General features: G+C 38.9%; 10 protein-coding genes and 13 gene segments (V, D, J or C); 21 read left to right on the top strand and 2 right to left on the bottom strand.

Moving 5' to 3' along the window:
* The first annotated feature begins 708 nt into the window (after positions 1–708).
* On the top strand, positions 709–1,171 carry LOC113140328 (Ig heavy chain V region 6.96-like). The segment is given in 2 exon segments: positions 709–757; positions 849–1,171. Coding segments are annotated over 2 exon segments (366 nt in total).
* A 2,390-nt stretch (positions 1,172–3,561) lies between these two features.
* LOC113140403 (Ig heavy chain V region XIG14-like) lies at positions 3,562–4,177 on the top strand. The segment is given in 2 exon segments: positions 3,562–3,797; positions 3,889–4,177. Coding segments are annotated over 2 exon segments (303 nt in total).
* Positions 4,178–4,843: 666 nt separating this feature from the next.
* On the top strand, positions 4,844–7,056 carry LOC113140402 (putative V-set and immunoglobulin domain-containing-like protein IGHV1OR21-1). The segment is given in 2 exon segments: positions 4,844–4,892; positions 6,760–7,056. Coding segments are annotated over 2 exon segments (306 nt in total).
* A 6,206-nt stretch (positions 7,057–13,262) lies between these two features.
* LOC113140337 (immunoglobulin heavy variable 3-30-3-like) lies at positions 13,263–13,890 on the top strand. The segment is given in 2 exon segments: positions 13,263–13,318; positions 13,410–13,890. Coding segments are annotated over 2 exon segments (363 nt in total).
* Positions 13,891–18,739: 4,849 nt separating this feature from the next.
* On the top strand, positions 18,740–19,267 carry LOC113140360 (Ig heavy chain V region 5A-like). The segment is given in 2 exon segments: positions 18,740–18,872; positions 18,960–19,267. Coding segments are annotated over 2 exon segments (351 nt in total).
* Positions 19,268–41,227: 21,960 nt separating this feature from the next.
* Positions 41,228–43,501, top strand: LOC113140618 (Ig heavy chain V region 1-72-like). The segment is given in 4 exon segments: positions 41,228–41,270; positions 41,367–41,483; positions 42,808–42,819; positions 42,911–43,501. Coding segments are annotated over 4 exon segments (501 nt in total).
* A 5,312-nt stretch (positions 43,502–48,813) lies between these two features.
* On the top strand, positions 48,814–49,414 carry LOC113140395 (Ig heavy chain V region 914-like). The segment is given in 2 exon segments: positions 48,814–48,862; positions 48,954–49,414. Coding segments are annotated over 2 exon segments (354 nt in total).
* A 1,718-nt stretch (positions 49,415–51,132) lies between these two features.
* On the top strand, positions 51,133–53,421 carry LOC113140616 (Ig heavy chain V region 1-72-like). The segment is given in 3 exon segments: positions 51,133–51,246; positions 51,338–51,641; positions 53,412–53,421. Coding segments are annotated over 3 exon segments (354 nt in total).
* A 3,435-nt stretch (positions 53,422–56,856) lies between these two features.
* Positions 56,857–69,652, top strand: LOC117152685 (immunoglobulin gamma-1 heavy chain-like). Its single transcript, XM_033325341.1, has 9 exons — positions 56,857–56,912; positions 57,004–57,307; positions 64,922–64,977; positions 66,524–66,820; positions 67,002–67,286; positions 67,381–67,692; positions 67,848–68,159; positions 68,671–68,822; positions 69,515–69,652. Exons 1-9 carry the CDS (start codon positions 56,864–56,866, stop codon positions 69,527–69,529), a joined length of 1,782 nt encoding a protein of 593 aa, XP_033181232.1. The 5' UTR covers positions 56,857–56,863; the 3' UTR covers positions 69,530–69,652.
* Positions 60,577–61,384, top strand: LOC113140324 (Ig heavy chain V region 1-72-like). The segment is given in 2 exon segments: positions 60,577–60,699; positions 60,791–61,384. Coding segments are annotated over 2 exon segments (369 nt in total).
* On the top strand, positions 61,530–62,010 carry LOC113140346 (Ig heavy chain V region 6.96-like). The segment is given in 2 exon segments: positions 61,530–61,593; positions 61,685–62,010. Coding segments are annotated over 2 exon segments (360 nt in total).
* Positions 69,653–72,581: 2,929 nt separating the features above from the next.
* LOC113140311 (Ig mu chain C region membrane-bound form-like) lies at positions 72,582–77,647 on the top strand. The segment is given in 7 exon segments: positions 72,582–72,908; positions 74,453–74,749; positions 74,931–75,212; positions 75,307–75,618; positions 75,774–76,085; positions 76,608–76,759; positions 77,447–77,647. Coding segments are annotated over 6 exon segments (1,137 nt in total).
* An 804-nt stretch (positions 77,648–78,451) lies between these two features.
* LOC113140320 (immunoglobulin heavy variable 3-11-like) lies at positions 78,452–79,398 on the top strand. The segment is given in 2 exon segments: positions 78,452–78,500; positions 79,082–79,398. Coding segments are annotated over 2 exon segments (366 nt in total).
* An 800-nt stretch (positions 79,399–80,198) lies between these two features.
* On the top strand, positions 80,199–96,311 carry LOC113140615 (uncharacterized). The gene is made up of 18 exons (XM_026324523.2): positions 80,199–80,376; positions 81,922–82,218; positions 82,400–82,684; positions 82,779–83,090; positions 83,246–83,557; positions 83,820–84,131; positions 84,287–84,598; positions 84,861–85,172; positions 85,328–85,639; positions 85,901–86,212; positions 86,753–87,064; positions 87,568–87,719; positions 91,539–91,668; positions 93,350–93,646; positions 93,818–93,862; positions 94,086–94,403; positions 95,110–95,261; positions 96,206–96,311. The coding sequence occupies exons 2-18, from the start codon at positions 82,155–82,157 to the stop codon at positions 96,218–96,220; spliced, it is 3,954 nt and encodes a 1,317-aa protein (XP_026180308.1). The 5' UTR covers positions 80,199–80,376; positions 81,922–82,154; the 3' UTR covers positions 96,221–96,311.
* An 11,329-nt stretch (positions 96,312–107,640) lies between these two features.
* Positions 107,641–111,246, top strand: LOC113140312 (immunoglobulin heavy constant mu-like). The segment is given in 5 exon segments: positions 107,641–107,709; positions 108,516–108,812; positions 109,809–110,150; positions 110,257–110,580; positions 110,737–111,246. Coding segments are annotated over 5 exon segments (1,374 nt in total).
* Positions 111,247–113,318: 2,072 nt separating this feature from the next.
* LOC113140310 (uncharacterized) lies at positions 113,319–120,561 on the top strand. 3 transcript variants are annotated; one of them, XM_026324138.2, is made up of 15 exons: positions 113,320–114,478; positions 114,580–114,876; positions 114,970–115,281; positions 115,408–115,692; positions 115,947–116,243; positions 116,337–116,648; positions 116,775–117,059; positions 117,314–117,610; positions 117,704–118,015; positions 118,142–118,426; positions 118,573–118,899; positions 119,039–119,353; positions 119,552–119,839; positions 119,986–120,131; positions 120,293–120,561. In XM_026324138.2, the coding sequence occupies exons 1-15, from the start codon at positions 114,121–114,123 to the stop codon at positions 120,299–120,301; spliced, it is 4,125 nt and encodes a 1,374-aa protein (XP_026179923.1). In that variant the 5' UTR covers positions 113,320–114,120; the 3' UTR covers positions 120,302–120,561. The 3 variants fall into 3 exon arrangements, with proteins under 3 accessions (XP_026179926.1, XP_026179923.1, XP_026179925.1); XM_026324140.2 differs by lacking the exons at positions 119,986–120,131; positions 120,293–120,561 and having other exon boundaries at positions 119,039–119,361; positions 119,552–119,694; XM_026324141.2 differs by lacking the exons at positions 119,552–119,839; positions 119,986–120,131; positions 120,293–120,561 and having other exon boundaries at positions 113,319–114,478; positions 118,573–118,883; positions 119,039–119,199.
* Positions 120,562–127,114: 6,553 nt separating this feature from the next.
* On the top strand, positions 127,115–138,967 carry nacc1a (nucleus accumbens associated 1, BEN and BTB (POZ) domain containing a). 2 transcript variants are annotated; one of them, XM_026324738.2, is made up of 8 exons: positions 127,115–127,609; positions 131,530–131,683; positions 132,654–132,920; positions 133,258–133,891; positions 134,084–134,254; positions 135,124–135,229; positions 135,422–135,519; positions 136,757–138,967. In XM_026324738.2, exons 1-8 carry the CDS (start codon positions 127,347–127,349, stop codon positions 137,065–137,067), a joined length of 2,004 nt encoding a protein of 667 aa, XP_026180523.1. In that variant the 5' UTR covers positions 127,115–127,346; the 3' UTR covers positions 137,068–138,967. The 2 variants fall into 2 exon arrangements, with proteins under 2 accessions (XP_026180523.1, XP_026180524.1); XM_026324739.2 differs by having other exon boundaries at positions 127,115–128,175.
* A 5,766-nt stretch (positions 138,968–144,733) lies between these two features.
* Positions 144,734–145,852, top strand: ier2a (immediate early response 2a). The gene has a single exon (XM_026325251.2). It carries the CDS (start codon positions 144,844–144,846, stop codon positions 145,408–145,410), a length of 567 nt encoding a protein of 188 aa, XP_026181036.1. The 5' UTR covers positions 144,734–144,843; the 3' UTR covers positions 145,411–145,852.
* Positions 145,853–148,193: 2,341 nt separating this feature from the next.
* On the bottom strand, positions 148,194–216,621 carry cacna1aa (calcium channel, voltage-dependent, P/Q type, alpha 1A subunit, a). The gene is made up of 52 exons (XM_026324746.1): positions 216,599–216,621; positions 212,225–212,569; positions 202,047–202,152; positions 201,424–201,563; positions 196,428–196,519; positions 195,463–195,615; positions 195,131–195,318; positions 192,844–192,947; positions 192,542–192,657; positions 191,444–191,488; positions 191,223–191,306; positions 190,498–190,704; positions 190,046–190,158; positions 189,627–189,739; positions 189,399–189,530; positions 189,036–189,108; positions 188,553–188,670; positions 188,203–188,270; positions 187,954–188,060; positions 185,421–185,471; positions 184,429–184,597; positions 183,577–184,190; positions 182,962–183,311; positions 182,615–182,750; positions 182,217–182,346; positions 181,662–181,721; positions 181,415–181,521; positions 178,278–178,286; positions 176,355–176,454; positions 175,910–176,070; positions 175,507–175,647; positions 175,214–175,415; positions 174,887–175,051; positions 174,329–174,439; positions 172,812–172,895; positions 171,524–171,526; positions 170,002–170,118; positions 169,755–169,820; positions 169,349–169,446; positions 168,950–169,100; positions 168,155–168,282; positions 166,512–166,608; positions 162,224–162,329; positions 161,589–161,696; positions 160,452–160,552; positions 159,101–159,216; positions 158,849–158,981; positions 157,046–157,159; positions 155,647–155,685; positions 153,512–153,728; positions 153,067–153,350; positions 148,194–151,482 (listed from the first exon to the last, which is right to left on the bottom strand). The coding sequence occupies exons 1-52, from the start codon at positions 216,619–216,621 to the stop codon at positions 150,670–150,672; spliced, it is 7,608 nt and encodes a 2,535-aa protein (XP_026180531.1). The 3' UTR covers positions 148,194–150,669.
* A 2,403-nt stretch (positions 216,622–219,024) lies between these two features.
* Positions 219,025–220,478, top strand: alkbh7 (alkB homolog 7). The gene is made up of 4 exons (XM_026325487.1): positions 219,025–219,358; positions 219,540–219,713; positions 219,851–219,975; positions 220,192–220,478. The coding sequence occupies exons 1-4, from the start codon at positions 219,092–219,094 to the stop codon at positions 220,310–220,312; spliced, it is 687 nt and encodes a 228-aa protein (XP_026181272.1). The 5' UTR covers positions 219,025–219,091; the 3' UTR covers positions 220,313–220,478.
* A 1,349-nt stretch (positions 220,479–221,827) lies between these two features.
* gtf2f1 (general transcription factor IIF, polypeptide 1) lies at positions 221,828–226,367 on the bottom strand. Of its 6 annotated transcripts, none has more exons than XM_026326252.1 (14): positions 226,345–226,367; positions 225,825–225,903; positions 225,545–225,591; positions 225,213–225,285; positions 224,890–225,083; positions 224,569–224,739; positions 224,264–224,469; positions 223,951–224,101; positions 223,776–223,831; positions 223,382–223,513; positions 223,206–223,279; positions 222,725–222,866; positions 222,422–222,560; positions 221,828–222,239 (listed from the first exon to the last, which is right to left on the bottom strand). In XM_026326252.1, exons 2-14 carry the CDS (start codon positions 225,834–225,836, stop codon positions 222,035–222,037), a joined length of 1,602 nt encoding a protein of 533 aa, XP_026182037.1. In that variant the 5' UTR covers positions 225,837–225,903; positions 226,345–226,367; the 3' UTR covers positions 221,828–222,034. The 6 variants fall into 6 exon arrangements, with proteins under 6 accessions (XP_026182037.1, XP_026182036.1, XP_026182035.1 ...); XM_026326251.1 differs by having other exon boundaries at positions 226,210–226,349; XM_026326250.1 differs by having other exon boundaries at positions 226,222–226,349.
* Positions 226,368–228,266: 1,899 nt separating this feature from the next.
* On the top strand, positions 228,267–237,669 carry LOC113140614 (adhesion G protein-coupled receptor E1-like; the record flags this gene model as incomplete). The annotated part of the gene is made up of 22 exons (XM_026324522.1): positions 228,267–228,309; positions 228,679–229,047; positions 230,519–230,650; positions 230,856–231,002; positions 231,117–231,242; positions 231,745–231,888; positions 232,719–232,865; positions 232,985–233,131; positions 233,215–233,252; positions 233,467–233,547; positions 233,789–233,818; positions 233,911–234,073; positions 234,165–234,278; positions 234,425–234,600; positions 234,702–234,911; positions 235,051–235,254; positions 235,411–235,652; positions 235,742–235,808; positions 236,620–236,711; positions 236,925–237,084; positions 237,340–237,396; positions 237,604–237,669. Coding segments are annotated over 22 exons (2,955 nt in total), but the record flags the coding sequence as incomplete, so codon positions are not given.
* Positions 237,670–286,808: 49,139 nt separating this feature from the next.
* The window catches only part of elfn2b (extracellular leucine-rich repeat and fibronectin type III domain containing 2b), a 3,185-nt gene continuing 1,635 nt past the window's right edge, over positions 286,809–288,358 (top strand). The window contains exons 1-2 of the mRNA XM_026325628.1: positions 286,809–287,147; positions 287,486–288,358. The exon at positions 287,486–288,358 is cut by the window's right edge and continues 1,635 nt beyond it. Of these exons, the coding sequence (XP_026181413.1) occupies positions 286,809–287,147; positions 287,486–288,358 (1,212 nt within the window). The remainder of the gene's footprint in view (positions 287,148–287,485) is intronic.

Here is a 288,358-nt window from a genome sequence, read left to right as displayed (position 1 = left end):
ATGAAGCCACCAGAGGAGGAGCCCTCAGACCACTAATGATTTCAGACCAGTTCACTGAGAAAGAGAAAAGTGGTTTTTAAACATACAGTGCATTCAATTCATATTCAGACCCACTTCACTTTTTTCAATTTTGTTATGTTGCAGCCTGATACTACAATTATTTATTTTCCTCATTAACCTCATTAAACACTCAATATCTCATAATTACAAGTGAAAACAGAATTTTAGAAATGTGCTGATATGTATTGTCAGATGTGACGGGTGTGTGCCTTTCCAAATCATGTCCAATCAATTTAATTTACCACAGATGGACTCCAATCAAGGTGTAGAAATGTGAGGAGCCTGAGCTCATGTTTAATGTGTTGTTGCAAAAGCTAAATGGGATATTTTAGTTTTTTATTAAAAATGAATTTACAGACATTTCTAAACTTCTTTTTCAACGTGTCATTATGTGATACTGAGTGCAGAATAATGAGAAAATAAATTAAATGAAACGACAGTAGCATCAGGCTGCAACATAATAAAATTGAATAGAGTGAAGGGGATCGAGATATTTTCTGAATGCACTGTATTTGTCAGTGAAAAAGCCTAATATTGTGATAATATATTCTCCTGAGAGGAGGAGTCAATGCAAAACTCAGATGTCTTCCACCTCTACTTATCTGACTGCAGAGAGGACGACAGAGAACAGTGGACACACAGTTTAACATGATGGACTATAGGACAGGACTGCTGCTTTTAACCATCTGCTGGGCAGGTGAGAAAATATCTGCAAAGCTTGAAATCAATCTGTTTTCAAGAAGGTGCTAACTTACATCAACTGACTATTTTCTGGTTTGTCTTGACAGATGTTGATGGTCAGACTCTGACAGAATCTGAACCAGTGGTTAAAAGGCCTGGAGAATCCCACACACTGACCTGTACAGCCTCTGGATTTGACTTCAGCAACTATTATATGGCCTGGGTCAGACAGGCTCCTGGAAAGGGACTGGAGTGGGTTGCTACTCTTGATAGTGGTAGCGGTAGCAGCAAATACTATTCTCAATCAGTCCAAGGCCGGTTTACCATCTCCAGAGAAAACAACAGAAAGCAGCTGTATCTGCAGATGAACAGTCTGAAAACTGAAGATTCTGCTGTTTATTATTGTGCTCGACAGTCACAGTGACTGGAGTTGGTTCAGCAGCTGTACAAAAACCTACAACAGCCTACTCAGTAGCCTGATGGGCCCTAGAAATTATGATAATATATTATTATGTTATTTTTTCCTTGTCCCAGATCAAAGATGGTGCTTAAAAACACAAAGACACCTATAATGTAGTTTTACAATAATTACTTCAGTGTATTAAGGCTAAGACAAGAATGTACTTGTTTTATACCAGTGTTACCAAAAGCTCCTGTGCATTTTGGTTCTTGTGAGACTTTGATCAAAGATGAATGAAACAACTAATCCAGCTGTTATGAAGACTTCAGGGAGCCTGCTGTCTCTTCTCATTACTGACCTACATTAAATATATAATAAATATAGAATAAATAGCTAAATGAGTAAATCACACACTACAGTTTCATGTATATCTTTCAGAGAAGACAACTGCAATGAATTGAAACAATGTGGAGTAACAAGACAAAGTAATTTAGATCTGAATGAACATTAACTCTCTATGGGCTGAAACACGTTTCTTCCTCTAGATTTTTTAATCTTCACTTTAAATCTTCACTAAGCTAAATATTTATATATTTTTGCAAAACAAATATTTTAAACTGTTCATATGATCCTGTCTAAACAGATAAATATAGGTTAAGAATGAGTGCTTAAAAAAAAAAAAAAACAGCAATTGGAAAATTCAGTGCTGATAAGATTAAACCTGTTTCCATTGCTGTTCACCATCATTGTTACTCTAGTGTTGATTTTAATATGCCTTCAATAATCCAGGAGTCATGTTAATATTAACATTGAAGTAGTAATTAGGCCCGAGCAGGGACCGAGGTCCCAGCGCAGGGACTATTATAATCGCTCAATTGGCAAGGGATGAAGAAGCGTTTACAGCCTTATTTGACCCCCTGAACGTGTGTGAAAACTCACCAAAATTTGCACCCCCCCTCAGAATCGCGTCACAATTTGATATTTTATGGGTTTCATAAACGACCTCAAAAGAATGGCTCTGCGGCGCCCCCGACAGAGGTCGAGATACATTGGGCCTATGGGAGGTCAAGTGACACTTTTTTTCATCGTACAGTCGCAAAAACTGGCACACATCTTCTTCATGTCAGGCCAGGCAAAAAAGCTTAATGTGTCCCGGTCGTGTGACCGACAGGAAGTCCACCAGCTGGGGGTTTATCTCGAGGTCATTGAGTTCGTTGATTTTGCTCACCTCGTATTCTTTCGAACTCCTCCTTGGGCTTTTGACCGATCGAGCTCATTTTTGGCCAGCGTCACCTAGACCCATGGGGCTGCAAAAGTTATCCAAATTCTTTGAATAAGTATTACGGTTTTCCTTTGGCGGGCGCGGCAATTTGGCCTAGGCTTTTGGCTCGCCGCCGTTTCTTCAACTTGTAATAACTCTCACACGCATTGTCGGATTGGAATCGGACCAATTGATAAATTGTAGTCCCTGCCGCCCTGGACCCATCTGATTAAACTAAATCCAAATAGGCCATATAGCGCCCCCTGTATAACGATTTGAAAATTGCCATTCAAACCAAAGCATTTACTTTGTCAAAATTGTACCAGATTTGGCACACACATCCTTTAGGGCGTCCTGATCATAAAAGCCGATCGGACCCATGCCCTAATTTGCATGTGGTTGCCTTGGCGATGACCGGATCTCGCCATTCGTTTCCTATGGGAATTTTGCAAAATGTCCAGATTTTGTCAGAACGGTACCAGATTTGGCACAGACCTCCGTGGGGGTCCAGTGAAGGACGTGGTCTACTTGGGGGGGTGTGGGGGGGGCGGATAGCGCCCCCTATGCAGTTGCACTTACTTTGTCAGAACTGTATCAAATTTGGCACAGACCTCCGTGGGGCTCCAGGAGAGGACATGGTCTACTTGGGGCGGTGTGGGGGGGGGGGCGGATGGCGCCCCCTATTTTCTTGCACTTACTTTGTTAGAACTGTACCGAATTTGGCACAGACCTCCGTGGGGGTCCGCTGAATGACGTGGTCTACTTGGGGAGGTGCGGTCTCCTCGGGGGAGGGGTTTTGGGGGGGCCGCCGGTTTTTGGGGGAACGGTCGATTCGGAGGGCGGGGGCGCTTGGGGAGGCGTTTCGTTCGGGGAGGCCGTTCGCTTGGGGAGGCGGTTCGTTCGTGGAAGCGGTTCGGTGGGGGACGCGGTTCGCTCGCGGGGGCGCCGCGCCGGGGGAGGCGGTCCGCTCGAGGCGAGGGCCGATCATCGCCGCTTGCGGCTATATTGATATTTATTGTTTTTAATTACAGTAGGATGCATTTAAGTTTTTAAAAAGTAATTACAGTAACTTAGGAATAAACAGTTTTCAGGAACAGTTGAAGTAAATGCTGGGACCTTTTCTACATGTTACAGTTAAATGTGCAATGAAATGAAACATTCATATCTAAGGCAGAGCTGATTTCCAGCCATGTTTTCACTGAACAATGAACCAACTATTATTAGATCTGATCACACCAACACTGTAGCTCTTATGAGTCTGATTCTATGCAAACTCAGTGACCTTCCTCATACCTATAAAAACCTCCAGTCAGACTGTCAGAGTAGTTCACACATCACTTTCATTAGAAAACATGTTTCCTGTTGCTCTGCTGCTGCTGTTGGCAGCTGGATCATGTGAGTCTCTAGATTTGACATAGAAAACTGTTCATTTTTACAGTATCACTTGATAATTTGTCATAATATATTTATTATTTGTTTTTAACAGGTGTGAAATGTGAACAGCTGACACAGCCAGCCTCTGTGACTGTGCAGCCAGGTCAACGTCTGACCATCACCTGTCAGGTCTCTTATTCTGTGGGCAGCTACTGGACAGCTTGGATCAGACAGCCTGCAGGGAAAGGACTGGAGTGGATTGGAATGAAATATACTGGTGGTTCACGCTATAAAGATTCACTAAAGAACAAGTTCAGTATTAACTTAGACTCTTCCAGCAAGACAGTGACTCTGAACGGACAGAACATGTAGCCTGAAGACACTGCTGTGTATTACTGTGCCAGACAACCACAATAACACAAACCATCAGTAGACCTGAACAAAAACCCCTCAGTGCCTGAAAACCTGTAACATGAAGCCACCAGAGGAGGAGCCCTCAGACCACTAATGATTTTATCATAGTTCAAAGAAAACAGTGTTGCAAAAGTAAAGTGCACTGAAAATGTGTAAACAATATAAAATAGATTATTCTTCTATAATGACATTCAGTAAATCATAAAGAAATTAGCATCTTTAGTTCTCTTTAGTCAGCTTCACTGATATGTTAGAAACTGAAACTTCATGACTCAAACCAACTGCATTGTCTCTTCCAATGAGTTAAAGAGCAAAGTTTTAATTTATATTATTCTATTAACAGTTTTTTTCAGTTATGATTTTCTGTCAGGGAAATAAAAATAGATCTCTTTGCTTTTATTTCAGTGAAATTCCTCCAATCACGTCTCAGGTCTGTGATGTGCTTTTGTTACCAGATAACAGTCGACCTTTGGCAACTACACAAATTCAATTCAAATTCATATATTTTTTAAATTTATCAAACAAGGTCTATGATGACCAGTCTGGTTCACTCCTTCCTGAGAGGAGGAGTCAATGCAAAACTCAGATGTCTTCCACCTCTACTTATCTGACTGCAGAGAGGACGACAGAGAACAGTGGACACACAGTTTAACATGATGGACTATAGGACAGGACTGCTGCTTTTAACCATCTGCTGGGCAGGTGAGAAAATATCTGCAAAGCTGGAAATCAATCTGTTTTCAAGAAGGTGCAAACTTACATCAACTGACTATTTTCTGGTTTGTCTTGACAGGTGTTGATGGTCAGACTCTGACACAATCTGGACCAGTGGTTAAAAGGCCTGGAGAATCCCACACATTGACCTGTACAGCCTCTGGATTCACATTCAGCAGCTACCATATGAACTGGGTCAGACAGGCTCCTGGAAAAGGACTGGAGTGGGTTGCTTTTATACACACTGGCAGTTCACATATCTATTACTCCCAGTCAGTCCAGGGTAGATTCACCATCTCCAGAGATGACTCCAGCAGTAAACTTTATCTAACAACGAACAGTCTGAAGACGGAGGACACAGCAGTTTATTACTGTGCCAGAGACCCACAATAACACAAACCATCAGTAGACCTGAACAAAAACCCCTCAGTGCCTGAAAACCTATAACATGAAGCCACCAGAGGAGGAGCCCTCAGACCACTAATGATTTCAGACCAGTTCACTGAGAAATGCCAGTCTTTACATATACTGTATACAGCACTGAAAATGAAAACAAAGACCTACAGGGGGCAGTTAAAAAACCGAACAAATGACATTAAGATCAGTTATGACATTAACACACATACACAAACAAGCAGGTGGAACCTGCAATAACACCAGGTCAAACTGTTTATAATTTTTATATCACATCTTCTTTCCCTTTCGGCTGCTCCCTTCAGGGGTCACCTCAGCGAATCATCTGCCTCCATTTAACCCTATCCTCTGTATCCTCCACATCCAGACCAACTATCCTCACTACATCCAAGAACCTCCTCTTTGGTCTTCCTCTAGGCCTCCTTCCTTTTTATATCACATACATGCATGATATATCCACTATGAGATGAGATGAAATTAACTTTATTAATCCCAAAGGGAAATTCAGTGGTCTGCAAACTATAAACACATTTAACCAAGAAAATGTATTTGGGGCATAAAATATATTCATATAAGCATATAAGCATTGAAATAATGTTCCATGTCTACATTTCAGATTACTACTGATCAGTGTTTAATTAATGTCAGATGAATCATAAGATCAGGAAACTGCTTTTATCTGTGATGTGTTAATTCACATGAGGATCCTGATTGTTGTTTGGCATCTTTTAGCAAAACTTACTAACATTTTAACTGTGATGACTTTGCTTTTCTATATTTAAATACATTTATTCACTTGGCAGATGTTCTTTTTCAATGCAACATATAAATGACAACAGTTCATCTATTTTCTGTCAAAGGTCAAATTTGTATCAGGGCAATAAGAAGAAAACTTCATGTATTTATCACAGGAATAAACATTGAGTTCTGTAATGTTTTTATTTGAAGCTAAAATTGTTTTTTGTCAGTGTCTTCAGGCTGCATGTTCTGTCTGATCAATCAGTGTTTAGACTGGAAGAGTTTACACAAAATATCATTAGACCAAAAATCCAATTTTACCACAGAAAATGAATTTCTGGAGCCAATTCAAATTTTTAACCAATTCAGTTTAACCAAAAAACTATTTTGCTGAAATAACGTTCACTATATGTTAATTGTCTTGTTAAAATATATTGTCTATGATGACCAGTCTGATTCACTCCTTCCTGAGAGGAGGAGTCAATGCAAAACTCAGATGTCTTCCACCTCTACTTATCTGACTGCAGAGAGGACGACAGAGAACAGTGGACACACAGTTTAACATGATGGACTATAGGACAGGACCGCTGCTTTTAACCATCTGCTGGGCAGGTGAGAAAATATCTGCAAAGCTTGAAATCAATCTGTTTTCAAGAAGGTGCAAACTTACATCAACTGACTATTTTCCGGTTTGTCTTGACAGGTGTTGATGGTCAGACTCTGACACAATCTGGACCAGTGGTTAAAAGGCCTGGAGAATCCCACACATTGACCTGTACAGGCTCTGGATTCACACTCAGCAGCTACGCTATGAACTGGGTCAGACAGTTCCTGGAAAAGGACTGGAATGGGTTGCTTTCATTAGTGAAAGCAGTGGCTACATTTACTACTCTCAGTCAGTCCAAGGCCGGTTTACCATCTCCAGAGACAACAACAGACAGCAGCTGTATCTGCAGATGAACAGTCTGAAAACTGAAGATTCTGCTGTTTATTATTGTGCTCGAGAGTCACAGTGACTGGAGTTGGTTCAGCAGCTGTACAAAAACCTATAATATTCATCTTTATATTTATCTTAATACATTTTTCATGTGGGAGTGAAAAATAATATTGCAGTTTTTCATAACACTAGAGAGCAGTGAGTGTAAAGTTTCTCTCACCTTTGTCACTTCTCAGATTACTTCTCTTTCAGCACCTTATTAAGTAACCAAGCAGTTTTAAACTAAAGAATACAGTATGAAGTGTATGAAATGGACAATAGAATTTGTAACTTATGAATTCTTTTTTCAATTTCCTAGCTTTCTCATAAATGTGAACATTAATCAAATATGCTCAAAAAAAGGAGAAACAACATCATCAAAAACAACATGTTTTTGTGACGAACACTGTGCATGGAGATTTATGAAAGATGTACCCATGATATGACTGTACATATCCACAGTCCACACCAATAGAAGCCCCACCACCAACCATCATTACTGCCCTGACAGTCTGGTAGAAAACAACAACCTGTCACCTTCAGCTGTCACTCCAATCTGGTTCAAAGAGTCTGGGCTCAGCGCCATGTTTCAAATAAATAAGAGGCCTTTGGTTTTTTTCTTCATGGAGGGAGAAGGGAGAAGACATTCTGGGGGATCTATTCAGTGGTGCCAGGTTCATGATATTTCCCATAATAACACTTCCTCTGTCAAACTGAAGTCACTGCCACTGTTTTAGTAGTTTTCAGACAACAGAGCTAAATCATTTACAGACGTTACAGTTGGAACAAGAAACTTGTTTTGTAGAAAAGTGAAAAAACGAGAAACTCACCAGCCTCATTCTCTAAAATGTTTCTAAACTAAATATAAGGCATATGTTCATTTGATTCAATACATTTAAAGTAAACTTTTAAAATAAAGATGTTTATCATCAGCATGGAGTGCAGCCCCATTAACATACCACTGAGGTATGGCTGGGCTGTAAAATTACTTTTCACAGCAAATGAAAAATACTGAAACATACTGAGATCGCTCCATAATTCAAACCAACTGCAAACTGACAAGGATGAATCCTGTGTCTTTAATTATTACATTGTTTTAAGTTCTTCTCATATTTATATTTGATTTAACTTTTATGAAATAATAAAACAATCTATACATATATAAATATATAAATAATCACATAAATATTAATCCTCCTCAGATGGAGGATGCAGTTTTTTATAAAACATTTGCAGTTTTTTGCATAAAGGTTTCAGTTCCTGAGCTTCTGTTTCTCTGTATGTTTCTGTGTTCAAACATCTGCAGTGACCATTAAAAGTCATTCATGCAAATCTGCAAAATATACACAGCAAATTTAAGTTTTTATACTATTTACACAATCCTATCTGATGTCACTACTCATTTTATGCAGCTAATAATTTAATTCAATTCAATACAATTAAATTTTACTTGTACTGAATTAAAATAAGAAAGTAAGAGCACAAATAATAATAATGAATAATGAATAATAATGAATAAACAATGCTGATACATTTTAAGTTAGAGTTTGATATATGAGGTGCTGACAGTTAATAAACAGATTTAAACAAACAATGTATACGTGGCTTACACAAACATAACATCCTTGGTGGCTACTTCTTTTGTTCCATGGTTTCTATATTATCAGTTGTTGTAAAGCTAATTATAATGAATAGGTTTTCCAATAGTCATGATTTATATCACTATACATGGTATGGGAGGTATTGCTATTTGCAATTACACTGCACATTTCATAAGGTTTGAAAAGTAAATACAATAAATTTATGAATCAATAGTTTATAATATGACTGATCTGACTCTTCTATTGGCTCTGGGAGGATCAGCATTAATGTTTGATTCTATGCAAACTTAGTGACCTTCCCTTTCACTCAGCTATAAAAACTTCACATCAGACTGTCAGTGCAGTTCACAGCACGTCAGTTGCAGCATAAACAATGTTGTCTGTAGCTCTGCTGCTGCTGTTGGCAGCTGGATCATGTGAGTCATCAGTTCAGTCAGTATTTCATGTTCTGCAGTACACCCTGATGACTGGTGACACAAGATGTTTGTCTTTTTAACAGGTGTGAAATGTGAACAGCTGACACAGCCAGCCTCTGTGACTGTGCAGCCAGGTCAACGTCTGACCATCACCTGTCAGGTCTCTTATTCTGTGAGCAGCTACTACACAGCTTGGATCAGACAGCCTGCAGGGAAAGGACTGGAGACAAACCACTAATGATTCAGACCAGTTTACTTTTGGAGTAAACAGGGAACAGTTGGTTGATTTTATATGTTTTTTAATTTATCAATATCATTTTAATTACTCAGACAGTAAAGTCACTGAGCATTAGTAAACAGTAAATTAGACTGACTTTAAAAACTTAGAGCCTAACAAGAAGTTCATCTTCAGAAAGTTTTCTTTCCATTTCATTTGTCACCAGTTTAGGAGCCTTCAGACCACTGATCTGACATATGACATTAAGACCACACATACACAAACTTGCTGTAAAAACAATCAAAGTTGACATTTTTGAAAATTTTCAACTGGCTCATGATTTTAAAATGACATAAATGCACATATCCATCATATTAAAGGTCTTCACACTGTAAACAAACATGTAACATTCATCCATCCATCCATCATCTATACCTGCTTATTCCTATATCTGCTGGAGCCTATCCCAGCTCTCTTTGGGTGGAAGGCAGGGGTACACCCTGGACAGGTCACCAGTCCATCACAGGGCCACATATAGAGACAAACAAACTCACACACTCACACTCACTCCTATGGGCAATTTAGAGTCACCAATCAACCTGACATACATGTTTTTGGACTGTGGGAGGAAACCAGAGTACCTGGAGAAAACCCACACAAGCACAGGGAGAACATGCAAACTCCACACAGAAAGGCCAGGTTGCAAACCCACAACCTTCTTACTGTGAGGCAACATATAACATTTAACCAAGAAAATGTCTTTAGTATAAATAAGTGTTGATATTATGTTTCCTGTGTACATTTCAGATTAGTGCTGCTCACAATATCAGGACACTGCTTTTATCTGTGATGTGTTAATTCACATTAGGATCCTGATTGTTGTTTGGCATCTTTTAGCAAAACTTGCTAACATTTTCACTGTGGTGACTTTGCTTTTCTATATGTGAATACATTTATTTACTTTACAGATGTAACATACAAATAACAACAGATCATCTATTTTCTGTCAAATGCAACCACAGGGGGGCACAATCCAGTGTCTTCATGTGCCAGTCCCAATTCCGGGTAAATGCAGAGGGTTGTGTCAGGAAGGGCATCCGATGTAAAATTTCAGCCAAATCAAACATGCGAGTCACAAATATGACTTCCATACCGGATCGATCGGGTTAACAACGAACGCCACTGGTGCTGTTGATTTACAGGGTGCCAGTGGAAATTGGACTACTGTTGGACGAAGAAGGAGAGGAGAAAGGCGTGTTCGCAGGCAAAGAGAGAAGAGGAAGGGCAGGAGTGTAGGACTTAGAGTAGGGACTTTGAATGTAGGGACTTTGTCAGGGAAAACTAGAGAGTTGGTTGATATGATGCAGAGAAGAAAGGTGGATATCTTGTGTGTTCAGGAGACCAGGTGGAAAGGTAGCAAGGCCTATAGATTAGGAGCAGGGTTCAAGCTGTTTTATCATGGTGTGGATGGAAAGAGGAATGGAGTAGGAGTTATCCTGAAGGAGGATTTTGCTAGGAATGTTCTGGAGGTAAAGAGAGTGTCAGATAGGGTGATGAGTCTGAAGCTGGAAGTTGAAGGTGTGATGTTGAATGTTGTCAGTGGTTATGCCCCACAGGTAGGATGTGAGTTAGACGAAAAGGAGAAATTCTGGAGGGAGATGGATGAGCTGAATCAGGGTATCCCTAGTGGTGAGAGAGTGGTGATTGTGGCAGACTTCAACGGACATGTTGGTGAGGGAAACAGAGGTGACGAGGAAGTGATGGGTAAGTTTGGTATACAGGACAGGGATGCAGAAGGACAGATGGTGGTAGACTTCGCAAACAGGATGGAAATGGTTGTAGTGAACACATTTTCCAGAAAAGGGAGGAGCATAGGGCGACATATAAGAGTGGAGGCAAGAGCATGCAAGTTGATTACATCTTGTGCAGATGTTCCAACCTGAAAGGGATCAGTGACTGCAAAGTAGTGGTTGGGGAGAGTGTAGCCAGACAGCATACGATGGTGGTGTGTAGGATGACTCTGGTGGTGAGGAAGATGAAGAGGACAAGGGGAGAGCAGAGGACCAAGTGGTGGAAGTTGAAGAAGGAAGAGTGTTGTGTGGCTTTCAGGGAGGAGCTGAAACAGGCTCTGTGAGATCAGGAGGTTCTTCCAGATGACTGGACAGCTACAGTCATCAGGGAGTGATCTAAAGTGATCAGGGAGACAGGTAGGAGGGTACTTGGTGTGTCATCTGGAAAGAGGAAAGCAAATAAGGAGGCTTCGTGGTGGAATGAGATAGTTCAGGAGTGTGGTAAGAGGAAAAGGTTAGCTAAGAAGAAGTGAGACACTGAGAGGAAAGAAGAGAACAGACAGGAGTACAGGGAGATGCAGCGCAAAGTGAAGGTAGAGGTGGCAAAGGCCAAACAAAGGGCGTATGAGGATTTGTATGATAGGTTGGACACATAGGTTGGTACAGGTTGGCGAGGCAGAGACAGAGATGGGAAGGATGTGCAGCAGGTTAGGGTGATCAAGGATAGGGATGGAAATATGTTGACAGGTACCACAAGTGTGATGGAAAGATGGAAGGAATACTTTGAAGAGTTGATGAATGAGGAAAATGTTAGAGAGCACAGAGTAGAAGAGGTGACTGTTGTGGAGCAGGAAGTAGCAAAGATCAGTAAGGATGAAGTGAGGAAGACGTTGAAGAGGATGAAGAATGGAAAGGCCGTTGGTCAGGATTACATACCTGTGGAGGTATGGAAGTGTTTAGGAGTGGTGGCAGTAGAGATTTTGACTGGGCTACTTAACAAGATCTTGGAAAGTGAGAGGATGCCTGAGGAATGGAGGAGAAGTGTACTGGTGCCCATCTTTAAGAACAAGGGAGATATGCAGAGTTGTGGAAACTACAGAGGAATCTGGAGTGGCAGAAAAGTATGTTCAAGTGGTGCAGGCCATGTATGAGAGCTGTAAAACAGTGGTGAGGTGTGCTGTAGGGGTGACAGAGGAGTTCAAGGTGGAGGTGGGACTGCACCAAGGATTGGCTTTGAGCCCCTTCTTGTTTGCTGTGGTGATGGACAGGCTGACAGATGAAGTTAGACAGGAATCTAGCAAGCAGGTTGGAACGGGTGGAGGAAAGTGTCAGGTGTGATATGTGACAAAAGAGTGTCAGCAAGAATGAAAGGAAAGGTGGACAAGACAGTGGTGAGACCAGCAATGTTGTCTGGTCTACAGACAGTGGCACTGAGACAAAGACAGGAGGCAGAGCTGGAGGTAGCAGAGCTGAAGATGTGAAGGTTCTCCCTGGGAGTGACGAGGATGGATAGGATCAGGAATGAGGACATCAGAGGGACAGCTCATGTTAGATGTTTTGGAGAAAAAGCATGTGAAGCCAGATTGAGATGGTTTGGACATGTTCAGAGGAGGGACAGTGAATATTTTGGTAAAAGGATGCTGAGGTTAGAGCTGCCAGGAAGGAGGCCTAGAGGAAGACCAAAGAGGAGGTTCTTGGATGTAGTGAAGGAGGACATGAGGATAGTTGGTGTGGGTGAGGAGGATACAGAGGATAGGGTTAAATGGAGGCAGATGATTCGCTGTGGTGACCCCTGAAGGGAGCAGCCGAAAGGAGAAGAAGATCTATTTACTGTCAAAGGTAAAATTTGTATCATGGCAGTAAGAACAAAACTACATATTTAAACTTTAAATTCTGTAAAGTTTTTGTTTATAGCTAAAACTGTTTCTTATTCTGAGCATTACACACAATATTAGAAGAAAAATAAGATTTTACCACATAGAAATAATTTTCTGAAGCCTATTCAAAACTTTTTTAATTCAGATTGAATGAAAACTTATTAGACTCAAACCACAACTCTCACTATATAGTGACTGAAAGAAGAAATGTCTATGATGACCAATCTGGTTCACTCCTTCCTGAGAGGAGGAGTCAATGCAAAACTCAGATGTCTTCCACCTCTACTTATCTGACTGCAGAGAGGACGACAGAGAACAGTGGACACACAGTTTAACATGATGGACTATAGGACAGGACTGCTGCTTTTAACCATCTGCTGGGCAGGTGAGAAAATATCTGCAAAGCTTGAAATCAATCTGTTTTCAAGAAGGTGCAAACTTACATCAACTGACTATTTTCTGGTTTGTCTTGACAGGTGTTGATGGTCAGACTCTGACACAATCTGGACCAGTGGTTAAAAGGCCTGGAGAATCCCACAAATTGACCTGTTACGCCTATGGATTGGATTTTGGTGGCTACGCCATGCACTGGATCAGACAGGCTCCTGGAAAAGGACTGGAGTGGGTTGCTTACATTAGCTGGGATAGCAGCAGCAAATCCTACTCTCAGTCAGTCCAAGGCCGGTTTACCATCTCCAGAGACAACAACAGACAGCAGCTGTATCTGCAGATGAACAGTCTGAAAACTGAAGATTCTGCTGTTTATTATTGTGCTCGAGAGTCACAGTGACTGGAGTTGGTTCAGCAGCTGTACGAAAACCTGAGTTCCAAATCCAATCCAAAATTTCTCTCAAACTCTGAGAATAAAACATTTTGTATTTATTGTTAATTTATGTTTTTAAAATGAAATGTAGGAAATTAATGAATTAATTAATCAAAAACAATAACGATTAAAAAATATAAATAATACGTTTTCCTTACAAAACAGCCAAGGACACCACAATGGACTGATGAAGTTATTGTCCAGGTTAGAAAAAGTGAAATGTTAAAGGTGTGAGATGAATTCTGGCCACTTGATTGTGCAGTTAATGGCCTATAAAATACATAAAAATGTGGCAGTGAAATAATAAAAAATAACGCTGCAGTTTGTTATAATAAAACTAAGACACAGTCAGTGTCAAGCTCTTCTCACCTTTGTCACTATAAAGACTCAATCCCCAGTTAATCACTGAGCTTAACTGACAGACTGAACTAGACATTTGTATTGACATCACACAGAAACATGTAACTGCTGGATCAGTGACTACAGCTTCATCTGTTGCTGCTCATCATCTCACTATGTCAACAAGATTTCTACATCAACATCTGGAATGTTTAAGGAGCTGATGTTTATTCTTGTGTCTGGGACTTTGTATTAAAGCAGAATGAACAAATGATGTTACAGTCAGACAAACTTTCACTTCCTGGGCTCTTGGAGGAAAAATGATGTTTGCTTTTCTCACATTATTCTTCTCTCAGCACCTTACTCAATAACAGTCTTTAAACCACAGAGCAAATGGTATAAAGTGTCTCAAAATATACAACATAACTTGTAACTTCTGAGCTTATCTTGTTCTCATAAATGCAAAAATTGGACAAATACGCTCAAAAAAAGGAGAAAGCCAACATCTTGAATTGTTAAGTCTCAAGTCTGTTTTTAACTTTCTCCCTTTCACAGTTCAGCACTGCCCTTCTCCTGACTTTTAATTTTCATGTCTTTTATTTTTCAGCACTGACTCTCCATAGTCTCTACATGCAAATTCACAGTGATACACATTCCCCACCCATTCTGCTTGCTCCAAATATATTCTCCATATCAGCCTTCACAGTTTGAGATGCAGCAAAGCTCCCAACATGACAGCTGTACAAAGTGTCTTCCTCTTGACCCTCATTTCAGGTAAGTCAAGCCAGTATTGAGCAGAGGAGCAGAACAGCAGCTTTGGATGTCTGCTGGCTGTGTCTCATCTTACCTGTGTGTCTTTTTCAGCTGCTCAGGGCCAGTCCCTCACTTCTTCAGAGCCAGTGGTTCACAGAGCTGGACAATCAGCCACTCTGTCCTGTAAGGTAGAAGGACTTGCTCTGGCTTGGCTGCACTGGATTCGTCAGAAACCAGGGAAAGGATTGGAATGGATTGGACGCATTGATAGTGGAACTGGCACAATATTTGCCCAAAGTCTTCAAGGCCAGTTTTCTATCACCAAAGACACTTCCCAAAATGTTGTGTATTTAGAGGTGAAGAGTCTGAAACAAGAAGATTCTGCTGTTTATTATTGTGCTCGAGAGACACGGTGACACAAGAGATTACAAAGCTGCACAAAACCCTCTGAACTCTGACGTCTGCATGAGAAGCACTGGAGTGCGTCAGGCTTTGGAAACAAACATCCCATTGAATGATGGACAGTTAATGAAATTTATCAGTAATTCATTAGTCAGAGAAAGTGCATGATAACTACCAGCTACTGCCCTTTTTAAAACAACAACATGTAATTACACAATACTCATAAAGAAGTAAAATGTATGTCAGTGAGAGAAGTGCTTCAACATAGATCTACACTAATACTGTTCATACATCAAAAACCTGCTGTAAAATAACATCTTCTGCTTCACTGTTATGTTGCTGCCTGAGTATATTGCAGTATGCACTAAGTGAAAAGCCAGAAAAACAGATGGCGACCACAGGCCTTGAATCACAAACTCATCTCTATGTCCAGATGTTAGAGGTGACTAACTTCTGTTGAATGTTAAATGTAGCCCCTGTTTCCATTTTAAAACTGTCGAGGGCAGATGAGCACTAACTTTAATAGTTAGTCTGGTGAAGACAAAGCAACAGCAGGAAAGGAACAAAGTGGGTTGTAAAGTGTTAGCAGCCACAAACATGTCAGCTTTTAATGTCCTCGTCTGATGTTGATCAACATTTCAGCCATGAAAAGAGAAAAATCTGCTCACAGCGACTCATCCAGTTTTTCTGTGCACCACTGCTTGTTGGTTATTGTTTAAATACCATCAGTCAGATTATATAACTTGGGTTATATTATTAATTTGTGGTAACGCTGCTAAACAAGTAACTCAATGTAAAACACTGGAGAACATCAATAACAATTTATTCTGCTGTCACTAAACAAGAAATTAGACTCCAGTCCAGTCTACATCTTATCCAGTATCCTCCCAATGATAATAACTGATCTTAATCTGACATCATTTAGTCTCTGATTGTTTTGGTTTTCATCTTGACACGTGTTGATGGTCAGACTGACAGAATCTGATCCAGTGGTTAAAAGGCCTGGAGAATCTCATACATTGACCTGAACAGCCTCTGGATTCACATTCAGCATCTATTATACTGTACAGCATTGGGTTAGTCATTTATAAAACATTTATAATGCTCCTAAAATATCTGTTAAATATTTCTATGATTACAGACACACAGATAAACACATACTAAGAATTTTTGTTAGTTTATGTTCTCTTTCTTTTAAACAAAACTTAATCAAATGTGTAAAGGAAAACCAATGGAGGGGATTTTACATATATGGGGTGGAGGCAGCTTTTATCAAAATGATGCTTTGTAGAACAAGTTCAGCTACAGCAGAGACACTTCTGCTGGAACAGTGACTATAAAAGAATCTGCAGCCTGAGGACACAGCTGTTTATTACTGTGCACGTCTGCCCATAGTGGTAAATACGGTGGCCGACAAGGGCAAACGCGCTGCAAGAGAGAAACGCTGCAAAAGAGAAACGTTGCAAGAGACACATGTAGTGATATAAGTCACGTCTCATTTTGGAGGCTGCGTATTGACGCAGGTTATAGTGTTGTGATGATGAATGACGACCTCTGATGATTGTTCTCATGTGCTAATATGTGCTAATAATATGTGTTCTGTTACATGTGTTTACTTGATCAAAAGTGTTGTACAACGTTGGGAGACATTGGGTGTGGGGAGGGGGTTGGGAGATCTGATAGGTGCGTTTTCCATTTATTACTTAACACTTGGCTGTCATCTTTTACAACACTGTACTTTTAGAATACTGTAAAACATGACGGCCAAGTGTTTAAAAAATAATAAATGTAAAACGTACTGTAATGCCCTGCTAAATTCACAGCCAGCAGACGTTCTTTTGTCACTTTGCGTTATTAATTTTTTTGTCAGAACAGGTAACAGGCTACTGTTTCAGCTGTAGCCACGCTAACTCCCCTCCCCGAACAGCTCTCTCTCACCCTCCCTCTCTTCCCTAGACACACACTTCTTCTCTCCTCCCTGACCCCCCCCCCCCCCCCCCCCATGTCTCCCAACGTTGTATGACGACACTTTTGATCAAGTAAACAAATGTAACAGAATATTGTTAGCACATAGAGGACGCTCATTCTGTGGCAATTCAACACTATAACCTGCCTGCATCATAACGCAGCCTCCAATATGAGACGTGACGTAGATCACTACATGTGTCTCTCTCGCCTCTGTAAAAGTTCTTTGCTCATAGCACCCCTTAGTTTGGGGTCCCCCTATCGGCCTGGCGCACTTGTGTTTTCTCTTTTGCAGCATTTCTTTCTTGCAGCATTTCTCTTTTGCAGCGTTTCTTTCTTGCAGCATTTCTCTTTTGCAGCGTTTCTTTCTTGCAGCGTTTCTCTTTTGCAGCGTTTCTTTCTTGCAGCGTTTCTTTCTTGCAGCGTTTCTCTTTTGCAGCGTTTCATTCTTGTAGCATTTCTCTTTTGCAGCGTTTCTTTCTTGTAGCGTTTCTCTTTTGCAGCGTTTCACTTTTGCAGCGCGTTTGCCCTTGTCGGCCACCGTAAATAAACAACCACAAACCAACCTGCACAAAAACCCACAAACTGAACCAAACACTCAGTTGCCTCAGAGCAAGATTTCAGCTGTTTCAGAGAGATGGGTCATAAATTAACATCTGACAAAGATCAAATTAATAGTAGCTCATTCTCTGTTACAGTTTCAAGAAAACTACATATAATGCATTTTTTATGTTGGTGAAGATGGAAACATTAATGAAAACTGCTACACATTCAGTCTAAGATTCATATGATTGTCCTGTTGCATCAGTCCAGAAAATTTGCTACCATAACCTAAAAAATTTCCAAATTTCCAAGGGTGTTTTAAAAATATTCAGTTTATGAAAATGTGTGTTACATGTTCCCTTTTTAAACCAGTAGAGGGAGGTCTATGCAAACACTTCCCACCCTATAAACACATCAATAACTTGCAGAGCACTGTGGGACAAGTTTATGCATTTCTGAAACACTGATCACAGAGAACTGAACTACAATATTTATCACAGAATGGAAAATACAATTGTCTGGAGTTTATTATTTTTAGTTTCTATCCATGGTGGTAGTTTAACAAACAAAAAGTATATTTATGATAATTACTTAAACGTAGAAAAAACATTTATTATTGATAGAGGAGTAAAGAGTATTTGAATGTATTTGTGCTGCTTTCAATTGACTTACACTGCAGCTGACACCAATAAAACATTTCAAATAAAAACGTTTTTTTCTCCTCTGCTGCAGTCTGCAGGACATTTATAATACTATGTATATAAGTTTTTGAATTTTAATTACTGTCATTCAGGCATTAACAGTTTTCAGGAACAGTTGAAGTAAATGCTGGGACCTTTTCAACATGTTACAGTTAAATGTGCAATGAAATGAAACATTCATATCTAAGGCAGAGCTGATTTCCAGCCATGTTTTCACTGAACAATGAACCAACTATTATTAGAGCTGATCACACCAACACTGTAGCTCTTATGAGTCTGATTCTATGCAAACTCAGTGACCTTCCTCATACCTATAAAAACCTCCAGTCAGACTGTCAGAGTAGTTCACACATCACTTTCATTAGAAAACATGTTTCCTGTTGCTCTGCTGCTGCTGTTGGCAGCTGGATCATGTGAGTCTCTAGATTTGACTTAGAAAATTGATCTTTTTTACAGTGTCACTTGATAATTTGTCATAATATATTTATTATTTTTAACAGGTGTGAAATGTCAACAGCTGACACAGCCAGCCTCTGTGACTGTGCAGCCAGGTCAACGTCTGACCATCACCTGTCAGGTCTCTTATTCTGTGAGTGACTACTGGACAGCTTGGATCAGACAGCCTGCAGGGAAAGGACTGGAGTGGATTGGAAGCGCACTTGTTGGATACACCACATATTACAAAGATTCACTAAAGAACAAGTTCAGTATTGACTTAGACTCTTCCAGCAACACAGCGACTCTGAACGGACAGAACATGCAGCCTGAAGACACTGCTGTGTATTACTGTGCCAGAGACTCACAATAACACAAACCATCAGTAGACCTGAACAAAAACCCCTCAGTGTCTGAAAACCTGCAACATGAAGCCACCAGAGGAGGAGCCCTCAGACCACTAATGATTTCAGACCAGTTCACTGAGAAATGCCAGTCTTTACATATACTGTATACAGCACTGAAAATGAAAACAAAGACCTACAGGGGGCAGTAAAAAAATCTGACAAATGTCACTAAGATCAGTTATGACATTAACACATACACAGACAAACAGGTGGACCCTGCAATAACACCAGGTCCAACTGGTTTATAATTTTTATATCACATCTTCTTTCCCTTTCGGCTGCTCCCTTCAGGGGTCGCCACAGAGAATCATCTGCCTCCATTTAACCCTATCCTCTGTATCCTCCACATCCAGACCAACTATCCTCACTACATCCAAGAACCTCCTCTTTGGTCTTCCTCCAGGCCTCCTTCCTTTTTATATCACATACATGCATGATATATCCACTATGAGATGAGATGAAATTAACTTTATTAATCCCAAAGGGAAATTCAATGGTCTGCAAACTATAAACACATTTAACCAAGAAAATGTATTTAGGGCATATAATATATTAATATAAGCATATAGGCGTTGAAATAATGTTCCATGTCTACATTTCAGATTACTACTGATCAATGTTTAACTAATGTCAGATGAATCATAAGATGAGGAAACTGCTTTTATCTGTGATGTGTTAATTCACATGAGGATCCTGATTGTTGTTTGGCATCTTTTAGCAAAACTTACTAACATTTTAACTGTGATGACTTTGCTTTTCTATATTTAAATACATTTATTCACTTGGCAGATGTTCTTTTTCAATGCAACATGTAAATGACAACATTCATCTATTTTCTGTCAAAGGTCAAATTTGTATCAGGGCAATAAGAAGAAAACTTCATGTATTTATCACAGGAATAAACATTGAGTTCTGTAATGTTTTTATTTGAAGCAAAAATAGTTTTTTGTTTTTATTCTGTCTGATCAATCAGTGTGTAGGCTGGAAGAGTTTACACAAAATATCATTAGACCAAAGATGAGATTTTACTACAGGAAATGAATTTTTGAAGCCTATTCAAGTTTTTAACCAAATCAGTTTAATCAAAAAAATATTTTGGCTGAAATAATGTTCATCTTACATTAATTGTCTGGCTGAAAAAAAAATATGTCTATGATGATCAGCCTGGTTCACTCCTTCCTGAGAGGAGGAGTCAATGCAAAACTCAGATAATAATAATAATAAATAATAATACATTTTATTTCATGGCGCCTTTCAAACTCTTAATTGGTATTATTTGGTTTTAATTGGTTTTTACAGAGAGAAAAAGGAAGCATACAGTATGAAATACATAGAGTGTCAGGATCCGAACCGGGTTTCCGGTTCTTAGCCCTGCCTGACGTTTTATTTTGGTTAGTTTCCTGTTTCTGTTCTGTGTTTTGTTCCAGGTGGCTTTACGTTATCAGTAGTAGATTGTTTTCACCTGTGTCTTGTGTTAAGTATTTAAGTTCTCTGGTTTCCTTTGTTCATCTCCGGATCATTAGTTGTCTACAGTGTGATTAGTGCTATTCGTGTTTGTCTGCCTGCCCGCCGAACGGCGGAGATTTGAGTTTCCCTTCTGTACCCTGGAAAATAAAATCTGGTATTGTCTGCACTTGGGTCCTCACCTTTACCTCCTTCTCACCACACCACCCGCATTTCGTGACAGAATGATCCGGACTCGAAAGGACCCAGCAGGCAGCCTCCGAGTGGGGTATGCGGCGTATGGATCGCCTCGGACTTTCCCGCATGCCAGGGATTCCCCTGTCCGGGGGCTGGAAGTTATGGGCAGGTTCACTTACCTGACCCACGAGGCCCGGCAGCACGCTCCACGGTACTCCCCGGGGTGGTTTTTTGAGGACCCCCTGGATAGTGACTTTTCCTCGGATGAGGACGACCCCTTTTCAGGGACCCGGCTGGCGATTAAGCCGGGAGGACTACCCAGACGGAGTGCTGCTTGGCCACCGCTCCCGGTCTCGCCTCCTGCCCGACAGTCACGGCGAAGACGCCGTCAGCAGAGGAAACCTGTCCGGGGCATCGCCCCCGCGGAGGGAACACAGCCGCTGCGGAAACCCCCGATCAGTTCCCCCAGCTCCGGTGTGCCGACGTGCCCGTCCCCGCCGGAGCCCAGCCCTGCCTACCCGACCTCCAGCGGGCCGACCCGGCCGTTAACGCTGGAGCCCTGCCCAGCCAATTCTCCCAAGTCTCCCAAGTCTCCGAGCCCTCAGCGTGCCGACGATGGCGTCCCCGCTGAGGTTCTGCCCTGGATTCCCGAGCCTCAGCGCGCCGACGACGACGTCCCCGCTGAGGTCCCTGTCCAGCCTGTCCCCGTCCAGCCTGTTCCCGTCCCGAGGCGTGGTGAAGTCGCCCACGCCGAGGCTGAAGTCCCAGTCCCTCGGCGCCGCAGCCAAGCCACACGCGCCGAGGCTCAGCCCGCTCCTCTCCGGCCAATCCCAGCGCCTCGGCGTCGACTGCGAGGGCCTCCCTCCGTCCCTCAGTCACCGGCGTCCTCCATCCCTCAGTCCCCGGCGCCATCAGACCCTCAGCGCGCCGACGAAGACGTCCCCACTGAGTTTTCCGTCGAGGATTCCGAGCCTCAGTGCACCGACGTGTCCGTCCCTGCTGAGGTACCAGTTCCAGCCCCTCGGCGTCGAGTGCGAGGCGCCCACGTCGAGGCCCAGCGACTAGCACCACCATGGCCAGAACTGCCACCGTGGCCCGAACCTCTGTGGCCGGCGGAGTGGCTCGAACCTCCAGAGCCGTTGGAGTGGCCTGAACCTCCGGACGAGTCAGAGTTCCCGGACTCGCCTCCGTCTCCTGTTCCGCAGCAGCAGCCGCCGCCTCCGTCTCCTGTTCCGCAGCAGCAGCCGCTGCCCTCATCTCCTGTGCCGCAGCAGCAGCAGCCGCTGCCCTCGCCTCCTGTGCCTCCTGTGCCTCCTGTGCCTCCTGTGCCGCAGCAGCAGCAGCAGCAGCAGCAGCAGCAGCAGCAGCAGCAGCAGCAGCAGCAGCCTTCGTCTACTGTGCCACAGCAGCCAGCCCCTGAGTTCCTCAACCAGTCACTGCCGACGCGGCAGCCAACAGACTTCCCCGACCAGCCGCATCAGCAGTCTCCTCCTGAGTGTCCCGAGCAGCCGTGCCCACTGCCACTGTCTCAGCAGCAGCCTCCCCGGCCGTCTCAGCAGCAGCCTCCCCGGCCGTCTCAGCAGCAGCCTCCCCGGCCGCCAGTGTCTCCAGAGTCCCCGGAGCCGTCGCCGCCAATGCGGCGGCAACCCAAGTTTCCTGAACGGCTTCGGACCCGGACCCACGCTTGCCTGCGTGGTCGCCCACCCGAACTGCACCGAACCTTCGCCTGTCAGAGAGGCCGTCCGCCGGAACGGCCTCAGACTTTGTGTGCCCCAGAGGTTGATCCCCAGAGCGACCCAGAACTCTGCCCTGTGTGGGCTTAGTATGGACTTTGCTCCCGCCCTCCCGCCCCGAACTTTGTCATGGAACTTTGTGGGCCGTCTGGGAGCCGGCCCTTTGGGGGGGGGTACTGTCAGGATCCGAACCGGGTTTCCGGTTCTTAGCCCTGCCTGACGTTTTATTTTGGTTAGTTTCCTGTTTCTGTTCTGTGTTTTGTTCCAGGTGGCTTTACGTTATCAGTAGTAGATTGTTTTCACCTGTGTCTTGTGTTAAGTATTTAAGTTCTCTGGTTTCCTTTGTTCATCTCCGGATCATTAGTTGTCTACAGTGTGATTAGTGCTATTCGTGTTTGTCTGCCTGCCCGCCGAACGGCGGAGATTTGAGTTTCCCTTCTGTACCCTGGAAAATAAAATCTGGTATTGTCTGCACTTGGGTCCTCACCTTTACCTCCTTCTCACCACACCACCCGCATTTCGTGACATAGAGTGCATTAAAACAACAATAAAATCAACAATGCATTAACAGAGGGCCAGAAAGTAAAGGCAAAAGTGCAGAGCATCCAGGAAGTGGGCGATGCACAGCAAAAGCAAATTGAAACACAGAAACCCAGATGACAGAACAACAAATATGAAACAATATGAGACAATATGAAATAGGCAGAGGGTGGTAGAACATCACGGGCTGCTTTGAGAAGTTAAGACAGTTAGGTGGAAAACGCTATACGGAACAGATACGTTTTGAGTGATGATTTAAAAGTTGATAAGTCCGGAGACGACCGGATGCGATGAGGGAGAATGTTCCAAAGGCGGGGCGCAGTGTGGCTGAAGGATCTAGCGCCCATGGTGGCCAGGCGCACTGTAGGGGTGCAGAGGAGAGTGGAACTGGAGGAACGGAGAGTACGAGGCGGAGAATAGATGTGAAGTAGATCAGTGATGTATGGTGGGGCAATAGAGTGGAGGGCTTTGTAGGTGAGAAGGAGGATTTTATAGTTTATACGGAAGGACACAGGGAGCCAGTGAAGTTGTTTAAGGACAGGGGTAATATGATGTGAGAATGGAGTTCTGGTGATGATTCGGGCAGCAGAGTTCTGGACAAGTTGAAGTTTATGAAGTGATTTGAGAGGTAGACCAGTGAGGAGTGAGTTACAGTAATCCAAACGAGAGGTGACAAAGGCATTAACGAGTATGGCCGTGCTATCGATGGTGAGTGAAGAACGGATGCGGTTTATGTTACGGAGATGGGAGTAGGCTGACCGGGTAGTGGTATTGATATGCTGAGTGAAGGAGAGAGTACCGTCTAGGATGACACCCAGGCTTTTAACTTGGGGGGAGGGGAGGACAGTATTGTTGTCAATTAAAATGGAGAAGGTGCTGGTTTTAGAAAGGGTGGATTTGGTGCCCACGAGGAGAATTTCAGTTTTGTCGGGGTTGAGTTTCAAAAAGTTATGGGTGAACCAGGATTTGATATTATGTAAGCAGGTAAGGAGGGAGGGAGGGGGGAGGGTAGAAGATGGAGCAGCAGAGAGGTAGAGCTGGGTGTCGTCTGCATAACAGTGGAAATTGATGTTATGTTGCCTAAAGATATGTCCGAGAGGAAGGAGATAAATAATGAAGAGGAGGGGCCCCAGGACAGAGCCCTGGGGCACGCCACAACTGACAGTAGAGGGCTGGGAGTGGAAGTTCTGGAGATGGACGGACTGGGTGCGGTCAGAGAGGTAGGAGGTGAACCATGAGAGGACCGAGCCGGCTATGCCGATGGAAGCAAGGCGATGGAGGAGAATATTGTGCGAGATGGTGTCAAAAGCTGCAGTTAGGTCAAGGAGGATGAGGATGGAGACAAGGCCAGAGTCTGCGGCTACTAGGAGGTCGTTGGTGATTTTGACCAGGGCAGTTTCAGTGCTGTGAAGATGGCGGAAACCAGATTGAAAGTGTTCGTATAAGCTATTGGCGGCAAGGTGGGTATGGACCTGGTGGTGGACAACTTTTTCAAGAATTTTAGAGAGGAACGGGAGATTGGAGATAGGGCGGAAGTTGTTAAGGTTCGCAGGATCGAGGCCAGGTTTTTTTAGGATTGGTGTGATGATGGCTGTCTTGAGTGATGGGGGTACGATACCAGAACTGAGGGAAGTGTGAATAATGTGGGTAAGATGAGGAAGGAGAGAGGGGAGACAGAGCTTGACGAGGTTGGTTGGTAGGGGGTCAAGTTTACAGGTTGAGGGTTTGGATTTGAGGATCAATGAAGAGATAACGGTGGTGGGTGGAATGATAAAACTCGAAAGCGGGGAGGATACTGATAGACAGGGTAGGGTACAGTGGAGGCAGTTCGCAGTGTCACAGATGGGGGGAAATTGCTGGTGTATATTTTCGATTTTTGATGAGAAGAAATCCAGGAAGTTATTGCACAAGGTGGTGGAGAGTGAGGGGAAGAGAGGAGTATCGGGAGGGCCCAATAAATTTTTGACAGTGGAGAAGAGGGAACGCGTGGAGCCAGAGGCGGATACAATAAGAGAGGCATAGAAGTCAGATTTTGTTTGGGTAATGGTTTGCTTGTACTTCAGTATGTGGTTTAGGTATAAGTCCTTGTGGGTAGATGAACCGGTTTTTTTGAAGAGACGTTCAAGGCGACGGGCTTGGGTTTTGAGGAGGCGGAGTTCGGGGGTGTACCACGGAGCAGAGTGCGTAAAGGATACAGATCTAGTTTTGAGTGGGGCGAAGTTGTCGAGTAGATTTCGTAGCTCACGGTTGAAATTGGATAACATGTTGGAGAGGGACGGTGTATAATTAGAACATGAAAGGTTGTTGAGAGCAGCAGTGAAGGAGGGGAGGTCGATGTTCTTTAAGTTACGGAAGGTGATGGTGCGGGAGAGGTGGGTTTTGAAGATAGGTAGTTTGGAGTTAAAGCAGACTAGTTTGTGGTCGGAGAAGGAGGTGTCGAGGGTAGAACATGACTGAGCTGTGACGCCAGAGCAGCAGACTAAGTCGAGGGTGTGGCCTAGAGAATGTGTTGGGGAGGTGATGTATTGTTGGAGCCCAAAGCTGTCCAGACAGGAAATGAAGTCTTTTGTTGTGGTGTTGTTGGGATTGTCGAAGTGGATGTTAAAATCACCAAGAAGAATTATGTTGGCTGACAGAGAGATGAGGTTGGCTAAGAGGTCAGACAGTTCATCCAGGAAGGTCGGGTTGGGTTTTGGTGGGCGGTAGATAGTGGCCAAGAAGGTTGGTGTGTGACCGTGAATACGTGCTATGAGAGCTTCAAAGGACTGAAAGGTGACAGTGGGGTGGATGGATATTTTGTATTTAAGGTTGAACAGTATGGCGAGGCCGCCACCGCGTCCCGAGAGGCGTGGATGGGTGAGATATGTGAAACCAGGAGGAATAGATTGATTAAGTTCAGTGAAGTCGTAGGGCTGCTGCCAGGTTTCAGTTAAGCACAGGATGTCGAGATTGTGTTTTAGAATAATGTCAAAGATGAGGGATGCTTTTTGAGAGAGGGAGCGAACGTTAAGTAGCCCAAAATGAGTGTTATGGAAAGGTGTAGAGTCCATGTGTCTGGGGATGTTAGCTAGAGCAGAGTGGTTGATCAGGCGTATACCAGGTTTCCTCGGCTGAGGTCGGGAGGATGACCAGATGGAGGGGATTGGTAGTATGGAGTCAGATAGTCAGGCTTGTGGGACAGAATGGACAGGTTGTCCAGTGTTAGCGTGTGGGGTACAGTGAACTGCATGTTGAATGTTGGTGGAAAGTATATGGGAGCCCAGGCGGTTGGGATGCAGACCATCTCTTGCAAAGAAGGCAGGTCGGTTCCAGAAGAGGTTGAAGTTGTCGACGAAATGGAGATTGTAGGACAGGGAGACAGACTTGAGCCAGGTGTTGAGATTGAGGATTCTGCTGAAGCGGCCAGAGCCTCTTCCAAACGTGGGGATGGGACCAGACATGAAAATAGTCTTACCACAGTTGCTTAGGAGGTGGAGGAGAGAGAGAAAATCCTTTTTAGTTAGTTCAGACTGGTGGAGTGACGTGTCACAAGTTCCGATATGAACAATCATTCTAATGATGGAAGACGGAAGTGTTGGCAGTAATCCAGGAAGCATGGCCAAGATGTCTGAGGTCGTAGCTCCAGGGAAACAGTGAGTAGTGGCGTTGAAAAAGCGTACATTCCTTATAGTTGAGTCTCCGATGATTAACGTGGTTGGGGGGAAAAGGGGGCGTGGAGAAGTCGCCAGTAGTTGGCCGTTTGAGTCCTGTCGTCTTGTTGACTGGCGGGGAGGCGGGGCGGTGACATCAGGTGCTGAGGTGGAAGATGGAGGCGGCAGTTCGGTTGGTCCGTAGCTAGGGTGCCCGTGAGTGTGCCTGAGCACGGCCTCGCGAAGGATCCTACGGCGCACGGATGTAGTAGCTGAGCGGGATGGAGACTGTTTTCCGCCGGGGCAACGGGCTTCGCGAGGAGCACTTGGACTAAGGCGGGGGCAGCGGGTGTCGTCAGAGGGGAGCGAGAGCAGGTGACGGCGCCGAACGACATTGGCGGGTGACGGGTGTTGTTGGGATACCGGAGCGGAAAGATCCGGTACGTGATTGGCAGATGAGACAGTATGTAGGTCCGGAGTGGGAGAAGACAGAGGTGCAAATCGATTGGAGAGGTCTAGGGAGGGACGCGGAGACCCGTGGTGATATTTTTTCCGCCCACGAACCGCAACCTCGGTCCAGGAGGACCGAAGACATGGTGTAGAAGAGGAGGAGGGTCGTGGACAGGTTGACGGGTCCCATGGGGCAGTGTCCTGGAGAGTGAAGGTAAGTGTGGAGATCTTCCTCGACTGCTCGAGGGCAATGTCCCTGAAGCTAGTCAGTATGGAGTCTTTCTGTTGGAGATCGTGAGAGAGGCGGCGTATTTCCTGCTTTAATTTGGTGATTTCATTGTTTGCTAGGCGGAGTAGTAGATTGGCATTGTCCGAGTTGGTATTGTCAGGTAGTGTTGGCGTTGTTGTTGTTGTTCTTGGTGTTGATGGCGTTGTAGGTGCCTCACTGATTGTGTCGGTCGCCATCTTGTCGGTCGCCATCTTGGCCTTTCTGAATAATAGACTCAGTGTGACATTTGAGTGTAGTAGGGCACTACTGAGCTATACAGTTCGATACAGATGTCTTCCACCTCTACTTATCTGACTGCAGAGAGGACGACAGAGAACAGTGGACACACAGTTTAACATGATGGACTATAGGACAGGACTGCTGCTTTTAACCATCTGCTGGGCAGGTGAGAAAATATCTGCAAAGCTTGAAATCAATCTGTTTTCAAGAAGGTGCAAACTTACATCAACTAACTATTTTCTGGTTTGTCTTGACAGTTGTTGATGGTCAGACTCTGACACAATCTGGACCAGTGGTTAAAAGGCCTGGAGAATCCCACACATTGACCTGTACAGCCTCTGGATTTGACTTTGGTGGCTCTTGGATGGCCTGGGTCAGACAGGCTCCTGGAAAAGCATTGGAGTGGATTGCTTACATTAGCAACGGTGGTGGCAGCAGCAAATACTACTCTCAGTCAGTCCAAGGCCGGTTTACCATCTCCAGAGACGACAACAGACAGCAGCTGTATCTGCAGATGAACAGTCTGAAAACTGAAGATTCTGCTGTTTATTATTGTGCTCGAGAGTCACAGTGACTGGAGTTGGTTCAGCAGCTGTACAAAAACCTACAACAGCCTACTCAGTAGCCTGATGGGTTCTAGTAATGATGTAAAAAACCTTGGAGTTATTTTTGACCAGGACATGTCCTTTAACTCACACATAAAACAAATCTCTAGAACTGCCTTCTTTCACCTGCGCAACACTTCCAAAATTAGGAACATCCTGTCTCAAAATGATGCAGAAAAACTAGTCCATGCATTTGTTACCTCAAGGCTAGATTACTGTAAATCATTACTATCTGGATGTCCCAATATCTCCATAAAACGCCTCCAATTAATCCAGAATGCCGCAGCCAGAGTCCTGACAGGAACTAGCAAGAGAGATCATATTTCTCCTATATTGGCTTCTCTTCATTGGCTCCCTGTAAAATATAGAATAGAATTTAAAATCCTTCTTCTCACATACAAATCCCTTCATAATCAAGCTCCTTCATACCTTAAAGACCTCATAGTACCATATTATCCCAATAGACCACTTCGCTCTCAGAGTGCAGGTCTACTTGTGGTTCCCAGAGTTTCCAGAAGCAGACTGGGAGGCAGAGCCTTTAGTTATCAAGCTCCTCTCCTGTGGAACCAGCTCCCAGCCTGGGTTCAGGAGGCAGACACTCTCTGTACTTTTAAGGCTAGACTTAAAACCTTCCTCTTTGACAAAGCATATAGTTAGGGCTGGCCTCAGGCAACCCTGAACCATCCCTTAGTTATGCTGCTATAGGCCTAGACTGCCCGAGGACCATTGGTGCACTGAGCTCCCCTACCACTCCCCCCCCCCCCCCCCCCTTTCCCTTCCCTCTCTTCCTCTCCTCCTACCTCATGTATATTCCACCATTGAATGTCACTAACCTTGTGCTCTCTCTCTCCCCTAGTTTGTGCTCTCTCCCTCTCTCTCTGTTCTCTCTGTACCTTCTGCAGGTGTCCCTGGTCCTGGAGCTGTATATCGCTGATCTGCAGTTACTGGTCCCACCAACCTGCAGTGTCTATCTGTGGTTTATTGTTGCTGTTCTTTTCTCTCTGCTCTATCCACTCACCCCAACTGGTCGAGGCAGATGGCCGCCCAAACTGAGCTCGGTTCTGCTGGAGGTTTTTTCTTTCGTTAAAGGGAGTTTTTCCTCTCCACTGTCGCCAAGTGCTTGCTCATAAGGGATTTGTTGGGTTTTTAGTTTTTATAAAGTGCCTTGAGATTATTTGTATTGTGATTTGGCTCTATACAAATAAAGTTGAATTGAATTGAATTGAATTAATGTTTTTCCTCCATTTTCTTTCATTTTGTTTTAATAAATAAACACTTTCCTCTACATGACACAAATTCATAAAGTCTGTCCCGAAGGAAATAACAACAATACACAACAATAATAAGTTTTAAAATAATAACTTGTACAAAGATAAAGGCAAGAATATGCTTGTTATATACAAATATAACCAAAAGCTTCTGTGAACATTTGTTCTTGCTAAACTAGTTTATTTGAATGTGATTTGCAGAAAGCATATTTTTAATTTGGGTTGACATTTTACACAGTGTTTCTATGCATTACAGTGGCTCTTGAACAAAATAATAAACAGCAGAATTTTGAGTTGTCAGAATGTTAATCTGCAGATAACGCTGCTGCCTACGGCTGTCACTGGAGCCAGCAGACTGTTCTTAGACTGACATCTGCTGGGCAGGTGAGAAAATATCTGCAAAGCTTGACATCAATCTGTTTTCAAGAAGGTGCAAACTTATATCAACTGACTATTTTCTGGTTTGTCTTGACAGGTGTTGATGGTCAGACTCTGACAGAATCTGGACCAGTGGTTAAAAGGCGTGGAGAATCCCACACATTGAGCTGTACAGCCTCTGGATTTGACTTTGGTGGCTCTTGGATGGCCTGGGTCAGACAGGCTCCTGGAAAAGGACTGGAGTGGGTTGCCACTCTTCATAGCGGTAGCGGTAGCAGCGAAGGACTGGAGTGGGTTGCTTACATTAGCAGCAGTGGTGGTAGCAGCAAATCCTACTCTCAGTCAGTCCAAGGTCGGTTTACCATCTCCAGAGACAACAACAGACAGCAGCTGTATCTGCAGATGAACAGTCTGAAAACTGAAGATTCTGCTGTTTATTATTGTGCTCGAGACTCACAGTGACTAGAGTTGGTTCAGCAGCTGTACAAAAACCTGAGTTCCAAATCCAATCCAAAATTTCTCTCAAACTCTGAGAATAAAACGTTTTGTATTTATTGTTAATTTATGTTTTTAATATGAAATGTAGGAAATTAATGAATTAATTAATCAAAAACAATAACGATTAAAAAATATAAATAATACATTTTCCTTACAAAACAGCCAAGGACACCACAATGGGCTGATGAAGTTATTGTACAGGTTAGAAATAGTGAAATGTTAAAGCTGTAAGATGAATTCTGGCCACTTGATTGTTCAGTTAATGGCCTATAAAATACATAAAAATGTGGAAGTGAAATAATAAAAAATAACGCTGCAGTTTGTTATAATAAAACTAGGACACAGTCAGTGTCAAGCTCTTCTCACCTTTGTCACTATAAAGACACAATCCCCAGTTAATCACTGAGCTTAACTGACAGACTGAACTAGACATTTGTATTGACATCACACAGAAACATGTAACTGCTGGATCAGTGACTACAGCTTCATCTGTTGCTGCTCATCATCTCACTATGTCAACAAGATTTCTACATCAACATCTGGAATGTTTAAAATGATTTTGGTGAGATGCAAATGAATGATTCAACAATATGTAAATGAATGTAGCTCATAAGGAAGTGCAGTGTGGGTCTGTGTGTCAGTGAGAGGACAGAAGAGCTTCAACATCAACCATGTTCTCTGTAGCTCTGATACTGCTGCTGGCAGCTGGATCCTGTGAGGCGCTTTCAGTGGATTCACACTAACAAACACATTAGAAACACTGAATATTCAGATGGATGATGGAGATAATGTTGATTTCTGTTTCCACAGGTGTTCACAGTCTCAATCTCATCCAGCCAGACTCAAAGGCTGTGCAGCCTGGACAGTCTTTGACCATCACCTGTCAGGTCTCTGGTTATTCTCTGACTGATGACAGCTATGCAACAGGTTGGATCAGACAGCCTGAAGGAAAACCATTGGAGTGGATTTTACATATGTGGGGTGGAGGAGACTTTTATCAAAATGATGCTTTGAAGAACAAGTTCAAATACCAAACACACACTTCTACTAGTTCTGTGACATTAACAGGACTGAATCTGCAGCCTGAGAACACAGCTGTTTATTACTGTGTACATAGTGTTTGGTACTGGAGCTGGTTGTCACTGTGACACAAACACTGACAGACCTGCACAAAAACCCTCTAGCCCAGGGGTGTCAAACTCATTTTCACCGAGGGCCACATCAGCATAATGGCTGTCCTCAAAGGGCCATATGTAACTTATAAATGTAACTAAATGTAATCGAATGTAATGTAAAATGAATGTAACTTGTCCTTAATGTCAAATAACTGAATTTATTACTTATTCAAGTTACAAGCATAACAGTTGCACAGAAAAAATATGTTTGCTCGTTCCTCTGTTATAACATAAATCCTTTTAATTTGTCAGGTTATGAAACCCAGATAACTCCATCAATCAAGGATCAAACTATCCAAGTGAATAAAGAAAAATCAAATCAAACATAAGTTATGACATTAACTTTGTTCAAACCTTCAACAGCTCGTCAGTGACAGAGAGATCCGAATTCACGCCTCTAATAAAAATTGGTAACTGCGCTGGACAAGTTGTTGCTTTTCTTGAAGGCTAGCTTTGGCGTACTTAGCTCCGCGTTTGGTGTCAAAATGCCGGCGTAGATTATAGCTACTCTTTGACAACCGACACCGCCTCGTAACACAAAAGACATACCGGTCTTTCTCCTTGAAGCACAAACAAATATTCGCTTTCCCATCTTTCTTGAAACAGTCTTCTATCTCTATCAACTTTTCTCTTTCTGGACATTTTGGGGTTATTATTTAACTCTCAATTCCACTTGTTGGCATTGACGTGGAAACACGTCTAGTGGCGGGGAGCGGTTACATCGCGGGTATCACAGTCGACAGGCATTGTGGGAAATGTAGTTTTTGGTCAAAGCACGCTTTTGAACTATTTCTTTAAACACTCAGACCTTTTATGCTCTCGCGGGCCACATTAAATGACGTGGCGGGCCACATTTGGCCCGCGGGCCTGAGTTTGACACCCCTGCCATAGATCTTCACTGTCATCCTTAAGTACATTTTATAAGTTATGTCCTCAAGTTTAAGCACAACAACTACTCAGCTATATTTAGGCATTAAAACATGTTGGTCAGGTAACTAGAGATTTCCACTGACATCACACAGAAACATGTAACTGCTGGATCAGTGACTACATCTTCATCTGTTAAATCATTTGCAGCTCATCATCTGACTATAAACTTCAACTTTAAACTTAAAGTTTATGTCAAGATTTCTACATCAACTGCTGGAATAATTTCTCTCTCTCACTGTTCCTGACTGTTTTACTTTTCATGCCTCTTTATTTTTCAGGACTGTACCTCCAACATATCATTATACAAATTCACATAGTGATACACATTCCCCACCCATTCTGCTTGCTCTGAATATATTCCTGTCTCCAGGGCTAGTTTTCTATAAAAGACACTTCCTAAAATGTTGTTTATTTAGAGGTGAAGAATCTGAAACAAGAAGATTTTTCTGTTTGTCATTGTGCTCAAGAAACACAATAACACAGGAGACTACAAAACTGTCCAAACACACTGCACACTGATCTCTGAGTATTAGACTTTGAAAACAAATGGTTAAACTAAACAGGAATACTGAACAAAACCTCCACAGAGTATCAGACCAAAACTGGCAGTAGAACATATGATGAGTCAGATGAATCTAACCATGGAGAATAACAATGGATCTAAACAGGCACATATGAAGGAAACAACTGATGGTGTGATGATGAATACTGTACAATTACTGACATTTACCCCACCATCAACCATCATTACTGCCCTAACAGTCTGGTAGAAAACAACAACAACCTGTCACCTTCAGCTGTCACTCCAATCTGGTTCAAAGAGTCTGGGCTCAGTGCCATGTTTCAAATAAATAAGAGGCCTTTGGTTTTTTCTTCATGGAGGGAGAAGGGAGAAGACATTCTGGGGGATCTAGTCAGTGATATTTCCCATAATAACACTTCCTCTTTATATGTCAAATTAAAGTCAATTTATGGAAAACAAGTCAAAAACAAAAAAATCACCAACCTCATCCTCTAAAATGTTTCTAATAAAAATTATGTGTTAACTTCATTCAAGACATTTTCTTAAAGTAAAGTTTAAAAGTAAAGATGTTTACCATCAGCAGTGACAGCAGTGCCATTACCTGGTGTGTGGCTGAGCTTTAAAGGTACATTTCAAAATCAACAAATTCTGAAAAATACTGATATTGCTCCATAATCAACTGCACAACTGCAACAACATAAAGACAAGCAGGATGAATCCTGGGCCTTTGTTACATTAACTCCTTCTCACATTTGTATCTGATTTGACTTTTAAAAAATTAAAAAAAAAAAAACAATCTATAAATACATGAATGACTCCATGTTTTTCTCTAAACTAAATGATGTAGTTCATTGCACAGGGGTTCTCAGTTCCTGAGCACCTGTTTCTCTGTATGTTTCTGTGTTCAAACATCTGTAAAAAGTGTGAACATTAGAGACATTGATGCAAATCTGCAAACCAGACACAGCAAATTTCATTTTTTATTCAATTTACACAATCCTATCTGCTGTCACTATTCCTTTTTGGAGCAAATAAGTAAAGTAACATTTTAATACTGATACATTTAAGTTAATCAAGAGTCTGATGTACAGACAGATAATGACAGTTCATAAATAACTGCACTTAAACAAACAATGTATATATGGTTTACACAAAGATAAGATAACATTTGTGGTGGCTCTGGTGTTTGTTTCCATGGTTGTATCATATCAGTTATTGTAAAGCTGATTGTAATTAATATATTTTCCAATAGTCATTCAATATTCATTTACACTACCAAAAGTCTGGACACACTACACTTTTGAATTTAATGAGAAAGTGTGTCCAAATTAAAATACAACTACAACACATTTATGAATCAGTAGTTTATAGTAGCACTGATCAGATTTATTGGCTCTGGGAGGATCAGCATTAATGTTTGATTCTATGCAAACTTAGTGACCTTCCCTTTCACTCAGCTATAAAAACTTCACATCAGACTGTCAGTGCAGTTCACAGCACGTCAGTTTCAACATAAACAATGTTGTCTGTAGCTCTGCTGCTGCTGTTTGGCAGCTGGATCATGTGAGTCATCAGTTCAGTCAGTATTTCATGTTCTGCAGTACAACCTGATGACTGGTGACACAAGATGTTTGTCTTTTTAACAGGTGTGAAATGTGAACAGCTGACACAGCCAGCCTCTGTGACTGTGCAGCCAGGTCAACGTCTGACCATCACCTCTCAGGTCTCTTATTCTGTGAGCAGCTACTGGACAGCTTGGATCAGACAGCCTGCAGGGAAAGGACTGGAGTGGATTGGAAGCAAATATACTGGTGCTTCATACTACAAAGATTCACTAAAGAACAAGTTCAGTATTGACGTATACTCTTCCAGCAACACAGTGACTCTGAACGGACAGAACATGCAGCCTGAAGACACTGCTGTGTATTACTGTGCCAGAGACTCACAATAACACAAACCATCAGTAGACCTGAACAAAAACCCCTCAGTGCCTGAAAACCTGTAACATGAAGCCACCAGAGGAGGAGCCCTCAGACCACTAATGATTTTATCATAGTTCACAGAAGACAGTGTTGCAAAAGTAAAGTGTCCTGAAAATGTGTAAACAATATAAAATAGATTATTCTTCTATAATGACATTCAGTAAATCATAAAGAAATTAGCATCTTTAGTTCTCTTTAGTCAGCTTCACTGATATGTTAGAAACTGAAACTTCTTCATGACTCAAACCAACTGCATTGTCTCTTCCAATGAGTTAAAGAGCAAAGTTTTAATTCATATTATTCTATTAACAGTTTTTTTCAGTTAAGATTTTCTGTCAGGGAAATAAAAATAGATCTCTTTGCTTTTATTTCAGTGAAATTCCTCCAATCACGTCTCAGGTCTGTGATGTGCTTTTGTCACCAGATAAGAGTCGACCTTTGGCAACTACACAAATTCAATTCAAATTCATATATTTTTTACATTTATCAAACAAGGTCTATGATGACCAGTCTGGTTCACTCCTTCCTGAGAGGAGGAGTCAATGCAAAACTCAGATGTCTTCCACCTCTACTTATCTGACTGCAGAGAGGACGACAGAGAACAGTGGACACACAGTTTAACATGATGGACTATAGGACAGGACTGCTGCTTTTAACCATCTGCTGGGCAGGTGAGAAAATATCTGCAAAGCTTGAAATGAATCTGTTTTCAAGAAGGTGCAAACTTACATCAACTGACTATTTTCTGGTTTGTCTTGACAGGTGTTGATGGTCAGACTCTGACAGAATCTGGACCAGTGCTTAAAAGGCCTGGAGAATCCCACACATTGACCTGTACAGCCTCTGGATTTACATTCAGAGAGTACAGGATGAACTGGGTCAGACAGGCTCCTGGAAAAGGACTGGAGTGGGTTGCTTTTGTACACACTGGCAGTACATCTGTCTATTACTCCCAGTCAGTCCAGGGTAGATTCACCATCTCCAGAGATGACTCCAGCAGTAAACTTTATCTAAAGATGAACAGTCTGAAGACGGAGGACACAGCAGTTTATTACTGTGCCAGAGACCCACAATAACACAAACCATCAGTAGACCTGAACAAAAACCCCTCAGTGCCTGAAAACCTGTAACATGAAGCCACCAGAGGAGGAGCCCTCAGACCACTAATGATTTCAGACCAGTTTACTTTTGGAGTAAACAGGGAACAGTTGGTTGATTTTATATGTTCCTTAATTTATCAATACCATTTTTATTACTCAGACAGTAAACTCACTGAACATTAGTAAACAGTAAATTAGACTGACTTTAAAAACTTAGAGCCTAACAAGAAGTTCATCTTCAGAAAGTTTTCTTTCCATTTCATTTGTCACCAGTTTAGGAGCCTTCAGACCACTGATCTGACATATGACATTAAGACCACACATACACAAACTTGCTGTAAAAACAATCAAAGTTAACATTTTTGAAAATTTTCAACTGGGTCGTGATTTTAAAATGACATAAATTCACATATCCATCATATTAAAGGTCTTCACACTGTAAACAAACATGTAACATTTAACCAAGAAAATGTCTTTAGTAAAAATGTTGATTTAATGTTTCCTGTGAACATTTTAAATTAGTGCTGATCAACCTTTAATTACAGTCAGATGAATCAAAAGATCAGGACACTGCTTTTATCTGTGAAGTGTTAATTCACGTGAGGATCCTGATTGTTTAACATAAGAACTTGTACAAAGACAAAGCCAAGAATATACTTGTTATATACAAATATAACCAAAAGCTTCTGTGAACATTTGTTCTTGTGAGATGAATGAAACAACTAATCCTGCTGTTAGAAACACTTCAGAGAGCCTGCTGTCTCATCTGATACTCACCTACATTATATAATTCACAAAACACGTCTGGCTCAATGAATATATTAAACACTACAGTTTCACTTATATACTGTAAAAATATGCAATAAAAAAGTATCTATAGCTGAATAAAACTTAAAGCTCCATTGGCAGAAAAGAACTAGTGCCTGCTTCCAGATTCTCTAAGTTGCGTTTTATATCTACATTTATCTGAATTTTTAACCATTTATGAAAAAGTCACGAAATTATTTAACAATATTAATATAATCATGTCTGCTGTCATAAGTTTTGTTTAAAACAAATAAAGAGAAATACAAGTTAGTGCCCAAAACAACTGAAAATAATGTTAATTAGTTTCTATTGCATCTATCATTGTTACTCTAGTGTTGATTTTAATATGTTCCAATAATCCAGGGTCATGTTAATATAAACATTAAAAATAGTAGCAATCATATTTATTGTTTTTAATTACAGTAGGATGTATTTAAGTTTTTAAAAAGTAATTACAGTATCTTAGGAATAAATAGTTTTCAGGAACAGTTGAAGTAAATGCTGGGACCTTTTCAACATGTTACAGTTAAATGTGCAATGAAATGAAACATTCATATCTAAGGCAGAGCTGATTTCCAGCCATGTTTTCACTGAACAATGAACCAACTATTATTAGATCTGATCACACCAACACTGTAGCTCTTATGAGTCTGATTCTATGCAAACTCATTGACCTTCCTCATACCTATAAAAACCTCCAGTGAGACTGTCAGAGTAGTTCACACATCACTTTCATTAGAAAACATGTTTCCTGTTGCTCTGCTGCTGCTGTTGGCAGCTGGATCATGTGAGTCTCTAGATTTGACTTAGAAAACTGTTCATTTTTACAGTGTCACTTGATAATTTGTCATAATATACTTTTTTGTTTTTAACAGGTGTGAAATGTGAACAGCTGACACAGCCAGCCTCTGTGACTGTGCAGCCAGGTCAACGTCTGACCATCACCTGTCAGGTCTCTTATTCTGTGAGCAGCTACTGGACAGCTTGGATCAGACAGCCTGCAGGGAAAGGACTGGAGTGGATTAGTAGTGACACAACTGTCAAAGATTCACTAAAGAACAAGTTCAGTATTGACTTAGACTCTTCCAGCAAGACAGTGACTCTGAACGGACAGAACATGCAGCCTGAAGACACTGCTGTGTATTACTGTGCCAGAGACCCACAATAACACAAACCATCAGTAGACCTGAACAAAAACCCCTCAGTGTCTGAAAACCTGTAACATGAAGCCACCAGAGGAGGAGCCCTCACACCACTAATGATTTCAGACCAGTTTACTTTTGGAGTAAACAGGGAACAGTTGGTTGATTTTATATGTTCCTTAATTTATCAATATCATCTTAATTACTCAGACAGTAAACTCACTGAACATTAGTAAACAGTAAATTAGACTGACTTTAAAAACTTAGAGCCTAACAAGAAGTTCATCTTCAGAAAGTTTTCTTTCCATTTCATTTGTCACCACTTTAGGAGCCTTCAGACCACTGATCTGACATATGACATTAAGACCACACATACACAAACTTGCTGTAAAAACAATCAAAGTTGACATTTTTGAAAATTTTCAACTGGGTCGTGATTTAAAAATGACATAAATGCACATATCCATCATATTAAAGGTCTTCACACTGTAAACAAACATGTAACATTTAACCAAGAAAATGTCTTAGTATATTTAAACTTTGAGTTCTGTAAAGTTTTTGTTTGTAGCTAAAACTGTTTCTTATTCTGACCATTAGACACAATATTAGAAGAAAAATCTGATTTTACCACACAGAAATAATTTTCTGAAGCCTATTCAGATTGTTTTTTTATTCAGATTGAATGAAAACTCATTAGGCTCAAACCACAACTCTCACTATATATTGACTGAAACAAGAAATGTCTATGATGACCAGTCTGGTTCACTCCTTCCTGTGAGGAGGAGTCAATGCAAAACTCAGATGTCTTCCACCTCTACTTATCTGACTGCAGAGAGGACGACAGATAACAGTGGACACACAGTTTAACATGATGGACTATAGGACAGGACTGCTGCTTTTAACCATCTGCTGGGCAGGTGAGAAAATATCTGCAAAGCTTGAAATCAATCTGTTTTCAAGAAGGTGCTAACTTACATCAACTGACTATTTTCTGGTTTGTCTTGACAGGTGTTGATGGTCAGACTCTGACACAATCTGGACCAGTGGATAAAAGGCCTGGAGAATCCCACAAATTGACCTGTTACGCCTATGGATTGGATTTTGGTGGCTACGGTATGAGCTGGGTCAGACAGGCTCCTGGAAAAGGACTGGAGTGGGTTGCTTACATTAGCAGTGGTGGTGGTAGCAGCAAATACTACTCTCAGTCAGTCCAAGGCCGGTTTACCATCTCCAGAGACAACAACAGACAGCAGCTGTATCTGCAGATGAACAGTCTGAAAACTGAAGATTCTGCTGTTTATTATTGTGCTCGAGACTCACAGTGACTGGAGTTGGTTCAGCAGCTGTACAAAAACCGACTGGACTTAGTCTTACTGGGATCACATTTCCCAACAATAGTTACTCATATCATCAATAAAGTCCAATTCTAAATAGAAACCTAGAAATATCAGCAGCAGATTTGACTGGTCCTGTTACACTCACTCTGAACCTGATTCTTTCTCTTTTCAAAATGAGCAAATTTCCACCTAATGTGAGGCTGAAAAAACACACTGTCCCACAGATTCAGTAGAAGAGATTCTGCTTGTTGAGGGAGCTCTCAAAGAACCAGAGCAGCAACACATACATGATATTAGAGTATCAGCAGAGGAACAGTGAGAAGTATCAGCTGTATGAATATACACTGCAGTCCACTGTTTATCCAGCTGGGACTAAGCCTGTGCAGTGATTGTGGAGCAGAAAAAACAGCTGATGTCACTCAGCTAATCCAAATCCTACAGTGCTGCCTGGACTGATGCAAACACAGTTAAAAACTACCATTATCTCAGTCCATATAACTGTCTGTGCTTTGACCTTCTATGGGGTTGGAACAAAAAAAGTTGACAACAAACAGACATTTGGAGACTGTAGACTCAAATCCAGGCTCAGTCCACACCAACTTTGACTGACAACAACCAGAATGACCCATATCCAGATACTAACAAACTGCTGAGTCACATCAGTGGCTTTTCAACTCCCACACAACAACACTGAGCATGACAAACCAAAATTATTTGGGGTCATATGGAGACAAACAGTTTGACATGAAAACACCAACCTGTTTCTGCAGGTTCAAGGCATTTCCTTTCTACCATTCAGTCCTAACATCCATCAGGTTTCCCTGTCTCATGTCACAGTGGTCAAACATTTTGGATACAGTGAGTTTATGCGACTCTTGTTCAAACTAAGTTAGAAAAACATTTAAATGCAGGTTATTTCTGTTTGTAATAGACGTTTCTATTTCCGCCAACACCACGTGTGTCTGATTATTAAACGTTTTGAACAGGAAAAGCAAAGAAAGGGGGAGGGCCATGAGTCAGTAATAAAATACATTTTTCTAATATCTTGACTTTAAAAACTCGTCTAATGAGAAATTCATCCTTAGAAAGTCAGTTTCTGCAACATAACATCAACAAAACAAACAAACAAACCAAAGCAAACTTTTCACTGAAGAAAAGATCACATCAGTTTAGTTTCAGCATCAACCATGTTCTCACAGTCTGATAACAGTCAGATAAATCACCAGGATCAGGACACTGCTTTTATCTGTGGTGAGTTCATTCCAAATTTACATATTTTAGTAACAACAGTTTAGTGTGTGGACTGTTTCTTCACTAAAAGCCCAAGGACAAGACAACAATGTGCTGAAACCAGTCATTTATAAAACATTTACACAGTAAGTCTCATAAATTAATATATATTATTTCCATTATTCCATTACATTATTACACACACACTAAAAGTTATTTTAGCGTTCTTTCTCTGTCTTTTTAATAAAATAAACTTACTGAATAAAATGTTCCCACATACAGTGAAACCATCTACTTCATTATAAGGTCAGTCTTTTCAATCTGTGTTTAAAATGATATTTGTGAGATGCAAATGAATGATTCAACAATATGTAAATGAATGTAGCTCATAAGGAAGTGCAGTGTGGGTCTGTGTGTCAGTGAGAGGACAGAAGAGCTTCAACATCAACCATGTTCTCTGTAGCTCTGATACTGCTGCTGGCAGCTGGATCCTGTGAGGAGCTTTCAGTGGATTCACACTAACAAACACATTAGAAACACTGAATATTCAGATGGATGATGGAGATAATGTTGATTTCTGTTTCCACAGGTGTTCACAGTCTCAATCTCATCCAGCCAGACTCAAAGGCTGTACAGCCTGGACAGTCTTTGACCATCACCTGTCAGGTCTCTGGTTATTCTCTGACTGATAACAGCTATGCAACAGGTTGGATCAGACAGCGTAAAGGAAAACCAATGGAGTGGATTTTACATCGAAGGGGTGGAGGAGACTTTTATCAAAATGATGCTTTGAAGAACAAGTTCAAATACCAAACACACACTTCTACTAGTTCTGTGACATTAACAGGACTGAATCTGCAGCCTGAGAACACAGCTGTTTATTACTGTGTAAATAGTGTTTGGTACTGGAGCTGGTTGTCACTGTGACACAAACACTGACAGACCTGCACAAAAACCCTCTAGCCCAGGGGTGTCAAACTCATTTTCACCGAGGGCCACATCAGCATAATGGCTGTCCTCAAAGGGCCATATGTAACTTATAAATGTAACTAAATGTAACCGAATGTAATGTAAAATGAATGTAAGTTGTCCTTAATGTTAAATAACTGAATTTATTACTTATTCAAGTTACAAGCATAACAGTTGCACAGAAAAAATATGTTTGCTCGTTCCTCTGTTATAACATAAATCCTTTTAGGAGGACACAGCTGTTTAATACTGTGTACGTGGTGTCACTGTGACACAAACACTGACAGACCTGAGCAAAAACCCTCTAGCCCATGTGACTGAAACACATAACCACATATGTTCTAAATGTTAAGACAACAAAACATTAACAAGGTAAATACTGTGCTAATGTAACAAACAATATTTTTAAAAATGACTTAGAGGTAGAAGAAAACCTTTGTTACTGATACAGTAGTCTAGTTGAGTATGTGAATGTATTTATGCTGTTTTCATTTGACCTACACTGCAGCTGACATCAGTAAAACATTTCAAATATTAATAAAAATATTTATATAAATGTTTTGAATTCTGCTGCAGCCTGCACAACAATAAAATAGACTCAGAAAAAATGTCTTCAACATGAAACATTTTCACACTTTTATCTTTGTGTATTCTGATGCATAGAGAAGATGGGAAACCACTTTTCCTTCCTACTTGCAATGAGGTAGAAAACAGAAACATCTAACAAAGATAAATTAACAATAGTTTTATCTCTTCCAAAGTACAAATCAATAAATAAATACACACATGGTTTGCAGTTTTCATTTTGTAATGTGGTCAGGTTAACACAGGCAACAGTTGTAGGTAAACTACTTATGGAAATGATGTGTGTTACACATTCTATTACTAAACCTGTAGAGGGCAGTCTATGCAAATGATTTCTTCCTTATAAACACACAGCTGTCACAAAATGTGTCACTGGAAACGTTTCATACAGTATATTCTAAAACACTGATTAGAAGAATTGAACAGCAGAGTCTATTACAGAACAGAAATCATGATTTCATGGAGCTAATTTATAGTTACTATTCATGGTGAGAAAATGATTTAGGCTTTAACAAAGTGAAACATTTCTTTTGTAAATATAAGTTTGATGGATGATGATCATTATTTTGTTATTTACAGGAGTTTGGAGTGAGATCAGACTGGACCAGTCTGCCTCAGAGCTAAAAAGACCTAGAGAGACAGTGAAGATGTCCTGTGTCATATCTGGGTATAGCATGACAAGCTCCTACATTCACTGGATAAGACAGAGGCCAGAGAAAGCTCTGGAGTGGATTGGGAGGATGGACACTGGATCAAACTCTGCTAGCTATGGCAGCTCCTTTCAAAGCCGTTTCATCATGACTGAAGATGTTCCCAGCAGCACCCAGTACCTCCAGGTCAAGAGCCTGACAACAGAAGATTCTGCTGTTTACTTCTGTGCTCGACAACACAGTGACTGGAGACAGTGAAGCAGTTGCACAAAAACCACCACAGACCACAAGCAGCAGTTTGACCTCAGTCACATCTGGATTTTGTCAACACCATTAAAATCACTTTGATATATCCACATCACATTTATAGATATTTTACCATAAACTCATGAGTAATAACTATTTTCATCATTATATTAGATCCATCACAGCGATTATCAAAAGCCTTTCACCTCCTAACAGACATTAAAACAAAAATACCAGCATCATATTTACAAGTACCAACTACACATTACATGAACCAAGACTGAAAGAGTAAGAAGCTGAAAAACATTTGATCAGTGAAAACTCTGGATAGTGACATGATGAGATGAAAATACAGCAAGTTTTCAGAAGAGAGAGACGACTGTATGTTGGTGATTAGAGTAATTTGACTAATGATGAACAGTCTTCATACTAAATCAAATCTATCATTGTTTTGTTTTTAATTTTATAGATACATGAGACCAATCTGTATTTCGTGGTTTCAAACTTGTAGTATTCAAAACCTGTTTTAAAGTATTCAATTCTAGTCTAGTATTCAAAAACTGTTTCGAGTCAATCTGTATTTCGCACATTTAATTTAATACAATAACACAATAAAAATAATTTTAAAAATCCACCATGTCCCTTCCAGGACTCTGTAAAATGCATGTAAATAAAATTCAACTTGTTCTTGAATTTGAAGCTACAAGTTAATATGTTAATCTGTAGGAATCACAGTTTTGCTCATGTCGGTTTTGCAGTGAAACTTTTTTTTAAATTCAAACTATATTGTAGTCTTCAAACATTATTTCTTCATGAAACATAGTTGCATAAGTCATTAATAGTTTAATAGTCAGAAAGCATATTTAGTAAAAGTGATAAAATGTGGTATTTGAAAATACTGCCTGTATGTCAGTCCCTCCCACATTATCCTGATGCAAATCTTCAGTGTGTGCAGTGTACTTCTGTCCTGCTGACTGGTCTTGTACTTTGTGTGAACCATCAGAGGTCACAGTGTCAGGATGATGAACACACTCACTCTTCTGCTGGTTGCTCTCTGTCTGCCCTGTGAGTTCTCCTGCTTCTTGCTGTTTTATCATTTATGGTCAGTCAGTGATAGTAGAAAACTTCCCACATGACTGTCTCACTTTCTCCTGTGTGGATTTTCTTTTCCATTTTATTTCATCAGGTTGTACAGGTCAGAGTATGGAGTCTGTTCCTTCCAGTTCTGTAGTAAAAAAGCCTGGGGAGACTCTCAGTCTGTCCTGCAGGGGATCTGGCTTCACATTTAGCTGCTGTGTTATGTTTTGGGTAAGACAACCTGAAGGAAAACCACTGGAATTGATTGGGAGTGGGTACTCTGATTCCAGTAGAAACACTTATGCAAACAGTGTGAGAGGACGTGTAGAAATCAGCAGAGATGATGGCAGCAGCATGGTGTATCTGAGACTGTCTAATCTAAAACCAGAGGACTCTGCTGTGTATTATTGTGCCAAAGACACACACTGACTCAGAGAAACACAGAGGCTGAACAAAACTCCACACAAAACACCCACAGGTGGCAGTACAATATATGAATTTGAATAACACTAGCTAGAGACATTATGGCAACGCCTAAAAACACACACACATACACACAGACACAAACATACCCAGGTATGGACATTATTCAAACAACAGTTGATGTTTTGGTTTTTGACTTCCCTTTTTTTAGTGTCTTCAGTCACCAGCTGCTTTAACTGTGATAGTTAATAGTGTTTTATTATTAACTCTAAAAGACAAGTGCTAAAGTATAAATATAATGTATTTGAACATTTTTACATGATATATTCAATATGTGAAAGCCCATCAAATGCTGCTCAGCTGCTCAAAGAAACATTATTCAAATTTTAAAAATCTAAAGATCAGTAGCAGTGAAAGAAGCTCCAATGAAATGACATGAATGAGAGCTAGATAGATAGAGAGACAGATAAGATTTTAGTGATGCCCATGAGGAAACTCAGTTGTTGCAGCAGCATTATTTGACAAGACAGGGCAGTGAAAAAAGTCTAGGGTTTAGAAACAATATTCAAGATAATTCTTACAAGAAAATAAAAACATTATGGAAAGGTATGAACAGCACTAGGTGACAGAAGGTGACAGGGATTGTTCAGGATGCTGGACAGGTTAGATAAGATAAGACAAGATAAGATAATTCTTTATTGATCCCACAGTGGGGAAATTCAATTGTTACCACAGCTACAAGACAACAGTAAGGTGCAAAGAATGAGAAATAAAAAAGTGTGCAAATGTGTGCAGAGATTAAACATTTTAAAAATCCAACATCCTCCTCTCACCCACCACCTCCACTGAGTCCAGAGGACACCCCAGTACAGAGCTGGCTCTCTTTAAAAGCTTGCCTAACTGTTTTTTGTCCCTGTCTGTGATCCTACCACTTCAGCAGACCACAGCATAAAAGACTGTTGATGCAACCACAGTGTTGTAAAAAGCAAACACAGAGCTGCTGTAACAGGCTGCCAATCCATGCAGCACCAGAAAAGGACAGAAGCTAAGCTGACATTTGACACATTAGCCCAACCTCCATCTATAACTATCAGTGTCCTTCTCTATGCAAATTGAACTTCCTCAAAGTCTTCTATTGTATGGACACACACACATATATATCTTGCTGTCTGTTTCAGAAACAGAGAAGCTCCCATCACCTTCAATAACAACCATGTTCCCTGTAGCTCTGCTGCTGCTGCTGCTGGATCCTGTGAGTCTCACTGAGGCACAGACAGTATGATCACAGCTCACTGACTCTTCACTGCTATTACACTGATTCAATATTTAACATGTTTTTTTTTTTGTTTGTTTGTTTTTAACAGGTGTGAAATGTGAACAGCTGACACAACCAGCCTCTGTGACTGTGCAGCCAGGTCAACGTCTGACCATCACCTGTCAAGTCTCTTATTCTGTGAGCAGCTACTGGACAGCTTGGATCAGACAGCCTGCAGGGAAAGGACTGGAGTGGATTGGATACAAATATACTGGTGGTTCATACTACAAAGATTCACTAAAGGACAAGTTCAGTATTGACTTAGACTCTTCCAGCAACACAGCGATTCTGAACGGACAGAACATGCAGCCTGAAGACACTGCTGTGTATTACTGTGCCAGAGACCCACAATAACACAAACCATCAGTAGACCTGAACAAAAACCCCTCAGTGCCTGAAAACCTGTAACATGAAGCCACCAGAGGAGGAGCCCTCAGACCACTAATGATTTTATCATAGTTCACAGAAAACAGTGTTGCAAAAGTAAAGTGACCTGAAAATGTGTAAACAATATAAAATAGATTATTCTTCTATAATGACATTCAGTAAATCATAAAGAAATTAGCATCATTAGTTCTCTTTAGTCAGCTTCACTGATATGTTAGAAACTGAAACTTCTTCATGATTCAAACCAACTGCATTGTCTCTTCCAATGAGTTAAAGACCAAAGTTTTAATTTATATTATTCTATTAACAGTTTTTTTCAGTTAAGATTTTCTGTCAGGGAAATAAAAATAGATCTCTTTGCTTTTATTTCAGTGAAATTCCTCCAATCACGTCTCAGGTCTGTGATGTGCTTTTGTCACCAGATAAGAGTCGACCTTTGGCAACTACACAAATTCGATTCAAATTCATATATTTTTTAAATTTATCAAACAAGGTCTATGATGACCAGTCTGGTTCACTCCTTCCTGAGAGGAGGAGTCAATGCAAAACTCAGATGTCTTCCACCTCTACTTATCTGACTGCAGAGAGGACGACAGAGAACAGTGGACACACAGTTTAACATGATGGACTATAGGACAGGACTGCTGCTTTTAACCATCTGCTGGGCAGGTGAGAAAATATCTGCAAAGCTTGAAATCAATCTGTTTTCAAGAAGGCGCAAACTTACATCAACTGACTATTTTCTGGTTTGTCTTGACAGGTGTTGATGGTCAGACTCTGACAGAATCTGAACCAGTGGTTAAAAGGCCTGGAGAATCCCACACATTGACCTGTACAGCCTCTGGATTCACATTCAGCAGCTATGCTATGAACTGGGTCAGACAGGCTCCTGGAAAAGGACTGGAGTGGGTTGCTTTTATACACACTGGCAGTTCACATATCTATTACTCCCAGTCAGTCCAGGGTAGATTTACCATCTCCAGAGATGACTCCAGCAGTAAAATTTATCTAAAGATGAACAGTCTGAAGACGGAGGACACAGCAGTTTATTACTGTGCCAGAGACCCACAATAACACAAACCATCAGTAGACCTGAACAAAAACCCCTCAGTGCCTGAAAACCTGTAACATGAAGCCACCAGAGGAGGAGCCCTCAGACCACTAATGATTTCAGACCAGTTACTGAGAAATGACAGTCTTTACATATACTGTATACAGCACTGAAAATGAAAACAAAGACCTACAGGGGGCAGTTAAAAAACCGAACAAATGACATTAAGATCAGTTATGACATTAACACACATACACAGACAAACAGGTGGACCCTGCAATAACACCAGGTCAAACTGGTTTATAATTTTTATATCAAATCTTCTTTCCCTTTCGGCTGCTCCCTTCAGGGGTCACCTCAGCGAATCATCTGCCTCCATTTAACCCTATCCTCTGTATCCTCCACATCCAGACCAACTATCCTCACTACATCCAAGAACCTCCTCTTTGGTCTTCCTCTAGGCCTCCTTCCTTTTTATATCACATACATGCATGATATATCCACTATGAGATGAGATGAAATTAACTTTATTAATCCCAAAGGGAAATTCAATGGTCTGCAAACTATAAACACATTTAACCAAGAAAATGTATTTGGGGCATATAATATATTAATATAAGCATATAAGCATTGAAATAATGTTCCATGTCTACATTTCAGATTACTACTGATCAATGTTTAATTAATGTCAGATGAATCATAAGATCAGGAAACTGCTTTTATCTGTGATGTGTTAATTCACATGAGGATCCTGATTGTTGTTTGGCATCTTTTAGCAAAACTTACTAACATTTTAACTGTGATGACTTTGCTTTTCTATATTTAAATACATTTATTCACTTGGCAGATGTTCTTTTTCAATGCAACATGTAAATGACAACAGTTCATCTATTTTCTGTCAAAGGTCAAATTTGTATCAGGACAATAAGAAGAAAACTTCATGTATTTATCACAGGAATAAACATTGAGTTCTGTAATGTTTTTATTTGAAGCTAAAATAGTTTTTTTGTTTTTGTTCTGTCTGATCAATCAGTGTGTAGGCTGGAAGAGTTTACACAAAATATCATTAGACCAAAAATCCAATGTTACCACAGGAAATTAATTTCTGTACCCAATTCAAATTTTTAACCAGTTCAGTTTAACCAAAAAACTATTTGGCGGAAATAACGTTCACTATATGTTAATTGTCTGGCTGAAATATATAATGTCTATGATGACCAGTCTGGTTCACTCCTTCCTGAGAGGAGGAGTCAATGCAAAACTCAGATGTCTTCCACCTCTACTTATCTGACTGCAGAGAGGACGACAGAGAACAGTGGACACACAGTTTAACATGATGGACTATAGGACAGGACTGCTGCTTTTAACCATCTGCTGGGCAGGTGAGAAAATATCTGCAAAGCTTGAAATCAATCTGTTTTCAAGAAGGTGCAAACTTACATCAACTGACTATTTTCTGGTTTGTCTTGACAGGTGTTGATGGTCAGACTCTGACACAATCTGAACCAGTGGTTAAAAGGCCTGGAGAATCCCACACATTGACCTGTACAGGCTCTGGATTCACATTCAGCAGCTACGCTATGAACTGGGTCAGACAGGCTCCTGGAAAAGGACTGGAGTGGGTTGCTCTCATTAGCAGCGATGGTAGCAATAAATACTACCCTCAGTCAGTCCAAGGCCGGTTTACCATCTCCAGAGACGACAACAGACAGCAGCTGTATCTGCAGATGAACAGTCTGAAAACTGAAGATTCTGCTGTTTATTATTGTGCTCGATAGTCACAGTGACTGGAGTTGGTTCAGCAGCTGTACAAAAACCTGAGGTCCAAATCCAATCCAAAATTTCTCTCAAACTCTGAGAACAAAACGTTTTGTATTTATTGTTAATTTATGTTTTTAAAATGAAATGTAGGAAATTAATTAATTAATCAAAAACAATAACGATTAAAAAATAGAAATATTTTCCTTACAAAACAGCCAAGGACACCACAATGGACTGATAAAGTTATTGTCCAGGTTAGAAATAGTGAAATGTTAAAGGTGTGAGATGAATTCTGGCCACCTGATTGTTCAGTTAATGGCCTATAAAATACATAAAAATGTGGCAGTGAAATAATAAAAAATAACGATGCAGTTTGTTATAATAAAACTAGGACACAGTCAGTGTCAAGCTCTTCTCACCTTTGTCACTATAAAGACACAATCCCCAGTTAATCACTGAGCTTAACTGACAGACTGAACTAGACATTTGTATTGACATCACACAGAAACATGTAACTGCTGGATCAGTGACTACAGCTTCATCTGTTGCTGCTCATCATCTCACTATGTCAACAAGATTTCTACATCAACATCTGGAATGTTTAAAATGATTTTGGTGAGATGCAAATGAATGATTCAACAATATGTAAATGACTGTAGCTCATAAGGAAGTGCAGTGTGGGTCTGTGTGTCAGTGAGAGGACAGAAGAGCTTCAACATCAACCATGTTCTCTGTAGCTCTGATACTGCTGCTGGCAGCTGGATCCTGTGAGGAGCTTTCAGTGGATTCACACTAACAAACACATTAGAAACACTGAATATTCAGATGGATGATGGAGATAATGTTGATTTCTGTTTCCACAGGTGTTCACAGTCTCAATCTCATCCAGCCAGACTCAAAGGCTGTGCAGCCTGGACAGTCTTTGACCATCACCTGTCAGGTCTCTGGTTATTCTCTGACTGATAACAGCTATGCAACAGGTTGGATCAGACAGCGTAAAGGAAAACCAATGGAGTGGATTTTACATCGATGGGGTGGAGGAGACTTTTATCAAAATGATGCTTTGAAGAACAAGTTCAAATACCACACACACACTTCTACTAGTTCTGTGACATTAACAGGACTGAATCTGCAGCCTGAGGACACAGCTGTTTATTACTGTGTACGTAGTGTTTGGTACTGGAGCTGGTTGTCACTGTGACACAAACACTGACAGACCTGCACAAAAACCCTCTAGCCCATGTGACTGAACCACATAACCACATATGTTCTAAATGTTGAGAAAACAAAACATTAACAAGGTAAATACTGTGCTAATGTAACAAAAAATATTTTTAAAAATGACTTAAAGGTAGAAGAAAACCTTTGTTACTGATACAGTAGTCTAGTTGACTATGTGAATTTATTTATGCTGTTTTCATTTGACTTACACTGCAGCTGACATCAGTAAAACATTTCAAATATTAATAAAAATATTTATATAGATGTTTTGAATTCTGCTGCAGCCTGCACAACAAGAAAATAGACTCAGAAAAAATGTCTTCAACATGAAACATTTTCACACTTTTATCTTTGTGTATTCTGATGCATAGAGAAGATGGGAAACCACTTTTCCTTCCTACTTGCAATGAGGTAGAAAACAGAAAAATCTAACAAAGATAAATTAACAATAGTTTTATCTCTTCCAAAGTACAAATCAATAAATAAATACACACATGGTTTGCAGGTTTCATTTTGTAATGTGGTCAAGTTAACACAGGTAACAGTTGTAGGTAAACTACTTATGGAAATGATGTGTGTTACACATTCTATTACTAAACCTGTAGAGGGCAGTCTATGCAAATGATTTCTTCCTTATAAACACACAGCTGTCACAAAATGTGTCACTGGAAACGTTTCATACAGTATATTCTAAAACACTGATTAGAAGAATTGAACAGCAGAATCTATTACAGAACAGAAATCATGATTTCATGGAGCTTATTTTTTATAGTTACTATTCATGGTGAGAAAATGATTTATGCTTTAACAAAGTGAAACATTTCTTTTGTAAATATAAGTTTGATGGATGATGATCATTATTTTGTTATTTACAGGAGTTTGGAGTGAGATCAGACTGGACCAGTCTGCCTCAGAGCTAAAAAGACCTGGAGAGACAGTGAAGATGTCCTGTGTCATATCTGGGTTTGATATGACAGACTACTACATTCACTGGATAAGACAGAGGCCAGAGAAAGCTCTGGAGTGGATTGGGAGGATGAATGCTGGATCAAACTCTGCTAGCTATGGCAGCTCCTTCCAAAGCCGTTTCATCATGACTGAAGATGTTCCCAGCAGCACCCAGTACCTCCAGGTCAAGAGCCTGACAACAGAAGATTCTGCTGTTTACTTCTGTGCTCGACAACACAGTGACTGGAGTTGGTTCAGCAGCTGTACAAAAACCCTGGAGTATTGATCTTGTTCATATATGTCTTGAGAAAAGAAGAAGGTTTTTTTTAATTTTACTTCACTTTACTACTGTGAAAACTGTGAAGGACCATCATTAATAACAATAACTATTAAACAAACTGTATATAAAATAATTTCCATAAAAATAACAGCCTGCTGAAATTATTGTCTATATATTAAAAACTGTAATGCTAAAGGTATAAGAGAAATGTTAGTAACATTAATGTAGATTTGGTTGCATGTAAAATATGTTAAAAAGTGGAGGTGAAGAATAATGTTGCAGTTTGTTTTATTAACACTAGAGAGCAGTAGGTGTAAAGTTTCTCTCAGCTTTGTCACTATAAAGACACAAACTCCAGTTAACTCATTGAGCTTAACTGACAGACTGAACTAGACATTTGTATTGACATCGCACAGAAACATGTAACTGCTGGATCAGTGACTACAGCTTCATCTGTTGCTGCTCATCATCTCACTCTGTCAACAAGATTTCTACATCAACATCTGGAATGTTTAAGGAGCTGATGTTTATTCTTGTGTCTGGGACTTTGTATTAAAGCAGAATGAACAAATGATGAACAACTTTCAGTTCCTGGGCTCTTGGAGGATAAAATTGTCTGCTTCTCAGATTTCTTCTCTTTCAGCACCTTATTAAGTAACCAAGCAGTTTTAAACTAAAGAATACAGTATGAAGTGTATGAAATGGACAATAGAATTTGTAACTTATAAATTCTTTTTTCAATTTCCTAGTTTTCTCATAAATGTGAAAATTAATCAAATATGCTCAAAAAAGGAGAAACACAACATCTTTGTCATTGAGTCTCATATCTGTTTTTGTGATGAACACTGTGCATGGATATTTATGAAAGATGTACCCATGATATGACTGTACACATCCACAGTCCACACCAATAGAAGCCCCACCACCAACCATCATTACTGCCCTGACAGTCTGGTAGAAAACAACAACCTGTCACCTTCAGCTGTCACTCCAATCTGGTTCAAAGAGTCTGGGCTCAGCGCCATGTTTCAAATAAATAAGAGGCCTTTGGTTTTTTCTTCATGGAGGGAGAAGGGAGAAGACATTCTGGGGGATCTAGTCAGTGATATTTCCCATAATAACACTTCCTCTGTCAAACTGAAGTCACTGACACTGTTTTAGTAGTTTTCAGACAACAGAGCTAAACCATTTACAGACGTTACAGTTGGAACAAGAAACTCGCTGGTTTTAGTCTGAGATTTGTAGAAAAGTGAAGAAACAGAAAATCACGAGCCTCATTCTCTAAAATGTTTCTAAACTAAATATAAGGCATATGTTCATTTGATTCAATACATTTAAAGTAAACTTTTAAAATAAAGATGTTTATCATCAGCATGGAGTGCAGCTCCATTAACATACCACTGAGGTATGGCTGGGCTGTAAAGTTACTTTTCACAACAAATGAAAAATACTGAAACATACTGAGATCGCTCCATAATTCAAACCAACTGCAAACTGACAAGGATGAATCCTGTGTCTTTAATTATTACATTGTTTTAAGTTCTTCTCATATTTATATTTGATTTAACTTTTATAAAATAATAAAAACAATCTATAAATATATAAATGACATCTCAGATGGAGGATGCAGTTTTTTATAAAACATTTGCAGTTTTTTGCATAAAGGTTTCAGTTCCTGAGCTTCTGTTTCTCTGTATGTTTCTGTGTTCAAACATCTGCAGTGACCATTAAAAGTCATTCATGCAAATCTGCAAACCAGACACAGCAAATTTAAGTTTTTATACACAATCCTATCTGATGCCACTACTCATTTTATGCAGCTAATAATTTAATTCAATTCAATACAATAAAACTTTACTTGCATTGAATTAAAATAAGAAAGTAAGAGCACAAATACATGAATAAACAATGCTGATACATTTTAAGTTAGAGTTTGATATATGAGGTGGTGACAGTTAAACAGTTAGATTTAAACAAACAATGTATACGTGGCTTACACAAAGATAACATCCTTGGTGGCTACTTCTTTTGTTCCATGGTTTCTATATTATCAGTTGTTGTAAAGCTAATTATAATGAATATGTTTTCCAATAGTCATGATTTATATTGCTATACATGGTATGACAGGTATTGCTATTTGCAATTACACTGCACATTTCAAGGTTTGAAAAGTAAATACAATAAATTTATGAATCAATAGTTTATAATATCACTGATCAGACTCTTCTATTGGCTCTGGGAAGATCAGCATTAATGTTTGATTCTATGCAAACTTAGTGACCTTCCCTTTCACTCAGCTATAAAAACTTCACATCAGACTGTCAGTGCAGTTCACAGCACGTCAGTTTCAACATAAACAATATTGTCTGTAGCTCTGCTGCTGCTGTTGGCAGCTGGATCATGTGAGTCATCAGTTCAGTCAATAGTTCATGTTCTGCAGTACAACCTGATGACTGGTGACACAAGATGTTTGTCTTTTTAACAGGTGTGAAATGTGAACAGCTGACACAGCCAGCCTCTGTGACTGTGCAGCCAGGTCAACGTCTGACCATCACCTGTCAGGTCTCTTATTCTGTGAGTGACTACTACACAGCTTGGATCAGACAGCCTGCAGGGAAAGGACTGGAGTGGATTGGAAGTGACACAACTGTCAAAGATTCACTAAAGAACAAGATCAGTGAAAAACCTGTAACATGAAGCCACCAGAGGAGGAGCCCTCAGACCACCAATGATTTCAGACCAGTTTACTTTTGGTGTAAACAGGGAACAGTTGGTTGATTTTATATGTTCCTTAATTTATCAATATTATCTTAATTACTCAGACAGTAAACTCACTGAACATTAGTAAACAGTAAATTAGACTGACATTAAAAACTTAGAGCCTAACAAGAAGTTCATCTTCAGAAAGTTTTCTTTCCATTTCATTTGTCACCAGTTTAGGAGCCTTCAGACCACTGATCTGACATATGACATTAAGACCACACATACACAAACTTGTTGTAAAAACAATCAAAGTTGACGTTTCTGAAAATTTTCAAATGGCTCATGATTTAAAAATGACATAAATGTACATATCCATCATATTAAAAGTCTTCACTTTTTAAACAAACATGTGACATTCATCCATCCATCCATCATCTATACCTGCTTATTCCTAACCAGGTCACAGGGATCTGCTGGAGCCTATCCCAGCTCTCTTTGGGTGAAAGGCAGGGGTACACCCTGGACAGGTCACCAGTCCATCACAGGGCCCTATAGAGACAAACAACCTCACACACTCACACTCACTCCTATGGGCAATTTAGAGTCACCAATCAACCTGACATACATGTTTTTGGACTGTGGGAGGAAACCAGCGTACCTGGAGAAAACCCACGCAAGCAGAGGGAGAACATTCAAACTCCACACAGAAAGGCCAGGTTGCAAACCCACAACCTTCTTACTGAGGCAACATGTAACATTTAACCAAGAAAATGTCTTTAGTATAAATAAGTGTTGATATAATGTTTCCTGTGTACATTTCAGATTAGTGCTTGTCACAGTATCAGGACACTGCTTTTATCTGTGATGTGTTAATTCACATTAGGATCCTGATTGTTGTTTGGCATCTTTTAGCAAAACTTAGTAACATTTTCACTGTGGTGACTTTGCTTTTCTATATGTGAATACATTTATTTACTTTACAGATGTAACATTCAAATAACAACAGATCATCTATTTTCTGTCAAATGTAACCACAGGGGGGCACAATCCAGTGTCTTCATGTGCCAGTCCCAAGTCCGGGTAAGTGCAGAGGGTTGTGTCAGGAAGGGCATCCGACGTAAAATTTCAAGCCAAATCAAACATGCGAATCACAAATACAACTTCCATACCGGATCGGTCGTGTTAACAGCGACCGCCACTGGTGCTGTTGACTTACAGGGTGCCAGTGGAAATTGGAGCAGGAATGTAGGACTTAGAGTAGGGACTTAGAATGTAGGAACTTTGTCAGGGAAAACTAGAAAGTTGGCTGATATGATGGAGAGAAGAAAGGTGGATATCTTGTGTGTTCAGGAGACCAGGTGGAAAGGTAGCAAGGCCTATAGATTAGGAGCAGGGTTCAAGCTGTTTTATCATGGTGTGGATGGAAAGAGGAATGGAGTAGGAGTTATCCTGAAGGAGGATTTTGCTAGGAATGTTCTGGAGGTGAAGAGAGTGTCAGATAGGGTGATGAGTCTGAAGCTGGAAGTTGAAGGTGTGATATTGAATGTTGTCAGTGGTTATGCCCCACAGGTAGGATGTGAGTTAGACGAGAAGGAGAAATTCTGGAGGGAGATTTTTCCAGAAAAGGGAGGAGCATATGGTGAATTATAAGAGTGGAGGCAGGAGCACACAAACTGATTACATCTTGTGCAGACATTCCAACCTGAAAGAGATCAGTGACTGCAAAGTAGTGGTTGGGGAGAGTGTAGCCAGACAGCATAGGATGGTGGTGTGTAGGATGACTCTGGTAGTGAGGAAGATGAAGAGGACAAGGGCAGAGCAGAGGACCAAGTGGTGGAAGTTGAAGAAGGAAGAGTGTTGTGTGGCTTTCAGGGAGGAGCTGAAACAGGCTCTGAGAATCTGTGGGACAGTGTGTTTTTTCAGCCTCACAAATCAAAGAGGAGGTTCTTGGATGTAGTGAAGTAGGACATGAGGATAGTTGGTGTGGGTGAGGAGGATACAGAGGATAGGGTTAAATGGAGGCAGATGATTCGCTGTGGCGACCCCTGAAGGGAGCAGCCGAAAGGAAAAGAAGAAGATTACTTTCTGTCAAAGGTAAAATTTGTATCAGGGTAGTAAGAACAAAACTTAACATGTTTAAACTTTAAGTTCTGTAAAGTTTTTGTTTGTAGCTAAAACTGTTTCTTATTCTGAGCATTACACAAACTATTAAAAGAAAAATCAGATTTTATCACACAGAAATAATTTTCTGAAGCCTATTCAAAACTTTTTAAATTCAGATTGAATGAAAACCTATTAGACTCAAACCACAACTGTCACTATATATTGACTGAAACAAGAAATGTCTATGATGACCAGTCTGGTTCACTCCTTCCTGAGAGGAGGAGTCAATGCAAAACTCAGATGTCTTCCACCTCTACTTATCTGACTGCAGAGAGGACGACAGAGAACAGTGGACACACAGTTTAACATGATGGACTATAGGACAGGACTGCTGCTTTTAACCATCTGCTGGGCAGGTGAGAAAATATCTGCAAAGCTTGAAATCAATCTGTTTTCAAGAAGATGCAAACTTACATCAACTGACTATTTTCTGGTTTGTCTTGACAGGTGTTGATGGTCAGACTCTGACAGAATCTGGACCAGTGGTTAAAAGGCCTGGAGAATCCCACAAATTGACCTGTTACGCCTATGGATTGGATTTTGTTAACTACTGGATGGCCTGGGTCAGACAGGCTCCTGGAAAAGGACTGGAGTGGGTTGCGAGCATCAGAAAAGACAGTGCTAACATGTACTACTCTCAGTCAGTCCAAGGCCGGTTTACCATCTCCAGAGACAACAACAGACAGCAGCTGTATCTGCAGATGAACAGTGTGAAAACTGAAGATTCTGCTGTTTATTATTGTGCTCGAGAGTCACAGTGACTGGAGTTGGTTCAGCAGCTGTACAAAAACCTACAGGACTCAGTCTTACTGGGATCACATTTCCCAGCAATAGTTACTCATATCATCAGTAAAGTCCAATTCTAAATAGAAACCTAGAAATATCAGCAGCAGATTTGACTGGTCCTGTTCCACTCACTCTGACCCTGATTCTTTCTCTTTTCAAAATGAGCAAATTTCCACCTAATGTGAGGCTGAAAAAACACACTGTCCCACAGATTCAGTAGAAGAGATTCTGCTTGTTGAGGGAGCTCTCAAAGAACCAGAACAGCAACACATACATGATATTAGAGTATCAGCAGAGGAACAGTGAGAAGTATCAGACGTTTCTATTTCCGCAAACACTACGTGTGTCTGATTATTAAATGTTTTAACTTGATGTAAAAAGGTGAACAGGAAAAGCAAAGAAAGGGGGAGGGCCATGAGTCAGTAATGAAATACATTTTTCTAATATCTTGACTTTAAAAACTCGTCTAATGAGAAATTCATCCTTAGAAAGTCAGTTTCTGCAACATAACATCAACAAAACCAACAAACAAACCAAAGCAAACTTTTCACTGTAGAAAAGATCACATCAGTTTAGTTTCAGCATCAACCATGTTCTCACAGTCTGATAACAGTCAGATAAATCACCAGGATCAGGACGCTGCTTTTATCTGTGGTGAGTTCATTCCAAATTTACATATTTTAGTAACAACAGTTTAGTGTGTGGACTGTTTCTTCACAAAAAGCCCAAGGACAAGACAAAAATGTGCTGAAACCAGTCATTTATAAAACATTTACACAGTAAGTCTCATAAATTAATATATATTATTTCCATTATTCCATTACATTATTACACACACACTGAAAGTTATTTTAGCGTTCTTTCTCTGTCTTTTTAATAAAATAAACCTACTGAATAAAATGTTCCCACATACAGTGAAACCATCTACTTCATTATAAGGTCAGTCTTTTCAATCTGTGTTTAAAATGATTTTTGTGAGATGCAAATCAATGATTCAACAATATGTAAATGAATGTAGCTCATAAGGAAGTGCAGTGTGGGTCTGTGTGTCAGTGAGAGGACAGAAGAGCTTCAACATCAACCATGTTCTCTGTAGCTCTGATACTGCTGCTGGCAGCTGGATCCTGTGAGGAGCTTTCAGTGGATTCACACTAACAAACACATTAGAAACACTGAATATTCAGATGAATGATGGAGATAATGTTGATTTCTGTTTCCACAGGTGTTCACAGTCTCAATCTCATCCAGCCAGACTCAAAGGCTGTGCAGCCTGGACAGTCTTTGACCATCACCTGCCAGGTCTCTGGTTATTCTCTGACTGATAACAGCTATGCAACAGGTTGGATCAGACAGCCTGAAGGAAAACCAATGGAGTGGATTTTACATCGATGGGGTGGAGGAGACTTTCGCCAAAATGATGCTTTGAAGAACAAGTTCAAATACCACACACACACTTCTACTAGTTCTGTGACATTAACAGGACTGAATCTGCAGCCTGAGGACACAGCTGTTTATTACTGTGTACGTGGTGTCACTGTGACACAAACACTGACAGACCTGCACAAAATCCTTCTAGCCCATGTGACTGAAACACATAACCACATATGTTCTAAATGTTAAGAAAACAAAACATTAATAAGGTAAATACTGTGCTAATGTAACAAACAATATTTGTAAAAATTACTTAACCCTCTGGGGTCTGAGGGGGTTTTTGGGGCCTGGACAAATTTTGACATGTCCTGACATTTGTGCTTTTTTCAGTGTTTTTTAAACATATTAATGTCTAAAGTCTAATAACACTGTAATCAGCACAAAATTGGCTACAATAATATGTGAGCTTCAAGTTTATACATTATTGTGTTTTTGAGAAAAAAGTGTTTATGCATGGCTAGTGAAAAACTACAATTTTTTACTCACTGAAATAAGACCATAAAACACAAACAGAACATTGGTTCATAAGACCTTGGAGACCAGCATGTTGTAGGCTAAAGTGTTTACTTCAGAGTGCTGTGAATGTTATCTAGTTCACACATTCACAGAAAACAATACACTGATTTAAATTTTCTAAGACACTTTTTGTCCAGAAAGGCCATATGCAAGAGGGTGTGTCTGAGGATGAATAGTCATGTGATTTACCTGAGAACACAAAAGACGCACTGAACGTCCAGACAAAGGCGCGCATAATGAGCCTTTCAGTCAATGTAGATGGGACGGATTAGTGCTGTACAATACAACACAATGAGGAGCAAACGATCCTCATTTGAGTTAAAATCAGTGTTTTTACTCTGAGGACAAGCTAAACTATTTGATTCTGTGTGGAATGTAAGGAGCGCCGCTTCACGTGCGTAACGCGCCATCATCCAAACGCGTCGAAAAAGTGAGTAAATTCTATGATAAAGTTTGATATTTTCTGTCATTTCTCGGGGGCGTGCACATATTTACCTGGTTCACCTGAGATTATTTACATGTGAACAGTGGACAGTGTACAAGGCGGGACCGCATTACCTGTAATGAGGTGAGACAGGAAAAAACGGACTTCTCCTTACGTTCATACGGATTAAATAAAAAGTGATGATTTGTTTTTGACTTGAATTGTTTCACTCAAAAGAAAACATTTCAAGCTTTCTAGCCATATAATTCTTATTTTTATGAGCCAAGTATTCGCTGAGATTCTGGTGGTTTTATTTACGCGTCTGTGAAGAGAAATGGCAGAGACAGAAAAGTCCGAGAGCGCACCCTGTCGGCTTTCTTTATTTAAAAAAAGCACAATGTTTTGTTGTTATTATGATGGTATACCACTAAAAGTAGACCCTTTACAGATTTGAATGATATGCTTCTTTTATCTGTACGATCAGAATTGACGGAGTAATTTAAGTTTGTTCCGGCCTTATCAGAAAAAGATGCGTCAAAACGCATATTGTGTATTGTGTATTCTGATGCATAGAGAAGTTGGGAAACCACTTTTCCTTCCTACTTGCAATGAGGTAGAAAACAGAAACATCTAACAAAGTTAAATTAACAATAGTTTTATCTCTTCCAAAGTACAAATCAATAAATAAATACACACATGGTTTGCAGTTTTCATTTTGTAATGTGGTCAAGTTAACACAGGCAACAGTTGTAGGTAAACTACTTATGGAAATGATGTGTGTTACACATTCTATTACTAAACCTGTAGAGGGCAGTCTATGCAAATGATTTCTTCCTTATAAACACACAACTGTCACAAAATATGTCACTGGAAACGTTTCATACAGTATATTCTAAAACACTGATTAGAAGAATTGAACAGCAGAGTCTATTACAGAACAGAAATCATGATTTCATGGAGCTTATTTTTTATAGTTACTATTCATGGTGAGAAAATTATTTATGCTTTAACAAAGTGAAACATTTCTTTTGTAAATATAAGTTTGATGGATGATGATCATTATTTTGTTATTTACAGGAGTTTGGAGTGAGATCAGACTGGACCAGTCTGTCTCAGAGCTAAAAAGACCTGGAGAGACAGTGAAGATGTCCTGTGTGATATCTGGGTTCAGCATGACAAGCTCCTACATTCACTGGATAAGACAGAGGCCAGAGAAAGCTCTGGAGTGGATTGGGAGGATGAACACTGGATCAAACTCTGCTATCTATGGCAGCTCCTTCCAAAGCCGTTTCATCATGACTGAAGCTGTTCCCAGCAGCACCCAGTACCTCCAGGTCAAGAGCCTGACAACAGAAGATTCTGCTGTTTACTTCTGTTCTCGACAACACAGTGACTGGAGACAATGAAGCAGTTGCACAAAAACCACCACAGACCACAAGCAGCAGTTTGACCTCAGTCACATCTGGATTTTGTCAACACCATTAAAATCACTTTGATATATCCACATCACATTTATAGATATTTTACCATAAACTCATGAGTAATAACTATTTTCATCATTATATTAGATCCATCACAGCGATTATCAAAAGCCTTTCACCTCCTAACAGACATTAAAACAAAAATACCAGCATCATATTTACAAGTACCAACTACACATTAATGATTAATAAGTGACTTAGGAGACTGGTGAACATTTTTTACTTAGTTTCACTAAATATCTGCAGATATTCTCCTGAGAGGAGGAGTCAATGCAAAACTCAGATGTCTTCCACCTCTACTTATCTGACTGCAGAGAGGACGACAGAGAACAGTGGACACACAGTTTAACATGATGGACTATAGGACAGGACTGCTGCTTTTAACCATCTGCTGGGCAGGTGAGAAAATATCTGCAAAGCTTGAAATCAATCTGTTTTCAAGAAGGTGCAAACTTACATCAACTGACTATTTTCTGGTTTGTCTTGACAGGTGTTGATGGTCAGACTCTGACACAATCTGAACCAGTGATTAAAAGGCCTGGAGAATCCCACACATTGACCTGTACAGCCTCTGGATTGGATTTTGTTAACTACTGGATGGGCTGGATCAGACAGGCTCATGGAAAAGGACTGGAGTGGGTTGCTACTGATGCTGGTGGTAGTAGCAAATACTACTCTCAGTCAGTCCAAGGCCGGTTTACCATCTCCAGAGACAACAACAGACAGCAGCTGTATCTGCAGATGAACAGTCTGAAAACTGAAGATTCTGCTGTTTATTATTGTGCTCGAGAGTCACAGTGACTGGAGTTGGTTCAGCAGCTGTACAAAAACCTACAGGACTCAGTCTTACTGGGATCACATTTCCCAACAATAGTTACTCATATCATCAATAAAGTCCAATTCTAAATAGAAACCTAGAAATATCAGCAGCAGATTTGACTGGTCCTGTTCCACTCACTCTGAACCTGATTCTTTCTCTTTTCAAAATGAGCAAATTTGCACCTAATGTGAGGCTGAAAAAACACACTGTTCCACAGATTCAGTAGAAGAGATTCTGCTTGTTGAGGGAGCTCTCAAAGAACCAGAGCAGCAACACATACATGATATTAGAGTATCAGCAGAGGAACAGTGAGAAGTATCAGCTGTATGAATATACACTGCAGTCCACTGTTTATCCAACTGGGACTAAGCCTGTGCAGTGATTGTGGAGCAGAAAAAACAGCTGATGTCACTCAGCTAATCCAAATCCTACAGTGCTGCCTGGACTGATGCAAACACAGTTAAAAACTAACATTATCTCAGTCCATATAACTGTCTGTGCTTTGACCTTCTATGGGGTTGGAAACAATAAAGTGGACAACAAAAGACATTTGGAGACTGCAGACTCAAATCCAGGCTCAGTCCACACCAACTTTGACTGACAACAACCAGAACGACCCATATCCAGATACTGAGTCTTCTATCAGGATTTCACTAGTCATTCTACTGTGTAAACTCTGACATTCAACATGTTTTCAGTTCTGTCTCACTGTTCATTATAAATATCTGTGTTAAACAAATAAGGTCAGTGATGACCAGTTTGGTTCACAGTGACTGGAGACAGTGAAGCAGTTGCACAAAAACCACCACAGACCACAAGCAGCAGTTTGACCTCAGTGACATTTGGATTTTGTCAACACCATTAAAATCACTTTGATATATCCACATCACATTTATAGATAAACTCATATCTTATATAAGCTATATGAACTCAGTACTTGGTCAAGTCCATTGTTGTGCCAAAATGATTTAAAGTGAATTAGCACTATCCCATTTGTAACTAGAAATAATGGACTGTAAAATGTGAAGTGAATCCACTCTATGAAATTAATTTCAGAAGACACAAAAGCTGCTCATAGAACATATTTGGTTGGTTTAGAAAACAATTAGAAAATTGTTATGACCACAATCTAAAATACTTCATATATCACTTCATTGATATGATATGTTGAGAAGACTAAAAATAAGTTTTTTTTAACTATTCTGTTTATGATCAGAATAATACTGTACATTACTCATATTATAAGAAATGTTTTCATGCTGTCCATTATTCTCAGTGTCCAGTGAGAATCAGTCCTGATATAAAAATGAATTGTATTTTAACTTACCTGAACAAAGTTTGTCTGTTAATATGTCAGATGAACATTTATTTAGGATTATTATTCATTTATTTCACCAAATAGCTGTGTCCTCCCTTTGAGGAGGAGTCAATGCAAATCTTGACCTCCTCCATCTTTATTTATGTCACCACACACTGACAACAAACCAAACCACTGATGAGACAACAACTTTCCATTATGAGCTTAATTACATGTTTAACATTTCTGCTGCTACCAGTGATTTCTGGTGAATATCACACATCTGCACTTTTTTCTAAAGGTTTATGTTTGTGCCTGTTCTGATCAGATTTCCCTTCTTTCCAGGTGTCTGCAGTCAGACTCTGACAGAGTCTGATCCAGTGGTCAAGCGGCCTGGAGAATCCCACAAACTGACCTGTACATATGCAGGAATATCTGATGATTCTGCTCCCATCAGCTGGATCAGACAAGCTGAAGGAAAAGGGCTGGACTGGGTCGCTCACATTTCTGCTCCAAGTGGAAGCACTAAAGCTTATTCCACGTCTGTCCAGAACCGCTTCACCATTTCCAGAGACAACAACATGGACCAGGTGTATCTGCAAATGAGCGGCCTGACGACTGAAGACTCTGCAGTTTATTATTGTGCTCGAGAGCCACAGTGATACAGGAAGTCACAGAGCTGTGCACAAACCACAGCAGATGTCAAACCACTTTATCCAAGTTCGTTTCATTGTTGTTTAAATTGAGAACATTTAATATATTTCCCCAAGTATCTTTCTCTGACGACCTTTAACAAACTACAAGCAAACTGAAACTAAAAGTGGAGTCTACACACCTTTAGGTTGATGAGATTAAACCCCACGTATAGCTGTGGCATTAATGACATATGATACTATTATATTTATCTTATTTTTAATCTGTTACTTTTTATCTTAACTTTGTATAGTGTTTTCAAGAGGGTTTGTGTGTAACTGAGCTACTGTGACCAAGAAATGTTCCTTGTGGATTAAAAAAATTTTGTTTAAATCTAAACTTATAAAAAAATTTGCAAACCTATAGTCTTATATATGTTATAATTACTGAGAATTTTAGTTTTATTTTCACCCACTGCTGTCACTATAGGTCCCTTTACTCTACACTTCATCAATTAGGTTTTGGTTTTTGTATCAGGCTGTATCACTGTGATACGTGGGTGGGTGGTTGGACACTCAGATAAACTTCCATACAAAAACCTAAGAGCAGAAATTTCACATTCTTCCATCCTTGTGATAAAAATGAGGACAGGATAAACATTTTTCCTATTTGGATGTGAGATAATTTTTGTGTTTAATGTTTTTAAAAAGCAGATTATTGTTGAAAAGTTGGTAAATTTGTAGTTTTGAATCACAGTTGATGAACAGCTGTAAAAGTAACTTTGTAGTGATTCTTAACTTTAAGAACTGATTAAGATTTAAAATAAAAACACATGGTGATGCGAAGACACTGGGGTATCATATGTACCAGGATTTCTGTGTATTTTATACATTTACTGAGAAATTTTATTGTGTTTCTGGGTGTTTCAGGTTTTTGTTCAGGCAGTGAATTGAGATACAACACTGTGACTACTACAGCTACTACAGCTACTTCGACTACTGGGGCAAAGGGACCGAAGTCACAGTATCCTCAGGTAAGTCTCATTTAAACTTAATATCTGCAGCGATCAGTTTATTTTTCATGATAAAATGTGTTTGTGGACATTCAGAGAGTTGAACTCATGATCGTATTTAAGTTTGTACTGATCACTCAGAGCAGCTAAAACAGAGCAGACAGATGATTTTAACAAAGCACAGTTTATATTGTAAAACCACAAAAAATAACTATTTTAAAGAAAATATCTAATTGTAATGAAATGATGACTGGTAATCATCAATTCACAAACACTTTGTAATTCTGTTCAGCAGTTATTTCACTTTCTATCTTTAAAAATGTTTTGTAAAACAAAGCACAAAACCATCATTAAATTTAATATGACATGGTTCAAATAAATTCACTGTATTTCTTACATCAAGGTCTTAGCACCACAAGACGATGCAGTAATTTTGCTTTTTCAGTTGGAAATTTTGAGATGACTGTATTATTGCACTCAGCTACAGTCTGTTTATCTGTGAGCTGAAGAGACAAAACAGAACTATCAGTAAGAAAATCATTTTTTAGTTCTTTACAAAGACATTTTAAGCTGATTTCTCTCTTCACTTTCACCTGTTGATCATTTCTGTAATTATTATTTCAGAAATAAGTCAGGTGATTACATATTATTCCATCTTTCCTCAATGTTTGGCCCCATCAGCATTTTAAGACCATGCTGAAACAATAATAATTAAATTCTGATCAAATATTGTGGGATTAAAGTCAGAATATTGCCTATAGGTCGGATTTCTCTGGGGAACAACTTGTAGCCTTTTTTTGAAGCACAACTCAGTGTTAACCTACAAATTGAGGTAGAGGATTTCATAAATTAATAACTTTATGATAGAATTTAGTAATAAGGAAATTCTTGCTCTTCTGATGCATCAACACTTTAAATTCTAATCAGTATTCAGACACTTGGGTGGCTGTGCAACACGTTGCATCTATACAGGTGAAAACAGGACAGTGTTTCTCTCCAGTAGCTCGGCTTTGCCAAGTGACACTGTCAGTGACGACGACTTTATCATCACAATATTCTGACTTTATTCTCAGATTTGTTTTATAGCATGACCCTAAAATGCAAATAATGTAGTTTGCAGGTTATTTTTATTTAATTCAAGCACGTTTTATCTCACGATTTCCACCTCCCAGACAAAGACTTTGTGAAACGTACTGTTACGAAATAAAAGAGTCACTGGAAGTCGTGTTGTGAAATTTAAAAAATGTAAAGGGAACATATGGAAACGTAAATATTTGGAATAAAATTTAAACATAAATCAATATTAATATTAAAAGTATAAAACTACTTTTCATGTGAGCTGAGTTTTAAAATATTATTCCACATCATGGCTTTATTATATACTGTATGTTGTCCTGATTAGATCATTTATTTCATGATGTTCATTTGTTGAAAATTCAACCCTTTGGGTCTCTTAATTCTGATGTTGAAGATTCAACCAATCCTTAACTGTGATCAGTTTCTCAGATAAATAACTGATTGTCTTTCTGGATTTACATGAATTTAAATATATAAATGTCTTTCACAGGCACACCTGCATCACCGACTCTATTCCCTTTGGTTCAGTGTAAACCTTGGTCTGGAAATGAAATCACTGTTGGTTGTCTTGCATATGAATTCTTCCCAAAGAGTCTTGATTTCAAGTGGTCCAAATCCAGTCAGACCAGCCTGATTTCTGCACAACATACTGTCACACAGAAAAACAACAAATACATCGGAGTCAGTTGGATTAAAGTACCAGAATCTGAGAGGAACTCGTGGATGTCTTTCAATTGTTCTGTGACTCATGATCGAAAGACTAAAACTGTGGAAGTGATAAGTTTTGGTATGTGATTTTTATCTTATCATGACTCTCTTTTGCCTGAGCACACATAAATCATCTTATTCATCTTATTAATCATGTTTAGTTTTTTCTATTCCTCATATTTTCCTCCGTTAATCTGGAATTTTATATTTATTTCTCAAAATATGAAATTAATAATTCTCTGCTTTTTCTGCCACATTAGCGCCCTCCATTCCTCCACATGTGAGTCTATTATCTGAGCCAAGAGGAGATACTCAGAATTTCGTGTGTACAATTGGGAACTTTTCTCCAAAAGAATTGTCAGTCAAATGGAAAAAGAATCAAAATGAAGTGACTGGTGGCCTAAATTGGGTCCCACAAAAAACTGGACAAACATATTCAGCTGTCAGTATGCTGAACGTCAAGAACACAGAATGGGCCAACGATGATGTTTACACCTGTGAGGTGAACCACGAGGAAAGGACATATACAAAAACTGTCCCAAAAGGTAAAAGGCTGCTACAAACATTATACAACACTGTTTCTACTGTTGCATTGAACTTCCAGATATTAAGAAACACTTTTGTCTGTCCCTCATATAGTTCCTGTCACTGTGACACTGAACCAACCAAGTCCCAAAAAAATATTCATCAACAACCAGGTAGAGCTGGAGTGTGTCGTCACTGGACAGGACAAGAACATTGTAGATAAAACTACAATCACATGGGAAATTGATGGACAATCAGTGACCAGCAACATTAATGATCAAACAAAGTCTGAAGGCCGTCAACACAACAAAGTCAGCACATTGACTCGTAGTTACAGTGACTGGAAGACAGTCAACAAAGTCCGCTGTTCTGCCAGCAGTGAAAATATGACACCAGTTATCCAAGAGCTGACTGTCCACAAAGCAGGTAGGTCACTGAGTGATTTAGATGGATTGTATAAAAGTAACGTGCTGCATAACCTGCTCTGTGCTAGACGGTCAATTTACACAACATGTCATAGAATTATAGAAAATATAAGGCTGATATATGAACCTTCATGGTAAACCAAGTTTTTCTTTCAGCTGGACAACAGGCACATGTGGACGTCAACATCGTCTCAGAGGAAAAGTCAGCTGACGTCACTCTGGTGTGTGTGGTCAGCTCTGGTCCTTTGCAGCAGGATTACTACATAGCCTGGTCAGTAGATGAGGGACGTAATACTGGCAACTATGTTGATGGCATCAACTTCAGCCCACAGAAAACTGCAAATGGCTACTTATTTACAAGTGTTTACACAACCAAGAAGAACGACAACAAAACGTTCCACTGCCACGCCTGGTCTGCTGGAAGAGACAGGGCATCAGTGGCATCAAAAACAGCAACTACACACAGGGGTAACTCTCTCGAATGTGACAAATAGTAGATTCAGTCTTAAATGTGATATTTTGTGCTCGCATGTCATTCAGTCTCTGTGTGCACTCTGTGATGTCATCGGTCTTTGTTATTATAAAAATCTCAGTCAACAAGTTGATTTTGTTTTGTCTTTGTATTGTTTCATTCTGTCTTTGTCACATTGTCCAACAGCTTCAGACGTGTGCTGTTTTAAATAAATGTTGCATGGAGACATGTTTGTTAATGTTCATGATTTTTACCACAATTAAATACAAACACTCACTTTATGAAGAGTTTCCAGTGAAGGTTCACGTTAGTTTACTGAACTTTACACCTTTCAACTGAATGAACAACCACATGACTTGATCACAATAAAAAATACACTATTCCACTTCATCACAGTTGTATTTATATTAATAAAATCCTTTGTTAACACACACACACACACACACACACACACACACACACACACACACCTCTTGTGTGTCTAACCACCTTTACCTTCCTTCTTAGATTGTCCTTCAGCGTCAAACCTGACTTTTCTCAGCTGCACAGACCAGTCCATTGAAGAAGATGAGTTGAGCAGTCTGTGGTCCACAGCCTCCTCCTTCATATTCCTCTTCATATGCTCTTTCATCTATAGCATGATATTCAGCCTGGTCAAGGTAAACATGCAGGCTTTTTCTGCATTTCAATGACACTAAAAAGGTCTAAAGCCTATAAGATATAATAAGGCATATACTGTACATTTTCACTTTACAAAGGTTATGACTAATTACACTGCATGTGAAAGACTTAAGCCAAGTCATATAAAAAAGATGAACACATGGAGACAAACGTAACCTGCTCATCACTGTATAGTGTTTGATTGGGGCTGATAGTTTAAACAAAGAAACCAGTTAAAACTGCATTAATGTGAATATTAGGGATTTTCTGTGTCAGGGACTGATAACGTTTCCACGTTTGTAAAATATCAAGATTGCAGTGCACATGATCCAAGAGAAAATAATAATAATAAAAAAAAAAAATCAAGTACATGATAGTCAGTGGCCGTTAATATGTCACTGAGTAAAGATAAATATTTTTATGCAATTTGCTAAAAATGTTATTAAATTAAAATCCATCAACCAGTTCAACACTTAACAGAACTGTAATACAACACCAGTTAGCTACTGCAAACCTTCTGATCTGACATACACAGTTTACTGCACACAGTCATTTGGATGTCCAGTCTTTAACTGGGTGAAACTCTAAGTTAAAGTAATCAATCAAACTATACCACAGTTTAATAATTTGCATTTGACAATAACATATATTATTGTATGTATATTTTACTTTTTTTAATCTTGTTTTTCAGATGAAAAGAGACTAAAGGATGGGATGGATCTGCAGTAAAGATGAATTCAATAGTTTTTCATTAGTTGATCTGGTTTCAAAAACATGAAGATAATCCCTAATTCAATGTATATATGCTGAATTAAATATTTTTCAGTAAGTCACTGATTTCGCTGTAACCTGTAGTGAAATAAAAATAAAGCTGTAAATGTTAATTTTTTATCTAAATACACCCCCTGTTACATTATGATTACAGAAGGTATTTTACTTGTTTGTCCAACATACTTAGTCAATAAAGCTGATTCTGATATTTGCTTTCATCATTGACTCATCAGATATGATACTTCCAATAGATAAGATTTAAACAGATACATACAAATTAAAGAGTATGAATAGAAGGAATAGCATACTTGTAAGAAACAAACTTTTTAGGATTTTGTTTTCCTTTGACTCACAGCACAAGTATCTAAGAACATGTAAATGGCAGCACTTCAAGTCAGCGTACTGTAAACTTCTGTTATCAGTTGGTTTTCAGTTTCCTGGTGTTTCTAAACATATCATCTTTAGAGAAACACTTCTCTTTCTGCACAGTAGAGACTGCACCTGCACCACTGAAACTTCGGAGAAACCATCAGACCCATAAATAAACTTCCTCAAAGCAAAAGACACATCTGTCACTGTATATATTTGCATATCGGCATTTATCCAAGCATGACATGGTTCACATCCATTCAGCAGAGACACAACCTCTCAGACAAAGGCAAAACTAAATGATCAAAATCATGGCCAACATCCAATATAACTTATAAGATCTTACTTTTCAAAGCCCTATAAACACAATTTACTATGAAAATAATGTTAATAATTACTTAATAATTAATAATAATTAATTATTACTAATTATTAATAATAGTACTATTGTGAATTATTAATAATAATTACTAATTAATATTGTTAGATGAACATTTATGTTTTATTAAATTCATATCGTTAACATTGATAAACACTTTATAAAAATTCTTTTGAAAGATCATATGAAACATTCCCTGACATACAGTTATAGGGGTTAACTTGTGGACAATAAATCATCAGTTTCACCAAATATCTACAGTTCAGCTGTGTCCTCCCTTTGAGCAGGAGTCAATGCAAATCTTGACCTCCTCCATCTTTATTTATGTCACCACACACTGACAACAAACCAAACCACTGATGAGACAGACATCAACTCTAAAGGGTATATTTATGTTTGTTTGATATATCTTGTTTTTGTCTCTTATGTTTTCATAAGTTTGTTTTTTTTTTACTATAAAACACACTGTGAGCTGCTTTACTGGATTCAAATTACTTGTTTGTCCAACATACTTGGTCAATAAAGCTGATTCTGATATTTGCTTTCATCATTGACTCATCAGATATGATACTTCCAATAGATAAGATTTAAACAGATACATACAAATTAAAGAGTATGAATAGAAGGAATAGCATACTTGTAAGAAATAAACTTTTTAGGATTTTGTTTTCCTTTGACTCACAGCACAAGTATCTAAGAACATGTAAATGGCAGCACTTCAAGTCAACGTACTGTAAACTTCTGTTATCAGTTGGTTTTCAGTTTCCTGGTGTTTCTAAACATATCATCTTTAGAGAAACACTTCTCTTTCTGCACAGTTGAGACTGCACCTGCACCACTGAAACTTCATAGAAACCATCAGACCCATAAATAAACTTCCTCAAAGCAAAAGACACATCTGTCACTGTATATATTTGCATATCGGCATTTATCCAAGCATGACATGGTTCACATCCATTCAGCAGAGACACAACCTCTCAGACAAAGGCAAAACTAAATGATCAAAATCATGGCCAACATCCAATATAACTAATAAGGTCTTATTTTTCAAAGCCCTATAAAAACTATTTACTATGAAAATAACGACTTTACTTTAAGACAGAAAATGTGAATAACCTTTTACCTCCTAGGACCTGGCGTCCACATACTTGGACATCACATTTTTTGTTGTCTGCACCATAATACTTTGGCACTTTGAATAGTGTAGTGTATGAATGGTGCTATACAAATAAATGTGCCTTGCCTTTCCTTACTTAATTCTGTGTAACTGAAGCCTGTTGTACACAAATTACAAGTGTTTCATGTTTAAAGATAATATCTGATTGTTATATTTATTGGTTCCACCTAACCCCAAATAGCTAGGAGAGATCTAAAATGCAAGCCAAACCAAAGCTCAGGTCTTAAGAGGTTATGGTACTTTGGAACTGTGATGTTATTGATTACAAGCCTTTAGCCAGCATGTAACTTACTGCTAGCAATGGGTACTGAAAACAGGTACAAGATAATTGGTCCAACATAGCCCTGATTTCTAAGGCTTGGTATGGGCCATAAAACACATAAATCCATCTTGGTCAACCACTATTGTAAAGACTAGGTGACTTGGATTCTCTGTAGCAGAAACACAATAATTACAAGGACAAGACAAAATAAATGTCTCTGCACGACCATAAATAATAACCCTTTTATTCTTTGTAGTCACAGTTAGAGGCCCAAAATCTGTTCTTATACACAGAAACATCACTTTCAGTTGGATGAACGGCTAAGAGATTTTAAGCACCTGCATCGGAAATTTCAGTTACTTTTTTTATCATAATGAAAAAAGTTTTTTTTTAAACTATTCTGTTTATGATCAGAATAATACTGTACATTATTCATACCATAGGAAATGTTTTCATCACATCCATTAAGCTGACCAGTGAGAATCAGTCCTGATATAAAAATGAATTTTATTTTAACTTACCTGAACAAAGTTTGTCTGTTCATATGTCAGATGAACATTAATCTTTTATTAAATTCATATCGTTAACATTGATAAACACTTTATACAAATTCTTTTGAAAGATCATATGAAACATTCCCTGACATACAGTTATGGGGTTAACTTGTGGACAATAAATCATCAGTTTCAAATAATATCTACAGTTCAGCTGTGTCCTCCCTTTGAGGAGGAGTCAATGCAAATCTTGACCTCCATCTTTATTTATGTCACCACGAACTGACAACAAATCAAACCACTGATGAGACAGACGACAACAATTTGCCAATAAAGGCAATAAAGTTTATTCAACGTCTGTCCAGAACCGCTTCACCATTTCCAGAGACAACAACATGGACCAGGTGTATCTGCACATGAGCAGCCTGACGACTGAAGACTGCAGCTTGCAGAGAGCCGTGATGACACTGGGGTATCATATGTACCAGGATTTCTGTGTATTTTATACATTTACTGAGAAATTTTATTGTGTTTCTGGGTCTTTCAGGTTTTTGTTCAGGCAGTGAATTGAGATACAACACTGTGATTACTTTGACTACTGGGGCCAAGGGACCAAAGTCACAGTATCCTCAGGTAAGTCTCATTTAAACTTAATATCTGCAGCGATCAGTTTATTTTTCATGATAAAATGTGTTTGTGGACATTCAGAGAGTTGAACTCATGATCGTATTTAAGTTTGTACTGATCACTCAGAGCAGCTAAAACAGAGCAGACAGATGATTTTAACAAAGCACAGTTTATATTGTAAAACCACAAAAAATAACTATTTTAAAGAAAATATCTAATTGTAATGAAATGATGACTGGTAATCATCAATTCACAAACACTTTGTAATTCTGTTCAGCAGTTATTTCACTTTCTATCTTTAAAAATGTTTTGTAAAACAAAGCACAAAACCATCATTAAATTTAATATGACATGGTTCAAATAAATTCACTGTATTTCTTACATCAAGGTCTTAGCACCACAAGACGATGCAGTAATTTTGCTTTTTCAGTTGGAAATTTTGAGATGACTGTATTATTGCACTCAGCTACAGTCTGTTTATCTGTGAGCTGAAGAGACAAAACAGAACTATCAGTAAGAAAATCATTTTTTAGTTCTTTACAAAGACATTTTAAGCTGATTTCTCTCTTCACTTTCACCTGTTGATCATTTCTGTAATTATTATTTCAGAAATAAGTCAGGTGATTACATATTATTCCATCTTTCCTCAATGTTTGGGCCCATCAGCATTTTAAGACCATGCTGAAACAATAATAATTAAATTCTGATCAAATATTGTGGGATTAAAGTCAGAATATTGCCTATAGGTCGGATTTCTCTGGGGAACAACTTGTAGCCTTTTTTTGAAGCACAACTAAGTGTTAACCTACAAATTGAGGTAGAGGATTTCATAAATTAATAACTTTATGATAGAATTTAGTAATAAGGAAATTCTTGCTCTTCTGATGCATCAACACTTTAAATTCTAATCAGTATTCAGACACTTGGGTGGCTGTGCAACACGTTGCATCTATACAGGTGAAAACAGGACAGTGTTTCTCTCCAGTAGCTCGGCTTTGCCAAGTGACACTGTCAGTGACGACGACTTTATCGTCACAATATTCTGACTTTATTCTCAGATTTGTTTTATAGCATGACCCTAAAATGCAAATAATGTAGTTTGCAGTTTATTTTTATTTAATTCAAACACGTTTTATCTCAATTTCCACCTCCCAGACAAAGACTTTGTGAAACGTACTGTTACGAAATAAAAGAGTCACTGGAAGTCGTGTTGTGAAATTTAAAAAATGTAAAGGGAACATATGGAAACGTAAATATTTGGAATAAAATTTAAACATAAATCAATATTAATATTAAAAGTATAAAACTACTTTTCATGTGAGCTGAGTTTTAAAATATTATTCCACATCATGGCTTTATTATATACTGTATGTTGTCCTGATTAGATCATTTATTTCATGATGTTCATTTGTTGAAAATTCAACCCTTTGGGTCTCTTAATTCTGATGTTGAAGATTCAACCAATCCTTAACTGTGATCAGTTTCTCAGATAAATAACTGATTGTCTTTCTGGATTTACATGAATTTAAATATATAAATGTCTTTCACAGACCCACCTGCATCACCGACTCTCTTCCCTTTGGTTCAGTGTAAACCTTGGTCTGGAAATGAAATCACTGTTGGTTGTCTTGCATATGAATTCTTCCCAAAGAGTCTTGATTTCAAATGGTCCAAATCCAGTCAGACCAGCCTGATTTCTGCACAACATACTGTCACCCAGAAAAACGACAAATACATCGGAGTCAGTTGGATTAAAGTACCAGAATCTGAGAGGAACTCGTGGATGTCTTTCAATTGTTCTGTGACTCATAATGAAAAAACTGAAACTGTGGAAGTGTTAAGTTTCGGTATGTGATTTTTATCTTATCATGACTCTCTTTTGCCTGAGCACACATGAACCATCTTGTTCATCTTATTTACCATGTTTAGTTTTTTCTATTCTTCATATTTCCCTCCGTTAATCTGGCATTTTATATTTATTTCTCAAAATATGAAATTAATAATTCTCTGCTTTTTCTATCACCTCAGTGCCCATTCCTCCACATGTGAGTCTATTATCTGAGCCAAGAGGAGAATCTCAGAATCTCGTGTGTACAATTGGGAACTTTAATCCAGAAAAACTGTCAGTCAAATGGAAAAAGAATGGAAATGAAGTGACTGGTGGCCTAAATTGGGCCCCACAAAAAACTGGACAAACATATTCTGCTGTCAGTATGCTGAACGTCAAGAACACAGAATGGGGCAGTGACGATGTTTACACCTGTGAGGTGAACCACGAGGAAAAGACATATACAAAAACTGTCCCAAAAGGTAAAAGGCTGCTACAAACATTATACAACACTGTTTCTACTGTTGCATTGAACTTCCACATATTAAGAAACACTTTTGTCTGTCCCTCATATAGTTCCTGTCACTGTGACACTGAACCAACCAAGTCCCAAAAAAATATTCATCAACAACCAGGTAGAGCTGGAGTGTGTCGTCACTGGACAGGACAAGAACATTGTAGATAAAACTACAATCACATGGGAAATTGATGGACAATCAGTGACCAGCAACATTAATGATCAAACAAAGTCTGAAGGCCGTCAACACAACAAAGTCAGCACATTGACTCGTACTTACAGTGACTGGAAGACAGTCAACAAAGTCCGCTGTTCTGCCAGCAGTGAAAATATGACACCAGTTATCCAAGAGCTGACTGTCCACAAAGCAGGTAGGTCACTGAGTGATTTAGATGGATTGTATAAAAGTAACGTGCTGCATAACCTGCTCTGTGCTAGACGGTCAATTTACACAACATGTCATAGAATTATAGAAAATATAAGGCTGATATATGAACCTTCATGGTAAACCAAGTTTTTCTTTCAGCTGGACAACAGGCACATGTGGACGTCAACATCGTCTCAGAGGAAAAGTCAGCTGACGTCACTCTGGTGTGTGTGGTCAGCTCTGGTCCTTTGCAGCAGGATTACTACATAGCCTGGTCAGTAGATGAGGGACGTAATACTGGCAACTATGTTGATGGCATCAACTTCAGCCCACAGAAAACTGCAAATGGCTACTTATTTACAAGTGTTTACACAACCAAGAAGAACGACAACAAAACGTTCCACTGCCACGCCTGGTCTGCTGGAAGAGACAGGGCATCAGTGGCATCAAAAACAGCAACTAAACACAGGGGTAACTCTCACGAATGTGACAAATAGTAGATTCAGTTTTAAATGTGATATCTTGTGCTCGCATGTCATTCAGTCTCTGTGTGCACTCTGTGATTCATCGGTCTTTGTTATTATAAAAATCTCAGTCAAGTTGATTTTGTTTTGTCTTTGTATTGTTTCATTCTGTCTTTGTCACATTGTCCAACAGCTTCAGACGTGTGCTGTTTTAAATAAATGTTGCATGGAGACATGTTTGTTAATGTTCATGATTTTTACCACAATTAAATACAAACACTCACTTTATGAAGAGTTTCCAGTGAAGGTTCACGTTAGTTTACTGAACTTTACACCTTTCAACTGAATGAACAACCACATGACTTGATCACAATAAAAAATACACTATTCCACTTTATCAGAGTATTTAGGAGACAGTTGTATTTATGTTATATTAATAAAATCCTTTGTTAACACACACACACGCACGCACACACACACACACACACACACCTCTTGTGTGTCTAACCACCTATACCTTCCTTCTTAGATTGTCCTTCAGCGTCAAACCTGACTTTTCTGAGCTGCACAGACCAGTCCATTGAAGAAGATGAGTTGAGCAGTCTGTGGTCTACAGCCTCCTCCTTCATATTCCTCTTCATATGCTCTTTCATCTATAGCATGATATTCAGCCTGGTCAAGGTAAACATGCAGGCTTTTTCTGCATTTCAATGACACTAAAAAGGTCTAAAGCCTATAAGATATAATAAGGCATATACTGTACATTTTCACTTTACAAAGGTTATGACTAATTACACTGCATGTGAAAGACTTAAGCCAAGTCATATAAAAAATATGAACACATGGAGACAAACATAACCTGCTCATCACTGTATAGCGTTTGATTGGGGCTGATAGTTTAAACACAGAAACCAGAAACTGCATTAATGTGAATATTAGGGATTTTCTGTGTCAGGGACTGATAACGTTTCCATGTTTATAAAATATCAAGATTGCAGTGCACATGATCCAAGAGAAAAAAAAAAAAAAAAAAAAAAAATTAAGTACATGATAGTCAGTGGCAGTTACTATGTCACTGAGTAAAGATAAATATTTTTATGCAATTTGCTAAAAATGCTATTAAATTCAAATCCATCAACCAGTTCAACACTTAACAGAACTATAATACAACACCAGTTAGCTACTGCAAACCTTCTGATCTGACATACACAGTTTACTGCACACAGTCATTTGGATGTCCAGTCTTTAACTGGGTGAAACTCTAAGTTAAAGTAATCAATCAAACTATACCACAGTTTAATAATTTGCATTTGATAATAACATATATTATTGTATGTATATGTTAATTTTTTTTATCTTGTTTTTCAGATGAAAAGAGACTAAAGGATGGGATGGATCTGCAGTAAAGATGAATTCAATAGTTTTTCATTAGTTGATCTGGTTTCAAAAACATGAAGATAATCCCTAATTCAATGTATATATGCTGAATTAAATATTTTTCAGTAAGTCAGTGATTTCTCTGTAACCTGTAGTGCAATAAAAATAAAGCTGCAAATCTTTTTATCCAAATACACCCCCTGTTACATTATGATCACAGAAGGTATCTACCTTGAAAACCTTTAGTATCATTGAAATGATTGAGTTAATTGTAGTATTAACTTCATTATTAACTTTAATGTGATATGTAAAGAATCAATGTTGATGTAGTAGAAACAGGTGTATTCTGCATAATTTTTGACTTGCATTTCATAATGTGACTGGGTAAATCTTTGCTTTTCATGGTTGGTCATTTTGTTGACCATGTCATCATCTTTCTCTAAACAGTATATTTATGTTTGTTTGATATATCTTGCTTTTGTCTCTTATGTTTTCATAAGTTTTTTTTTTACTATAAAACACACTGTGAGCTGCTTTACTGGATTCAAATTACTTGTATGTCCAACATACTTGGTCAGTAAAGCTGATTCTGATATTTGCTTTCATCATTGACTCATCAGATATGATACTTCCAATAGATAAGATTTAAACAGATACATACAAATTAAAGAGTATGAATAGAAGGAATAGCATAATTGTAAGAAACAAACTTTTTAGGATTTTGTTTTCCTTTGACTCATAGCACAAGTATCTAAGAACATGTAAATGGCAGCACTTCAAGTCAACGTACTGTAAACTTCTGTTATCAGTTGGTTTTCAGTTTCCTGGTGTTTCTAAACATATCATCTTTAGAGAAACACTTCTCTTTCTGCACAGTTGAGACTGCACCTGCACCACTGAAACTTCATAGAAACCATCAGACCCATAAATAAACTTCCTCAAAGCAAAAGACACATCTGTCACTGTATATATTTGCATATCGGCATTTATCCAAGCATGACATGGTTCACATCCATTCAGCAGAGACACAACCTCTCAGACAAAGGCAAAACTAAATGATCAAAATCATGGCCAACATCCAATATAACTTATAAGATCTTACTTTTCAAAGCCCTATAAACACAATTTACTATGAAAATAATGTTAATAATTAGCTAATAATAATAATAATTAATAATAATAATTAATAATATTGTTATGAATTAATAATAATATTTGATGTTGTTAGATGATCATTTATGTTTTATTAAATTAATATCATTAACATTGATAAACACTTTATACAAATTATTTTGAAAGATCTTATGAAACATTCCCTGACATACAGTTATAGGGGTTAACTTGTGGACAATAAATCATCAGTTTCACCAAATATCTACAGTTCAGCTGTGTCCTCCCTTTGAGGAGGAGTCAATGCAAATCTTGACCTCCTCCATCTTTATTTATGTCACCACACACTGACAACAAACCAAACCACTGATGAGACAACAACTTTCCATTATGAGCTTAATTAAATGTTTAACATTTCTGCTTCTACCAGTGATTTCTGGTGAATATCACGCATCTGCACTTATTTCTAAAGGTTTATGTTTGTTCCTGTTCTGATCAGATTTCCCTTCTCTCCAGGTGTCTGCAGTCAGACTCTGACAGAGTCTGATCCAGTGGTCAAGCGGCCTGGAGAATCCCACAAACTGACCTGTACATATGCAGGAATATCTGATGATTCTGCTTACATCAGCTGGATCAGACAAGCTGAAGGAAAAGGGCTGGACTGGGTCGCTTACATTTCTGCTCCAAGTGGAAGCACTAAAGCTTATTCCACGTCTGTCCAGAACCGCTTCACCATTTCCAGAGACAACAACATGGACCAGGTGTATCTGCACATGAGCAGCCTGACGACTGAAGACTCTGCAGTTTATTATTGTGCTCGAGAGCCACAGTGATACAGGAAGTCACAGAGCTGTGCACAAACCACAGCAGATGTCAAACCACTTTATCCAAGTTCGTTTCATTGTTGTTTAAATTGAGAACATTTAATATATTTCCCCAAGTATCTTTCTCTGATGACCTTTAACAAACTACAAGCAAACTGAAGCTAAAAGTGGAGTCTACACACCTTTAGGTTGATGAGATTAAACTCCACGTATAGCTGTGTCATTAATGACATATGATACTATTATATTTACCTTATTTTTTATCTGTTACTTTTTATCTTAACTTTGTATAGTGTTTTCAAGAGTGTTTTGTGTGTAACTGAGCTACTGTGACCAAGAAATTTTCCTTGTGGATTAAAATAATTTTGTCTAAATCTAAACTTATAAAAAAATTTGCAAACCTATAGTCTTATATATGTTATTGTTGATGAGAATTTTAGTTTTATTTTTACCCACTGCTGTCACTATAGGTCCCTTTACTCTACACTTCATCAATTAGGTTTTGGTTTTTGTATCAGGCTGTATCACTGTGATACTGGGGTGGCACTCAGATAAACTTCCATACAAAAACCTAAGAGCAGAAATTTCACATTCTTCCATCCTTGTGATAAAAATGAGGACAGGATAAACATTTTTCCTATTTGGATGTGAGATAATTTTTGTGTTTAATGTTTTTAAAAAGCAGATTATTGTTGAAAAGTTGGTAAATTTGTAGTTTTGAGTCACAGTTGATGAACAGCTGTAAAAGTAACTTTGTAGTGATTCTTAAATTTAAGAACTGATTAAGATTTAAAATAAAAACACATGGTGATGCGAAGACACTGGGGTATCATATGTACCAGGATTTCTGTGTATTTTATACTTTTACTGAGAAATTTTATTGTGTTTCTGGGTGTTTCAGGTTTTTGTTCAGGCAGTGAATTGAGATACAACACTGTGATTACTTTGACTACTGGGGCAAAGGGACCGAAGTCACAGTATCCTCAGGTAAGTCTCATTTAAACTTAATGTCTGCAGCGATCAGTTTATTTTTAATGATAAAATGTGTCTGTGGACATTCAGAGAGTTGAACTCATGATCGTATTTAAGTTTGTACTGATCACTCAGAGCAGCTAAAACAGAGCAGACAGATGATTTTAACAAAGCACAGTTTATATTGTAAAACCACAAAAAATAACTATTTTAAAGAAAATATCTAATTGTAATGAAATGATGACTGGTAATCATCAATTCACAAACACTTTGTAATTCTGTTCAGCAGTTATTTCACTTTCTATCTTTAAAATGTTTTGTAAAACAAAGCACAAAACCATCATTAAATTTAATATGACATGGTTCAAATAAATTCACTGTATTTCTTACATCAAGGTCTTAGCACCACAAGACGATGCAGTAATTTTGCTTTTTCAGTTGGAAATTTTGAGATGACTGTATTATTGCACTCAGCTACAGTCTGTTTATCTGTGAGCTGAAGAGACAAAACAGAACTATCAGCAAGAAAATCATTTTTTAGTTCTTTACAAAGACATTTTAAGCTGATTTCTCTCTTCAGTTTCACCTGTTGATCATTTCTGTAATTGTTATTTCAGAAATAAGTCAGGTGATTACATATTATTCCATCTTTTCTCAATGTTTGGCCCCATCAGCATTTTAAGACCATGCTGAAACAATAATAATTAAATTCTGATCAAATATTGTGGGATTAAAGTCAGAATATTGCCTATAGGTCGGATTTCTCTGGGGAACAACTTGTAGCCTTTTTTTGAAGCACAACTCAGTGTTAACCTACAAATTGAGGTAGAGGATTTAATAAATTAATAACTTTATGATAGAATTTAGTAATAAGGAAATTCTTGCTCTTCTGATGCATCAACACTTTAAATTCTAATCAGTATTCAGACACTTGGGTGGCTGTGCAACACGTTGCATCTATACAGGTGAAAACAGGACAGTGTTTCTCTCCAGTAGCTCGGCTTTGCCAAGTGACACTGTCAGTGACGACGACTTTATCGTCACAATATTCTGACTTTATTCTCAGATTTGTTTTATAGCATGACCCTAAAATGCAAATAATGTAGTTTGCAGGTTATTTTTATTTAATTCAAGCACATTTTATCTCACGATTTCCACCTCCCAGACAAAGACTTTGTGAAACGTACTGTTACGAAATAAAAGAGTCACTGGAAGTCGTGTTGTGAAATTTAAAAAATGTAAAGGGAACATATGGAAACGTAAATATTTGGAATAAAATTTAAACATAAATCAATATTAATATTAAAAACATAAAACTACTTTTCATGTGAGCTGAGTTTTAAAATATTATTCCACATCATGGCTTTATTATATACTGTATGTTGTCCTGATTAGATCATTTATTTCATGATGTTCATTTGTTGAAAATTCAACACTTTGGGTCTCTTAATTCTGATGTTGAAGATTCAACCAATCCTTAACTGTGATCAGTTTCTCAGATAAATAACTGATTGTCTTTCTGGATTTACATGAATTTAAATATATAAATGTCTTTCACAGGCACACCTGCATCACCGACTCTATTCCCTTTGGTTCAGTGTAAACCTTGGTCTGGAAATGAAATCACTGTTGGTTGTCTTGCATATGAATTCTTCCCAAAGAGTCTTGATTTCAAGTGGTCCAAATCCAGTCAGACCAGCCTGATTTCTGCACAACATACTGTCACACAGAAAAACAACAAATACATCGGAGTCAGTTGGATTAAAGTACCAGAATCTGAGAGGAACTCGTGGATGTCTTTCAATTGTTCTGTGACTCATGATCGAAAGACTAAAACTGTGGAAGTGATAAGTTTTGGTATGTGATTTTTATCTTATCATGACTCTCTTTTGCCTGAGCACACATGAATCATCTTATTCATCTTATTAATCATGTTTAGTTTTTTCTATTCTTCATATTTTCCTCCGTCAATCTGGCATTTGATATTTATTTCTCAAAATATGAAATTAATAATTCTCTGCTTTTTCTGCCACATTAGCGCCCTCCATTCCTCCACATGTGAGTCTATTATCTGAGCCAAGAGGAGATACTCAGAATTTCGTGTGTACAATTGGGAACTTTTCTCCAAAAGAATTGTCAGTCAAATGGAAAAAGAATGGAAATGAAATGACTGGTGGCCTAAATTGGGCCCCACAAAAAACTGGACAAACATATTCAGCTGTCAGTATGCTGAACGTCAAGAACACAGAATGGGCCAACGATGATGTTTACACCTGTGAGGTGAACCACGAGGAAAGGACATATACAAAAACTGTCCCAAAAGGTAAAAGGCTGCTACAAACATTATACAACACTGTTTCTACTGTTTCATTGAACGTCCACATATTAAGAAACACTTTTGTCTGTCCCTCATATAGTTCCTGTCACTGTGACACTGAACCAACCAAGTCCCAAAAAAATATTCATCAACAACCAGGTAGAGCTGGAGTGTGTCGTCACTGGACAGGACAAGAACATTGTAGATAAAACTACAATCACATGGGAAATTGATGGACAATCTGTGACCAACAACATTAATGATCAAACAAAGTCTGAAGGCCGTCACCACAACAAAGTCAGCACATTGACTCGTACTTACAGTGACTGGAAGACAGTCAACAAAGTCCGCTGTTCTGCCAGCAGTGAAAATATGACACCAGTTATCCAAGAGCTGACTGTCCACAAAGCAGGTAGGTCACTGAGTGATTTAGATGGATTGTATAAAAGTAACGTGCTGCATAACCTGCTCTGTGCTAGACGGTCAATTTACACAACATGTCATAGAATTATAGAAAATATAAGGCTGATATATGAACCTTCATGGTAAACCAAGTTTTTCTTTCAGCTGGACAACAGGCACATGTGGAAGTCAACATCGTCTCAGAGGAAAAGTCAGCTGACGTCACTCTGGTGTGTGTGGTCAGCTCTGGTCCTTTGCAGCAGGATTACTACATAGCCTGGTCAGTAGATGAGGGACGTAATACTGGCAACTATGTTGATGGCATCAACTTCAGCCCACGGAAAACTGCAAATGGCTACTTATTTACATGTGTTTACACAACCAAGAAGAACGACAACAAAACGTTCCACTGCCACGCCTGGCCTGCTGGAAGAGACAGGGCATCAGTGGCATCAAAAACAGCAACTACACACAGGGGTAACTCTCTCGAATGTGACAAATAGTAGATTCAGTCTTAAATGTGATATCTTGTGCTCGCATGTCATTCAGTCTCTGTGTGCACTCTGTGATGTCATCGGTCTTTGTTATAATAAAAATATCAGTCAGCAAGTTGAGTTTGTTTCGTCTTTGTATTGTCTCATTCTGTCTTTGTCACATTGTTCTGACGTGTGCTGACTGTTTCTACTGTTGCATTGAACTTCCACATATTAAGAAACACTTTTGTCTGTCCCTCATATAGTTCCTGTCACTGTGACACTGAACCAACCAAGTTCCAAAAAAATATTCATCAACAACCAGGTAGAGCTGGAGTGTGTCGTCACTGGACAGGACAAGAACATTGTAGATAAAACTACAATCACATGGGAAATTGATGGACAATCTGTGACCAACAACATTTATGATCAAACAAAGTCTGAAGGCCGTCACCACAACAAAGTCAGCACATTGACTCGTACTTACAGTGACTGGAAGAAAGTCAGCAAAGTCCGCTGTTCTGCCAGCAGTGAAAATATGACACCAGTTATCCAAGAGCTGACTGTCCACAAAGCAGGTAGGTCACTGAGTGATTTAGATGGATTGTATAAAAGTAACGTGCTGCATAACCTGCTCTGTGCTAGACGGTCAATTTACACAACATGTCATAGAATTATAGAAAATATAAGGCTGATATATGAACCTTCATGGTAAACCAAGTTTTTCTTTCAGCTGGACAACAGGCACATGTGGAAGTCAACATCGTCTCAGAGGAAAAGTCAGCTGACGTCACTCTGGTGTGTGTGGTCAGCTCTGGTCCTTTGCAGCAGGATTACTACATAGCCTGGTCAGTAGATGAGGGACGTAATACTGGCAACTATGTTGATGGCATCAACTTCAGCCCACAGAAAACTGCAAATGGCTACTTATTTACAAGTGTTTACACAACCAAGAAGAACGACAACAAAACGTTCAGCTGCCACGCCTGGTCTGCTGGAAGAGACAGGGCATCAGTGGCATCAAAAACAGCAACTACACACAGGGGTAACTCTCTCGAATGTGACAAATAGTAGATTCAGTTTTAAATGTGATATTTTGTGCTCGCATGTCATTAAGTCTCTGTGTGCACTCTGTGATGTCATCTGTCTTTGTTATAATAAAAATATCAGTCAGCAAGTTGATTTTGTTTCGTCTTTGTATTGTCTCATTCTGTCTTTGTCACATTGTTCTGACGTGTGCTGACTGTTTCTACTGTTGCATTGAACTTCCACATATTAAGAAACACTTTTGTCTGTCCCTCATATAGTTCCTGTCACTGTGACACTGAACCAACCAAGTTCCAAAAAAATATTCATCAACAACCAGGTAGAGCTGGAGTGTGTCGTCACTGGACAGGACAAGAACATTGTAGATAAAACTACAATCACATGGGAAATTGATGGACAATCTGTGACCAACAACATTAATGATCAAACAAAGTCTGAAGGCCGTCACCACAACAAAGTCAGCACATTGACTCGTAGTTACAGTGACTGGAAGACAGTCAGCAAAGTCCGCTGTTCTGCCAGCAGTGAAAATATGACACCAGTTATCCAAGAGCTGACTGTCCACAAAGCAGGTAGGTCACTGAGTGATTTAGATGGATTGTATAAAAGTAACGTGCTGCATAACCTGCTCTGTGCTAGACGGTCAATTTACACAACATGTCATAGAATTATAGAAAATATAAGGCTGATATATGAACCTTCATGGTAAACCAAGTTTTTCTTTCAGCTGGACAACAGGCACATGTGGACGTCAACATCGTCTCAGAGGAAAAGTCAGCTGACGTCACTCTGGTGTGTGTGGTCAGCTCTGGTCCTTTGCAGCAGGATTACTACATAGCCTGGTCAGTAGATGAGGGACGTAATACTGGCAACTATGTTGATGGCATCAACTTCAGCCCACAGAAAACTGCAAATGGCTACTTATTTACAAGTGTTTACACAACCAAGAAGAACGACAACAAAACGTTCCACTGCCACGCCTGGTCTGCTGGAAGAGACAGGGCATCAGTGGCATCAAAAACAGCAACTACACACAGGGGTAACTCTCACGAATGTGACAAATAGTAGATTCAGTTTTAAATGTGATATTTTGTGCTCGCATGTCATTCAGTCTCTGTGTGCACTCTGTGATTCATCGGTCTTTGTTATTATAAAAATCTCAGTCAACAAGTTGATTTTGTTTTATTATCATATTGTCTCATTCTGTCTTTGTCACATTGTTCTGACGTGTGCTGACTGTTTCTACTGTTGCATTGAACTTCCACATATTAAGAAACACTTTTGTCTGTCCCTCATATAGTTCCTGTCACTGTGACACTGAACCAACCAAGTCCCAAAAAAATATTCATCAACAACCAGGTAGAGCTGGAGTGTGTCGTCACTGGACAGGACAAGAGCATTGTAGATAAAACTACAATCACATGGGAAATTGATGGACAATCAGTGACCAGCAACATTAATGATCAAACAAAGTCTGAAGGCCGTCACCACAATAAAACCAGCACACTGACTCGTAGTTACAGTGACTGGAAGACAGTCAACAAAGTCTGCTGTTCTGCCAGCAGTGAAAATATGACACCAGTTATCCAAGAGCTGACTGTCCACAAAGCAGGTAGGTCACTGAGTGATTTAGATGGATTGTATAAAAGTAACGTGCTGCATAACCTGCTCTGTGCTAGACGGTCAATTTACACAACATGTCATAGAATTATAGAAAATATAAGGCTGATAGGGCAGCATGGTGGCTGAGTGGTTAGCACTGTTGCCTCCCAGCAAGAAGGTTGTGGGTTCGCATCCCGGCCTTTCTGTGTGGAGTTTGCATGTTCTCCCTGTGCTTGCGTGGGTTTACTCCGGGTACTCCGGTTTCCTCCCACAGTCCAAAAACATGTATGTCAGGTTGATTAGTGACTCTAAAATTGCCCGTAGGAGTGAGTGTGAGTGTGTGAGGTTGTCTGTCTTTGTGTGTCTATATGTGGCCCTGCGACAGACTGGTGACCTGTCTAGGGTGTACCCCTGCCTTCCACCTGAGAGAGAGCTGGGATAGGCTCCAGTGGATCCCTGTGACCCTGAACAGGAAAAGCGGGTATAGAAGATGGATGGATGGATAAGGCTGATATATGAACCTTCATGGTAAACCAAGTTTTTCTTTCAGCTGGACAACAGGCACATGTGGACGTCAACATCGTCTCAGAGGAAAAGTCAGCTGACGTCACTCTGGTGTGTGTGGTCAGCTCTGGTCCTTTGCAGCAGGATTACTACATAGCCTGGTCAGTAGATGAGGGACGTAATACTGGCAACTATGTTGATGGCATCAACTTCAGCCCACAGAAAACTGCAAATGGCTACTTATTTACAAGTGTTTACACAACCAAGAAGAACGACAACAAAACGTTCCACTGCCACGCCTGGTCTGCTGGAAGAGACAGGGCATCAGTGGCATCAAAAACAGCAACTACACACAGGGGTAACTCTCACGAATGTGACAAATAGTACATTCAGTCTTAAATGTGATATTTTGTGCTCACATGTCATTCAGTCTCTGTGTGCACTCTGTGATGTCATCGGTCTTTGTTATTATAAAAATCTCAGTCAACAAGTTGATTTTGTTTTGTCTTTGTATTGTTTCATTCTGTCTTTGTCACATTGTCCAACAGCTTCAGACGTGTGCTGTTTTAAATAAATGTTGCATGGAGACATGTTTGTTAATGTTCATGATTTTTACCACAATTAAATACAAACACTCACTTTATGAAGAGTTTCCAGTGAAGGTTCACGTTAGTTTACTGAACTTTACACCTTTCAACTGAATGAACAACCACATGACTTGATCACAATAAAAAATACACTATTCCACTTCATCACAGTTGTATTTATATTAATAAAATCCTTTGTTAACACACACACACACACACACACACACACACACACACCTCTTGTGTGTCTAACCACCTATACCTTCCTTCTCAGATTGTCCTTCAGCGTCAAACCTGACTTTTCTGAGCTGCACAGACCAGTCCATTGAAGAAGATGAGTTGAGCAGTCTGTGGTCCACAGCCTCCTCCTTCATATTCCTCTTCATATGCTCTTTCATCTATAGCATGATATTCAGCCTGGTCAAGGTAAACATGCAGGCTTTTTCTGCATTTCAGTGACACTAAAAAGGTCTAAAGCCTATAAGATATAATAAAGCATATACTGTACATTTTCACTTTACAAAGGTTATGACTAATTACACTGCATGTGAAAGACTTAAGCCAAGTCATATAAAAAAGATGAACACATGGAGACAAACATAACCTGCTCATCACTGTATAGTGTTTGATTGGGGCTGATAGTTTAAACAAAGAAACCAGTTAAAACTGCATTAATGTGAATATTAGGGATTTTCTGTGTCAGGGACTGATAACGTTTCCACGTTTGTAAAATATCAAGATTGCAGTGCACATGATCCAAGAGAAAATAATAATAAAAAAAAAAAATCAAGTACATGATAGTCAGTGGCCGTTACTATGTCACTGAGTAAAGATAAATATTTTTATGCAATTTGCTAAAAATGTTATTAAATTAAAATCCATCAACCAGTTCAACACTTAACAGAACTATAATACAACACCAGTTAGCTACTGCAAACCTTCTGATCTGACATACACAGTTTACTGCACACAGTCATTTGGATGTCCAGTCTTTAACTGGGTGAAACTCTAAGTTAAAGTAATCAATCAAACTATACCACAGTTTAATAATTTGCATTTGACAATAACATATATTATTGTATGTATATTTTACTTTTTTTTATCTTGTTTTTCAGATGAAAAGAGACTAAAGGATGGGATGGATCTGCAGTAAAGATCAATTCAATCGTTTTTCATTAGTTGATCTGGTTTCAAAAACATGAATATAATCCCTAATTCAATGTATATATGCTAAATTAAATATTTTTCAGTAAGTCACTGATTTCGCTGTAACCTGTAGTGAAATAAAAATAAAGCTGTAAATGTTAATTTTTTATCTAAATAGACCCCCTGTTACATTATGATTACAGAAGGTATTTTACTTGTTTGTCCAACATACTTAGTCAATAAAGCTGATTCTGATATTTGCTTTCATCATTGACTCATCAGATATGATACTTCCAATAGATAAGATTTAAACAGATACATACAAATTAAAGAGTATGAATAGAAGGAATAGCATACTTGTAAGAAACATAAAACTTTTTAGGATTTTGTTTTCCTTTGACTCATAGCACAAGTATCTAAGAACATGTAAATGGCAGCACTTCAAGTCAACGTACTGTAAACTTCTGTTATCAGTTGGTTTTCAGTTTCCTGGTGTTTCTAAACATATCATCTTTAGAGAAACACTTCTCTTTCTGCACAGTTGAGACTGCACCTGCACCACTGAAACTTCATAGAAACCATCAGACCCATAAATAAACTTCCTCAAAGCAAAAGACACATCTGTCACTGTATATATTTGCATATCGGCATTTATCCAAGCATGACATGGTTCACATCCATTCAGCAGAGACACAGCCCCTCAGACAAAGGCAAAACTAAATGATCAAAATCATGGCCAACATCCAATATAACTAATAAGGTCTTATTTTTCAAAGCCCTATAAACACTATTTACTATGAAAATAATGTTAATAATTACTTAATAATTAATAATAATTAATTATTACTAATTATTAATAAAACTACTATTGTGAATTATTAATAATAATTACTAATTAATATTGTTAGATGAACATTTATGTTTTATTAAATTCATATCATTAACATTGATAAACACTTTATAAAAATTCTTTTGAAAGATCTTATGAAACATTCCCTGACATACAGTTATGGGGTTAACTTGTGGACAATAAACCATCAGTTTCACCAAATATCTACAGTTCAGCTGTGTCCTCCCTTTGAGCAGGAGTCAATGCAAATCTTGACCTCCATCTTTATTTATGTCACCACACACTGACAACAAACCAAACCACTGATGAGACAGACATCAACTCTAAAGGGTATATTTATGTTTGTTTGATATATCTTGTTTTTGTCTCTTATGTTTTCATAAGTTTTTTTTTTTTACTATAAAACACACTGTGAGCTGCTTTACTGGATTCAAATTACTTGTTTGTCCAACATACTTGGTCAATAAAGCTGATTCTGATATTTGCTTTCATCATTGACTCATCAGATATGATACTTCCAATAGATAAGATTTAAACAGATAGCCTACATACAAATTAAAGAGTATGAATAGAAGGAATAGCATACTTGTAAGAAACAAACTTTTTAGGATTTTGTTTTCCTTTGACTCACAGCACAAGTATCTAAGAACATGTAAATGGCAGCACTTCAAGTCAACGTACTGTAAACTTCTGTTATCAGTTGGTTTTCAGTTTCCTGGTGTTTCTAAACATATCATCTTTAGAGAAACACTTCTCTTTCTGCACAGTTGAGACTGCACCTGCACCACTGAAACTTCATAGAAACCATCAGACCCATAAATAAACTTCCTCAAAGCAAAAGACACATCTGTCACTGTATATATTTGCATATCGGCATTTATCCAAGCATGACATGGTTCACATCCATTCAGCAGAGACACAACCTCTCAGACAAAGGCAAAACTAAATGATCAAAATCATGGCCAACATCCAATATAACTAATAAGGTCTTATTTTTCAAAGCCCTATAAAAACTATTTACTATGAAAATAACGACTTTACTTTAAGACAGAAAATGTGAATAACCTTTTACCTCCTAGGACCTGGCGTCCACATACTTGGACATCACATTTTTTGTTGTCTGCACCATAATACTTTGGCACTTTGAATAGTGTAGTGTATGAATGGTGCTATACAAATAAATGTGCCTTGCCTTTCCTTACTTAATTCTGTGTAACTGAAGCCTGTTGTACACAAATTACAAGTGTTTCATGTTTAAAGATAATATCTGATTGTTATATTTATTGGTTCCACCTAACCCCAAATAGCTAGGAGAGATCTAAAACGCAAGCCAAACCAAAGCTCAGGTCTTAAGAGGTTATGGTACTTTGGAACTGTGATGTTATTGATTACAAGCCTTTAGCCAGCATGTAACTTACTGCTAGCAATGGGTACTGAAAACAGGTACAAGATAATTGGTCCAACATAGCCCTGATTTCTAAGGGTTGGTATGGGCCATAAAACCCATAAATCCATCTTGGTCAACCACTATTGTAAAGACTAGGTGACTTGGATTCTCTGTAGCAGAAACACAATAATTACAAGGACAAGACAAAATAAATGTCTCTGCACGACCATAAATAATAACCCTTTTATTCTTTGTAGTCACAGTTAGAGGCCTAAAATCTGTTCTTATACACAGAAACATCACTTTCAGTTGGATGAACGGCTAAGAGATTTTAAGCACCTGCATCGGAAATTTCAGTTACTTTTTTTATCATAATGAAAAAAGTTTTTTTTAAACTATTCTGTTTATGATCAGAATAATACTGTACATTATTCATAACATAGGAAATGTTTTCATCACATCCATTAAGCTGACCAGTGAGAATCAGTCCTGATATAAAAATGAATTTTATTTTAACTTACCTGAACAAAGTTTGTCTGTTCATATGTCAGATGAACATTAATCTTTTATTAAATTCATATCGTTAACATTGATAAACACTTTATACAAATTCTTTTGAAAGATCATATGAAACATTCCCTGACATACAGTTATGGGGTTAACTTGTGGACAATAAATCATCAGTTTCACCAAATATCTACAGTTCAGCTGTGTCCTCCCTTTGAGGAGGAGTCAATGCAAATCTTGACCTCCTCCATCTTTATTTATGTCACCACACACTGACAACAAATCAAACCACTGATGAGACAGACGACAACAATTTGCCAATAAAGGCAATAAAGTTTATTCGACGTCTGTCCAGAACCGCTTCACCATTTCCAGAGACAACAACATGGACCAGGTGTATCTGCACATGAGCAGCCTGACGACTGAAGACTGCAGCTTGCAGAGAGCCGTGATGACACTGGGGTATCATATGTACCAGGATTTCTGTGTATTTTATACATTTACTGAGAAATTTTATTGTGTTTCTGGGTCTTTCAGGTTTTTGTTCAGGCAGTGAATTGAGATACAACACTGTGATGCTTTTGACTACTGGGGCAAAGGGACCGAAGTCACAGTATCCTCAGGTAAGTCTCATTTAAACTTAATATCTGCAGCGATCAGTTTATTTTTCATGATAAAATGTGTTTGTGGACATTCAGAGAGTTGAACTCATGATCGTATTTAAGTTTGTACTGATCACTCAGAGCAGCTAAAACAGAGCAGACAGATGATTTTAACAAAGCACAGTTTATATTGTAAAACCACAAAAAATAACTATTTTAAAGAAAATATCTAATTGTAATGAAATGATGACTGGTAATCATCAATTCACAAACACTTTGTAATTCTGTTCAGCAGTTATTTCACTTTCTATCTTTAAAAATGTTTTGTAAAACAAAGCACAAAACGATCATTAAATTTAATATGACATGGTTCAAATAAATTCACTGTATTTCTTACATCAAGGTCTTAGCACCACAAGACGATGCAGTAATTTTGCTTTTTCAGTTGGAAATTTTGAGATGACTGTATTATTGCACTCAGCTACAGTCTGTTTATCTGTGAGCTGAAGAGACAAAACAGAACTATCAGTAAGAAAATCATTTTTTAGTTCTTTACAAAGACATTTTAAGCTGATTTCTCTCTTCACTTTCACCTGTTGATCATTTCTGTAATTATTATTTCAGAAATAAGTCAGGTGATTACATATTATTCCATCTTTCCTCAATGTTTGGCCCCATCAGCATTTTAAGACCATGCTGAAACAATAATTAAATTCTGATCAAATATTGTGGGATTAAAGTCAGAATATTGCCTATAGGTCGGATTTCTCTGGGGAACAACTTGTAGCCTTTTTTTGAAGCACAACTCAGTGTTAACCTACAAATTGAGGTAGAGGATTTCATAAATTAATAACTTTATGATAGAATTTAGTAATAAGGAAATTCTTGCTCTTCTGATGCATCAACACTTTAAATTCTAATCAGTATTCAGACACTTGGGTGGCTGTGCAACACGTTGCATCTATACAGGTGAAAACAGGACAGTGTTTCTCTCCAGTAGCTCGGCTTTGCCAAGTGACACTGTCAGTGACGACGACTTTATCATCACAATATTCTGACTTTATTCTCAGATTTGTTTTATAGCATGACCCTAAAATGCAAATAATGTAGTTTGCAGGTTATTTTTATTTAATTCAAGCACGTTTTATCTCACAATTTCCACCTCCCAGACAAAGACTTTGTGAAACGTACTGTTACGAAATAAAAGAGTCACTGGAAGTCGTGTTGTGAAATTTAAAAAATGTAAAGGGAACATATTGAAACGTAAATATTTGGAATAAAATTTAAACATAAATCAATATTAATATAAAAAATATAAAACTACTTTTCATGTGAGCTGAGTTTTAAAATATTATTCCACATCATGGCTTTATTATATACTGTATGTTGTCCTGATTAGATCATTTATTTCATGATGTTAATTTGTTGAAAATTCAACACTTTGGGTCTCTTAATTCTGATGTTGAAGATTCAACCAATCCTTAACTGTGATCAGTTTCTCAGATAAATAACTGATTGTCTTTCTGGATTTACATGAATTTAAATATATAAATGTCTTTCACAGGCACACCTGCATCACCGACTCTCTTCCCTTTGGTTCAGTGCAAACCTTGGTCTGGAAATGAAATCACTGTTGGTTGTCTTGCATATGAATTCTTCCCAAAGAGTCTTGATTTCAAGTGGTTCAAATCCAGTGAGACCAGCCCAATTTCTGCACAACATACTGTCACACAGAAAAACAACAAATACATCGGAGTCAGTTGGATTAAAGTACCAGAATCTGAGAGGAACTCGTGGATGCCTTTAAATTGTTCTGTGACTCATGATGGAAAAACTAAAAGTGTGGAAGTGAAAAGTTTGGGTACGTGAGTTTTATCTTATGACTCTCTTTTGCCTGAGCATACATGCACCATCTTGTTCTTCTTGTTATTATTTCATTTTAACATTTTTGTGATTTGATTTTGTGTCTACCCACCTCTATCTTACACATTATGAAATAAATAATTCTCTGCTGTTTTTTCCACATGATTAGAGTCCTCCATTCCTCCACATGTAACTACAACAAATGTCCAAAAAGGTAGAGAGCTAATACAATCATTACACAATACTGTTTAAACTGTTGTATTGAACTTCCAGATGTTAGGAAATACTTTTGTCTGTCACTCTGCTTCTCCCTGATTGTTGAACAGTATTTTACTGTGTAACCTGCTCTGTACTTGACAGCGAATTTACGTCATACAATAATATAAAATATAAGGCTGATATATGAACCTCCAGGATAAACCAAATTTCTCTTTCAGATGTGGCAAAAGTGGCAGTCAAAATCTTCTCAGAGGAAAACTCACCTGAGGTCACTCTGGTCTGTCTGGTCAGCTGTGGACCTTCACAGGGGGCATATGACATAGTCTGGTCAGTAGATGAGGGAAGTAATACTGGCAACTATGTTAACGGCATCAACTTCAGCCCACAGAAGACTGAAAACGGCTACTTGGTTACAAGTGTTTACACAACCAAGGTAAACAAGAACGACAACAAGCACAAAACGTTCCACTGCCACGCCGGGCCTGCTGGAGGAAACAAGGCCTTAATGACAAGAGGAGGAGTGTCTATGGAGAGTGGTAATTCACACGAATGTGACAAATAGTAGATTCAGTTTTAAATGTGATATTTTGTGCTCGCATGTCATTCAGTCTCTGTGTGCACTCTGTGATGTCATCGGTCTTTGTTATTATAAAAATCTCAGTCAACAAGTTGATTTTGTTTTGTCTTTGTATTGTTTCATTCTGTCTTTGTCACATTGTCCAACAGCTTCAGACGTGTGCTGTTTTAAATAAATGTTGCATGGAGACATGTTTGTTAATGTTGATGATTTTTACCACAATTAAATACAAACACTCACTTTATGAAGAGTTTCCAGTGAAGGTTCACGTTAGTTTACTGAACTTTACACCTTTCAACTGAATGAACAACCACATGACTTGATCACAATAAAAAATACACTATTCCACTTTATCAGAGTATTTAAACAGTGGTTCTCAATCCTGGTCCTCAAGAATCCCTCTGCTTGTTTTCTCTGCCCCTCCCACTTCTGATTGGCTGAATATACCTGATTCAGGTAATCAGCGGTAAGTAGGGAAGTGATAGTTGGAAAACAAGCAGGGCAGGGGTCCTTGAGCACGAGGATTGAGAACCACTCATTTAAGAGACAGTTGTATTTATATTAATAAAATCCTTTGTTAACACACACACACACACACACACGCACACACGCACACACACACACACACCTCTTGTGTGTCTAACCACCTATACCTTCCTTCTCAGATTGTCCTTCAGCGTCAAACCTGACTTTTCTGAGCTGCACAGACCAGTCCATTGAAGAAGATGAGTTGAGCAGTCTGTGGTCCACAGCCTCCTCCTTCATATTCCTCTTCATATGCTCTTTCATCTATAGCATGATATTCAGCCTGGTCAAGGTAAACATGCAGGCTTTTCCCCTTACACTATAAGGTCTAAAGTTCTAAGAGCGCTGCTAAGGACATACTGTACACTTTAACTTTAAAAGGGTTATGACCAAGTATATTTCAAGTAAAAGAAATATAGCAAGTCACATAAAAAAGATGAACAGAGACAAATTTGATCTACTCATCACTGTGTAGTGTTTGTGCAGGTGTAACAGTTTCTCACCATCCTCACTGGTAAAGATTGTCCAATTAAACAACTCAAAACTGCATTAATATGAATATTAGGGATTTTCTGGGTGGGGGACTGATAACTTTTCCATATTTGTGTAATACCCAGACTGTAGCACATGTGTTTCAGATAAGGGAGAGCTTTTTAATCCAAATGAGTGACTGAATTTATTTATCTTAATAAAATTATACAAGAATTAAAAAGCTAAAAAATAAGTACTGGACTGTATTTTCTGGACTATAAGTCGTATCGGAACAATAATCGCTTTTAGCAAAAACAGCCTTTCTAAACAGAAAAAAACATATAAGTCGAAATTCTAATTATACTAATTAATAACCTATGAAGAATGTTGGCTATAAAATTCATTCATCTGTGTCAAGTAACATTAAACAAATGTGCCAACATCAGTGAAAGGTGAAGTGGCGTGTTTGTACTTCGTCCAAAAAAATACCATTCATGATATAATCTTTCACTAATAAGTCTATTTCTATGAATCTATCAACCAGTGCAACACTTAATAGAACTGTAATACAACACCAGTTAGCTACTGCAAACCTTCTGATCTGACATACACAGTTTACTGCACACAGTCATTTGGATGTCCAGTCTTTAACTGGGTGAAACTCTAAGTTAAAGTAATCAAACTATACTACAGTTTAATAATTTGCATTTGACAATAACATATATTATTGTATATATATTTTAATTTTTTAATCTTGTTTTTCAGATGAAAAGAGACTAAAGGATGGGATGGATCTGCAGTAAAGATCAATTCAATCGTTTTTTTCTTTTTTATTTAGCTTCAAAAAGATGAAGATATATTCTAAATTAAATATTCTTCACTGATTTCTCTCTAACCTGTAGTGCAATAAAAATAAAGCTGCAAATCTTACTTTTTATCTAAATACACCCCCTGTTACATTATGATTACAGAAGATATCTTACTTGAAAAAATCATTATCAACTTCAAGTGTTAATGTGATATGTAAGGTGTATTCTGCATAATTTATGACTTGCATTGAATTAGACCAAATAAATCTTTGCTTTTCATGTTTGGTCATTATGTTGTCCATGTCATTATCTTTCTCTGCACAAAATGTTTATGCAAAATTGATATAACTTGTTTTTCTTTTACTATAAAACACACTGTGAGCTGCTTTACTGGATTCAAATTACTTGTTTGTCCAACATACTTGGTCAATAAAGCTGATTCTGATATTTGCTTTCATCATTGACTCATCAGATATGATACTTCCAATAGATAAGATTTAAACAGATACATACAAATTAAAGAGTATGAATAGAAGGAATAGCATACTTGTAAGAAACATAAAACTTTTTAGGATTTTGTTTTCCTTTGACTCACAGCACAAGTATCTAAGAACATGTAAATGGCAGCACTTCAAGTCAACGTACTGTAAACTTCTGTTATCAGTTGGTTTTCAGTTTCCTGGTGTTTCTAAACATATCATCTTTAGAGAAACACTTCTCTTTCTGCACAGTTGAGACTGCACCTGCATCACTGAAACTTCATAGAAACCATCAGACCCATAAATAAACTTCCTCAAAGCAAAAGACACATCTGTCACTGTATATATTTGCATATCGGCATTTATCCAAGCATGACATGGTTCACATCCATTCAGCAGAGACACAACCTCTCAGACAAAAGCAAAACTAATTGTTTAATAATCATGGCCACTGTCCAGTATATGAAAAAATGTGAATACCTTACCTTCACATTTTCGGTATCATGTAAAATTGACATTACATGTGTTATTTGTTGCTTAAATAAGTCATTTTAACCATAACATATTTAAAATGTCATATTCTAATATATTTATAACCTTTATGGCTTTGTAACAAAGCATATGTGACATTCCAGGATAATAATTAACCTAAACTCTTTTGTGTCTTCTGTCTTCTTCAGCCTTTATTTACCCAAACTTAAGTTTCTTAAACTGTGGTACTGTTATTGTGACAGTACAAACAATCATTGCACAATTTGTAAAACTGATTATGGGTCTATATTATATATATATTAAATGAATATTTTAGTGTTATGAGAAGTATTTAGAAATCTTTGTGTTTGCCCTAATGCAGCCTGTAAAATTACCTTTAGTGTGAAATGACCTTTGCACAGCTTGAATTATTAGGGGCTGATCAATAATCTGTTTTTATTAAACATTGAATAAATGTATTAATTTATTGATTTTTATAGTTATTTCTTAGTTTCACTGTGAGGTGTTCATACAATTGTACTGATGATGTTTATTCATTCAGAAAAGATGTAACTTGTGTATTTTATGGCCTTCATACACAATTGTTTAATTTAGTCTAGTTGAGCAACAATTTCAGTGTTTTATAAAGTCAGCTTCTTGATATGTTAGTGTGTGTTAGTGAGAAAAGTTAGGGAAGACTACCATCTAGTGGGAACAGTTGTAATGACTAGATGTGAAGACTACCATCTAGTGGGAACAGTTGTAATGACTAGATGTGAAGACTACCATCTAGTGGTAACAGTTGTAATGACTAGATGTGAAGACTACCATCTAGTGGGAACAGTTGTAATGACTAGATGATATGCAGTTTCAGTTTCTGTAGCAGAAAAAAATCTTCACAAAGACAAGACAAAAACAGTCTGTCTCTACACCACGATAAATAACAACATATTCATTCATTTGTACATGTTTTGCAATCACAGTTTTTAAACCACCTGCACCTGTTGGGTTTGATTTAAGTGTGGAGACTCAAGCCAGTGGCAACAAGGCATAATAGCTGTGTACAGTATTTACATGTGGCCATGAGCAGCAGCAGGAGAGTGTAAAAAATTTTAAATTTTTTAAAAGGACTAGGAGACAATTGGCCCCTGGGCACAGACACATCAAAGGGCCCCACCTCTCATACACTCCGCAGAACAAGACTCAGATTGAGCAACCACATGACTTGTGTTAGTTTGTGTTTACTTTTTTGTGTTTGCTGGTCTTTGTTTTCTATTTTAGGTCATATTATATCCATTTTACTTCCGTTTGTGGTGATTTATTTCACTTATTTTATTTGATTTATCTTTCATTTGATTGTTTTGGATATTTCTGCAGTCAGTTTTCTGCCTGGTGTTGTTTTCTGGTGCTTTATAGTCATTTTGTATAAAATTGCATGTATTTGCATCCACTGGCTTTTTGCAGTTGTTTTGTAGATATTTTTCTGACTTTCCAACAGAAAGGTTAACAGTCGCTCTGTGGTTCTGTGGTCTAGGCTCCCCCTGACCCATTAGACCCATGGACCTGTGCCCAGCTTGCCCATTCAGTATTCTAGTTATATTTACAACCTTTTAATGTCTGACATAGTGCAGCAGCTAATATCAAGCAACTCAAGCAGTAATTGAAGGCACCAACTGAAGATGAAACAAGCTGAAACATTGGTTAATGCTGCCATCTGCAGGTGTCTACATGCAATATCAGTAACACTTAAAGTTAGGATAATAATATCTTCACAAAACACTTCAGTTAAGTATATTTGGCAACAGACCTGACCTTTCAGCACACATAGATCAGCACAATAATAATCACCTGCCCTAAGTTTTGAACAGATAATTACAGTAGTTTCATTTCAGCAATAGGATTTGTCTGAGGTCACCAGGATCCGAAGGTTATACTAATGGTAAACAAATAAAAGATTTCTCAAGGATATGATTCAACGATTACTGGAAAAAACATTAACAAGTGCCTTCTCAAAATACTAATAACTGCAATAACACTAAAAAATATTCTGATATTGTTCTCATGGTTGCAATTTACTTGTTCATAAGTGATGATTCGTTAGAGGCTGTTATAAGGTAACATCAAATTACATAAAAATGCAGAGAAACATTCTTCTGTATGTCGGTTTTTGTGAAACAATGTCTGTGCTCTTTATCTAAACTTGTTCAATACATAACTGGTTTGTTTTCCTGACCATTTGGTCTCTGGCAAGTGCGTTTAGGTTTTGGTTATAGAGTCTATCGCCGTGTATCACAGCTCTGGGTACACTACGTTAAACACCATAACAAAAACCATGTTGTAAGTCTCATCTGTGAAGACATGAAGCAGGCAAAACTCCCACTGTGTTTATGTGCAGAAGTGTTTCCAAACATTCTGCCCCTGAATATATGTATGTAAGATTTGATATACAGAGTCTGATATTTTCCCTTCTCTTCAAACCAACAGTGTGCATTTTTTTGAAAGGCCTGGCAGTTTGTGTCAAATTGTAGACGTAGCATTGAAAGGGTAGTTAGGGTATAAAACTTGTCACCATATAATGCTGCATGACAGTATTTTACAGCACATAACAAAAGCTCATCAATACAATATGATTTGCTGACATTGCAAAGAATCACATAAATATTCATTATGATAATAAAGTACCTGAAAAACTATGTTAGCACATGTTTTACAGAAAAGGTACAAGCACATTTACCAAAGAAATTAATTATTATGGAATGAAAAATCCAACATCTAAATTTCAACTGTTTCAAATGATCAACATGCATAATTATTTAAAAAAAAAAAAAACATACACAAACCTCACCATCTATAAAATTGTATTTCAGCCATGAAAAAAAAGGTGCTTCCAGTGGTCATTCCAGTTGCATAATAGTGTAGACTGTAAATTATTGAAATGAAAAGACCTAAATCTGTTTTACTACATACTACAGAGCAGCATATATCAGCTACACAGGCACAGGTTTTTGTAATGTAGTGTGTCACTGTGAAACTGGGGTGGCACAGTGATTCACACAGTGACAAAAACGTCTCAAAAGAGGCTCGTCCACTACGTCTTTAGGAAGGAAAGCCTACTAAACATGTTTTATTTAGTTATTTTCTTAAACAGTCAAATCAGGTGAAAGTCATTTGTTACTTTGAACTTTTGCACAGCTGATGTCTTTTACATAATTTCATCTTAACATTGCTTATTAAACATTAAAAAAAAAAAAAATAGTGTAAGGTAAAAATTAATTTGTGCAATATGATAACATAGCCAGTGTGCTGGATGGTATTTTCGTACAAGGTTGTGTCAGAGTGCAGTATGAAAACGGCCAGTGTGCTGGATAGTATTTGTACGAGGTTATATTACAGTGCAATACAACCACAGTGATACATCATAGGACAAAAACCTCCTTCCATTCAGAAGGCAATGTTGTGTATGGCACAAAGATGTTTTTAAGACTGAAAAGTCTATGATCCTGCACAAATCATTATATGGTGCAGGGAAAGTGCCAAAATTCAGACTACTAGGAACCTGAAGGAGGCTATACCTACATCGAGGCCAGCAACTGCTTTGGTCACTGAGAGGCCAGCTACCCACTTGCCGATCTTGGTAACTTAATGGTAACTCCCATTCCTCGGGCAGGAAACTCACATTCCTACCTCGGTAACCCAATACATATGTAACTGACTCGGCTGGTAACTCCCATTTTTTGACAGGAGACTCACATTGCTCAGCAAGCGACTTCCATTCCTCCCTTAGAAACTAGCATCTCTCACTGACCCCTCTCAGTGACCACATCAGTTGCTGGCCTCGACATAGATATAGGCTCCTGTGATTTTCTAGTAGTCTGAAATTTGGCGCTTTCCCTGCATCATATGTCAGGACAAGTGAGATAGCTTCAGAGAATAATTTTCACAAGGTAACATGACTGTATAGCCAAGATAGCTGCTCCCTGCTAATCAACACTAAACACATCTGCACTATAAGAAATGCTTTTAGTTTTACAGATATTTGATCATACACAGTATAACTATGATATTGTTGTATTTTGGTCATAAATCAATATATTGGATAAATTAACACACTGAGCTGTTGTTGGTGTGCTAAGAAAGGTAGGAAATCATATGGTTTTTAATTCTCTGTGAACATGTAGGCAATAGAAATGATTTATCATCTATCATCTGCCTAAGATTTAATTCTAATCCAGTCACTAGTGTTTAGCTATTTCAGCCTGAACCAAAGTGGTTGACAGACCAACAACCTGGCTAGAAATCACCAAAGTTGAACAAATGTAATTTTCAAGAACACTCAATAATTAAGAGTCAAATTACTTAAATTAAATGAAGAAATAAACACCTTCATTATATATACTGTAATATATACTGGTATACTGTAATACATTGTACCAGTACATTATACCTGCTCAGTATAGACATTAAAAAAAATTTTAAAAATAAACTAATCACGCAGTTTATCAGGCAATGGTTTTTGTATGAGTGTATGCCACTGTGTATGGTGGGAACCACAGTGTTAAATGATAATACAAAAACCTGCCCTGAGCTAAGCTGATGATGACAGTTCCTCAAAAAAAACAGAATACCACATAATTTCCCTGACTCATTAGATTCTGAACAAAGGTGATTCATTGTAGTATCGTAAAAAAATATATATATATATTTATGTGCAATTGTACTTTTTTATATTTGCTTTTTTTCAGTGCAGGCTAATGTCATGAATTAGGGATCTAATAAATAATTTATTAACAAAAAAAGACTTCAACACTTCAATTTTAAATGTGTTTCTATATTTGAATACATACAGTTTTCACAAATGATGTCAACCTGTTTGTGCTAGGTCACTAAACCTTTGGATAAAATGCCTGAAAAAATATACTGGATATAAGAGATGTGTCATTTTGTTTAGACCAATTTATCTTGTTTTACGCTATAGTTGTTTTATTTTTGTTCAAAATCGGCAGAAGTCATTTGTTCATGGTTTTACTGCATAATACATACCAATATCTACTATATTAATGTTAATACATCAGGTTAGTATCAGTATAATTTGGTCATGTGTATACAACAAGACCTAATAAATTTCAATAAAGCAAATTTTAAACTTCTGCCTTTCACATGGGCTTAACAGTGTTTGACATATAAAAACACTTTAAATTACAATATTAAATTAACAGAAATATTTTTGTTGTGAAGTCTTGAGTGCAGGGTGGAGTTTTTGTACAAGGGTGTACCACAGTGCATTATAATAGCTACCACAGTGATACATCCTATGACAAAAACCTCCTTAACAGAAAAGAAAATGCTGCAAATAGAAAACAAGGTGAGGCTGCTTTCTGCTACTTATGTCCAACAAAATTTCGCCTAAGGAAAAAAAAGATCCTTAAAAATTGATTTAAAAAAGTGATAATCTGTTTTCATACAAATCACTCTTATATCATCGATTATCTATGTTTTCCTGCTACAACCTAACCCAGGTGACTTTGAGCAACAAGCAGGATAAATCCTGGACAGATTGCCTTTCTATCAAGGGCCAACACATAGGGTGAATCCCAGTTTCACGAATTGCGTCAAATTCCACTAATTGCATCCATGGAAAAGACAGAAAATAAAACTGCAGAGAGAGAGAGAGAGAGAGAGAGAGGACTTGAAGAAACACTGACAAGTAAAGCGTCCAATTAAAATAAACGCGGATAGAGTGCCAATCTGTAACTTCTGTTATAACTCCTCCAGCAACCTCTTTGCTCTTTAGCCCTTAGAGCAGAAATAAATGCTTTAGGACATCTTTCTTCATGGTGGACTAGTATGGGTCCTGGTCTGACCAAGGAATAATAAAAATGGAACCATGACTTACAAATACAGACAAAGACTCAGATCCACACCTATGGGGCTATTTGGAGTCACCAATGAACTTAACATGCATGGCCTTGGACTGTGGAAAAAAAAAAAAAAAAACAGATTAGCCACAAGGTACAGGGAGAAAATGCCAACTCCACTGGTTTGAATGGGATTTGAGCCTTAAAACTTGGTGTAAGGTAATAGGGCTAGCTGCTATGCCAGTATCATACCAACACTGCTCAGCTGCATACCACACCATCCCATCGCTTTGCCCCCCCAATGAGGACACAATGCAGTACCATTACTGCTCAAACCTACGCTGCCTGTCAGTTCCAGCTCCAGTGTTCACCATTGCCACCTATCCTTCTCCACTACCTGTCTGTCCTTACAAATAAATACGTAATTAGTTTTCAAAAACTAAAAATAAATGCTAAAAAACAAAAAATATAAAATGGAATACAAGTACAATGTTAATATTGTTATATTGTAGATACTGTAGAAATTCCATAACTACTCCAGTTGAGTACTCATAAAGGAAAGGTTTTTGTACGACTATGTGCCACGGTGTATTCTAGCTGGAGTAGTGGCCACAGTAAAATATGGCAATACAAAAACCTTCCCAAAACAGAACTGAGGCACCAAACTATTCTGCCTTAAAAAAAACTAGAAAATATTCACAAAATATTTCAAAGACATGTCATTCAATATAATATGTCATTCAGTGTCATTCAATATATTTCCCTTAGTAACATTTATTTTTTACGATGTAAAATGTGAAAATTATAACACTTTAATTACCTCCATCCTAATGCTTTGCATCAGTAAACATGATTTATTAATTATGACATACGATCAGAAATACACCACAAGTATAAACAATACATACGATGCCAGGAATGAAAGTATTTGCATAAACAAATGTGAGTGTTTAACTCAACTTGCTACTACACTTAAATAAGAAGCACTATCAGAAGAGAAATGAAAACATTTGTACATTTTGGACTTGTGGTTACCAACATCCTACTGGTTAATATTTATGTAACACACAGGAAACAATCTTCACCACAACAGGTGCTTCCTCAGCCAAACTGAAACTTCACACTGCAAGTCAAAGGCTCAGACTCCAACATGGATAACTGCACAGAACACCAGAATAGGACAATACAATAAAATACAACTTTATTTATAAAGCCCTTTAGAAACAGCAACACAAAGTGCTGTACAACATATATAAATAAAATACTAGAAAGGCATAGGACATATGACATTAAGAAAAGAATTAGAATAATAAGACAAGGCATTAAAAAAAGAACTAAAAGTACATTAGCAGCACAAGTAAGATTAACTGTCATACAATAAAAATGAATAAGATCAGTAGTTAAGATATAAAACTGTTGAGTGTAGGTGCTTGTCTAATATGCAGAGACAGTTTATTCCACAACTTTAGAGCAATGGAGAAGGCTCTATCCCCTCTGAGCTTCCTCTTCCGCCTCTGTTCATAAAGATGAGCTAATCTGAGCGAATGGGCAGGAAGGTAAGGAGTCCAGTGAGATAAGGTGGGGCAAGACCATTTAAAGATTTAAAAACAAATAAAATAACTACAAAATGAACCCTAAAATACACAGGCAGCCAGTGCAGCGAGACCAGAATCAGTGTAATATATTCTTCTTTCTGTGTTTCAGTAAAAAGCTGTGCAGCAGAATTCTGAACCAGCTGGAGACGTGTGAGAGAAGACTGGCTAACTTCAACATAAAATGCATTACAGTTATTCAGCCGAGATGTAATAAAGGCATGGATTATGGTCTCAAAGTCCTGCCTGGTAAACAGGTCTTACTTTTGCCAAATGCTGTAAATGGAAAAAAAAAAAAAACAAACAAACAAAAACAAATGCTTCAGCACAGTGCCATTTGGGTGTCCAGTTCAGGGTCAGGGTCCATTTAAAAGCCGGGATTAGTAACAATTGGCTTGAGATGTATTGTCAAGGGGCCCAGGTCAACAGGGGGATGCAGGGGTGATGCTGGAAGACAGATGACAGGAAGACAGAGGTGACCTCTGTCTTCCTGTCATTAAAATATAAAACGTTCAGCAACATCCAAGCTTTAATGTCATCAAGACATGAAAGCAAATGAGCAATTGAGAAGCCCTCCTTATGCTTTAAAGGTACATAGATCTGGCTGGAAAACCTTCAGGATGCCATGCTTGTCCAAAAAAAGATTTCAATTGTGCATACACAATTTTCTCTAAAATCTTCAAAGGGAAAGGCAGCCTTCAGATAGGCCTAAATTTAGCAAGCACACAGTGATTGAGAACTGGGGTCTAATTTATAAATGGTGTGTACGCACATAACAGCATCTGAAAATGGTGTACACCATGCAGAGGTGTATGCAAATTTTTAAACTGCTTTACCCACAGGGTACTATTCTCTCATCTCGAGAAAATCTGAACCACCAGATTATTGTCATTCCCAGCGTGTCATCTATTGCTGCTTGTAATATATTCCACACACACTTAACCATGAACTTTTTTTTCCACATCTAATCTATGTCTTTTTAATGCCTAAACTTTAACAGGTAGGTTTTGTTCCTAGACCTAACCACTGTCAGGAGTGTTGGCCACAAGTACAGACAATAAATGTGAAGGTTTGCAGAGTCTTTAATGCCAGAGGGGGAAAAAAAAAAGCAAGAGCACTGGATACAGCAACAAAACACGATTCCAGAAAAAGTAGCAAATAAAAACAAATACAAAGGATCATCCAACAAACTCGAGGAACATAAAAACTGAGCAGCAATGAAAAACAAGATTACAAATGTAAGAGCAGAGTCTACAAAGGAAGGATAACATGGTGGAAACGTATGACAGTGACTGGTGTGTAGTTTAGGTGATCGAACTAACAACATAGTTTTGCAGCTTAAAACTAATCACATAGTTTCTGTCAAGTGCACTTTTGCATCTCATGCTAATGCTAAAGAGTACCTTTTCCATCAAAGACTGATGCTTTGTCAACTTTGGTCCAGTATCATCAGTATGTAACACAGAGGGATGAGAATGTGTTTGCTAAGTGACATTAATTCGAGTAATATTGGGCTGCTCCAAAAGGGCAAACAGAATATCAAACAAAGTCCACTTCAAGCACAGTAGTATCAGTACTATGAGTTTGCGGACAATAAGAGACTCACCACTAAAAATATATGTTCATCTATATAATTAACAGAATAAGAATGTCAAGGTTCCAATAAAGTGAGCGCATACAAATAGTTACTTTTTTTAATCCAAAAAATGCAGACTTAAGAGCAAAACTCTAATCATTAACTTATTTCAGTTTTAAGAGTAATTTGGCTCAAATGTATGTGGTTGTGAGAAGTTGCTGCAGGACATAAACCTGACAGGAGAGAAAAAGGGGAAGTGTTCACTAACTGTTGGCTAACACACTTAATATTATATAAATCAAACCACAGGAAATTAGTATCTCAAGGGAAGTAGTTAATAAACAGTACAGTGGGAATTTCTTGTCAGTAGCGTATATACTTTTCTTGGTTTAAACAACATTGTTAAGTATTTGTATTAGAAACAGATAATAACATATCACTGTGCTACTACTACTATGGCTTTGACTACTGGGGGAAAGGGACACAAGTCACAGTAACTTCTGGTGAGTAATCCTGACTCTCTTCCTATTTTTTGTGTTATTATTAAAATTATGTTGGTTTCCAGTAGTATATAATCTGCAGAAAAAAAGGAGATTGGTGTAAATGTTTACAGGTTATAGTTTCCTGATTAAGCATAATGATTAATTGATGATAGAAGCCGTTACATATTTTTGCACTAAAGTGGTATTGAAATCAGTCACTGTGACGACTACTTTGACTACTGGGGAAAAGGAACAATGGTCACCGTCACATCAGGTAAAAGAAGCTTTTTTTTGTCTTCGTTTTGAAAATGTAATAATTACACTGTGTTTAATATTTGATATGTGGCCATCAGTGGCATTGACAGCCTCTTTAAGGTGCTAGTTTTTATGTAGTGGATGTCATAACATATGACACTGTGACGATGCTTTTGACTACTGGGGAAAAGGAACAATGGTCACTGTCACATCAGGTAAAAGAAGCTTTTTTTTGTCTTCGTTTTGAAAATGTAATAATTACACTGTGTTTAATATTTTATATGTGGCCATCAGTGGCATCGACAGCCTCTTTAAGGTGCTAGTTTTTATGTAGTGGATGTCATGACATTTGACACTGTGACAATGCTTTTGACTACTGGGGTAAAGGAACAATGGTCACCGTCACATCAGGTATGTAATGTCATTATTTCTAACAAGAAAAAGAAATTTGTGATCACATGAAATATATATTTTTCATACTGTAACAACCATTGGCCAGCGATAAAACAGCCAATAGTGTTCTGTGCCCTGTATCCCAGTTTGTGAGAAGTTTAAAACGCTCTGATCTTAATTCATTCAAAAGTTGTTTTAATTAGATTTTAGTTCAATTTTAATTGCTAATACTATGGCATGAGTTGTTGGGATTTTACGATAATGGGTTTTTGTGAGACGTATAAATCGACTCTCGTAACTGTGACTACTGGGCTTTCGACTACTGGGGAAAAGGCACTATGGTCACGGTGTCATCAGGTAAGATTTGTACCGTTTATAATCTAGTCTTGAAACTTTCAAACTGAAATTTCATGTTAAGTTATAGTTTAACTTTTCATCATACCAAGCGTCCACAAAACTGTATTAGCCCAGTATGTATGTATGTTCATTTATCAAATAGTGATATTTCTGTAGGATGCAATGATTGATGTTCAGATTTGGTGTATTTTGGGCCATTAGGCAGATTTAAATAGACAGTGGGGATAATCAAATATTAAGGTAATCGCTTTGCACTAGGCATTAGCAGATGTAGTCTTTTTATACTAACAGCTAAGTAGATTCAGCACTGTGTTACTGGGGTGCTTTTGACTACTGGGGAAAGGGTACAGCGGTAACGGTTACATCAGGTAAGAAAACTATTTAATGTCACATTAAATTGCTGAGCGTAAACAAAAGCAATACATTTTTGTAAGAAGATCCCAACAACTAAGATTACGGCTGTTGACCAAATTTACACATTAATTGCTTTGATTTTAAAAAATGACTAATGATTATTGGCAAACTTTGGAAACCATTCGTTACGGAATTTATCAATTTACAATTATTTTTTGTTATATTTAAAATAAAAATAACATAAAATACCACAAATAGTATTACTGACAGAGGTTAATCATAGCACATCAAACAACGTTTCAATAAATGTAATAGAGAGACGTAAAGGTCTGTGCACTGTTCTACCGAACTGACTCGATATTTTTATTTTCTAATTTAACTAACGCTTGATACAATGCAATGTAATTCATTTTTTAATGTTGTTTTTTAATTACATGTTCGTTTTTTTTCAGCATCTCCAACTGCGCCAACTGTTTTTCCTCTGATACCATGTGATTCTGGGTCTGGAGACACAATCAGTCTTGGCTGTCTTGCCACCGGCTTCACACCGTCATCACTGACCTTCGCATGGAAGTTAAATACAACTGACTTGACCGACTTCATTCAATACCCTGCAGTACAGAAAGGCAACGTCTATACAGGAGTCAGTCAAGTCCGAGTGAGGAGAGAAGACTGGAAGTCCCAGAATTCATTCCATTGTGTTGTGACACATCCTCAAGAAAACAAGGATATTTCCTTCACAAAGCCAAGTAAGACCTATGCTAAGTCTTATATACAGATATGTATATACTCAGATATGTATATTCATATGTACACCTTTACAGTAATTGACTTTAACGCTAGCAGAACTGATAATATGTTTTAAAATTGCATAGTTTAAGGGTTTTGAAAATAAAGGCATAACTATCTCATCAGTTTAGTTGTAATAACAGATAGTGTAATGTTTAATAAGCTGAAAATTGAGTGACTTGAAGCAGAATATCATAAACATAATCCCTCATTCAAAGAATGTTTTACATTATACACAACAGTCAACATTCACTTATATGCTGCCTCGGGTAAGGATAAGAATAAGGTGCTTATTAACTAATTTAGAAATGATAGAAAACAATCTGCTTTAATATGTCCTTTAAAAGATACAAACACAAAGCACAACTTTAAAAAATAAAACTCTCACAATTTTAAATTGCATGACAAATCCTTAAACAATTTAAATATCCAATTCACAAACCTAACAGTGAGGTGGAAGTAGGTTGAAGCTTGCTCATACATATTCACCCTGTTACTGTTTTATTTTTTTTATTTTATTCTTTACTACTCTGCTCTAAAACCTTCTTTTCTGCATACTCCTAGTTCTGCTTAATTTCTGCCTGCCCTCACTTTTGCTATATGTTGATAAATAACACTCATAAAATCTATTTGCTTGCCTGAACAGCCAGTGTATATGCAGAAGTGAGCATTGCTGTTCAATTACGTAATATTTTACTATAAAACTTATTTTCCTTTTGATTTTCTGAATACCTTAGTAACAGGTGTTCATTTGAGTATTTGTAATTACTATCTAGATATGTGCAAGTTGCATAACTTACAGTGGTACAGCAAAGACTATTGGTTATATACTGATTTTACAATAAATCTAGAATATATGAACACCGTAGAACATTATTTGTTGCTGCTTCTGCATATATATATGTATTATTCTCTGCTTCTGCATACATATATTTGTGTATATGTTTGTTTTTCAGGTGAATTTTATCAGATGCCAACTCTTAAAGTATGGGCCTCCAATAAGGATGAGAGCGAAGCTTCCTTCTCCTGCTTTGCCAAAGATTTTTCACCAAACACTAATGAGATCAAATGGCTGAAAAATGAAGAGGAAATCCATAATGAAATCTATAAGACTGAAGTACCTGTTGCAGGAACAAAGTATAACAATGGATCTCTGGTGTACAGTGCAGCAAGTGTTCTCATAGTTAATTCCAATGATGTACAACAGAATACAAAGTTCACTTGTGTGTTTAAAGGCAAAAATGAAAAAGGACAATTTGTGACAAATTCTTCTGTGATCTACAACACTGATTGCAATCGTAAGTAATGTTCTTTTTATTTAAAATTTGAATGTAAATTTGATATAAATTTTAATGACTTTGTGGCCATTTCTGTTCAGTAATTTTCAATTAATTCCTCACACAGCTGAGAGTCCAGGGTGTTCTGATGCAGATGTGGAAATAAGCATCACAGGTCCCACTCTTGAGGACATGTTCTTGAACGGAACAGGAACTGCAATATGTCAAGTCAAGATAAACAAGCCAAAAGTTATCAGGATTTATTGGGAGAACGAGAAAGGAGATGAAATCGCTGGTTCCTCAATGACCCCATCTAATGGAAGCCCCAAGACAGTGAGTCTCCCACTTGACGTCACATATGATGAATGGAGTGAGGGAATGAAGCGCACCTGCGTTGTGGATCATACAGGCTTCTTGTTACCAAAGAAGAGGACCTATGAAAGGAAGTCAGGTAAGAAAACTACAAGTCTGTATTTGATTCCTCTTCTCATACAATCAAACATATTTGAGTAGCATTTTTACATGTACTTTGTAGCAGATATTTTTCACAGCACTCTAGGTTCTTTTAACTCTGGCACAGGGCCTAATTGTTCTCTCATGCTTGCAGGAGGACCACCTCAGCGTCCTTCAGTATTTATGCTGCCTCCAATAGAACATACTAAAAAAGAAACCGTGACCCTGACTTGCTATGTGAAAGACTTCTTCCCTAAGGAGGTTTTCGTGTCTTGGCTTGTTGATGATGAGGCAGCAGACTCAAATTACAAGTTCAGTACTACAAATCCTGTAGAAAGCAATGGATCCTATTCTGTGTATGGTCAATTATTGCTCAGCCTTGATCAGTGGAAAAACAATGACGTGGTTTATAGCTGTGTAGTTTACCACATGTCTGTGTCTAACGCAACCAGAGCCATTGTCAGGTCCATTGGATACAGAACATTTGAAAAAACCAACCTGGTCAACCTCAACATGAACATCCCTGAAACATGCAATGCCCAGTAGATGTTTGTGCGTCCGTGTTTTCTGCTGTTTGTTGTTTAATGTTTGTGTGTGATTTGACATTGTTTTTGTCTTGTTAATGCAGATTCAAAATCAAAATAAAAAAAAAAGCACTTTGCAACTGTGTTGTTGTTTGTCGCATGCATTCCATGTCAAACCTTTGAACTGTGTAACTGTCAAGGTGCTATCCTAATTCAGTTCAGCTGTGACTTTTAAAGCCCACTGACAATTTCAATTCCAAAACTTCTACATCATACGAAACTGAAATAATACTACTACCATTTCCCAGGCAAACATTTGATTGAGTATATTACATTTGTACACTTTTGTGTGTAGATGGATCATTAAGGCTGCGTGTGTAACTAATCTTTGTGCATGTGTGTTTCCTCCACTGGGTCTTGCACCCCAAACACAAGGCAAATGATTGTTTAAGGATTAACTTCAGGTCTGAGGTCTCTGACTCAAACAATGAATATACTGATTCACAAGCCAAGCCATGTATGCCTCACCAATAATGGGGTCTTTCAGAAGCAAACCAGGATTACTGTAATCAGCATTTTAGGACATGCAAAACTTCAGAAATGCATTATGATACAATATGTAACAAGAGAAGTGTCTTTTTTTATTATTTTATTTTGACAGTTGTCTATTTCATAACTGGATTAATTCATTGACTAATAGACTGAAACCACTCTGACATATGAAGCTATAAAATGTTTTACCTCAGTGTAGAAAAGCAATTCTAACGACTAACTGAATAATTACTTCATAGTGCACGCAGTGTTACTCTTTTCCCCCTGGAAAATTGCCATGGAGACAGAAGAAGATAACATGGGAAACACAGCCCTCATCTTCATCCTTCTCTTCCTCATCACTCTGCTGTTCACCGTTGGGACCACTGCTATCAAGGTGACAGTGAGTTGACATGTTACATTTCTGAACAGATTTGCATGTACGAGAAAAAGCATAAATTGGTACATAATTATATGTGTTCGAAGAACCAAGGCAGAAACTTCTGTCCCACAATCTTACACAATTGATTGACAACAGATTCATAGGAATACCGACATGAAAGAAAAACAGTGTCAGTAACACATAATCATCATAATTTATACTCAGTTGTCACCTCATAATAATAGGAACACCAACCTAATTCAGTACAATACAACAGTTGTGCAAAAAATTCTACTTTCATGAAGGTGTACAATGACCATTTAGGAGGCTGCAATTTGTAGTGCTGTTAAACTGTAAACTGATCAAACCAATCAATCCACAATGCTCCAAACAGTTTCAACAAAAACACTATTTCTGACACGAAGGTAGAATTTATTGCAGTACTTTTATTAAACTGCATTATGGAGGTGTTCATACTGTTAAAAGAAACACACCACAACTATCTACTATCTCAGTAAATAGTTAATTCAATTTAAATGCTCGATTACATTTGTGCACTACTACACTTTACTACACAGTATTCCCACAGAATCCGTGTGAAGTCATATATATATTATATACACACATATAAAGATATATATTTTCTTTGTACATTAAAGGAAGCATTTGCAATATTGGATATTGTTTATCTTTGCTATTTATGTTTCGATGAATGATTTGTCAGTGGCCCAACTCTTACATCTTGTTTTTGTTAGAACTTATTTACCAGTCTGATGGTCAGCAACTAAAGCTTTCAGCCCTAATGCCACTCGAGTGTTACAAACAACTCTGTAGTAATCAATAGTATTCCAAATTATGTCTTAGTGAAAATATGTTTTGTCCATAACATTGTCACTTTTCAGTTTTTGTTTTTACCTGTTTCTTTTATTATTTATGTTCAATATTACACCAACATATATTTTCACTCACATTTAAGGAATCAAATGTTAATATCATATATATATATATATTTATTTTTAATTAAAGTGCATGCATGGTGCATTTACGTAATAATGAAACAAATCTGGCTTTACAAACATCTCACAATGGCTTTGAAATCCAAATCCAGACATAAACATTTTATATAGATATATAGGATATCTTTGCAAAGAGGTCAGGCCTAATATATGATTTCATTGTGTATGGTTTTTTTGATGATTTGTATAATGTTTTGTGTAAAACATTTCTAATATAACCACTCATTTGTGCAATATTACTAATTGATCATTTTTGTTGTTTCTGTATTTTCAGGTTAAATGAAACAAGGTGAACTTTCTGAAAAAAAAAAAACTTTTTCTTAAAGCTTCAAAGTGTAACTGTAAGTAATCATGGCTGTCTTTTTTTTTTTACATTGTAATTAAGGATTTTTCTGTCTTTCTGAAAATAAATCTTTAGATGATATCACTGATACTGTTCCCCCAATTTTTTTCTCTTATATTATGTCAGCATTTTTCATAGTGTTATATCTAACATCTTATGTTTTAATCTGTAATATGTTTCTATGTTCATTACCTCCCTAGCACCTGGTATCATCAGCCCATATTCAACTCAGTATGTAAATAGAGATTTTGCAGTTGATTACTTTTGAGTCTATTAATAATAAACTTGAAAACCAAAACCTTTAGCAATGTCATGAGTATTCATGTAAATCTATGTAAAAACATATATGAACTGAGATATTTAAATGTGCGCTCTGTCTTTTACTGGCATAACCACACCTCACACCTGGTGTCTGTGATGCACCGTTGCTCTTTGCATTGTTTCACTTCTGCATTTTGGTACGATTTGGGACTTGGGTGTTACTCAATGCTTCCGCTTGCTGCTAGCTCTGATCAATCTGCCCTATCATGCTACAACATCTGTGCAACAGACTTCCAGCCCTATCTCCACCTGACTTTAAGACACCAGATACTGTAGAAGTACAACTCTGCCCTCTAGCCTAAACACAATTACACTTAGACTTGAGACTAAACAGTTGGATACTTGACCAAATTCTGAAGGTACGTATAAAGTGAAGAGATCAAAACAGCATATCTTAAAATACTCATATTAAACCATCAGAATGAGGCAAATAAAAAATAATCTCTGCTCTATCTCAGCACAGAGGATTGTCTCTCCAAACATCACACTGCACCCTGTTTGGGAAGAAACATTTGGGGCCACACCAGTCAAACTTCTCTGCACTGTAAGTGGCTTCTTTCCAGACAAGTTGAGGGTGGAGTGGAAACAGGACAACATACCTCTAACAACTAGACCCATCCAAAGGAAGCTGCAGACTGTGGATGAAGTGGGTATAACCTTCAGTCTGAGCAGTGAGATTATTTCTGGAATTACTCAATGGGAAAAAGGCTCCACTTTTACATGCAATGCAATTCACAACAACAATGATATGTTGACAAAAACAATTAACATTTGTCAAGGTGAGACATAAGGCAACTACCCAGCAGCATTAATATGAAAATTGCTTCTCGAAATTGTTTTAATTAGATTAACATGTATGGACAAACATTTTTTCCTGCAGTGCATGCAAGCACCACTCCTTTCATTCATGTGGAGATTCCCAGTTTCAAAACAGTAATGACGGCAGTTTCAGAGGTGAAAGCAACATGTTTGGTCAACACTGTTTTTAAAGCCACAGTGACCTGGCTGTTGGACGGGGCTGAAGCACCAAGTGGCACCGTGAAGCAAACTGTAAATGCAACTCATGTAGTCAGTGAAGTGACAGTTTCTTTGAGTCAGTGGAAATTACTCAAGGTTTTAAAATGTAAAGCTGAACATCGGTGCTTCCAATCCATTGAAGAGACCATAAATGTATCAGGTAAGAAGCTTAGAAAAACTCAAAATCAGGTGTGCTGTGAGAATGAAGAAACTAAAAAATAACACTGTGTTGTTTTCTTTCTGTATCATCTAGGACCTACAGTTCCAGCTGCATCAGTGGAGATTGGTAGATCTCTCCAACATTTGCTAAAAGGAGAAACTGCTGTGCTCAAGTGTGACATTAGCAAACTGGCTTTAAGTGAATTCTACATCACCTTTCAAGCCAACAGTGTGGATATTTCTGGCAAACAGTATGTTGAGCTCCCTGAAGGCACAAGTCTCCAGTCAATCAGTCAATATTTCTCTGTCCCTGAAACACACTGGAACAAAGACACAAGTTTCACCTGCAACGTAAACCAAGGTTTCTCCCACAAATTTGAATCATCATCCACTGGCAATATTTTTGGTGAGACTTATTACTCTTCTTTTCCCTTTGAAATGTGATACGTTGTTAGTCAGTACACTTCTCTATTAAAATTAACTGATAATTTGACTGATTCATTCATTTATTCCTTTGTTGACTCATATTTAGCTGAGCCATCAGTGGAACTAACTCTGGCTCCCAGTGACACATCAGGACCACAGAAACTTTTATGTTCTGCATCAGGCTTTGACCCTAAGATTAAATGGCTTGTTGAGTCTCAGGAAAGATCTTTGATAAAGAGTCACATGAGCATGGGTGCAGATGGACTTGTAGCAGTAACAAGTCAACTTGACATCACTGAAGCTGATTGGACAACAGGGAAGCTCTGCACTTGTGAAGTGTCTGACGGGTCTCCCCAAAAAAAAATTCAAAAGACCATCAGCATCTGTTCAGGTGTGTGCTCACAGCCTCAGCAATTGTCTAAAATAGTATGACCTGTCCAAAGAGGTGATACTGAGTGAATTTGAAGAATTATGTCTTTATGTTGTCATAATATATACTAATCAACCACAACCTGAAAACCACCTACCGGTAGTTTTTAATGTTGTGGTTGCTCAGTGCATACAAAAGGCCTTTTACAATCACATTATTTACTGAGGATTTGGTCTTAATTCCTGATTCTTTTTTCTTGTATTTTACCATATCAGCTTATTCAAGCACCACTCCTTTCATTCATGTGGAGATTCCCAGTTTCAAAACAGTAATGATGGCAGTTTCAGAGGTGAAAGCAACATGTTTGGTCAACACTGTTTTTAAAGCCACAGTGACCTGGCTGTTGGACGGGGCTGAAGCACCAAGTGGCACCGTGAAGCAAACTGCAAATGCAACTCATGTAGTCAGTGAAGTGACAGTTTCTTTGAGTCAGTGGAAATTACTCAAGGTTTTAAAATGTAAAGCTGAACATCGGTGCTTCCAATCCATTGAAGAGACCATAAATGTATCAGGTAAGAAGTTTAGAAAAACTCAAAATCAGGTGTGCTGTGAGAATGAAGAAACTAAAAAATAACACTGTGTTGTTTTCTTTCTGTATCATCTAGGACCTACAGTTCCAGCTGCATCAGTGGAGATTGGTAGATCTCTCCAACATTTGCTAAAAGGAGAAACTGCTGTGCTCAAGTGTGACATTAGCAAACTGGCTTTAAGTGAATTCTACATCACCTTTCAAGCCAACAGTGTGGATATTTCTGGCAAACAGTATGTTGAGCTCCCTGAAGGCACAAGTCTCCAGTCAATCAGTCAATATTTCTCTGTCCCTGAAACACACTGGAACAAAGACACAAGTTTCACCTGCAACGTAAACCAAGGTTTCTCCCACAAATTTGAATCATCATCCACTGGCAATATTTTTGGTGAGACTTATTACTCTTCTTTTCCCTTTGAAATGTGATACGTTGTTAGTCAGTACAATTCTCTGTTAAAATTAACTGATAATTTGACTGATTCATTCATTTATTCCTTTGTTGACTGATATTTAGCTGAGCCATCAGTGGAACTAACTCTGGCTCCCAGTGACACATCAGGACCACAGAAACTTTTATGTTCTGCATCAGGCTTTGACCCTAAGATTAAATGGCTTGTTGAGTCTCAGGAAAGATCTTTGATAAAGAGTCACATGAGCATGGGTGCAGATGGACTTGTAGCAGTAACAAGTCAACTTGACATCACTGAAGCTGATTGGACAACAGGGAAGCTCTGCACTTGTGAAGTGTCTGACGGGTCTCCCCAAAAAAAAATTCAAAAGACCATCAGCATCTGTTCAGGTGTGTGCTCACAGCCTCAGCAATTGTCTAAAATAGTATGACCTGTCCAAAGAGGTGATACTGAGTGAATTTGAAGAATTATGTCTTTATGTTGTCATAATATATACTAATCAACCACAACCTGAAAACCACCTACCGGTAGTTTTTAATGTTGTGGTTGCTCAGTGCATACAAAAGGCCTTTTACAATCACATTATTTACTGAGGATTTGGTCTTAATTCCTGATTCTTTTTTCTTGTATTTTACCATATCAGCTTATTCAAGCACCACTCCTTTCATTCATGTGGAGATTCCCAGTTTCAAAACAGTAATGATGGCAGTTTCAGAGGTGAAAGCAACATGTTTGGTCAACACTGTTTTTAAAGCCACAGTGACCTGGCTGTTGGACGGGGCTGAAGCACCAAGTGGCACCGTGAAGCAAACTGCAAATGCAACTCATGTAGTCAGTGAAGTGACAGTTTCTTTGAGTCAGTGGAAATTACTCAAGGTTTTAAAATGTAAAGCTGAACATCGGTGCTTCCAATCCATTGAAGAGACCATAAATGTATCAGGTAAGAAGTTTAGAAAAACTCAAAATCAGGTGTGCTGTGAGAATGAAGAAACTAAAAAATAACACTGTGTTGTTTTCTTTCTGTATCATCTAGGACCTACAGTTCCAGCTGCATCAGTGGAGATTGGTAGATCTCTCCAACATTTGCTAAAAGGAGAAACTGCTGTGCTCAAGTGTGACATTAGCAAACTGGCTTTAAGTGAATTCTACATCACCTTTCAAGCCAACAGTGTGGATATTTCTGGCAAACAGTATGTTGAGCTCCCTGAAGGCACAAGTCTCCAGTCAATCAGTCAATATTTCTCTGTCCCTGAAACACACTGGAACAAAGACACAAGTTTCACCTGCAACGTAAACCAAGGTTTCTCCCACAAATTTGAATCATCATCCACTGGCAATATTTTTGGTGAGACTTATTACTCTTCTTTTCCCTTTGAAATGTGATACGTTGTTAGTCAGTACAATTCTCTGTTAAAATTAACTGATAATTTGACTGATTCATTCATTTATTCCTTTGTTGACTGATATTTAGCTGAGCCATCAGTGGAACTAACTCTGGCTCCCAGTGACACATCAGGACCACAGAAACTTTTATGTTCTGCATCAGGCTTTGACCCTAAGATTAAATGGCTTGTTGAGTCTCAGGAAAGATCTTCGACAAAGAGTGACATGCGCATGGGTGCAGATGGACTTGTAGCAGTAACAAGTCAACTTGACATCACTGAAGCTGATTGGACAACAGGGAAGCTCTGCACTTGTGAAGTGTCTGACGGGTCTCCCAAAAAAAAAATTCAAAAGACCATCAGCATCTGTTCAGGTAAAATTAAAATATCCACAATGATATTGATTTAGTGACAAATAATTATATTCACACTTTTTCTGAATAATCCTTTAAGAATTTACATCATTACAAAATCCATGTTACAGTTTCTGTCCTTTTAATTTTATGTTAATTTTTTTCAGTAACTCCAACATCATCTCATGCAGTTGGGGTATATGTTCAGGAACCACCGTTCCAGGATTTTGAGAACAGTAGACAGGTGACTCTCACCTGTCTTGTGGTTGGCACTAATCTTAAAGATTTCTCCATCACCTGGGAAGTACATGGGAACAGATATTCTGTGGATAGACATACTGCAACACTGCAGAGTCACCCCAATGGCACAGAGACTTTACAGGTCTTCTTCAATGTGTCAGCGGATGACTGGCATGCACATAAACAAGTGTCTTGTGTGGGAAAGCACCGATGTTCCAATCAGAGCTACGCAGACCATGTAAGCAAAAGCAAAGGTAGGGTTATATGTAAAAATCCTAATATTTTTATTTTTGTAATATGTCTGTTCCTGAATTCTTTGAGAGATTCACATATTTCAAGAATGCAAGAAAACATGAACCCTTATTTACTGCTGTCTTCTTTTTGTTTCTCAAGCCCTGTATCCTCCAACAGTGAAAATAATACAACCAACAGACTCTGAGCTTTCTACACCAGATGTGGTTCTTATTTGCCTAATTTCTGGATTCTTCCCTTCTAACATCAAAGTATACTGGGAAGAGAATGGCCAGAAAGTCCCATCGACTCGTTACACCAACAGTCCAGCATGGAAATACACAGGGAGCAGCAATTATTCAATGAGTAGCAGACTAAACATATACAAAACTGAAGACAAGAGGTCTAACTATTCTTGTGTCGTCAGACATGAATCATCTCAAGCACCTTTTGAAAACACTATAAAGAATGTGTTTGGTGAGCTGGTAATTAAATGAAGCTACTACTTATGACACCTTTGTATTACGTAAGCTCAAAAGTGAAGGAGAAAATAACCTTTAAAAATTTATTTAAAGTGATTTGAAAAAATTCTGCTTTTAATTTCTCAGAGGAATCTAATGTAAATGCCCTTCCTAACTTAAATTTGACAGACAGAAATTCTTCTATTTTCCCCAGCCACTGTGACCTACAGCAAACCTTCAGCCACCTTGCTTCAGGGTTCAAAGGAATTTGTGTGCCTGGTCTTAGGCTTCAGCCCCGCACCCATTAACATCACCTGGTTTCTTAACAATTCCATGGAACATCTGGACTACAATACCAGTGAGCCCCACAGAGGCCCAGATGGAAAGTTCAGTGTCCAAAGTCATCTTCGTCTGACCCAAAGAATCTGGTTCCCTGGAGCAGTTATCTACTGCAGGGTGACACATGTAAACACCACCCTATACCTGAGTATATCTAACCCAGGTGCTGATTTGTTTACTGATCTATGTCTCTACTGCACATTCAACATTTTCACAATATGAATCATTTTGATGACTTTTTAAACCCCCTCATATCCCTTCCTCCAGTCATTATCCAGCAACTCACAAATCTCATTTTCATTTATTCAGACGTTTTGGACAACTGCAGCTTCTTAGATGACATCACAGATATAGATACTAACCTTGACACAGAAGTGGAAAGTTGGTGCATGATTGTCACCTCCATCTTGTTTTTAATTGCCATTACTTACAGTGTCTTGGTTACACTGAAGAAGGTAACAGAGCAGTGTGGCACTTCCTACCATTTATATACTAAATATCTGGTACATTTAAAATTGTCATTATTCTAGAATATTAACTACTTTTTATATTTACATGCCAAACAAACCATTTGTCACCAGATACTGACACTTTACTTATGTTCTTTCCTCTTTAGACTAAATGATGATCACAGGACAGATCGCACTTGATTCTCCAAATGTGGACTTAAGGATTTTTGATGACATGTAGTGTGGCATTGTTTTTAATTTCTTTCTTTATAAAGTTTCTTTTTCACTAACCGTTTCTATCATCATCAATTGCTATGATATTGCTTTATACTAATTTTTATGATTCAGTTATGCGCTTGGCATGTTATCTATAGAATATGTAGGAAGAAATGAGAAAATAAAATGAATAAAATTACCATAATAATGGCAAAATATTGTATCTTGGACTCTTTATTCCATTTGGAAAAATAAAAGATTCAAAGATGTAAAACAAAGTTATTCATTATTTGCAGCATCGACTGCAATAAAACAAATAATATCCTGACCGATTTATTTTTCAAGGACATGCTCAGTGATGGTTTGTATGTTCACAGTACCAATGCCCTGTATTACTCAGACTGTCCACAAGATCGAGACAAAGCTCCACATGTAGTAGAAGTACAAGTCACTTCTGTGAGTAATTTCAAAATGCTGCCATGTCTTAACTGAACTTAATTTTTTTTTCATACAGAGCTGCATTAAATTGAAAATACAGTATTTCAGCATATCTTTTAAGACATATACATAATCATACATACACTGTTAATATGGGCACACTGCGTTGAAGCTGCACCTTTGTGTACCTTGTGGATTTAAAAGAATTCACAAAGGATGACAGTAATCTCTTTCAGAGTTACTATCAGCTACCTCTTACGTGATCTGGCAATATGTGTGCCCTGATTGGCCGGGGACCCCATGGCAGCCAGTCCAAATCTGTGACGCTGTTGCTGGGATGGAGTCATAGCATGCTGCTGTTAGTTTAAGTTTCAGAGGGGGAAGCAGGGCACAGTGCCCAGCAGACTGTCTGAAAACGTCTCCCTCTAACAGCGCCAAAACCTCCTTTTTATGCCTACCTGTAGGCCCTTGATTGATCCATCCGTTATGGGCACATATACCAGGGATGAACAACAACCAAACATCCTCACACATCCAGAAGAACCACCTGTTCTTCTACAGCTACTACTGTGGAACCACTGAGGAAGACAATCAACCACTAAGTCTCCAGTGGGCAACAGTACAAAGTGACAGTTGTACTAAACAGTTTTACCAACATTAAATGTGTGTGTAAAAAAACATACACGTTAGCCAACTTTAGCTAGGAAATAAAATCTATACGTTGTCTTATCTCAATGATTCTGATTTATCTAATCTAAACGTACAGTTATGAAGAGAGAATACTATATACCATTTATGCTAACAGATTCCTTTAAATATTTCAGTGAACCTTTAAAACACCAAAGTGGTGTTATTCAGAGGTGCAACCCCAAAGTCCAACCATGTGAGCCTCATTATGCCATTACTGTATATTAAAAAAGGGCCACATATGGTCCGTCTGTCCTGTGTACTGCAGGCTTCCATCATTTTAATTCTAATACAGATCAAGCTGTGCAAAAACAGAGGCAATGCCTTGGACGTCAGAGACATAAAGAAGATCTCAGAGGCATGATATGACCAACTTCACCCTATTTAAAGAGAATTTAAATTTAAATTAAAAAAAAAAAAAAAAAAAAAGCAGAACAAGGAACACAGATTATTTCCTGTGTTGTACCGAACACTAACATCGCTTCCTTTCTCTAAAGTAGGGGTGGGCAACATATGTTCACCAAGTTCTGCTGCCCTGTTTGTTTCCCATCTGTCCCTGCCCTACCCACTGCTGATTATCTGGATCAAGTGTGTTCAGTCAGTCAGAAGCTGGAAGATACCATCTCAGATGACAGTGGAATGTGAGAAGACAAAGTGAAGAGATATCTTCCAGTTTCTCATTAAACACTGCTGACTTCTTCATTTTAAGATACTGTTTGTGCTTCCTTCCTTACCCCGTGTAATCTGACAATCACTACATTTTTCTGAATCAAAAGACAGCCTGATGACAGCAGCTGTGCTGTGAAAGTGGCTATGCAGACATTTAAAATGTGGGATGAGAGAGAGAATTTCCCATCCATCAGTTTCTAGTGGTTTCACACAGACAAACAGGGAAAACAGGAGGTGCTCTTTTTTAATTTTGGGTCAAAACTATACCCAAAATTGTGCAGTTCTGCTATGCAGGGCACTTAACATGTGAGATGAAGCAAACTCCAAGGCAACATGCTCTCCCTTGTGGTAGTACTGTAATCTGCATTAAGTGCAAGAGTGATTCAATCGGGTACTATGATCTTCAATGGAAAACCAGTAACAAGTCTGAGCATGAAGGTTCACGAAACGCATGTGCCGATTAAGCACCATCAACTAGCAGCAGAAAACACATGTAGTTTTATTTTGCAGCTTCCAGGAGAACGTCCTCATTCTGTATCACTGCTTTTCATCGTTTTAATTAGAAAATCATAATTTCCTGTTTACTATCGACACATTTCATTGTATGCAGCATTGCTGGAGCATGACATCATACAAAACCCCAATATACCTTATTAATAAAGAAATGATGTGTTAGCCTTCAGATGAGGCTCCTGAATATTTCATATGCTTTTTGTCATATTTGCCTACTTGCTAGCAGTCACAGAGCTGGTGATAATGAGGTGTTCCTGTTCCTGACAAACACCAAACATTCACAAACTTTCACAAACATTTATGATGCAATGCATGTGCACTGCAGTCATAAACTCGTCCACTAGGTGGCAACATTCTACTAACTTTTCAATAAAGGGCCTTTTCAAGTAAAGGCCTTTTTTGACATGTCACACATGACACGTAAAGCACAAGTGTAGCTTACACAATAAAACTAAATGACTGAATGACATTCGCCTGCTTCAGTTTCAGGAGGTTGTGGCGTCACACTGCCGTGGCTTTTAGAGAAATACGCAGAAAACAGAACCAGCATTAATATTTTTAGTGACACCTGTGCATTTCCTATCATGACAAGACAAAGTGCTGAAAAGGCCTCAGCACAGGAAGATAGTTCTGTGGACTTTCAGCTAAGATCCAAAACACAAAACCTAATTCACAACCAGAGGCCAATGTTGTACTTTAACTAGTTTCCCCTAATTTCTCAAAGAACATATGAGAATATCAGACAGCCCGAAGGAGCATTTTAGAAACTAGTCCAGCTCAGCCTTTCAAGAACCAAACAAGAGAAGCAACTGTAAATATCAGAATAAACAGTGTTGTATCTGTCACCAGCAATTGTTAAACAACATCACACAGAAAGACCAAGGCTTTAAACTTCACCTCTTCTGACAAAACACACCATAAAACAACCACAACAACAAACAACAAACAGCTGCAGCGTCGCATAAAATGGACTCACCACTGTGTCCTTGATGGGAAGAAAACGGCGACAGAAGTGGCTTCAACTCCTCAGCAGACAAAACTCCGAATCTTCACCAAATGGCTAAAATCCCCAAAGAGCAGAACCTTTAAAGCCTGGCAGACTGCAGACTGGAGACTGGAGACTGCTGCTGAACATTTCTAGTCCTGTATTTCACTTTTCCCGCCATGGAAACTTAAAACAAACCGTTAGCTCCGAGTCTTTACCTGCCGGACGCCGAGCACCTGTGTGGGCTGCAGGAGGGGGGAGGGGCGGGGTCGGGTCACATGCTCTCTATATCAGACCCAGAATCAGAAAAACTAATAATGGAATCAAAGTTTCAAATTCGGACTATTGCAATAAAAATATACAATAAATTACTGCTTAAATCACAAGCCCCTAAGAAGTCAAAAGAGGCCACACTCAAATGTCTTAATCTACTGTCAGACAAGGTTTTCTTCAAAAACGGAAAATGTAAACAGTTTATTATCGTTTGTATTGTAATCACACCACATTATATAATATCATAATGCCAAACCATCTTTGGTCCTGCATTCGTATTATGAAGGTGTATATAGTTCAGCACTCACTAAAATGCTGTGGTGGAACAAGTATTCAGATCTTTTACTTCAGTAAAAGTAGAAATCCCAGTGTAAAATATCCTCTGTAACAGGTTAGGTCTGCATTTAAAATGTTACGTCTTAAAGTAGACCTGCAAATGTGCTAACACTAAAATATATCCTTCAATGTGACTTTTAACCCTGACATAGTGTTTGGGTCAAATTTGACCCGTTTTGACATTTGACATCAATGCCCTAAAATACCCTAAATGTCTTTTTTTTAGCCTGAAACTTGATGACTTTTCCTAAAGTGACCCAAAATACACAAAAATGAAAATATTTTCAAATATCATACTTTTGTGCAGGTGCCACAATTTATTGTACTTTGAGGCTGTTCCAGGTCAGATTTGACCCATATCTGTTCAAATGGATTTTAGATTTACCAGTGTGTGTTAAATCAAGGAAAATGGTCTGAATGGTTGAAATCTTGAAACTGTGAAACTGTAGATGCCATACATGTGTCTATTTTTTATGGGACAGTGGGGTTCAAGGGGGGACTTCATACTGTGCCGAGAACTATTCGTGTTCCAGCCACATTTGCCCAGGTTCCCGCAGAAACATGCACCAGTTAGTCTTTGAAGCGTTATGGGGGAATCATGAAAAAGTCAATAAGCGAAACATCATAAAAGTGATCATACATAATAAACATAAGGAACAGAAGTCACACAGAGTTCAGAGAGGGCCTTGACACAGGCACTAGACCTGAACCTGCAAAAACAAGTACCTGCAATGTAGCAAAAAAAAAAATAGGGGTTGGGGGGTCATAAGGTGCCTGAGTCATTTCAGTCATTCAGTTTATGGCAGAAAGACAGGTAGGTAAAATAGGACATCACATTGTGTGATTGTAGATGTTTTTATCCAAAAACGAGATGACTGTAAATGTAAAACCTGAAACAAATACTCTCCCTGCTCTCTGAAACATTGCTTAAAGATTAATGATTCATTTATTAATGTCAGATAAGCTATTAATACATTTTAAAAAGACCTGTAGCTCATAATTTGGTATAGACACTTATTATGAGGGGATTCATACTGTGAAGGCATGGAATATGAACAGTATGTAAGGGTTAAAACCACTGGCCAACATCTCAACTTTGAAGCAAATCATAATTATAATTACTTACATTGCATATTTAAAGATTCATTGTCAATTTGCCATCAAAGAACTCTACCCACTGGTATGTGTAATTAGGCCTACATCCACTGTGCCCAATAAAATGATCATGGACTATGTTAATTGTGATATTTGCAGTTATTCCATTATTTTGTTATATGTTGATAACATATCCAGTGTGTACTTGTGTATATTGATGAACTGAACTGAGCTGTGTACAGGCAAATCTGAATTAGGAATTTAGTGATCACAAGTTCTCGACCATTATTTTTCAGCCTTTTCTCAAATGGATATTCAATATTATAATCAACACTGAATGAGACACTAGAGAATCGGTGGTGGGAAAAGACCTCATATACTTTAAAACAATCCTGTTATAAGTACGTCTGCTTTCTGAATTATGTAGCATCAGTATTGGCAGCCAAAAGTACCAAAGGTAAAAGTAGTCAGTGGCATATATTACATTAATGTATATTATTGGATTATAATTATTGCCACATTATTGTGTTGAGCACTTTGTTACAAAGCCATATGCTCACATTTTGAAGTAGTTTACATACTGTAGTTCACACACTGCTGAGCAGTTTGTGAATTTACTGTATTTTAGATTAGATTAGATTAGATTAGATGACCTTTATTGATCCACAAAGGAAATTCCTTGGTCACAGTAGCTCAGTTACAAAAAAAATAAAAATAGAATAGAATAATAAAGCAGAAAATACAACATTTGCATATATACAATATACACACAGAAGTAAATATACACTATACACAACCATAGTCAACACCACAGAAGAGACTGTGGTGGAGGATGGTGGAGTCATCTGCTGCGAAGGAGGGAGTTATTGAACAGAAGGATGGAGAACGGTATGAATAAAGTCCTGCAACGTTCACTGTGACAGCGGAGCTGGATGAGTCTGTTGGAGAATGAGCTCCGCAGACCCTCTATAGTCTGGTGAAGTGGGTGTGAAGAATTGTCCATGATGGAGAGCAGTTTGTCCAGTGTCCTCCTGTCCCTCACTGACTCAAACATCTCCATGTCCCAATAATGTGTCCTGCTTTCCAGGATCAGTTTGTTGATCCGACTGATGTCCCTCTTGATGGTGCTGCTCCCCCAACTGACCACAGCAAAGTAGAGGGCACTCGCACCCACAGACTGCTAGAAGAGCTCCAGCATCCTGCTGCATACATTAAAGGACCTAAGCTTCCTCAGCAAGTAGAGTCTACTCATGCCCTTCTAGTACACAGCATCACTGTTAATCTATCTATCACTGATCTATCACTAATCTATCACTGTTAGTCCAGCCTGCTGTTCAAGTGAACCCCCAGGTATTTGTAGTGGTCCACAACTTCCACCTCCTGGCCCTGGATGATGATGGGCTCCACTGGTGTCCTCTTCCTCCTGAAGTCCACCACCACCACCACCACCACCTGCTTGGTCTTGGTCCACATTAAGGAGCAGGTGGTTGGCCTGCTCCTTTTTACTCATCTGAAAAGTAGCAAATGTAGTTGAGTAAAAATTACAATATTATTATTTGAATGGTAGAAAATTGAAACACTGAAGTACAGATACCTCAACAATATATTTAAGTGCTGTACAATGTAAATGTACTTAGTTACATTCTAATACTTTCCATAATGGACAAAACAATTTCAGCTCCTCTAGATCTGCACTTGGACTGGTTGGTCTCTCCCTCATGTCCACAAAAAATGTGTGTGCGTGTCTGATCGGTGTAACAGGACTGTGGTTTTGCACATACGGTATCTGTTGTTTACAGCTACCAAGCTTTATCCCTACATTATAGGCGCGCACCGAGTTCAGTCAAGTTCATTATCACGGCCTACTTTTCCCACTTCGGTCGCTCATATGCGAGAGAGAGACGAGAGACAGCGAGAGAGAGAGAGAGCCCGGGATACAGGGAGAATGAGAGACTGTTTCTCTTTGCAGGCTGCTGCTGTGCCAATGCGCAAACACTATCCGCCTTTTGATGGTGCTCCCCAAATTGAGGATGCGCTCGGCACGAACATGCGACTGTATGACGAGCGCGTCATGCCTGTCTTCCTCTTCTGCTCTGTGCGATCAGTGGCTCTGTGTTCCGCAATCCTCTGGGATACTGTACCGCCCTCGATGGCTCTGCTATCTACGTTTCGCTCACACTGAATGGCTGCCTGGAGCGAGGAAAAGCGAGGAGAGAGAGCGCTGCGTCTCCTCCTTTGAGCCAACACTCTGCATCAACTTCCCACCGAGGGGGTGAGTGTCTGTCGTTGCTTGACGCGTCCTGCCGGGGTCCATCTGGCGGTGGCGGCGGCAGAGCAAGAAGAATGAGAAGTGTCTCTGCCTGCGCCCTTAATAAGCGCTGTGGACTTGCGGTCCAGCAGATACGGGACAGTAAAAGTTTGGAATAAGTATCCGACTTAGGGGTTGGTCCAGGTTGGCACAGTCCTAAACTTCAGCCTATCCCAGCCTACTGAAAACAGTGAAATACCCTACCACCAGCGTGCAGTGCTGTGTTTGCTCATGTGGCTCTTCTCACTAATATGCGAAAATGCGATGGCAGTCAGGTTTTTGGCACGGCAGCCCTTGAGAGCTCCGGCCATAAAGAATTGTGCCTTGTTGTGCTCCCACCCCCCGCTCCGTGCCGCACTGGTTCCGTCTGGCTCGCCCTCAGCTGCTGCGTGTCCTGGGATGACCTGTTGATGTCGGTAGAATGGAGAATGGCAGGGGGAGCGATTTCCCCCATCACCAAAATATTTAAATAAGCAGCATTTGGACTTGACAACCGGCGTTGCAGCACAGCTACCTCGTCCGCCCAGGCAGTAAGTGTCTTGTTTATCTTTTGAGCCTGGACTATCGCGGAAATGCTTGACATTGTGCAGCTGGGCTGAGTGTGCATGAGGTGGATGGTGCGCCGGGGCGAACCCAAAATATTTAACAGTAGTGTTAGCATAGCCATTAGCCACCTATATAGGCCTGCTGCGGATGGGAGAGAGCATCAAACATTTCAGTGCTATCCGCCACCGGGAAAAGAGGGGCCACAGTGCCACCGAAACCGCTTTAGACTGATATACTTGGATGCCATTTTAGGGCACGTAAACAGTAACACACCGTCGCCCTCAACCGGGGTTTGCTGCCGTCCTGTGTCTCCCCCCTCCCGTCGCCTCCCGACTCCGGTGCCAGCAGACAGTGGAGCATTCCCGGCGGGGACACTGGCACACGGCGCGGTCACCCCGGTGTGCTGAAGACCTCCTTATCTGATCCCCATTACTCTGCATCTTCTCTCGTTTACTCATCCCTATAGAGGCGCACTGTACTTGGGGACACTCATAGTGCGTTCACGGGTAATACGCCAGTAATATGGAGCTAGAAGTTTATAAGGTTTTGGTTCAGGGTCTCCCTGAGAGAGAACCAGGAACAGACTGTATGTGTTGACTTCATAGGAGCAGCACAGCCATGCAGGCACAGGCACATGGGAACCAGGAAATGCCTATAGATGGAATGCATTGTGTGCCAGCTTCACGACTGACCCCACAGTAATCGTCCATACAGTAATGTAGAAGCTCATGCAGTATTCAGAGGTAGAACTGGACGAACAGGAAAAGTGTTCACCAATATGTTGGTAGCTGACCCATCACAACATAAAGCCTTTGAATGCAGGCAAAACATTTTTAGGGCTTACTATGACAAGTCGAAGGTCTTAAGTATGTTGTGAATATGTTTGACCTACTTTCCTCTCCAGGCTGGTTGGTGTGAGATCTAAGCCACAGGGCGAGTTTGGGTGAATTTCATTCCCTCATACTGCTGCGCTCTATATCTTTAATGCAATAAGGAGTTGAGATGATCCCTCTCATCTCTGCAGGCCCCACTGCCCCTCTTTGGTGCATAAAGACACATGCACACACTAACACACATGTACACAGTCACATTCTCTTTCACTGCCAGGGCAAACTGTGCAAACACACCCTGCTCTGAGCCCTGTCAGCCTAGTGTTTGTGTCTTTATGTGCATGCATGTGTGCTTACTGCGGCTTGCCAAACTGTAAACAAGCAGTATTGTCTAATGTCTGTGTGTGACTCAGTGTGCCTTTTGTGGGTTTGTTTGAGTTTGTGTGTGTGTGTGTGTGTGTGTGTGTGTGTGTGTGTGTGTGTGTGTGTGTGTGTGTGTGTGTGTGTGCATCTGTGTTTTAGTATGAGGGAGAGGGAGCTTGAGTGAGACAGAGACAAAGAGAGCATTTCTCTTTACCCTGGAGCTTGGCTAGGTCCCAAATGAAAGGCTTTGGATATGATGGGGCGGCTCACTCCGGCCCTCATCAGTCAGTCACACCAAAGTTGCTTGTCTGCCTCTCGCAGGGTGAGGTTCAATCAGTTTGCTCATATAGTATCAGAGATTGTCTTTGTTTGGTATGGATATGTATGTGCTGTGCAGGGTGCATCCATGCAACACTTTTAAGTGGTAAACCATTTTGTGTGAAAAGTAGGTTTGGTGATGCATCTATGCATGCACACGTTTGTGCAATGCAGGCCTCTTTTCACAACTGTGTTGTATACAGACAGACACACACACGCACACACACACACACAAACACGCACACACACACACACGCACGTAAGTAAGTAAATTCTTAAGCCATAAGCAGTACAGGTTTATAAGTAAAAGCTGATAAATGCCATGTTGGCTACAATGGATCTGTTGTATTCTTTGCTGTTATTGTGGATAATGCTCCACGGTATTCTATAGAATGAACTTCTGTGTACATAATATCCTAAAACATAAGACATATTTGATCAAATATCCGCATTGTGTATTTACATATCTTGTCAGTGAAGACAAAGCTATTTCACAGTATCAAGCGGTAATGTACTATAGCCTCCATGTGGTGTTCAGACCCACAACAGAGGGAACATTAGTTCACTTTAATTTAATATTGGAGGGATAATATAGGAATCTTTGAGAGGGTACAGGGCAAGAGGATATGTTTGCCTTTGACTGTTTAGAGAAGTGAATGGAAAAATGGTATGTGGTGTTTGTTTAGGCTACACACACATTTACACATAGAACAACAGAACATGACCTACTTATCTAAGGACAGTGGATTTTATAGCTCATAGAAGACAGAAAATAAAAAGGCTTTTACTGAGCCTGCTCTTGGCAATAACAACCTCTACAAGGCTGAAGTACCATATAGGATAATGTAAAATAGATTATCCACGAGGGCCTCAACAATATCAATGTCCTATAAACCTACCAAAAGCCCCCAACAGGACTGTGGAAAAGTGAAAAAGATATGTATACAAATTCTTATTTAGGACTACATTCTTCTAGAAAAATGCATTTTCTTAGGAATAATCTGGGCTATCAGTAAATAAAAAATAGATTTCTATAGGTTTAATATATGTTGGAAATTAGTTGTTACAGTGACAGACAATAATGAAAGGGCCTGGCATTTTTCCCTTTTTTTGTTTCCGGTCAGTTCTATTTGAGCTCTGTGTTACAACTCTTATTTCCTCATGCTATTCTGTAGAATGAGCTAATGTGTATATGCATATCCTAAAACATAAAACATTTGATAAAATATCTCCATTGCACATTTACATATCCTGTCAGTGAAGACAAAGCTATTTCACGGTGTCGAGCAGTAATATACTGTAGCCTGCATTTGGTGTTCATATCCACAACAGAAAGAACACTGGTTCACTTTTTTTGTTTTAAGCCTGTTCTACTTGAGCTTTCTGTCTTTTATTATAGTCTTGCTCCATTACAACAACAACTCCTCACAAGACAAAGCACAGGATAACAGTTCTTCCACCTGGGATCATGTCTCTCCTCCTGATCAGGGACACAACAGTATAGTCCATGTATCAAAGGGTGAATAGAGGGTAATAGATGAGTCACTATATGTGTTACTCTGTAGTTATCATATGCATAATCTCAGTTAGTCAGTCCTCCATTAAACTATGATGGTCCAAGTCAAACACATATCCTGGCTAAAACCCCATACAGGAGCAATGTGTATGTGTATAACAGTGTGTTTGCTGACTCAGCGTGAATGCTAAGTTTAATAACCAAATCAACATGTGCATGGACTACAACTCTATTTATTGTATTTGTGTCATTTCTTCCCTTTTCTTTCATGTTTTCCATTCTTTCTTTCTGACTCTTTCTTTTCTAACAAGACCCTTTGGTGGTGTGCGTAGGCGCACCATGGCCCAGACCCTCCAGATGGCGATACCAAACTTTGGCAACAATGTTTTAGAGTGTCTGAATGAGCAGCGGCTGCAGGGCCTCTACTGTGATGTGTCAGTGGTGGTCAAAGGCCATGCCTTTAAGGTACTGTTGAGACATCAAATTGTTGTTACAATGTAAATAATACTTATATTGAAAATTGAGGTTACATTTGAAGAAGTTAAAACTAGTGTGTAAACAGTTAATGCTGTGGCTTGAAAACAACATTGAAGTGTTCCTTTACTTTCCTTTATTTGTTGGCTAATTTTAGTTTGCGGTTAATGTAATTTGGGCCATTTCTTTCTTACATATGTTTGCTGTCCTCTTTAACTAGATGATTGATATTAAAAATACATAAATAAAGCTAGGGTAAGATAGGATTCACCTTTATTTTTCCCACAGTGGGAAAATTCAGTGTATTACAGCAGCAGAGGGTAAAGATAAAAATAGCAGCAATAAAAATAAAGAACCAACAAGATATTTACAATAAAACATAATTAAGATAAAATAAAACTATAAGAATAGAAAGATTTGCACTCTGCTTTATATTAAATATTCATGGTTTTTACAGGGTATGTGAGGTTAGCTGTGGGTGGAGGTGTTGAGTCTACTGGGAGTAGTGTTGTAGTTTGACAGCAGCAGGAAGGAAAGCCCTGCAGTAGCACTCCATCACACACTTGGGGTGTCACTGTCACCGACAGAGATGCCCAGTGCTGTCAGAGTGTCATGGTTACAGTCAGAGTCCTTCTCCAGCAGACCAATCCATAAAAAATGGCTGATGCCAACACTTTGTGAGAGAGGGTCTTCAGGAGTGTCCCTTGCACTCCAAATGACCTTAGTCTCCTCAGCAAGTAGAGCCTGCACTGGGCTTTCTTATAAAGAAATAACATGTTTATGATATCTAGCCGTGTAACCTATATTGACATCCCCTTGAGCAAAACATGAAATTCATAAATTGTCTATTGTAAGTCGGGAGACAAAAGTGTACCTAAAATCTTAATTCATGTTCTAAATCAGTATTATTCTCAAAAATATTCATGGGGCACCTTACAAACCCTTTTTTTTTTTTTTGTAGGCTCATCGAGCTGTTCTGGCTGCAAGCAGTTCTTATTTCCGGGACCTTTTCAGCAGCAGTGGTGGAGGTGGTAGCAGCAATGAGACAACTCCAACTGTGGTGGAGCTCCCACCAGCTGTGCAGCCCCAGAGCTTCCAGCAGATTTTGACTTTCTGCTACACAGGCCGTCTCAGCATGACGGTGGGGGACCAGTTTCTCCTCATGTACACTGCAGGCTTCCTGCAGATCCAACAGATCATGGAAAAAGGCACTGAATTCTTCCTCAAGGTAAAGCTAAAATAGTTTCTACTAGAAACTTGTCAAAACAAGTAAGACAATAGATGGAACATATAGTCTGAAAAAAAAGAAAAGAGACTTAAGTTTTCCATATTTAAGTTGACTGTTTTGAGGCTATAAATAGACAAAGCAAATGAAATCAAAGTACAGCACAAGTCTCAGTGGTAGACATCTCAAAACGGGTCAAACCAAGTCAAAGCTAGTTTAGCAGCATTAATGTTGGGCTTAGATGGGGTTTGATTTATGGGACAGACTTTTGGCTGTTGCACAAACAGGTTTGTCACTGTGGTCATACTGACATAATGTCAATGTATCCATTCATTTCTAGGTCTCCTCCCCAAGCTGTGACTCCCAGGGCCTTAATGCAGAGGAGACCCCACCTTCTGAGCCCCAGAGCCCTGTAACACAGACAGGTAACAGTGCAATCCGGCCTGCCTCTTCCCTTACGCCACTTCCTCTGGTATCACGAGTGAAGACAGAGCAGCCAGCGAGCCAGCCAGAGGCAGCCACTCCCTATTCAGTGGTCTGCACTCCTGTAGCTAAACGGCTGTGGGAGGGTGGCAGCAGCCGAGATGGAGGTGGGGCTGGCACAGGTGGAGGAGGAGGAGGGGCCAGGAAGGCAGCCCGTTATTCCCAGGAGGCTGTGCGAGGCAGCACCATCCAGAGCCCTGGAGCCCTCGGACTGGCCATGGGTATGGGTGCCACTGCAACCAGCCTGGCAGTCATGGCACCCAGCGGTGGGATTAGTGGGAGTGCCAGCACTAATGGAAGTTTCGCAGCCAGTCTCGGCATGTCAGAAGGTGCCAGCCCTGGCACTCTGAGTACCTACACTAGTGATTCACCTATTAGCTACCACGATGATGAAGAAGAAGAAGAAGGGACAGATGAATGTGCTGAAGAGCAGTATAGGCAAATCTGCAACATGTATACCATGTACAGCATGCTCAACATGGGAGCTGCAGGTAATCAGCATGAAGCAATAATACAAAGAAATGCAGTGGCAAGAATGAAAGATTTGTTAAGTTTATACCCAACCTTATTTGTCATAATAGGGAAGTCTACTCTGCTGAGATTTTGTAGTTTAATGCATTTCTTTTTTCTCTCTCTAAATGTGACGTCATTTTTTCTAAATTTGTAGTATTGTGTCTCTTCAGCTGCTGGTGAGCGTGTTGAGGCTCTACCCGACCACACAGAAACACGGGGCAGGATGCGAGGCCGAGATCTTACGTGTCTCCCTGCAGAACTCATTGCCCAGATAGGCAACCGCTGTCACCCCAAACTGTATGAGGAAGGAGACCCTGCTGAGAAACTAGAATTAGTCTCAGGTATGTTTATTTGTGTGTTTCTGGTATTTTTTTTCCTTTGTGCTCAAAGAAACCTGATTCTACTAAAGATAGGCTTAAGAGGTTGCATCAGACACAGAATTGTTTTATCAGGGCATTAAAGGCTTCTGGAAAGACATATGTATGTATAAATATTATGGAATGTTGCAGCTGAACAATAAAATAATCACAGCAATAAACCAGTGTTACTTGAGTTTAGCAAGTCAAACAGGACAAAGCCAAAGGTAATGATATGTATAAACATATTTAGAGGAAGCTGGCCTGGAAGGAAGGCTTTGCACACAGATTACACAGCAGTATCGCACATGTGACTGTCTATTTATGTTTAAGTCGAAGACAGCCTGGGACAATATCTGTGTTACCTTATGTTACAAATTTTTCAACAGACAATGTGTGACAGAGAGAAAGAAATAGAGGGGTATGAACTGACAGATTAAAATGCAGGTAAAGAAATATCTTGTACTTTGCATAAAAATTTGAAAAGGAACTAAATTTACCCTTTTCAGATTTTTTCTTATCTGCGGCACAGGTGCAACATCAACTTACTCCAATAAAAACGTAAAACATAATAACGCAAACAGCAAAGAGACTGAATCAAAGCTCAAAATGCTGATGTCACTTCACACCTACAGGTGCGATGTTTGATATGAATCACTAGATAAACGAACCTTCCATTCCAGTAAATGAACGTGAGATTCTGAAACTTTATCATTACTGTGTATGACCAATAAAACCTGAACAGTTCAAAAATGTCATATAGCGGGACAATAAATGTTATAAATTAATATATAGTTGATATTAAGTATTGGTCTTAGTTTTGTATATACATTTGTTTGTTGGCTTCCCTGTAGGTACTTCTGTGTACATATCGCGAGCCCAACTAATGAACTGTCATGTGAGCGCAGGGACCAGACACAAGGTGCTGCTCAGGAGGCTGCTGGCCGCCTTCTTTGATAGGTTGGTTCCTTTTTGTCTGTGTGTCTCAGTCTATTTCTGCAAGCGTTTCATGTAAAGTTAGCAGCTTAGTTTTAATATAGAATGTAAATATAGAATTTTTTTTTTTAATCTGCTGGTATAGTAGGGATAAAACAGCAATTGTTTTCATCTGTTCTGCTTTCTGTGCCACTCCTTCGTATTTTGATGTATCAGGAATACTCTGGCCAACAGCTGTGGAACAGGCATACGCTCGTCCACCAATGACCCGAGCCGCAAGCCCCTGGACAACAGAGTGCTGCATGCAGTCAAATGTGAGTGTACATGTTGTTCTTTCTATGGGTGTTTGCTTATGAGCATGCAAAAAATTTGAGCACTTGCTTGTAATGATAAGTACAGTTGGAGAAGAAACTACATGGAGTCATCTTGTGCATAAATGTATTGTACATCCATATATAAAGCACATTGTTGTTGAATTGAATGAATAGTTTTTAATAACTAACTCGATTTAAATGTCTGTTTTTTCAGGGTATATCTTAATGAAATTGCACATAATAGAGTATACACTAGCTACTGCGCTCAGAGTTGTTCAGGGAATGAAAGTAGTAACTCACAGTGACCACTAGATAGCAACATTCTTCCTGAACGTCAATAGCAGAGAAACCCAATTAGTATTGTATCGGTGGGGTGTGTATATAAGTAGGTGAATATCTGTCTAATAATTATGAAGCTAGCAGTCATTTTAGCTTACCTTTGAACATGAGGAGCAGGAGCTGCTTAGTTCTCTATTCACTGTGCAAGCAGGTAAAGTTCTGCTAGAATCCCACTGAAAAGAACAACAGTTAAAAAGTGCACAGTGAGTGAGCACCATACAACATATTTTGTACTAGTGAAAATTTAACGCACATTTCCCTCAAGAAAAATTTCATCAATTCAATTCAATTCAACAGTCACTTTGCTGTCATCACACCCTCCATGTTGTAGAGCAGGGATGGACAACACATGTTCCTCAACTATCCTTGCCCTAATCACTGCTGATTACCTGGATCAGGTGTGATCAGTCAGACAGAAGCTGGAAGATACCAGTTCACTTTGTGTTGCCCCACTCCACCCTGAGATGGTATGTTCCAGATTCTGACTGAGTTTATTAAGTTTATTAAGGTAATCAGCAGTGGGTAGGGCAGTGACAGGTAAAACAAGCAGGGCGGTGGCCCTTAAGGAACATGGGCTTCCCACCCCTGTTGTAGATTTTGAATCAAGCTAATAAACATATTTCAAATTACAATGGAGTGGAGTAATTGAACATATAGTAATAATACTTCAAGTGCTGACCATGAGTAAAGCCAGATGTTTATGGTGTATTAAATCTTAAGAAAGCAGGATTAGTAGGTGCATGCTATTAACATGTTCAGCTTTCTTTCATTTTCATTCTGGCAGTTGGGAAACTTTTTGCTTAGTTTCCCGTCTGCTTCATGACATTAGTTGTTGTCTTAGTTGCAGTTCACAGCTTAAGGCGCAGTTAGCCTCACCTCTGTTTCTTCTCTGTGTCAGTTTATTGCCAGAACTTTGCCACCAGCTTCAAAGAGAGCGAAATGAATGCCATCGCAGCCGACATGTGCACCAATGCCCGGCGTGTGGTTCGTAAGAGCTGGATTCCCAAGCTGAAGCTACTCATGGCAGAAAGCGATGCCTACTCTGCTTTCCTTCCCGACGGCGTCAAGACGGAGGATGACACCCTGGGCGCGGATCAAGCATTTGACCCCACTTCTCTGGACACCAGCAGCGGTGCTGGCATGGAGTCAGGTGGCTCTTCAGGTGAATCACTAACAGGTGCAGGTGGGGATGGAGGACCGTTATTTTGAACATTTTGTTCTGGGGAAGGTTGAAATTTGGTGACACACATACCAGTATTCCCCATTTCTGCTTGCCTCCTCCCTCTTTAGCCCACGCTGATCTTTCACATCTGACTCTCTACTACACTGCTAGGGCCAACAGTTGTTGCCCTGATGTAACCAGGACATGAAAACTTAAATCTTTGCTTTATGACTGTACAATGGAGTTAGTCAAGGAAAGGGAGAAAGTAAGAGGGTGTTTAATTTTCTCCTTACTGCCCTCTCCCCGTGTCTTTTTAAGGTGTTAAAGCGCATCCACTGTTGCATATTAAAAACATTCCCTGACATGCGGGTGGTGGGCAGAGTTACTGGTGCAGGCTGAAGAGGAAGAAGGGATGGCTAGGAGTAGAGGTGGTGAATATATTGAATGTAAGTGTCAGTGGCATTTTTCTCTATGCAAGCCTGACAACTTGTATTCCAGCCTCTGGGAAGGAATGAAATTTAAAGTAGTACATTAATAAAAATGAATTAACACTACCTGTTCTTCCACCCCTTGCATCCTCCATCTTGCAAGTATTCTTCACAACCACCTCACCCTTCTTGAGACCAGAAAATCTCACCTGTGTTCACTGTGCGGTGTCTTCGAAATATATCTCATTTTTCTCTGTTTTCAAAAATTTTAGCATTCCTGTCTATGAACTAAAAAGTGATCCAGAGAGAAGGAGAAGAGCTTTTTACTGAGACTATTGTAAATTGAATGGCAACGGGTAATTCAAAATGGTCATATTTTTAGAAGACAAACTATATTTATATGAGTGTCCATGCCTAGAACGGTGTGAGAACAAGAGCGAGAGGGATTGTTTTAAAATCTCAATCTTTGTTTTATTGAAAGAGGTCTTGTCAAATAAGGAAAAGTGCTATTTTTGCAGAAAAAAGGAATATAAGCAGTCTTATCATAGGACCCTTAATCATTTATTTTTATCTTTATTTTACAGTTCAGAGATGGAACGAGCAGTCAAACTGCTAAATTTGAAGCGTTTCATCTTTCGTTCACTAGCTTAAAAGGAATAAGACTGATTCAGCTGGCTTGACTGTTGTCTGTGATAGCCATTTCTTGTTAGATTGTGAACCTGTAACATTTGCCTCCTTTGAAAAAACAGTGCCAGAAAAATTTGACCATTAGTTATAGAAATATAACGATTACATTGACTTGGTAACTGTTAGTTTCTTTTTTATACTGAATTTTTGAAAAGAAAAAAACTATTGACATATTGTGAAAAAAGCCACAGGAGAAAATAACTGAAAAATGGAACAGACCTCTTAATAAAAGGAGGGTACGGTGATGTCATTAGGAGGCTGTGTTGATTGAAGCAACTAGGTTTTATGGTACTATCCATGTGTTTCTGTGAGAGACATAGTTCTTTGGTAAAGGAGTGTATGCACTGTGGAGCTGTCTTATGGTATATAGTTTATTCATGTATCTAATGCACCACCTCTTTAATATGGACATTCAGAATGGCTGAGTTTGAAATGATTTTGCACCTCCTATGAGAGGCAGAGTGGAGGTTTCTGCACCTTAATGAGAAGAACCTGTGGTTCATGCACCTTCTGAGAAATGTGTAGCAGTCACCCCCTTTAGGTTTAATATGTATTTTTGACCATGTCTGCCTGTGTTTCTTCTTTAGAAAGCGGCACAAACGTCTACTGTAAATAAGCAAGAAGACTGTTTAGTTAGATGCCAAGTGTTCTTCCTATCTGTTTAAACTTTGTGAATACATGATAACCTGTAGACTGGCATTGACTACAGGGGTTTGTTATTGCTGATGCAGGTGGTTATGCAATATGTAAACGTGGTCAGGATCTGACTTAGGAATGTGTCCTCAATCTGAAAGGCTCTCACAGATGACTGATTACTTTCTTCCTCTGTAGAGGAATCTCCAAAAAGATTCTGATTTTTCTGAAGACTGCTACAGTGTAAAAGCAGGGAGGAAACAACACTTATTTTTCAAGACAGTTGAATCAATCTCCTTAAAAATAACTTGAAGCATCATAGATACAGTCTGATCTATTTTCATTATTGTTTAAAACATGTAAGAATGCGTTTATTTAGGTGCTTTTACTTGGGTGACATTTACATATAATAACAGAACAAAAATGCAGTACCTTGTAAGTATTCATTAAGGGTAATGACAATAAAACCTCAGTTTTGCATTTGACTATAGATGCAACACGAGCACCCTCCTCCCCTTGCCTCCTGAATATCTTTGAAGACTGTTGTGCTTCCTGTCTTTCATGCAGCTGGTGTCATATTTCACTTCCACAAGTTTATTTATGGATTTCAGAGAAAGGCAAAGCAGCGGGTTTAGATAGTTAAATCTGAATTATAACAGGTCTGTTTCACATACTTAGTGGCTTTGTACGAGGGCCCAATTCTACATTTCAACACATTTTTTAAAGATGACAATACCGAAGTTAGGTTTTTTGCAGTTCCCATAATCTTATGAAACAGTTTGCTGCGATATCACATGCTGTTATTTAGAGAACATGTTATTTTAGATTTAGAGCAAATCAGGCTGAGAGTGTTAACACTATGTTCAAGGTTTTTAAAATAAATCTACAGATTCACAGAGAGTTGCTTTGAACATAGAGTTAAAGGACTGAGAGACCTATTAAATTTTGAATTGAATGTAGGGAGTTTTGGGCCATCCAATATAGGAATAAAATAGAAAGGAAAAGGGCAGTTCAAATGCTGGAATTTACTTCCATAATTGCAGGATGTTTATTGGTTCGGGGTTTCAGTGAAACCAGAGTATAATTAGCATTGATACTCTTAGTAAACTACAGCATGTCTCCCAAAGAACACAAAACTGTATGTGAAAATGAAAAATGAACCTTTAAAGTGTTATAGAGCAGGAAGCAAAGGGGTTCTAACAATAAACCATGTTACACAGTTATCTGCTGAATGACTCTACTTCATTCTGAGTTGGTGTCCAGAGGCCTAATATCATCAACAGTGATTCTAAGGAAGCTATGTTTGTCTACTGGCACAGCTACAGCGGCCCAGCCCAAATCCAGACATGTCCACAGTGATGAATATCAGGCTGCTGTGCTTTATGAGTTTAGCTTCAAAACACTGGTTTAGGGCCTATGGGGCAATCAGCTGAATCAGCTAACTTGAATAGCTAAATGGAAACGACTATGGTTACAGTATGTGTCAGTTTTACCTGTAGTCAGATTTCAAGACCAACTCTACTCATTGTAACTCTGTAAACGTTAAGTTCTCCGATGTCCAAGAAGTCCCTCTTATACAACCCACTTGCACAGTGCTCTGTTCACAATATGTGTGTGAGTGAGGTCATGTTTTACTTTGTGTGCATTTAAGAACTGAAAGCTTTCACGCTTTTTCAAGTTTTAAGCAACATGTAATTTCTATACTTTAGAGCATATGGTTTTACACTTCACAAAATATATAAACCTACATGTTTGAATGGATAAGGTGTGGCACGGCATGGGGAACTTTTTGTCACTAAACAGTACATATATAAATATTATATAAATGTATTAATAAATACTGTATATTATATATAGATGCACACATAGAGGTCAGATTGTTTGTTGTGTACTCACAGCATGAGGTATATATTTACCCAGAAACAGCGCTTCTTCACAACCTGTGGTCTGCCCATGTCTTCACTCCTGTTCCTTCCCTCTGTAACCCTATAGCACCAGTGGACCTCCTGTTCTGCTCATCCTATTCTTTCTGTGTTCCAAGTGCCAATAACTTTGTGAAAACCCTGTAACTGTGACCCAACATTATCAAATGTAATTGCACATTAACAACTGTAAAATAAATAAATACAAAATCATAGAGAAAATGTCAATATGGATTAAAATAATGAACATCTTAATAAAAGATTTGTAACATTTTTTTTTCTGACTCCTTTTTTACATAAATGTTGAAAAACAAAGCTCAGCCATACAACTCTTAAACCAATTTTTAAAAAAACTCTAGGAAAAGCTGAATCCTAGAGAATCCTTTTAATTAAGAAACAGAAAACTGACTATTGAGTAGATCAAAACCTGAGCATTTTATTTTAACAAAATCTGAATATATTAAAACAAACATTGATTTAGGTCAATTTCCATGCTTGAATTTTTTTATTGAAATACCAAAATTTAGTAGCATTTATGTGGAGAAGTGCAATTATCTAATACAAACAGGCAATTTTCATAAACCTACAGATAAAGAATTGAAACATGCATGCTTGCTCCTGAATGTTCCGCTTTATGAACACTTCAGTACTCACACCTGGAGGTGGTCACGTATGACCAATTTTCTTCAAGCTTTATGAGCATATCATCCCACACAGTGGTTTTTGCATTCATTTGTCTATAGTTTTACTTTCACACTTCACATATGATATCTGTACTTTACATACATAAGAAAGCTGACCGGGGGGGGGGGGGGGGGGGGGCAGCATTCACTGGCCTGTCTGTTTCTTTTTTTTAACTCCACATTATAAAAGAGGCTATTTAATAACATAGATCAAGACTAGGCTTCATCCATTTTATTTGTTTATTTCTTATTTCATTTTATAAATACTTTTTATGTCATATCACAAATAACTACAACATTTTGATGTAAATGTGACTGGAGCAATAAATTCATTATAGTTCGCTGTAATATTAATTTGGATTCTACATGAAATAAACCTTTTCTTTGAAGGTGTTGCCTCCTTAAACTTTTGCTTTGTCTCAAAAGCAGATGCCAAACACTGCATTGCCTGGAAAAAACTACTCATTTCAATTTCCCTTGTTAGGCTGCCACCTAGTGTTAAAAAAATGTCAAGACAACTTGTAGGAAGTCAAGTGGATGAGACTGAAACATACACCTGGTGATGATGCTGCTGAAGGAGAATCACTAAAACAGTTGTGGTCAAGACAAGACAGTGCAGACTTTTCCACCTTAATAGCAGCAGTACAGGGTCTAAAACACGCTTCAAATACAATCATCACTGTCCCATGCAGATATACCACTCAGAAATAGACACTAACTTGCCTGCTCCCTCTATGTTGATAGAATAATGACTTTAGCTATATTCAAAGGAACCATTTTTGAGAAAGGCCATTCAGCATGTGTTGCAATAAGCTAGGTTGTTATATTAACACTGAATCTATTGAGTCTATGTAATGTGAAAATAGTTATTTGTACTACAATTTTGCGCTAAGGAGCTTTTAAGCTTCTTTTAGCTTGTTGATTTTGCTGTTTGCACTCTTGATATATGGTGTGAGCTGTTCTCATTAACACAGCATCAACAGGCAGCAACCTAAAGTACAGAACACCCAGCACCAGGAAGGCAGAGAGGCAAATTAACAAGTAGCTGGTGAGGAAAATCAAACATATGATGGGTTTAAGTCTGACAAAGTCTTTTGAGAATTTGGTGGAGACCAAAAGAATGCTGAGAGGCATTTTGTCTGTGGCTTGAAAAGTGACTCCACTGATACATAGCTGTTTTCTGATTGTTGACTGCTCCCTAGTGGAGAAAAAAAATAATAAAGCAAAATTTCTTGGAAAAGAATTCAATACAGTTCAACACAATAATTACAAAGAGTAATTCCCCAGATGTGGAGGATAGAGGTAGCTTTGCAATTTAAAAAACAAAATCAAGCAAATGCAAGATTTCACAAGGGTTTTAAAAAATACATATTAGTGTTTATGCCATCAACATAACAAAAAGACCTGCCATATGTAAAATACAGGACAAACACTAGTTACACCAGACCAGATTCATAACATTAATAATTAATGCAGTTCAAATGGGTAATGAGCAAAGATATAAAAGAAAAAATATTCAGTGCTTCAGCCACATCTGTAGTGAACCGTGTGCCCGGTGAGGTCCTTCCTCTCCATCTGCACATACTGTAGCTTTTAATGTGCGTCAGTCTCCACAGTTTTGCTTCAGTTCAATAACATGAACACAGGAGGGCAGCCTTACACAGTGACAGTGAGAGATTCATTTTCAGTGGGGACACAACTTCACATCCACCTCAAACAATCTAAAGATGATCTGAAACTAATTGATGAACAGAGTATTCAAATTTTTCTATGGCAGAGAAAATGTTTTCATTCTGGGAGGCTTTTAGAGTACTGTAACAAAACTAGTGTCTTTAGTATAGCTATTGAAAATAAGGGAGCAAATTGTTATCTACTACAGTCAATGTCAACAGAGCAATTTGATTTAGCTTTTTTTATTCTTTATTTCACACTTTGCCTATTGATTCTGATGGATCGCTACCTCGTAGATAAGTATTTTGTTTGCCAGTTACAGCATATTAAAATAATGCAAATCTTCTGCAACTGATGCGTTGTTGAACTGCAGCCACATCAGAAACAGTTGTCTGCATTCCACAAATTCCTCTGAAAATACGGGACAGCTTGGGGGAAAGGTCTCTCTCTCACTGTCTCTCTCCAAGAACTGAACTCAACTGACAACACATCTGCCATGCTGGACTTAAGAGCAGAATGCATAGTTTTACGCAGTCAAACTGATTTAACTGCAGTTAGTGCTGCCAGCTGGGTCCACTAATGAAGTATAAAGTACTATGTTGTGTCTGATCATCATTCAAACTGGAGGAACGGAATCCATTGCCCAAATATGGGCTCAGGGAAGTGGCAAGCACCTGACGCAATCCTCACTGCTGTTACTTTAAATGGCTTCAGGAAATGAGGGCTTCCACTCACGTCATGGGTTTTCCTCTGCATGTGCTACACAGGCAGGATGTGCTTTATATGGGCATCTGTTTGCTAACCCCCCCCCCCCCTTCTTTTTTCTTTCCTGCAAAAGGAAGCAACACACTGGGGGATGGGTGAGACATGTTGAAGCCATTCAGATCAGGATTAACAGTGGTACGGTGGAAGAACATGCAGCACAGTGAGCCTGATTTGATTCTGGATGTTGTTAATGATAAGACACTATTTATGGAGGTGTGAATCAATGTCAGATGTCAAAACAGCTCTAATGATTTACAGAGAGTTTTCCCCTTACACGTGCAATTTTAAATAGTAATAAAACATTTATATTATGGAATCAAACTTTAAAATAACAGCAATAAAGGGTTCCTTTCCTGGCACTATAAAAGTGTAGTCACCTCTTTACCTTGTGTAACAATGTCTAAAAGCCATGGAGAGACGTTTTACAAGGAGGTTGCAGTTATTAGAAAAAAAGTCTGATAAAGAGTAAAATGGATAGGATAATAGATGACCCATGAAGTGCCATCAGGGTTGGCTCTTGCATACGTCTAATATGTGCTTAAGAGAGTGTGTGTAGTGTGGGAGGAACAGGCTACTACTGATTTCTACTGCTCCATGTGGGACTCAGGTTCTGAGACTGCTGAGGGTTTATTCCAACAGTCTTTGGGGATTTGGTAGCAAACAATGTCAATAGTTTTTGCATGTTTTTTTCCTCATCCCCAGATATGTGTCTTCAGGTTATTTTACCTGTTGTCTGACAGTCTTCTTTCTTATTTTAGTTTGTATTTGGGGGGTTGAAGACTTGTATCATGACCACAGTGGCAGATTTAAATAGTTTGCTGAGCAGTTGCAGGACTGCTTGAAATAGCACACCGGGTATGAGCCCGGTGGGTGGAGCTGTCTATGACGCCGTGTGAGTGACGTCAACGAGGTAATAAGTAGGTGTTGTGCACCCAGGGTGTATTGTGTCTGTGTGAAACGTCGGGGTGAGACGCTGAATTTGAAAACGAGCCTGTGGTTGTTTGTTCTGGACTAGTTTCAACACCAGCTGTGAAATGGAGGTCAGTGCTGAGGCCAAGAGGATCATGGTGGTGGCTCTGGGGAAACTGTACAGCTCCCGCTCACAGCGAGGGGGTCTCCGTCTCCACCGGAGTCTTCTGCTGACCCTGGTGATGAAATCCGCCCGGGACATTTACCATGCCGCCCAGTCGGCTGCAGACAGCGTTGCGTCAGGATGCGAACAAGGAAAACAAGTGACCACACAGACTATTACAGAGTTCCAGGGACTCTCTTCCCCCGTCACTGGGCAGCCCCGGACTTTACCTAAAGAGGAGGTCGTAGGTTCTCCCATAAAGCTGCCCCATGACTCACACACGCGTACTGGCGCAGTGGATAAGGAGAATGTTTGCCCGACTGCTCCAACCCAACACTCGAGGAAGAGACGAGGCAAAACGGCCGCGGCACCAGACTTTCTGCCTTGCAAGAAGGCAAAACTTGAGCAGGGAAGCGGCCCTCAACAGCTCATTGTGAATTCAGTTTTGATGGACTATGTGAACTGCAGCAGTGAACTCGGAGCAACCCCGACCCCAGTGCCTCTACACAGAGCTATTGCAGCATGTTGAAACCCTGCGCTAAGGGAAAAGTCTATGTGCTTTTCTACACGGCCTGGGAGCCTGAGCGCGTCACACAGGGCCTGTTCCAGGAGCAGCTGGACGCACTCCTGGGCTGATAAGTCCCAAGAGAACCAGACATGTCTCTCAACAAGCCGGGGCACGTTCCAGGAATCACGGAAGCAGCCAACTTGGTGCGCGGCAGTCCCTGTGACTAAATATGGGCCACAGCGCAGTACAGAGACTGACTTCAGCTGTCCGAAGGAGGAAGTGAAGGAGCTTCACTTTGCATTAATGAACATTTCCACAAATGTTTGTAAACTTTAGTGAGCAGATGTAACATGTGATGAGTGTGCTGAGGCCTACATGTTGACTGAAGATGGGAAATGTGTTGAACTCAAGTGTAAAGCCCGACGAACTACCTCAGTATTTATTAAACGTTTTCCACACAAAGTGACTTTGAAGTGGTGTGTTCATGACAAAGCTAAGAGCTATCATATCTAGAAGAGGTTGCTGCTGGGTGAGTGATGGATTAGCTTTTGGTGTAAGAAAATAAGGTGCTACATGGGTGTGTTGGAAACTACAGGAAACTGGTTTGGGTGTGAAGAAGTTTGCTTCCTTCCCTACAACTTCACATCCCCCACAGTAATTTGCAGAACAAAAGCAGGAACAATTCAGGGGATTGCAGTCCACAGAATGAGGGGGAGGCTGTAAAGCCTTTGACAGACCATACACTGAGAACAATCAGGGCCTCCTGGCCCATAAAGAGATGTTTTATTGTGGCCTGAAAACCATTGTGGCAACGGTCATCGATTCAGCTGCAGCAACCAATGTGAAAAAGTTGGAGTGGACAGTGCAGCCGTTAGATGACAAAGTGCAGCTAATTATCAGTTATTCCTTCCAACAACCTGAGGGTGAAAAACAAATGAGTTTAGGGGCTTACAAGGGTTTTTAATGTTTTACTCAGTTTTATTTGGGTGAAGTATAATATCCAGTAACTGATCTGGGTTTTTAGTGAAGATTGAACTATCCAATATTTAGAAAGATGCAGTTAGCAGGATAAAATTGAGCTTTTACTTAATGTTCTATTAAAGTGGGAGAAATTTTGGAGAGCACTGGTCCCACAGATGACGTAGTGGAAGTATAACACAGATTCACCAGTGGCTGTATTAGTTTACTGCCTGTGTTTGAGGTGGGGGAAGGGGGTTAACCCAGGGAAACAGAAGTAGGAATGTGTGGGGGGAAGTGCCTGTGTGAGCCCCATGAAGCCCCAAGTGTGCTACTTATCTTCTGGATGAAACCAGAGCTCACAGGGCTGGGAGGAGTGGCCGGAACCGTCTGTGGAAACGCACGTCATACATGTTACATACACACACTTTGTGAATGAATATGCTGACACTTCTACATACCAGAGCATAAAACTGTGTGTATATATCGTTTCTAATACTACTAGAAGCAATGCAACACATAGAGTGTGTTGAGTAAGCTTCCCTTACTCATATCATTATGTTAAATATGTTAAATGATTGTGCAACATAAAAGGTGGCACCCACAGTAACCTACTGATTGAGAATCATCAACCAAATCTGATTTTTTTTTTTCAGGACTGCAGAATATTTGAGCCCAGTCCAGCTTATTGCTTTGGTTTTATAGCCTTCAGAATTGCTGCATTATGTAGTCTTACCTCTCTTGTCAACACAGTTTCCACATTATAGTTGTGGCAAATAAGCAGTTTTGAAGCAACTGTATGCGTCACATCAATAACCACAATGCACGTATTTACGGTAAAGGCAACAAAGGAGGCAGAGCAGTGTGCATTCTCTCTGGAGTTTATTCTTTAGGAAGAGGTTCTGTTTGGAATTACAAAATGCACTGGTAGAAACAGTGGTGAGAGAGATTGAGAGTGTGACAGATAAGAGTGTGAGAGACAGAGAGAAAAAAGAGGGAGTGAGTGAGGGATCAAAGGTTCCACAGCCAGTTATAATGAATACATCATCAGATTTGGCTAGCTCCTGCACCCCTGACCCCTCACAAAAAGTAGGAGTTAGAATACACCAGCCTTCAAACTACTTTCTTTTTGTTGTATGTATTTTTTTCCCATTACAAACAGTTCATTGTTGTGGTGTCCTGAACATGGATGTGTTGTGCCTCAACCCCATGTAACAGAAGCAAACAAATGAGACTCTGACTCTCACCAAAGTCTCCTTTGTGTCTATATTCTTTAGTCTTTTTTTGTTGTTTTTGACATTTTTTGTTCTCAAAAATAGAAGGAAAAAAGAAAATGTTGCTTTTTAAAAACATCTATCTATATATCTTTTTTTTTAATTATTATTCCTCTGAATTCATTAATCTGCTTTTTCTTTTATGTCCCAAAGATGACTGGTAACCCACAGTGTGGCATGCACATAGCACATGCATTTCTGGAACTAGATATTTTTTGCTTTTTTGTTTATCTTTTGTATTTAAAAAGAAAACAACCAAAAATCTTTTTTATTTTTTTTCTCTGTAGCGGCTTCACGTTGCTTTTTGAACACTGTGCAGTTAATCAGTGTGTTAGTGGATTTCACTGCAGCATAGACACAAAGATGGATGACGAATGTTTGGAGCTTTGCATGTTTCATTCGAGGGTTACATACACACACAAACACGCACAATTGAAGATTGTTACAATGATTTGACTGAAATGTCATAATGTTTCAAAGGATTTCTGGAGACAATAGAAAGCAAAGCAAGCACAAAACGAAAACACCAGAATTTATCAAACATTCACCTGTGTACATTCACACACACGCACACACACGCACGCACGCACGCACGCACACACCACAACCAGAAGCTACATATCAAGTGTGCTTTCTGATTTTAAGTGTAGTGATGTGAAAAAATACTTGTCTGTGACATTCCACTTAGGTTGGAAAGACACTAAGAGGCAATTTTTTTTTTCTTTTTGATTTTTTTGGTGCATTCTCTGGTCAACATGTGATAGGCCTCCAGGCTAAATGAAGGTCAAATAAATGAATAAACAAATAAATTCAATGATAATGTTGGGGCTGACAGTGGTGTGTGTTAGTGACAAGTGTTAGTTTGAGGCACACAAAGAAACACTCGAATCAAAGTAAAGCGATACACACAGGACAGATGTAACCTGAACCATGACAAATATCTTTTTTTCCCAACCCACCTGAACTGTGCATTTCAGTCATCTGTGTCTACGCATGGTGGACACAGATGAGGTGGTGTACTAGTGAGAGAATGTACTAAACTGCATTCTTAGTGCATCAATCCTGTATCCAGAATCAGCAGTGAAGTAAAGGGAGAGGTACAAAAAACAGAGGTACACTGTTTGTCATACAGCACCACCCCAGGGTCACAAGGGGTCGTGGAACTCTGCTTTAGTATCCGCAGGACCCAGTCATTTAAATTCAGAAACCTGTAGAACACAACTGTGGTCAACAGCAAAATCTTGGGGTGAAGGGGTTCTTCATCATATTCATCCACTATCTAAATTTTACATTTGTTCTACAGCTGTAAAAAAATCTACTAATCTCTGTGCTGTGTGCCCTCAAGTAACCCAATTTCCCCACAGTGCAACTGTGGGCTGGAGATCCACCTCTGGGTTGGAAAAATTATTGACAGTTATAAAAAAAAACAAACAAAAAAACAAAACAGACACAGAATAAGATATAAGAGCAACTGTGGAGAATGTGCCTCATTATCACGATCATCATGGTCGTTGTAACTTCTTATATTTATATGTTTATCCAGAGTTTTTCTGCTCTCTCTGCCTTTCTGTTGGTCTCTTTCTCTCTAATGTCTCTGTTTTAACCCCAAACCCTGGAAGACTTTGAGATGTTACTGAGTTGTTCACCAGTTCACCTTACCCTGCTTTCCGGTACATCATTTTAGGATTATCGCCTTAGATACAAAAAGCTACTTCCACAAAATATATGTGCAATTCCAGCTGCATCAGTGGCAGACATTTGGCACAGAACATACAGACAAGCAAGCAAAAAGTAATCATTTTGTTCCTTTTAGATACACACTCAGTACAATCTTCCTATATCCTTCCATCAGTTGATTTTAGTGTAAATAAAGGAATGAAGTTACAGAGAGAGGGATGTCATATAGAAGAGAGGCAGAGAGAGAAACAGAAAGGAGTTGTTACTAAAAAACAAAAGAAAAAAGAAAAAAAGAAACCCTACAAACCCCAACAGAAAGGACAGAGGTAATCTTCCCCAACATACAGTAGATTCTCATTATCAGTATTATTATTATTTTTGTATCATTCATGCAGGATTCCAGAGTGTACAACTCTGCAAGTCTAAAAAACGAAGCTGTGTGAGGTGCAACAGAAGATTTAAGCTTCAATGTTCTGAAGAAGTAGAAGAGAGGGAGGAAGAAGAAACGGCTGCAGGAACAGGAATCGGAGGGGAAATACTGCAGAAAACAGTTATTGTTTTTTTTTCTTTAACCGGTCTTCACATTTTTGTTTTTCTTTTCATAGGTCATACGTTGAGGTTGGTTAAATTGTTTGTTTCTGGCAGGAGGGTTTTCTCCCACCATCCTCAAAACACCCAATCCCATCCTCTAAATTTTAACCAATGAACATATCAGCCCTATACAACTCTCCCACCCACTTAGCCTTCTCACCTCATACAGGTGGAGGGCTCACTGTCAGTTTTTGTTCTTATTTAAAAACACAGATGATAAAACTCATCAATATTCAAGTGGTGGCTGGGAGGGTTGGATTGATTCTTTTTGCAGCTAAGTTAACTGAAGTTAGCTTTCAGAAGCAAAAAAGTGGTCGTTCTCTTGTCACTGACTAAAGTGTCTTTTGTCGAGTCGCAACTCTTGACATCTTGTAAGTGGCTGTAGCTCGTTGCCAGAGGCATAATTTAAGACACACAAAGACAAATGTCCATCAACCCTCATGCTTGTATCCTTAAAAACTGCAGTTTGAGGTTGATCTCATTTGGCATCAAGAGGTGAATGCAATAACATTGCAAGGTGGTTTGCTCCCTCCTCTTACATCACTCATTTGTTCAGATCCTGCCTCAGCATTTTTGTTCTATGCCTTCATCCTGACACCCATCCCTTCATCTAGCCCACCATCCCTGGACAAGCCAAGCAGTGGAGGAGAGGAAAAAAATTGAAGAGACAAGAAAGAAAGAAGTCATGGTTTCCCTTGGCAGTCAGTGCTCTATTTCAGAGCTTCCTGTGTTAATCTTTCAGTCCATCTTTTTCATTACACCCCTCCCCCATCCCCAGAGGCTAGCACCAGTCGTCATCCTCCGTCTCACTGTAGGGTTCATGAAGGCCCTTACGGGGACCCCTAGGATGCCCAGCTGGAGGGGGGACCTTGTGAGGTCCCGTATGTGGAGGTCCATGGAGATGTGTGGAAGGTGATGAAGACCGGTAGCCATTGGGAAGGCGGCGCTGGGCAGCAGGTTGCACCTGGCCTTGTATAGGCCCTGTCAGGGCAGTGGTGGGAGGGGTTGCATGGCAGGCAGTTCTTGGTGAGGTGCGACTGGGCTGTGGGTGGGGCAGGGGATGAGAGTGGGGGTTGTTTATAGGGTGTGGCTGTGGTGGAGGGAGGGGATGCGGGTTATGTGGCTGTGGTTGTGGGGGTGTTGGCAGTGGGTGGTTGGCAGGGGCATGTGGGTGGTGGTTGCCACCCTGTATGGGGCTCTGCTCATAGGCGGGTGGTTCATGGTGGGACTCATAGTCCTGGTAGTCCTGGTTGTAGAAACAGCTATCTCCCTCCATGGAGCCACCTCCTACACCTGTATCTCCCCAACGTGGGGGGAGGTGATGGCGGGGTGTGCCATGGAGAGCCAGTGGGGGGCCCGTGGATGGTGGACCCTGGACTTGGGGAGGCTCAGGAGATAAGCGGCGAGGGGCTGGGGCTGGGGGTCTGCTCTGTGGCCCACCAGGTGGTGTGGGCATTCCCTTACGGACCACAGGGGAGTATGTAACATGGGGTCGGGGAGTTGCGGGAGTCTGAGGTAACTGTCGACGACCTCGGCGTGGTGTACTGGTCCCCGATGTTGAGGGGACAGGACTTCCGCTGACCGAACTACTGCCCTACACAAAAAGTGAAATAAAGCAAATAAAAAGAACGAATCACGGATTCAAAGACAGAACATACAGAATAGAGTAGAAGATGGGAAAGATATGAAACAAATAAAGAAAGAAAACAATATAAAGAGGCAGAGCAAAAGCAATATAGTCCACATAGCAGCAGGTAAAGACAAGAAACCACAACAATAAATATAAAAGCACCAGTTGTAATGTAGGTGGAATGGAAAAGAGAAAGGCAGACATGAAAGGCATCAAAATGTAATGTACATTGAGCATGTGAATAAAAGGATGAGATTCCAAACACCACCATACATAGAGAAGCAACAAGTCATGCAGAGGAAATGAAAAAAAAAAAAAAAAAAGACGACAGGAGAAAAGAAGGGTAAAGGGTTGATTTTCCAGATCAACTAATGTGGTACAGGATAAACATGATTCATACATAAAATGTATTCCATTTTCAATTACGAGCGAACTATGTGATGTATGCAACATGGTGAGTTCCATAAAGTTATATTTTGTGTATTGGGAGAATCCTTCCCCTTTAAAATGAATTACTCCTCCTTGACAATATTTTTCAAGTTATAAAAATTCAATATGTACCACTGAATGTGTGCATCCCAAAAGTATTTGGGCAAATGTAGATCATCCTTGTTTCCTAGTTTCATCCATGATACACTGTAAGGAGTGTAAAATGTTGTAGATAATGTGTTTGGAAAAGGATATGGTAAAAGGAGAAGTAGTGGGAAGAGCAAGAGAACACTGGTGGTCTAAAAACAGTTAGGCACATAGGGACAGCACTCAGGTGCTCAAATATACATTTTTATGCATATTTGTTTGGTTGCTGGAACAGTGATTTGTTAACTGTGACTTTATTTAGTTTAATTTTCATAATACCCAATATAATTTATGATTTTGTGTGCATGTAGGCAAACATATATAACATGAAAATATAAGGATATATATATATATATATATATATATATATATATAAAATGTACGTCTTAGCCAGAAATGTTGTCATAAAAACTTACATATTTTGTACACACTATCTATGCTGTTTAGAACACAACTGTGTGTTTTTCAGAAAAACAACACATCTTGGCCTCTAATTTGAGTGCAATGGACAGGAAAATACTCCAGCAATAAACTCTATAATATGTCTGTCACTCTGTTGTCCAATCATATAGTAACATACTTTACTATTACTTTACTAAGAAACAGTAAGCAATGCTATAATGCACTATAGAGAGATTCTCCAAATATCTAAGAAGATATGTTTACTACCTTACTGTCGCAGATAGTAATATTCTCATCAAACCTGAACACTGTTAAGGGACCTTTCATTACCAAATTACATCAGAAACACCCCTCACCACAGTGTTTTCTTACTGCTAGAAAAGACTGCCAGGGCATTCTTGGCAGAAAGACTCGACCAGTCAACAACCATCAAACCAGAGGCCTTTGTGTTATAATTTTCAGCACATCCCTAAAAATGTATTCCACTACTTTCTTTTGTATTAGAAGGTAACACAATTTGTGTTGCTATTCAACTAGTCACTACATGCACACAAGTAACCAGGAGCCCACCTGTCTGTGTGTCATGCACTCGCGACCCTCACTGGGTGATCTAGACCAGCGCCGGTCCCTTTCTCTCTCCCTGTCCCGGTCATGCTCTCTGTCACGGGAATGCCTGTGTCCATATTCACCCCCTCGCTCTGCTACATAGCGCTCCTTGTCCACAGAGCCATGGTGATGGTGATGATGATGGTGATGCTTTCGGTCTTTGGACCGGCCACGATCTCTGTCACGATCTTTCTCTTTGGATGTGAAATCGCCTGACTGGGTGGTTGTACTCAGGTCTGTGCCCAGGCCTGATGGTGAAGTTTATCAGAGTTATAACTGGCATTAAGGGTGATGGAAACATCAGAGATCACAATGCAGCTTCTACACAGTGTAACTGTGTCAATATTGGTCAAACTGTCATGTTATAGATCTTGTTGTGTGTGTGTGTGTGTTTGTGTGCCTTTCCCACCTGTGTCAGCCTCCATGTAGCGGCAGAGGGACCGCTCAGATGCCCGATGACTCCGGTCTTTTCGCCGGTGTCCATGTCGGGAACTTCTCCCCTCCTCAGGTATTACATGCTCCATGTGGTAGTTGTCTACCCCTCCTTTGTCTCTGTGGCCACGTCCGGACCTGGTGTGGCCCAGAGATGAGGCTGAGCGTTTCATGGGACTGCTGTCATTGATGGTCTAAGACAGAATGAGAAAGACCACCAAAGCAGGGTGGGAGAGAAAGGGAGAGATACAGGGAGAGGTGTTTCCTTTGTCTGTTGAATTTGTGTTTCCTGTATGTTCTGCAGTAAAAGACACCACACATGCATGTTTGTGAATGGGATCTGTTTCTTTAAATCTATGCAAGCCCCCAATTCCCCTTTCCCCCACAGTCCATATCACATCATACACTTCTATATTAGTAATAATGAAGCATTCATCCTCTTTAAAACTAAAACAGATGATATAAACATTTTCAAGGGCAGGGATCGGCAAAACAGACCATGGGCCACATTTGGCCCTCTATCAAAAATATTTGTCAAATAAAAAAAAATGTGTCTCATTATCTATATCTTACTTCTTTAATTCAAACACATGTAATTCCATAGCTTATGTAACCAAAACATTTATGATGATTCTTTACACACAGCAAGAGTTTTGATGACAACTGCCAGGTATTGGCAACCAAGAGAAGGTAAAGCTATTTTGTTACCCACTCTTTAATTTTCCATTTCATTATGCACCTTTGATTTGCACATAGATTCAATAGGAGACATAATGAATCAATCAGATAGATGATGTTTGATTGTTCCACATTAACAACTTTAAATGTATATATGTATATAAGTCTAAACCTGCCTATTAGAAAGCAAACAGTGTTATAAATGCCTTGTTTTCAGATTACAATTTTAAGAAATTACACTACAGACAAATGTCTCCACTACACCTGTAAAATTCTGACAGCCCCCAGGGAGCAGTGTTAAGAGGCTAAAATTCAAGTAATTGCCGACCCCTGAGCAATAAAGAAGAAATAAAATAAAAGATATAATGGCAAATGGCCATGCCTTTCATGCTTCTGTAACTAATTTTGTAAAAGAAAAAAGGGGTAGAAGGGCCAGTATGACTTGAAAAACTCCAACCCTCATCATTCATAAACCCCCTGAACATCACATATTCCAGGCTGCATGTACTTCTGCGTGCTTTACTCCAGCCATGCAGGTACATAGGGGTTGTCCTGAGTCCTCTAATCACATAAGAACTTCCCTCTAGTGTTGAGGCCTCATGCTCTGAGTAAGGACAGCAGGACAGAACCTATGGTGCCACAAGTTGCAGCCTAGTTGTGTAAACCATATCAGGCTCAGTGCTAGATCCTTTTGGCAGCAGATCTAGTCAAAATTTCCAGTACTTGTGTATTCAACAAATTAACTGACAGATATGTAAAAAAACAAAACATTATCTGGCTTCATATAAGTAGCACTGAGAAGCTTAATAACATAATCACACACATTGATATCAAGTCAATCCTCCCTGTCTTCATTGCTCACACACACACACACACACGCACACACACAAACACACAAGCACACAGCCATGTAAACACATTTAAAAAATGTATTGCATGCAGGTGTAAATGGAGAATTGGAGACAGACGGGAAAACACTGATACCATCCTTATAAACGATCACACGGGCATGAAGACATAGCAACAAAGCACTAGCAGCAGCAGCAGCAGCTGAGAAAGAGAGGGAGACATGGACCACAAGACAGTGGCAGTGACAGCTGATGATGAGAGGGGACATGCTGAGTTCAGACCAACTTCAAATCCACTGTGTTAAGTGCATAAGAGAAGTGTCTAAGGATGGCAAGACGAGTTTTGAAGCTGGGTTGGCATCAGATCTGCTCATGCACAACAGTGCTATCCTAAAAAAAAATCTAAAAAAAAATCTCTTGCCCACAAAATCATAAAGAGGAGTGGACATGGTAAACGAGGAAAACAAGAAGTTTCAAGAGAATGTCACAGTAAAAAGAAGTGAGAGAGAGAGAGAGAGAAAGAGAGAACGAGAGAGAGTGAGAGTGAAAGAGAGCGAAAGACAGAAAGCGAAGACAGGGTACATACACTGAGATTACTGCCACGTTGTTTCCCTTTCCTCCGCTGCTGTATGAGCACAGAGAAGACACACACACACACACAAAGCCACAAATACACCAAACACCAAAGGTGTGGCCACATATGGAGCATACAAACAGAATCAGAAAGAGAAGAATGAAAAGAGAGAGAGAGAGAGAGAGAGAGGGAAGTAAGGCACACAGCAGTGAAGTGATACAAAGAGAAACAGGGTAAAGGGAAGTAAGTGTTATTGAAGGCTCAACCCACAAGAGATGGGGTGCCACAGTGAAGAGAGCAAAGGCACACAAAAAGATAAGGAGGAACAGAGAAAGAGACTAATTAGACACAAAAGCAGCAGTGACGGTGGAAAAGAGACACTTGCCACAGTGATTGGTGCCAAAACAGTGTTATATAGACAAGGTCACTACAAAAATGCTCAATTAACGACACCATGATCACAACAGCAGTGACGACAATCAGCAGAAAACACACACAAATGGATATGCATATCCACACACACAATTACAATAGACTCAAACCGCAGACTACGGTGTGATAGAACCGTGTGAGTTTAAGGCATGGAGAATAGTGAAAGCACAAAAACTCCAGCACAAACCTGAACTGTATACAACACACGTTTGTTTTCATTCATTCCTCGTGAGGATATTACATTGACTTACATTTATTTCCTGGAGACCAACTCTAACCAGGCCCATCATCCCTACTTGCTTAGCCCTAAGCCTTACCCTAACCTTAACCTGACCCTCACCATAACTTTAAACAACACTGCCACCCTAAAATTCAAAAGAGATTGGCACAGCAAAATCTTTCACAGGCAGGAAGAGACAGTTTATTGTAAAAACAAGAAATGATAACTAAATCAGGTGCCTGTATATGGTGTGTATGTGTGTGTGCCTATGACAACCAGAGCACTCACCACATATGAAATATTCGAAAATGGATGAGTGTGCTAGATGAAAAACAAGACAACCTCAGTTAAAACCCTCCATGCAGCTGGAGGGATGAAGAGGAGAAAAGACAACAGGAGAAGGAGAACAAAGGAACAGAAGGTCTGGCTTTGCCTTGCTATGGCTATTTTGAATTCACACTTTAGAGGCCAACATTTCAGCAAAACCGTTGCATGTTTTAACCAGAAATGTTGGCATGTCCTGTCAACTCACATGTAACCCAAACTAAAATGGAACTTGGAATTTGGTAATTATGACCTGAATTTTGCAGAAATCCCTTTAACCAATATTTCACCAACATGAATTCAAGGAACCACAGCAACAAGTTTGTAAGCAAGGAGTCAGACCTTGTGAGTATGACCTTTTTGAACAACAGGAGATGAGGAACATACAAAATGATGAAAATAGAAAGAGAGTGGAAAGGTGAGAATGCTGCTCACTTGGTTGTCGCCTGGGAGGCGGGGCATGGAAGCGGCCCTGCCATGGCCTTCCATTGGGGGAAAGTGCTCAGTATCCGAGTAACCATCCTGCCCCATCTCTCTCATCTCTACTGTCTGTAAACAGAGCAGGAGAGCAGGAGATGGTGTGACTGGCTGCTAAGAAAGCAAAGAACTGAGGGACTCAGGTAAAATTTAAATTTGGTGAGTGTGTGTATGGTTAGTGTTCTTTCTTTGATCTTTCAAAATATGTGCTAAATAAAAAAAAGGAAAGGGCGTTTGATTTTTATATAGACAGGATTGACAGTTTACTCCAAACAAAATATAATAGAGGGTATTGTCAAAAATTGGGCTTCAAGCAAATGTTAGCGCAGCATGACTGTGTGCTATGCACAGCCTGAACGATGTTAAAAACATAGCTGACAATGTCAGTCGTGTGCAGGCGCTGATGCATTGTAGGCAGTAAGTGAGGTTGTGTAAAGTAACAACCATCAACATTCAATTTTGGTCACAAACATGCACATCTTTCTACATAAATATGTCAAATTCTACTTTGTTTAGAGTTTACTTTGAGAAGTGGAGCTGACTGGCAGCTGGGGCTGTTAGCTTGGCCTTATCTTGATTAATCACACCCACGTTAAAACAGAGGAATGACACTTTTTTTTAGCTTTATGTTATTTCAGTTGGGATGCCTTGCTAATTTCAGCAGGTAGAGTTAAATTAAGTTAGTTTTAAAATATCAAATACAACAAAATAACACTAACAAACTCTGAATTATATAAAGCTTCTTGTTTTATGATTTGCTTTGTACTGCAGGTTATCATTCAGACTGGTCTGAATGAAACCGACAACCACTCTCTTCTATCCAACTACCATGTTTAAACTTCTCCAAACCTCTGCTGATTGATATGGAGAAGTGGTTATTGTGCTGACTGAGACACAGACCTGTCAGGCGCTAGGTGGTCTACAAGCAGAGATGTTTGACAGCAACGAAGACAGAAAAATGAACCACTCTGTAGTATGCTCTGAATGCAATGTGGAAATATATGCTGAAAGAAACATTCTATAACTTAAAACATTATCTGAAAATACAGGATTGAGAGATGGAGCTAATCCAAGAAAGGTTAACACCATTTCATTTGATTAGTAACTGAATAATTGGGGAAAGACAGATGACAGGAAATGAGAATGACCTACTGAGTGGAAAGTATAGAGGTAACAAGGCTGCAATGGTAAGAGCTTTGAACTTTTATTCATAATAATATAATATACAAAAAAGACAGAAAGCAATTTACCTTACTTGATTTCCTCCATATTACCAAATTGATAAAGAATTATCCAGTCCATGATTTTGTATAGCTCATTAACAAGTTATACATTCTATGTAGATTTTAGGAATAATTATGTTTTTATATTGACCAGGTTCCTCTCAACCTTATACACAAGATAATATTTATTCAATTGGAAGGGACTGCTAACAAAAAAATCCAATTCTAATTCTCTAATAAAGGGTAAGCACAAGCCTAATGTCGCTATACTATTATATAATTCATGAAACACACATGGGTTTACAATGGAGATGGAATCACAGTCTGTAACTGCATGACAGTTACAGCTAATTTTACCAATAAATTCCCCATTAACAGTTCTTTGGGTGTTCATTTGATGGCAATAAAATGAAAGTATAAACATATTTTGAATGAGTCAAGTGTTTTCTTGTTCACACAAGTTATTGTTAGGTGTGTGTGTGTGTGTGTGTGTGTGTGTGTGTGAGTGTGTGAGTGTGTGAGTGTGTGAGGTTTCAACCTGAGAGTTGGTCATGCTTCCCAGGCTATCCTTAGGATGTCCCTCAGGGCTCCAGCTGCCGACCTTCTGGGACATTTCCTGAGCACGAGCCGTCACCCATGACTGGCTTTCTGGGATTCCCCCCTCCACTGGTCTATGACACACACACACACACACATACACACACACACACATACTCTTTAACTGGTCTGCTTTCAACAAACCTCCTGTTGTCTCCTGTACAGTCAGATACGCCAACAAGATCTAACTTACAGGCTGTTGATAGGTTTCGTTGTCTCGGGTGGAGGGAGGGCATTACTAAGTCCTGGACCTCCATCCTGGGCAGGGGAAGGTGGCTCCACACGCTGAAACAGTAATGGCGTTCGATTCTGTGTGAGATATATAACATGGCCGTTGCCAGCTATCAGGCAGACTGACAGGGAAACGGGAGGAAAACGAGCAGAGCAGGAATAGAAGGGATGTAGAAAGAGGGTTGTTGCCAGAAGCTGTTTGACACAAAAAAGGCAAAGCTGGTGGAAGAGGAATAAATGGAGCAGTGGGGAACTCTTGAGCAGGGAATACTCAGTAGCTAACAGGACAAAGAGATACTGTAGGTGAACTCAATGTACATTCTGGGACCTGACAACACTGTGAGGTGTTGAAGTCTTTTTAACCATTAGAGTGGTTTATAAGGTCCAGTGAGAAAATTAAATTCTCCCACTCAGTCCAGAGGGGTGGATCAAAGGGAATGTACAGTAATCATTCTGGATCTGCATCTGATGACCAGTTTTAATTTGATGATTAATTAAATACGGTAAAAAAACGAAGATAACATGTTTCCAGAGGAGTGAGGGGAAAACTGAAAAGAGAAAAGTAACAAAAGAGGGGCCTTGTTCAAAGGAAGGATGGAGGACATCATGGAAGATAAACACTGCAACAGTCCTGTGAAAGATGAAATATAGCAGTTGAAATGCACAGAGACAAGTCCAATATAAAATACTACATTCATTGTTATACAAGTTACAGCAGTAATAGCTAAACAAACATCTTTCACAGTTTCACATTCTTCCCTCTCCTCGTATCCAAATCCAAACTGTGGCAAAACCGCCCATATATGTGACATGTAGACATGTAGCAGTCTACAGTGCAGCACATAGAGAGTGAGAGGCATTGTGATCACCAGAGTGTAAAGGTTCCCATTATGTTGAGGCATGGTACCTGGGGCTGTGACACTTGTTTAAAAAAAATAAATCCAGCAGGCATCAAAACTGCTAAAAAAAAACAACTGCATTCTGGGATAAATCTAGTGAATTCAAGTTTTGTGAGAAGTAATTCAAATCTCTTCATGGATTATGTTTGTGTTTACATTGTGTACCTAATGGAAATATAGCAAGAAGCATTAACTTAGCCCAGCAGATGGCAGCATAGTCTTTGGTGTTAGAGAACAGGTATTACATATAGAATCATTGCATTAGACTTAGGTCATTGTGTTCACACCCTGTGCAGCCCTTGTATGTGACTGAATAAGCAGTCCTCAATGATCTGGACACATGTTGCCACAACCCAGGCCTGTGTATACAGGGCTACAGCCCGTAGACTGTTATTCTCCTTGAGACAGCAGTACCTGCTCATCACGAAGAGCCTGCGAGCGCTTAATCTTGCTCTGCCGGTAGTACTCCATGATCATCATGGCAGCGTAGATTTTCCCCACTGTCAAGTCTGTCGCTGCTGAGAGAATGACAAGTTACCCTGCAAGATTAGACCCTTAAGTATGGACCCTGAGCGTGAGGAATGGCAGACAGAGGGTGTGATATGCACAAAAACAGACATCTTGAAATCTCACACAGATGTTACACACATGGACGTTGAGCAAATAGTCTTTTCACAAACAGATTGTTCAAATAAACTTCTTACATGTTTTTAAGAGAAACGTTTAACTTTATATAGTATAGATATTTGATAAAGGATTATTTTTGTAATTAAATCATCTCACGGTTATATACATTATTTCAGATATGCAATAGTAAAAAGCTAAACAAAATCAAGGCCTTCCATGAATTTGTAATCAAGTAATCACAAATATTAACACAAGTGTATGTGACTAAGTCTAATTAAAAAATAAAATTAAATCGATACAATCTGTGATATTGAGACTAAAAATGACTTCTTTAGACTTGGCTGCAAATGTGGTGTTTAATACATCATTTCTGAGCTATCTTCATTGCAAATCCTGTGCATTGCACAAACTAAAGCAACCAATGTTAATACTAAAAATATATAATGTATAAACACTAATGTCAGCCACCTAATATACATAGCCTGCTGCACCTGGAGTGAAAAGACGTCTATAGAGAGTTGATCTATAGTAAGGCACCCTCTGATCTGAGGCACTGAGAAGTTGGACTGGAGGAGAATTTATGTGGCGAGAGTGGTTTCAGTTGCAGAAACAGAGGATATTGTGTGTGTAGGTATGGTTGTTTTGTGTTAAATGTGCAAGGACAATACCTGTAAAAATCATTATCATTATCATTTTGTCAGTGCTTCTGTTTGTGTTTCTTGAAGCTCATGAAATTAAGTCTTCATAGATATGAGATATGTGAGTATGGATATGTGGGGTGATGTGCCAGCTGGTTCAGAGGGTGCAGCAGTGAGAAAGAAGCGGTCCTCAGGTGGCGTGAAGAGAAAGTTGAAGCTCTTGGAGGCACAGGGTGGCTGCATCCAAGCCACACTGTAGCTCCAGCACCCATACTCTGTAACTTACACTTGTGTGGTGTAACCAGCAAATCCAGCGTCTTCTGGGAGAGATTGGGCCAGATTGCCATCATCTCTTTCCTCAGCTCTGCGTCCATTTGTTGCTTGTCAATACCACCTAAACATATTCAACACATGCATACACCCACACAAGGATACACATATATAGAGATACATGCAGATCCATGCCCAAGTACATGAACACACACAAATTTAAAAACAAACATGCGCACACAGAAATATTTTAAAAAAAGTTGACTCAGTCACATAAAGTGCACACAATTCATTCATACCCAAACAAATCGATACAAAGAGGTAAAAGAAAAGACATACAAACATAAAAACAAACAGAAGTATCATTAGTAAGGTCATAATGAATATTATAATAAAATCATAACTGCAATGGAAGCTATACACAGACTAAGAAAACCTAAGGATCTCTACATTCAGCTACACACTAAAATTACACGCACACAATGTAAAAACACACAATGTATTTAAGATACATTAGGATAAGATTAAAGAGCTGGAGGTTTCTGGGTTCACAGCAGAGAAATAGCAGAGACCAAGGGGGAAATAAGAAAAAGGAGAAGTAATTGTGAAAATTAGACCAAGAAGGTAGGAGAGATTCCAAACCAGCCGTACCCTTAGCGATCTTGATGTCCAACGCTGTTCGGATCAAAGCCATGAGAGTGGAGTTGAAGTGAACTGTGTTATCATCAGCTACAGGCAGATCCATACGAAGCAGTCTCTGTGGGAGAGCCAATCAGGGTAAGCAGTGAGAAAATCTGAAAGTGGAGGGGCATGTATGTGGAACCTCCAGGTGACAAGGTGGAGGGGTATGGTGTTTGTGGCAGGGAAGGAATAGGAAGTAAGGAGAAGGGAGGGGTTTGGCTACATTAGGTTGAAGGAGCTGTAGCAGTAGCAGGCTCTGACTCTATATACCCATAACAACTAGCTTGTACTCTACTACAGTGTCATTTGCATATATTCAAATTCACATGAAGGCTTTCACAGATTCTAATACGTTTAAATATGATATGTAGGAACCTGTGAGAGTAGAGGTGATTATTGAAGAATATTTTATAATTGCCACTGAGTTATACAGTCAGTTATTTCTTAACAGTTATGTTATCTATGTATTCTTTTTTAATGTCCCAAATACCTCACAGGTTCATTAAAAAAGCAACCTCAAGCTTTTAATGAAAATATGGCAGAGCAGCAGCTACTGTTATCCAGAGCTCCCACTATGGGTTTGGAGGTTCACAGTAAAAACAAGAGAGACCAGATGATAAACCAATAAACCAAAACCTATTGAGAGACAGATCCAAGGAAGGACACTATGGTTTTTATTTATTGGTTTACATTTACTGGTCTTGTTGGTCTATATTAGAAACAGAAGATACAAAGACACACACCAACTCACAGATGACAGACTGACGTTCATGTGTGTTTGGTGACAAAGGACCTGTAACTATCCAGACATGCAGCATATCATGCCTCCCCCCACACCACGAGTAAATACCTTTCCTTTATTCCATCCATCAAAACTTTTACAATCTCGATTCCCTCAAATCCTTCTTGCACATCCCACCCTCATGCAGCATGCAATGCATACGCAAAACGCCTCACAGGACAAGCAGCTGCGCAGCCGTACACAGAAAGCATCCTCTGTCAGCGACAAAATGAGTCTGTGAATTGTTTTAACGTGGCGTATCTTAGAGGGAATAAGATAACTTGTAAATGATGGGGCTGGGCTCAAATGATAGAGCAACTAACTCTATCACTAATTATCAGATTATCTAATGTGTGAAAAATGGGCACAGACTTAAAGGGTTAATAGGTGAGAGAGAGCAGCATTCTGTGGAGAAATAAATAAGATGAAATAAAATGACCACCATGGAAATGTTGTTTTGGTGATAAGATACATAATGAATGCGCAGGTGAATGTAATCTAGTTGCATGTAGGAAATATTTATTGAAAAGAGATATTTCTTCTGCCAGAAAATAGATATGAGTTAAAAGGGGACGCTTTAAGGAAAGTATGTCACGAGAAAAAGTGACCAAAAATAGACAAACAAAAGACAAAATGCAAAGAAAATTAAGAAGAAAAAAACATCACCACACTTAGTTGGCTGTGCCCGTAAGAAAGCAATCCTGCCTGAAGGTTCTGCTGTCTGTCTTCAGGATTAAGAAGACTGAAGGTTAAATGTAGTGGAGCTAGATGGGTCATTGTTCTGTGGACTCTTTGGAAGGATAAAGGTAAGGTTTGGATTTCTGTCATTGGCAAGGTGCTGAGGGAAAGTAGTAAAGGAAGCAAGGAATACACACAGAGATGGTGACTTTCTGGAAAATTCTTCCAGTAATAACCGTTAAGGAACAGATTAAGATGTTAGGGAAGTTATGTCAATATCTTTCATGAAAAGCATGTTAGAGATTGTTGAGCATGGGTATAGAGGGCTTAACTTTTAGTTCAGGGAGGAGGCTTTGAGGAAAATACTTTGAAGGTAAAACAAAAACAATCAGGAGCAAAAGTAAATGGGGTGGCAGTGTGAAGGCTCAAATAAAGACAGGGTTCATTAAGAAAGAGACAGAATTAGAAGTGCATGAATCTGAGTCAAATAGTACAATTTCAAGCAGGGAGCCATTTTTACTGGTGTAATCAACCAATTTTCCATATAATTTACTGTAAATGCTTAGTCATACGTTTGTGAATGACACTTTATAAATTGTAGTAATATTTAAGCATGACCCACAAGGAAGCATTAATAGTATAAAATGTCAGTACTATTTGTCCCAGGTCTGCAATGGAGAAGGGGAAGAGAACTGGATAAGGCAATGATTAGCAATGGAGTGATCTCCTGTGCCTACAGGCTGTTTGGCCGGCTGCCCCCTGAGGTTCACAGTGATCCGCCAATGAGGTTTGTGCGACTGTCAAGCTTATGACAAGCGAGATTACAGGAAAGTGGTATCATAAAAGGTAAATTTGTTATCATTTTGCATATTTCTATTCTGATAACAATTTCTGAACAATAAGCTGTGTTTGTGCTACTTATATGACAGACAGAGGCGTGTGCAGGAGGGAAGTAGTTGTGGTGGTGTCACCATGCAAAAGGCAGGTGGGGGAGTGTGTATATGTGGGGAGGGGAGCAGCATGCAGAGATGAGGGGGGCTGGAAACAGAATAGAACTGCATTGACGACAGAACCAAAGGACAAAGAGAAGATTGGACTTGCAGATAGAAAAGGCTGCTTGGGGGCTTGGAGCTGCTACATGAAGGGTGACAGAAAAAGAACTGCTTCTGCATGGCAACAAAAGGCTCTCTGAGGAAAACACATCACTGACACAAGCCCTTCTGCTCTCTCTACCATAAGAACTGAGAACATTTATGTGTAGGTTGATATGATCTAATTCTGTGTGTGTACGTCTGCCCCATCCACAGGACAGAACGAATCAGTACATTAAGTCTAGCGGACCTTCCAAGCCCTGCTGCACATGTGTGTTTCTGTGTAAGACTGTATTTAGCAATGTCTACACATGTGAAATGCTTGTCTAATGAATTCAAATGTAATGTTTTTTGCATGTTTGTGTTAATGAGTTTGCGTGTCTATCATACATGGTGCAAACGAGCTGAGAAGGTCCCGTTTTGTCCTTTCCTGTGGATACACGTCCCTTCAACCTAACTGTCTTGCTACCTTCACCCACCAATCCCACACCACCACACGCCACAACATTGATCAGCCCACCCCACTTTCCAATGAAAAGAAACAGAAACAGAGCCAAAGAAAGAACAACACTAAAGTTTACACCACTTTGAGCACTTAAATCCCTAACCCCTCCCGAAGACTTTGGTTTAAGATGGGGTCCTTTCTGACCTTGTAGGCCACCCGTGCTGGACACCTCTTCCCAAGGCCTAGTGGAGGACACATGTGCCTCAGCATGTCATACATTTCCCTGCAACTGATCCTGCCACTGCATCATCAGCCAGTGCCACCACCCCGTTAACAAAAGCACAAAAAAACAGAGAGACAGAGAGATTGAGAGAGGAAGATATTGGAGGTAGGGAGAAAAAAAGATGTAGCAAAAGAAAGTGGCAGGAGATGACTGATTAGAGGATAGAGTTGAAAAGAGAGAAATGAACCACAGTCTCAGAGATTGACAGAGAAAAGAAGGAGAGAGAGGGAAAACCAAAACAAAAAAGAAAAAAAAAAACAGAAAGACAAGGTTATTGGGCTGATCTGGACAGACTGAGGCTGTGTGGCTTCTCTATGAGCTACAGTCTTTTAAAAATCTGTCATATCAAGAAAGAGAAGAAATAAATGACAGGGAAGGGAGACACGAGGAAGACAAAGACTTTGTAGCATCAAAGGATATTTCTGTGCAAGCAGGACAAAAGTATAGATGATATATGTGTGTGTGTGTGTGTGTGTGTGCGCGTGTGTGTATGTGCACAGATGAGCAGGGCAGAGCTTGACAGAAGGCACCAAGCTGCTCCTGCTCAGATGAGAAGAAAGGGGAGGAAGAGGAAGGGATGTCAATGCAGTTTCTGTCTTTCCCCGAACCCCCAAGAACCAAGAACAATGCAACACTACAGTAGGCAACCGTAGCTTGCTACATTATAGCCATGGCTCCACAGCAAGCAAAAGAAAATAATATTCATTACAATAAAAAAAAGAAAAAAAGAAATGCTATAATTACAATGTTATAAAACTTCCTAATCGACATTTTTGATTTCACTTGGTGCATTTAGCATGCTTCTATGGGTGTCTGCATTGTCCTGCACATTCTCTCAGCAGTTCAGAATGCAAGTTGATAATGGTGGAAAACAAGTTGTACAACTGAAATGAAAAAGTATAAAAGCGGCATTCACTCCATTCCTGGATGCTGTGGCTAGCATGTGTTGTTGAGAGATTTTGTTTGAATGGAAGTCAAACCTTGCAGGCCACCCTATGAGGGCATTTCTTGCCTAAGCCGAGAGGTGGGTCGATAACTCGCAATAAACTGTACATGTCCTTATAATGAATGCGCCCGCTGCAAGAAGAATACAGGGGAGTTAAGAAACACACATTTATACACAGTTAAACACAAACATACACACGCACACACGCCAACATCCATAAAAAAGAGAAACATTGGGAGGAAAAGCACAGATTGACAAGTACACTGTATCAGAAGATACAATATGTAAATAACAGACCCCCTTAAACACATCTACACCTGAAGGCATCTATGCAAACTGCATATATACGCAAATAATAAAACACTTCACTGCATGCCACACACTGTTAAATGTGTCCTTAGCACTGCTAATACAATGTCACTTTTCCTATAATCCTCCTTTATTCTGCCATTTTTTTCACCCTCTTACTCATCTTCTTTAGTTCGACATCCCTTTCCTTCCTCCCTTTAGTTCAACCCCTAAATGGATGTGTGCACAATGTAATTAAGGAATTGCTAACAGAGTGCAAAACCATCTGCTGGGGTAAACAGCTAAATGCTTAATAACTGCCTTTGGTGTTCAGATCCCCTCCCTCTTAAATATGTGTTCAACGTCAGTCGTGTGTCTGTGTTTCTGGTCTCCTCGTTCCTGTGCAGCAGTGTCCATTTCCTAGTTAGTGAGCTTGTAGATAAAAAAAAAGATAATGTAGTTTCAAGAAAGACAATATTTTCACAATTATGGAATGTACATCAAGGTAACACGTTGAAAAGAAGTAGATGGATATCATTTTATAAATCTCAATTGATTTCTAAGGCAAACAAACTACAGCTTGTGTTGCAGAAGAGTTAACCTATAATCAGCAAATCAAAGATCTTTCCTGTAAACATAATTATTACCCTTTCGTTCTCACATTTCCCTTTCCTTTTTCCTCATTTTTCCAATTTCAAAGCAGTTTATTTGCAGTCTACAGGACATCATGAGGATAACACACAAGCACTGAATACAGATACCATGAAACTTAGCATGTCTATAGTAGACAGACTGCAGAAATAGACATGGGGGGGGTTTGTTTGCAGTGCAGATTTTGCCATATTAAGGTTTTGGCAGTATACAGATTCCGAGAGAGGGAAAAGGTTTAGGAAGTAGTAGGGCACAAAACAATTTACACAAAAGGGGAGGAGGTGGAGGAAAAGGGAGTGCAGGGAGTACAGTGTGACAGAAATAACCAGATGCCTGATGAGGTTATACTCAAATCCTTTGCAGCTATACTTAGTTTAATTCCTCTTTGTCTTTTTAAATACCTCGTGTTGACGTTTTACCAAAAAAAGAACCCAAACAGTCACAAAATTGTTGAGAAGTTCCTTCTTTGTGTGCGGGCCTTGCACTGTGTAAACAAGTTTATTAAAACAAGTACAAGAAACACACAATAAAGCATTTGTGTCTGAATGTGAGGTTGTGAATAATATCTATGTGGCCGCATGTGGACAAATACAACCTTAAACTAAATGTAACATGTTCATAGATTTAACTTAACAGACCCAACTGCAGCAGAAATTTAATTGCAAGCAAATAGGAATTACTGTTATGTTTCTTTGTATGTGTGTACGTGCACCTGAACATATGCACATTACCACTCACCAGGCAGCAGGATCATACTCGGCCCATATCCTGACATACTCATCCAGGTGGTGAGGTCCAAGGATAGATGAATCCCTAGTCAGGTATTCAAAGTTGTCCATGATGACAGCTACAAACAGATTCAGCATCTATACATGCACGCACACCCACACGCACACGCACACACAAGTAGAAAGTTAAACAGCAGATGTTACAAGAGGAAATCATTCAAACTGAATTTCAAAATCACTATCAAAATTTAAAAATCATTATTCTAATTATTATATTTTATGGAACACCACCAGGAACATGTTAAATTGCCTGTCCGCTGTTGAATTGCTGATTTCTTTTTGTACCTTTAGGCAAGAGACACAGAGCAACTTCAGAGCCTCAAGAAGTGCATATCTGATCAGTTTGTTGAAAGAAAAAATGTGGAATTTCAAATTCCTTGGCGGAAGAGCTAGAAGAGGTTATGGTAACATAAACAGGATTTTTTTTTTTTACATTTTAGGCATGGTTGTACTGTATAATATAACAGCATATAGACTGTCTGCTGCTTGATTATGTTTCCATCCATATATAGAATATAATACATCTATCAAAACTGTCTTTGTTTTCATCACTACTTCTCTCTACACTGGTTGCATACAGCAATGTACTGAAGCGCTGATATGTGTGTGTCGTTCTGAACTATTTTATATAACTACTTTCTGCCTGTGAATGTAACTTAATATATACATTGTTTTATGCTTTTTGGATCAACAAGATAATGACAGTGTGTTTGTGAGGATATTTGATCACGTAGTATGTGCTCACCAAGAATGAACAGAAGAAGATGAAGGAGACAAAGTAGAGGTAGGCAAACTGGCTGCCACACTCTGGCTCTGTATTCCCTGAAAGGGGGTCACACTCCTTACCCCCCAAACATGCCAGCATAATCTCGTGCCATGCCTCCCCTGTTGCACTCCTACAAACATATAAAAAAGATGATTTGAATCATTAAGAATTTGATAAGTTATCAAGACTGTAAGAGGTTTGTTTTAAATGGATCTAGAGAAAAGAACCTGCTTAGAGAACACAGGGATACAGCATAGGTGTGCACAAAGATAAACAAATCAACATTGCACACAATTTGAGAGATTATTGTTTACGTATTCTTCAGCGCGCACACACACACACGCGCGCACACACACACACACACGCGCACACAAGCACCTGAACAGAAGCATGAGAGCCTGGAAAAAGGTCCTGAAGTTGTTGTGCTGGTCGATTGCACTCTCTCCATCTTCTTCAATAGCAATATTCCCAAAGAGCTGTTAAACACAGTAATGTTTTTAATACTGCAAAACCATCTATAGTTGTCAGTCATCTATTAGGCCTTCTTTTTGAGATTAAAGTGGGGCTAAAAAGTTGGAATATGAAACTTAACTTCACACATGCCATTGCCACTGTTTTCATAAACACTCCTTCTCCCATCATATACCAATTCCTAATGACCATTATTATCATTCTCAGTCTCCCTCTTTAGCTTCTCATTTCCCTCCTCATCATTGTTCTAGAAAATGTATTTAATGTACCCCAAAAGAAATACAGCCCATTTTAGATTAAGATTCTCACCCACCTGCATCCCAATAATGGCATAGATGAAGAACAGCATGGCAATGAGGAGGCAAACATAAGGCAGTGCCTGAGGAGAGACACGTTACTTGTTTGGTTTTAAGTTTAAAACATATGAAAGCATTATGTACGATACATGAAACTGCACCTAGACACTGTCTATGCATATTTATGCACACAATATCAAATGTGTACATACATATATGAGCATATATTTTCTGTGTGATAAGGTTATATAACTGGCTGCAAACCTTGAAGGACTGAACGAAGGTCCAGAGCAAGATGCGGATGGTTTCACCCTGCCTCAACAGCTTGATGAGACGAGCTGCCCTGAACAGCCTCAGGAAACTTAGGTTGATGAAATTATTCTACAGTACAGCCATAGCATAACCAGAAAGACAGAGAGGCAGAAAGAGAGAGGGAAGTGTAGAAAGGATTAGGATTCAAAGTTGAGGACAGAAAAGTGAAGGTAAAGAAGAGGCAAGCAATAAAGGAAGACAAGAAAGGGGGGAGAGGGTGATGAAATAAAGGGAGAACAGTTAGTGGAAGTGAAAAATGTGCAAACAACTTTCCTTAAACAACCAAAAATATAATTATAAAAATAAAAATAGTCAACCTGGGGAAGATTGAAACTCAATACAAATGAAAGGAGCAGGAACAAAACAAGTCAAAGCAAACTCAAACTCAAATCAGCAAGGCTCCAACAAGCTTTTCATATCCATTAGGTTAGATCAAACCAAACAAACACAAGGGAAAGGAAGTCATCCAAATGTGACAAGTTTCATCCAATTGCGTTTTTCTGTAGTAGGATTGGTGAGTAGTTTGAGGGCAGGTACATTTTCTTGGAAAGACAACCAAATGCACTAATTCTCTTAAGGCAAATTTCACAATATTTTAAAACAGCACAAGTCCACAGCATGCAAATGTGCACTAATACAAGGCAAAGCAGCAATGCATCATCCAATGCATCATCTATAGCTGTAGTGATATCAAAAAAGAGCAAGTGTGTGGTTGAAGGAGCAACACTTAGGTCATTTTATCCCTCAGGTTAATATATTTTCAGTCTCATCAGACTGATTATGTGCATTACAAACTATAATTTATAGTTGAGACAAGACAAAAACATGTTTAACTGATTTTTGATGGTGCCTTTTCATATTTTATTTTTTAAGAAATGCAAATAATTATTGATTTATATTAAACCTGTAATGTAATACATAACATACATACCACATTTACCACAGTAAAGAACTAAAAAGTACAATTTGAGACTTAAAGTGCTGAAAAGGGGTTGGCAGCAGGCCCATGCAGATTTCAGCATGTATTATATTGCTCTGAGTATGCGAATATTGTAAAGAAAAAAAAAAAGGGGGGTTCCTGCCAAAGACATGCAATGGGTCATTTGTCAGTCAAGTCCCTGGTTCAGTCTGTCGCGGGCAAAGATTTGGACACACTCTGCCATTACTGCAAACACTTTGCCAGTCACTGTCTTATGTATGGGCTTGTATGTATGTTTTATGTCTTCACAGAACATAGTAGTGTGTGTGTGTGTGTGTGTGTGTGTGTGTGTGTGTGTGTGTTTGTGGACAAAGTGACTGAGAAAGGTTGGTAAACTTGGTGAAAAATTGAAAATTTTATAAATCTCTGAGTTCTCTCAGAATTGTGGGTTTAGGGTAGGGGTCCAGCAAAACATGCACATTCCACAGGTAAAATACTGACTGGGATGCAGGTACAAAAGATACAGTAAAATAATATATCCAAAAAATTACAAACCATCTACATGTGGATGTTGCAGAGATATGGTTTATAGCAGCAAATTTTTGGATATTTGGTTGATTCGAGGAACAAACAGAGAGATTCGCCAAGCCAGTTGTCATGGACACAGAGGATTTATAGTGCATTTTGATTGGATGGAATTGCAGGAAGTAGTTGTTGTGAGTGGGGCGAAGTAGATTACAGTAGATCGTCGTTAAGTTTGTAGACAATTTAAAGAAAGCATGTAAAAAGATAAAAAGAAAAAAAAACAAAAGTCATTACAGAGCACAGCAGCAGGTTTCTTGCTGCATATTTTGTACATTTATATACAAAGGGAAGGGATACCAGGAATCAAGACAATTTGATTGTTGGAAAAATATATTCTCAAACAAAAAAATAAAAAACAGACACAGCTGTATACAAATACAAAAACAAGAATACAGAGTTACAGTTCTACCTGTAAATCTTTCTGAGAACACTTAAGGTGTGTTCAGACAGCTAAAGTAGTAATTGTTCAGATGTTAGTGAGTTTCCACTGATATGGGTGGATTCATTTCTGATATTTCCTACATACATACATAAACTTCATATGCAGTTGTGCTTCATGAGAAAGCCACCTCAAGTTGTCTAAAGACACTTTCAGGAATAATTTCTAGGCAAAATAATCCTTCAAAAAGGGCATCTAGTTTCATGTGCTCAATTACTGAGAATAGCACGCATATCAGTATTTTATGTTACCTCATTTGCTGACAAATAAACTCAGATTGTGCTTAATTTTACCCTGTTGAGGATTTCAGGTGATATAACAGTCTTAGCAGGTCTAATGTTGTCAGACATCTGATGCACCTTCAAAGCCACAGACTGGCCACCCAAGATTCAATCTGACTGGATATTGGATTGTTTGCAGAAGCTGTGCACTGGCACGTTAACAGCACATCAGCATCCTTCCTGCTTGCTGTCAGTGTCTCAGGCTACCTGAAGCCTGGTCTCTCCTTGCTCCACCAACTGGGACAATTATATAAGACTTTCAAGAGATGTTCTCGCATGACTGAGCAAGGGAAGGCTCAGTTGTGCCCTCTATCCCATGCTCTACTCTAACTTCTTCTTGTCTACTATATGTTTTTTTAGACAGTGTGACTGATGTATAAAACACAGACACATTCCAAAAGTCACAGTCATATTTGCTCAACAAACATAATACACAAAATACACAAACACTGCTAATACTACATATGTTTGTTCACAGATTTGAACCAGACTACAGATCTCTCAAACATAAACATATGTCTCAGACCCTGGTACTTACCCCAAGCTCGGTAACCAGGATGTCAGTAATGCTGCCCAGAACTGTCACACAGTCAAAAATATTCCAGGCATCTTTGAAATAATTCTGTGATCAGGATGAGAGAGAACAAAGAAGAGAAGACAGAGAAGATAGACAGGCAGGAGGCGAATAGAGAAGATGGAAAGGAGGATGAAGTGGAAATAGGGAACGTAAGTCAGTGATGACACACAGTAAAATGTAGACAGATGTGGATATGTCAGGGAGGCAGACAAAGAGCAAATAAGAAAGGAACAAAACAGATAAAATATTGACATAGAAATCGGCAATGCAAGGAAATGGAGCATAAACAGACCACATTAAAATAACAAGGAAAAGGGTAGGGCAAGGTTGAAGTAATATTAAAAAAAAAAGAAAGGCAGAAAGAGATTGAGAGGTGAAGAGAAAATGAAATGAAGCAGTAAGACAGAGAGAAATTTGGCCAGACAGAAAAAGAAAGAGAACAACAAAGTGAAAAAAAGAAACATCAGTGTTCGACAGGAACAGCAAAGAAATAAGATGAGACAAATGAACCATCACTGACAGCATGTTGGATAAATGCTAACTGACATGTTAGGGACAAATTGTACTGCATCAGAAGACTGACCCAGCCATCAAACATCATACATTGTATCACTGTATAGTCTGTATTCTGGCTCATGTCTAATTAGATATTGTAGTTTTTAAATGTTCTCTTTAAAGTAGAGTGATTTAAAGTGAAAGGCCGTGGGATAGTGAGGATAAAAAGCTAATGAGTGAAGTCTGCTTCTTTTGCTCTCCTACATATTGCCTGCAGTCAAACTGTGCATTAGACAAGTTCAGGGATACAGAGAAAGCATGGGATGGCCTATTAAAATAAAACATGACAGACCTACGCACGTACACACAGACATTGTAGGGACACAGTGTTATTTGTGTATATCATTTTGAGGGACATGGGTGTGTGTGAATGTGCCTTAGCAGATTTAAATACTATCCTGTTAAATCTCCTCCTTCACTGTAATCTTTGCTTCCCTTTTTACCGCCTAGCTGTCATTCATTCTCCTTCTAAATACTCTAGTACCCCTCCAATCTGTCCTATATCTCCTCCCAACATTTTCCCTAAACTATCTTTTCTGTACATTTTAATTATAATAGGTGATCCAAAACATTTAGACAGCCCAATGGTGCAAAAATAGAAAGACAAATCTGATGGAGAAGCTTTAAATACCTTTTCACCTTAATGTGTGAGAGCTTTTTCCTGGGCTTTAAATTAAGGGTGAATATCTATCATGCTAGACTGGATCTATAGTGACTTTTAGATGGTGCTTTTTGTTTGTCCTTAGTGAAATGTTAAAAACCTTGTTAAGTTGGTCTGCTAAATCTCTGCCATTGACTTTATTTTGCCTGTCAGATATTTATTCTTGTACCATAATGATACTAATAATAATAGATTTTTGCACTTTCTACAAAAATACAGTGAAGCAGTACATCATTACACACAAACCCACACACACACTCACCAGTGCTCCAAAGGCGATGATCTTGAGTACACACTCCATGGAGAAGAGGGACGTAAACACGATGTTCAGGTTGGCTAACACAGTTTCATAGGTATTAGATGCTCCGTCATACTATAAACAAACACACACACACATGCACGCAAGCGGCACACGGATTCATAACAGCAAACCAGTGTGCAAATAAAAGGGAATGGATTACCATATGCCCAGAAAGGTGTGCAATAATTTAGACATACATACATACAGACACACACGCACACCAGGGAAAGGAACAGAGGTAGGTGTAAAGACACATGAAGAGGCAAGAGTTCAGCTCACGCAGCAGTGAGTCAGACATATATTTTTATCACAGGAAACAGTGTACACAACATCTAAATAAGTCCAATCTAATGACTCTGCATGTTTTGCAACTGAGGGTGAGACAACAAGAAATAACGGTACAAAGAGAGACAGAAGTTAACTTCAGCAGCTCAATAGTTAGTAGTTCATGCTGTTCTGTTAACATTTGTGCTCATTTGCATATTAATGTTTCTGTGTTTGTAGAATATAGACTTTTACCTTCATCATCAACACAACTGTATTGAGTGCAATCATTGCCATGATTGTATACTCAAACGGTGGCGACACCACAAACTCCCACATTCGATACTGAAAGCTCAGCTTGTTCTGCGGCATATGGCGTGTCAGAGGCTTGGCGTTAATAGCAAAGTCTATACAGGCTCTCTGCAAAAAAAAACCAACAAAAAACAAATGCTTTGTGTTTATCTTCTCCTGTCTTCCCCCTTTACTTTATCTGTCCCTTCTGTCCCCCACATTTGAAGTCCTCCCCCTTCATGCCTTCCAGTCAGCCTCCCAGTATTCTTAATCTCTGTAATCCTTGCTCACCTCATTCTTTTCTAAACTGTAATCCTCCATCATCTTGTCCCCTTGCTCTTGGAAGGTAATGATGATGAGAGCCACGAAGATGTTGACGAAGAAGAAGGGGAAGACCACGAAGTACACCACGTAAAAGATGGACATCTCCATCCGGTATCCTGGGCTCGGGCCCTGGTTCTCGTAAGTCGCATCCACTGAATGCTTCAGCACCCTGCAGAGGAAGAAAAGGAAACAGGAGAGCATTATAGGTTGCCAGAAAGAGTGTGTTCCTGATAGGACTCGGTATGTTCATGTATACTCACTGCGGCCACCCCTCTCCAGTAGACACGGTGAAGAGGGTGAGAAGGGCCCAAGCCACATTGTCGTAGTGGAAATCGTACTTCTTCCACTCCCGCTTCTGCGCCTTCACTTCGTTATCACGTTCATACACTAGATACTCGCCCCTGGAATACACATCACCAGAACAATACATGAAGGTAAGAGTCCAAATGTACACTACCAGTCAAAGGTTTGAATACACTTTCCTATTGAATTCAATGGAAAAGTGTATCCAAACTTTTGACTGGTAGTGTATATATTAGCGTGTTTCTGATCAAGGGGAAGAAACACTTGAAAACATACTGTGCACAACCATAATGCATGACTAAGCTGAATTCAGTACTGAATGTAAATAATGTAAATACTGTGGAATTGGTATTTCCTGACCTGCAGTCACGCTCAAACTCTTTGGATTCATCAGTGCAGTAAAAGAAGCGTCCCTTGAACAGCTGCACAGCCACGACAGCAAAGATGAACATGAAGAGTAAGTAGACAATCAGGATGTTGAGCACATTCTTCAGAGAGTTCACCACACAGTCAAACACAGCCTGAGGATCAAGACAGGGAGGAACAGAAAGGCAGATTGTAATTGTTTTATGAAAGAAACACACTGGTTTGAAATCATTTGTGTATTATGGTATTGAATTTTGGCAGCAAACTGCTACTGAAAGGTGGCAGGTTAAAATGAAAAGACAATACATTAGTGTCCAATTTGTACTGCTGTCTGGTAGCAACGTAAAAGATATAATATTTTCAGCAAAGTGAAGAATAAGAATTGTTTAGGTGCATCTTCTGCTTCCAGAAAAGTTAAGATGAAATATTTTTTACATACCTTGAGTTTGGGAAGACGTTTAATAGTCTTCAGAGGTCGCAACACTCTCAACACCCTCAAAGACTTGATAGTGCTGATGTCTTTTCCCTTACTGCTCCCCCTGTGTGTGTATAAGTGCATACACCCCAACACACATCCAGACATACATTCACAAAACCCACACAGACACAAAAGTGACAGAGTAAGCAGGTTTACAAGGATAACAGGCTCAATCCTCTCCATTGCAAAACAGCAGTGGGCAGCTTTTCCTTGATGATATTTGTGTCCGAGTTAACTCAGAATGAGTAACTACGTTTGGGTTAAACACATAGCAATACATGCAGCATTGCTATCATAACGCTATAGCCTTATGTCTAATTGTGAGGTTAGCACTGTAGCTACATGCTAGAGTTAGGTTGGTGTTTTACTACTATAGTACATGCTATGGGAACAAATGATATCATTCCTGTCTGAATGCTAGTAGCTACACTTGTTCAGTACTTTGCAAAGTATTTCAATGCTTTACAAACATGGCTTGGCCTTGCCTTGCACATGCCCAGCTAATGGTGAACTATTTTCATGCTGCATTGAAACCTTGCTTTCCATGCTGCAGTATTTCTTCCTTTAAGCAGCAGTTAGAGTAATGGACAACTCTATTCTACACAAACATTTGCAGAGAGAGTTTAGTCGTGGCCTCAGTGAGACATTTACAACCCTGTATTTTCTGTCAGCAGCTGCCTAATGGAAGTCTTGTTAGAGTAGTAACTTACAATACAGTAAAGAGTCCCCCCTGTTAATGTAATGATAGCCTGAAAATGCTCTCTATTGCAGATAGTAAAATGTAAAGTCCTTAAATTTTAAACATAAGTCACAAATTAGGGTCACAGTTTCTTAAGTAGTAAAATCTCAAATGAACAGCCAAACTCTCTCTTTTCATGATTCAACCAGTTAATTTCTATAAATTATAAACTACAACTAGGACTACTGGTTTCACAGCATTGTTCAAACAGCATGGAATCTTGTCTTTTGGCAAAGACAAAGATATTGTTGAGCCAAACCATTTTATTACTTTGGTTTATAGGTACATGCGTGAGGAAAAAAGAAAAAATACTACACTATACTTTCAGCCACACTGAACACCATTTAAAAATCTAAGCCAACAAATTTATGAACCAGAACTGAGCCTGCCAGTTAACAGACTTTAGTATCAAACTAAATATCGAATGAGATTCTGAAGAAATAACATGGGAGCTAACTGATGCTAAAAATGGGCCAGACTGTAAACAGAAATTCATGACCTGTTTATTTAAATAACTGGCTAACTGCTGGGTATCAGCCCAGATTTTTTTAGACTCAAAAAATATTTTTCTAAATTCCTCACGTGTTCTCTATAAAGATCAGAGTGAAAAGATTAAGATCAAAGGTCACTGATAGTGGTCCTTATGGGAGAAAACAGCTGTGTGTACAGTTGCTTGTCTTACAGCTGTTATACCAGATGGTAGATTGTTGGTGGTTGTGTGAACAGGCTTTGTGTGTGCAAGCTTGCACACGCACATTGGGGTGTGTGTTGTGTGTGTGCATGTCTGTTAACCACTCTTATGTTATACAGCACTGACTCCATATGGGGACTTTTTGATGCAAGTTCTGTCCACATTTACTGTATGAATCATGTTTTTCTGTGATGAACCTGTAATTTGTACATTTGTTGTAAATATCACATGGTGTCTGTGAGACTGGGTTACAGAACTAACACAGGCCAACATGAGGTGCAGTTGTGTTTAGGTCAGAGCTCTTCCATGGTGAACAATGGAAAACAGGGAAGAATAGACAGGTATAGAAGTCAACTGTGACGAGGGATGGATGAACAGGAAAGAGCTGCATGGTCAGAAGAACAGGCACATTGAATGCCAAAGGAGAAAATGAGGAGGAAAAAGAGAACTTTACCCGCCGCCGCTGTTGGTGGTCCAAACGGAGAGATGAGAAAGAGGTGAGACACAAAAGACAGAAACAGAATGGGACATAGAGAAAGGAGGAATTTTGAAGGAAAACACCCATATGAGACAGAAAGAGGAAAAATAAAAAAAACAGAATACAACGCCTGCTTTTTGCTAGCTCAACCCTCCATAGGCTACTGTTAATTAACACGTATGCATATAAGAACATGAAAAGCATAAGTAAAACTGACATTAGAAATGACAATTAGATAATTACATATGACTGATAACACATAATAGTTATTTACTTAACTGAACTAATAATTTTATAACAATATTATATAATTACACCTAAAGCTTTCAACTCCAGTTTACAATTCCAATTTGGTCCACAGTCAACCTCAACCTTTCAAAACCACAGATAAACTGAGCTTAAACCTCATGAGATAGAGGCGGATTCCAGTGTCTAAACTATTAATTAAGACAGCTATAAGAACAGTACGCCTACATAGAAACTAATGTTAAACATATAATGTCTGCTAGAACAAACATTGCCTGGTAAAGAATAAATACAAAAATAAAAATAAAAGATGTTAAGGTATTCATTTAAACAAACCAAACTCAGTCTGTGAGCACGAAGGCGTCTTCTCTTCTGAAGCCTGTCTGAACATAAAGCTCAGTCCGGCGGCAGAAATGTGACAGTGGTACAAACGGTCCAAGACATCAGCTGCCCTCAGACCAGACTAATTGGATTAAAGGCGTGATAAACATCTCCAATGAGACTGCTGAGCCTTTCTGGAGTGCTGTTTGATTTGCACCAATTGAATTAAGGCACTATCTGGATGTGTATGAGTCTGTCCTGACTGGTTCGGATCTCCCCATCAGCCATTAGTGTCGTTAACCCCTTTCATAGTCAAATCGTGATTTATTTGTCACACTGGCTTAATTAATTGTTTCGTGTTTTGTCTTCTTTAACATACCAGACTTCATGTATAATAGCAGTTCTCTGTCTGGTACTCATTTATTACTCACATTAACATCAATATTCATGTAAAAAACACTTTTAAATCAGTTTAGCTGCTATGTAGTTTCACGTGCTCTTTGATCATCTAAAGTTTTCTGTGAGTACTTGAGTTTACTTGAGTTGTTTTACAGTAATTTTACCTCAGGTGTTACTGCATACATCTATATGTACCATTTCCCTGAAGATGACAGATTTAGTCATAGAAAGAAGAAATGCAGATGAAGTTAAACCACATATAAACATGTAACACAAAGAGGTGAGAGGATGTGGAGTTAAAGCACAGAGACATATTCACAGAAACAGAAACACAGACAGGTTTATGTGTCCAACATACACATAAACCTGTCTATGGGTACCACCACCAGAACCCTGGAGCACCTGCCATGTTTATACTTTATTTTATGCAGGTCTGACATAAAACCACAAACAGTATATTAGAAATCCAGAAACATCCTGAATGCATTGATGCACAAGCTAATGATAAATATCAAATTATGTGATGAAAAATTTTGCGTATTGCCACAAATGATCAAATAGATGATGGGATGGACAAGAAACAAAGGAGGGACCGGACAGAATTCTATGTGGCGATAGCATTTCATTTCATTTCTTCTTTGGTTACAATAAACAACTTTAGGCAATACTAGCACTTCAGGTAGTTTGAAACCTGACTTGCTAGGACAAAACTCTAGAACGATAGAAAAACAACTTAAAGGCACAGTGAAGAGCCAACAGAGATAGAGAGGCAATCAGATACGTACACTTAGCCATCATTTCATCAGGTATACCTTATATAATCAAATATAACAAGCAAGCAAAAATTCCTGTTTGTGAAGCCTTTAATACTGACTGCACAAAGAGCTTCAACTATGTGATAGTTTTGTAGGATGTAGTGAATAGTGGAGTTGTGTCAGACTTCATAATATTAAAATGCTACATTTAGATGCAAAAAACATTACAGGGCTACTGTACTGGGATGCATTTCCTCACACTGGAGGACTGTACCTAATATCATACACAGATAAATTATTACTTGCTGAGGTTTTTATTGTTGTTGGAAAACCTTGTTCCCTTGTTCCATCCCAAATAGCCAACACAAGAGAAGGATTGAATGCTGAAAAAAGTATACAGGCCTAAAATCACCAAAGCCCAAACCTTATCCCACTCAGGTGTACCCCACACAAGCCAACAAAAAGCTAAACGCCCATGGTTCATGAATGCAAAATATAATTCCGTTTCCTGAAAATACAAATTGGATTTTTAATGTCATGAAATAGATTCAAGCACATCCTTATATTTCTGCAGATACTGCAGCATTATTATCAACCTATTGTACTTCTTGTACTATAAATCTTTAAGCTACTACCCACATCACATTATATTTAACACTGACTGCACTCCTGAAGGTATGATTCATTTTTTATTCTTCTTAACCATGCAAAAACTATACCTCTACAAAGTTACCATTTGTATCACTTCATAATCCAAGCACTAACCTTAACTGAGTTAAGCAACTGTAACTGTGTTTTATCCTCACAGTCATGCAGATTAAGTAGAGTTTAAAGTACCTGCTTTGTTGAGGAGAAGGATGTGGTGATTTGTGGAAGCAAGCTCAGCATGACCTGGCCTGGCTTTGCATCGGGCCTTTGACTATAGAACGCCCTGGGCACTAAAGGGTTACAGGTGCAAAGGGTGGTCCTCACCCTCACAGGAGGAGGAGGATAGGAAAGCAATTTTGGGATATTCTTTTATAATATGTAGAAGCATAGAGGTGGTAGCAGGGCTTAGAAATGGCAACGTTGTGGGGGCATTGTTGAATGAGAGAAAAGCAGGAGGCACTATACCAGACTGGCATTTTGTAAGTATAGTATAAGAAAAAGCTTAATTAATGATGGGACATGACATATGGGAATGGAGAAATGCTAAGGGGGTGATAGAAAATGTGTGAGAGAGAATGAAAGAACAGAAGTCAAGGAGAGGAAGAAAAATGAGATATGGCTGAACAGACAAGAACAGGACACGCAAGGTGCCAGTGAGGCAGTAGGAAGGCAGGGAACAAAAAGTATTAATGAGGGAAGAAAGGAAGAAAGGAGAGAACGGGGAAAAGTAGGAGGGAGACTTACGTGAAGGCAAAGGCCACCAGAGCACCACTAACCACTATAAAGTCAAGGATGTTCCACAAATCCCGGAAATAAGAGCCCTCGTGCAAGACCAACCCCAGATCAACCATCTACAGGAGAGAGAGAAAGCATGATGTGAGCTTCTGAGCAAGGATGTGTGAATTACCTTAGTGAGCACTCCTCATTCGAGATGGGGTCCTCAATACCTCTAAAATAAGTGGTTGATTTCTGATTTGGGAAACAGCCTTACCTTTATCAGCATTTCAAAAGTGAACACTCCTGTGAAGACATAGTCAAAATAGCGTAGAACCTACACAAAGAGAAAACAGGTATATTGACCATTGTATTCAGCTATCCAAAAATAATTTATCTGCAATTTACATTTTACTATTTTATATTGTACTTATAATTACCATACAGTATTTTTCATATATTGGACAAATGCCATTGTTTTATTATTATATGAATGAGAGTATAAAGATGTAAAAAACAAGATTTCTAATTATAGGTATATTACATTAATACACCTGCACAAAGCTGCTCTATAAATGCAACAGTTTGTCTCACTCTCTCCTTTAAAACACTGACAATAAAAAAAAAAAAGGCAGATTTAAGTGCTTCATTTACATGTTTCATGTGATAAGTTATAAGATTTATTTAATTATTCACTTCATCATTCCAGTCAGAGGCCTGGAGTAACCAAGAAAAAGAGTAAATTGAAAATTGTTATTGCAATAACATGTATACACATAACTTTTCATGCAACAAAACTCGTGCATGAATGTACGTATGTATAATTTCTTACATTGTTGCGAGGGGATTCAGGCCAGACAGGATCTTCAGCAGCCAAGGCAATACTGCTCATGGCAATGACCAGCAGGATACACATCTCAAAATAACGCAGGGTGCAGATGTAGTGACACGCCCGCCGAAACCTAGGAGCAGACAACAGACTTCTTTCTTTTGCATTTGTGCTATGGATATTATTGGATCACCTTTGTGAGAACAAATGATGTAGCTCTGACTTCATAGTAGATCATTTTTTCATGAAGCGTTTAACTCAGATACTGAAGCCAGATTTAAAAAAGTGTCAGGTAAATATCTCAAGCATGTATGTCACTACATGTGTGTCTAGATTGTGTAGGACTGTGTGTGTGTGTGTGTGTGTGTGTGTGTGTGCAGATTTATTTGTAACCCGCTTACGGGTTGGTGGTGGACAGGATGAACATGGAGCTGAAGGGCGGCATCGGTCTAGGTCCTCCTTCACCTCCCTTCTCGTCATCATCATCGTCTTTATCTTCCTTTGCTGGCAGAGGCTCTGTGTTAGCGTTCTTGTTGACTGGATAAAAGAGGGATTGAAAAAAGAATAAGCATGGACAGAAAAAGAATGATTACTATTTAACCAGTAGTATCCAACCCTTTTTTTTTTTTAACCACACAGCCCCAAATAATGGCAACGTGAAAGAAGATGGTTACAATTGGAACCACAAATCTCAGAAAAGATACTGGGGAGACTCATAAAGTGAATAGCTTTGGATAACTATACTTACCCTGCAGTATGGCATTGGTAGATGGAAAAATTGGCATGTCTACAGATGTGTAGTCAGGGTGGGGCAGCCTGATGACACTGCTGGCACGGTGATGTCCAATGTTCCCATAGCTATCTAGTGTGACCAAACTCCCATGGGTGCCACTGTTAGCAAGGTGGAGGGCAGATGCAAAGCCAGGGGCCACAGTGCGGTTGGCAACTGGATTACGGTGACCCTCGTTAGGTGGGGTAGAGCCAGAGACCAGTTTGGTGTTCATGAGATTGTCCATATCCTCACTATACTGGCTGTCTTGCCTGGAGAGGCTCTTTTGGATAGGCCGTGTGGTAGAGAGGTTAGGAACACTGCAATTTCTAGAAAGAGGGAAGAAAAAGAAAAGCAAAAGGGTAAATAAGGTAAAGGACAGTGTGGTATCCAGACAGAAGTAATGAGAATTGAAGTGATGTGACAGGAGCATGAACAAAATATCAGCAGAAAAAAAGCAGAAAGAGATAATGAGGATTTGAAAGGATGAATGTGTAACTTTTTGGATCAGGACGTCAGAACACCATAAAAAGTCAATATGTCTTTGTTGAAACTGAAATTTACATCATATACACTGTGGGGCACTGGACATACTTCCTTTTGTGCTGACACATCCTCTTCCCCTCGCCATCCATTTGGTTGCTATGACGATTTCTTCTTGGCCTCGGCCCCTCCTTCTCTCCTCCTTCTCCACCCCGGTCAACCCCCTTGCTCTTGTGTCTCCCTGATTTTCCAGCTCCTCCCCCGCCATCTTCACTGTCTTCTGAAGTCTTTCGATGTGACCTAGGCTTTCTATGTTCAGACTGCCCTCCCCCTTGATTGCCACTCCGGATGTGGTGATGGCGCCTGGATGGCCTCTCCTGCGAGCCTGGCCCTTGAATCACTGTAGCATCCAACTGAACATTAGCTGTATGACGGTGGTGCTCGCTTTTACGGCTCCGTCTGCTCTCAGTGGACTCCCCCCGCTCCAAGGAAGGCCTGACTGGGCCTGAACCTCCTCCACCACCCTCTCCTACTTGTCCACCGTGTTCATGGAGGCATGTTTGCCTGTGGAGCTCATCAGCAGGATGGTGCTGGCTAAAGCAGAGGTCTGAATTGTTGGCAGTGGTTTTGTTTGTGTTATTGTTGCGGTTCTCATGGGGGTCAACCACCAAGGGCCGATCCAGATGGGTCTTCATGTCAGGACGGATATGCCGTGAATAGTTCACCTGCAAGGGGAGGATAAATGGACAATTTCTCAAAAGAAAAGATTTTATTTTTAATTGTAATATAGTCACATTTGGTACTGCCCAGCCAATATATAGATTAGTGATAGCAATTCTATTATTAATAAATAATAAACTACAAATAAAGAACATGTAGCATAATTAATCATCAGCATCATCATTGCCGTCACTTGTGTACACTGATATCACAAGTCTAATGGCCTTTGTCCTTGTCCTTTACATTGTTGTGCTCCTCCCTCCCTGCTCTTGCCTTCCAGCGGTCATCAGGGTCCAGTTCATTATAGAGGGCCTCACGGCTGGATGCCAGAGTCTGCTTCCTCAGCTCCTTAGTGCGTTGTTCCCATACCGACTTACTGATCCCTTTATTGTGGTTCTTCTGCTGCTCCTTACTACAAAATGAAGCAGGGTGGCAAGGGAAGAGGGGATTGACAGCATTAAAACCTGTTAAAAGAATGTTGTTGTGCAAATATACACACAAAGACATGGGGATGATGTGAAAACCAACACCCAAAATATAAGTACATAAAATAGACATAAAGACACACTGGAGGCCACAGACATATAAAGGCTCATTTAGCTGGACGTATAGAACATGACAGATTGACAAGAACAAGGTTCTGGGTGTCTACGCAGCTTGCCAAAGCACAGGGCAGGACAGCCCTACTCTTCTGGGGGCACAAAATGGAGGATAACACTGAGGCAAGGTCAGAATTTGTTAGAATAATCTATATTTAACCTACCCAAACTGATATTTAAAAATATTTACAATTCAATGAATTTGTTTTATGCACGAGAAACAGTTAAAGTTGCACAATGATCACAGGAATTGTTATTGTTGAACTGTCTGAGCAGTCTTTCAACCTACTTAGAAAAACATCCAAAATTTGTCAGTGATCAGTGACCACCTCCTTTCTTACCCTCCAAAACTTCTATCAGTAACCAACTTAACTCCCTTTCCTCTGAGAGCCAACAGTCAACCACAGTAAAGCAACAGCCGTACTGCGAGGTGCAGGCAAAAAAAAAAAAAAAAACTTTCAAAAATAAGCAAACATAAATAACAGCTATAGAAAGCCAGGTATGTAGTTCATAAAAAAGTTAAGAACAAAGGGACAAGAAGGAAGGGGTGTTTTGAAACACAAAATAAAGCAAGGAATGGTTACTAAGTCAATAAACAGAAGGGATTCAGAAATGAATAAACAAATAAATAAATACCAGTCCAGAAAGGGGTCGGTAGCGTTGTGACACTCACTGTGTACTTTGTTGCTGAGGAGGGAAACAGCTGGTGAGTGAGATGGCACGAAAGAACAGAAGGAGGATTTCATTCCAAAATGGGCTACCCATACCCCATTCAAAAACAGTCAGCCTACCCTGAAAAGTAGTTACTGTTCACATGAAATATGCTGCTGCAAAAAACTGAATATCAAATAAGTTATATATATTTCAAAAATGCCAAAACTAAATCAACTCAGAAGAAATTGTAAAATTTTTACCAAAAAGATTCAACATTTTGGAATGTAACCCTTCATACACACAAACACACCCACCCACACATTCACACACACACATGCCTCTGTCATTTGTTCCTGAATCTAAAATTATTCTACCTATTTATTTTTTTCTCCTCCTTTTTGTAGTCACAGATTTCATCCTTCTTGGATCAGTCCCTGTCCCTGCATGCCTTGTGCTGTTCTGCTCTAAGCAGTCTTTGTATCCTTCTCAAGTCCTAGTTGTATAAATGATGGTCCCATTTGTTAAAATGTAAATGTTCCTAGCTTTTGTTTTACAAGTTCATTCGACTCTACTTTCCTTTTCCTCCAATGTTTATTTCCCTTTTCAAAGCGTGCTGTTTACACTTTTCTCACTTCAGCATCACTTTTATCACGTACCAATCCTCTCCAGTATCCTTTACATCACACCCCAAATGCTGAACTACAAAAGTAGCTCCTCTCTTTCAAATATCCCTAAAAACAATCAATACAAAACAATTTCACTGCAAATGTAATGTACTCATGAGCTCTTGATGATGATAATGATAAACCCAAGCATTTTAATAATTAAGCAGAAAATGTAAAACTGATTTACTGTACTGTATTCCTGAAATGTATATAAACTGAATGGCTGTTACAGAACAGACTGTGTTTTCAAGCTTTGTGTAGCCAACAGTTTTCCATTGATTTCATATAGCTTTTATGGCATCTACCTCATTGAATCTACCAGGGAATATCTTCTTAAGAGATTCTTCATGCACCACTGATGTCTCCAAGATTTAAATCCGTGTTTGAACAAAAAAAAAAAAAAAAACAAGGACTATTTAAATTAGATTTTCAATGAGTTTCCTTTATATGGGGTAGAAAGTATAGATTTCTGAGAGGGACATGGATTAATCTTTATTTCAAGAAAAACTCTAATCCAAGACTCTACTCTGTCCTCTTAGGTTTGGAGTAAAAAAAAGCAGCAAGTAAAGACATTCATCATATTTTCTACATGCAGTTATGTAGAGGTGGCCATTGTTCTGGGTTTACGTTTAGGCAAACAATTCTAGCAAACTTTGCTGCAGGGTAGAGGTTCATTGGCTCACTATGCAAATGTATCTTTTGTAACTAAACACATACATACACAGACACACACAGACACACACACACGTACACTCTATTGAAAAACAAATATTCAACCTCAAAAGATAAAATAAAATGTACTGATACACAGACATAATACTAACAGCACAGTGAAGTACAATACGTACTTTACAGAAACAGTGGGATTTAAAAATGATGAAGATGCCATGATAATATGTAAGTGTCTACATGGATAAGTTAAAACTGAACTTTAGGGCATATTTGTTCATTGCATTTGTGTGTCTTCTGTGATCATATGTGTGTGATATAAAGTGGACAGAGGCTGATGTATCAAAGCAGCAAAGGTCAGTACTGTGCGTATGTGCTGTGTGTCTGACTTCAGCTCCCCTGTGGTGCTTTTCTATGGAGAGACTACAGTGTGGGGCATGTGTGTGTCTTATGTGTGTGTGTGTGTGTGTGTGTGTGTGTGTGAACTTTACTAGGAGAGAAAGGAAAGATCCCTGTGTATACAGAGAAACCAGATCAAAGTCTCTGACTCTGCTGACCAGAAAAGGGCTGGCCCAGATCAACCCAACACCAGTTTGTGTGTGTGTATGCGTGTTAATATGCACAAGAGAGTTTAACTAAGAGACATTTAAAGAAGGAAAGAGGGAAATGAGAAACTGACCAAGAGAAGGAGAAAAAAATATTGTTGTTTTAGTTTATCATTGAATGTATTTAGTGTTAAGTAAAAAATGGTTGAATTGTGCATGGCTACCTATGGATGTAAAAACATTGGATGATGCAAGGACATATTTTAAAGAAACGGAACTGCTATTCTGTTAAATATAAATAGTTCCTGACGGTGCATATAAAAGACTGCAGAGTAAAAGCTGTTACACACCAGTGTGATGACAGAATGGTGTGAAAACACACAAAAACTTTACAGGCAGAATTTCTGCATACAGGCAATTTTCGTATGCTTCCCACACCTAGTCTGGTGTGACTCTGCTCCATTTGAAACTAAAATAGAAAAAAAAAACACTTTGGCCATGAGGGAGTGTGCTTCCTGTTCTGTGAGGCTTACTGTGAAGTTCTATGGTAAAATGTGTGGCAAAAAGGTTCTAAAATATACACAAAACAATAGAAAGCAAAACAAAAGTGCAATAGTAATAGAGCCAAAAACTCACGCTGCAATGGAGAGGTTGGCAGCAGACAGTGGGCTAACTTCAGCCACCTCTTTGGCTTTCTGCAGGGCAATCTTCTGATTTGCAGCCTCCTCTTCCTCCTGTTCATCCTGCACAGCAAGACATTAGGAAGAAAAGATGAATGAGATGAGACAGAACAGATTGACTAAAAGAGCAAATACACCTTTTGGTTTTTAGTCTTTAGGAAAGAAACTGTACTAAGATGAAAAGTAAACCTGGACTGTATTGTACCTTAGTTAGTTCCTGTGCATTGGCCAAATTGTCCACAGCGATAGCCAAGAACACATTCAGCAGAGTGTCTGAACACAAAGTTAAAGGACACCCAGCAGGTGGGAATTCATCTGAACATGTATATACAACATGGACATAACAGAAATAACTTAAACAACTGGTATATTGTAATTCTTACAATAACATCTTTGCTTCCAGCTGGCATTTGAACTTAGATAAGTAACATAAAACATATGTTTTACACAGAATGAGATCAATAGGCATTAAGATACATCACTAAATATGTCAATATCTACACATGCATCTGCATGTTTGTGTATTCTGCCTGAAGTTTCACTATTAAAGAATACAATTGCCAAAAAGGGTCAAGACAATAAAGAAGACAGAGAAGGCCATGCCCTTGTGGACTCCGCCCTGAGACTTGATGCCATCGTACATCACCATGTTCCAGTCCTCGCCAGTCAGGATCTGACAAACACATACACACATACAATAGTAACATACCCATTTTATATATATCCAGTGTCTTAAAGATTGATTGATGCATTATTAGAGCACACAACACAGTTTCAATTAAATGTAAAAGCCACAGATTCAGCCTTTCTCAGACACACACACCTTAAACATGAAGACAAGCTTTATCAAAATTATGGTTTTGACTAATGACCTTTAAGAATTCAAAAGTAGCATTCTACACTTTATATCACTTCTTCATGTGCAAATCCTCTTTAGTCCTTTAATCGTTTAGTCCTAATCCAGTCTTCGTCTTTTCCTACTTTTCTGCCTCACTCCTTCCTCTCCCTGCCCTTTAGAGAACGCCATTCCTTGCTCACCTGGAACACTGTCATTATTGCTGCGGGGAAGGTATCAAAGTTGGTCGGAGGAGTGCCATTTTCAAAATTAAACCTAGAAGGGGAAAAAGAGAGAGAGATGAAAAGGAGCAACAAACACAAAGAGCAAGATGAAAGAAAGAACGGAAAAGAGAAATCAGAATTAAAAGCATCTCACAAGCACAACTAATGTTTGTTTCAAAGACTACAAAAAAGTAAAAAAAAAAAAATAAATAAACACAGGCAAACTGCCTTTTAATAGAAACTGATTTCTTAGTGGAAAATGAAATGGAGACTATTAAATACAAACAAGAGAGAAAGAGAGATACAAAGGTAGAAGCCAAGGTAAAGAAAACCAGCACTGACTGTCCACCAAAGAGCTGCATGCCCAGCAGGGCAAACACAACTATGAACAGGAAGAGCAGGAAGAGCAAGCTGATGATAGACTTCATTGAGTTGAGCAGAGAGACGACAAGGTTACGTAAAGATGCCCAGTACCTGACAAACAGAAAGTTAGTGTTTAGTTGGGGTTGATACGAGTGTAATATTATATGAACATTAAGAAATAATAAAACTAGACTATAATTGACTCACTTGGTGACTTTGAAGATCCTCAATAACCTGAGAGCTCGTAACACACTTATGCCAAATGATGTGCCCGGCTGGATGATGGACCACAACACTTCAAATATACTACCACATATCACCTAATACAAACACAAGCATATGCAAACATGTAGTGTTTTTACATCAGTGAGAAGGTTATGCACACGCATTAGAAAACCATCCTTCCAGTGCAGTGCGGTGTGTAATGTTCAAATAAGTATGAACAGTTTTTATACATTTGCACATGTTTATGTTTGAAGTGAGTATTTGCACCTGCTTCTCAGTTTGGGATTGGGTGCAGGCATGTGTTTGCGTGCGTGTGTGTGTGTGTGTGTGTGTGTGTGTGTGTGTGTGTGTGTGTATGTGTTTCTTTATTTGGGCCTGTGTCCCAGGTCACTGGAACTCACAATGCAGTCAAAACAGTTGAAGGAAGAGTTAAGATAGGCCTGTCTGCCCAGGCCATACATCTTTATAAACATCTCAGTCAAAAATATCCCCAGGAAGATGAATTCAGCAAAATCTGCATGGAAGGAAGAAAACAAGCAGAGAGGAGGAGGAGAAGTTCAAATGTGAGACAAGATCATCAAACCTGGAAACCTTCAACATGTCAGGTATCTGAAAAATTATCTACTTTGCCTTTGTGTATTTTGTTTCTCAGTGATAATCAGTGTGAGACAAAGACATTGTGTATTTGGATGCCCTTATATTAACTGTTAATTCTTTCATGGATTTAATCACCTTAACTTAAGAATTTACCAACCCACTCCCTTCCAGTAATCTGTGAGTATTTGTGCATCCAAGAAGATAATCTGTGCATGCATATATTAGGTATGCATTTATCTTCCTCCCTTGCACTCACATAGAAAATCTGAAAGTGGTTCCGGTTGGTCATAGTGCACTACAGCCACACACAGTGTGTTGAGGCCCACCAAACATAGCACAGTCCAGTAGAAGGCCTGGGACTTAACAACATGTCGGATAAAGAAGCGTAGCCGTCGCTCCCGCCGCTTGAAAGTTGATCCTTCAAGCTTGGAGCTCTTCAAGCTGGCACGGGCAAATGGTGAACCTGAAAGTTTCACCAAAGTAAATGATTTATTATTAGCTAAATGGTGAAGTAGGAGGTGCAGTAAGTAAAAAGATCATACACAACAAAACCTCAATCAAAATTCACTTTTTCAATCTGCTTATGAAAAGGGCAGCCAAGTATGACGTCCCATATAGTCTGTTGTTGCAGAATTATTCTCTAACCAGATTGTTTGTAGGTATACTCCACTTTTTAGCAGCATATAACATGTGATCATTTTAGCATGAGATCCAGAATACCACACTGAAGAATAAAACCTTCAGGGCTGTTGAAGAAAGAGGGGTTGCAGGAGAGAAACAGAGAGGAGGTAACAGGAGCAGGACTGAGAAAAGAACGGCAGAATTATGAGGGGGTTGAGGACAGGAAAGAAATGTAACATGAGGAGAGAAGTGCAGGACAGAGGGTCAGGGAATGCTGATATGCAAGATCAGATAGCATCTCTATGTCCATATATCTCTTCTTTTGGTTTTCTTTTGAACGTGAGTGTGTGTGTATCTTACCTACTGCCAGATCTCCCTCCCCTTCCTCTGGGTTTAAAAGCTCAGCTTTGCTTTTATGGTTTTTTGTGGCTCTCCTACGTGAGCCTGTAATTAAAAAAAGCAAGTATTTGTAATCATACAGCAATGCTGATGGCTTTGAAAGTGCTAGATTTATTAGCAATATTTAAAACAAACAAAAAACGCACATTTATATATGTACAACAAGAACAGCAAATTCGTACCATCATAATCATTTTCATTTTCATCATCTGCCAAGATGACCTCTTCTACAAGACACACACACAAATAAAAGTGTTAATACAGTAAATAATGAATTCTGTTTAACATATTTAATGAATTACACAATATCCTTGGCCTGCAGCTGGGCTTGTTACACATCCCTACTTCCTTTGTTTTTTAGGTTCCTTGTTTTTATGCAGATTGTCTTTTAAAGAAGATCAAAGGTCTGTCTTTTCTATCTGCCCATTTATCCGCTCCTTCCAACATCCAACATCCCATTCCTCTTATCCTCCCATCATCCTGCCCTCCATAGATGGGTCAGAGTGAAAAGACAAGAGAGAAAGAGGACTACAGGCACAGTCTGAGTGATGTTTATCAAGGCTGCATATATATATTTAACTAAGTGCATATAAGGCAGTAATTACTGATACAAATTTGTTTGTAGAGGATGTATAACGCCTGTTCTGTTCCTCTCTAGAGAAGTTGAGTACACATTTCACCGAGATACTTGAAATGTATAATGTGAAAGACATCACAAATATAAAGACAGAAACAAGAACAAGAGTTTTAGAGTATTATATACAACAAATATTATGAAATGTATCCATCTAACAATTTAAGCTTCCTAGTCCAATTGTATATCAAAAGGAGTTTACAGTTACAGTTTACTTTAGTTACAATACAAATGTCAAATTTATTCTTGCAGTTTAACATATAGGTCATTTATGTTGTGCGACAGAAAAAACATGAACGTTTTTGATTAAAACAACTTTCACCGTCAGTTAAATATATAACTAGTTCCCCCACTGAGTATAGGTCATTATTTCCTACTGATGCTTCACGAGAAATCCCATGAAATTTTCATTAATAAACTTATTGTGAATCCCCAGCAAAAAAAAAAAAAAGTTGTTTGTAACATCCTAACATTACATGCCCCTGTTTTTATAACATCTCAAACCAATATGGCATAATAATATCTGTAAACCATATCTGCATTCAAAGGAGCTGATCAGTCAAATTTTAGTTCATAATATTCTTTGATGTATGTATATGTCTTTCTGCATGAAATATGATTTGAACATACAGTGTATTATACATACCAGCTTTGCAGATCCACTCCAGGTAACCATTGAGTTCTCTTTCAATCTGCTGCTGTCTTCTGAGCTTCAGGAACTCACTTCTGTTTTCCACACGCTCTCTCTCTTTGGCAAACTCACTGCAGAAGCACAATCAAATACCACACAAAACAGTAGTTAGCCATTTTAAATACATACACTAAAATACAAATATTTATAAATGAATTTTAACATCTTTGAATGTACATATGGGATGAAAAATAATGAATAAACAACTTTTATACTATCTTTGTCAATTTTTCGTGGAGACACACACAGACACTTACCCTGACAACACACCCAGCACCAGGTTAAGCATGAAGAAAGAGCCGATGATGATGAGGGGGATGAAGTACATCCAGTTCCATGCACTCCCTGAGGCATCGTTGCTCTGGAAACACACACACACACACACATCAGACAGAATAATCAATATTTTGCTCTCATCTCTGAACCTGATATAATAGGACCTAAGGCAATAGAAACATCCCTTGGTTAACAGTTTATTAAAGTGAGGATTGGGAAATTCACTTCAACTCATAATTACCAAAGATTTGGTGAAAAAAAGCCATTGGTGTATATGTGACCACTGCAATTTTTTGGGCCTGCTTGTAAAGTTAAGCATTTATATGCACACATGTGGGCTTTTAACCACTGTCCATATAACTAAAATCATCTGGAGTAAACATCATGTTTGTCTTAAACTCATCATTAAATGTCCAGACAATGTAGTCATTTAAAGATGGACACCTGTCGACTGTGTTGTCCACTGCTGTTGGAAATAGAAACAGGAGTATGGCTGACATGAGTTTGCTTTAAGTCATCTCAATAAGTAAATGCATATGTGCCACTCTATTTAGCTGTTCTGTGCAGAGTAAATAATGTATAACAAATGCTTTGCGCTCTTCCTCCCTGCCTCCACCATCCTCCTGGTGAGTTTCTCCTTCCATTTTGTTTATTCACTTCTCACTGTTTTCTCTCCTTCAGGACCTTTTCCTCCTGCACAATTTAATTTCATTTGCTTATTATTTCTTCCTTCTTGCCTTCCCTACCGCCTCTTTCAATTCCTCCTCACTGTCACTGATCAGCCTCTACACTGCTTCATTTTATGCTTTCTTGCCTCCGACCCCATCTTCTCTTCCCCACTTTGCATTGTTCTTCTCATAGACTCCCTGTCTATCCACACCCTGTCCCCTCCTTTCTCCTGCTTTTTCCTACATGTAAGCTGGTATTGCCACTGTGCACCCAATGTACTGCACACCCTTTTTTCTACCATTAAACTTTTATCACTCTCCTCCCCAGCAGCTGCAAGAATAACTTGGGCTGAACAGGCCTTTTTAAATATAGAGCAGCAGCGGGACATAGGGACACAGGGAGACACACAGTCTCAAGCGAGAGTGAGAGAGGAAGGAAGGGACGAATGAGGCAGGAAAAAAAAATTGAAGGAATAATGAAATAAAATAAGTAATAGGAAGAATGAGAAAAACAGAGAGAGAGAGAGAGAGAAGAGGAGAAAAGAGATGACTATAGCAAAACTCAAAGAGCCTCATCTACCTGTGGTCTCTATAGCAACCGTTGCTACTGACAGCAGAGAGCTATTCAGTCTTGGGCATGAGTGATGACACTATTTAAGACCTGGTACCCATGTTATGGACAGATGCACAGTGTGCACAGGTGAAAGTCACTGATGTTTTAACACTTGAATTTTAGTACTTTTGTAGAGGTAAATATATTTTAAATGCTTTAGTTGCATGGGCACCATGGTGGCTTGGTGGTTAGTACTGTTGCCTCACAACAAGAAGGTTTTCATGTTCTCCCTGGGCTTGTGTGGGTTTTCTCCAGGTACTCCGGATTCCTCCCATGGTCCTAAAACATGTATGTCAGATTGATTGGTGACTCTAAATTGCCCATAGGAGTGAGTGTGAGTGTGTGAGGTTGTTTGTCTCTATGTGGCCCTGTGATGGACTGGTGACCTGTCCAGGGTGTAACCCTGCATTTCACCCAAAGAGAGCTGGGATAGGCTCCAGCAGATCCCTGTGACCCTAAATATGAATAAGCGGGTATAGATAATGGATGGATGGATGGCTTAGTTGAATAGTTTAAGACTTCAGATTGAAAATCTTATTGTGACTATTGGCAAATTTGCATGACAAACACAAGTTTTATGTTTAGCTGCATTCAATTAAGACAATTTTTAAATTTTTATCAGTTACTGTGTAGCAGTCGTATCCACACTAAAGGGTCACCAAATATGACAAATAATTAAATATTTATGCCAATATTTATGCTTTAAAAATAAGGTGTTTTCCTGCTGGTGTAGCTCATCCCTGAATAGCACCTACGGGTTTTATATTCTGCGATATCATCTTGGGTGAACCTTTTCATTCTCAGCTGCATACAGACACCTGCAACTTAGCGACTGACTTGTCACCATGTAGTCCCCTCTTAACATTTCTACGACAGTAACTGTTTCCTTCAATGTCTTTCATTCCTGCTTTACTTCATGCAGTTTTCTATGGACAGGTAGTCACTGTGTGCGTGAACATGATCCAAACATTGTTTAGCAATTCATACATAGTACAGCAGTTCAGTCCAACCCTCCATGGTGATACACTGGAAGACGGTGAGAATTGCAAACAGGATGTTGTCAAACTGGGTGATGCCATAGTTTGGTCCCAGCCAGTACTGTCTACAAGTGGTGCCCTCTGGACACAGCCGCGATGGAGGCTCTGTCCCACATGGAAACTCTTTTCGGATCTCACCTGAACATGGGTGGAATCAGAGAGGTGATTACAATGAGTAGGCATGCATATGTTACTCTATTGAAATTACATTTCTAACTTTAGCACTGTGATTATTCAAAATCAGCCAGACCAGGCATGGCTTCATCTCACCAACTCCTTTACCTGTGTGATTGTCAAAGCAGGTTGTGTGGAATTTGCCCATGTAAAACTCCAAGCCGATGATGGCAAACATGAGGATGGCAAAGAAAAGCAGCAGGCCAATTTGCAGCAGAGGAATCATGGCCTTCATGATAGATTTGAGCACCACCTGTAAGCCTAGAGTACACAGTGTGTACAGATATTTAATAAAATGTAATTGTCATTATACATTAGGTTATTGTATTTTCAGCCAGTGTAATTAGTTACAGGGATCAAATGTGTTAAAATGTAATTATTGTCCTAATAAGAGATTTAAATTTGAAATGAAAAACCACAGACAGAGCAAGTCTCAGACTACTTTGTGACCATATCACACACTTGGACCAGCAGTCTCAGATTTCAGTTTAAACTGTTTTGTTACTGTGTCACATCCAAGACACTATTCTACACTAATGGAGCGACTGAACCTATGATCACACAGTAAAGACACTAAATGGTACACACTTTGAGGTAAAATAAACCACACAACACAATCTTTCTAACCAACCCACAAAACCTACTTAATGGAAACAGTGAGTTTTAATTTTGTGCTAAATATTGTTTGGTTTTCTAATGTATGTGACATGTTATGATTGAACTCTAATTTTGTTTCCACAAGAAGCTTAGTGACTTTTATGATGAGTAAGCCTTGGTTTGACTGTAGGGAACTGAAAGCTATTAATAACACTGCAGTGGTACTAAAACATTACTACAAACAAGTTGAAAAGTTTATTGAAAAACTGGTTGCATTATGCAAAAAAACACAGAAACTGCATAGCGACAAACTCTTTATCCATGCTGTATTGAGCTGTAGCGCATTCTGCACTTAAATAAATGTGTTTTTCTCAAAAACTAATTAATAACAAAGAATCTGTCTGTGACACTGGAGGTAAGCTAGTAAACAAGTCAACTTTTCAGTGTGATCAGTGAAATTAAGAGATTTGACTTACTGGGAATACCGGACACAAGTTTGAGGGGCCTCAATACTCGCACAGCCCTGAGGGTCCGCAAATCAAAATCTGAACCCACAGTGGACAGGATCCTAAAGGGAAAGAAACAGATGCATAAAAGTGTGCACAGGAAATCAATATTTAAGTTAGTCAAGCTTGTCACTGTCAGCCTCTTTCCATTTTTCTCTTTCACACACACACACACACACTTTAACACAAACCCTTTGCAGGGTCATTACCAGCAAGTGTGTGAATACTGTATGTAAATCCTATAAGAACTGATCAATAGAGCTGACAAGTGAAGTAAATAAGTATTACCAGGACAGGTCTGGGATGGGGTAAAGGGAGTGTTTTGAATTGCAATGACAAATGAAATATAAAATGAAGAAGAAATATAGTTTGATGGGAAGGTGTGAGAAGACAGGAGGGCAAAGGGGGATGGTAGAAGGTAGACTAAGAGTCATAAAGAAAAATAATGTATATATGAATGAATGTATGAAATGTTTCTGTTCAAACTGTTGTCATACTGCAATGTAATAAAAAGCTGTAAACAGTGTGTGTGTCAGTCTTCTTGAAAGGGTTAAGATACTCCCTTGTGCTGTGAGACTTTCAGTCGGTCTCCTTGTCTGACGCACACTGTGAATCATCCTCCTTCCCACTTCTCTTTCTTGCCTCACTCTCTTTTGTTCTGTCTTTCTGACATATTTCCTTTGCCCTGCTCCACTATGAGGCCCAGTGACACAGCAGAGCCTTAATCACAGGTTTGTAGTCAGCCTGCTTGACTGGGAAACCTATGAAATTTGCTAGGAAGGAAAACTAACACTGACCCAAGACCTATGGGTGAAGGTATACTGAATGCTGTACTGCATTACCAGAAAGCCCCCCAGTGATAGGTGCTCCATCAGTAGTGTAGGCTAGGGTCCTTGTAATGACATTGTGCGATATCAAATGCCTCATGAGAGTCTGACTTGTAACGGAGACATTTCTGGCTGAGTCATGAGGCTTCACTGTACTTCAGCTGCATGTTTTGCTAAAACATTATGGCAGAAGTGCCCTTGAGCAACTCAACAGATACAATATTTCAACATTGGCAAAGGAACAGAAAGTATTCAGATGCATAGCTGGCAGTGGTTGGCATTGTTGCCTCACAGCAAACAGCTTTTCAGTTTGAACCTGGGCTGACCAAGTCTGCATGTCCTCCCCCATACCTGCATGGGTTCTCTTTGGGTACTCAGGCTTTCTCCCACAGTCCAAACCATGTAGGGTGGGTTAACTGGTGACTCTAAGCTGCCTGTAGGTATGACTGGTTGTCTCTCTCCATGTGTCAGCATTATGATAGACCAGTGATCTGTCCAGTGTATACCCCTTGTCTCACCCAGTTTTGGTTGGGATTAGCTCCAGCCAAACTGCAACCCTCCACTGGATAAGCAGTATAGATAATAAATGGATGGATGGATAACTAGGAGTAAAATTAGTCTAATTTCAGCTAGGCCTAAAAATCATCTTGGGTGATATATCAATGACTTAGCTTACATTTATTTAACTGACGATGCCAGTAAAAAGAAAAAAGAATGTGATGTACGAAAGAAATGCATAACACAGAAGGTATTGCACAAGGGCCAAGAAATACAATGAATAGACAGAGCAAAAAGAGAGGAAAACTAAATGACAAAATAATGAACAAGGAGTCAAATTCAGGCTGAGTGATAAACGATGGTGAGCCAGCCTCCTGATTTTCACATTAACAATGTGGGAGTACACAATAAAAAGTTTAAAGAATACTATTTAGATATAAATATACAGGTAGGCGTATGGGTGCAAATGGATGTGTGGGGAAGAGTTTCCTATTTGAAGGGCTGAAGTCACACATTATTTTAGATGATCCATTTCCGTGATGTGGCTATGACTGTATTAAAAATAGCGATAACGATGGTAATACTGATGATGTCGACCTGGTAAAGAATTCAGTTTCTAAACATCATCCGCCATCACAAACAGTGTCAGGCTGATGAAGCAGTTCCTCATTCACACTGTCTCCACGGTTACTGGGCCCTTTCTCATTCATAAGTGTTTCCATGGTAACAGGGACCTTGGCTCATTGATAGAATCTCTGTATCACCTTGGTAACAGGGCCAAGTGAGGAGCCCAAGTAATTGTTTGTTTTTTTTTTTTACCTATCTTCTCTATTAGATGTATCATAACTCACACAGACAAATATATATATTTACAAGCACACATACAAAAATAGAAGACAAAATCCAAATACAGAGACATGCACATCTGCAGCGCACATAGGCAGTGGGTTAGAGATCGACTGACAATGACTTTATTCACATTTACAACACTGGAAAGTAGGTCATTTGAAATAGCCAAGGGAAAACAATTTCTTCCTGTCACGGACAGGTCTACAGCATATTATCCACCTTAAATAAGCACAGGTAAATAAACAGACAACAACCTTTATTTTTTCCACAGAGAATGCAATTAAGGAGAATTGCATTAAGCAATAAGGCTACTACACAATCCTCACTCTCATGGAAATCCTAAAAATTATACAAATAATTTTTTTTCCATTCTCTCCACCTGCTTTTCTGCTGACTTCAACTAAATGTAGCTAATTATCTTGGTCCACATCATTGACCAACTGCTTCATCTTTTCTCCAATCTCTCAACTTTCCTTGTCTCCTTGCTTTCCTGTTATAATGATTCAGCTATTTAATATTTAGTGTATCTATATAATTTTAGGTTGCTCTCTTGTCACATTTTTAAGTAAAGATCACTCATTATATTTTTTTCACTGTAGTAACCTAATTATTGTTTTTATTGATTTCAAGGTCACTGAAAAGATCTTACTTTATTGTATCCACTTGTGTCTTATAAATAAATAAATACATTTATACAGAAGAAGGATAAAAGAAAAAGGAACACAAGGAAGATGCAAGACAAGAATTGCTGTAAACTAAGGGTAATTGGACTAACAATCAATACTGGGCATAAAATACATCTAGCTTATTCCCAGTGCCAAACCATTCAGGCAATTTATTACTACTACTGACAGGCCAACACACACACACACACACACACACACACACACACACACACACACACACACACACACACCCCTTCACTTGCGCACTGAAACACAGGTGCACACAAATCAACTCACATCCAACAAGGTTTAGAGTGAAGAGCTAATCTATTCAGACATGTTAAGTGCAGTTTGTGTATTTGTCATTGGACATGGTTAAAGAGAGCGCCTACAAGTGCACTTGGGTGCGTAGGAAATAGAAAGGAATGTTTGAAGTGGAAATGTATGTGAGGGTGTGTGTCCATTTCATGTGTGTGCACGAACTGGTCAGTGCATTATCAAAGGTTCAGGCCAGAGTTGGATAGAAAGGCCAAGTAGTCTTTCATCTTCAAAGAGCTGCATCGCTAAAAACGCCAATGCTGTTCATGGAAAGCACAAAAAAAAAAAAAAAAAAAAAATAGATGTGTGTGGTGTGTGTCACAGTCTAAAATTCACTAACATTGTGGAATGTACATTATATGTGCTGAAGTGCAGCTGCATATGTTGCGTCTTGCCATGACATCCACCCTCCTTGCAAAAAGGCAACGACACAGCAGGCTGACAGAGAGAACAGAGTGTGTTTTAGGTGGCTACACTGTGAAATTAATATAACATTCACTTGGAAAAAAAGTTTAAACTAGAGTTTTATTTTCCTTTCATGAGAATGTTAACCTCATAAAGCTTTCTTAGTTCTTCCTCTGGACCTTCCACTATATGTTCTGTCCAACCCTCTGTGATCTTTTTTTAGGACTACTTCAATCACTTGCACTGCAAAACAGTTCCTCGTGCTGAGTTTGATTCTTATAGAGTCATTTACAGTGATTTGTCATGAGTGTCTGGAGCAACAGAGATTTTAAGAGAATAATTTTAATACTGATGGAGCAGTTTTTACCCTGATTTACCTGTTTCACTGCTGCTTTGACTGCAAAGATGTGCAAGATTTGTATAACCTGAAGATTCAAATTATGGCATACACAATTATGATATTATCTCAATGTAATAAACTGTCATAGGACTCCCACACAAAATTTTATTGGATACAGTACACTGTAGTAACATAGTTTTACTATATGGCTTGCCAAGTCAGTGAATAACACTGGGAAATGGCATTACTGCTGTTAGATGCAGTAACTTACACTTTATACCTGTTAATCCAAACTATTATCTGGTTACTCCAGTCTATTTCTACAGTCCATAATCTAATCAATGACAGTATCTGTATTATGTTAATCCTTTTATGTGCCTTAACTCACTCTGGTTGACATTATTTCTGTTTCAGTCTTCAGGCTTCATCCCATTTCTTATCTTTGCCCTCACCTTCAGTTTCTCATTTAATATAAAATGAAATATAATGTTGGCGCCCCTACACACCTTTTTAACTGTTGGTTGTACATACCTGTGCATGGTCTCTGTCCTGTAAAGGATGTAGAAATTACAATTACAGTACTGCTATCCCTACCTTTTCTCCAACCTTGTTTGTTTCCTTTCATTTCCTACGTATCTGATCCCACTGCATTTCTTTCTCTACTTAGCTCCCAGAACCAGTGACTTTTTGAGGCATCTTCTCCTCTGACCTTCTATCCGGTGTCTGTTCACTGTGTGCCCCCCACCTGCTCTGTCTCTGTGTATATTGTGGTGACCTTTGTTCACTTCCCAGGTTTCAGGCTGCCTGCAGTTCTGCTCTGTGATCTTACTCCTGCCTTGCCCATAATGGGGCCATTCATTAGGGCACAGTAACAGGGAGAGGACATACAAAAGCACATGACAACCTACCTCCTTTTGTCTGGCTTTAGCTGAATAAAGTTGATTTTTTATTTTCACAACTATGTATGGATCTTTGAGTTTTAATACAGGTACATACTGTGTATGTATGTGTGTGTGTTTGTTATAAGTGTGTGCACAGTGCATGTCTGTTTGCCAACCACTTACCCCGTGAGCACCACCACAAAGTCCATGACGTTCCATCCGTTCCTCAGGTAGGAGTTCTTGTGAAAGGCAAAACCAAGTGCCAGGATCTTTATTCCAGACTCAAAACAGAAGATTCCTATGAAGTACGGCTCTGTATCATCCTGAGGAGAGAGGGAAAGAGAGACCCAGCAAGCAAATGAAGCAAGGGGAAAAAGAAGGGTGAAAGGAAAACAAAGAGGAGTGGGAAAAAGAGAAGTGAGAAAGCTGTCAGCAGCTGGATGAGTCTCTGTTCACAAAAAGCATTTGCATATATTTATCAACTTTTTGTGGGACTGTGGAAAAGTAAAGTTGGAGGAGAATTTGAGTTCCCCTATATTTTCTAACTATGGGTTTACATTTGAATATAACATTAGCATATTTCCTTGTGAATCTGTGTCTATGTAAATAATGTCTATATATTGTATAAGGCACAAAACATTTAGATCATGTTTCTTAAATCCTTGTTTTAACTGCCTCTTGTAGCAGAGTAGCTGTATGCATCTCCACTGAAGTAAAATCAATATGGAGTCAGAACTGTCACCTGGATTTAATCATGTTTGCATGACCGTTTACATGAATCCATGCTTGCATACTGTTTATCTTACCAGGCGTTCCGACAATGGTGTCTTGTCCCCATCAGGCAAATGTTGTTCCAGAGCCAGGACAATACAGTTGGCAATGATGGTGGCTAGAATCATCCACTCAAATGGAGTGGGCAAGGTCAGTCAAGGAACAGTTTCAAGACATAAATCTTAAAAACAGACAACATTTAAACAACTTCAGAGTGCTTTTTGTACATAATGATGGCACAACAAGCCTCATCTTTAAGACTTAGGTTACACGTGGTTATTGATTAAGGCAATCAATTCCCCTAATTAACAAATATTATAGGTCACTGCTACATTAATCTGATATACCATTACATTCTTTACCTTTTTTGTTTTATGAGATCTGCTGACAGTCTCGCTCTCTCTCTCTCTCTCAAACACACACACACACACACAGCAATTGTCCTTTTAAATCAATCCTCCTATTGTTAAGGTCATAGGAGTGAATGACAGAAATGGTGCAAGCGCAAATGTGTGAAGAAGATGAATAAGGGCTCAAGATAGAGCAGAGGGGAAGGGAGGAATGATATAGGGATGGAAAGATGTGAATAAGAAAAAAAGTGGTTTCATCATTACTATGTGTAAATATACACTATAGATATATATATTATATGAAGTAGGAACACCAATAATACTCTTTTCCTGCTCTTTCCTGTAGTATTACTTCTCTTCAACCTTTCTTGTTAGCTTATTTTGGAAAGAACGACTTCTATTGTAAAGGGGAGGAGGGAAAGAGGTAAAGAAAACAAAAAGAGGAAGCTACTTATGGAAACACACTCCTTGTGTGCATGTGTGAAAAATCTGTACATGCTTGTGCATATTTGTGCGTGTATGCTAATCTTGGTGTGTAGATGTTTGTGTCCTCCAGTCATGTTCAAAGGCTAAAATGAAAAGATGCTAAGGCTTGGTCCTAACCCACAATGTGTGTTGTGTGATTGTATGCATGTGTTTGACTGCTCTTAAAAGGCACACATTAGTAGAACACCCAGGGCACCACTCAATTTGCATCCTTGCCCCCACCTAAGTGTGTACTAATGTGAGTGTGCATGTATAAATGTATATGCATGTGTGTATGTGTTGGGCCATGAGAGGGCAGGATGTAGGAAAAGAGAGAAGAGGAGAGTGCAATGGAGAGGAACAAGGAGAGGCAGGGAGACAAGCAGAAAACCTGATATAGAAACACTGGACAGATGTGTGTGTGTGTGTGTGTGTGTGTGTGTGTGTGTATAGGGGTATGTGAAAAATGTGCCCTGTGAGAAATGACTTACATGTGTGTACAGTATATGCTGATCATTTGTCATATTTTGTCCCTGCACTTAGTTTCAAGGTGCTGCATGATTTGCTTTAAGAGTGTGGGAAATATTCAATAATGGATCTCCTTCCTCAATGGCATTGGCTATATATAGAAACATGACAGAGTTAAAAGCAAGGGATGAAAATCAGGGGAGAGCGAACCAGAGGAAAAACAAGAATATGTTGTTCTCTTAAAATTCTCCTACCCTTTCTCTTTCTTTAGTTTCCTCCTTGTTCCTCTCTCTTGTGGTTCTGCATATGCTTACTTTTTATTATCTGTCTAGGGGTGTGTCTGCGTATACACATTGTAATGGGGACAGCAGTAGGTAATAGACGGTGATGTCTCGCCAAGAAAAGGGACGTGAGGACCTCAAAGTACACCAATGGAGCCAAACGACACACGCACACACATATACACACTTCCACTGGCCTTTTCTTAACCTTGTCAATCACTTCTACATACATCTTCAAGTTTTCACTCTCTCCTACTTCTCCTCCTGAGTAAAGCCCTTGCCTGTTTCCAACAGATATATTTCTCTCCGTCTGCCCCGTTAAGCCTCCTCTCTTCTTCTTCCCCCACACCCTGTTACATTCATTCATACTACTTTTCTATCTTTCTCTTTCACCCTCCCCCCACATCTTTCTACCTCTTTGCTCTTCACACCCTTGTTTCTCTCTCTCTTCCATTTTCTTGCATCTCTCCTTCCCATCTCTCTCCTCAGTCTACCTTACTCTCACTGAGCCTGTCCATCAATCATCCATATTTCTATCATGCTATCTCCATTCAATATCGAATGAGAAGAGAGGGAAGGGAAGAGAAATGCTGTCTCAGCAAACGCACAAAGAGATTGACAGCAGGAGGCACACTCTTTGAATGTGTAAAAAATGGCTGCACAGGAGGGAAATATATGGACGACTAAATGAAAGAGGAGGTGAAGAAAGAGAAATAGGGTGAGGAAGGAAGAAAGGAACTGTCCTGTGGGCACAAACATGATTGAAAATAGTGAGTGGTGAGAAATAAAATGGTAAGTCGCATAGCAGGGAAAGAGAGAAAACACTTGGGAAAGAGAGAAGGGCATGGAGAAAGAGCACAGGAGTGCTGAATGAGGGATAAATAGTGACAGAGGGGTGTGAGAGTATTGCGGTATTATTCTTCTCCTGAGCAGTGTGTATGCTCTGTTGAAAGTAGGTTAGTGGCAGAATACACACACATGTACTGTTTAAAGGGAGGGGGGATGGAAGGAAGGGAGTGAGCATGACTATATATAGCACATATGTAGGTATGTATGTATTTGTGCCACTGTATTATACCACTGCAGTCCTCACATGCTTCCATATGTTGACACAATCCAATGCATTGTAACATCAACAACACATAAGCACATGCACAAATATTTTTTACATAGTACAGCCAGAAGATGCAGAATGCCAGCACTGACATGTACACCCGTATGAAAACAAACACATGCTTCCATATACAGTACATATATTAAGGTACATACACAGCACTACTCAAAAAATGTCAACACCTCAATAGATTCCACTTCCCTGCCCCCTCTCCTTCACATCCATGCATGTTCCTTATTTCTCATTCAGGCACATACTGTCATCCTTGTTCTGTACACACATACAGCAACACTAGACTTCACCTCAACAAACTATGCTTGTCTGCCAATAAAGTCCAGACTTGCTGCTAGCCTTTGGGAAGGTTCCAGCCTTCATACTAATAAAGCCAAGCATAGATGCATGGGCCTTTCACACTGTGACACTCACTGTTAGTTTCATTCTAAAAAAACACAACTGTTATTTGTTTACTATGAAATATGTTCATTTGGAAGGTTATAAAAAAAGGAATAATAGCATAATTTCCATTTCCATCAACATCAGAAACTAATGGACCAACAAAAACGATCACTTAATGATCACCTTCCCTACCAAAAATGTTTTCTATGTGTAGCTAGTGTGTGTGTGTGTGAGATGTGTGAGGTGGGCATAGTTTTAGGTATACTCAGTCTAGCCACAAACATCACATAATTTACAAATGCTTTTTTGTTAGTGTTGTATGCACTTAAACAGAAATCTGTAAAAGATAATGCAAGGAAGATATTGTCCATGTATGTTGTTTTTTTTTTTTTTTTAAAAGAAAAGACGAAAAAGAAAAAAGTGTCAGTTATTTCATATACCTCACTCATTACCCTCCCTTTTTCTCTCTCATTTTCTCTACTGTTACATTATGCAGCAGGCAGAACAGCTCAAATGATAACTTCATTCTTATGTTACTTCTCTCTCACAAGCAGATTTGATAAAATGAATGGGATGAAGCACTTTGCTTGAAATCAAAATGTAATTATTTTAATAATCAGCAGCCATAAAAGGTAAGAGAAGTGGTCATAGCAATTCATTTTTATTCTTAGATTACACATATTGAATAGAATATTAGGAAACACATTTCAGATCCTGCCATGCATTTGTAAAAAAAAAAAAAACATCCACTATTCTCAGTATGTATAGGCCCTATTTATTCAAGTAGCAACTGCTCTACAGTTTCACATATCGAAATCCCTAATGAGGATGTGCAATAATTTACATAGCTCATGCCTTGCTACTGCACACTCATTTGCCAGTTAAGGCTGCGCATAACAAGAAAATGGCCTCCACTGAGAACTGTCACATGAGACCATATTCCTCCAAACAATAACGGACGATTTTGGCAGTTGTACAATGTGACCAAAGTCAGGACTACAATGTTATCTGCCATGCAATCCAAACCACATGCATGGCCTCAGTGCTATAAAAACACTATGATTTTTACATTTTTACATTTTAGCATAATGGTGGTCTGTGTTGCCAAACAAGAGTGCCCAGAGGCCAGTTTAGTCCCACTTGGCCTCTCTCAGTCTGGTTTATCATCAGTCAGTGTATATAGCCATTACAGTCACCTACCCCTTCTTGTTGCATATTGCATACAGCATATGCTATGTCTGTCTCACCCCTCCCATTGCCTTTCTCTCATCACCCACATACAGACAAGCTGTCACTTTGTACCAAATGCTGACTATGTGCCATGGGCTCTGTGCAAATAAGCACTGAAATTTCTGGCTGTATGTTCACAAACATGGTGCAGTTGTGTTGGTATGGATATCCATTTGTATACCTGACAGTAGTTGATTTAGCTGATTTAACTCTGTGCCCTTGTCTTCTGTCACTGTCAATGAATGTGTGTGTGCCAGCACACCCAGCAGGTAGAACGCAGGGTTTCCAGCAGGGTTTGTCTAATAACAACCATGGCACGTGACTAAAAAACACATGGGCATTTGAAAAAAATATATACAAAAATATAATATACAAAAAAAAAAAAAAAAAAATCAATCCCATCCATCACAGACTCTCTCCATTTTTCCTCTTTCTGCACACATCTGAATCCCAAAGATGGCTCTGCCCTACGTCACTGCACCCCCTGTCACACACACTCATAGACATGGTACACACCCAAGACAAACACACACACCCGGCCGAACTAGACTGCAACTGAAACTGAATTATTCAAGAGAGCCAGAATGCATGGCTTGGAGAAGGAGGAATGAGAAAAAAAATGCATGGTAAAGAGAATGAAACACATAGAAAGTGAAAAACATGAAACTATTCAATGTGCATGCAGTAAACTTGGATGACCAGACGTGCACTTCACCTGTGGCCAACAGGTTAAGAAGTGAACAAGAAGTGTTTATGTACAATATGTCAGATTTTTAAACAGGTTTTAAATATTATTTCACCATTTAAGACTAAAAAAAAAATTTTTTTTGTTATATTTTGGTAAAGCAAAGTGGAGAGGGCTGCAATGTGCTTGATGAGACAGACCTAAAATTCAAAATGTTTGAATTACACAGCACATACTCAGTATTAAACCTGATCTCTGTGAAGTTAAAGTTTCAACTTCCTTTTTGCTACCCTCATCTAATGTGTCAGAGCAGGGATTTTAAAATCTAGGTAACTGGCATGGCCTTTTTAAAAATGATGTAATGATACACTAAAACAGCATGAATTAAATTTAGCGTAAAACATTAGCACCCACACACACAGGCTGGGTCCTAGATTTTGAGGTCTTACATTTTGCTAAAAGCTATTGGCACCAATATTTCAACTGTGATTTATATCCTACCTGCTTCGCAGCATATTTCCATATTGATTTTGCTTCCTTTTCTCAACTGGCATATATGCTACATGGGCAGCCGCCTGCAGTGTGTTAAAAACAGCTAACACATTGAAATCGTCAGATTAACAAGATCTATGCAATATTTCCATTAGCTACGCATTTACATGTATTAGGGAACAGGTTTGACAAAAGAATCTGATATGTCAGATAACCATTTAGTGTTATATAGTTTTTTTAAGGAAATGTTCTTACTTCACAGTTTCAATTTCATTTCTAATTATATATTCAATTAAATGCTGTATGGAGAGTGATTATAATGCTTTGTAAAACAATAATAAATCTAACCCAAAACAATATTGTAAATGCCCTCAACGGTTAAATAATGCTTTGTTTTGAAATTTTTGAATAAACTGTCAATTCAACCTGTCAACAGGAAGAAAGAAAGTTCAAATGACCTGTGTTCCTCCAGCTGTGTGTTAGAACTCTGTGGGAGGACAGACAGATATATTTCAGTAAATCAGACGCATGCTCAAGCACATAGGCATGTGCACACACCAAGACAAGGTAAATGTGAAACAATGCTCTTTAAAAAGGAATGTGGTGAAAAGGGAACACTTTTAAATGACCAGATTCTCTGTTTTTATACAATATTGACTAATTAATTTGGTCATTTTTCTTCAAAGAAAAAGCTACAGATGACAAAATACATACAGCACACAATGAGAAAAATCAAATGTATTTATATCTGTGTAGACACAGAAGGGTATGGTATTTGTGCAAGTGTAAAATCAAGAATAACTATATAAATAGAAAAGACTTTCTTATAAGCTCGATTTTGTTTGTGTGTGTGCATTAATATACTCAAACCCCAGTGCTGAGTCTGCCCGTAGGGCCTTGGATACAGATCAATTCACACATTTATTACCAGAGAGTCAAAGGTTTGAGGTTTGAGATTGAGCCCAGAGGGCTTGCATAGACATAGACACAAAAACACACAACTGAAACACAATTGCTGCAGAAGGATACACACACAGACGCTTTGGTGCTGAAAACAATTATGAACAAATGAAACTAGACTTACTGCTGTCAGGAAATATTCCCAAACCTTCAAACCCATGCTTAGCATTAGCATCAAAAATGGAAGAAAGGGCCAATCAGTGGGAGAACAAGATGTGATGAAAGAGAGCAAATGGCACAGCAGTGGCAGGGAGGAGAGAGAGAGAGCAAGAAAGAAAGAATGATGGATCAAATTTGAGTGAAAAGAAAAAGTCCAGGTAGTGAAATATGAGAGGAGATGACAAAAGAGGGGGAGAGAAAAAGAGGTGAAATGTAAAGAGAGAAAAAGACAGTGTTTTTGTATTTGAGTGGGTGTGTGTATGTGAGTAGATAATTCAGATTTTAGGGATGAAAATCTGACCAAGCTGTCACATTATTGAACTTGGTTAAGAATCTCTCTCTTTGTTTTTGTTCTCCATTATCCTATTTTCTATATGCTGCCTGTTTTACCAACATCCTCACTTTTCCTATTGCTGTCCCTCCATAGTCCATCTCTATGTTCTGGTGTTCAGTCTCTTTACACCAGCTGCAAATTAGAGGCAGAACAGCACCAACTCTTTACCTCATCTCTCTCTCTGTGTTTCTTCTCTGCCTTACAAAAGCTCAGTTTGTCGCAAAACGTTGATCAATACACACATATGAACCTATCTTAAACTCATTCCCAGATATTTGAATGATGAATCCAGAAATTATTTTACATTTCCCATTTTTACTTCTGTTAGTGTGGTAGCATAAAGCTCTAGGTGAAAGACCACACACGTATGCACACACACACACACAATGATGATGCTCTATGATGATGTTGTAAACTTTCCTAACAATCACATCTTTGCTTCAACTGGAGAACATTGAAGAAAAGAGGGCTGTATGGGAAGGGGGAAGTGTGTTGCTAGTGAAAAGTGCTCTTTTCAGCCAGCCCCTGTTATTTTTAGGCTGGCATGACGTGAAAGCTAAAGACTCGTGGATATGACCAGATTGAGGCAGGAGAGAGACCTCATATGAGCAGTAACAGGAATAGTGTACGTTTGTGAATGTTTTCTAAATCAAGGCAGAGAGGAAAAGAGGGACTTTTAAGACAGGTCGACTGCAGTAAAACAGTTGAACCAAAAGGATTAAACTCACTAGTCCTGAATGGTCATGTGATCTCTAATTGATTCTTGGTCACTTGGGATCAGACAGAACTTGGAGATTGAAGCACTACTACTCACACACAAGCACGCACATCACAACCACATACACACAAAACACACAACATTGGCTGCCAGATTTGGTTGAATCAATGTTGTTTATAAATAATTCACTAAATATTTTAAACAGCTTTTCTAACTTAATGTCTTTCACACACTATGATGATGAAAGTGTATTTAATGTACACTTCACATTACCTGTATTATATTTCATACTGAGCTCATTGGTACTATACATAGTTAATTCCTCTCCATTTAGGAGAAAGTAGCCTTCGGGGGAGAAGCCTCCTGCACTGATGAGGCAGGCAACACTATGCATGTTGGATATGTGTGTGGGGTGCAATATGTAAATATGTGCTAAAATTATTGTCCTGCCAAGTTACATATATATTGAACTGACGCGTATTTACACAATAAGAAATAGCTGGAGAAATGAAAGTGCATTTGCAGGATTATCCTGGTTTTACAGTAATTCCAGTGTATGACACCTGATATGGATTCAGCAAGGTCAAATGGACATTTAGGGTTAATGATCAGTAAGACATCTAATTTCATCTCTAAGGTCATATAGGATGACAAATGAAGTCTCAACTTTCCTCCAGCTTGCAGCACGTTCATGCATGTGACATGTTATCTCTGAGCACATTATAAGTACAAGTTATAGGCTATAGCAGATGCCATATGCAATAGCTCTAGAACAAACTCCTAATTCTATAGCAGGATATGTATATCTGCACAGCTGATTCAGTATCATACAATGCAGCTGTGATTTAAAATTGATTCAGCTCAGACTTAATAGGCTTGGATAAATTAACCCATGGTCCTCACCCTGGACAAATGAGTTTGTAAGTGGGAGAAAACCAAGCAAAACAAATGGGCTTAACGGGCAGGGGCCCAGAGAGGTCATTGAGTTCTACAGCAGGTCTGTTCTATATAATATGGCTGTTAATATGGCTTTTCTCAAAGTTATATAGCTTGGTTAGAAGACTTAACAATTAGTTTAGCTTAAGAATTGCATCAAAAACAACTTCTGTTTATGTTTACAGCAGGTCAGTGTTCTCTCTCATGCTCCTCAATTCTCATTTTCTCGTTAGGTTAAAGTTGACAACTTTAACCTTTTGGATTTCCAATAAGCTTGTTATTCTTTCTCCATTTTTGACATCAGCAAGGTTTGTCATCAATGCAACAATTTAACATGTAAATAAAATTATGAAGATACACATCCTGACTAATAACAGAAAGAAAACCTTTTCTGCAAGTTCTATAAAAAATATATACAACACTTTATGGGTTATCTTGTTATTATTATTAAATGACTGCAGCGAATACTAAACATCTGAAAACACATTTATGATTTAGATAGTGAACAGACATTATTCTGTGAGCATATAAGCAGCTACTGCATTTAATCAGAGCAGCCCAATTAGTGTGTGTAGTTATGTCACGACTCAAGCATCAGCATGGATCAATACAATCATTACTCCAATTTCCTCATTTGCCATTAACACTTACACAAAACTTACTTTCACAATCACATACATTCACACAGATATACCAACATACTGGATATGGAAATACGGAAATCATTTGCAGTTTTTCTGCAGAGTAGTGTGATATCTGTTGGCTTGAAAACGTAGGGGAACGCTGAAAATATAACACTGTCACAGTCAGTGGTTTAAAATCATGACACATTCATTCACTGACACCTGCATCTTGGGTGATTAAGAGCATGAGCCTCTTAATGGGAAAAATGTGTCAATGCACAAGTTAATAGGCTACTATCTTCACACTTACATACCTGCTCTCTCTCTCACACAAACACACACACACAGACACAAACATACACACACTCAATCACACCATATCTAGATAGACACCTGCAACCTGCTGATATGGAAGCTTTTGTGTGCATTACAGCAAACACATAGACATGCACACAAACACAAATGGTAGCTGCTTATTTTAATTTCTGTCCCTTGGTCCCTACCTCCTTTTCTCCTTTCCTCTTCCATCCACCCTCTCTCTCATACCCGCTGGGTCTGTACTGCACATGCTGACATCAGCAACCAGCAGCCCCCCATAGACAACCCCCGCCCCCAACCATCACCACACACTTACGCACAGAGTCACACGGACTGGCACTCAGGAAACATATATTAAGCAATTCCCGTGCTCCTGTGACCAACAAATGTGACTGATGGTGATCAACAGCATCATAAAAGAAAACGCTTCTTTATGCACCGTCTTCTCAATTAATTAACTGTTAATTATATGCCCAGCATTTTCTGACACGCCCTGTATCGTATCTCACACATGGACTGATGCATCTGCATTTTAAGCATTTGCCATTAGGACTTAATGTAAAGCTTGCAACTCATGGAATAAGAAAACAGTGAACGGTTTGATCAGACATCTGTCTGTACCCAATCCTTGGTAAGGTCTACAACAGCAGTATTACTTACTGCACAATGCCAGGAAAAGGATATGGCCATTCAGTGATCTTTTTGGCGTATTTTCTCACGAAGTTATCCTCACTGAAAATGAACAGCGAGCGGTTGACAGTGAAACAGTTCTGGCGCACGGGAATGGGGTTATAGAGGGCCATAGTCCGGGCTCTCTGCGCCATAGACTGCTTGTACATTCTCTGGGCCCCGGGGCCTCCAGGTGGACCGTGGCCATGGCCGTGCCCGTGGCCGTGCCCATGCCCGTGGCCATGACCGTGTCCGTGTCCGTGGGGTCCTCCTTGCCTGCTACCACCACGGCCGGTGGGCCCCACTCCGCCGGGCCCTCCGCCATACCTGGCCGGTACCTCGTCTCCGAACCGCGCCATTCTGTGGACACCAAAAGCCAATCTTCACGAAGCAGCGGAAAAGGAGACCAATGCTCAGCTGTGCATCCACACCACATTACATCCCATCTGGATCAGAACGTCTCATATGCACACCGGGTTGTCTTGTAAGCTTATGTTGAACACCTGCACCCGGCGAGCAGTTATGCAGCTCTTGGTTTTAGCAGACGAGGACGCCCATGTACCGTCTCCTTTTCCGTGCGTCTCTGCCAACAGCCAATTGTGGGTGTGAGGAAATTAAATGTGTGGTTGGTTGGCTGACTGGTTGTATTGTGGGGGTATCTCAGTTCTGATGGTCGTGTAGAGCAGGATTCGCTTTCACCATGAAATCTTGGGGAGACCGTAGCGAGGTGACATTAATGTTTCATGTACTCCATGGTTCATGTCTGTATTAGAGCGCACCACAGCCTCCTCCACCTCTCAGGGCGATTTATTTCTTTACTGTCATGACAACATGTAATGACCATCTAAACGTATCTAATGGCACACAGGCCTCAATAAATCAGACAGTCGAGAATGAACCTGAAATGTTCAGCTAAGCCGTCAGTGACGTTCGGCTTAATATTTTGGAAACTGACGCGTTTCCAAATATTTAAAATGCATTGAAAAAGGAAAAGGCTACTATTATTTATTTATTTAGAAACATCCGCAATGTTTGGTACAGTGTGTGGCAATGTTGTATCTTCCACCACCTTACAGTTGTTTTACCGGTGCGCTCGGACCAAGAAAATTGCTGCTTTTGTTATAAATTAGTCTTATTTCAGAATGTACAGTCTCGAATAGAAAGGAAAAAATATATACCGTTTTCCTTTGAAATGAAGGTGTCATTGTTGTCGTGAGCTGTAGATGAAATAATTTTTCTCAAACGAATTCAGTGGCATCCTCCCTTGTTGCAGCCATCATCTTCTGTCCGTCACCTGCGCGGCCATCCAGAAGCTGAACAAGGGACACACGGCGGCGTAGTCAAAATCGAGGGTATAACGGCCGCTTCTCCGCCGTCTTACACCCTCTCATGATCTTGGTTTGACTATTCGAGGTGCAGCAGTACCGAGAAAGTCCGTCACCATCCCCACCCAGAAAAGTATACCTTCGTCCTCGCTGGTAAGCCCAAATGTCTTGGCAGAACGTTCTCTCTCACTCCCTTTCATTGGAGTAAGGTAGCGTGTTCCTCACGGTCTCCTATCTCTTCGTCCGGTGGCCCCAAGGGGAGGAGGAGAGTTACGGACGGACAGATGAATCGGTGAATGGAGGGACACAAAAAATGAACAGGAGGGGGACCCGGTGTTCCCGTGAAATTCAAACCGGACTCTGCCTATACACTTAAATAAATAACACCGCGCGTGAAATCGTTGTCTTTCAGCTTGTTTGATGTATAATGACACCCGGATCGGTTCTGCAGTCGCAGCACATGACGCACGCAACTTCCAGACTTATGTCACGGTCAGAGGCATCGTCTATCAGCATCGGTGCTTCGGGCTAGTACCTGCCCAGTTGAATTGGACCTCTCGAGCCGTCCAGCTCTAAATCAATTTCAATTAATGAGTAAAATTGCCATTTGGTTTATCACGTCGGGTAACATCGACAACGGTGTGACGGCTTTCACCTCTGTTAAGTGTATAACACATAGTAGGCTATGCGCTCGAGTGTGTGGTGGTTATGGGGGGTGTTGTGTTGGCATCCTGCAGCTGCAACCCAAGCTGACAATGACTGCGCGCACACGGGCGCGTGAGTCAGTGTGCGCGCGCCAGTCTGCGTGTGTTTGTTAGGGAAGGTGGAAGGGGGGATGCTATTCTTAGCAACAGACATTTGGAAATTAATGGGCGAAAAGAGCTCACCCTCCCTCACCGAAACCGAGTCGAGGATCTTCTTCCCTTCCTTTCCTTTCCTCCCCTCCTCTCCTCTCCTTTCGTCTCGTCGCTCCATCAAAACACTTGTGCCTGTTAAGGTGCGCTATGGTTTGCGCTAAAACCGAGGCGCAGAGAAGATTTTCAGTGAGAGGAGACAAAGGCAACATAGATGAAAAACACCAAGAGATAATGAGAACGACACCATTTCTATACACTCGACTATTTCTATGTGAGATGCACTTTTAGTCCCAGTTCAGACTCTATTTCTAGCTTTGATTATACTCAATTCTTTTATTGGATGTTCTGATTCTAGAGAGCAGTCACTCTCACCTACACAGTGAGCAAAGTATTGATGCCACGTTACATTAAGCACCAGAGAAGAGGAGAGGGCGGCTGTCGCCCACAGGATCAGAGTAACATTCTTTTAATCTATTATGTGACCTAATTGATTGACTGCAGAAATAGCCACCTCTGTGAATGGGAAATGATCGGCTACATATAGAGACTTAAGGGTGACCAGGAGAATGAATTCACCTCTGCAAGAGGTTGAGGCAGGAGAGAAGCCTATCACGTGCGAACACTAGTCGATAACAGCACGACCTTAAACGACTATACGATATGTTGGAAAGGGATCGTTTTTCTTTGTGTCCATTTAAGCAACGCTTCCGGCTGTGAGAGTGAGACCGAGCCCACCACAAGGGCATGCAACACACACATTTTAATGTCTGATCGTAAGAGAGAGCGATGTATCAGAGAAATATGCTGCTGCAGCCAGAATGGAAGAGAACCACACTGCTGACCTGACTGACAGGATTTCAGAACCATGGACAGCACCAGGTTTCTAACGAGAACACGCTGTTCAGTCATGACAGGACCACGGAGAGCGCCGTGGTTCTGTACTGCACATGCTGATATCAGCAACCAGCAGCCCCCTATAGACAGAACTGATGGCCTGATGTTGTGGACTCGTCGAAGCCACAGACTGAACTGCACCTTTATAATGTCTTACAAGGTCGACTAAAAAACAGCGAACATACCAGTATCACGTACAAGTACAGGGCAATAGGCTGAGCAACTTCTCATCCTTGTACTAGTCAGGCCCTATTTACCTGTGGTGTTTTTGCCTTTGATAAGCAGCAGGTACATGCATGTCATATTCAACCTAGAAAACACTGGCACCATGAACAAGTAAGATGGTTTATGGTCTATCTCTAGGCCCCAGACTGGGTACAGGGCACAATGAGTTTTTCAAAATTCTGCCAAATAAAATGCAACTGACAAAGGAAGCAAATATGCTAATTTAATTCTTGCTATTAAAAAAATGCTTTCTATAGACTGTTATGTGTTGTCTATGTATATGGTTACTAATGTGTGTGTTTCCAATGATGATCTGTGAAATTACCTATTCCCTTTCAGAGCTGGAGCCCTTGAGAAGCAGCAGCCTTATGTCCAAGCCTGGTACTTCACACAAATACCTTGAGAAGTAACAGCTCCACAGTGATCAATGCATAAAACATTGCTGCCTCACAAGAACACAATCACTGTCCGCGGAGACAAGATAGATATACATAAACAAATGTATTTATATTGTACTGCACTGTGAAAAATAATGCACATGATATACATTGACTTTGTGAGTGATTGACCTGTATTTCACAATAACTGAGACGCCACCTCTCATTTGAGACGAGACATGAGTATACAACTGTAACAAATCAACCACACGTTGGTACTATAAAGTTCACACTGGGTTTAAGTTGATAATGGATTTTAGAAGAAGGTAGGTGGGACAAGATATTCTGTCTGTTAATATCTACCGCTATGGTACTGTGACTTTAATCCACCACATATTCTATGTCTTACCTCTCTACTGTGCATTTTTTGTTATAATCTCCCCATAACACATTACAATTCTAAAATCCTACAACACTAATCATGCTTAAAAAAAAAAAACATGCAGGATATAGACTGAAATAATGTGTTAATACCTTCATGTGGTGCTTTACATTCAATTTGGATACTGAAATCTGTGAGGAAGCAGTGGCAATCACAGGCATGTCTTTTAAAATTAAGGCAGTGATTTAGTACAGCTGGAGAAAGTAATGCTACTTTTGAGAATTTTGTGCAAAAGCTGATGGCGATCAAATGACCTATTGCAACAGGACTGAGAATTATTTGCTGCCTCCATATAATCTTAATATTTTCAAGACCTGGATACACTTATTTTGTTAAAGTAAATAGGAAAAAGGTCTTGATAGCTTTGAATGTTTCAAAATCATTCATTCCATCCGGAGAGTTGGAAAATAATAAGATTGTTCTCTGTTTTTCTTTCCCTGTCAGATGTTAAAATTGTGGGTCGCTGAGGCTGAAGCTTTGAGGTGATAGCCTAAAAAGGAGTGTTGTGACTCAATGATTCATAAGGCTGAATAATTCAGCAGCTGGATGCAAGTAGAGCACTCCGCCCCTGCTGAACCCGGTCCTTCACAGACCCGATGAAGACTGTAAGACTGGTCCACACGGGCACACATCTAAATGGCTGATTGAGTCAAATATCAGTTAATGACATATTATAGTGTGGGTCAATTTCTTATTATTCTATTGCTGCAACATAAATGTATGCATAACCAGAATAAAAAGTTAGACGTGAAGATTCAAGTGTCCAGGTGCAGAAAACTGGGTCAGATGTTGTCAATAAAACAGCATCCAACCTAAGTGATGAAGAAGAGGTCTGACAGATGGTTTTATGGCAAACATACTATACTAAAATTGACATAGGCTTTAACGGATAATTGGATTATACGAAAGAATAGAGTGCACATGCAAATATGGACACAGATTTTTTCAATTGCAAACCTAACAAATACTTCAAATCAACAATCAATGGAAATAATCTGACAAACATATCTGGAGGAAGAATAGACGAGTGAACGGTAGGCAAGGGAAATTCTGTAGTGATTGAGCTTAGACTGCTGATTACTGTGGAACCCCATGAGATAGACTAGTTGACATGACAGACCGAGAGGCAGGTATGAAGACATAATTGTTTTACCTCATGCAAAAACCATGAGGTGTCCTAAAGTCCAACTGATCGTGTGACCTTCACCTAAATTTCTTCCAACCCACAATATCCTTTATATTAAAATCAAAATAGCGGCTCTGTACCCTGGTGTTAAAATATCTGTACTTCTCCCTGGCAAAGTGCTAAAATAACAACCACACTGTTTTATGCTTCATTCATTTTTAGTGATGCATAAAAATCTTAGGATCATGGTATCACACACTCACTTTCTGATGCTTAGGAAGAGCAGACAGGTTTCACACATGTATCTTCCAAACAGTGCAAAGTACTTTTCTGATGATTTTTAGTTTAATTGCATGATTCAACAGAATGTATAATAATGCCTCCAGGATAAGCTAAGCTATAATACAATGAATTGTAGAAGCTGTAAATGAGTGCACCAACTGGAAATTAGAATATGAACCCAAAACATTCATCATGGCTGGGTGAACATAATGCTGGGGGCAGCAGCATGATATCTAACAATAAAATGGCCATTACATCAGTCATATGTGTGGGTGCGTTGGAGAAGCGGGAGTGTGTGTGTTTCATTGTGAATGCTCACTGACCGAGACCAGCAGCAGGCTCACAGAAGGAGAACTAATAATCCTTGTATCTATAGTGGATGTGTCTGAAAGCATGATACATGAAAAAGGCTCATACTAAAGCACTCTGCCTATGTGTCTGTAAATATGGTGGAGAGACCACAGTCCAAAGCACAAACATACATGCACATAAGTTTTGTATGTTTGTACGTTGTACGTTTGTTGAAATAACCACAATGCGTTTTTAAACACCTAGAATCATGAACCTTGTTATAAGTAGGATAAGACCGCTGGGCCTGAACATGCCAAATCTTTGACAGTTGCCTTTTCATACCTGATCTAACTTCCACAGCAACTTATTTCTGTATGCGTTTTTATCTCTTCTGATTATGAAGAAGCTTGTCACTTAATAGAATTACAAATTTTGAAGTTTTTAATAAATTAATAATAAAGTGAAAAATCTTAAAATCTGTTGCTTTGTCCTGTATAATATACATTTTATATTGAACAACTCCTGCCACGCACGTTGCAATGAGATATGTATGATTTCCCCACTTAAATGTGTTAAATAAATTAAAACACTACATCCTCTCTCCAATTGAACCAGATGTTTACGCAGGTAATGTGTACAACTTATTTACAGTCATGGGAGTTTACTGCCCTCTAGTGGTCACAGTGAAGAACTGTAACATCTGCATTTGCTCCTTGTTGCCAGTTTTCCTACCTCACAGATATTAGAGCAGCAGGGCATTTGTGTGTCTGACCATTGCAAACACATCTGCAAACCTGCACAAAAAGATAATACACACCTACACACACCGGGGAAACTCTGGACACTAAGACGGTGATTAAAACCAAACACCAACCGAACACCAAACCATGTCATGCAATAGATTAAAAACGTAATGGAAATAAAAAGTGGATTTATTTTACCCTTCTCACGGAGACATCTTCTACATACCATGCATAATGACTACGGCTCCCAGGATGCACTGCGCGTTCAAACATGGCGTCTCACACTAGGGTCCTTGTCTGACAACACTTCAGCCTGGAGGATGAAAGTGTTTGTCGTTGTATTAAAACAAATCCAGAAAGCAGCTGTTTGCAGCAGGCGCTGGGTGAGCTCCTGTGCCCGCGGAGGCCCGTCACCTCTGCGGGATCGAACTCTAATCGTTGGCTCCAGCAGGGAGCTGGTGCAGAGCCTGGGTGGGCAGGTGGAGGTGAGGGCAGCCTTCATTACCGAGCAGGAGGAAGAGGCTTTCCTTCGGGAGCTGGAGCCCGGTCTGAAGAAGAAACGCTACGAATACGATCACTGGGACCATGTGAGTCTAACTGAGCTACACGCACTGTCGCATGTTTGTTCGGAAAAGGTGCGTGTGGTGTCGCACACTGTTAGGTTTAGGAATGTTTCTCAAACCTGATTGGAAAGTTGACAAACATAAAGCTCTTTATGTGGAAGTGCCGCTGACTTTATTTGTGCTTTGGTCACTCCCCCACGTGCAGGCTATTCACGGCTACCGGGAGACAGAGCGCGTGACGTGGGGAGCAGCGTGTGAGGAGGTCTTGAACCGTGTCCGGTCGGTAGCGTTTCCTGACGGAAGTCCACTCCTGGGGCCTGTGCACATTCTAGACCTGGACAAGACTGGTTACATCAAGGCTCACATCGACAGTGTCAAGGCAGGTGTCTCCTTTAGTCCCTCTTCATGTGCAGTGGAGGGACAGATGGTTAAACAAACCCAAGTGTTCGGTTTGAAGATAGTTAAACCTTTTGTGTGGGATGTGCTCTGACATGTTGTGCTTTTTGAATTTTGCAGTTTTGTGGCAGTACTATTGCTGGGTTGTGTCTTCTGTCAGACAGTGTCATGCGCTTGGTGAAGGAGGACTCCAACAAGGAGTGGCTGGACCTCCTGCTGCCCCGACGCTCCCTCTACATACTGAGGTTATTATAATCTGTACATGGTTTAATACTATTGGAAACTTGTTTTAACATGAACTGTTTGATTTCATTGTTACTACAGACTGTTGTAGTACATGCTACTGGCACATATTTCCTCATGGACTGTGCTGTAGTTGTGAAGTACTCTGCAGGACGCATAGCAGCATTTAACTTTGAACAGTGCAGTAATGTGTTTCTGTTCTCTTCACATCTGTACAGGGACCAGGCCAGATACAGCTTCACTCATGAGATCCTGAAGGATGAGGAGTCTGTGTTCAATGGACAGAGAGTGCTCCGGCAGCGGCGTATCTCTGTCATCTGCCGGAACCTTCCGGGCTAAGACCCACGACGTTTATGTGATCAGAAGATACTATAAATGAATAGCAGATCTCTATACAGCCCATCACAACAAATATCAGGTCTCACTTCACTGCTAAAAATGTGTAAAATAAATGTGCTTTAAATGTGTAAAATAAAATATGTATAAATACGTTAGTTTAACAAAGCAGGGAGGGTTCTTTGAGTTTTTTATGCATTATCATCCCTTAGGCGTTCCTCTTCTACTGTACTCTGGACTGTTTATGAAACACCGAGTGCACTTCACATAGTAAAAGTAAACCTGAATGTGAGTTTAGCATGTAGTGTGGCATAAATCATATGATTTTGATGGATTATAATGAATAAGATAAAAGACTTTATAAAAACTTTCTGACCACAGTTCTGTCAGAGGCATCACCTTCCTTGAGTGTTGTGAAGTGTTAATATCTAAAAATAGAGCCACCAGCAGCAAAGACTGGCCTGAGCACCTCCGTTGCCACAAGCTCTGACATGTGCCCATCTAATGTTGCACTCTCAAAATGGGATGCCCATCAAACGTACACAGCTAATGAGAGTGTTCCAAATTTCACAACCTTTAGACACAGGAAGCATTAATTGCTAGCTTGCCAGACAGTGGTGCTATATCAGTCTGCCATGTTGCTTATGTGAATATCATCACAGTCATTATTCTCAATACGCAGTCAAGTCCGATGCTTCGGCCATTAGTTGGCCTGTGATCACCTGTGCCCAACATGGACTGTACCACATTGCTCTTTGGTTCTCTGGTTCCTCCCCACCACTATGGGACCGGGACATCCTATTAATACCAATGCCAATGTGAAAAAGTGAAAATGCAAGTCCAAGTGGCTAATCAGTTTACTAAGGTCGACAGCCAAAAAGAACTATGATAAAAAAGCAGTGTAAGCTGTACCTTAATAGGATGCAAAACTGGTGCCACAGTGCTAATAGGGTCATTTAACTGGCAATGACATTGGACCTGGAAGACAGACTATTTTTATATCACTTCAAAAAGGCCCCGTTCGGCAGCAGGGCTTCACGTCTGGTGTTCCTAACAAGTGATATGTGCTCAGAAAGTCACATTCTGCAATCCCACCACTAGATGCTGCCAAATCTTAGGACACTGGTGATTATTTCAGTGTTTAAAATGAGAGCCTCAGATATAAAGGACTATACACTGATTTTTAACAGAAACAAGTGACTTATCATCCTGAATATACTCACAGCATCTCTGCTTGACAAGACAATGCACAAACAAATTGCTGTCACCTGAACACCAGCCATCCAAGTTAAAATCATCTATACAGAAGTGGAAGTAGTGTTCTAGAAAATAAAAAGTTTATTACATCTCTAGAGCACCCTGTATCATGTGATCAAAATAAACCAAGACAAGATTTTTATATAATCAAAACGAAGAGGGATAGAGTACAAAGAAAAAATCCTTGTCCAGCAGAGTTGAAATTTTATTAGAAAAGCCTCAACCTAAGAAAAACAAGTTAATGCCTTTTTGCCATTTATCAAGTTGTGAGTTGAATTGTTTACACATATAAATCAGCAGCTGAGATGTTTTTCCCCCGACATCAACAAAGTTTGTTACTGAATGGGACATTTTGAACTATGAAAACAAATTGAAGATACATAGCAAAATACTTTTTGACTATTACCACCAGTTTCAGTTTCAGTCCTTCTGTCTCCTTTATCCTCACCACCTACATGCTTCCCTTGATTATTCAGTGAGGTAGAAGTGCATTTTTTCATTAATATTTTTACGCTCTGGATTAAGACGCTTGAGGATCTGTGCCAGCACGTTGACAGTCTGCTCACTGCTCAAACCTGTGCGCTTGGTCTGGAACTTCTTCAGCAGGTCTTTTGTAGTCATTGGTTTACGAATCAGGTACCGCCGGACTGCTTCCTCTGTCAGCTGCACATCACTGTGGGACAGATTAACACCAAGATTTACCTTGTTCACAAACACTATGAAGTGTTTCCTTGTAGAGTTCAATCTGTATTTTGTTGTCAGTTTTGTGAATTGTGATTTATTTATGTAGTAGTTCTACAGCACTTTCATAGGATAAAAAAAAATATTTTCAATAAAGGAAGGCTATTAAAGTACCTAGAGCTAGGGGTGGATTTCCCTGATGGAGGCTGAGGTGTGCTCTTTCCAGAGGGAACAGGACTTTGACTGCTGGGCTCCATCTTCAGCCTTTTGGCAGCTGGTGAGTCGGTGCCAGGACCCTGAGTCTGTCTTTTACCTGTGGAGAAGGGAGATTTAGTTGGGATGCAATAACAGAAAGGATCACAACTTTCACATCTGATGGCCCCTTAGTTCTTTACATTCATTAAAACATCCATCACATATGGTTTAGGTCTACTTTTACATTGCTAGGCGTGTTTGTGTTAGTGTGTAAGCAGACACCTTGCTCCAGTTTGCTGGCAGCAGCACGGAGAGTGTTGGAAGTGGAGGCAGAGTCTATGGATGGTGTCCCAGGACGACTGCCTGTCCTGGAGCTGCCTGCTGAACCACGTCCACCTCCACGTTTAGGAGGTGTGCGCTTCTTCTGGAAGAAGGGCAGAGACAGACACAATTCAATCAGAAAGAAATACACTAGAAAGATGTACATGCAGATCCATTCACTCACTCAGCACCAAAATAAATTAGCAGCTAAAACTCAAGAGTCAAAGCGCTACTGGTGTACAAAATCTACTGCAGTGACTGAACATTCTACTAGACTCAACATTTTACTAGAGTTGTCATAAAGCCATGCAATGGCTTATCATTATGTTAATACTCCACTGGAAACTGATGACACAAAACTATACTTGTACTAATGAACATTTTAAGCAAGAATAACCTAAAAAATAAACGAATACACATTTATTCAGCCACACACACTAATCACCATGAACAAAGCAGAGGCTGTCTCTCCCTCGATGTCACTGTCATCTGAGCTGTCTGATTCTCCGCTGCTGTCTGTGACACAAATCAGTACCATTTACATTATGCAGAAAGTTGTATTATATAACACTAGTCATGTTTATTAAGAGCTCTTTATGTTGTCCATGAGGACTATACCTTTCTTCTTCTTCTTTTCCATTTGGACTGGGGTTTTCTTTCCTTCCTCCTCTTCTTCTTCCTCTTTCGTTTCTTCTTCATTCTGTCTCTCCTCTTCACTCTCTTCCTCACTTTCAGATGCCTCATCAATCCCTATAAGGACAACAAGCAGTTTGAAAAATAAAAATAAACCCAAATACCAAAAAGTTAAGTCAAACACCAACTCTGGCTTGTGACCATTCAAACGCTGATTCTCATATTCATAAAGTAAGAAATCCCTACAGGAGTTATGATTTTAGTCTTACTATATACAGTACATTATATAGGCACATACAGTCATCCATTTGATATAATTCTTTTTTTCTACATGTAATAAAATAATCCATCTTTAATGTTTAACTCTGGGTGGTCTGACCTTTAGGGAGGTCTTCTCCTTTACTGGGCTTTCCCTTTTCTGGCTCTTCCTCTGAGCTGCATTTGGGGAAAAAAAATAAAACCTTAGCAAAAAATAAAAAAAACAACCAGTACATATGAACACATACATACAGTGTCCATGAAGCCATTTTCTGCCCCAACACAATGGATCTGACCTGCTCTCATCTGACATGTAATCCACTTCTATACCCTCATAGTCGCCGTCATCACTGTCTTCCAAGGCCTCGCTCTCGTTGCTCTTTTTCTTCTTCTTCTTTGCTTTTCCTTTAGCTGTGTCTTTCTTCACCTTTGTCTTACTCTCGCCATCTGTCCAATGAAGACAGACCAAGAGGTGGAAAAAAAGAAAACCACATGAAGAAAGCGCACAAGGAAAACACAGACATATGGTAGTATAAAAGATACTAGAATGCTTTACATGATTCTGTTTTAATAACTATCTTAAGTGCTAAACTGCTTCTTTATCCTTACCTTCACCCATACTGCTGTCACTGTCATCACTGCTCATTTCCAGATCATCATCCAGGTCATGAATGCGCAGGTCACTCCCTCTGCCACCCCCCTTCTTTTTCTTCTTTCCTGATTTCTCTGTCTCATCTTCCTCATCCTCACCACGCTCCTGCTCCCGGAGACGTCTCTGAAGCATAATACTGAAGTGATTCACCACCTTGTTCCTCCTGCAAAAAGACAAAGAATAGCAGATAGTTACTTTCTGACACACCTGAACCAAAGGAGTAAACTAAGTAAGATTCCTCCTCCTTCCTCGCCTCACTCACCTGCCCCACTCCTCCTCAGCCTCCTCAGCAGTGAGAGTTCTGTGCTTGGCCAGCGGTGTAAAGTTGTACCAGCCATGGACAGGGAAAGCCTCAAAAGCTCCATCAGGACACTGTGTAAAAATGTAGTAGGATGCATTTTCTGTAACACCACCCTTCTTTAGACCTTTGAACCTGACACAAACACAGACAGAGGGAGGGAGTGGTGGTATTGCAAAGATTACACATACCCCATTAGGTTCATAGCGATAATTTAACAAATATCTTTACTGCAGAAAGAGTGTAATTGACAGTGAATCACATCAGAAAGTCCTGCTTCTTCACCTCTTGCCAGCCTTGCCATTGACCTTGAGAATCCAGGGCTGGTCTTCCACTTTAAACTCACGTGTCACAATACCATACTTCTTCCGTCGTGCTTCCTCACGCTGCTTTTTGCCAAACTCACTACCAGCTGCACCATCTGGTGTTTCTTCCTCCCCATACATACGCCGGGCACTCATGTCTCTTTCCATACGAGCCTGGTGGGGAAGAAAAAGGGAGATGATTGCTATGGCTGCTCTTTCTCTTTCATTTTATAATTTCACTCTTTAACTCTCTAAACTACAAAGATGCAAGTAGAGCTCAAACTGTTATGACCCAAAACCCACCTGTGTCCAAGTGGAACAGTTGACTCTGTCTCCTGCATTGAAAGCCATGATGTTGTACTTCTTGCTTGTGTTTCTATGGGACAAGAATGCAAAAAATAATTAACTTAATCAATTGGGAGTTACAAGAATAAAACTGAATGCAGTTAAACACCTACACTATAAACACTTCACCCTACATACACCACATACTTACAATGCATTAAGGTAAGCATTGAGTGATTAGTCAAAAAGGCTGTAGGGCCCAGAAGTTCTACTAAAAGTGTTTTTTTTAATCACTGCATCCTTTATCAAACTTTTTTTGTGGATATTCAGACTCGGTCCTCGTTACTCACTTGGGGACTCGCACAGTGTATTCTGTGGCTGAGGAACTGCTACCTCCCTGTAAGACAAAAAGGCAGAGGATTTCCTTCAGAGGAATATGTCTCTGCACATTTCTACCCATATGTGATGGCATTTAAAGGACACACAAGAACAAACAGACTAGAGCTTTCATAACACTACAGGGTTGACAGAGGGTTGACAGGGTGGACTGATAATTTAAAAAATTAAGTAATCCTGTCTACATAATAAGTGAAAAAACAAGATTTTGTTGGGAACAAAGTAAAAACGTACCAGCGACGTCATGGTTGGTTGTCTATTTGTTGATTTACTCTCCAAATCAACAGCTGTGTCACACCAGGTGGGTGTACCACTGTAAAGACATGTTGCGTTAATAGGATCAACCCGATTAATTGACAATTACAGGCAAGTCATTTAAACAGTCACAAATCATTTTAGCAGTACATTAACTTTATGTTATCAGAGATTAGCGACTTCACTGGGTTAAATAACTAAAACAACACTAATACAAACAAGATGAAACTTGAATCTCCCTGTGCTTGTCACTTAAAAGACTTGAACAGTTGCCGTTAGCTCCTGATGCTAATATAAACAGCAGCTCTACATTTAGCCATTTTAGCTGCAGCCTGTATTGCTAAGCGTTACTACGATGATTCACCTTCAAACTCACATTGGCTTTGTGTTTACTAACGTGACACACAAACGCAAACGGAACAGACAATATATTAATTCTCGACGCCAAGATTTTAAACAAAATACATCCTCGCTGATTTACCGGTGCCCGCACTCTTACCGTACTTGTTCCGTTAGTTTATATCGTCGACAGGAAACGAAGGCAACAAATTTTCGTTCCTAGCTATTTAAAAACAAGACTATTTTGGCACGATTATTTAGAGTATGGCACTCTTTGGGATATCAATACCTGAAGGCTGTATTTGGTCACACAAGACATAGATATATTTCCTCCCTTTGTATTTTCAGGGATTTGTAAGTTGCTGTACATAATACTGTACCATATTAGTTTTAAAAGACAAATTGGCCTAACACTTTCACTTATATCCATGCCAAGTATAACTGCTTGATACATGTGATTCTATGAAGCACATAATTTTAAACCTTAACTATGACATGTTTATAACTGTTAAGTATATTTTTTTTATAAGAATTACACCGGTAATTCACTATGTGTATTGCCACTTTACATGCTTTTATTTTGTCAGATTAATTTTAAAGTTGAGAAACTTTTTAAAGACTTGTTTTCTCTCAACATATCTCGTCATCTCAGTTATTTCATCAGACATTATCTGCCCCTGGTTTAGTGACCTGTGTGCAGTGGGAGGATAAAATTTAAAGGGCAGGAATAGTCACTATTGGGTTGCACACACTAACTATACAATGTACAGCTGTTCTGTCCGCGTTTTTGACGTCATTCTTTCCACAGTTGACCTGCACTGTCATGGCAGGGCTTCTTAATTGTTACAAGCTTCGTGTGGATGCTGCTGGAGGGGCTACATATGCACCCATTTGTGTCATGTCATTAAGCCTCAATCCCTGAGAAGCAAAATCTATGATAAGTTTTAAAAATAAAACAACACCTGTAATCACGTTCATAACTGTGAAACTTTTATAGTTATCATTCTTTTTGTGAAGCATCTTTTTAAACTTTATATGGATGGCCTCATCCCCTCTGTACACTGTATTTCAAAAAGATGCACCATCAGTCTCAGGACCTGGACAAGGTGGAAGAACAGACAGGCTAATGGTGATGGAATGACAATGACAAAAGAGAGACAGAAGCAGAGCAGAGAAATGCCAGCCTTACCCTACCTTAATATTTTATTGTCATTGTTGTTGTGGTTGAAGATGACAGGTCATTAAGTATATGTGTATTTGTGTGCCAAGTTAGCTATAACTATGCTGTGTCATTTTCTGTATGACTATTGGAGAATACACAAAAATCTTTAACATTACTTGATATTTCAGTTTTTTTCGTTTTAATAAATTTAGACATTTCTAAAATTCTGTTGTCACTTTGTCATTATGTGGTACTGAGTGCAGATTAATGAGAAAAATGAATGTGAACAATTGTAGCATCAGACTGCAACATAATAAAACTGAAAAAAGTGAAGGGGGTCTGAATAGTTTCTGATTGCACTGTATAAGGCAATTAACAAAATGGTATACAAGCATTAAAACATACATTTTTAATGTATCATGCTGTCCTGATAAGTCCTTGGTGACTGTGTCTCAATCTCTTTCCTTGAAGTGGATTTGCATTGGTTTTTTTGCATGCACATCTAAGCTTTAAAAACATTTTTGGGTGCTGTGCAAACTGTAGACTGCAGACTCTGGATGGTTAACACTGAGCAGTAGATTCGATGTGGGACTGTCACAATGAAGCACTGTGCCTTATTACTTCTCCTGGGTAAGTCAAATGTCATAGAATTGACTGAATTGAATTCAAGGTTTTAAATTGAATGTTTATCAGACTAGTCCTCATGAAATTAATGATAATATATTTCAAAATTTGATATGTACAGTATGTTTATGTTTGATTTGGAAATACAGTTTGGAAACCTACATATAAAGATTTTGAAAGTGAAGTTCAGTTTTCAGTGACAAGTTGAGAGGATAAAGAATATAAACAGTATAATGATTTATTAATGTTTTCAGGATATTGATGTGTATTTTTCATAACTTTCCATTTTCTTTTTTTTAGGTTTACTCATCATCCCTGTAACTAGTGATTACTCCCCTGGTATTAACAATGTTTACTCACGATAAAACAAAAACCTTCTATTGATGATTGAAATGACCAAGAACTAGTGATTTTAATAATAAAGATTTTGAAAGTGAAGTTCAGTTTTCAGTGACAAGTTGAGAGGATAAAGAATATAAACAGTGTAATGATTTATTAATGTTTTCAGGATATTGATGTGTATTTTTCATAACTTTCCATTTTCTTTTTTTTAGATTTACTCATCATCCCTGTAACTGGTGATTACCCCCCTGGTATTAACAATGTTTACTCACGATAAAACAAAAACCTTCTATTGATAATTGAAATGACCAAGAACTAGTGATTTTAATAATTATTGTACGTAATTCATTGTTTGTCTTCATGCAGGTTCATGTGATGGATACATCAATGTAACTGAACCATGGCGCAACCGAAATTTTTATTCAGTTCAGTTTCCTGGCTTTCCTAAAGATGATGGCAACCTTTTATTGAAGTGGTTGCGCTTCAGTGGGATTGGAGGAGACAGAATTTCTAACAGCTGTGTACCCAGTAATTTTGCTGGCACATGGTACCCTACTCATCTGCCATTTACCTATCCCCTCAATGAGTCTAAGACCCCAACACAGGCATATGCATATGGTTTTTATTATGGATGTAGAGGCTTATCTATAACAATGAATGTCGCCGTATGTCCTGGAGGATTCTACGTCTATCAACCAGTATATAACCCACATACCTATGCAGGATATGCAACATGTGAGTAGTGACTGTTGCAGTCATCTTTCTTTAAATTCTGTTTTGACATATGAAGCTTAATTTAATGTGATTATATATATAGAAAAGCAGCATGTCTTCATATGCAAATGTTTTCTGGAGTGACAGAGTTTTGCACTGATCACACTATAACTAAAAGAAATGACAGTAAACAAACGTGCTGTAAAGTTGGATTTTTGAATGGATCTGTACACCTCTGACAATCTTGAGTCAATTCCCAGTCCAAAAAAGACAGCTTGGGTTTTAATTATTATAATTAAGGGTCAAAATATTTCTCATTTTAAACGTGTTTGTTTTGGTGTTTATGATTTTTTGTGAAAATTGTGTTCTCTCTAAAACTCTAAAACACTAAGGTACAACAGTTGTGAATTACATCCATATTATATGCAGATCACTTAATTGAGAGAACATTGCATGTTTAAGCTCTCACACATCTTTTAAATGAAACAAATACATTGTTAAACTCATTTATTGATATATTGAGTGATCGCACTGTCTTCTGCAGTTGCGTCACACCTTTTCAAAGTGTATTGTGCAAATTTTACATGTAACATGATGAATTATTGTGTGTTGTTAGTTTTCCTAGGTAAGTGAATTCATATTTTTGTATAGCTATGTGAGAATATTTTTGAAAAAATGTCTATTTCCTATTTTAATTTTATATGTTGTTTATAGAATGTTTTGAAAAGTCTATTGAAAACCTGTTAACTCTCCACCGTTTCTCTTTGCTTCTTATCCTCCTGGTAGAGTTGATGTTCACTTAATGGTAACATAATGTAACCACAAATTCATCAGTATTACATGTTTGTCATTTGCAGCATGAATACACCAAAATAGCTGAAATACAGCACAAAAGAAATTTTACACCCATTTAAACACTGGTGGTACTTTGGTGGATTGGAGACAGAGTTGATAACGGCTGTATATTAAACAGTTGTGCTGGCACACACCATATGATTTCGATTCTAAGTCTTCAGTCATGTAGAATATGACTAAAAAGTATGTGTATTGCAGCTATATTTCAATTTACAAGGCTGTATAAAAAAACTATGCTAATAGAGATTGCATTTGCAAAGCTGCAATGGTTGCAGTGGAAAAAAATGTCACACAGCTAAAGTCAGCAATAACTGAATTGACTGATTTGCCACACAGATGAACTGAATAATGAAAATATATTGGTTTAAATCTCTGTGACTTGGCTTTATTTTTAAATGGTATTTAATGGCTCATTACTTTACTGAAAGAACAGATGATTTAAATATTCTGTGTCTGGTCTCAAATATTATACAGTAAAAGTTGCTTTAGTTGTCTATAGTCACTAAACTTTTCAGATAATAGAGTTATTAAATAGTATAAGGCCGAATGCACAATTAAATGTTTTTGTAATTCTTATTTATTTTATCATATTTCTTATTTCTTTCTCATATTTTACTTTTTCTGTCTCCGTGTTTAGATCATTCTGACTGTCAGCCAGACTCTTGTGGTCCATTGGCTAAGTGTACTCCTGAAGGCGGCTGTGTTTGTATTACTGGGCTTGAAATCCCCCCCACTTACTTACCCACTCCAGATGCATATGGTTGTGTTGGTAATTCCATTTTATTTAATCTTAATAGAATATGTGTGAATTATAGTCACTTAGTAGTTATACAAATATTAGCAGCTGCTTGGCTTTAATTTTTAGTAAATAGTAGCTGGACATTGTGGAGAAAATGAAATTGTGTAGCATATTTGTTATCACTGCATAACCTGCAAAAGGCCTCATGTGGTCTGCCTGTGATATGTCTTCTCAGACATTAATGAGTGCCAGAGGACTTCAGACATTTGTGGTCCTTATTCGAACTGCAGCAACACCTTTGGATCATATCTCTGTGCCTGTTTGGATGGGTTCAAGGTACCTAATGCAGTATTATCACCTTCACCGAAAAACCCATGCCAAGGTACCATGTACAAAACTCTCAGTCTCTCTCTTGCTCTTTATCTTTGTTCCCATTGCCTCACATTTATACAGGTTGCAAAGTAACAATTTCACAATTGTCATTTGTTCTCTATAGATATTGACGAATGTCTTGACAATATCTGTGGAGCTGGTGGGACCTGCTACAACAGCATAGGAAGTTTTACGTGTGCGTGCCATACTGGCTTCCTCCTTGTGCCTACTTTAATCCCTCGTTGTCAAGGTCTGTACTATACTATACTATACTATACTATACTATACTATACTATACTATACTATACTATACTATACTATACTATACTATACTGTAACATGCAGTGAGAAATGAATAATCCAAAATGAGCCCCTGGCTCTTTGGGGTTGCTCTATTTTGAATATTTTCACCCATAAACTGGAAGAGAAACAATGTGTTTACTGTTGTGAATTTTAAAATAGTTGGATATATAACACTAGCATAATCCTTGACATTCAGCTAAAGAAAAAACTACCCCTGAGCAGGAACATTTATCTTTACTTAGACCACTGGTTTTGTAATTGCTGGGCCCCCATTTGTGGGATATTTTTATATCCCACAAATGGTCACCCTTGACACCCCCTCTTCCCTCGCAGAAGTCATCAAATCATGGAAATGCACAATTTCCATTGTGTCCTTTAAGTCTAGTCCAAACATGAAGTGAAACACATACAAATTAGATCATCACTTACGCTCGCTGTTTCTATTGCAGATATCGATGAATGTTTCAACTCAACTGTCTGTGGTCCTGATTCTATCTGCATCAACACACCTGGGACATATGTTTGTGTTTGCAAAGTTGGATATACACCCACTCGACCATATGCACAACCCAGCCAGACCAACATCTGTATTGGTATTTAAAGACACCACTGTAGCAAACCCAAGAGCTGAAACATTTCTGTACCTAGATTACTTTTAGCCATTTAGGGTTGCTGTCTAAGATCTGCATAGAAACAGAATGGTGCAAAATTTTTTTTTGTTAAATGGTACATTTTCTCATTTTAAACATTTGATATGCTTTCTATGCTCTATTATGAATAAAATATCGGTTTATAAAATTTGCAAATCATTGCATTCTGTTTTTATGTATATTTTACACAGAGTCCTAACTTTTGGAATTGGGGTTGTTTTTACTACAAATGCTATTCCATAGTATTTCCTGGTGTAAGGAGCTCAGGTCTCTACTATACAAGGAGACTATTATGTAAGATCTAAAACTCAGACTATTAGTTATTAGGTTACTAAATCTCATGTTTTTCTCTATGAAAGTCTGCACATGGCTGATTTGTACTAAATGAGCATTCATTACTAAAAAGCATTTAAAAAGGTATCTTACTGAAAGGTATGGCTAAACCCAAATAGATAAACAAAGATTATATTGTAAAAACCTAGAAGATGAAGGTGATGTCTACATATATCCTAGTAGACAATAATTTAATTATCAGTAAATTAAGTTGTTATAAATTGTTAAAAGTTAAAAGTTACCTTGTACTAGTACATTCTAGTGGAATACATTTTCCAAAAGTAGTGTTAGCATCAGCCAGATACAGGAAGCGGGAATAAACGTTGTACTGTGATAGGTAGTATCACATGCATCATATGCAAGTAACTTCAAATATACTTTAGCATTAGCGTCCAAATAATGTATGTGCATTGTATCACTAAATTAATGCACTTTTACAGATATTGATGAGTGTGTCAAAAATGCGACCATCTGTGGAGATAGAAGCAACTGCACAAATTCAATTGGATCTTATATCTGCACCTGCCACACTGGTTATCGTGTAGCCAACCCAGCTGTAATAGCCAGTGCTGATAACCCATGCATAGGTGAGTGCTCCTGTTTGGTATATGTGAGACATGCACTGTATGCGTATATATATATATATATATATATATGTATACACCTATATATATCTATAGCCTTATGTCTGGTCTGCTTTCTACAGATATCGATGAATGCATTGAGATACCTGGGATATGTGGTAAACAAACTGTGTGTACAAATGTACCAGGCAGTGTGTATTGTTCTTGTCCTGATGGATTCTACCCTTCAACCGGAGTCACGTGGACGCTGGGAGTCTCATTCTGTCAAAGTGAGCAAAGTCAAATCAAATGATAACTAATATTTATGAAAATGCAAAGATATTCATGTACAGTATCTTTAAATTACTGACAGATCTGGATGATATTCTTGGCCAAATAGTACTCAAAGAGGTAAGATCACTGAACATATTACTTTTTAAGCGACTAATTTTGCTAACCATGTAATGCATAATCCTGTTCAAACAAATATCCTAATTCTGCTCAAATAAAGCTGCAGGATCTTGATAGAAATAAATTTAGTTTAATGCAAAATACAAAGCTAAGCTGCAAAGATGTCAATTAATCAGCATATATTGCAACTAACATTACTCAACACATTTTGCAGGGTCAGACAAAAGAAAGAGCCTTCCTTGACAATATGGATCTAGCACTTAAGAACAACAAAGATATTGTCTTACCAGAAGCGGTATGTAGAAATCATCTTTATTTTGAAATCTTGAAGTTTATTATGCTTTTGCTTACTGGCAATTTAAATTTAGATTTTAATTTGAACTTCAAATTACCAACTACAGAGAAAATGATTGTGTGGTGTGTTTTAAGCATAGACACAGTTCCTGACTTTTAAAAATGTATTGTATTTTGATGTGATGAGGGCACTGCAGTTACACTGTCTAATGCATCTCTCTCTTTTCTTGATATCTTTGCAGACAGTGGCAAACTTTTTTGCTGCATCTATGGTACTTTATATTATATTTTCAACTCGTGTAATTTTTAATTTTAGTCTGTTAGTTTGTTTCCATATTCACTATAATAACTGAAATTCTTGTAGCAAGTGTCTGGTGTTGGACCTAAGGTGGACTCAGCCACGGTGGGTAGTGAAGGCGATGGGGAGACCGGCAGTGTCATCCTGGGACTCTCAAGTCGTATAGTTACGGCAATGTACTTACCAGTTCTGAACGAAACCACAAAACAAGTCCACTCTTCAACAGTGGGTAAAAAAAGTTCCTTTGTAATGCAAGGTGCTATATTTGAATCCTTAGTGCTTACCAAGTAACCATGTTTTATTTCCTATGCATGTGCAAGATTTGAACCTAGTGTCCATTGGTCCAGACAGCACAAACAAAAACAGTATCCCACTTTCTGCCAAAGCAAATACCATGGAAATCAACTTGCACGCTCTAGCCAGCGAAAACAATGGTGAGAAAGAATAGATCAGAAAGAAAATGATGACTGCTACTGTATTCAGTCCATCCTGTACAGTTTGCTACTGCATTAACAAAGTCGATTTTTTCATGTTGATTTTTTTCGTTTGTTGTTTTCTTCTGTAATGGGGACGGTCCCAGGTTCTGCAACAGCTGCCTTTATGACACTGAGTGGGATGGAGAGTCTTCTTAGTCATCAATACTTTAAAACAGAGAACAAGACGGAGATGTATTCGGATGTGCTGACTGCAGTATTACCATCAATGGAAAACATCAACCTAACTGAGCCTGTCAACTTTACCATCCAACATAAAGCGGTGCAGCATCAACCAAACTACTGATTGTATAGTTTTCCATCCATCCAAAAGGAAGCGAACTTTAAATTTATTTGATCCGTGTTTTCTTACTGGTCTCCCAGAAATTACCTGAATTTGGAATGGTGACCTGTGTGTACTGGGAAAACAAAAACAAGAACACTGATCCAGCAGCAGTGACTGGGGCAGGACAAGCCAAAAACAACATGCATTGGTCAGTAGAGGGTTGTTGGATTGCATACTCTGATGAAAACTACACAGTGTGCAGCTGTTCTCACCTCTCTACCTTTGCGCTCATCATGCAGATTGGGGAGGTATATTAGATTTCTATATGCACACACACACACACACTGCATTAAACATATTTTAAATTAGTTTTCATTAGATTTACACATCATTATATTAAACTATGTGAATCTGAATCTTTGTGTCTGTGTATGTTTTGCCTTTTAGCCTCCACCTCAGGATAATTTCTTAGAGTGGTTGAACCGAATATGTGTGATTGTTGGGCTATTCTTTTTTGCACTGGCCATCCTCACCTTCCTCCTGTGTAGCTGGAACCCCAAAATTAACAACACAGCCCGTCTTCATCTTTGTATCAACCTCGCCTTGTCTCAACTACTGCTGTTGTGGAATGACAAATATGTAGGCCAAAAGGTACAGTAAGACCCAGATGGAAAGTTTTGTATTTATTTATTTATTTTATTCATTATTGTGGGTAATCACACATGCAGGGAGAATTCTCTGCTGAAGTTGTTTATGGTTGTGCATGAATCAGTTCATTTACTGACTTGGCTTTTTGTCTTTCTACAGCTGGCATGCAAAGTCATGGCTGGGCTTCTCCACTTCTTAGTTGTTGCAAGTTTTGTGTGGATGCTGCTGGAGGCACTGCAGCTGTACCTGTTGGTACGAAGGCTCTCCAAGGTGCAGGTCATCAGGAGAGATGGCCTCCCCAAGCTAGTTCTCTACTTGGTTGGCTATGGCGTTCCATTTGTGATTGTAGGCATTTCTGCACTGGTGTATTCTGATGGATACGGTGCTACCGAGTCGCAGGCGTGAGTAGGACAAACTAATATATGCTCTCATTCATATTCTCCTGTATATGATTACAGCTAGGCTGAAAGATTATTTGATTCTGTTTCAGGTGCTGGCTCTCTAGAAGGCGAAATTTCAACTGGGCTTTAACAGGTCCTGTGATTTTTGTTATTGCTGTGAGTATAATACATATGAGCAATTGCATCTCATCCATTTAAAATGCAATCAACTCACCCTTGTCAGACCCAAATTTTAACCAAATCAACATGCACTTTAAAATTTCATTTTAAAATGAAATTTAAACCTTTTTTTGTTAGACATGTTAAAGATGACACAAGATGTCTCTTTTGAAATTATCTTAATTCCATAGTCTGTTAATGATGATGCCCAACTGAAAGTGGTGCAAATCAAAGAGCTCCTCATTTTGCTGTGAGGAGCAGGTGATTCTGCTCTCAAGTCATTGTGAGATAATAAATGATGCATAACTAACCAGTTAATGGGAAAAGTCTTAATGCAAATGAGGATACGGCCTAATTTGTCAATGGAAATTTATACACTAGTTGAGCAGGAAGTGTAGACTTTATTATAACAATAAATATTGGTGATTTATCTTTTGTATGGCACCTGCTTTCAACATTTCAGATACAAATAAAAAAGTGCAGCTTGACACAAAGTTATGCAAATGAATTGAGAAAGTTTAGGTTGGTTATTTACACAATATTTACTACTGAGCAAACTACTTTTTCCCTTGCAAATTATGGCATGTTCACATGTGATGTTGCATCAATTGTTCCCTTACGGTGCATTTCAGTGGGCCACTGATGTAAAAGACATTATTATAAAGACACATTCATTATTGTGCCACACATTGAATCTAAATATCTCTCTTTACTAACCATGCTACAGAGAATTATGAGTCTTTTGTGTTGTTCTTTCCATTTTGTGCAGTGTGACCAAACTCAGTGTCTCAATGTCTTTTTCTTTAAGCTTAATTTGATCATTTTTTGTGCTACGCTGTGGAGTCTGAAACCCACCTTGGCCAACATGAAAAGTGATGTTTCTCAGTCCAAAGACACCAGGTATGAAATGTGTCTGTGTTGAACAGTTTGACTTGTTTAGCAGAACTGGCTGTTTATGGGAAAGCTGAAAAGTGACAATTCAGAGAGAGAGAGAAAGAGAGAGTTTGTCAACTTTAAATTTACTCTGAAAATACTGTAGCCATTTATGTTGAAAGAGTTAAACATTCTTGAGATAAGATTTTCAAAAAATATATAAATTCTCATTATTTTCAGATTGATTGTGTTCAAGATCCTGGCCCAATTTGTCATACTGGGTTGTACGTGGATTCTAGGCCTGTACCAGTCGAACCTTTTCTTCCAAGTCCTTTTTATTTTCCTCAACTCCCAGCAGGGCACCTTCCTCTATATTGTTCACTGTCTGCTCAATAAAGAGGTATTTATCTTCTTTTCCTTATCATGACTTCACACAGCATTTCATTGAGTAACACTTGGCAAATACAGTTCTAATATTCTAAATAAAGTATGAACTAAATACTGCTGTAAAATGATGTTTAAACAGATGAGATACATTGACATGGCTGTAGATATTTTAAGGCGTGCTATGAGACAACATGACATTATTTTTAGTGTAATATTCTGGTTTGTATCTCTTATGCTGTGTATAGATGTGAATTGTTGTATGTTCCAGGTGCGAGAGGAGTACATAAAATGGCTGACATGCTCTATTAAAAAAGACACGTCTGAGGTAAGTCCCTGGAAATACAACATATTGTCTCAGTCCATCCTACTACAAGTCCTATCACTTTTTCATGTAATTCAGTTTTAAACAGACTTTCATATATACCTGTTGAAATTATGTGAATGTGAAATAGGAAGTTTGAAGCATCTGATTTGTAAAAGACTGCATATCAAACTCAGTAGCACTAAAAGTGATTATAAATTGTTTCAGCAGAAAGATGCAGATTCAGTCACCGAGGACATGGACAAGACAAATTACAGAAATAAGGATGATGATTAACCAAGATGAAGGAAATAGAAAACAGGAAGAAGAAAGCCAGAAAACAGACACATCCACATCTTTTGAGTTAACACATTAATGTCTATATCTTGTCTTGTTGTACTAACTTGCTATTTTCACTGTCCAAGTAGTAAAAGTCAAATGTTTTCAGTTACCTTAAACTACATCTGGATATAGCTGATGTACTAAGTAACTGCTTCTCTCACAATAGGTTTATATAGTTTTTAAAACTGCACAATATAAAAGTTCATGTTATGTTAGCACATTTATGATATAGCCAATGCAGCTGTGGATAGAAAGTGTGACAATCATACAGCACATGTTTGAAAGCTTTTACGTATCTGCTGGTTTCTATCACTGTAGACAGTCTTAACACACTCATGTAGCAGACACTGACTGTTGATAGAGTGTAATCTACTTATGCAACACTCTGAGGACATGTTGAAATTGTCACCATCTCTGCACCTAACTCATTTGCTTGGGTGGAGGAGCTTTCACAAACATGTTACTGCCCACACCCTCAGTCAGCCACTGTCTAAAAAAACAAACTTTCTACTAAGTAAAAACATCGACATCTCAGTTGTTTATCTCTTTTTCCATTTGTATTACATTTACATGAGAGCTGGAATACTTGACATGGGTCCAACTTTACAAGACAAATTCAAGGGACATGAAAAGCCAAACATATTCTCTGTCATTTACATTGTATTACCTCACACACTACCACAGTAATTCAGAGTAAACTCTGTGGGCCCAGAAACATTTTAAACTTAAAGCTTATAAATAGATTTGAGGCATGAAGAAGACACAGGGGTGCAAATAGCTGCACATGACTCGGGGAAAAAAACATTAACCCCAACCCTAATAGTCTGCTTACTGCAGTTTGTCATTCCTAAAGACAACAATAATGTGCACTGCACTTTTGGAGCACACCTTTCCCTTTGTAATATCCTCTATGTCCTCGGAATAAAAGTGTGTTTACTTTAAAAGATGTAATTTACTGGGACAATGCACATTAGTCTAAATTTCTGTTTGAGTATTAGTCAGGTGTTAAGCTTTTCTTTGGATTTTCCACTGTAGACATTTCCATGTTTATCCATGCTTGTTCTGAGAATTTATAAAAATGAAATAAAGATAGATTTTCTGCTCATCATACTGTTTGCTCCAGAGGTTTAGAGCCTCTATTTGATGGCTGTGGGAGAATTATAAGGTTTCAATAAAAAAAAAAAACAAAAAAAAAAAAACAAAAACAAGAAAACATTTGAGTTTAGTGAAAAACACAACATTTTTAGGTGCATAACACAGAATAATGAATCTATATTCATTTTGGAAGGAACCACTTTGAATTGTTTTTAATTGTATATAAATTACAGATGTATATGCAGTATTAAATCACATTTAATGATTTTGAGCTGACTGATAATCTTTAGAAGGTAACATGACAGTTTGATGAATTTAGGACATTTAATTTAAATAATGGGTTTTGTGTGAAAACCTTTATGTGCCATTGAAATAGCACATATTACTTATAATATCTAGTATTGTCTTGGTACAGTACATATCAAATTGTTTCCCCAGGATGAATCAAATATGGCATAAATAGAACAATAATGAATAATAATAATTTAAAGGAATGTGATGTCAATATAAAAAGAAACGAAGGGTAAATTCCCTGCACCCCCTGTATATATTCTATGTATCTGAGCCAGGACTATCGGCAGAAGACAAAGCAAGAAATAGTCATGGGAAAAGAATGGGATGGCACTTAGTTTGATCCATGTCAGAGGATAATGATGACTGACCTTTGCCTAACTGAACCACAGGGGATTTAAGGATTTAAGCAAGAAGAAGTAGAAATTTATTAATTTTAACTAACTAATTTATTAACTTTTAACTAACTGCCTCTCAACTCGCTTTTAAAATGCATGCACTTAACTACACTTAGCCACTTTGAAATGGACAATAGTGATTGTAAAAATAATATGAAACTGTGAATCAGTTGAGGTTCTTATGTGTTTCTGAACAGTGCCAATTATTCCTGTGTTACCTTAATTATTACTGAGATTTTGGGCTTTCTAAAAGTCCACTAAGCTCAGCTGAATTACAGGGAATGCTCTATAATGAACTGAACCTACAATATTAATGATGAAACATTTGTTACACAGATAGCCTCCTGAGACCCAGCCCACTGACTTGTGTCCCTTGTAGTGGACAGTTTGTTCACATCCAAACGGTCCTATGGTCCACTACAGTGGACATGTTATAAAATTAAAAATAAAAATAAATTTTAAAAAGTCTAAATTGTAACATGTTTTTTAAACCAAAAATAGGTAGTAAATTGCAAAAAACAAGAAATTGGAATACACTTATTTTCCTTGGGTCTCAGGAGGATATAGAGACATTTGCTATTAAAATGTAGCACACAAACTATCCCAAAGAACAGTGATAACACACATTCACACTCGGCAGAGGCTCTGATTCCCACATTGCTCCATGAACTGAGATGAGATGGCTGCTACAATTCTGACATATATCTTGGAGGTAAGAAAATGTCTGCACAGACAATCTGTGGGTTTCATTTTTATGTGAGGACATATCTAGAAAGAGCTGCATCAGTTAGAGCGCTAAGCTTGAAATTTGAAAGTCAAATCACATGGTGTAGAATGGGAGCATGAGACATAATTACATATTGGTGCAGTTTTCTATGACTGCCACTAGATGTTACTAAAAGGCCATATTTTACTGATTATCTCTTTAACTGGGGTTAAACGGTTTTCTGACAGCTTTGGGTTCTAATAGTCTTCAAACTGTTCCTAGTGTGAAATCTCAATAGCCCCTGTTGGCTGTGTACTGGACACAGCAGGTAATATCTTTAACTTGCATTGGCATTAATCTGAACAACCCCATATAACAGCCCCACCTAATTCTAGGAAAAAATAAAATTTGCTGGCCCTGTGATGGATTTCACCTAAAGAGAGCTGGGATAGACTCCAGCAGATCCCTGTGACCCTGGTTAGGAATATGCAGGTATAGATAATGGATGGATGGAATAAAATTTGTTCTTTCCAGAAATGAACAGGTTTAAACAGTGCTAATATAGTTGTGTATATTCACATAATAAGCATTAAAGCAGAAAAGTTGAGAGAAACTTTTGAATTTACCTCCTTGAGTTTATTTATTGTACATGTTGCTGGTTGTGCCTGTCTTGTGTGTGAGACCATCTGCTGTTTATGTAGATTTGTTTTTGATCAGTGTTTGTGTGAATGTATGTTTGTCTTCTCAGTAGTTTTTGAGGTAAACCTAGAAAAAATCTCAAAGACTTAACGCAGATTATTAGACTGAATTAGTTTGGTATACCTAATAAACTGTCAACTGAGTAAAAGAAGGATTTTTGCATTCAGTTTCATGTTTAATGATGCATAGCATGTGAAAGGATCAGCTGGAACTGTGTGTTCTGTCTGCTTGAGTGCTGATTGCATCCCAGTTGAGTTTTTTTCACAGTAATGGACCATGAATGAAAAATATACAAACTGCTCTCATAAGTTTCTGAAAATACTACAGCTCCAACTTCAGAGAATTCTGAAGCCAGTGGTAATGGACCTAATCAATAAATCCAAATAAAACCACATGGGAGGGACAAAACTATTTTCCGGTAATCAAATTCTACATTTTATAATTTCACTTCATTGCTTCAGCATTTACTAGACAAAACATCCTCAATTTTATATTTCTCTGAATTATATTTTCCCTTCACACAAAACTTGATATCGTGTTTTCTGTAGTTCTTTTAGACCCTTATCCTAAAACCTACTTCAGTAGGTTTCAATTACAGCTTATTCCTCCTGGACTGAGTATATGCACTGCTTCAGGAACGTGTATTTTCCTCACTGCATGCCAAATGGAGTCAAAGCATTTCTAAGAACCTACAAGTGAGTGATTTTGTTATATAAATCAATAATTTGTGCATCTTTGCTGAGCTAAAGCTGTACAAAGCAATAATGTTAATGGACTGAGAGTAGAGTTGCATAAGCACAATATTGTCAAAACAAATCTTAAAGACTGTAAAAAATGCTATAGGCAATCATCCTATCAGACACTGACATGATAGTTAAGCTACTGGTGCCTCCAAAAGAAATAATGGACAGAGAGTAGAGAAAAACGAGCGAATACCCTGCTGAGGGTTAGCTTCAGTGTCTCTCCCTATATCACTCTCTTTGCTTGTCTTCTCAATACTCTATTTGGTTACCATGGAAACACACTTGCAGCACTTGAGTCGTGAGGCCAGTCAGCTGAGATACCATGTCAGGTAAACAGTCCTGCAATCTGAGTGGAATGTGTTGAGTATGTGTCAGAGCTTGTTGGATTATGTAGACATCAGCCAAAGGTCACAGGTGCCAGAAAGGTGGCAGGATCAGGGGTGAAGCTGAGACAGCAGCTGTGACAACTTTACAATGTTTCTAGTGCAGGGTTTGAGGTTTTACTAATACTTACTAATATTTAAACAACAGATACAGTTTGAGCCTGTTTGGTCAACTGGACTGAGGACAGAGGTAAGCTAACACAGGTACAGTACCTGCAGATATAGCCCAGCGTTTAAAAAAAAAAAAAAAAATTATATAGAGGAAATAAGATGCACAGAGAATCTGTGCCAAATTAGAGATAATTAGTGGAGTCATGACATGCCCCTTTAATTATCACAGGAAGAATAAATGTAACACTAGATATTAAAGACAGGCCTAATAATCTTCATTGTTGGGAAGACAGTATGACGTAATATATGAAACACTGCATTGTATGTACAAATTCAGTACACTAAACACTGGTTTACTATAACAAGCAGCCAACAACTGCTCTTGATGCCAACATAATAATCCTAATCAAGAGAAGATAAGTGCATAAGACATGTATCTTGCAACAACAATGATTACAGGAATAAGGCATCCATTCATTGTGGTATATGAGATTATTATACTTCAAAAGTCGAAAATATCTCACAATGTTCTGATACAAAATGCTAAGTAATGAAATAGTGTGACCAAATTCGACAGATAAGCATAGGGTCATTTAACATCAATCCAGCAACTGTAGCATTTAAGGCTAAAGTCATGCAGACCTGGACCCAACTAGAAAAAAAAGTCTGTACAGATCAAGACAAACCACTGAAGAAGCGGAAGCTTTAATTGGAGGATGAACATGCACAGATTGAGTTTAGAAGGTGCGACAGCAGTTTTCCAGGAAATATTATAAAAAATGAATAGGACGAATGCACTAAGTAGGAGAGTGTAAATGCACCTGAGATGGAAAGATTTCTTGAACATGGAAGCATCTGTGATGAAATTAATTAATTAATGAAGTAGTTAGTGCCATAGCCTCCAATTTTTCAGTAGTGGCATGGTGACAACCCTACTTGTCTCCACACCAATAGTCAGACTCTTAAAACTTTTAAGATTTTCGATCCTTTAAAGACAAAAGTATCCCAAAAATTAAATCCCTGGCACTGACTCAAGAATGTAGGAGCAATTATTAACTGTTTGGCTGTCAGAAAAAGAGTCCCCTGCATCAAAGCGGCTTTGTACGTGAGAGAGAAATTAAGATAGAATTATTTATGGTCAGACAGCTGGATGAAGCTATTAAAGAATGCAAGCAGACAGCCCAGCATCTTTAGGTCCTCTTAGACAATCAGCAGTAGCCTGAAGCCTGGCACTTTCTGGTGAGACAAAATACTATCAGTCCTCTCTTCACCTTTATTTAGGCCCAGTAATAACACTGGCCAATCAATCTGCACTTCTGCCCAACACAAGACAACAAATACTGGCTAGAGAGAGGTGATATTTAATATATATTCCTGTTGAGGTTCATGCTTATTTCTGTAACCAAACTGATGGAACCAAAATGACTGATTAATGACATATTAATTTCAAGGTGTCGCAAACACTAATCACTTGGTTTAAATAAAATTTCCTGTTGATATTCATGTTCCACATTCAAGCTATGTTTCTGTTGTATCAGATCTCTTCCAATCCAGTGCTCAGCAGTATCTGTCTGTTTTTCCTCAGCTCAAGCAGTTACAGGAGCTTGAGGCCATTAATTAGGTCAAATGTGCAAAGGCGAACATTGAACAAAAAATGAGTCAGGGCTAATGGAAGGAGTGTCGGGAAACATACTCCTTATTTTCTCTTCTGTGTTCGGATTTTTGCTTGCTTTGCTTGTTTTTTCTCTCCAAATCTATTAATTTCTCTAAACTGCATTCAGCCAGTGGTGGCGATCTCAGGAAATTAGCAGATAAGAACAGATGTGTTTTGGTAAGGTTATTAATGTGGGACATTCTCATTTAGTGCTTTTGTAAACAAGGCCACAACGTGACTGTGTGAATGTTGGAAAATATATATATTGTGGTTGACCAACTAGATGATGCGAGATAATGATATAGTTCTGCAGCAAGAAATGACCTTTGGTGCAAAAAAAGCATTGTTATCTATTATTGGGACAGTGGCATATCGGTATGTTTGCTCATAGTATACAATAGAGTGTATTGTGTGTGGAAACATAGGCATTAAGTTGCTCATCACACATAACTAAGCATCCACCCAGTAGCAGCAATAGATAACAGATTTGTTAAGCATCAAGCCAAGACAAGCCATTGTGGACCTGCTTAGCAGTACAGCACAGATAATGAGAAAATATTAATGAGAGTCTCAGTACTGCAGCAGTCTCTTGGAGCTAATAGACCTCTCCTAACAGAGGAAAAAGACAGAGATGGAGAGAGCATGAGTTAATGAGATGAAGTATACACGTGTGTTTGCATGCGTCTGACTGTGCTCACTATTGTGAGTGAGAAAGATGGGGATATAAAAAAAGCAAGTGAGAAATAAGGAGGGGAAGAGTGTTAATTGAGTATGATGACACCACCAACATATTCTTTCATGTGAAACAGGCAGAATCCAGCTCCCTGCCACCCACTCATGTGTGCAGAACATCACCAGGGCCTTATGGTTCTCTAGCTCTGCATTTCCACTGTTTGCCCACAGCTTTATTCAAAACCTGCTGGAGACTTATTTGCCTCCTGTTGCCCAGTCCATCTTTCACTCTTAAAGCTTAGAATGGAGAAGATATATATTCCATCTGTACTGAACAGTTTTCTTAGCACTGGTGAATGTGTGTTTTTGTCATGTTGTCAATATACTATATACCTGAGTATGAACGCTAATAATCCTAACAATGCTTATTTAATTGTTTATTTGATATTATTTCAGTACCATTGTATTAACACCACTTCAGCTAATAAGTGCTGCCACAATGTAAACCTGCAGGTATTCACTTCACTTAAAAATAAATCAGCTGTGGAAGCAGATGCCCACTGCAGTTTGACTATATTACACTAAGCAGTCTGTGCATCCTCCACCTCTCTCTCTCTCTCTCCCTCTCTCTCACTCTCTCACTCACTCTCTCCCTCTCTCTCTCACACTCTCTCTCTCTCTCTCACTCTCTCTCTCTCAGTCTCCTCTCCCGCCGTGCTGCCGAGCCTGCGACGTTAGGAGTGGAAGAAAAATAAAGATTATTTGTTTCGGCTAAAGGACGCCTTATTTGGAAGGGAAATAAGTGCAGGTACCGTACTGAAATGCACGTTTTCGTCTTTTGATTTAATTACAGTTTTAAAAATTGCCTTTTGAAGCCTTAATATAATAAATGCTATGCGATTGATGCCAGATACAGCAGAGCGAGCATGCACCTGCACTACTGACTCCAACGCTCTGCTGGGTAGAGTCCTCTTGGTGCAACAGAAGCCCATATGGTTGGTTTTATGAGCGCATGAAACCCTGTTCTTCTGTTTGAGGTTTGCGTTAACTGCGATTTAGATCAGACGCCTGAATACGATTTTACTGATGGGTATGAACGTTTCCCGTCTTTGGATAAATGTGTTAGTGTGTACAACAACATGATATTTCACCGTTTTTGGGTTCAAACGCTAAACAGAAGTGATGAAATCAGTGGCCATAGGTTTAAAGTGTCACATAAAGCCAGGCTGGTATTTTTGCTGGATTCCGCGGGGACAGGATGGACGGGAAGAGTACGCGCCATGGACAGATGTGCGAGAAGGGATTTAGTATCGAGGGAGGAATCACGCAGGGGATAATACTGGCGATCCGTGTGCGTGTTTGTGTGCTCTCGCTTGTGTTTTTGAGTGTGAATGGTTCAGCTTTCCAGCAGAGTTGACTACACAGACGCACGACAGACGCCACGCTTTACCTGCAATGAGGGCTTTGGTGTCAGCTGACTTCACTTGTCCTGGGCGCGTGTGTGTGTGTGTGTGTGTTCGTGCATGTTTATTTATGTGACTGGCCGTAGAGTATTACTATGGGAGTGAGGACATTTTGATGAAGTGAGAACATTTTGGTCGCTGCTTACTTTCTGACAAACCTTCAAAGGCCTGTTTGAGGATTGAGACAGTTCATGTCTAGAATGAGGTTTGGGTTAAGGTTGAGGTTAGAGTTAGGCATTTTGTTGTGCTGTGGTCATGGTACCAGGCTTGCGAGTGCATTATATCAGTGACTGTCCTTACAGTCATAGCTGTACAGACTGTATGTGTGTGGGGGTGAGAGACAGAGAAAGACTGAACGATTTTCTGCCAGCAGCAGCAACAGTGCCTCACTACTGACCGATGGACCACATAGATTCCTTCACCCCACATTTTTGGGTCAGTCGGAAGTATCTTAAAAACCTATGTGCATATTAAAATCTGTGTGTCCTAAAAAGCAGAGCACAGTGTATGGGTTGCAGTACCATGGACAGCTCACTGTGCTGACCAAGCGATAAACAGGCTGTTGGGGTGACTGAATGGTTATGACAGGTGAGATGCATGCATAATCTAAGTGTAGGCAACATTTTCTTGTTCATTTAAAACATTAGAAAGTAATTCCTATGTGAAATTTGCACATATGAATCAGGGTTATAGAATAAAAAGGCTGTTAGCTAAGCATGGTCTATATGTTTCCTTGCAAAGCTTCCAACATACAAAAACAAGTGATTTACTACCAAGTAAAGCTGTAAACTAGTTGATACAATATGCAATAACAACCAAAAACCAGCAAAACATTTTAATTAAAATTCTGTTTGATAGTGAGATTAAATATTTCTACCATTCACTCTAAATTAATATAAAGCACATAAGCTAATTGATGTAAGTGCCATTAGATGATTTCTATATGCTGTGAATAGATTAATTTACTGAATGATCAATAATTAATAAGTGATCCATCAGGTTCTGACAGAGAGGTATATTGGTTTGCTAAAAAAACGGAGTCCTTACACAGCATAGTAAATTTGTTTTCACCAGTCAATGAGAAAAACCTTTTCTAGTGCCTTAACCGGCCCTGCCTAAACCTAATGCTATCAATCATTGGTCACACCCACTTTAATTAAGGGTAAACACATAACACACAACAAGTGTTTCACCTTATTTCCCTCTATTTGGTTTCACAGTGTTACTTCATTGTCTCGCCAACCACTATGTTAATTTTTCGTATTCTAGTTATCTCCCTAAATCTATTTCCTCGTGATGTAGATGATTCCTGATGTTGCTGTTAGAAGAGTGAATACAATCACAAATCAGTGGTAGACCAGGCAGAACATGGAGAGAAAATCAGTAGGGTAGGCAGTCCTGGTAGAAATGAATAACGCTCATCTACCTAAAACAAACTATTGCTTTGTTGTTTTGTAATCTTTAGGTCATCACAATACTATTGCACTATTAACCACAATTCTAGACATCCACTGTGCTGTTTGTCTGGGTGGCTCTCAAGATCTAATGGTTTTTATACTAGAAGAAATCTGAAGTGCAATTTCCTTTCTATTTACTTATGTATGAAATCAAAGATATGCAACCTGAAACTGTGGAGTCCATATTGTTTTTAAAATAAAAAGAGCAATAAGTAACAGAAGGAAGATTTTAAAAAATATATATATACACAATCCAGTAGTCGTGAAGTGTGTGTTTCTGTTAGTTTAATGATTACAGATTGACAGTGGATAACTGGGAGCTTAGCTGACTAGTTGATTGACAGAGTGTGTCATTCATTATCTTTCTCACTAAGTCACTAAATCACATGCTAATGTATCTCATCATCAACAACTGACTTTTTGAGTTGATGACATTAGGAAGCCCATGTTGCTGCTACAAATGAAACAAAAAGGCACAGTCTGTGATCAAAGCACAGGGTTGAAACATTATATGACACACTGACAGGTCAATTGACAGGTCACATATATACAAGTTCTTAATGTCACACATACAGTAAAATATGTTTGAACTTCAAATGCAAAATTACATGTAATTTACTAAATGATAATGCTCATGGGCAGCATGGTGTGTGAGTGGTTAGCACTGTTGCCTCATAGCAAGAAGGTTCCTGGTTTGAAACCCGGAAGGGGCCTTTCTGTGTGGATTTACATGTTCTCTCTGTGCTTGCATAGGTTTTCTCTGGTTTCCTCCCACAGTCCAAATGTCTGGTGACTCTAAATTGCCCATAGGAGTGAGTGTGAGTGTGTGAGGTTGTTTGTCTCTATGTGGCCCTGTGATGGACTGGTGACCTGCCCAGGGTGTACCCCTGCATTTTACCCCAAGAGAGCTGGTATAGGCTCCAGCAGATTCTCATGACCCTGGTTAGGAATAAGCGGGTATAGATGATGGATGGATGGATTATTCTCCAATTTTTCATGTTTTCAGCCTGTATATCTGTAAATGTAAGGACCAGGAAAACAGTAAATATAAACCTTGCTCCAATTATGTAATTACATTTGAGCATATGTCTTCCTAATTATAGGGTTGTTGCACTGGGTAACTTTCTAGTCTACACTTTTACTAATCCAAAATTTATATTTCATGGAAATACACAGCCTTCCACCCGAGAGAGAGCTGGGATAGGCTCCAGCGGATCCCCGTGACCCTGAACAGGAAAAGCGGGTATAGAAGATGGATGGATGGATGGATGGATGGAAATACACACACACACACACACACATACAGGTCTCCTGGTCTGTTTTCCCAGCCACACCCTCCAAATCAGTGTCTCTATCTATCAGGAAGGATTATACAAAGATCTTGAGAGGGATACCCCTTGGGAAACATTCACACTTTCTCACTCCTCCACAGCACATCCTTGGCCATAGCACACTGTGCTCTCTTTCAGCGTACCAGCTGTTTCAGTGCTCTATGCAATCAATACAACAATCATGTTTCACAACAACCATAACTCCTTCACTGCCAGTGCCTGTGGGAGGTCTTCTTGAGTAAGAGAATAAAAGACATTGCAGAAAGTGATTTTCTGACAAGGTTTCAGAAACACAGCAGCAATGTGATTTTAAGTCATTTGGATGCATTTTCTTTAGCTGTACTGTTTCAGACTATAGAAGGGTTCATGGTAGAAACTGCTATTTGTCTTTACTTGGGAGGATAAGATATGAAAGGAGTGTGCAGAGTGAAGACAGTAGGAAACTGAAACAGATGAAATGAAAGTAGACAATAAGAAGAGGAGTCATGAAGACAGAAGATAATAGAAACAGGAATATGACAGTATATTTGAAAGAAAAAACAAGCAATGAATATGGTGTAGTAAGTAGACCAAAACTCTCACCTCAACCCCTTAAATGACAGGCACAGACCTGTGACAGTCAACTGTATTACTTAATATATATCATATTATTTGCATGCAGTAAGTGTCCGCTTTTTCATTATCTCCACAGCCCTAGGGGGATCTAGGAAAATACTACAGCCAGTAAAAAATATGAAGGTTGATAAACACTTTAAGCAAAGGACTAGAATCCAAATACCAGTATTTATTGAACCCTCAGCAGTCCTTATGTTCACGCCAATCATCTAGCAATACTGCATTCCTTCCCTCACACTAATATATTCACAACTCTGCACTTTATGCAATGTGACCTGACAATGACAAAATGTTTTTGACGGGGGAAAGCTGTTAAGGAGAAAGAGGAAGGTGCAGCAATGCATGTCTGTAGAAAGGTGTTGGTTCTCTTGTGGTGATAAACTGAAGTGATGTGTATGTGAGTGCTACTGTGTGTACATGGACATTCATGTCTGCCTTCAGAAAGATGAACATGCTGTGTTGTTGACTGAAGTGTGCATTACCCACAAGAAAACAACTCACACCTTTATACTGCTATAATTATGGGGACACATACTGACATAATGCATTCCTTAGGGTTTGTGTTTACCCAACCCTTTCAATCAAACCTTCACCATCATATCTACATGCCTAACCCCACCCCCAAAAACCACACTCCAACCTTAATCCACAAGCCAATGTTTTAAACCTTAAACAGCTCTGAGAAGCCGTGCCAGAAAGCAAAGTTGAGGAAAAGCTACCTCACTCCTACGGTATACAACACAAACTGGCCCTTACACTGTGGGCCTTAGAAGTACACACATTCACACACACACGCACGTCTTTCTATAGTTATGACTCATTGAAATAACAAATTCCCTAGCCTCATACCATAACCCCAGATATCACAACTAAAAAACTATGACCCTACCACTAACCCTGACCTAAACCCAATTCTAACCTTCAACCCAAAATCCCAAATCATTGATTAAACTAGACTGCTCTTCATTGAAGCCCAACATTTGGACACATTTCTGTTCAGATTTAATAATCTATTGAGGAGGAAGGAGCTGGACATGAGTCATACCATATGCAGCTGTTAATGTTAAGGGTGCTATTTTCAGGCTCTTACTGCAGTGACCTATGCATTAATACAAAATTGAATTACTCATATTTTCAGTGCATTGTGAGATTATTTTACTACAATGCAATTCTGAATGTTGGACATACAAAGATAAGAGCAGCAACAGATTATTTAATTTAGAATCAAATGTATAAGAATTTTCTCACAGGTGGCTCAATGACGTTGTGTGGACGTCTGTATTGTGCACCCTGCATGTTACATATGTGATCACCTCTTTTCTCTGTATGACAGTGTATCTGTTAATGTTTAGTGTGTGTAGTATATGTGTATTAAGCAAGGGCACCATCTGCCATAACCTTAGGTTTGTGCCAGCCCCCCACATCTATTAAACCATACCCATGCTCACAGACACCAACTCTTTCAGTCTTCGAGTTTGATGAAAAAAACTCTTGAGGGGAGAGAAAGAGAAAAAGGCAGAACATGATGATGAATAAAAATCAAAAAGATTACGCAAAAAAGGAAGTTTTAGTATTTCCACTTAAAGCTTCTGGTATGTTGACTAAGGATAATTTCCAATGATGGATGTATTCTTGCATATTTGTCTGCACATCAGCAACACGCAGACACATCCAAATATAGAAATACAATTACACACACATACATGAACACATGTACAAAGTGGATTTTGGAATAATGCCTTGTTTTTTCTGAACTGCCCTAGATTCATTTGGCATCTGTGCTGCTATCTCTCTCTTTCTCTCTCTCTTTCTCTCTCTGTTGTTATCATTCTGCTTTTCCTCTTACATGCACAAACACACACACACACACACACACACACACACACACACACACACGCACATGACACTTTCCATCGCCCTCTTTCTTGTAGACTGCTTCTCTTCTTGAATCTTTCGTTCCTTCCCTCTCTTTATCCATCTTGCCCTCTGTCTATCTCCCTCTCATAGAACAGACTGCTAAGATCTGGGTATAAATATTTTAGCTCTGTCACCCACTCTGCAGCTGCAGTTTCACAGAGAGACAGTATCTCTATTCCCTTTAGTGTGTATGTGTGTGTTTGTGTGTGTGTCTAGGCACAGTTTAGTTCGATGACTATGTGACAGCATGTTCTACTGAAGCATCTGTTTGCATTTTAATTTGTACCATGGCCTATAGGACTTGCATACTACTATTATGGAGGCAGTTATTTTACCTTCCATTGTGGTGAAGACAGATGCACACAAGACAGATGTATTTCCATATATTTTCTTTAGTGGATGACGCTACATTATGTTGTGGAAAAAATTGTGCTTTGTTCGATTTATAACCGTGCAGTATTGCACTGGGAGTTTCTTCCTTGGCTCTACTGCTGAGCCAACAGTTGCATTCCTTTCAAAAATTGCAAAAAAAAAAAAAAGAGAGCAAAATTTTTTCACCCAAAGTGAGTCAGTCAGGAGTTGAAAACAGCCCTAGACAGAAATACAAATTTATGACAAAGCTGCAAAGTCTTGACTGTTTTTCTACTTGAACATATTCTTTAGCAGACACTAACCAAGAAGCCCTCAATTTCAAACTTGCTTAAGGAAAAGAGAACAATCAATGCTCTATGAAAGTGAGAACATCTAAATTTTAAGATGAAATAACATGAAAACTCAATATACTGTATGTCCACAATTCAAGCATGTATCAACAGACATGTATAGAATAAACAAATACAGTTCCTTGCCTAGTACTAAGTCATTACAATAAAAGTCATTCCGGCTGAAACAAACACAAAAGAGTTAAATAACTGCTATGGCATTGGGTCAACAACAATGAGTAAAGAAAATATTCTGTTTTGGACCTAAAGGTGACATTTGGCCCAAATCTGTCTGTTGCCATTCAGGCTGATGTTGTTTACCATATGAAATTGTCGCACTGTAGATTCATTATGTCATAGAACTGGTTGTGATCCAAAAAGATGAATGTTTGTGTGGGAGACACGTTCCATTCAGTCTGTCCTCGCAAGCTGATACAGTATGGGTTTTGAGAGGAAAAGGAAGAGAGAGATGGGTGACTGAAAGTACAGGCCAAACATGTTGCTGGGATTGTGGGTAGATAGACAGGTGTTTGGAGGGCAAAAGAATTCTTGGTTATTCTGTTGGATAAATGATTAGAAATACATCTCTGCAGCCTGCAGGCATATATCTGCACTCAGAAGCTTGTTTCAGTATGCCCACTGATTTCTTAATGCAAACCTACTAACCTTAACAATATTTATGTGTATGTATTCATTCACCTGTAAAAAGTTTTTTATCCCTGTTCAGTTCCTTCAGATGCTCTGTGATGCTTTGTCAGCTTCTCACGCTGGATTTATAAAGGCTAAAATGTAGAGATAAGCAGTTGGTTTGAAGAAATCAATAGGCAAACAAATGTTAACTCTCCCCTTGGTCAATAATAATATTGATTACTGTGCATCCTCTGTTAAGACAAGGCAATGGAGGTTCATTTGTTCTTCTTTTTCATTTTCTAGTAGTATTTAATACAACTTTGACTGGCGTTTTACTGGTTTGTACTCACAGCATAGCTGAATCACAAAGACACACTGTTGGCCCTAAACATAAGCAGACATACGCTGTAAAACGTGCACAAACCTAAGTCAAACACACAACATTGCACACATAAAGACAGTGACACACCCATATATCAACACTCCTCTTTGCACCCCTAGGGTTCAGTGATTTCACAAATGCTCACATTTAATTCACCAGCCAGGCGACAAAAGCTTAGATCAGTGTGTGTGAGAGTGTGAATGTGTGTTTGTGGCACTGTACTGTGATGTGATGCAAAAATGAGCACAGTTTTATTCCATCCTGAGGGAATGAGCTCATCAGTTCACATATCTGAAAACTGTATAGCACAAACTTCAGTGAATGACTCCAACCACTGTTGTACTGTGTGTGTGTATATATATATTTAGATATTTTATATGTGCGTACTGTACTTGTACTGTATATCACACCTGCATTAGACCTGTATTAGTTGAAGACAGATTGTGCAAGATAAATAATTACAAAAGCCGATGCAGTTATTTTACAAATGTGGCGAATTGAAACTGAGCCACTGTTTTGTAACATGTACAGCTGCAAAAATCCTAAGAATATATCTGTCATGATCCCAAAACTCTTATAGAGTGGAAGAATATCATGATGATGTGATTTTTTCAGTAAAAGCTAATGCATGACATATTTTGCGTAACTCTGAACACAGACAAAGAGGTCAGTTTTAAAAGACAGAGACAATGTGCATAACTTTATGTACACCTATGCAAATACGAATGGCAGAACCCAAAATATCACACAGATTGCATGAAACTACAGTACTAGCAGCACAAAGTGCAGAGAGAGACCAAGCGTGTAAGAAAGTGAGAGAGAGAGAAAGCGAGACAGAGAGAAGGGGGTAGAGAGGATTATTATAAATCTCCATTATTTCTCTAATCCCCCGTGTTCCACCTGAGAATAAGGCAAGTCCAGAAGTGATTCCAAAAACCTTCTGCTAAAGGTTTGGTTAAAACATAGGCTTGCACTGTGGCTGTTGGCAGGCTAGAAGACCTTTATTTTTCGTTCACAGGCACAGCTGACAACATGAATGGATCCTACTCATTGAAGCAGCTCAGCATGCTGAGGAGATCATGTGATGACAGTGGAACATTGATCTTGGTTTACCTTATCAAATGTTAAGGAGTGCTAAAAAGACCAATTTACTGCATAAATGTAAAGAAACCACAATCAACATAAAACATGCCCACGGGTTAAAATTAAGACAAAAGAGGTGACATGGATATCTCAGGAGGTAACAACGGGAGGATCTCCCTTAGTGTGTTTGTGTGTATGTATTGTACAGTATGTGCACAGCAGAGATGTCCATGGGTCACAAAAAGCACATCATAGTCAAGTCTAATGTCTTCAAATTAGTGTCCTGTCAACTCTGAAGTCTGTAAGCCACAGACAAGTGCAAGGGCATTTTCTCTTTTTGTAGCTTTTTCCAGGAAAAGGGATTTAAAATATGACAGTTACGATACTCTTTTAACAAAATGCATTCATTGAAAATGAAAAGAAAAATCTGTTCGAAACATTTTTTTTTAAATTGACTTTTCACATAAACAGATGCTGCCATTAGCTCAAACACTGCAGCTCACAGATCTCTGCAACAAAACAGTTCTTTCATTGAATTCTGTAAACCTGAAGATAAATATGGAAACTTAGGCTAATACAATGATAATATAGGGCAAAAACTGGAGGCAAAAACTGTCATGTCATTTAGATTGCAAGTCTAGCACACACATTACAACTTCATCAACATTAACCCTCATGTTAATTCCAGGCAGGTTGTCTGCAACCCTGACCTGTCTGGGTGAGGTGCCTTATTAAGATATACTCTTTTTCTTACATTAGTTACAGGAGCCATTTTTTATGTTAAGCCTATGGGTTTTGAAATCCATCCATTCTCTAAACTACTTGGTCCAATTCAGGGTCACTGAGGGCTGGGGACATTGGCCAAGAGGTGGGGTGCACCCTGGACAGATCACAGGCCACTCACAGACAAATAGGAGTCACCACTCAGCCTTGCCCCAAAACACGTCTTTGGGCTGTGCTGGGAGACTGGGGCACCCACAAAGGCATGGTCAGAACATCTAAAATCCACACAGAAAGGCCCCAGGTAAAACATACCGACCGAACATGCTGTGGACCCCATTATTTGACAATATAGCTTATTATGTGTGACACATCAATGTTTGTTGTTCGGAAGACACGCTAGGTGCCTATAGTTGGCAGACATATGTGGTGATGGACTAAAGAGGGTTGTAAAAACCCCAAACTTCCTCCTTCAGTATTATTAAATACCTTTCCAATTACTGAAAGACTCTTAATGTTCATGAGTCATTTTTCACAGTTAAATCTGGGGCCAGAAATGGGTGAGTTGTGAATTAAGTCGATTTGGGATTCAAATATGAGTTGCCAACTCAAATACTGATCTGTGGTGTACAGTATGTACTGTGTCAATCAGAAGTACTGTATTGGTGACCAGTGTTGAGGTGGAATTATCCCCTGATTATATCTAAGCCATATACCAGCATGCATTACACAGCAGCACTACCCCCCCATACACACACACACACACACACACACACATACTGCATGTGTAGACACATTCATCTTTTCATCTACATATAGTCAGACACTGAAAGACACCCTGAATACTCAAGATTCAGCAGACTACCTTGAGGAAGTACAGGTTCATGCAAAAACACACTCAGAAGAGTGTGTGTGATTGTGTGATGATAAGTTTTTGATTTTTTTTCTCCCCTTATTTTTATCACTTCTGCTCTTGCTTGGCTTTCTTTTCACTGCATGCCACTGTCTTTGCCTCATTCGCCTGAGGGTCTGCAGTTAGAAGCCTCAGTGGCAGATTTTGCCTGGCAGTACTATGAACGAAAACGCCTTAAAGCAAAGACTGAGATAGAAAGACAGATGGGTGGGTGAGTGAAATAGTATCAGTTAGAAGCTCAATTTTAGTCCCACCTCCTTTCCTTTGTAATAATACTACAACTCTGTCAGTGGTGTGCTCAAGTAGGAAGTAGTAGTGGGGATACTTCATCAGGCCCCTATTGCCAAATTCTAATTAAAAGAAAAGTTGTGTTGGTGTAATGTTTGGTAACTGTAATGTTGTAGTTCCTTGGTGTGCTGTTCTTCTAATGACAAGAGACACCATTCTAGCAGTCTCTGTTCTCACACCATCATGTGAAGTCTCATGTACACAGTGAGATTGTGAAACGTCTCTAAAATGTCTGGTTCATGCTTGATTCAGCCTTTGACACTGATGCATCCACGACTTCTATGAGCTTCTCAGATGTTAACTCAATTAACACACCTTCCTCCCTTGACTTTATGGCATCACTTTGGTTCTTGAGTTGTACACCAGCTCTCTTCAGATTTTCAAATCTTCATCTTTGTTGGCAGCCTCACCTTCTTGCCTGAAAGGGTTTTTATTATAACCATTAAGGGGTGGGGGGCATATGCTTCATAAGCATGGGTGAATAGATGCTCAATGACTGACTTTACATAAGACTTGTTGATGAACAGCATAATTGCATATGGTTTGTGTGTGCAGCAAAGCACTGGTAAGCACTTCTTGCACCATTAGATGTCTTTCATTGCTCTTTCAACAAGATAACAAGTTCACATGTTTTCCATCATGTAGGCTGGAGATGTTTGCATGCTAAAATACAGATGTAGATGACGAGGCTTGTCATGCTTAAGAAATGAATGGTCTGAAAGGCTCAAAACATATAACCAGACTCATAAGACGTGTATTAGCTACTAAGTAATTAATGTTGACAAGCAAATGTTAAAACAGTTTTACAATTTCTTGTCTTTTAGCTTTAACTGGCTGAATATTCAAATTTCACACTGATTTGCTCAATGGATGCTCAATATCTTTGATGATGCTTATTACTGGCTGAGATTTTTTGTTTGTTTTTGCAGTTAGACATGAATTTTCTGTGTAGTGCAACTTTGAAAGTGTTTAATTTCAGTTGGTCTTCACACAACAGGCCATCAGTCTCCCAAGGTGTAAATGTTCATGCCTAAGAACTTGGTTTTATTGCATAATGTACAAAAATCTGCACTCAAACTTCCTCATGCTGATCATTCCAGATATTTTTAATCTACCTGTGATGAGCCCTCTCCTTCACATATTTCTCTCCCTTTTGATTCTTTTCTCCTTGTAGTTGCATCTTGTCTCCTGCCATTACTTAATAATCACAATCTATGTTCATTTCCTTGTGCTGGACTTTTACTTTGTAATGTTTCCTGTCTGTGGTTTGTCCATGATTTCTGTTGGTTTCACTTTGTCATTAGTCTCTGATTTGTTTCACCTGTAGCTTGTTGATTCCCTTTCCCACAGTATATATCAGCCCAAGTCTCTTAGTCCTTAGTTGTGGGTTCATTTTGTTTTGTATTTGTTGTTTGTTTGTATATGTTTTGTATTTCCTGTCTTATTGGATTAACGTGTTCCTGGATTTTTGCCTGTTCTTGCTGTTGTGTATTCTGGAATCTGGTTAGTGTATGCTTTTACCCTTGTGTTTCTGTGTTTACCACATGTTGATTCACCTCACTGGACTGTCTTCCATCAACTCCTGTGTTTGACTGCACTCATCCTAGTTAAAATCCTGACATTTATCTACTGTTTTTTTTCTTTGTCCCTCAAACTCCTCTTTATTCACCTCATGAAATGCTGTAAATCTAAAGTATGAAATGACACTGCCACCCCCACACATAAACTTTTGTAACCCATTTGTGTAACTAACCTATGGACCCTTAAGAGGGTGTGAAAGCTAGAAACATGACTGCACATAGCTATGAGTATGTGTTGTGTTTGTGTGCACAGCTCAACAGAGGGAAAATGACTGATTCATTCCCAACCCTCTCACTGTCAGCAGCTGCTTCCCTTTGATATGATTATGAGTGGGAGAGGTAAAGATTGCCAGTGAGAGACTGTAGATATCAGTAAGAGAGAAAGAAATAAAGAAAATTGTTATAGTGGTGTCATCTCAATATTATTATTATTGTTTTTTAGGTTCAACTCCACTTGGTCCATGTTGTTCTTCCCAGTGTCTGACTAAAGTGCTGTGTTTGAGTAAGTTCTAGTATCTTCTCTCTCCATCATTTGCTGTTATAAACACACAGTAGAAGTTGACAGTCAGTAGTAGTCAGACGTAGCATCCCCCCATTATTAAGAATACCACTGAGGCTGTGGAGAAAACACACTAATAAGGAACTTATGTCTTCTATAGATGAGTAAATGCTGGGTTAGTTGTGATTTGTTTTGTTTTTGTTTGTCTCAATGGTATGTTCTAGGGCTGTCAAATGAATACAAAGGTCTTCTGTAAAAGTTCTCCTTGTCTGTCCTTAATGTTACTGCTGGACAGAATTAAGGAAATAAAAAAAAATGCTGTTATTAGATCTATTACAGGACTAAAAGTTAAAGTTTGTATTAAAATGTTTCATTCTCTGTAGTGCATACATTTATTCAGTAAATATTGATGGATTCTGAGCAGATTTCTTGTACACAGCTGGAAATTGGTGCTTAACATGAAAGGTTAGAGGGTTCAATCAGAATATTAGATTTCTTCCTCCAGAAACTATATCTTTAGCAAATTTAATTAATGATCTTCATAATATTTTTTGACATCAGAAAAACTGAAGTTTTAAAATTGAAGCATGAATGTACATTGCTTTTGGGCAATCTCTTGTCTGAGCTCAGCTGACAACCTTACCATGGTACTTTAGAATGAAATTTTGAAAATATTGACTCCTGTTAAAACACAAAATATATCCTCAGAAATGGCAAAAATATAAATGAACATTTGAGCATTAAACATTTTGAGAAATATTTTTTTCTTTCAAGTTATGTCTAGTGATAAACCACAAACAAGTAAATGTCACTCCAGTTCAAAGAGTACTATTCTTGTGAAGATTGCCTATGTTACTGTGCTAAGGTGCCACACTGGAACATATGCACCTTCACTGGGGTCTGTGTTTTTTGTCTTCTTTAGATGTAACTTGTGTTTGCTCAGGTAGTGAGAACACATGGGGGAGATACTTCAAATCTGTTTCAGTACTGAGCTTGAAATAGTGTGTGTTTGAGTGTCAAATGCACACATATGCTTATTTAAGTGTATGATTTTGTTATAGTTGGGGTGCACAACATGCTCTGTATGCACACACCACTTGCAAGTATATTTCATTGTGAATGAAAGCTCAAAGAATGTATGTTGTTCTCAGTATGTATGTGTTTTCAAGAGGTCTCTGCCCATGTTCTCACAAGCACAGGACTACTTAGTGTGCTTAGTCATGTGCAATGCATCGCTCTTTCTCTATTTAACTTACAAGGGAGGAGCGGGATCAGCCCAGTTTTATTGCTGAAAATGAGATGTCACACTCAGCTCACTTTGGGGCAGCTGGCCAGGCTCACCCTAACTGATTTAGATTGTGCGGGTATGTCTCTGTGTGTGTGTGTGTGTGTGTGTGTGTGTGTGTGTGTGGCAGGGAGAGGGTGTAAGTGCTCAAGGGAAAGAGAGAGAGAGAGCTAGAAAGAGACAAATAAAGAGAGGCAGAGAGGAAAATGAGACCAATAGAAACAAAAAAAGGAGCTGTCCGTGTCTATTCCTCTGACAGTTTTTTGTACAGATAATTCAAAGAAGCAGTGTGTTCTGTACTGACAGCTTGAGATGTGCTGTGACCTGCTTTGTGACTGAAACCGGAAGATAGGTAGCATCTCATTATATATGTTAAAACTTACAGATTGAGCCATCTGTCACCTTGCACCCTTCTGATGCACTCTCAGCCATTATTTTCATCATTATTGTCATCCTGCTTGTCTGCTCTGCTGAAATTAATTCAACTGCAGCAGCTGGAATGAAGTGAGAGAATGTGATCAGGTAGGAGTAAAAGAGAAGGGGAAAAGAGATGTAGACAGAGCAAAATATAGACTAGAGGATGGATTGATAAATTAAAGGATTTTTCATCTGGTGCTTCATTGTTTCCTGTGTTCTCAGCACTTTTAGTTCTCATGAGTCCACTGCACATTTTTACACTTTTTGCACATTTGATCACATAAAGAACAGTCTGAAAATCTGCTGTTCTCAGTTCACTCTATATCACCTTTTTTCTCTTTCTGACTATAGTCTCAAGTTTATTCATCCACGTTGCACTGCCTCATTAGGGCTTCAGCACCGGAGGTACGAAGCCCTGTTGTTTCTGTAAGGTTTATTATTACCATTATTATTTATTTATTTGTCTACTGCTGCTGAACGGGGCCATTTTTGAACTGGTTCCCATCTGCGAAAACTCACGAAATGTATCGCAGACATCTGTTACCATAGTGAGCAGTCACAAAGTTTAAGCCATGGGTGTGGCCCAGGGACTCCGTGGCCCCCCTTTATGTCAGTGAGTCTTGTGGTTGGCATGTAGTTTCGGCTACACATGCTAAACTAGTATGGTGTATGGAACTCCCCAGTACGAACGTTTGTTGCATAAACATTGCTATAGACGCGCCCAACAGGAAATGAGGTATTTGGGAGTTTGTGTGTTATCACATGCCGCTCGCAGCTATTTTTATCTTTTGAAGTGCCTTTTGTGCATAAGTGTGATTTAGTGTGTATTCTTAAGATTTGAATTGTTTTTGAAAATAAAAAATGATTTGAATTCTTACATTTTTCATCTTAACCCCAGATTGTGTTTTTATATTTCAGCTACAGGCCCCGTTTGGTCATCCGTATTCCCTGGCAGAACTACTGAAGTCACCAACTCATTTTGGTGTCAAATACTGACATCCTCCCTCCCAGCCCTGGGAATGCCTTCTTTCACCAGAAAAGCTTCATACGGGATACACGACTAGACAAGTGCAAGGAGCACTTTTGTGTCTTGAAAAAGGCAACTCAGGAGTCAGAAGACACAAATAAGACAGGAAACAGGTAGGAGGTTTTTTTTTTTTGCAAAATTGTGTGTACTGAGCTGTGGTTTTCAACTTCTCAGAACCTTGAGTTTCTCATTTGTGAACAGGGATTCCTTTGCATGACTGATGGCTTCAGACTGTAAATCATTCAACATGTGTGAGAGTCAGTGTGTGTTCCCAAGGACATACCCAGCATGTCTGACCTTTAACTAATGTTACTGCTACACACACATATATACACACACAAATTGACCCAACCTGACTGTCACATGTGATCTCAGAGCCATCTTGCCAGTGTGTATGCTTGCATATATGTATCTGTCATGGCATATATATGAGTGTACGTGCAGTGTGAGTGTAAAGCTTGTAAAATACATTTAAGAACTGCAGCTAAGAACTGCAGCGAAAGTATTAGTTAGTGGCTTCACAAGCATACATTATGCCATCTTTCCTGCTTATTTCCTGTCATTAGGGCCGACAGTACTTAGCTTACCACAGCTATTCTATTCTGTCTATCTATTCTGTGAGTGCACTGCAAATGTGTCAGGCAGAGATAAAGTAAAAGAAGTAATTGTTGTAATTATTTCTTCTCCTTTCTCTTCCTGCCCATTGTGAGGACGCTTCTCAAGAACAACCTAATGCAAAGGAAACCCAGCTCACTTTATCTGCCTTCATATTCCATGACCATTTTATAGTGATCTTATGTGATTCTGTTTATTGCTCTTGTCAGGACTAGGGTTAACCCTAACCCCAACTTGGCCAAAAATAATGATAAAAATAATAACAGTAATAAAATATAAATATATGATATTGATCCTCTGTAATACACCCTCTTGAAAGAGAATAGAAGACACAGATACAGAACACACAGCACAGGCGTAGATAGAAGAATGGAATGGGGCATCACATTATACATATATATATATATATTTTTTTTCTTTCGGCTATCCCATTCGGGGTCACTAAAGCAGATAAGTTTGTCTGCCTGATCGATTTGGCACAAGTTTTACTCCAGATGCCCTTCCTGATGCAACCTCAGTAGCTGAGGATAGCGGCCCCTGGTCTTCCAGGTTAGTCTCCCATCCAAGTACCAATCAGGCACAGCCCTGCTCAGCTTCCAACAACGGACGCTATCAGACAGATGGAAATCTTTGTGGTGTACAGTATAATATGCATGATATTCCTACTATCACTTCTAACTGAAAGTTATATCATCACTACATGCCATGTAATTAGAGTCTAGGATGCTGCTTCACTGTGAAAATAATGAGCCAAATCTGCAAATGATGCTACAGTAAAAGCTAAAACCCAAACTTTCACTGTATATGTACTCAATTGGATGTCTTATATGTTGAGTTCATTTGCTATATTCTCATCTGCACAGTAAGTATTGTAACTATATGGAAATTAGTCTCTACAGGCTTTGTTGTGCCGCTAACAACCAGTTCAGTATGACAAAAATACAGATTGGCCCTTTAATATTTAACTGTGGAGCTAATTTACAATCAATAAATGATGCAAACAAGGTGAATGCCTCATTCATTTAATGGAAAGCGGCTACAGCATTATTTACAGTATTTTGTCAAACGTGTAGTTTAGCCAATTGAATAAGCGCATTAGGCACTCACATGAATGCTTCCTATATAATCAGCTAGCTGTAATCCTGTGAAAACTTAAATAACAGTAAGCCTGCCATTCAATGATCTAAGTCATTGCCAACATAGTTAAAATTTGGCTAATGTACGTGCTTGCATAGCGCTTTTTCCCAGTTGACTGTTGGGTCCACGCCTGGAATTTTGCAGGCTTTCAAAAGCATGTGTTAGATGTTTAATGCACAGTTGTTTCTTAGAGCACTGCAGTCATTTTACATCAGCAAAACAGGAAATTGGGGAGACAGGGAAACAGTTCTGAGTGTAACAGTCACTGAAAATGCAATTTAATTGTGTTTGTACAAACAGAAAGGACATGGTAAGGGATACACTTCAGACATTCAAAGTAAAATGACTTAGAATCAGCATGTTGCATGATGGTGCCTTCCTACTTTAGCCATAATGAGCTCAGTTGCTCACATTTGTTATATTTAGTGGCACCACTGTGTGTTGATTTAAAGTGCATCCACATAAGCAAATGTGTGGTGTGTGCTTGCACTGAAGATATGCATGTATCTGTGAATGGCTGTGTGTATATATCCCAGATGCACAAACTGCATGTGTACCAGGAACTGTCTGCCCGAGGCCAATTGTGTAGAGTCGACTTGGAGACAAATATGGTTCAGCTGGAACATAGATGTGACTCCTGCTCAAGCACTCATACTTATTGAAATGCCTTGTAGTCACCCATACTGATGCTGATGGAATGGAAGACATGCTAGTCTTAATGTGAAGACCAAGACAAGGGCAGAGGAAAAAGTGACACTAAATGAGGCACAATTTAAACCTGGGATTGATATTTTCCCACACTGTTTTTGCATGTACCACAGACCAAGTGCCTACTTACATTCTGATCCACCCCATTTAACCATCAATCTAGCAAATCCTGCTTTAATTATGAACCATGCCTCCTCCTCCTCCCCCAAACTCAATCAGAACAAATAAAAAAGCCTTTTCAGCTATAATGGGATTATTGATTGGGTGGCAGCCTAGAACCACTGTGTATGGTTGTGTCTGGTTATGTGTATGTCTGTGTGTGCACGTGCACGTGACCACTAGGTGGTGCGTGAATTTAGAGCGGTTTGTGATAAATGTAACGACATTTCTGGCGGTGTGTGTGTGTGTGTGCATGCATTTATGCGTGCGTGTGTGTGCACGGGCGCATATGAGTGTTTGTGTGTGTGCGTATGTATGTGCATGTGTGTATGTTTGTGCATGTGTGTGTTAGGGAGAGAGAGTATGTGTCAGCATTGCTTGGAGACTTCTCTGTGCAAATTACCTCACAGTTTGAGTCTCATCAATAGTGTGACATGTTTTACTGATGAGTTCTGTGCTTATTGACTCATATTGCACCAAGACATTCATTACTTTGCATTTTCTATTATCTCAGACTTCAAAGTGGCTGTAAATTTCTCTTTGTGGGCATTTGTTGACTTGAAAGACCAAATTGGCAAAGGTTACTGCAGTTTGCTTACCATAACGTGTATATGCAAAATTATATTTTGTGTTAGAAGACAGTTTCAGTTCAAAACAAATAAGGTATCTAGTGTAATGGCCCATGTATTTCACACTGTTTGTGATCCATCTGTGAGTCTACAGTCCGACTGTATGAGCAATATGTAACCATTACCATACATTGGTGTCTGAGGTGAAATAATCTTGCAGTGTTTGATGAAATGGATGGCAATGACGTCTCAAATAACTTGGTGGTAAAGTGTCTGTATTTAGATCAGGATATTATCTTATATTGTAAGGAGATATGCAAAGTGAAACATACTTTTCAAGCTTGTCCTAATTCATTTACATGCGCATGTTTGACGAAAAGTCAGAGAGTGTGCAGATAAAGATACAGAGAATTAAGAGGAAGATGCTGTTTATATGTATATAAACATATCTGCACTCACACCTTTATTTAGAGGGTTGTCTGTCACCTGTAATACTGGTACATTTTTTTTCCAGTTTCTCCTTTCTTACTATTAGGCAGTATGTATTTCATCCACTACCTCTGTTTGTGAGGCAGCAGCTGGAATTCTATTTTGTATAAAAATAAGCAAAATAAATGCTTCTCAGGTTCTTTCTGTTCTTCCTTGTTCTCTCACTTACTCTGCTTTCTCTGTCCCCAGCGGTGGTCTTGCCCCTCCTGCTCCTTTTTTTGGAGTAACTGTGGCAGTCAATGTGCCAGAATACTTTGTCTAGCATTTACTAATCCTGCTTACATTAGGTGACATCATTGGCCTTTTCTCCTTTGGTACAATATTTGCATCAAAGCTTATCTTCTATGTGTGGCTGTCATAGAGAGAAAAAATCTATTAGTATGCTTTTCTCTCGTTTCTTTCTCAGGTCTCTCTTTGTGTGCATAGATGCTGTGTTGTGGTGGTGCTTACCCACCACCACAACACAGACTCATACAACACATTCATACTTGCATGGATGCACAATGAACAGAAGGCATACAGATCCATGCATACACACATATGCCCAGTGACATAGAGAATCACACTTACATGCATGATAGATTTTAAAACACATGAAAGAATTAGGCACCTAGTATACTAGTCATATGCCATGATTTGCAATGGTTTGCATGGACCTAATTCCCTCTCTTTTGCGATAAACTCAGCTTATTAACATTACCTCATATTTTTCTGGCTCCCACTCTCCTCCCTCATTCCATCTTTCCACTCTTTGAAGTGTAAATCTGCTTGCCAGGTCTGTTGCCTAATGAAGCTGCAACCTTGAAGTAATTATCAGTGTCTTGTGTGTGTAAGAATGCCAGTGACAAAAAAAGAACTAAAGAGAAAGTGCAATTATCACTTTAATTGCAATTATATTGCTGCATATTGTGTGTGTGTGTGTGTGTGTGAGTGAGTGAGTGAGTGTGAGATAGAGAGAGAGAGAAAGACTACACGTGTATGCATTTACGCGCATGTGTGTGCATGAGAGAAAGACAAACTGAGAGACATAAAGAAATGAAGAATGGGGAGAAAATGAGACAAGCAGGAAGAGAAAAATCAGAATGGAGAAAACATCAAGAGGCATAATTTCTTTGATAGCATGAATCCCTGCTCATGATGTACTAATAGAAAACCAAAATAAGAGTAAGACTGTGTATTTGTCTTTTCATCGATGCTAATCTACAATTTTAACTTATGTGACTGCTGCATTGATTACATACTGCAAATATTCCCTTCGTTTCATAACAATTTGCAATTGACATGAATTTTCATCTATTTATATCACTGTGGGACCAATAAACAAAAAGTTAGAGAACATAGGAAAAAAAAACATGTAGTTACAAGAGTGAAGGAAAGTTCCCCCATATGCAACTGGCCATACAGTGACTGACCTATCTAGTGCTGTAATCAGATCAGTCTGCTTGCAAAAACCTAAACCAAAATCAAGTACTGAACAACAGCAGTTTTGCTGAAAATGTAATGACTGAGTCAACAGCTGAGGCAGAGGAAAACAGAGAAACACGAACAAAGACTGAGGTGTCATTCAGACAGTTTGCCTATGGTGTTTCTGTGCATCCACACCCTGCTCTGGTTTTCTTTGAATGGGTTTTCTCTTATGGGCAGATACATCTTACAGCAAAGACTAGCGTATGTATCTGTTGTGTATATTTTATGAGTGCTATGATATTTCTAGGTCCATGTAATCTCTGATGTTCAAGGTTTTCATAGAAAGAGAGAGGTAGGTCACAGTATGACCACTAATGCTTTGTTCACTCAGAATGTGGAAAGCCTATATAACAGGCCAATTTCAGGACAGAAGCTTCAATGACCACCAATCTAATATTAGGTTCAGTAATGCTGGACTTCAAACCTCTTATCTTTCAATTAGATCATCTTTTCTCCAGACACACATGGACATCATAACACTCAGCAACCAAAGCACCAGTGTCTGTACAGAATCCTTTCCATCTCAAAAGTCCACATTAGTTTCTGCTCTTAGTGTGATGACAGTGGTTGTCCTTGGTTTCCATGCATGTTTGTGAAATGGGAATAAAGTAGAGCAATAGCAACAGTTTGATATATTTTGTTGTTTGGACTCTGATTATGCATCAACTACAGAAACCACTTCTGAAGAGTTTCACCCTTTTTGTTGATTGACAGTGAGTCTACACTGATGCACAGTAGATAGCTTTTATTTTATTAATTACTCTATTTTGATTTCATTTACACAAATAAACAGCAACTTCATCCAAATCTTCCAGTAATGTGACTTTTTTAATTGTAGGCTCTATGAGCACAGAAACTCATTTGAAGAGATAAATATTTGTTAAAAAGTTAAAAAGTCTTAAAAAGTTTGGTGATATAGTATTTTTTAAAATAGTTATAGGAATTGGAATTTATTACTGGGCCATACATTTGTCTGTGTGTGTGTGATGGGGTCTCAATTAAGTTGTGCACATACACCTATCATCAGCACACACACATACATTGCCAAGAAGATGAAACTGGAGCACTAAATGAGGAACAGTGTGTCGTCTGAGACCTAGCCCTGCGTTATTTTAAACCTGAGAAGCATGTCAGGGTTATACTATCTAGGTAGCCCAGAATGGGAGTGACCTGTTAGCCCGTAGTGCACACTGTATGGGCTGTTAGAGGCTTAAAGTTTGCTTCAAAGACATTGTACCTTGCCAATGTCAGTATCCAAGGATGTTTTGTTTAACTTTGTTGTCATGCATCTTGTTTGTTGGTGAACTGACCCCTGAACTTGTGTCAAAAGTTTCCGATTCGTGACTCTTCTTCATTTCGTGTGCCCTGTGATAAACTGGTGACCTGCCCAGAGTGTGCACCACCTCTCAATCAATGTCAGCTGGGAAGGGCTGCAGCCCCCTGTGACCCCCTTCAGGATTAGCAGTATAGATGATGAATTGATGGATGGCTCTTCGCCTGTCATGACCATAGTTTCTGTATAACTACAGGCCACCTATTGAGGTTGTCTTTCAAGGTGACTCTTTTTTGATTTAAGACTATCTGAAAAATCAGAATTGGCTTTGTCTTTGTGCCACCTGAAAGAACTGACAGCCTCTCCGGTCTGCACAATGGTAGCAGTTTTGTTAATTTAAATTACAGTAGCAAGTTTCATAACAAATGGATCACATCAGATTTTAGGTAACACTCAGAAACTTATCGGAGCATTTACATGTTTCTTGTAGTGAAATTTTACCAAGTTATTCACACCAAATGTGCTGCTTGTCATGGCTTTGTGCTTTCGCTAAAATTGTGAGTTGCAGTTCTATTTATGTGTGTGCCACCAAGGCAGGCTTGGCTTACAGAACAGTGAGAAGAATGTGGCAGCAATTGTTAACGCTGCAGTCAGCAGTGGATGAAACCATTGTTATCACAGCCACAGCCATTGTTCTTCCAACTATCTTCTGCTTCTGTATGATCGCAAGCCATATGCTGATATGCCAACATACACATATCAAGAAACACTGTCGCCCACGGACAGAAAGAGAAAGAGTGAGAACAGAAAAACAGATAGATATGCGCACAACTGCTATATCTCCACCTTGTATTTATTTGCAGACATTGCACCAAGATGTAGGTGCTTGACACTGTCAAAGAAAAAGTACAGCCATTGATTCCCCTTTTTTAAATTGGATCTCCTGCCATGACTTGCTGGAGGGTTTCAGGGCAAGAGACAGAAAAAAACAGACAAAATTATGGGAGCATTGTCTTACCCTCAGCAGCCTGTCAGAAAGGTGAGAACCAAGGCTGGGAGAGAGAGAAAATCAGGTAAACTGATAATGACGCTTCTAAAATGTAAAAAAAAAACATTGTCCATGGGACGACACTTATAATGAGGTCTGATTTTTTTTTTTTTCTTTTCTGTCTCCCAGTGTCGTCTCAAAAACAGCTATTTACTTTCCCCACAACTGTTTTCTGTCATGCCATGCTGTCTCAATCCTCCCTCCCTGGTTCCTCCTCTCTTTCTTTTTCTCACTTAGCGAATCTCATTCTTTCTTCTAGCACTTTTTTTCTCACACATTCTTTCTTTCCTGTTTATCTATTTCCTTTATCTTCTTGATTTTTGCTCCGGTCCTTTCAACCAGCACTTCTTTCACTGTTTCTTTTTGATTCGCTAACTCACCAATAACCTGCTTCTCACCATTTAACCTCATTACCTGAGTGACACAAGGCAGATCAAGGTGTAAAACTACCTTCTAGCAGTAATGCACACACAAATAATTCAGGGTTTTCCATAAATATATGTACTTTTGCAACACCATATTTAATTTTTTTTTTTTAATTATTATTTAATGAATCCTCATATTGGGTGGCTCACATCAGCCGAAAGAGTTTGCTTTCAGCAGAAGACTGATGGGTATTAATTCAGACAGGAGCACCTACAATAAAAAAATGAATGACAGAAAGGAGAAGTGATCAATTTGGATGGAGCCGAGTTAAGAGTGAAGGTTGTGGAAGGATTCAGTATGATAGGAATGGAACAGGGAGGAATGACAAATCCTGGAGAAATGTTTTACTGTGAAAACTGAGGTGTGAATGAGCTCAACACTTGGTTGGGAGAGTGAGAGAAAGAGGGTGACATGATATTAAATCTCGTGAACAATTTTACAGGCTGAAGTATTTGCAGTTCTTAACACTTGGTGCCAGAACAGTAGGGCCCATACTTGCCTGGCACTATATTTTACAATATATGTTATGTTACATTGCTAGGCCTATAACTTGCTGTCAAAGACATGCAGGTATGGCTTATTTGACATAAATTGCTATATATGTGCATTCAGGGATCCATACAGGAGCAGGCAGTGTAGCCAAGTGTGGAGGCCAATGGAAGAGCTCTGTTGGCTGAGTTATACTGTAGATTGTAATTTCACAAAAAGAGACTTATTCTATGGAGGATAAATGGTGGGACAGACACCTTCTGTCAAAAATAAAACAAATTCTTCTGCTTTGACATAAAGGTAGTGTCTAACTTATTTCACTGTGCAATGATAAATTCAGAAATTCAGAAATATCATATGATTTGTGAAGGTGCACTGTAATAAAATCTCTTAGATATGACAACGATGACAAAATGACAAGTATAGTTATATAAAACAAATACAGAAAATAGAAACTCCAGAAAACATCTCATACGAGTTTAAAAATGTTTCTATACACACTTTTCTTACCAACCACATTTTCTCATAAGTTTAATAAACAAGTTATGAGAAGGCATTGCCATGCAGGGCACAGTGGCAGCACAAATCATTTGTTTGCACTGTAACTAGGGCACAGTGATGCCAGACAGCCAACATCACTTCCATGTCACACCAGGTAACATGCCCTTTCAACTTGGCAACTGGTGGTACAGCAAAATCACAGTTCTCTGCATGTCTGCCTAGAGCTGATTTTACAGTGAATGTAATAAATAAATATAAAAATAAACTTTTATGTGTGTCTATATTTTATTTAATAATTTGAAAGTAAATGTTTTTGCACATTTTTTATATTGAAATCTGCAGCACATGTACTGGAAATATTGAAACGCGATTTAGGTTTAATCCAAAACTTCAAGTGCAGCATTTTCTATATTTACATTCCTAAAGGCTCATACAATATCTTAGATAGACAAGATCTTAACAGCTTTGATTTTTTTTTTTCAACTTCTGGTTGAAAGTGGCTGGTGCATTTGGCTGCCACTACTCCCTGATTTCATTTGGTTTTAATACTCATTTAGCTCTGCTTTTATGGCTAATTGTCATCTGAAACATTCTTGATCTTAAAACATTGCATACTATCAATGCAACCCTGAAAATGTAAGTACAACAGCTAGTTTAATTTGGGCATGCATTCTGGCTTGTGCACAAAAAAAAAAAAAAAAAGGATGGGTTGGAGGGGGGGTAGCTAACAAGTTTAATTTATTGTATATCTCTGTCCTCTTCAAAATCTTCTCTGTCATCCTGGAATATACTTTAATTGTTATCTTGATAGCACCCAGCTTTATATCTCTACACAGCTACAGGAGGTCTTGAGATGAAGCCACTTGGATGAGTAGTGAAACATTTCGACCTAAAAACTAGAAGTCCAGTTGCCATGATTCAACCTTTAGATAACGTCACCTGGATGACTGAGAATCTCCACAGACCGGTCTTGAGTAGTTTTAATGAAAGGTCAAATGTCAAAGGTGAATGAGATGCAGAAGGGCATATGAGCGCACAAGACCCATTAAACCTTTTAGTGAGTGGGAGTAATTGCTGCCACTGGGGGAGAAGAAAAAGAAGAAACTGAATTGGCTGCAAATTGTTATATCTAAACTGATGAAAAGTTGAGAAGTGAAAAGAGAACAATAGTTTGGTGCAGTTGTGATTGAATATAGGCCAAGGATTTAACTCTGATACACAAACAAGCAAATGGTTCTGATAGGAGTGTGACACCAACAGAGGTTTGAATTTTAAATTTATCAACAATGTTGCTGATCTGCTGCACAATTCATATGATTTAAAAATTTTAGAAGGAAATTAAATTAAATGTGAACCAGAAAAATTGACAAATGATTTCGACTCTCTGATATTGGGAGGAAGTTTTGCACAGTCTTGGCTCTTGTTGTGAAAAAGCAAATGAAGCACGGCTTGTTGATCCTTGAGGGGAGACAGGTACCAAAAGAGCAGTGATGCATGTAGTCTCTTACATGCATCTAATCTTAGTCTTGTTTCAGTGTTTGCCTGCAAACTTCAAAGGACTGTAATAGTGGACTGCAAAAATCCTTTCATTTTAGGAATGATAATTAGGGATGTTCCAGTAAAAATAAACTCCCAGTGTGAGATAATACACTTCACAGTAGGTGGTGCTTCTGGGATATGAGGGGAGGCAGCAGGAGAATGAGCAAGCAGACAATCTGGGTTTCGGAAAGATGACATGGTTAACTTTCAGGAGGTATGTTACATTTAGTTTGCCTACAGAGCATCTTGTTTCCTATGTCCTTTAAGCTTCTGTGAGCGTCATGGGGTAAGCTAAATACCCAAATGCTCACTGAAGCAAAGACAATGATACTCTGATTAGAGGTTGGCATTATTATACTCATTTTGCACATTACAGTGGAAAACTATCAGAAATGACAAAGTATGGTAGGTAAGCTTGAATATATATGAATATGTAAATAACATACTTGTTCATAAACAAAGCAGAGCAGATTGCAATCATACAGTATCAGTATAATTATTGAAGCACTGTTGTTTAAACAGATGTGCCAAACCAAAACAGAAAATTTTCGTTGTTTTTTAATTTCTTGGTGTTTTAACTACCTGTGGTTAAAACATGGTGAACTGACTGTACTCGCCACACAGGTTGGTGTCTTATAGCTGCATAATCTCAGAATGATTTATAGCTTCAGGTCAGAATGTGGCTGAAGGTGCCTAAATGCAGGTGAAAGCCCAGGCCTCTTACACTGTACAGACTGTTTGAATCTGTGTGTGTTGGTTGAAATAGATGAAATTGCATTTGCCTCATTTCCGAAATTACACCCTACATTCTTTACATGAACAAAAATGACATTAAAAACAAACTTAATTGTCCATTTCCAACAATATTTGTAAAAGTTCATGTGTGTTTTTGAACTAAGATGTTCATATGCCTTTGACATCGGCTTTCACTTGAGTCAGTCCAGTGGTAATACATCCAAAACTACCAACACACCTCCTGCAATTACAATGCAATTATGTTTTGTTCACTGTGTTGTTGATCACAATCTCATTTTCTCTTTTTCCCTTTCCAATTACATCTCTGATCTCATCTCTATGCTCTACAGTGAGCTGTCCTTTTCCAGCTTAGTTTCCAGATCTTCCATTGCCTTTTTCTGTCACTTTCACTCTGCTGCTTATCATCTTCTTCCTCTAAAAGAATCAAACAATGAAAGAAGCAGAAGCATCATGAATGAGAAGCTAAAGAAAAAAATCAAATGATCCCTTCTGATATACAGTCCTTACATTGCCTCATCATTACGACATTTTTGTATACTTTACCTCCTCTTTTTATTTTATTTAAACACCTCTTTCTCAATTATTTTCTTCCATTGTCTCAGCCTGTGGGTTATTCCTAACGCCAGACAAAAAACCTTTTTCTCACTATCTGTCTGTGGTCAAGCCCTTTGTTCGCTGTATCATCTTAAAGCTATCTTTAAATATCTGTTGACAGTTGATACCAAAGTCTTTCTGTCTGTAGAGTTGAAACTTTTAGAAAGACTAGGAATGTACTGTACTGAGCACAATGCACCACTGTTTTAGCAGAACACTGTCAAGGTTACAAGTGAATAAAGGTTTTAAAAGTGATGATCAATTTATTAAACCAATTTTCAATAAAATTGCAATATACAAACCTTTCAACAAGAGCACTGTGTTTCAGGCCAAGTTTAATCAAAAATTATGCATTTTTTTTGCTTGTTGCTCAGCAAATGCTAATGCTTAGTAATATAAAAATGTAAAGCCTTTCTTTGTTTTAAATACTTTATTATGGCTACTTATACTTTATTATGAATTTTTGACATGAAAAAGAAGGCTAGACTTGTGGCTGTTTGATGATTGTAAGGGTCATTTAAGCATACTTGCAAATGGGTGAAGGAAGCAAAGTAATATCAAGAGAAAATGATGTAACTAAGGTCACGTCTACAAAATCATGGGATTGTTGTCAAAGCTATGTTTACAATGAGTCAGACTGTGTCTTTTCCACATTGCACATCCATCTACTATAAGTTGGCAATACCAATTCCAAGCTGCAAAAAAAAAAAAAAAAAAACTGGCAACATCTAAGAATGATGTCTGAGTCATTAACACCATATTGGGTATCATACTGTGATACCTAATGATACTCACATTTGCAGATTTGGCCCTCTATGAGCTTAACCAAAGGAAACAAGGATAGGTTTGGGTTCTTCCTCTGACATAAAGAGCTGTCAGAAAGAGTGGGGGATTGAATCATAAGCAAGACTATTAATAGTCAACCATGCTCTTCCACCTGAACATTTTAGCATGGAGAGAATTTTAATTTTGAAATGTATTTGTGTAACAAGACATTCTGGTCTTATTTGAACAATGTGGGCTTCCCTGTTCAGTTTTAAATCTATCTATCTATCTATCTATCTATCTATCTATCTATCTATCTATCTATCTATCTATCTATCTATCTATCTATCTATCTATCTATCTATCTATCTATCTATCTATCTATCTATCTATCTATCTATCTTTGCATTTTGGTTTTTCCAGCCTCTGTCTGTCTAGTGTGACATGGCAATAATATATCTCTATGGTATTTTACATTATGTAATTTCTTCATTACCCCATTTTCTTTCTACAGTTCTCTCCCCTTCCCTGTCTCTTATTTTGCCAGCAGCAATGCAGTGCCCTAGTTTAGCAGTCCAGAAGGTTTGTTAGCATTGCCCTAAAACAAAACAATAATTAGGTAGATTAAAGGGAAAATACAGGAAGGTTTAAAATCAATGCATGTACAGTATGCATAGATATTGTATCTGCACTGAAGCAGTGCGGGTGCAGATGCTCAGGGCATACACAGCAACAAGCACATGTCTAATAATAAATAATAATACTTTTATTTATAAGGCACTTTAAGAACAGCAAGAGCTGACACAAAGTGCCGTACACCAAAACAAAGAATTTACATATATATATATATATACATACATATATACACACATACACACACATACATGAATAAGAATTTTAAGAGTAAGTTAAAAGTTTTTAAAAAAATAAAAACAATAAAAACAGTCCATGATCATTCCATCACGCCGGTCCAAAGGCTTGAGTATACAAATAGGTTTTAAGTTGTACTTTGAACATAGCTAACGTAGGGGCTTGTCTTATGTTCAAAGGCAAATTGTTCCACAGCCTTGGGGCAGCAATAGAGAAAGCTCTATCTCCACGGAGCTTCCTCCTCGTTTTTGGTACCTCAAGAAGCTGGAGGTCGGCTGATCTGAGGGAGCGGCTAGGAGTATAAGGGTGAAGGAGTTCAGTAAGATAAGGAGGGGCAAGACCATTTAAAGATTTAAAAACAAATAATAAAACCTTAAAATGAACCCTAAAAGACACTGGCAGCCAGTGGAGTGCAGCCAGGATTGGTGTGATGTGCTTGTATTTTCGCGTTCCAGTTAAAAGACGCGCCGCCGCATTTTGGACCAGCTGGAGACGTAAAAGGGATGCCTGACTGACCCCAAGATACAGAGCATTACAGTAATCAAGGTGTGATGTAACAAAGGCATGAATTACTAGCTCAAAGTGCTGCTTTGACACTAGAGGTCGTAGTTTTGCCAAACGCCTTAAGTGAAAAAAAACGGATTTTACCACTGCACCGATTTGCTTATCGAATTTAAGATCCCTATCCATTTTGAAACCTAAATTAGTGACCAGTGGTGTAAGATATGATGTCAAGGGACCTAGATTAACACCGGAAGATACACTAGAGGCACTAGAGCCAACCAACATTACTTCTGTCTTTGCCTCATTAAAATGAAGAAAATTTAACGCCATCCAGGCTTTAATGTCATCAAGACATGCGAGCAAACGTGCAATTGAGAAACCCTCCTTTTTCTTCAATGGAAAATAGACCTGGGTATTGTCTGCATAAAAATGGAATGATATGCCATGTTGTCTAAAGATGTGACCCAGAGGAAGCAAGTAGAGGGAAAAAAGTAAAGGACCCAAAACTGTAACCCAAAACTGTGGTCTACACACACATACACACTGCATTGCTTGCACAATTGCATGACTGCTAATTTAATCTCTTTGCAGTATATAACATTTTGCTTTAAGGACACACACCTGCTCCTTAAAGCAAAGGAAAATCTTGCTATTGTATTTCTCACTCTATATATTGTTCCCATTACTTTTTGCAGAGTAGCCTCATCATATTATTAGGTTGTGCTCATCAGTGATATGTTTTGTGCATCAGATTGAGCTTTCATTGGTGTAAATAGAGAGAACAGGGGAAAGGAAGAAGAGTGTGGAATGTAGCTTCAAACTGATACATGAAAATGTGTCTGGCGAATCACACAGTGTATGTCCCTCCACCCAGTGAGTAATGTGTCAGCACATGTCACAGTTGTTAGAAGCCAGTGTTGAATTTCAGACCAGGCTGTTGCATGAGAAGCCTTCCATCTGGGGCCCCAAACAATCACTGCCATCTCCATTATTATTAATCATGACTCAATGCCTGAATTCACTGTTGACTCATAGTTAATAAAATGAATTATTATAATAATAATAATATATATATATATAATTATTATTATAGATATTGCTAACAGCAACAGTATTGTTAATAAAGCCTTTTATCTTGCATCAAACAATAGTACATCTTCCATTAAAGAGTTTCCCTACGCTAAGCTTAAGGCCACTAATATCCCAACTTCATCAACCAGATGGTTGTTCTGAAGTTAGGACTGTGAGAAAAGGAAGCTGAGGAAGAAAACATTGTCTCTGAGCAAATCATTCAACTCGTAAAAAGGTAATGAATCAAGTACAGAGACATTTAATAATTTCTTTAGTCCTTGAGGCATTCAATTCAATGTCTGTGTCTAAGAACAAGACTGAGCAAATGGGGCATTTTCTGTAAAACCAAAAGTAAAACATGTTTTTATGTGGTTACTTGGCCTTGTCGGTGTTAAGATGAGTGGAGAGAAATGGGCGAAGTGCTGTTCCCTACAGTTTTGAAGTGAATATTTGATGCAAAAAAACTGCCTTGTGTTCTCAGTATCCCCCAAGCAGCTCTGGGGTTTGGTTGTAGTTGTGTCCCATGCAGAGACCTACAGCACAGCAGTGTAACGCCACAGTTTGGATTCAGCAGGAACTAAGGTATTGAAAAAAATATTATTTAAAATAGTAGCTAAGTAATAAAAGCCATTTTCCACTGATAACTTTGAAGAACACAGTCAAGTTTCAATTTAATGTTAAACATGACCCACTGTTTACACTTATGATTTAAAAAGTAACTTGGCATTAAAATGACAAGTCTTTGTTATCCAACTATTGCGGAGCAGGATTTTGACAGGAACATTACTGAACTTGACTAAGCCCTTTAAATGATTTTCTATCCAATTCTGCTCTGTTCTTATCTACATCTCTGTGCTTTAATCATTTGAAGCCTCTCTGGAAATCAAACCCCAGTCTGGTCATAGGACAGTGGTGGTTTAATCAGCATCACTCAGAGCTGTGTTACCCCTTTTTAATAAATATCCCATGAAAGACTGATACATATACACTGGACGATGCCAATTCACTTTGTCTTTTCCCACTCCACCCTCATCTGAGATGGTATCTTCCAGCTTCTTATTTGGCTGATCCAGATAATCAGCAGTGGGTAGGGCAGTGTTAGTTGGAAAACAAGCAAGGCAGTGGCCCTTGAGGAACATGGGTTGCCCACCCCTGCCTTTGAGGAAAGGTGACCACAAATCATTACAAAGTTGTTGTGAGGCTTCACCTTTATCCTGTCATGAAACATGTTCTATCCTGATGGGCATGGTCTCTTCCAGGATGAAAATGCATCCATTTGAAGGACGTGAATGGTCATTGACAGGTTTGATGAGCAACAAGTAAACATGGTGCTACAATGCATAAAGTGATAATTATCTAAACCCATTTTAACATAATATGGCATGCAGGTACCGATGAGTGCTCCTCCTAATAATTTTGTGTTAATGTTTTGTAAATTACTAAACTTTAAGTTAATAACTTTGCTAAGATCTGCTCTATGTTTACAGTACCCTGTATACTAAAGTTAATGTGCTTATTCTGAAGAAAGTGCTCTCAGCAGAATCATTGTTGCTGCATGGATTCTTTCAGAGTGGAACCTTTTACACAAAACATAACACTTTGCAATAAATGTCCAGTTGCTTAACGTAAGTGTCTCTGTCTTAAGTATAAATGAGTGATCAGAGAGATGTTTGGAAGAAGTGTTGCAAGGCTAGAAGACATCAACTCTTTTTTTTGTGTCTCTTAATTTAAACATAACATGAACTGATGCCACAGTGTGTTATTTAGTGAATGTGTTCATGTCATTTTAGAGATCATTAAGAGTATCCAATTTTCCAAAATTCCAACCATGACAAGGTTTTTCAACCCACAGAGCTAAACAAGTCAAACCAGTAATTCACAAGTGGTGGAAAAGAAAAAGAAAGTTGTTAAGCTTCTAAAAAGCAAAGCAAATCTTTCTTATTTGTTTAAAACTGTTTCACCTGCTCGTTCTTCCTCTCACTCCTTCTCTCGCCTTTTCTGACTTACTTTTAACACAGTGCCTTCAGGCTTGTAGATGGAATTCCTCAGTATTGTGAGATGCAATTAATGCAATTAGGAATTCTTTTTTTTTTTTTTTTTTTTTGATGACTCACATAAATTGTCAGAACTGCACAATGTTCTCCCAAGTAGGTTTGTAGGTCTGCCTTCATGCGCACATGTTCAGAAACAGAAAAGTTTCAGACTGGCTTTAAATTATGGCATTAAACTGTCCAAATATCTGTCCATCCATCTAAATTTCCTAAAACTGTCCAGGGTAAGAAGCAGGTTACAGGTAACCAGTGTATCTCTTGAATGAAAATCTAAATGATGTCTCAATCCATCTCACGGCTGTGACAAATATGCAAAATATGAATATGACTGTGAAGCTGCTATTTTGTGAACACAGCAGTTTGCTGTAGCAAAAAACGCAGGTTACTGCTGATTCATCATTGTCAGTGTCATCGTTCTTTATTCTTCCTCTCGTCATACCCTGCACATCCCCCTCCTCCCTACCCCATGTTCTCAGACACATCTAACTGTCCTGTGGTGCTTTTGCCATCCATATCATTCTCACGCTTTCTATTACTCAGTGTCCTCTTCAAAGACCCTTTCCAACTTGAAATTTCCTTTATATCTGTATCTGGCTTCTGAATTTCAATTTTCGTCCCTCTGCCTCGTCCATGTTTTATACATCATTGGTTTCCATGCTTGTCTTTGATCAAGAAATAATTTTGCTTTTGCGCCTCCAGCACTGATACATCATTGCTATGAAAGCACTGGTGGGTAGGCTGAAATAAAACATGCATAAGTGGCAAATATATTGTGCCTTTGACTCAGAGCTTAACCTGTGGTCTTTCATTTAAGAAACTGTAAATGTTAAACCTGCGGCTGCCCCCAAAAATGTATACTTGTGTCTTTGCGTTTGAAGAGGAACAGTGATGTTCTTGTAATGCACTATGCCAGTGTTTATAAATCTATTAAGTTTCTGTCAATGAAAAACCTCCAAGACATCCTAGCCAGAGGAAATTCAGTATCTATTACCTATAAGATGTTTAAAAACTGTGATAGAACCTGAAAGCACCGTATTACTTAACTACACTACGGCTGCTGGTCTTGAGAGGCAGTAAGAAGAGGCTTTACTTGCCATAAACTGCCCCTTCTGTGGTATGTAAATATATGCTTGACAAAGTATTTTGTATCATTTTGTACCACAGCACCATCCTGCCCTCCATGGCATTGTTGCCTCGGCTGCAATCTCTGACATTTCACTGACCTCAATCACTGAGTCATCTGCACTGCCCTTTGTAGATCACATCATCCAATTTCTGTTTTCCCTCGGCCCCTATGTGGCTGGAATCCAAGCCATATGTCCTGCTTCTCTTTGCTGCTATTCCCCAAATCCTGTTCTAGCTTCTAGCAAAAACAATATGCTTTTTTTCCCCACATGGTTGGCATAGCTGTTCTTGGGTTTCAACTCCAAACTCCCTCTGGACTTAACCCCAACTCTGCTTAGTGGTGTATCTACCCTGGTTCTCTGCTAGAAATGACCCTATCATCTCACAAGCCCAAGCCTTACCACTGAACCACATGGCCTGGTCTTGTCCCCATTCATTTTTGGTGGAAAATACATTTTGGTTGTAGTTGTGACACAGTGGTCAGTCACGGGGCTAAAGTGCTTCGCTCCATTTATCCCCAGACCTTTGGGTCCTTTTTTTTATCACGCTCCATTGATCACTTTTTTTCCTGTGAGGCATACAGGAAATGGACATTATGTCATGCATGAGCAGTCCCAGATGACAGTGGTCTAAACGTCACGCATTGGCAAACAGATATAGACATAACACATAGAGAAGGTTAGAAAGGGCAAAGGAAAAGTGAGGCAGGTGTTAAAAAAGAAGAGAGAAGTTATAGATGTCAGGGCAGATATGAATTATAGATCAAACTTTAGACACTTGAACACTCTTTCCTCATTTTCATTCTGTCTTCTTTATCTGCTTGTATACCATTACCTTACTCTCCAAAGTTGGATTGTTTGCAGCCTGGATCATCTTCATAATATCTTGCATCTAAAAGAAATTGTGTTAAAGCAGCTGTGACTTTGTCTCTGCTCTTTGAAGCTGTGAAAAAGAAAAGTATAGAGGAATCAAAGATCAAACACAGCACCTCATCAGTTCTGTCTTTCCCACTGCCCCATCTCCTCTCCCTCTTTCTTTCTGCCTTTCCCCTCTCATCCTCCTTATTTATTTATATCTTCCTACATTTTTCTGTCCTACTGTACTTCAGCAACTGATCATTTTGAAGATATAGGTATAGATTTCTGTAGCTTAAATAAACATGGGCACAAATACACATTTTTAAAGTCTGCAAAGAGTGAACAAGCTGTTTGTTCAGCAGTACTTAAAGTACCACCACTGCTTTTAGCAGGCTCCTCTTATGCCCACTAACAAATCATTTGTACTACTCACACAAACACTACATGAGGCTCTCAGAGGAGACACATCTGTCTGTAGTTGTGTTTGTCTCATCTTTAAGCACTGAGTGAACTGGAGAGGAAAGATCATTTTGCTCACAGCCCCAACCTCTATGAACTACACTGCCTACCACAGGGAATTGGCCTGGACAAGAGGGAAGTAAAACAACAGGGCAGATGGATAAAAAGAGTGACACAGTGAGAGATTAAAAAGAGAGAAACTGTAGAAAATTAAGAGACATGAAAAAATATTAAGGCTTGTGGAGAAATCAGAGGAGGTGGGAGACAAAAAAGGAGCAAGAGAGTAAAGAGACCTTGGAGATGGACTGAGGCAAGGTTAGCGCAAGGAGTTTTGGGAGATTCTGGTCTGTGGGGGTTTTTTGTGATGAACAGTTTGTCAGTTAAATGCCAGGAAGGCAAACTGGTCACTGTTGTCATAGCAAGCACATGCACACACTTCCAGCTTCATGCTTACTGTGCTCCTGTAACTGCTGTCTTTTTGTTCCCTCGCCCACCAAGGTTTAGGAAGACAAAGTGGGTCCATGAGTGTGTCTTTGTGGTTCCACGTTTCGGTGTGTAGTATCGCCTATTTGTAGCTTATGTTCTGCTTTTGTTTTTGTTTGTGTGTATGAAGAGCTGAGTGTTAGTGAATGTAAGGAAAAAGAGAAAAGTACTAACCTTGGTGGTGCTGTGGTTACAGATGCTTGATGGCAGGAATTAGATACAATGAACATGTAAGAGCATGAATGTACAGTGGGTATGTGCAGATGGTTAACTGACACCTACAAGAGCCTGTATTCTTCATCTGTCACGAAAGTGACTGAGCCATATTACTTTGGCATAATAGTCACCATAGTAATTGAATCTGCTCCAAAGTGAATAAAAATAGGATTTATTTTGGGTCATTACATCAGCCTGTGGCCACTCAGAGACATTGTTGCATGGTTGAAATGCTGTAAAAATAAATAAATAAATGGATTCAAACATTTGCAGAAAGGAAGAATAGATTTAACTACAGTGGAAACACAATAAGTATATATCTGTAATTTGTTTAAATGCACACCCACAGAAATATCCACATAGCTTGATACAATGCTGTTTGTTTTTTATCTTCCTTTTTTTATTGCCTCTGTCTGAGAGGTGCACCCACTTTAGATCACTCTTTTAAATCTCACTAAGGTCTTCTGACTCATGGTGGAATTATTGAAATCAATTTAGCATCATGATGAATAAAGTGAAATTGGGATAGGTCAGTCAAAAAAGTTTAATGTAAAAACACATATAATGGAAAACATATCCTTTCACTGTGTATAAGCCACTATTTAGCAACTATTTCCCTGTTTAGTTAACATTTTGTGTTCTCTCCAAAACTAAACTGGAAGTGACTGATTTGGTAAAATAAGAGCAGACTGTGCATCTATAAACATACCACTAGTCAGTTGCAGGGCATCAACAGACAGTAATGACTAAAAAATAAAATAAGCTGTTAACAGCCAAAATTCTCAGCACCTGCCAATATAATCACTGGCAATTGGCAATGATTAACATCAACTCAAAACCCAACAGACATTTTAATATCAATAGTAATTTGAGATTTGGGAATGTTTTCCCTGAACTGAACTAACAACAGGTGCTGAGCTTTTGTGTTCTTCTTCTTTTGTGTCTTGCTTTTAGAGTTCTTTTTTTTTTATTATTTGTTAGCAACAGTATTTTGACCCTTTTTTCATATTTTGTTATTTTTAAATCAAACCAAACACCAGTGAGAGCAAAACACTGGGACATTGTGGTCAGTACTGCCTGGGGAAATGTCATAGTGCTGTGTACAGAGTGTGAACATTAACAAATACGAGATGAATTCAAAATCCCCCCAAAATATATAGAAGTGTGTTTAGTCAGTCAATTTGTATGTTTTCTAAAAAAGATTGTGTTACATAACTTAAAATACATGTAAAAGGAATACTTTGATGTACAATTTACCATGAGCATTTTAACACTTTATCAAAACAAAACTATATAAAAGCTCCATTGCATTAGTGTTACCTCACACACTCACACTCACTCCTATGGACAATTTAGAGTCACCAATCAACCTGATATACATGTATTTGGACTGTGGGAGGAAAACAGCGTACCTGGAGAAAACCTGCACATCACAGGGAGAACATGCAAACTCCACACAGAAAGGCCCCTGCAGGGTTTCAAACCGGGAACCTTCTTGCTGTGAGGCAACAGTGCTAACCACCAGTCCAATAATAAAAATAAATTAATTAATTAGTACTCCAGAATCACCACAATTTGATTTCCTTTCTGACCTTATTTGACAAATCTGTAATGCTCTGCATTAGTTGCAGAATTCACCTAAAATGCAGAAGATTCTGGTGTGGTAGCATAATGTGCTGCTGTCTCGGTAAGTCATACACTTACATACAAATTGTGGACAGAAATTAAATGGTGCAATGTAAATTTGCCTTGCATTTTCATGTGCATAAATTTGCCAGTCTCTGTGTTGACATGTCACTTCAGTGAGTTCATATAATTTGCCAACAACAAAATTCAAAATGACAGCATCATATGAAGCCAGCAGCACAAGGGGTCCCAGTAAACAAATGTACATTTGGACTGACAGTGGCCCAGCTCCAAGCTTCATGTTTGTAATAAAAGAGATATGGCCGGTCTCCAATTCCAACACCTGCCAGAGTCAGTGTTATCGGATGCTATTAGAAGTCAATGAAATGAGCTTTGTCATTGTAGCTAATGCAACAGAAGAGACATGTTGATTTGATAAAAATCCCAACATCCTCTTCTGCTACTATTTGCATTGTCAATCACATGTTTTTATGGCAACATTGAGGATCAATATGAGCATATATACTGAATTTAGGTAACTGTGTGTGTATGTGAAAATCCTGTCAGTTGGTTTCAAAGATTAAAAAAAAAATGCTCCTGAACATGTTTGGGAAAACACATCACTGAGAAGTGATTTGGATGTTGTACTCAGCTGGGTAGGTTTTCTAACTGTGGGCTGGGAAAACACTGTGGGCTTTCACACTTTATATGTTAAACATTCAGCATAGTTAATCCTTTAGCTACTACACAGGTTTAGGCTGACAGGAACCAAATGAAAATGGAATATACTTCCCTTATTCACTTTTAAATACAATAAACAGTGTAGATTTATACAGATGGGTTTTCATACACCTTACTGTATAAATTTGAATGGTTTGGGTGTAAATTAATAATGTTTAATTAGTATGTTTTTGAAAAGGTGGGTTTGTGTTACCAGATGTAATTCTAGAAGAGGTGGAAGTAGGACAGCCAGATACCTGCAGCTACTGTTGTACCACTTGTTCACCTGTTAATTTTCCAGTATTATGTCTGCTGCTGTGACCCACTCAGGTCTCAGGTGGCTGTAGTTGATTCACAAGTGCAGGTATCTTCCAGATTCTAATGGACTGAACACACCCGATCCAGGTAATCAGCAGTGGGTAGGGCAGGGATAGTTTGAAAACACGCAGGACACTGACCCTCGAGGACCAGGAGTGGACACCCCTGGTGTATTCTGAAGCTTGTCATCATTAAAGCAAATAGAGAAAAAGCATGCCCCCTCTGCTGAGCTATATTTGGATATGGTTTACATAAAACATTCATTAAGCAAAAGGCAAACAAAGTGTTTAAAAAAATCATGTGAAAATATTTTCAATAAATCATTTTATCTCACATATTTTATAAACATTTTAAACTGTTAACTTGCACCTGCCAATCTGCAGCAGTGCAGAAAAAGGTTTTATCATATGTCTTACATTTTCATACATACTTACAAGTGGATCAGTGTTATGAGTCACGCTCTTTTCCTTTGAGACATGTGTTCTGCATATCCCATATTCCTAATTATGTAATCATATCCCTAAACACGCACACATGCAGACCTACTATGCTTCCTGCCTCCCTCATGCCAGCCCTCTGGGTTTCAGTATGTGGAGCACCAAATCAGATCATGTCTCAGGCGGAGGGGATAAACCACAGGCAAGAGTGAAATCAAGACAATCAATTGCAATGAAATGCCTCAGTATATGCATAGGAAAGGACTGAGTAGCGACTACAGGAACAGTGGAACAAAACAAAAAGATGTTATATAAAGTGCACAGATTGTATGGGAAGAGACTGGGCTAGAATGTATCTATCATTAAAGTCTGAACATTCCAAACCAAATTACTGCATTTATGGCAGTTTTTATATTGAAAATTACAAAACACATTTACAGACTGATTTATTGACCAGGCTGTGTAGTAATGATTGATGCGATGATTGGTATAGCCTTCTGCTCACTTTGTTCTCATCATTTGTTGTTGAAATATTGAATATTGAAGACTGAAGAAAAACGCATGCTCTCAGAAGATATGTGGAGACTGACTTAGTTTTGATCATATGCATGTATGATTGATTCAATGAATGCGCTTCAGCTTAAGAAAATGATTGGGATGTGTGGTGTTATAGTTCATAAATATCAAATTGAATAAATCACTGACCTCTCTTAAGGTTGGCTAGACTGGTTAGAACTTATTTTATTGGTATTGATTTGTGGTTTTTCTAGTTGTCTGACTGTTAACAGTTTCAGTGCATTTTGATGCTGTTTTGCCTTTTTGTTTTGCCTACCTAATATTTAAATCTGTCTCACACAAGCATTAGAGAGCTCAGACGACCAGATGTTATATCTCCATGGCCATGTCTCTCTCCCTAATAAGAAGAGGTGATACATAGCAATTAAGGCCATTAGATCTACATGCTTTAGGTATTTCAATTTTCTGCAGTAACAAGTAGATTTAAAAAAAAAAGAGGAGCTCCTGATTCTTTGCTGGCACCTCTGGGGAACCTGGATAGGAATAGCCTGGAATGAGTTCAATTCTCTGCCAGAATTAGAAAGAATCTGCATTTGGAGCATAAGTAAGAAATTTGGTCTGTTCCTCAGAGAAAGAGAGAGAAATTGATTTGTTATTTTGGCTGAGTGATTATGGAAATCTAGAGATTGTAAAAGATTGAGATGTGAGATAAAAAATATAAGAGATTACACATAGATAACTGACTGTATAGTACAATTACATAGAGAGTATAGTAATAGTATGTTTGTTTGGAAAACATCTTGATAGGTTTTATCTTTATGTCAGTGCCTGTGTGCATACTTTGCATGAATGTCTCAAATGCAAGTTTGCCTGAGAGTATGTGTCCATTTTAATGTCCTGTTTGTGTAATGTGTGTATAACTGTAAGCATGTTTACCCAGTTGCTGAGCCAGCAGGAGGACAATGCCTGTCATGATGCAACAGGCAGCTAATCCTCTCCTTATGTAAATGCTTGACTGCTATTCAAATGACATGCAGATGGGATAGAAAGGTTTTGGCAGGATAGTGTCATAACAAGGAATGTCTGTGGAGACAATATGCTGTCAGCATTTGGGTGATTAATTCTGCACTCTGTGTGTTAAAAAAGGAAAGCTCCTCTGTGAGCACTGGGGACAGATTAGCAGGTGCACATAGTTATCACCTCATAGCCTTATGAGGAGATGGAGGGGTCACCAACTGCAGATGCACTAGACTAAAAAGGGAAGTGTGGCAATACGACATGTGTTATAATTATTATTATTTATATGCAGAGAAAGAGCAGGCTAAAATTTGGGATTTAAATTTCAGCATCTAGGACACCAAGGAAATCTGGTAATCTGGTAATCTGGTAATCTAAAATCTGGTAATCTATATATTTATTTTATTTAGAGAAAGTTTCTGAAATTACTCAAAGTTAAATTCAGACAAGAAGGAAGTGTTTCAAAGTCAAATACATCAGTTCATAAATTGATGGGTAGATAAAGTATTCAGTGTTTACATTTCAAAATTTGGTATTTAGTTGCTGCTCTAATTAAAATGAAAGTAATAATTTGCTTCCATAGAAAAAAGACACAAGGAAAACAAATAGATTTTGGCAACGGCAGTGAATAATTAAATAATTCTGAGACATTGAACTGTTATTAAAAAAGTATATCTGAATGGCTCTTCCATTCAGTGAAATATTTCATCCAGGTTTATTTAATGGTATGCTGCAGTACATTTTTTCAAGATGTGTATGATATATTGAGAACATAACTAATGTGCTACTAATCTACATATAACATTTAAATAAAATGTTTTTATTTTAAAAGGAAGTAATGCAAAATTCATGTATCATCATGTATTATTCGACCACACTCTAATTCTTTTCTCCTGTTTTTTGTGATATTCTTATCTGCAGATTATCTGTTATTCCAACGAAGTCTATGGTGTATGAAGACAAACTGTGTCACCCCACATTGCAGCCCAACAAAATATGACATCAAATGGGTCCCCTACTAATCACCACGATGACCATAAAGCTGTGACTGACATTGTAAAGCCTTTACCCCCTTTTCAGCACCTACCCAGACCTTCTCCTCTTTGGAAATCCTTCCTAGCAACCTTTGTTGCTTCTTTCTCCTACAAATACAACTTCCTTTCTTGCCTGCCCCTACAATTTTAAATAATTACATCTTCCCCTCTTTCACATTTCTTTTCATTGGCATCATGAAAACCATGTCTCCCACCTCCAGTCTCCTTCTAATTTTCCCCTCCATTCTATTCTTCTCCCACTTTGCCAACATGGTTAATGGGGACTGCTGGCTCATTGAGGGGGATAAAGGCTACGTATGGCTGGCTATCTGCAGTCAAAACCAGCCACCATATGAGACTATCCCTCAGCACATCAATAACACAGTCCATGACTTGAGATTGAATGAAAACAAGCTGAAAGCGGTTCTCTTCAGCTCCATGTACCGCTTCACCAACCTGACTGACCTCAACCTCACCAAGAATGAAATCAGCTATATTGAGGATGGAGCCTTTGCAGGACAAGCCAACCTACAGGTGATGAGGAAAATCAAAACACTGAGCTTTGCATAACCATGTAGTTTACAATGTATTAGGTCTTAGTTTGAGACTGTTTTCACTTTGTCTACAGTGTAAATAATAACTTCATCTATTCTGAAAATTGATTTCCAGATAATGAGATGGTAATTAATAGACATACAGTATAATTGTCCAATGTTTGACTAAAATTTCTTTATTTTAAAACAGTTTGCCCCGCTACACTTGCAACATAATATAATCTCATATATAAGGTTGAATTCCAGTTTTATTAAATGACATTATGGTGAATACTGGACAAAAATATCCTAATGCTACTTCCTCTGTGCTCTCCTCAGGTTCTTCAGCTTGGCTACAACAAGCTGACAAACTTAACTGAGGGTATGATGAGAGGGCTTGTCCGCATGCAATGCCTCTTTCTCCAGCACAACCTCATTGAGGTTATTGCCAGTAATGTATTCTTCGAGTGCCCCAGCCTCAGCAGTATTGACCTGTCATCCAACAAACTTGCCCACATTGACCCATCCACATTTGCAGTTCTCAATCGGTTGATGGTGTGTGAACTGGCAGCAAATCCATTCCATTGTGGCTGTGATCTTTATAGCTTTCTAACCTGGTTGGAGTCCTTCAACAATGTTACACACACCTATGACCGCCTCCAATGTGAGACACCTCGAGAAATGTTTGGTTTCCCCTTACTGAGTCCTATTGCTGCTGGTCATGCTGGTCGCAATGCAAAAAACATTTTGTACCATCACTGTAGAGATGGAGTGATGATTCCAGGAATGACCTCTCTTCCCCCAGATCTAGATGGTCCATCTGGGATAGGGCCAGAGATGTTTGGTGGTGTGGGGCCATACCACCAGCCCACCACCTCTTCCTCATCTACTGAAAACAGTTTCACTCCAAGCATTAAGCTCCATGAAGTGTATTTGTCATCAGCCTCTCTACTTGTGCAGATTCCAAGGCCATACAGCAAAATGTATATTTTAACTCAATACAACAACACATTTGTGTCTGATGTCATGAATTTGAAGAACAAGAAGGAGATGATTACACTTAATAAGCTCAAGCCACACAACAATTACACTTTTTGTGTTGGATCCATCCGCAACTCTCAACGTTACAACCACACCTGCCTTCAGTTTTCCACTCGGGCTCAAAATCATGATGACATGCTCTCTACACCTTCCACCACTACTCACTACATA

This window comes from Mastacembelus armatus, chromosome 8 (genome assembly GCF_900324485.2).
Source record: "Mastacembelus armatus chromosome 8, fMasArm1.2, whole genome shotgun sequence".
Classification (NCBI taxonomy): Eukaryota; Metazoa; Chordata; class Actinopteri; order Synbranchiformes; family Mastacembelidae; genus Mastacembelus; species Mastacembelus armatus.
The sequence above is the reverse complement of the archived record's forward strand: the minus strand, read 5'-3'. Positions and strand labels throughout refer to the sequence as shown.

Coding starts and splice junctions, on each gene's coding strand:
- LOC117152685 (XM_033325341.1), top strand. CDS start 56,864: ATGATGGACTATAGGACAGGACTGCTGCTTTTAACCATCTGCTGGGCA. Junction 67,287..67,380: donor TACAAAAACTGTCCCAAAAG/GTAAAAGGCTGC, acceptor TCCCTCATATAG/TTCCTGTCACTGTGACACTG. Junction 67,693..67,847: donor GCTGACTGTCCACAAAGCAG/GTAGGTCACTGA, acceptor TTTTTCTTTCAG/CTGGACAACAGGCACATGTG.
- LOC113140615 (XM_026324523.2), top strand. CDS start 82,155: ATGTCTTTCAATTGTTCTGTGACTCATGATCGAAAGACTAAAACTGTG. Junction 91,669..93,349: donor TCATATGTACCAGGATTTCT/GTGTATTTTATA, acceptor TGTCTTTCACAG/GCACACCTGCATCACCGACT. Junction 94,404..95,109: donor AGGAGTGTCTATGGAGAGTG/GTAATTCACACG, acceptor CTTCCTTCTCAG/ATTGTCCTTCAGCGTCAAAC.
- LOC113140310 (XM_026324138.2), top strand. CDS start 114,121: ATGAGGCAAATAAAAAATAATCTCTGCTCTATCTCAGCACAGAGGATT. Junction 116,244..116,336: donor AGAGACCATAAATGTATCAG/GTAAGAAGTTTA, acceptor TGTATCATCTAG/GACCTACAGTTCCAGCTGCA. Junction 118,900..119,038: donor CCATGTAAGCAAAAGCAAAG/GTAGGGTTATAT, acceptor TTGTTTCTCAAG/CCCTGTATCCTCCAACAGTG.
- nacc1a (XM_026324738.2), top strand. CDS start 127,347: ATGGTGCTCCCCAAATTGAGGATGCGCTCGGCACGAACATGCGACTGT. Junction 135,230..135,421: donor CTGGCCGCCTTCTTTGATAG/GTTGGTTCCTTT, acceptor TTGATGTATCAG/GAATACTCTGGCCAACAGCT. Junction 135,520..136,756: donor AGTGCTGCATGCAGTCAAAT/GTGAGTGTACAT, acceptor TCTCTGTGTCAG/TTTATTGCCAGAACTTTGCC.
- ier2a (XM_026325251.2), top strand. CDS start 144,844: ATGGAGGTCAGTGCTGAGGCCAAGAGGATCATGGTGGTGGCTCTGGGG.
- cacna1aa (XM_026324746.1), bottom strand. CDS start 216,621: ATGGAGGCAGCAAATAATTCTCA. Junction 202,153..212,224: donor AAAAAGATCACTGAATGGCC/ATATCCTTTTCC, acceptor GACCTTGCCCAC/TCCATTTGAGTGGATGATTC. Junction 169,821..170,001: donor CCTTCGTTCAGTCCTTCAAG/GTTTGCAGCCAG, acceptor GTCTCTCCTCAG/GCACTGCCTTATGTTTGCCT.
- alkbh7 (XM_026325487.1), top strand. CDS start 219,092: ATGAAAGTGTTTGTCGTTGTATTAAAACAAATCCAGAAAGCAGCTGTT. Junction 219,359..219,539: donor AATACGATCACTGGGACCAT/GTGAGTCTAACT, acceptor CCCCACGTGCAG/GCTATTCACGGCTACCGGGA. Junction 219,976..220,191: donor CGCTCCCTCTACATACTGAG/GTTATTATAATC, acceptor ACATCTGTACAG/GGACCAGGCCAGATACAGCT.
- gtf2f1 (XM_026326252.1), bottom strand. Junction 225,084..225,212: donor ACTGTTCCACTTGGACACAG/GTGGGTTTTGGG, acceptor CTTCCCCACCAG/GCTCGTATGGAAAGAGACAT. Junction 224,470..224,568: donor GCTGAGGAGGAGTGGGGCAG/GTGAGTGAGGCG, acceptor GTCTTTTTGCAG/GAGGAACAAGGTGGTGAATC.